Below are 288358 nucleotides of genomic sequence, written 5' to 3'. Positions count from 1 at the left end.
CGTTGGGCGCCACTTGCCACGACCCGGGGGGAGAGGAAAAGGATCGGGCACTGCAAGAAGGGTCCGGGACACAGTAGAAGTCTCGTGGAGCAATGCCAACTTTATTGGGGGAAACAGTAACTTATAAAGGGTAGGTTCAGGGGTGGAGTGTTGGGCTAGGGAGGAGCGTGGGATTGACAACTGGGGAAGCATGGTGATTGGGCAATTAGGTAAGGAAGGGAGGAGTTTGGAGGTCTCCGGGGGAGAGGGCCAATGGGAGCTACCTCTGCACTGCACCAAACTCTAACCAATGGCAGGCAGAGGAGCGGGAAAGCAGGAAAAAGGCGGGAAAACTGTGAGGGGAGGAAGAAGACAATATGGAGGATGATTTTTCAAAAACAACAACTGGGGTACACAGAACCATATAACAGCATAACAACAAACTGGGGAAAACTGGGGAGAACAAGAAAACTGTCAAGTCCGATATAGTGTCAAATCCGGTGTTATGGAGTAAAGTCCAGTAAAGTAAAGCCTTGTCCGGTGTTATAGGTGTCACTCAGGGCTATAGATCTTTCTCCAGGCTTGGTATTCGTCCCACTCTGCCTTGCGTTCCCCAACAACCAAGCACAATTTATAAAATTGCTAAAAAGCTTGTGAGAGATTTGAAAAAGTCTGAAGAAAGATAGCAGGCAGAAATGCTAATAATTAAATAAATTCCATTCTTACTTACATGGATGTCGGGAATTAGCCAGAAAACGTAAAAGAATTGTGAAAACTAGTTCTCTGTCAACAATCTGTCAGACTGCAAAGCTAAAACAGTCTGGATTTTGCCTTTAACAACAGCAACAGCATTGCTTCATTCTAGAAATCTTGTTTTACGAGGAAAGGTGGTGTCATCCTACTGAAACATAGGTGGATGAACAGAATATATGGATAAAAGCATGTAATCATGTAAAATCCAGATAAAGTGAAATAGATTAGAATATATTAAAAACCATCATATAAACTGTTTTCCCTAGGTTTTGTTTGTGAAGATGGTCTCCAGGGCTCTCATGCTTTCTATTTGTGACCAGTTAGCTCACAATCCTTTTAAATATTATTACAATAAACCATCATTTTCAATCCAAATTGTATGGACTCAAGTAGCACTTTTTTGTGTGATTTGAGATCCCATGGAACCACTCCCATTGGTACAATGCCTTTAAGTATAGTAGCCAAAACTAAATACGTATTAGTTAAATGAAAGGTTTTCATTTAAAGCTCCGCAAAAGTGCAGTGTTGGGACAGCTTTCTAATGAAGTAGAATAGAAAATACATAAATAGTTTGCACATGGATTACCCCTATTTTAGGAACAAGTGATCCCATATGTGTTATATAACACTTTATATGATGTAATTACCTGAAATAGATTGATTGACACAGCTGATCCATTCCATCCCTTGGCCTTCTCAGAGCATGTATAATTTTGTATCCTGCTCAAGTGAAAGGTTTATAATTGCCTGTTTTCCATACACTAGCCCTTTCTTAGTTTCACAAAGTCCCCTAGGTTAGTAGCATAGCTATATCAACGTGTACTAGGTATTTGTGGAATTGTGCATATGACTAAGGATTTGCTCTTTGGATTTCAGCTTTGTCCCTTTGGCTTAGATTCTCAGCAATTAAGTATGAGCAATGGGTTGGTGACTTCCTTGGAGATACACTGATTTACACCAGTAGAGGTGTAAATCTATGTTATTGTTGCCTCTTGTAAAAGTATAAAGAGGTTTTTAACAGAAAACTGTTTGGAACTGTACTTAATTTTCCATTAATCAATGTGCATCCGAGTAAATGCCGAATTATTCTCTGGAAGGGTTCCTGTTGGTAACCCAGTGCTTAGCAGGTAATGTCATAGGAAATTACTTCTTTCATCATCTGTCTTTGCTTCTGGTGGTTTATTCTCAGTCAATAGTTCTGATGATCCCTTCACCACTTTTTTCCACTTCAGCCACTCTGCTAACTTTTTCTTAGGGATATGCATACATCAATTTCTTGTTAAAACAAGACTTGAAGAAGCAATGCCACTTTTTTGCTAGGCTCTTCCATTTACACGAACTGCTATGTGACAGAGCAGAAATCCTGCTTAAAAGTTGTCCAATTATGCTTCATTATTTTGCAACATTTTCAACAGCTGGATGCTTGATTACATGCACTACAGAGCAGAAGTATTTTCTTTCTTTTGCCAAGTGTGCAGCTGCAAATCTTGTGGTTTTAGCATGGTATCTAGAACACATTAATCATCCTTCCAAAGACTCCTATCAGCAATAGCATTGAAAAATAACTGAGTTATTCAACAAGTAAATGATCAATTGCATATGTACTTTGAATATTATAATTTGCAGCAGTATAGCAATAGCAATAGCAATAGTACTCCTTGAAAGCACCTAATATTATGAATGAAATAACTTGATAACTATTGACTGTGGAATGTTTATCATTGCAACTATTTTTAGTAACAGAATTGAAATGACAAATTTTACAGAAACTGAACTCAAAAGGACCATTTTGAAGGACAAAAAAAAAAAAACCAAAACAACTGTTCATGGAATAAGTGTTTTCAGTTTGCAGGACCTGAAAGTGATATTTGAAAAAGGTTTATATTTGCTCTGATTTATATGTTGCAGTTCATTTCAATACAGGACCATGAAAACATTGCTATAATGTGGGGGACAATAAAAAGAGGGGGTTTTAGCTTCATTAATGGCAATAGGCAGTGTGGAAATATCAACAGCATGGTACAGGATGAGGATGATCACCACACAGAGACAGAGACAAGGAAGAGGTGTTTAACACTTTCTTTGCCTCTGTCTTCAACATAGACGAAGGAACAAGGGGGTCTCAGTGCCCTCAGTGCCTCCTCAGAGCTGGAGGACCATGACTGCAAGAATGATCAACACCCATTCGACCTTGAAACTGTGCAGGGTCTACTGCTCCAACTGGATCCTCACAATTCTATGGGGCCTGATGGGATTCATCCCAGAATCTTCAAAGAACTGGCTGCTGTCATTGCAAAACCTCTCTTGATGATTTTGGAGGAGTGTTGGGAATCTGAAGAGGTCCCAGCTGATTGGAAACTGGCAAATGTCCTGATTTTCAAGAAGGGCAAGAACTTCAGTGCCTGGCGAAGTTATGGAGAAAATTATTCTAGGAAGTATTGAAAAACATCTGAAAGACAACACTATCGTGGGTCACAGCAGGGCTTCACAAGGGAATAGTCCTGCTTATCCAACCTGATATCTTTTTATGACAAGGTAACCCATCTAGTTGATCAAGGGAAGGCAGTTGATGTAATCTTTTTGGATTTCAGTAAAGCTTTTGATACTGTCTCTCAAAATGTCCAGCACACAGCTAGATAAATCCGTCATGTGGTGTCACTCACAGGTCAAGCACAGAGGGTACCAGTGAACAGGATGACATCAGACTGGTGACCTGTCACTAATGAGGTTCCACAGGGCTCCATCTGAGACCCTGTGCTCTTCAACATAGAATCATAGAATCACAGAATCATAGAATCAGCTGGGTTGGAAGGGACCTTCAAGATCATCAAGTCCAACCCTTGATCCACTACCGCTGTGGTTACTAGACCATGGCACTGAGTGCCACATCCAGTCTCTTTTTAAAAATCTCCAGGGATGGAGAATCCACTACTTCCCTGGGCAGCCCATTCCAATGTCTGATCACCCTCTCTGTAAAGAAATTCTTTCTAATATCTATCTTCATAAATGACTTGGACACAGGACTGGAAGGGGATACTAAGCAAGTTTGAAGATCACACGAAATTGGGAGAAGCTGTTGACTCCCTCAAAGGCAGAAAGGCCCTACAGAGAGACCTCGACAAAATAGAGTACCGGGCAATCACCAACCATACAAAGTTCAACAAGGGGAATGTGCCAGATACTGCACCTGGGATGGGGCAATCCCGGATGTTTGTACAGACTGGGGAATGAGATGCTGGAAAGTAGCGCCATGGAAAGGGACCTGGGGGTCCTGGTCAATGGTAAGTTGAATATGAGTCAGCAGTGCCCCGGCAGCCAGGAGAGCCAACCATGTCCTGGGGGGCATCACGTACAACATCACCAACCAGTCAAAGGAGAGGATTGTCGTGCTCTGCTCTGCCCTGGTGCAGCCTCACCTTGAATATTGTGGCAGTTTTGGGCACTGCAGTATAAGGAAGACGTTAAGCTATTAGGGAGTATCTGAAGGAGGGCAACAAAGGTCGTGAAGGGTTTTGAGGGGAAACTTTATGAGGAGCAGCCCAGGAGACTTGGTCTGTTCAGTCTGGAGAAGAGGAGATTGAGGGGAGACCCCATCGCAGTCTACAACTTCCTTGTGAGGGAAAGAGGAGAGGTAGGCACTGATCTCTTCTCTGTAGTGACAGGACCCAAGCAAATGGCTTGAAGTTGTGTCAGGGGAGGTTTAGGTTGGATGTTAGAAAAAGGTTCTTCACCCGGAGAGTGGTTGGGCACTGAACCAGCTCCTCAGGGAATTGGTCACAGCACCAAGCCTGACAGAGTTCAAGAAGCATTTGGATGTACCTTTCAGGCAAATGGTGTGACTGTTGAGGATGGTGCTGTGCAGGGTTAAGGGTTGGAGTTGATGATCCTTGTGGGTCCCTTGCAACTCAGCATATTCTGTGATTCTGTGATTCTGTGATTCTGTGATTCTGTGATTCTGTGATTCTGTGATTCTGCAGTAAGTTTAAGTTCTGATGAATAAAATTATATATATTCAAAGTATTAAAGATCATTTTATTCTTAAGAAATGTATGAAACCTCAAATAATCTGAAAGACAAAGTACTTCTTAGTTTTAAAATTTATTTCATCAGCTCCATGGAATCTACACAGTTTTTCTGTAACCCAAGGGGACAGGTTAGGGGTGTGTTAGGGATGACCCATACAGTTTGTTTGACCAAAAGAGGCCCTATAACAAAACTAGAGAAATTTCCAGATGTTAAGGAGAACACAAAACAGAAGAGACACAGAGCAAAAAAGAATAATTGCTGCAAGGAGGGGATAAAAATATTTTCTGATTAAGACAAGTACTTTCTACATATTTATTATTCTCAAACCACTTCTATCAGTGACTATTGATTACTTTTGTAAAGCACAGAGTCAAGAAGAGTAATATAGATAAGAAAGTAGTGGAAACACATTTTATAGGGAGAAAATAAAAAATTACGATATCTGATTTTCAACAACCCCCTGGGACAGCACTTCCAAACATGACAGCCATACATTCTTTGACATCTCAGCCTATCCCACTGGCTGCATCCTTCCCATGCTTATACACAGACTTTCTCATTATTTCCTAACTTACTCTTGAACACAGAATCAGCTAGATTGGAAAAGACCTCTGAGATCAACAAGTCCAACCGATGAACCAACACCACCTTGTCAACTAGACCCCCCTGGGCATTCCAATTCCAGTGATTCCAATACCAAATCACCCTTTCTGTGAAGAACTTCTTCCTAATGTCCAACCTAAACCTCCCCTGCACACCTGAAGACTGTGCCCTCTTGTCCTGTCACTAGTTGCCTGGGAGAAGTGACCAACCCCCACCTGGCTACAACCTCCTCTCAGTTAGTTGAAGAGAGTGATAAGAGCTCCCCTGAGCCTCCTCCTCTTCAGGCTTAACAACTCCATCAGGTCCCATAGACTTGTGAGGATCTCAGTGGCTCAGCAGGTCACTAACTGCTTCCTCCTGGATTACAGAGGAGCTATTCTGCTCCCCATCCCTGTCTACCAGCTCAGGAGACCATTTGTCCTGACGATGACCTGTCATTGTTGAAAACTGAGGCAAAGACATTAAGTACCTCAGTCTTTTCCTCATCTTTGGTAGCTCTATTCCCCCCCACATCCAATAAAGAATGGAGGTTTTCCTTGCCTCTCCTTTTGCTATTAATGTATTTATAAAAGCACTTTTCATTGTCCTTTAAGGAAGTGGTCACATTAAGTTCTAATTGAGCTTGTGCCTTTCTAATTTTCTTTCTGTGTGACCTAACAACATCCTTAAACACTTACTGAGTTGCCTGCCGCTTTTTCCAAAGGTGATGCATCCTTTTTTTCCCCTGAGTTTCTGCAAAACTCTCTGCCCATCCAGGACAGTCGTCTTCCGAGCCAGCTCATCTTTCCACACGTAGGGAAAGCCTAATCCTGTGCCTTCAAGATTTCTTTCCTGAAGTGTGTCCATCCCTCCCAGACCCCGTTGTTTTTAAGGGTCTCCTACCAGTATGGTACAAACACGTCTTGATACCACTGACTACACACAGTCCTTGACAACACAAGCTCTCTCCTGCCACCCAGCAGCCATCTTATCCCACTCCCTTGTCATTGCTTACTAAAAGTGCTGTTTACAAGTACAGATTTCCTCTTGTTCTACTCAATTTTAGGTGCATTCTAAATTATATTCTAATCTTCATAACTGATTCAGGTCTAGCCAAGGTTTGTGATTGTTTGTTAAACTTGGATTGCTTATGAGACTGTGGACATTGCTTATGGGTTTGACTCTGCATTTTCACAGTACCTTCACTAAAGTCAGAATGATGTGAATAATACAGCACGTATCAAGTTGATGGCTAAAATAAAGTGGTGCAGACAAGGTAAACTGATTCATTTCACTAGTAAAGATAACCAAACCCAATATAAGTAATTTTGGGAGTGGTTACCCATCTGATAGAAAAACAACTGCTGTTTTGCTGTGATCAACAAGCTGATGTTCTTGAGAGACCATTGTAGTCACTCAAAAATAATATATTAATAATAATATATTAATATATTTTCATCATGTTACTATTGACTGTTATTGATGAGGTACTAGCAGAGTATTGCTTGCACAAAGAAATACATTAATCTTGTGATTTCCTTCTGACACTGCATTTTAATGAAATAAACATGACCTTTGTAAGGTATATACAATAATGAAGGAAAGTAAGCAGGTGGCAAAATCATGAGACATGTATTTGGCCACTGAGTTCATTTTCTGGAGGAATAAACCATATCATGATGTTTAATTCCCTTGTCTGTTACAGATTATCCTTTAATACATATGAATGTAGTATGAACATACTTGCCTGATTACCCAGATGCAAATTTAAACATATTATTTTAATTACAAAGAAATTTTGTGTCACAGATAATTTTGGAGACAGTTACAGCATAGTGTTACAATGTGGTCATTACATTTCAAAGGGAACCTTTCTCTGTCAGTAAGAGTGTTAATCAATAATTAAGATATGAAGATGAGTAATGCAATAAGCCAAATGAGTTTCATAGCTGGTTGCTAATATTGATGACTCAATTACAGGTGAAAAGTGAAAGCATATTAAAAATGTTTTTGAATATGCTTTCAGCACTTAATTTTTAACATATTATGAATATAAAACACCACTTTAGAGAAGATTGTATGAAAGAGTTGTTGTAGCTGGAAGAGGATTTTAATTGCCATGATTCATTTTTGTTTCTACTCCAAAGAACTTTTAAATATACTCAAGGATCATCATCTATAAGAGCAGCAGTAAGGGTAAGTTTCACCAAAGGCAACTAATAATTTGTAAAATCAGACTCCAGCTTTCCACCAAAGTCACATTGCATGTTCTGACAGTGAAAATATAAAATTATGAATGCAGAGTTCCAAGTAATAATATTTAGACAGTCTGTGATTTTGGAAAGTGCAGAGTATCAAAGCCTTCTGGTAACACTGTAGTTCATTTATGTCTTTCATAGAGCAGACCTTGTTAAACCAGCACCCTAGTCACTAAAAAGTATGCAGGAATATGAGACAACTGTCAAGACTTCGGGGTTAGAGATGTCAATCTTCAAGGAGTTTTGAAGATTAAAAAAAAAATCAGGAAAAAAAAGTCAGAACATAGTGATTAAAAAAAAGAAACAACAAAAAAAATGTTCCACAGAGACATGCCCAGATATTATTAAGGAATATGTGTACAGTGTAGTAAGAGATATTGTGAATTATTATTGTGAAAATACCTTAGTGGAATACACTAGTGAATCAGAAATATATAAATACAAAACTATTGCATTAAACTTCAGGGAAAAGTGTGCACATTGTTCATCTAAAAGCGCAATGATTGAATAAAGCTTTCTCTGAGATTAAACTTCTTCAAAATTTAAAATGGGAGACTGCAGATGTGAGATGTCATGGATAGCATTAAAAAATGAGTATCTAAAATCAATTGGTGTCATGTTCCTGTGGGTTACCTTCTTAGCAAGATCATTCAGCTAATTCACATCTTCGGGCATTTGCTTCAGCACCTTCTAACCCTAACCCTAACCCTAACCCTAACCCTAACCCTAACCCTAACCCATCTACTACCTTGGAATACAGAAACAGATAATTTTATGAATGAAAAAGGATTCTCATTGGAAGTACAGAAATAATATGGACTCATTTACTTTCAAAGCACAGGGAATATCAAATCATCTAGTAGGTCGATGTTGACCATTTGAAAACTCATTTCAATGTGCCATGCTCTGAAATTTTTCCTTTAGCTCAGGACTAGTCTCATAACCTGATAACCTCAGTAACATGCTACTGCAATTTGTTTTTGAAGAGAAAATCTCTCTTAGTAACCTTAGCCAGGCAGTCAGCAGGTCAGGGCTCAATACTCCAGCCAGGCAGCAAGGCGGGACTGTGGGGGCATCTTCCCCCACATCCCAGGGGAAGGGGCTTGCTCCAGCAGGTAAACCTGCAAACCTCTCAGGAGGAAGGATGCACTCAGGACCCTTATACAAACATCAAAGTAGTGGGATTTGGTCACTTCAGAACAGCAGCAGCTGGTCAGCAACATTGGGAGAGAACAGTGGAATGGAGATGCACTGGTCCAGGTGAAGTGGGGATCACTGCAGAGTCCAGTTTCCTCCCAACATACCCGTACATACTTTTGCTGCTGCTGTACAGCTTCATGACTTGTATGTGGCTTTATAAGGAGTTATACTTTATGGCCCTCTGTTGTTTTTTGGTTGTTTTGATTTTTTTTCCCCCAGACCTTGAAATGCCTTTTGGATTCTCTAGAATTGCAGGATTGATATGTAGCAATTTATATGGGGGTAGATTAATATAAAGAGCTCCATTAAGGATATATACAACTCTGTTCATAAGTAAGTATGCTTAATAAATTTGGTTTTACCGCTAATGTCTTCTTAACACCATGAAGTCTCCAGGGACTAAGAGAAAATCTGGTCTTCCATGGAACAGAGGCAACAGTATAATTTGAAATACTAGAAATATGTGCAGTAGTTTTAAATAGATGGCATGATGCTGAATTACAGATAAATTTGCCATGAGTATTGAATATTTGATAGTGGTTAATATCTTCAGTCAAATATACCAAATAATAGAAAATATTAACAATTTACACATTTTGAACACTGTATGTAAAACTCGCAGACAGTCCAATGCACTGATGTCAGGATTTATTCCAAAGTTTCTTCAGCTGTGAAAAAAAATAGGAAAATAACTGAGACGAAATGAGAGCATGCTTTAGCATGTCAAGACATGCAATGTGTTTAGCGCTATCACATGGCAAAGGAGTGTTTACAGTAACAATAAATTAAACCTTAGTGAACCACTGCAACCTTGTTCTTCAGATTTGCACAACAGTTTACAGTACTGTAAATGTGGAATTCTGGAAATGCTGACATCTTATGCAAGATGGGTTTTTTATCTTACAAATGATGCATAGCTAAATTGTATTGGACTGCTGTGGGAAAACTACTTTGACTTTCCACTGCACAACTGAATTTAGACCTTTTTGTTACTCTAAATGCTATGACACATAGTGACAGAGGTGAAATTCATGACACTGAAAAAAAATCAATAGACATTGAATTTGAATATGGCATAGTAAGAAATAGACGTAAATTTGGTTATGCAAATTGTATAAAATAGCACTGGCTTCTTCTACCCATAAACAAAAGAGCAGGCTCTAGAAAATCCAAGGCTTACCTCCCGTCTGTATGGTTGATCTCAAATGCTCAATAGATACTCCTCATATCATCTCTCATTTGTGGTCACTTTAGTTACTTTCTGACCCATCTTGTGTGTCTGGGACCCTAGACTCTGGAAAGGATGTTCTGACATTGCAGAGGATATAATAAATAAATCCTGTTCCATTCTATAATAAAAAAAATACAACTGAGGCCTCACTGTCACCCTAATCTCTCTCTGGAGCCAGTAGAAAAATACATGCATCTCTATGAGGGGAATGAAGCCATGTAGTATCTAACTATAATTCTAATTAGCCACCTTGGAGGGAAACAGCTTCATAAATCCCAGTACAGTTAACATCATTTTTTGCAGATTCCAGTTTCTCCAAAGGAAAAAATTGAGGAGAAATTCTCATTCAGAATTTGTAGAGATTTTAAATTCAATGCTACTTATCAGAGCTGTAGGCACAATTTTGGGCAAGTGACAAATTGGGAACTGTATGAGCAGTAAACTGGTCTGCTCATAATTTTTCTTCATTTAAATAAATTATCTCAACATTTATTTACCAATCCCTATATTTGTTATTGGAAATTTATTAACAGACAAAAATTATCAAAATTATTTTCCACTTTGGATATGATAATTTTACTGTGTTTTTGATAGTTGTTTATTTAGTTCCCATTGTAAGACTGTGAGGAACTATAGTTTATGGCTTTCAGAAAGTTTACATGCAAAAAGTGCATTTTGTTCTGCTTGGAAAGTAATTGTCAAATTTTGTCCCGGATGACATTTTCACATATTTGCTCCAGGTTAAATGTACCATTGCCACATTAAAATCTGAACACATTTCACAGCAAAGTACCTATTTCTGTCAACAAAAATCAACCTCTGTACTTGAAGAAGACACCAAGCCACCTGGAAAACTTAAAAAGAAAAATTTATCTGGTATAGTTACACTGATTTTTTTGTGTGTGCAGTGCAGATTTCTTCGAGCTTACAATGTTGGTTGCAATGCCTCTTTCTACATAATGGCTATTTTCATATAGTCATGAATTTAACTCTACATTAATTTCGATGCCAGTCTGTACTGGCAGTCTATTATGTTGAAACATTTGAATATTCTTTTTAGGCATAAAAACAAAAGGAGAAAGCTAGACTTTCACAAGGAAAAAAGAATATTAAGGGATGATAAAAGCTGCTCCGTAAGATGTTCCTTAATTACTATTTCCCTTGCTAGGGTTAGGTTCTTACACTTGCACAGAAGTGAAATACAGGATTTGATGCAAGGGTCACTCAACTATTAAACAGGATTATGTTTTGTGTGATAAACAACAGACCAGTTCACTTGTTATTTGGAACAGAAGCCAATGCTTTTGGTAACTATATGAATATAAATTTTGAGAATTGAATTTACTTCCCCATAACCCCTGCAATTTCAAAGAATAAACAAGTTCTAGAAAAATTGCCAGGGGACATTCATACTCTTATATGAATTGAAATTAGTACTAAAATTGTAAGTAGTATACAATTAATTCCTGTACAACATGGAAAAGAAAACTTTACCTGTTCTGTCTTCCTAAACATGAAATACATCTGGCTTTTAAATAGTCTCCCCAAAGAAGTTGTTAAAATTTTGTACATTCATCTAGAGCAAAATTGATACATTGGGTACACAATCAAGGGAGTAGCTGAATCATCTGTTTCATCTCCAATATCCAAAGAAACAGCCAAAGCAGGCAGAGGCTTGATACATGTAATGCAAGATGTAATGCAGACAAATACTCAGTGTTAGATCTGGTGAAAGATATTGAACTTGACAAGAATTTTAGGAATCTCAGCCCACAAATGAACACCCAAAATACTGTCAAGTGCTTAGGAGGGTTGTACAGTGAGATAGAATAGTGGGAGAAAATTGATCCACCAAGGAAGGTGATTTTTATGCCTAGCACCTGCAGTTGTTCTGTCAAAGAGCTGAGACATTTCACTGTTGTCCTTTTTAAACAGGGCAGAAAAAAGAAAGGCAGTGCTATGGTCTACCCCTAATACAGCTGCTTAAATAAGCAGGGCACCAACTCAAGAACTGGGGGAGAAAAGCTTGGGTTTTTTTCTGACCAGTGTGCTCACTACTGGAGAGTGAGGTCTGTTAGGTACTTCAGAATACAATTCATCTCTTCCTGAAATAATGTAGTCTGACCCAGAGGAATGGAGGCAAGACTCAGGCACCTCAATACTTATGCCAGAGCAGTTCTAGGCATATGCAGAGAAAACCCATAAGTATTGTGAATAGGACATATCAAACTTTTAAGTACTGTGCGCTTTAAGTGTTTTAATTCTGAAAATCCCCACAGCTCTGAAGTATAACCTGTTTCTTTCCGACATACATCCCAACAATATAAAGGTGACAAATAGCAGTCGTTCCAATCTGTGCAGCTCTCTTTTTCACTTTCAGTATGACTACCTTGTTCATGGTTTTCTGCGTTAGCCATAATGATCAGAATTGTGCCATGGGAGAGTGGTAAGCTGGAAATGGAAAAATGGAGATGAAACTTTCAGGTGAAATCCTTGAAGGCCATTTTCCGGCAAGATTTTAAAGGATATAGTGTTCCACAATTTGCTGTGTTTGAGCCTGTAGATGGTAAGCTGGGCTAAAAGACTGCAACTGGGCAGTGGAGGGGAAGGCTGGCTGATTACTCTGGCTGTTGCAGTCTGGGTCAGGTTAAATGACTTCAGAAATAATAATGGGAGAGGGGATTGTGCTTCCCCAACAAACATCTACGTATGCTCAGCCTGGAGACCCATCTGCAGAGGCAGATGAGACATGGAGGGATGTAGCAGGGTGCCTACAGCCCAAACTGGGAGTGGGAGAATCCTGTGAAGAGTGGAGAGCCCAGCTCTGCAGGGAGCACGTCTTCACTCCAGCACAGCTGGAAAGGGTCTCTCCCAGGGAGACACGTGTTCGGAACTACTTAAATTGCTGATTTAATTCCTCAATACTGGAGGAAACAAATATTCTTGTAAGAGCACAGGGGCCAGGGAGAGAGCTCTTATCTAGCATTTATTTTATCTCATTCAGAAGTACTGATTTTTCATTATTTAGAGTATTTCTCTTTTCTAACTCAAATATTTCTGTGTAAGTAAAGACTACTTTTGAAGACTAGAAGCCATTGGTATCATCTAATGCTAAGATAGTGAGATTTATCTGCCCTAATTAAATAGTGTTCAATCAAACTAGGCTTCTTTTGTACCTACTGCAAAGAAGTAAGCACTTCCTAAAAGTCATCCGATAATAAGCCTCAAGGATGAATAAAATGAATTGCCCTACAGAAGAATTCTAGAATGATCAGTTTTCACTTGATAGCTAACTCCTAGTGTCTAAAATTGGGTGCTATGACTCCTTCCCTTCTCATACTTCTCGTCCTAGTTCTAGCAGTAGTTTATATATTCATAAATGTAATACCTACATTTCTGAAGATAAACCTTGGTTCTGTCCATGAGTTCTCAGAAAAAATTATCAGACTAGTGATATCTTTTAAAGGAGAACCAAACCTCTTGCCCATTCAGTTGCACGCATTTTTTTGAGGATGATTTTTTCATTTGTAATACAAAATGTCATCTTTTAATAGTCATCATTAACAACACTGAATTTTTGTGAAAATGGAATATCCTAAAGTAAAACCAAACAAACTCATGCAGCAAGGCTAAAACTGCATGACTCTTGTGTAGTACACATTAGATTCAAATTTAAATTAATATTTTCTAATGTTGCGAGAAAGAATTTGTTGTATTATCTATGCCACTGATAATGTTTATTCAACCTAAATCCAAGAAGTAAACCAAAATTGGTATCAAACAATCTGATGAACTCTCTGAAAGAACAGCAAGCTTTAAAAATCTTCATTATAATTATATAAGTCTTAACAGAACTTCTCTGATCTCAACCATGCAAAGATGTAACAATATTCACAAGTAAAGCTGGTTTTGCATTATTAAATTTACATGTCATGTAATAGACAACACATACAAAGTGACTGCATTTACTGTGTGCATGTAATCCCCTCAAAAAATAAGACATTCAAAAAAGTCTATGAGCTTCAGACATTTATTTCTTAAATGATTTCTCCTACAAAAGACACACATGAGGCACTTTTCCAGAGTTATGAGTAAAATGTTGCTGTGGTTCTGAAATCAGAGACATGAATTCAACCACAGAAATAAAAAGTGAAAGAGTGGCTAAAGAGACAAGAAAAACAATCCACTAGATGAACAAGGAGAGGTTTTTAGCTTGACATATTTGAATCATGGAAGTTTAAAAGACTGTAAAATCAAAAGAAATATGTAGGACTGAATGCAAATGTTTCTTCACAGAATCACACAATATGCTGAGCTGGAAGGGACCCACAGGAATCATCAAGTCCAACTCTTAGCCCTGTACAGGACCATCCCCAAGAGTCACACCATGTGCCCAAGACTATTGTTCAGAGGCTTCTTGAACTCTGTCAGGCTTGGTGCTGTGACCACTTCCTCGGGGAACCTGTTCCAGTGTCCAGTCACCCTCTGGATGAAGAACTTTTTTTTAATATCCAACCTAAACCTCCCCTGACACAACTTCAGGCCATTCCCTCAGGTCCTGTCACTGGTTACCACAGAGAAGAGATCAGTGTCTGCCCCTCCTCTTCCCCTCAGGAGGAATTTATAGACTGCAATGAGGTCTCACAGTTCTTGAAATAAACACAGAACAGATGATCTCTGCTTTAGCAACCACAGGTATTAGAAAGTGTAAAAAGGGAAACAAAAAACTTGTTGATGGTGATCCTACTAAATCCAATAGATATGTTACTATTGTCAAGGGATTCAGATTGCATGGTAATTCACATGATAATTTTCATTCATTTCTTCTCAAAAGTACCAATAAGGCTATAAATAAAATTGATTTTCACTAATATTTCATGCTTATACCAAGCTTGAATGAAATGTGACAGAATGTGTGACTAAAATTTCTCGAAAATGTAGAAAGAAGCTCTGATGTATTTCAATAAAACGCATTTGAGGCTTGCTCTTAAAGTCAGTAACACTCCCTTCTGCTGCAAAGGGCTATTACAACAGTTTGGTGAAGTTAAACTCACAAGTCATATCAGTGTCACTAAGATATTTTTACCAATTCAACTTAGTGTCCTCAGATCTCTAGAGTAAGTGAGAAAACATTTTTTTCAGGCAGCAGAATAGTTAGAGAAATGGAAGCAAGTTCCTGTGCCTCATATCTGCAGATTGAAAGATTATGGTAATCTTACCAAGTTTCCTTCATCAAATGACTAGTGCAGGGTTAACCTTGTGAAGTGTTATGCCATGGAAAGAAATGTGGATGGAAAGGATGATTGCTTCAGGAACAGTGTGGCCCAGTGTCATGCTTTGTATTATAAAAGCAAGACTCAAGAGGGTAAACTCATCTAGTGAGTGAATACATACTTTAGTCTACAAAAGCACTTGTAAAGAAGGCAGCGATACAGAAATTGCTACTCCCTTCCTTATGAACTTCAAGACATATATTTATGTATGTGCATGTGTGCTTTGAGTCCCATTTTAAAAATAACTAAGACAAATTAAAAGCTTTTGTATAGAAGCACTTTTTACATTTATTCGTTTACTTAAATAAACGGTTACCCTTTTAGCCTCAGAAAGAATTTCTTCTGTGTTGAAAATGTGTCTTTATGAGAAAATAATAACAGAAGATTGTCCAGCAGGAAAGAGTAAGAGAGACTTGTCAGACTTCAGCATACTTTAAATAGATACATTTGATTCATCTGCAATTCCTCAGCAATTGTTTTCTTAGCAGGCAAATAGCACAGTAGATTACAGAGTGAGCAATGAAAGTTCCTTGTTACTAAAGAAGCGGTTCCTGAAGCTAATTCCCTGTGAAGTAGCATCAACAGACCTGGACAATAAAACAAACATGAAAACACTACAAAAGTTACTTGATAACATGAATTTTATGAAAAAACCCAAATGGTTTTCAGTGCTAGAAAAGTAACTTTACAGGAGAAAGCGTTGACTTAGCAATCTAAAATCTCAAAGCATAAATCCTTATATTGCCCATTTGCCATTGTTCACTTAAGAAAATTAACCCTTGGACTATGGGAAGAAAGAAGTTCATTGCAGAGGTAAGAAATATGACAAGGGCATTCACCGCTTGCACATTTGAGAAAAGAATGGAAAGCCCCAGAAGACTGACAAGAATAACAACCTTTCATTCAATGGAGCCTCAGAAGGATTGGAAGCTGTCATGTTGCTGAATGAAAGACTAGTGATGTATGTCTCATAAGTAATGGGGAAAATACAGAAGTAGTCATGGAAGAAAGATTGCTATAAGCACCTGGTAAATATTAATATATACAGAGTCATCTCAATTATCCAAATCACTAACCAGCCAAACTGTCAATTACTAAAAATAAAATATATTCCCTAAAGAACAAAGAGGCAAATAAAGAACAAAGGATCTCCCTGAAATTAAGATCATGATATCATGCTGATGCCATGGTGAGCTTTGGTGTCCTTCATTCCCAAATTGTGACGAATTTTGATTTCATGCTTCAAGAAATAAGATGTTCTGTGAAAGTCCATGTCAGTCATTATAACAAGATATGGTTGTTCCTGGGAAGTTCTTTCCACCTGATGTTACTTGAACGTGCTGTTGTAATCACTGGGTTGATCACTAGATCTCCCTAAAGATCACATAAGAAGTTATCCAAGTCAGAGGAAGTCTAGTTATACACAACAATTAAAAAAAATGGTTTTTTTCTAGTGCTTACTGAGGTGTAAAGTTGAAATCATGATGCATTTTTATGTAATGAAATATCTGACTGTACAGGGGGAAGAATCACAACATTGAGTGCTGCAAAATGCTAAAAAATTAGTCATCAAACACAGAAGAAGAGTAAAAGACAGTAAAAGGAAGGTCATATACATAAAGACATTGAGTAACCACAGGAATTAAAGTTATTTTATTTTGTGTTAATACTTTAACCCTGTGGACATCAATGGTAATGTCCATATGTTCACACATGGAAAAAGATCTTACAGAACCCAAGTATGACAGACTGGATCTAAAAAAAAAAAAAAAAAAAAAAAAGAAAAAACATGACAGTGACATTAAAATTACTCAGGTTCCTTAAGCCTTGATCCAAGGCTGACTAAGTTTACTTGAGTACATCAAGGAGGATATTGCTGACAGGCTAAACTCCATTTCAAAACTGATAGGCTGCATAATACAGTACATCAAGTAGCACTGTGTTAATGCATTTTAAATGTCAACTTACATGCAGTGCCAGTGCAAAAGGAATAAATCTCAGAAAGAAGTCCATGATTTAAACATTTGATTCTGAGCACCAATAATCTTGCCAGAGGTACAACTTCCTTTTCTGGCCGTTGGATATAATGCAGCCTCCAGATTCACCCCTGTCCTTCCCAATCTCTTCTTCCTGTCATACAACCAAGAGAGTGTACAGGTCTACCCACATATTGTACGACTTCTGAAACAAATACCAGGTTTTACAAAACACTGAACATTTCAGCTGATTTACTTTCCCATTGGTATTAGCTCTCCTAAAGGCCATGTGTTCCAGCTGAGTGTCCAATATGCTATATATATATGCTATAACCTTGTATATAGGTACTTTTGGGGACTGTAAACCAGTGATCAAAACTCAGTCTAGGTTTTCTGTCTGGGGCTGTGTGAAGCCCACATCTGGTCTGCTCTAAACCCTCAACATATCTCAGAAAACTGCTCAACATATCTCAGAAAATTAGTTAATTACATCCTTAAAGTCTGTTGTGTGTGTTTTTGAACATTCCCTTCTTTTTTCTTCAAAACTCAAAGAGAATTAGCGGTAAGGAATAAATCACAATTCAAACAAGAAAGGAAACAAAAGGAGAAAGGCGGGAGCAGCCTTGAAAGTCATCCATCACAATTTCTAAAGTGTCATAAGCTCTTTGAGCAATTTTTTTCCCTGTGTCAGCTTACAGGCAGTGGCTCAGAGACCATTAGGGCTGGTAGAAAATTAGCTAACCGTCTGTCTTGTTTACAAGTGAAGAAAGTAGTAAAGATGGAAGAATAAGGGTGACAGAAAAACTAAAAGTAGACACCTAGTTAAATAAAAAAATGAAGTATCAGTGACAGATGTTCTTAAATTCTCAAAGATATTTAGATCTTTTCAAAAAGAACAAGTTATATTTCACTGGAAACAGCTAAAAACATGTGGATTCCTTTCCAGTATTCCTGATAAAGCCTCCAGACAGATTCTCATCTCAAAGTCAAAACCTACTGAAGGTAGCTGGGACAGAAAGAAAACCTCTCAACTACTTTTTATGTTCTACATAATGAAGCAGTCCAGACACACATTTTGAAACAGTTCTGGAATTAGAGTAAAAGCATTATTATAACAATTAGCCCCCAGAATTCCTGGGTGACAGGTAATTCACAAGATTGACTTAAAATCCAAAAGAACAAAAGGAGATAGCACTTGCTAAAATTGTTCTCTGGTAGACGAAACTTAGTCAACTGCTGTACCTTTATTGGAGTGTATAATTAAAAAACAGTGAATTTTTCTACTTATTTTAACAGCGCAAGTCTAAATAGATCAGAATTAACTGCAATTAAGTACCCACTGTGGTGTTCTAAGTTATAGACAGACTTATAATAAAATGTCTGTAACAAGAAACCCAAGACAGAGAAATATATATATATGAGATATATATATGATAAATAAGCTTTCTAAATACAAACTGAGTGCTTTTTGGTGGATGAACAAGGGGAGAAGCAATCCTCTCATCTGTTTGTAGTGTTTCAGGCAACAACTTTGACCTTGTCATCTTGTTCTATGTTTGGAAATGTCAAAGCAACTTCTCAGCAACATGAGATTTAATTAATTAAATAATTGATCCTTGCTTAATGGGAAACTACAGTCAAGCAAAGCCTTCATTAAAGGATTACAGAAAATCTGATACCCTTTGCTAAATTCCCTGGACTCTTTCCTGGGAGAGGTAAAAAGGTTAAAATTCTTGCAAATAAAATCCTTAGAGTACTATATTGGCATTGTTTGAACTTACTTATCCACATGAAACTGTATTTTTCAGATTTTAGTGGTTTTTATTTTGAAAATCTCCTTTCATTTAAAATTATTTCTTAAATCAGGGTACATTATAAATAACCTTTCAAATTAAGGATGTAAAACAATATATACCAATTCATAAAAGTGAAATATTTTACTTCACAATATATTTTCAGGATATATCTTTAATTTATGGCAGGTGCTTTTGCAGTCTTCTCTGTCTTTCTGAGTGTGAATAAGAACAAAACCAAAGCAAGCATTCTCTGATCTTCTGCATTTCATCAGCTGTGTTGTAAAAAATAAGATAATTTACTCATTATACCTCACTTTGAATTAAAACTGTAATGCAACAAAGCAACATGCAAAGTTTCATAAATTTCTTGGAAGATTCAGAAAGTCTTAAATTTAAACCATAGTAAATTCTTTATAAAATTTATTCTGAGTTTAAACTCCAGGGTATTTCAAGGGACATAAGACTGGATTTAACCCTGACCTACTATTTCATTGCCTTATCTCAGATCAAGAATTTATTATTTTGTACTGGAAAAAGTGTGAAATACATACATCTGAGTTATATCTGAGTGCAATTTTTAAAAATTAACATGCTTTTGATTTTCAGTGTGAAAGACAGGGATGACTCTCCATGTCCTGCATAAAACCTTGGGCTGTTCTCGCTGTGCAGTCAGAGGTAGTGCTGAGCTACCTAAATGACCTGGCAGGTTCATTCTGTGTTCTCTACCTCCTCACATCCTTGTGCTCAAAAGATAGCCATGGAAAACATTGCTACAGGTGAGGCAATTTCATACCTAAGGGACCAGTAACTATCAGGCTAATTGGTCCCTTGGTCCTTTGGTCTAGAACTTGGTCCCTTGGTCTAGCCCTGCACTTGGATCTTCCTCAAGTATGTCTTGGCAGATGAGAACTGTCTGGGTGGATGTATCGAACTGAAGTGTATATCAGCAAGAGAGCAGAAGCACATTTGTACACCGGATAAGTCTCAGCCTTCTTTTTGTGTACTTCCTAAGCATGTGCAATGAATATCTAGAAGTTTCATAGGAAGTTCCAAAAAAGAAGGAAAGACATTGATGGCACATGACAGGTGGAAAAAAAAGAAACAATGAAAAGTCTTAGCTTTGGTTTTGTGTTAAAGCATGAAATGCATTGCAATGATAGAAATTTTGTTTTTTCCCTTAATTTGTGTCTTTCACTGATTTCTTCATTAATAAAAATAGAAACAGCTTTCTTTGCCGTCTTCCTACCTGGTTTCCTATACAGTTTTGAGAATTAATCTAAATGCCATTAAAACAATTCATTTTTATAAGGCTTACAGCCCATCATACTATACATATGTAAGAATAAATGCAGCATGATAAACTGCAAGCAGTTCATCTGCTCTATGATGCAACAAAGCAACATGCAAAGTTTCATAGATTTCTTGGAAGATTCAGAAAGGCTTAAGTTTAGCAAGAAAATGTTTAATAGAAGTAGTAGTGCAGTACAAAACATTTAAAGTCATCAGATAATTTTTAGGATTTTTATTTTTTATGTATAAAAGCCTTAATGCTTTTTTCACTCTTCAATATTATCCATCAGGTTTTTTCATCTCATAGTGTCTTCTTTGCATATTCTAAAGCTTGGTCCGACTCCTACCCACTTTAGGTCAATGAGAGTTTAATGATTGCCTTGAATAAAAGGATCAAGCCCATAATGGCTGTCAAACTAACAAAAATGTTCAATGCCTTTAAGTGAAATAGATGACCTTCTAACTCACCCTCATGAAAAATGAAGCTGCTACTCTGATATACATACCATACATTCTCATATCTTGAATTACCCTACAATTTTGCTCTATGTGGTATCCATCATTTGTCACATTATGTTATTTTAAGTAGGCAACCTTGCAATCAATAGCATTAAACATCTTTCTTTGGAAGAAGTGCATTACACAATAAATCTCAGTCAAGCTGACAGAAGGGATGTTTAACCCTCACTCCCTCAGATGGCTCTGACCAAAGTTTTCAAACTGAAGCCACAAGTTAGGCAGAGTAGCACAAAATTCAGATGACCTTATTTTCAGGAGGACTTAGCAATCACAGCCTTTGTTGATCTCAGTGGGGAGTGTGAGCTCCATGCTTGACACCTGATAGCCCTGAAATGCGCTTGCCCAAGTACAGATTTAGGTCCCTAACCTTAGGTACTCAAGCTGAATCATTGAGATCTTTTTGCTGTGGCGGCATAATTCAAGTGATTACCATATATTGACATATACTTTATTAATCTACCTTTCAGCTGTCATGCACTTAAGTAGATGGCTTCATATATCATCTGTTTAATAAGCCATACAGTTTTGTTCTTTCATTAATAGTTAACTACATGTGTTGGACAATAAATTGGATGAATGATAGCATACCTTATAGACAATATGGCTGATTTAAGATGGCAAGTGATGTGTCAGCAATACCTAGTTCATTATGTGAGGCTATCAAATATTTTGGGGAAGTTTCTGAAGAGGTGACTTTATCTTTGGATTTTCTAACCTTCAAAACCAGTATTCCTGCTATTTTATTGTCACATAAAGTACATTCTTCAATCATAATTCCAGTTTAACATCTTTTGCTTACTTTGTTTCTCTCCCACACCCAACCACCCCCCAGTGATTCTGAATACTCAGCACCAAAAAATACTAAAAAGAATAATACAACGACTCCCAATTCAGGGATTAAAAAAGGTTAAGAAGGAAAGCATTCCAAACTGGTACTAGTAAATTAGTCATTCCTTCAAAACACTAGCTGTATCTGCAGAAACTCTTAAAAATCTAAGCCAAAATTTCCCCTTTTAGTGAGAAGTTTATATGACAATTGGAAAGTATCTTTGAAGGTAGTTATAAAAAGAGAATAAAAGAGAAGTATAAAAGGATGAGAATGACTTCTGTAAGTCTATTATGAGGTCAGTTTAGGGTATTCCATAATACATAGAGAAAACTAGAAAATGAATGCAGGTGATGTGAATAGAGGGCAACCATTTTTTGCACGTTATTTTACAGACAGATACTGAACCTTTGAGAAACAGACATAAAATTGGACAAGAAGTATTCTTGCTGTACTTGCTTATTGTAAAATAACCTTTCAATTCAAACTTTTTCATATGTTGAAATCTACCACACTAATAATTTCATTATTATTATCCCCATACACAAGACATCAAAAATCCACCATCTTTACACACACATATATTACTCAAGACTGGGATTATTCAAACTGAAATTTAAGAGTTAATATAAACAATTGCTCCTCTGGTATCACACTTTTGACTCAAAAATTGCCCTGATTTCTACGCTGCACTGATTTTTTTATAACATTCTTACGATGCATCTCCTGTGGCTGTTAAATACTCAAGAAGTAGTCAGAATCTCAGTAAAAATCAAACATTGTTCACACTGCAGGTTCTGGAGCCCTGACATGTAGATGTGGCACATAGGTCGTGGTTTAATGGTGGACTTGGCAGTGCTGGGTTATCGATTGAACACAATGATTTTACAAGTCTTTTTCAACGTAAAAATTATAGGATTGTGTGAAAGACCAGGCAGTGGTGTGATGCAGTTTTCAAACATACTTAACTAGACCCAGTTCTTTACTACTGTACAAAACCATCAACCACTGGATTTGGAAGGTGCGCAGCTGCCTTGTACCTACTCCTTGCCTGCCCTGGGGCAGCTGCCAGTGGCAAGAACACAGAACCACAGGAAAGCAGTTGTGTTTGCCGTGTGTGGTGTACTGGCATCTAATGTCCAAAACTTTCCAGCAGAAAAGCGACCTATGTAACTCAGACCTGTTCTCAGACCACTTTTCACTGTTTTTTCTGAGTACCTGAAAAAGACATGGATGAGTGGGACAACAGTGATGGTCAGTTGAAAAATCTGAAGGGAGATATCTTCTGTCATATGGATACCAATTACCAGCTTGATATTCACACTGAGTGCAGGTTTGCAACCAGAATATGAAAACTGCCAAATCCCAGCCAGCTCAAATCCGTCTCAGTTCGGTTTGACATGGACTTATCCATCGACAGCACAAAACCTCTGAGGTGTACAGGCCCAAAAGAGAGCTCCTGTCCCTCCTTTATACATGCCACAGACAGCTCTGCATGCAGAGGTCCCCAAGGCCTCAGTGGTGACAGGTGAAATGCACTTACCCTTGCCTTTTCTTTACCCTACCCAGTCAGTACAATCCAGAAGCAAGTAGAGGATGAATCAAGGAAAGTTTTTTTTGATAACTCTGTGAAAATAAAATCAATTTACGGGCTATTCAGAAACTTTTCATCTAGATTCCTTTCCTAAAGAAACAGGCAGGTGAATAATCCTGTGTATGAACAAAGGAAAATATTCTTGTTGATGTTACGGATATAAGACTATAAAGTATTTCATATGCTCTAATGAGGAAAGCGGTGATAAGCCTATATCTGTCAGACTAAAGGTTTGTTCCTTTTTTCCTGCTGAGATGGTTAGCTTCTTGCAGCCTTTCTTATTTACATTTTAAATAATGAAACACCCACGAGTACCAGGCACTTTTCTACTGCTGCTCTGTGCAAAAAGAATATTAATAACATTATTAATAAAGCTGGGAAGACTGCAATAAATGTCTCGGTGCTTAAAACAAAGGAGCATCTTGAAGAACTCAGCAGATTTTCTGTTTCATGCAGGTTTGATAGCACAAGCACAATTAAAATGTTCTCTGTTAGTAAATTAGAAATGCTAATACATGTAACAGAAACTGCCCAAAGTGTAGGCACATTTGTTCAAAGACATTGCACTCCCAGTCAGTTACCAAACACTTGCCTGGTCCTCAAATCCTTTCTGTTAAGCTGCTGCAAATCATGATGGAGCAAATCCCAGTATGGTCTTCACCAGTGCAAACCTTATGGGACTAGAAAATATAGGATCTATGCAGAATATGAGTCCCTGGTGCCAAAAGCTTCACTCCTGAGACTGTGGTTTGATTTGTCCTCTCACCAACTGCAGGTCATGTTGATCCCACAGTATCTGTGAAAACGTGCTCACATGATCCAGTTATAACTGATGACAGGCATAATACATATGCTGCATATGCATTGCAGGGCTGAGGACTTGTGGAAACAACTGGAACAGTGCTAATGTATTCTGACAGCTTCATTTAGGGTGGGGGAATTGTCACAGTGTTTTAAATACTGTATGTTGCCATCAGGAAAATAACTAAAAGGACATATTAAATTCATGCTTCACAGTCTACACATAGTATTTTTTATCTTTCCACAATGCTAGAGGACTTATTATCTCAGGACATCAAAATTAATTTACTTCACTTTATCTGTGCTCTGTATTTTGCCTGGTCCAAAACAAACAAACAAACAAACAAACAAATTTTAAAGCCTGAATGGTAGCAGGGAATGGTTCACAAAGTGTTTCAGATTTTAGGTCCAATAGTATACTTCCTCTGAACAGTTGTGTACAGTGGGAGGGGGGCAAGGTTTCATCCAGGGTAAGGATAGCTATCCTCATTATCAATTGTTTTGTAAGAAATTCAATAAAAGAGATGGGAAAACAGAAAAATTATAATAGTGGGTGCAGTCTGGTAGTATAATATCAAAGTAAATAGAGGTGAAGGAAAGAAAAAAGGGACTGATGCAACTTTCCTGCCTGAAGAAGGAAATCTTTTTTGTAGGACAGACATGTGCCTTTCTGACTCACCCTGATACCTACAAATTGTCTTCCAAATTGCTGTCTTTTCTTATTCACTGCTTTTCTCTCTTTTTATCCTATTCCTTGTTACCAGGGCTTCTAAAATGTAGCTGCTAAGATCTGTTACTCAAATATGAGACTGAATTAGATACCACTAAGCCTGAATGCTTGAAAATCACTGGAGTCTTATTTATATTGTGTTATCTTCTCAGTAACAGCTTTTAACACTTGTGGTGCAGAGTGTATCACAGTTTTAAATAAATTACTGCAAATATAAAATTTAAAAAGTTCTCTGCATAGGCAGACTTGTGTCATATGTATATACACATAGAGTACGCAGTAGGAACATGATGAAAAGGGAGATGATGTGGCCCATAATCTATTATTGTACCCTCTGCACTCTCTTGCAGCTGCTCTGCAGATTCTAACTTCAAAGACAGATTCAGTCTTTTCTACCTCTGAATCACAGTACAGCTGTTCTACAAACCCCTTGTGTATTCAAGTCCTGGGGCTGAGAGAGCAGAGGAGAAAGATCAAGACTCAGTGTGCTGGTTTTGGCTGGGGTAGAGTCAATTTTCGTCAGAATAATTAGTATGGGGCTGTGTTGATGCTTTAGTTAGTGCTAACACAGAGTCAAAGCCTTTTCTGCCCCTCACCCCACCAGCAAGGAAGCTGGGGTTTCACAAGGAGATGGAAGGGGACACATCTGGGATGGCTGACCCCAACTGACCCAAGGGATTTTCCATACCATATGACATCACTTTCAGCCTATAAAACTGGGGGGAAAAGAAGGAAGAAGGGGATACTCACAGTGATGATATTTGTTTTCCCAAGTCACCATTACGTGTGAGGAAGCCCTGCTTTCCCAGGGATGGCTGAACACCTATCAGAGAATACTCTGAATTGGAAGGGATCCACAAGGATCATCAAGTCCAGCTCTTAAGTGAATGGTCCATACAGGGATCAAAGCCACAACCTTGGTGTTATGAGCTCTAACCAGCTGAGCTAATCTCTGGCATAAAAAGTGCCTTAGCAGAGGGTGGTTTCATTCCACTGACCTCTGCATTATGGGTCCTTCATGCTCCCACTGTGCCACACTGCTCTACCTGCCTGCCCATGCGAAATGGTGAATGAATTCCTTGTTTTACTTTGCTGGTGTATGTGGCTTTTGCTTTCCCTATTAAACTGTCCTTATATCAACCCATGAGTTTTATAATTTTCACCCTTCTGATTCTCTCTCCCACCTCACTAGGAAGGAGTGGCTGCATGGGGTTTAGTTGCTGACTGGGGTTAAACCATGACACAGAAGAGTAGATCAAGATTCAGAAACACACAGGAGAGAATACACTGCTAGCCCCTCTCATCCCTCCTCTCTGCAGAGCAGTCTGTGAGTTGCATCTATTTGTGGAATTTCTGCTTAGATTGTCACAGACATTCACAATACTGCCTGGCAGAATCCATCTAGGACTGTGTACTCCTTCAATACTGTCTAAAAATAGCAGTAAGGACTTATCATTTTGCAGTGTTTGTCAAGGGCTAAAATCCTCCGAAGGTACATATGGTGAAAGAGCTTGAGCTCTGTAAGTCATGGAATCCAGTTGGTGTTGCAGACTCTACTGTGTGCTGACCATACTGCTAAGCTTTGCTGTCCTAATACAGTACTTACCTGGACATTTCATGCTAATATCTAAGAAAGATGGTTGATAATGCACTGAAGAATCTGAGGGTGGGCGCTCAAAAGTAAGCCCCATCTCAGCTTAGTGCCTCAGCCATTAAGTTAAAATCAGTGTCTTTAGTTTTTCTCAGAGGCTTCTGCACCAGAACAGGCAGAGGATATCCCAGAGCCAGGTAAGGAAACTACTGGCTGAGGATATGGCATCAAATACCCCAGTACTGAATAAAGCCTAAAACTCAACTTTGTCTTTTCATGGACAAATGCCTAGTCCCCATTCTAGTGACTGTGCCCTAACAAGGGCTATTCCTATGAAACTGAACAGATTTAGCAGGAGAGAATAAGAAACACCAACAAACACAGGGGATGGAGCAATTTGAGAGTCTCTTAAGATTCAGGAGACTGCAATACAAGCTCTCATACCAAACCAAGCATAGTGGTTCCAAAGCCACCTAATAGTCCAAACAATTGCTACTCTGACACTCAGCCTCAGAAAATTTCTTCCCACGTAGCTTCATTACGAATCCAGAGCCAAAAATCAGCAACTGGAGTATCCTGATTCATCTGGCCTTGGAGTACGAGAGGTTATCTGCTCCAGAGGGCAAGGTCTAGGTGACACTGTCTGTGTACTCTTCTCAGTTCCCCATGAGACAGTTCAAATGAATGAATAAATATTTGTGAGAGATTAAAGGCTTTGGATCAGATAGTTAATAAATCCCACAAGGAGAAAAGTAGCACTGTCAATGACCATCAGATTTCCCAGTCAACTCAAAATGACAAGAAATGGTAGTCATAAAAATAAAGGTATGTTACCAGCTTCTAAACAAGGATTGTGTCCCAAGCACTGACTGACTGTACCGCAGAGGCCAGTCTGTGTGCGGCACTTTCTGAAATAACTTCATGGATAACATATGAGCATCTCCTGGGAAAAGATAAAAAAATTCTAAAGAGAAACATACTGAGGTAGGATGAGTATTACTGACATCAGCCCAGGGCCATTCAGAGAATGATAGTGTATACAAGTGATTTTACACTACAATAAAAAATGCAGTACACAGAAGAATGATATTGCTAAAAACAGTATCAAGATCTGAAGCTTTCACAAGTCAATGTAACAAAAAACACTTCTGTGGCATGAAGTTTCAAGTGGGAGCTGGGAAGAAGTGTTCCCGTAATCAGATAACTGAAAGTCTGAAAGGTAAGTTACACATGGTTGAGTGACTTGCCTTTGTAGTCAAGGTTGTCAATCAGGCTTGGTTAAAATACATGTAAAGACTGTAAACTGCTTCCAGAAATGCCTGAGAGTCCACTGCATATTTTAACAGCTCAGTTGATTTAATGACAAAAGAAATACCTTTGTCCTCTAAACCTCTGCAAATAACGCAACTCAGTGAAATATTAAAGGTGTACAAATCATCTGCAAATATTACATGTCCAAACTGCTACGATGTTCAACATATTGCATCTGTAAGTGACAGGATATATATATAGAAAAACACTGAGCTAAAGGAAGACCCTGAGAGTACTCTGAATGTCATGTCTGGGCTTCGCGAACGAAGATTTGGGAAGGCACTACCCACGCTTGTTGCAAGCGCGTTGGTGGCTAAAAAGGCCAATACGAGATAGACACGTCCGGTTGCAAAAGGCACAGCAGAAAGACTCCCCAGGTGATACACTCTGCAAGGCATGATTCTTTCTGCACTGTCTTTTTTCCTCAAGAGTGAACTCCGAATGTATAGAAGTAGAATAAGCTGTTTTAGGAACTGTTACTCGCTGTTCAATGTAAACATTGGATTGGTGAATACTTGTTACAAAAGCTGTAGACTTCATCACCCTGAGCACAAAGATTCACAGCCGTAGAGGAAATGTTAAAATCAATAACACAGAGAAATATCTCCAAAGTGCAAGAAAGTCTCTTGGATTCTTATAGATGGCCTAATGACTTCATGTGAAGCACAGTAAGGCACTTTCCTAGGGAAGTGGTCACAGCACCAAGCCTGAGTTCAATAAGCATTTGGACAGTGCTCTCAGGCACACGGTCTGACTCCTGGAGATGTCCTGTGCGGGGCCAAGAGTTGAATTCAATGATCCTTTGATGGTGCCTTCCAACTCAGAATATACTGTCGTTCTGTAGAATTTCTTTCTACCCACCTCACTGAAGAAATAACTTTTGCATGACTAGGTTCAGCATTCAGGGACACAAATATTTTTTTAGAAGCATATATGTAAATATGTTGACATGGTAACTTAGTAAAATATATACGGGCGTGTGTCTATGCACAGGAACACAAGATGGAAGAAGAGATACTCTTTCTTTTCAGCATCATGAAAATATGAGCCCGACTGGTACAGAAACACAAAAGCTTCTGGGCAGTTAAATGTCTTTTACTGCGCCATCATGACCAAACTACAAAGCTCTGAAAGCATAGATAGCTTTGCTAAGTTGTAGTAATTGAAGATGTTCACAATGCTTCTCCAAGCACTCGAAAAAGCAACAATAGGTGCCAGAGAAAGTCCATTAAGTCACACAAGAACATGTAGGTATTCAGAGTTAATAATCTGCCTTATCAAAGAAGAAAATATGTCAGACCTAATGCGATGTGACAGAGAAAGAACTTTGCAATAACAGTAAGTCTTTAAGAAAAGATATATACATTATAAAATCAGATGCCTTGTTATGATCATCTAATCTGACTTCTTGTGTACCAAATACCATCAAACCTGACCCAGTCATCAAGTCCACAACTTCCCAACAAACAGTGTAGCTTTCTGAGAGACTTCAGGCTAAATTTAAAAGCATCAGGAACAAAATCCCTGATAATTACTGTTATTTATACTTGTTTTCCTGTTTCCGATTAGCTATGGTGTCCTACTATGTCTTTTTTTTAAAATAGATTAAAGAAAATTTTGCTTCTGAGTTCTCTTCTGTATGTAAGTATTCTCGATCTTGGCAAAGACAAAATCAAATTTATCTAAGCTCTTCTTGAGAGCAGGTTTTCTAGGACCAATGCTGTTCCTACAGCTCTTTCCTAATTCTGTTCGAGATCTCCACTTCTCTTTGAAGTGTTTCAGTGTTTTGTGGGTTTCGTTAATACCAGAAAAGTAGGAATAACACCTTCCTATGTCTCTACAAGACATTTCCCTGCTTAGTAATCAAAAGACCATGAGTATTTTTAACAACTACAGGATCCTGAGAATTCATTGTGAGAAGATAAAGCAGCATTTTTACAGAAAGTTTTCCAGGAAGACACAAGGACAAGACAAAAGTAGGAGGAACTGGCAGTGTGTTGGTTTTTTGATATAGTGAGCTAATTTCCTCTTTTCCTCCATTTCTTAACCTTCCTTTTCAAACCCAATAATCTCTCTTAAACATTTGGGAAAGTGTCCTAAGTGGATGCAATTTGGAAAATGATAGGAGCTTTTCTAAAGTAAGGTTGTAACTCAGTGTCATGATCAAGATGGGTCTGTGTTCCTCCCTGTTGCTCACATAGCTTCTACCTTACTTGGAACATTCCCTTTTCCACACTTTCATGCAACTGCATCACGTTTAATGCTTCCACTAGCAGTTTGCTTTCCCTTCTACTGGTGTATAATTTCATCCAAAGAAATAGTATGTTTTTCTGAAATATCTCACACATCAAGATATTTTGTAATGATACCAGCAACTTCCTGAAACACATTTTCTCTTTTTCACTTTTCTATTCTTGTTCTTTTCTGCAATTGCTAGTATCTGTTTTAATGTGTTGTTTCTTTTCCTCAGTGTTACCCTTTCTTTACTTTAGCTGTTCTTTGCTTTTTCTTTAAACATTTATGTTTTCAAATTAACTTTGATCTCTGTGTGTAGATTGGCCTGGATAATACTGCTTTTTATCTCTGTTGTATGTCTGCACCTTTTTCTCCATTAATCTTCCAAACTATAAATTATTGCGGAACATATTTCTATTTTCACCTCACTGCTTCCGCCACAGAGAATTCACACTGACTTTCAACTTACTATTTTAAATTGTCCAAGACTTTTATCATTCTCGGTTTCTTGAGAAAGGCTGTTAATGTTTTAGGGCTACATTTTGAAGTCAGAGAAACACCTGTAACTCCAAGTATTTCAGTGGGAATCTGTAGGCATCTTTCAGAGATGAGTTTGGTCTTAGTCCACAAACTGAGTCAAAATATGTTCCAGTGCACGGAATATGTTCTCTCCTCTGTCATATCTATCTCTCTCTATATATACTCAATATATAGAGAGTATATATAGAGTATATATATACCTCTATATAGAGAGTATATATGTGCCTCTATATATATATACTCAATTATGTCGTGTCTCAGTTTTGGTACAATGGAGAACCACATCTTCTTGCAAGCTAGGCCTATGAAACAGTAGAAGAACCATCCCATTAAAACATAAAAATTAAGGCAAAATCTCTTTTAGGCTGTCTAGGAATACAACTAAAATGTAAATTAAAAAGACATCTATGCAGAATAATGTTTCTGTCACTTGGCATTTTAAAGGTGTGAATGAATGTTGGGCTAGTGAGAACATTAAAAAGTTGAAATCTTCAGCCTGGGTTCCACTGTGAGGCAGAACTGCTCACAGCCTTAAACATTTTTGATACATGAAAACATCCTTCTCGTCCACAAAGCCCTCCAGTGATCTAAGGTGGGAGAAATATCTTTCGGGTATGCATAGAGCATTCTATGTTACAGTGTCAGAGGGCAGCACCTCCTCCATTTATTGAGCATTGACTTGTGCATGACTTCAAACTCCTGCCAGATAAATTTGATTGTCCTCAACTACGTGTTACGTTCTTCAGAGAAACAGGATGTCAAGTGGCACTTCCTAGAAGAAGGGGAGATGGTTCTTTTTCTGAGCAGCAGTGCATGTGTTCAGATGGAAAACAGGTGGAGAAGTTAGTCATCATCCCTCCAAGGCAGTGGTATGAGTCCTCATCAGGACCAGAAGGGACAGAGCAGAGTTTGCTGCAACATCAAAGGTTTCTGACTTAGCTGAATGTAAGTGTGAATGCAAAGACTTGCATCAGGCAAAGGAGATTGTTTTTAAGACATTTTTATTGCTAGTCATTTTGAGGCTGTACTACTTAAAAAGCGACTTAAGCTAACATTTTTAATACAACTAAGCTTTGGAGACTTAAAGGCTTTTGTTTGGGTACTCACTAGAAGGAAATATCTAAGTGGATACTCTTCAAATTTCTGGCCAGTTCAATGCCTCTGTTGGAAAATCGTTCACTTCATTACTCCGCATGTTTTATTAGTGTCTGACAGCATGTGAAGGAGGACCTCCAGGCTCAGCAAGCTGGAAAAGCCAAGTTAGAGAGAATTTAGGGTCTTGATTCCCTGTGCATCAAGACACAATTAATGTAGCATGCAGGTTTCAGCTCACTGACTGCACGGGTATAGGCACATGGCCCATATTCATTTTGCCTCACTGACCTGAGGTCTCAGTGTCTCCTGATCTCTGTAAGAAGTGTTTCTGCTATGAGAGGGATGGCCTCTAATGCCTGAGAATAGGGTCTATCTCTATTAATTTCTCCATTTGATGACTTCTCCAGGGAAAAAAGAGATTCACCAAAAACACTCAATTTGGGATCTGCATGGTTCAAGAGCTCTCCAGACAGCAACAGAACTATTTTTCACAATTATCCAGTTTCAGACATGGTCTTGGTGTTAAATTATTTTTTCCTTGAAGAGAAAAACATTGCTTTATGCTAATTGTGACCATAAAATAAAAAGGGAAGGCACAACAATGCGAGAATGAATTCACAGGCAAACATACTTTGAAAATAAAAACGTTAAATTACACTTTATTGCATAAGCTAACTATGTACACTGCAATTTTTATACCAATGATATATTGAATTAATACAAATTTTCACAGGCTTGAATGAATTCTGTACTGAATCAGGGAGGCGCTTTTTACTATTTTCTAAAAGTAACTGAACTGCTGGTTTCTTCATGAAGAAGGCAATTAATATTCCTCTGATTGTTTCACACAACTAAGGAATATGCCATACATAAATAAATTCTTTTCATTGTCATGAGGATAATTTTACTCTATGCTATCTCTGTATTCTGAAACAGCTTGAATACAGATGGTTCTGGATAATAACCACATGTAAAGAAAAACCTCTAAGTTTTTACTAGCAATCATCACTTAATCTCCAAATCCATTTACTTTTGGGGGGTGATGCAAATACTGTTTATCAAATGCCATGGTTCAAGATTATTTGTCTTCGAAGTGGACTTCAGAGCTCAGGATATCCATTTCTCTCAATGACAGAGTGAACATTCTTAGAACAGACTCAATCTTCATGGTGTCAGATAAAAGTTAGTTAGATTCAATTATGATTTGGGATTAAGGAGAGACTGAAATGAATGTTAACCATGAACAAATCACTTAAATTGTCAGATTATGTTTGCTTTGTTGATATCTTTAATAAATCAGATAGGATATTTACATTTTTCTATTCAGAATAGAAACTACTGAATATTTAAGAGATCTGTGTTTGTATTTTCCTAAAAATTCTATAGTAGATAAACAAAGCATAATCACACTTTCCCTGTGCCAAACCTGACCACCTGAAGAGATATTGTACAAGGAAAATAATAGTGTCTTGGCTTTACTCCTGGTTCTATAGTAACATTTCCTAAAATTAAAATTGATAGCATTTAAATTTAAGAACAAAAGACAGATTAATCATAGTTTGAATAGAACATGAGTTCCTTTGAAATTCTTACTACAGTTGCTCAGCCTTTGTAAATCAGCCCTTGATTTTTGAAATGTTTATAACTCCCTCCAATGTAGATACAGGCTCAAAAGAGTTGTTTTAATAACAACAGTAGTAATTTCAACACAGTCCTCTTATTTTTCTCGATGCCTTCTTTTGAACTCAAACCAGAAACACAATAGATTTAAGTAATGATTAACTTTTTTTTGCCTTCTTTGGATAACATTTCTATTAATATAGGAGGAAATAATCCTCAAAAATAAAATTTTGGTATTTAGTTTATAAGAAAACTATTTGGTTTGCTTCCATGATTTTCTTCATGCAGACTTTGAAATCTTTAAAGGAACAAATATCCATCCATGGTCAGTTGGTAGGGACCACCTTATATTCACATTGTACAGACCATCACACTGGCATAGACCTTCCATGTCCATGATGTGCATCAGGTGGCACACGCAGTTGCATAGAATTTGTTAGCCCAGAACATTTAGCTCCTCATAACAAGGGCCTCCTGACACAAGCCACAGTTTCTCATCTATTTAACACAAGACATCTTCCTGCTCATACAGCCCATGTGAGATGATCACCCTCCCATGCAGGTCTATGGACAATATTTATCTTATACCTCTGGAGCATATTGCCTGTTGCCATTTTGCAGTATCTGAAAACCTCGGCACAATGTGGCTTATCCTTCAGAAAAGGGTTCAAATAAATGGGAAAGGCCTTGTCAGCATAAAAGAAAACTCCAGGGTGTTGACTCTTGCAGTGGCCACAGCTAGGTATGCCCACACAATGTGAGAAATTAAAAGCTAGTAGCACTTCCAGAAAATGCTTTTCCCACATGAGCAGTTCCCACATGAGGCAACACACAAGTAGGAGGGAAGCATTGGATTCAAGACTGTCAGGAGAGCAGTACAGCATCACCGAGTCTCAATCAGGATTCAGAGGTTACAGTAAGGATGCATCCCACTCTCAGTCACCAGGGAGGTGACCTGGGACAGAAGGGCTGTTGCTGAGCAGAGCATGGCAGTCCTAGCTCTATGTCCCTTGCATGCGGGTGGTGAGGTGTAGTGGAACTGGGATGTGGTGGCTCCAAGCTTGTCTCAACCTCTCGGTGCTGTGCTCCTGCACTGCTTATCTCCTGTTCATTAAAGGTTGTTCCCTTGGCTCCCTTTCATGGCCTACTGAGGTATTATTGCTGGAGGACTTTCTCAGATAGGAGGACTGAGACAGGATGCACCTTATGGAAGGAGTTACTCTCTGTGTCACAACCACATTTTCCTACCAGCAGAACTACTTTCATTTTTCAAGAAGAAACCGAGTTCAAACTAACAAGTCTGTGGTGCGGACATCCAGGACCAGAGCCCTGCAGAGAAACAGAAAGAAAAACAAGATAACAGTGAGGATGAGCCAGCCTCATTTCAAAATGCTACAGAAAGAGAAAATCAGACAGACTGGCATTTACATGACCTTTAAGCCAAGTATTTGTTTGTGGCAAGATCTGTCTCCTAAGACCAAAAAGGCATTGACTTCTCTGTGCCCTCACTAGCTCTCTGGCTTTTCCTGGAGAAATGACCAGCTATCAATGAGCATATCTGTGCAGTTATATTTTAGATTCGCACCTTAATTTTGTTTACCTTCTATTCTGTTTTTATTCCCTCTGCCTTTTGTCATCCTCACGTTTTCAGAATCAAAAATAGGAGACAGAAAACAGAGCTAAACGCTTCACTGCACACACAGGATTAGGGCCACAAAACAAAACACAAATTTAAGAGCTAAATAAAATCCCATAAGAGGTCATATGATAATTTTTCTAGTGTGATTGTTCTTATTAAATGGGCAATGATTAATCTCTGTGGATTTTTTATAGGAAGAGTTTTCCCTATAGTTCTCAAGAATTAAATGTCAAAATGGCTGTGCAGGGAAGGAACCCACCATTAGGTGTTGCCAAATAGGAATGTTTCATTGGCTGCTTCAAAGTCAGTTACTGTCAAATATTTTGAGGAAGTGACCTATGCATGCAAAACAGAAATCAAGAGGTTGAATGGCCCCTACAGCCTTTTTTGCACTGAGGATGCTGGTTTAAAGCAAGTTCCGGTCAAGAATAATTGAACTCAGTTCAAATTAGATTGTTGCTCCTCAGCTCTGTGAAATGAGGTAGATGATCACAGTCCACTTCCCATTAGCCTGTCTGCTTCGCTAAAACCACCTGCACAATTGAAACTAATTGGTGCCTCAATAGCAGTATCAACAGAGAGGATGCAATTAAATAGTAATGCATCATGAACTATAACCTCCCCTTAAAGACACGATACCTTTAGACACTTTTAGTGAACAAGCTTGTCTGGCTGGCACTTGGAGTGGGGCTGAATTTACACCAGTGGGCTGCCAGTCAAGATCCAGTCACAAGAAGAAATTTAAGCCTATGCACAAATGAACATTAATAAGGATACATTTATTCAGCTAGAATATAGGCAGGCCTGGAGCAGTGGAAAGCACACAATACTCTATTTGAGTTGAAGGGATCAAAGTGATATGAGCCCTAGAGCTACCAAAAGGCCATCAGACACAAATATCATGAGGGACTCCAAAACTCTTTTTCCTCCAGGGACTCATCCAAAGTCAGTGCAGCAACAAAAAGCAAATGACATTGACTCATACAGCAGCATATTTAGAGCAGACTGTACAGTGCTGCTGCTGGTAAGGGCAGCCTCTGACCAACCACTGGGCTGCTTTCACCTGTCAGTGCGAGCCAGACCACAGAAGTCTGGTGCACTTCTGGCAGAAAGAGTTCCTCTTCTAACTCTATTGTCATTACTGAAAATAATTTATCCTAAAAACAAATTTCAGAATTCTTGCTGCTGCCCTCTGATTCCCTTTTCTCTCAAGATACCTCCACTATCTCCTAATCCTACTACTGCCAGATCAGCTGGTGGTGTAAGTGCTGTCAGTGTCCAGGTTGCACAACCTTTCTGTAACCAAGAATAGCATTTTCCATTTGACTGGCTTCTTCAGACAACTCTCTCATACAACCCAGCATGAAACTTGTGGCATGTAGAGCTTGGAGAGGTGTCCTTCTTTTGACTGGGAATAAAGTTAATTTTCTACTTAGTAGCTGGTACAGTGCTCTGTTTCGGATTTAGCGAGCTTAATGTTGATAATACATCAATATTTTAGTTGTTGCTTAGTAGAGTTTCCTCTAAATCAAGGATTTTGTAGCTTCCCATGTTCTACCAGTGAGCAGGTCACAAGAAGGTGGGAGGGAGCATAGCCAGGATAGGTGACCTGAACCAGAACATCATGTTCAATATACAGACTAGGGGGAGTTGGCCAGAAGGGGAGAATCACTGCACTGGGACGGGCTGGCCATTGGTCAGAAGGTAGAGAGCAATTGTATTGTTCATCACTTGTTTTTCTGGAGTTTTTTCCCTCTCCATTTCATTACAAGAATTATTATTCTTATTGTTTTAAATAAAATTATTGTTGTTGTTGTTATTATTGGAATTATTATTACATTTTACTAGATTTCCATTATTAAAGTGTTCCTATCTCAACTCATGAGTTTTCTCTTTTTCCATCCCTCCAGAGGGGGAGTGAGTGAGCAGCTCTATGGTACTCTATGCTGCCTTGGGTTAAAGCAAGAAAAGAGGGAAGGTGACTGGGGCCTGAGTGAAGTTTGTCTTCCGCTCTCTTTAGTCAAAAGTACTCGGCTCTGGCCTGTTGGATTGATCTTGCTCTCTGCTGCACTGTTCCTCAAAGGGCAGTGTGTAAGAAAGGCATGAGAGAGTCATTAAAGCACTGGATTTTGATAAGTTTTAAGACTTATCAAAAAATTATGTTTTTACAGATATATGAGCACCCGTGCTTCTCTGTTACTCTTTTTAATATGGAAGTTTGTACTTTGAATTTCTACAGGGTGCTTTTTTTTAAGGACTGTAAAATGATTAACAGGCACCAACAAAGAAAACTTCATACCATAGCTGGAAGAGAAGCAAAATTTTCTGCTTGAGTAGCTATTTTTCCCTCTCTCCAGGCCAGTTTGGACTTCAGATATCAGCTCCAGAGCCAGGACTGAATGCCAGGCATCCTTCCCTGCACTCTAACAAATATTAAACATTTGCTCTAGCCATATTTGACGCCTCAAAGGGATTGATGCTCTGCCACAGCAGAGAGAATCATTTCCTCTATTGTTCAGCCTACAGATATGACAGTTCAAAGCACACTACTTTGTGTTTCTTTCAGATTTTCCTGTGTTTGTTCAGTAGAGAATTGCTACTCACTGACAACCTCTGTTCAATAACATAAAATATCTGTGATGCAGCTGGAGTGATATCTGTTGATGTATCGACATGCACAAGCCATGAAATACTTCAAAAGAAATTGTAAAAACTACTTCTGATTCCAAATAATGACTATGCAAGACAGCGTTTGCTCTCAGACCATTGGTTTAAGATTCATCAGACGTGCAGTGCTCTCTAGGATGCACATGAAGACCGGATTTCTCAGAAGTGATTAGACTGCACATCTGCTCCTGATGTGACTCTTGCAGTCAAATTTTCAGATGACTCATTTAGCAAACTGATGTGTTTTGAAAGTCCAGCCCCAGATATGGAAGATAAATTGATTTTAAGCCTCCACTCTTTTTTATAAAAGGTAAAAGTCAACGGTCAACTGCAAATTGCTTTTCCTTAAAAAGAAAGAAAATTCTTCACTTCTGAAGAGATGGTCCATTAAGCACCTGTGAACTTTCCCTCACATGCACATCCAAATTACAATAGGATAGAGAAATGTTTAAACTCATGAGTTTTCCAAAGCATAATTCTGCTCCTGATTATTGTGCATTTTAAAAATTTTGTGTAGAAAAAAAATCACCAAAACCAGAAAAATAAAATCATGAAAAAATTGCCCAGGTTTGCACATGAAAAATCCCCCACATTAATTAAAAGCGAATGTCTAAAAAATAGGTCTAAAATGCATATCCAGTCTACAACTGAATGCTCATGCATCTTTATTTCTTTAATCTTTATTTCTTTAGACCTTAACATGATTTTCTTTTCAGCTGACAGTTTCTTTCATCTGCCCTGTAGTAAGTGTAGAGTTTATCCTCTGGTGATTGTTTTGGTGCTGGCAAAGAACTAAACAATGGCATCAGCAGTGCAAGTATGAGTCAGCTGTGGCCATGCTCCTGCTATTTGGAGTTTTGCATAAGGAACTACCGCTGATTTATTTCTCAAGGGTCATCAAACATAGGGTCTGCAAGCAATAATAACTTTCTCGTAGCTCTCCATTCCTGAAGCAGTGCGGAAAAAGAAAGAAACAGTATTACAGATCCATTGTTCATTTCTTTCTTGGATTGCTTTATAGAGTAAAATCTTTTTTCTACCATGTTTACCAAACTATTTTTCCCCAATCAACAGAGTTGTGTCTTCAATCTAATCAGATCAGAATGGATATAAGTTATGTTATGTTATGTTATATGTTATAAGTTAGGATATAAGTTATGACATTTTAATTTTAAAAATAAAAATACTCCTGGACAGGTACATTTATACTAGCAATGTAAAAATTTATTTTTACAAGACTCCTACATTCTTGTTTGCATCTCACATTAGAAATGAACAAAAAGAAAATTTTATCTACTACTAAGACTTAGAAAACTGTTGAAGGTAAATCCATTCCACTCAAATGTAGCTTTGTTTGGGATCTGGTTAGATGATCATTCATCACTTTGCAACTATATTTGCAGAACTTGTGAACTTCTTAACCAAAGAACAAAATCTACATTATGCAATCCTGAGCATTCTGATATCCATGTTTAAGAAATATAAACACAGCATTATTCAAATTTATTTCACTTTGACTAAACTCCTTTTTTTAGGAAAAATACACTGAAATGTAATTGTTCTTTTAAAGAACTCAAGAGGCACTGTAGCAAAAAAACCCTGATCAATTGTTTCAATTTTAAGAGCACACAGTAAAACCATTAGAAGATAAAGCTATGTGTCTTTATAATACATAGTAATAAATTAATTAAATTACCCAGAAAAAATAACAACAGCTACTTCATAGATAAATACAGAAACTTGGAAATATAAAGGATAAAGTACTTCAACCTAAAATAAAATAAACAGTAAGAGGCAGTGAAATGTTGTCTTAGTCTCAAAAACCTTATGTTACCCATTTATTTTGTACTGAGTCCATTTATTTTTCTCTAATACTCTTCCCTCAATGCACTCAGTGCATACTAAACAGTATAACATGAACTGTATCATGCTGCATTTAAACTTGATGGTGCCTAAGCTTACCTCTGATTTTTAGAGACAAGGGTTATATTCAGTTTGGGAAAATTCTCTCTCTATTCCCTCTTCTCCCATTAGCATCTAAAATGTCATTTGTGAGTTGGCTTTCCCCCCCCAGTTTATTGACCATTCTCATGGTAAAAGGAAGAAAGCTGAAAGATAATTAGATTTTGGGTCTGGGTGAGTAATTTAAAGAGCTTTGCAAGTCTGACTCCAGGATATATTTTATGTCACCCTCAGCTTTGTTCATTCATTATAAAAGGCTACATATTACAAAACAGGATGGCTTAACTTCACAGAGCTATGGAAGGGCAAGGGGTTGACATACTCAGAGTTTAATTATGTCAGCCTTAATTTGAGTTGCATCATAATAAGTGTAACTCAACATGTTTAAAGTCAAAAAAACTGATCCTTCAGTAAGAAAAAGCAATGAATTGCTTAAAAAAGATGCTAGCTAAATGAAACCAATAGTAATAAAACCATTTATACTAGGAAATGTCCACTTCAACAAAAAAACACAAACCAAAGTAAAACAAAACAAAGGGCCTCATCTTGTCAAAACATCCTGTGAAAAGGACACATTTCCAATTTTGTCACAAATAAAGTAACAATTCAGACCAAAAACACCCAAACTTTTTTATAAAATGTTAGTTACCATGAAACCCTGAGAGTTAGTATATCTTCTTTGCACCTGCAACAAATAGAAAACAAAATAGCAGGAAATCAACAATTTTGGCATAGAAAACGGTTACCCAGAAAAGCAGTATTTTTCTGAGAAACATGGTGTTGTGTGCAAAAAGTTCCTGTTGATCTAAATTTGACCATGGCATGCAGACACCGTATTGTCAGGTAGTGAATCTGTTTGAGGAAGTTGCAAACTACCAAATCCCCCTCAATCCCTTTTTCCTGGTTGCGTACCTTTACCCCAAATATTTTTTCACATTCCTCAAAGCTTTCATTTTTTTCTATACTTATTAACTGTTATGAGGTCTTCAGTCTTCTCTTAGTAATTCTTCAAAACTTGTAATTCTCTCTACACCCTCTAGACCTTCCATGTCATTCTTATCTTCCCAGTTCTCTCAGGTCTTCCAGTAACAAAAAAGCATGATTCACCTCTTTAAAGTTTAGCTATGCAAAAGTTCAGCTGTCTAAATCAGTCACCCTTGAGTCACGCTGTAGAAACAGACAGATCCAAAAGATGACATGTCTGCTCTTAAGACAGCCAGCTTATTTTGATGTCAATTAACTTCTAAACAGATAAAATCAGGCAAGATGGATAATACTGACCAGGCCTATATTTTACCAGATGCAGCCCTTCATTCTTTTTGCATGCCATATTTGAATTCCAATCAAAAATTGGCACTATAAACCCACTACAGGGGAAGTTAGATGCAGAAGTATTTACTTCATTTACTTGGAGTACTTTTATGATGTACTTTTTTTGTATAAATAGCTCAAATTTCATTGCCTTGTTTTACTTTGATATTGGATTACATTCATGTCTAATTTGCTGTCCTCTGTCTTCCCTAAGGTCTCTTTTAGCTTTACGCTCTTTCTATCCCATTTAATATATGTTTTCCAGTTTATTTTCTTCATCATGTTTTAATTCTCATTTCTGCCGTCTGAAACTCCTTTTACTGTATTGGACCCCTTAGGCCTTTTTTTCCCTTTCTCTCTTATATCCCTTACAATATAGTTCATGTCCTTGAAAATACATTAAAAGAATTATATATCTTGATCTTCTGTCCAAACTAGATTTTCCCCTAATCAAGACATTATATAGGTTTGGCAAACTACTCAAATGCTGTTGTTGGAAAGTGAAGCTTTTGATGGAAATGGTGATCAAAACCTCTTTAACTGAAATTCATCACATATATCACAGGCAAGCAGAGTTGGGCAAAACATTTCTGAACAGTTCTAATTCCAATTTATTTTTCAGCAGCAGACTGGTTTATTTGCTGTAATATGCTAAAATTTCTATGGACAGCTGGAATGTGGGTTTAGACAGCCTTTGCACTGTAAAGTTCATTTCTGCAATGGGGAATAGGAGAAGTAATTTTCCTCACTCTGAAGAATGAAGTGTTAAGCCAAAATAGTGAAGAAGGTCAGATTTGAGGAAACGTAGTGGAGGGAAAAGTAGAGTTCATGGTAGCAAAGTCTGTTGGTCAAGACTATACATAAGTGGATTGTCTTTGCCTGTCATGTTAGAGTTCTTTGACAAATCTGAAGAAAAAGAGGTAAGAATTATTTCCTATTGCATTCACAATTTCATGGTGTTTAATGGGTGAACACTATGAAAAATATCAGGAACACTATGAATTGTAATTTCATCATGGTATCACCACACACTTGCAATACATAACACATAGATATGAGAACTGGAAATTATAGTATAACAATTGGCAGTGTTGCTGATTAGCTGCGGACCTCAGGTGAACAGACAGTGGGTAGCATTTAACACACTGCCTACAGTATTTCACAACAGGGTGAGAACTGACTTTATGAGAAAGGTATTTGTTGGTTTTTTAAATTTGAAGCTCAAAACATTGCTAAAGACAGGTGTCATAAGCAAGTACTATGTAATTTTGTCCTTTTAGTTTTGTCATTAGACTTCATGGGATCCTTGTTCTTAGGAGCAATGGTTTAGCCACAAAGAAATACCAGAATACCTCTTTTCTCGACTCTTGCATCAGAATCGAAGGCAAAGCTTCCATTACAGATGTCTCCTTTCACCTATTTAATTGTGTAGTAAGGTGGGGAGTACCAATGTGGAGAAAGATGGAGATAAACATGAAGCAAAAAGTCTGAAAGAAGATGGTTACAGAATTATAAAATTAAGGAATTCAAATTACTTGTTATCTTCCTCTCTTAAGAATAACTTTTATTTTCTTAAGAAATGGAATTTAACGATTCTATTTAAAATGAGTAAGATGATTACAGTATTTGAGAACAAAGAACGGGAGAAATTAGGCACAGAGTTCATTTTCTCAAATTTCAGGCAGCTGTGCCACAGCTCTCTCGGTTGAGAGGAGTCTGAAAACCCCTATACCAAGTAATAAAGGATAAAAAGTCTTCCCAACACTCCATCAGAAAGCCAGGCCTGAACCGTGCCCTAGGTAAAAGCAGGAAGAATCTTGTTGATACCACAGGTCCCTGTGCTTTGGTTGCTAAATAAAACTCAGAGAGAGTGCTAAGATAGACACAGACTGCAAGACTGCTGTTAATTTAAATTCAGGAAAGAATTTTCTCCTGAGCTCATACCTGGCAGCTGGTTTTACACAGACTGAGTGATCAGGGCAGCAACCAGACATCTAATGCCATTAAAGGTACAATTTCACCCCACCTATGTCCATTTGCTCGCCTCCACGGCTTCAGAGGACAGTGAATGCAGACCCTAGAGGCCAAATACAGATCACAATAGGAAACTGATAGCTTTTTTCTAACCAATGCTGAAGAGAAACTCAGCAACATGGACATGATTATATGATTTTCTGGCAATAGCATTTCTAAGGGACCTCTTTGGGAATACTGGCATGCCATGTATCTGAAAACTGTCACTGCAAACTTGTGCCCTGGGACAAAATGAATTCCTAGGATCCTATGGCAAATCTCACTCTGAGAGATGTCCTATTTAATTATGTGATCCCTTTCCAAAGCATATCACATTACTTATAAAACAGTTTAAATTACTCAGTTCCCTCCCTCTTTTGTCAGACAGTTCCATAAACATGCTTCTTGGATGGATAAGGAGCCTTTTTCCAATTTCCTCTCTAAATTTATTCATGGCCAATTTATAATCATTTGATCTTTTGCCAATACCATCCTTTAACTTAAATAATAATTCTTCTTCCTTAATATTTACCTCTGTAGCATGTCATTCATTCATTTAATTCACTTAGTTGAAAATAATCTTAATAAATGGGAAAATGTTGTAGCTATAAAATTAAAATGCACTATGATGACCTTTACTAAAGTCTGGCACTAACCTGATTTTATTAAGTATCAGAAACATTATAATAGATATTAAAATGTAGTGATATTCCCACATTATGCAAATCTATCTGGACTCATTTAAATTCTTTTTGTCTTTACTCTTCCACCTTTTTCTACACAGTTGAGTTTCACAAATTAAGAAGTTTCAATATTAAGCCTAGATTTTTAAAAAAGAATTTGCATATTTGTGTCTGCAAATAAAGATGGGAAAATATATGTTCAGAAAGTTCAATGGCTTACACAACCAATCAGCTATTTCTGCAGTGTGTCTTTCAGGTAATAATTATCACAGTTGTCTGTACAAATTAGTTACTTTGAAGTACACACATTTTGCACCTACTCAGAAGAGAAATTGAAATGTGGACCATGCAATTAATGTCTACCCAAATCTGCCAATGCTATTAATGTGTTCAGCAGACTAAATACTCATCAGCAAACTACTGACTTTCTGCTTTTTGCTTTCCTGTGGTTACTACGCCTGCACTGAAAAATTTTGCATTACCTGTAGAGCGAGTTGAGTGTATCATATGTCTGACTTTTGCTTTTTTTATATGAGTACTGTTGAGTTTGCCTATAATCATCATGGCCAGTCTTCGCGAATGAAGATCTGGGAAAGGTCTCCACTCACATTCGTTACAAGTGATACAGGGCTTTGCAAATGCGGGTAAGGCCTTCAAGCCTGCGCAGTGGATTTTTTAGGTGAGACACAGTGTGCGCTGAACTGAGCCCACCCTTTAATCCTGCGAGCTTGGACAGTGGCAGCGAGGTCCTCAGGACGTAGGTTTGTTTAGAGTGACCTTCTCTTAGATGGATGGCCTTACAGGGCTGACGAGCTCCATCTGCCCAGGTTTAGAGTTGTCCTTCTCTTCTGTTTGTTCTGGGGCTCCCCTCTCATCTCCCATGATGGCACTGTCCACACAGGCGAAGCTCCCATTTTCTCACTCCTTTTCGCGCCCGGGGCCAGGCTGCGTCTGTTTGCCTATAATAATATATAGGAATAATACCAGTAAAATTGTTTGGTGAAAAGACTTATTCCTTTGATTCAGAAAGCCAGATTTTATGACATTATGAACTGATGAAAAAGACCAGGATTTTCTTACAAATGTCATGTCCTTAAGGCCATTGTTTGATCTGGAGTCAAAACAGAAATATGTATTGCCAAGAAATTCTGACCATATCACAACCTTTGACTGTAGTATTGTTCTTTGTACTGAGAGAGGAAGGATATGTATATTAAGACAAAAAAATCCATTTACCAACATACATGACCTCTAGGATGTCTTCACAGAGTCACACCATGGTTGAGGTTGGAAAGGACCTCTATTGGTCACCTTGTCCAACCCCCCACTCAAGCAGGATCACCTAACACAGGTTGCCCAGGGCCAAGTCCAGACAGCTTTTTAATGTCTCCAAGAGTGGAGATTCCACAGCATGCTTGGTCACACTCACAGTAAAAAAGTGTTTCCTGTCTTTCACTTTGTGTCCATTGCTTGTTGTCCCGACATCAACTTGGGACAGAGCACCCTCATTGCAGCCTTGTGATCTGTAGCAGGCGTGAGGAAGAGACATCTGTGACTCTTTTGACTGCTGGTAAAAGGGATGCTCTTCCCCATATGCAAGTTTCCAACTTTCGCCACAAGCATGTTTCTGCAAGCTACATGTGTGAGGCTGAATATTACACTGTGCTACCCCGCAGTGTTACTGACCACATGTCCTTGGAGCTGTACTGAGTTATATTCATTGTATCTAGCAGGTAATTTCTTCCTAGACTGTAAGCAGTACAGAAAATTGGACCTTGCCACCTTTTAGTGACAGAAAACATTCATGAAGGAAAAAAAAAAGATGTGTTTTCAAATTGAAGAGTTTAAAGGACAAAATATTAAGCCCTGTGATCCTCTAGCAAAGAAAATATCACTATCATATTTCAAGTGGTGAAATTTTTAGGTATATAACATCATAAGTGTAAGTAAATTGCTCTGGCACTCAGCTGAGTTTTCTTCTTTTACATCCTATAGTTTCTCTTTGATAATAGAGGAGTGCATAACTTGCACTTCAGTGCAGGGATTGCCCATGTAGTCCTGTACTTCCACCCAATCTTTTTATGGACACCCTAAGCTATTATTGTTAGCCTACTGAAACATGATATTTTCATCTATTAAACATCAAATTGCAACCTCACAACCATAAATAGGTTTCAATAATCAACTTGGGTTCATAAATGAAACTATTTATAAAGAGACTATTTATAAGTAAATCTGTATTCCTTTATTTAGATGAAAAAGTAATATGTGAATTAATAAAAATTACCAATTTCCACAAAACCTTTAGGCTGTTAAATCCTTCATTCCCATAACAGTAAGCATTCTGAACTTCAGAAAAGCTACATCGTGGCTTAGTTACTCATGGCTTTTCCTCAGCCACAAGCAAACAATAAACTCACAGCCCTGAAATTTGTGCGATGTATTATAGCTGCTGTGCATAGACATTCATTTATCCACATTTGGCAAAATGTGCAAAGCACTGTGCAGTATGTTAAAAATTATCTGTATTGACTTCCCCTCATTGCTCAAGCCATGAGGCATTCAAGATTTCCAAGATTTCTTGTGAAACAGTGTTGTACTTGAAGTTTTACCATCCTACAGGGATTTTACAGTCATTTGTCTGCATTTACAGCATTATCATTTCTGCACATAAAAATATTGTCCTTAGCTGCCCTGAGAAATAAATATTTAACTGATGAGATTTGCAGTATAGTTCTTTATCCTGTGGAATTCTAAAGTGGTTAATACATTTCTGTGCATTCTGTGTAACATCATGAATCAGCTTTATTTGGACACAAAATGTCATTGTGGCTTCCTGTGTTTTCCTTGAAGCACAGTAATTCTCAACTTTTTTCAATAATCATTATGTCCTTTCTGAAATTCCTTCTTTTCTAACTTCTCAGGCTCAGGTTCTTACTTGTTAGGTGGGAAATGCGAGCTATTTTTCAACCCGTGACACCATCCTTGGAGGAACCCTGGCCCCAGTCTGAGAGCTACTCTCTGAATATCTCAGGGCACATTCCCAGTAATCATTTGTGTAATTGCTCCAGGAGACCATATTGTTTATTATTTTTCAAACAAAATGTCAGCTATAGTCATCCAGAGTATTATCAAGCTGTCATGTTTGCAACATGTTGTGAAAATAAATATTTTTATATTACCATTGCTTGGTATTTGAGTCAAGTAATAATACTAACATTTTCTTTGAAATCTCCATGGTATTTATTCTGTTTTGTTATGATTCAGATCAATTATATTGCATATAAATTAAACTCTTAAGTATGTTGTTGAAGAAGCTAACAAAATCTTTTTTGTTGCAGCTTGATAATTCTTTTTTTCATATGATGCTCTCATATAGGAAGAATTCTTTAAAAACTCATTAAGTTCTGAAAATGCACAATGGAAATACTCTTAATGCTTTTGAGGCTGAAAGAGAGCAGGTATCATAAAACAATTTGTCTACACTTGGGATACACATCTTCATTCTATGTTACACATATTCAAATCAGAGTAAGGCTCTCAGGACAAAGAAAAATATCCCAATATTTTCCTTGCCCTCAAATCTTTTAGGAGAAAAACTTAAAAAAATAAAAGAACCCCCAGTCTATCCTCTACCTACATTAATTCTTGTTTTGCTTTCTTTTGTTTTGCTATGTCCAAGATGCTTTTGTTCAATATAACTATTCTTTACACTCTCCTACATATTGTTCCAGTACACCTACTTTGGCAGGTACTGGCTCTGCCTTTATAGCAAGCCTTTCAGCTGTCACATCACACAGAAAAACTGAAATAACATTTCATTTGAAGATTTACAGTTTGGTCTTTAAATGGTAGATTTTCACAGACCAAATGTCCCTCTAGCATAAGCAATCAGGGCAACTGCTGCTTTACCAGTTCCTAAGTTTGATTTCCTACCAGATATCCTCATTGGCACATTCCATTAGCAGGGTACACTAATTAATTCAGCTCTTACAGTCTTTTGCATTGTAATAGAATGCTTGAGCAGGGATATGATGGATTCTCATCAGATTGTTTTTCATAATGTTATCTTGTTTGAGATTCTAGATAGCCTTTTGGGTTTTGCCAGTGTGTCAACAAAATGTGAAATGTCTGGTGCACTATTGTAGTGCCTTTAGTTGTCCAAGTTTTCTCATAATAAAGTTAGTGGTAAATCCAAACAAGAAAATTATTTCTCCCTCACTTCTTTTCCACAGTCTCAATTATAATGGCTGAGGGTAATGCATTTCCAACTGTTGTTAATGGTAGTTTTGGCCCTCAAAAAATTACTAGGAGCTGCTCCATCTCTGCTTCCAAATATGCCAGAACTGGCCCTCGGAATATAGCACTGATTCCTTTGTATTCTTCAGCTGAACCTGAAAGACAATGTCTAACACCGAAAATTGAGCAACATATGCTGTGCTATTTGAGTAATGCTTATAAAAACAAAACCCATAACAAAAAGCCCACATAAAAATAAGATCCATATAATCCATGTCTTTTTCTCATTAGAAAGTTCAGCTGTTTGTCACAATCCTTCTATATTTCTACACATTTTAATTCCAAGCTTCCTCATGGCATATGTTAAGGTTACACATGATGCTGCTTTGGTGTTCTCAGTGGTGCTTTAACATATTGCTGAAGCTCAACTACTGTTTTGACCCTTTTATGGAGAAGGGAAAAAAAAAAAGGCAAGCAGAAATGTTGTTTTGAAGAGAAACACTGAAATATTTGCTTCTAGCTTTATTTTAAATTTGTTTTATTTTAAAGTATGAGAATAACCTAATGTACCAGTACGAGGCTAACTGGATGGAAAGTAGCTTGGCACAAAAGAACTGGTTGGTCCCCATGGACACCAGGTTGAACATGGAGCAGCAGTGTGCCCTTGCCATGAAGCAGGCCAGCAGCCTCCTGAGCTGCATTAAGAATGTTGTCAGCAGGTCAGGGGAGGTGATCCTTCCCCTGTGCTCAGGCCTGGTGAGACACAGTCAGGTACTGTGTCCACCGCTTGGCTCCCCAATGCAAGACAGACAAGGATGCACTGAAGTGCATTCAGCAAGGGGACACAAGGGTGATTAAGGGATTGGACCATCTCTCACACAAGACAAGGCTGAAAGAATGGGGACTGTTCAGCCTGGAGAAGAGAAGTACCAGAGGAATCTTATCAATGTATATAAATACTTGACAGAAAGATGTAAAGAAGACATAGCCAAACTATTCATCATTGTGTCCAGTGACAGGACCAGAGGAAATGGCCAAAAAAATATAGAAAATTCCATCTAAACATAAGTAAGAAACTTTTTGTTATGAGGTTGGTCAAACATCAGAACAGGTTACCCAGAGATGTTTTGGAGTCTCCTCACTTGGAGATATTCAAAAGACATCTGGACAAGGCTCTGAGAAACCTTCTGCAGCTGATCATGCTGTAAGCACAGGGGATTGCCACAAAGCTGATCAGAGGGCTGGAGCACCTGTCCTAAGAAGACAGACTGAGAGGGATGGGGCATGTAGTGGCAGGACGAGAGGGAATGGTTTTAAACTGAAAGAGGGTAGGTTTAGATTAACTATTAGGAGGAAATTCTTTACTGTGAGGGTGTTGAGGTATTGTAACAGGTTGTCTAGAGAAGCTGTGGATGCCCCATCTGTGGAAGTGTTCAGGAACAGGTTGAATGGGATTTTGAGCAGCCTGGTCCCTGAGAAGGTCCCTGCCCACAACAACATGTTGGAACTAGATGAACTTTAAGGTTCTTTCCAACCCAAATCATTCTGTGATTCTATATGCAGAGCTGTGAATCTGCAGTCTATAGCATGCTAAATATAATACACACTAACTTACGGACTCAATAAATACTGATTTGCTGTTTGCAACCTAAAGGTGTGGTGAAGGGTTTGAAGGTGGCAAGACAGAGAAATTAGTTTGCCATTTTTTTCTTGAAGATCCTGAAACTATTAGTTTACCAAAAATTCTTATTAAGGTACACTTTTTATAATACGACATTTTTTCTAATTGACAGAGTGTATTTGAATAACTTAAAAGATTAATAAATCTGAATTAAAAATCATCTGTCTTAGCATCCTACACAAAGGTGTGCATTTCATATATAAGGCCCCACCAGATACCGTCAGTTTTATTTTGTGGAACCATCATATGTTTTCTCATGGGCATCTTCACCTGGGTTTTTCACTGCTTTGAAGTGACTCTAGAATTGCTAATATGTACCAAATTTCCAAAGTGCACACTGAGTAAGGACTTGCAAATAGGCACAGGGATAAGAGCAGGACACAATTTAGTGTAATATATAATTCTACTGTGAAATAAAGGATCTAATTTAGCAGAAAGGACATAGTCTGGATTCACCAGTGTAACTCTGTGTTAACAATATACTTCCTTCAAAATTCTAGATAAAAGAAAAATAATAGAACTTTGACCTGATATATATTCCTGTGTTTCCACTTTCAACTGTATATTCTAGTCTTCCTCTCAGCTTCAACTATGTAAGTTATGGGTTTAGGGGTGAGGGAGAGAGTTATTAGATATTTTTTGTTTGAAAGAGGGTTAGAGAGCAATGAAGCTGTAATGAAAACTTAAACAGGAGATAAAACAACATTGACTTTCTTTGATGAACTTGTTTTATGCACTCCCACTATAGATGCAATTACAGTGCATTAGTACAAATTACTGTGATTTGCATGGGAAGTTTTGTGCTAGATTAAAAGGAAGGTAAAAAAATATATATTCTACTGTTACTGAGCAAACATTTTGCCCTGCTCAGTTTTTTCACCTTGAGAAACAAAAATAGCTACTGATTTTCTTCTCTGTAATAATTCCATATATCTTATTAAATCCATTCAATCCAGTTTTACAAACACACTACTTCAATAGCACATTATTCATCATGGAAATATCTGTTTATATTATTTTTTCTAGTGAAATATGTCATGATATGGCTTTACCTCAGGGATTATCATTCTCATTACTTCTATACTTCACCAGCTTTTACACCTTGGATGCCATCATTGTCTTAACTTTTAGTGACAATGTGAATGAAACATAACAGTACCAGAGGCTGGATGGGCTGTAGCAAGACCTGGATCATTCTCCAATGAAATGACTTATTTTGAAATTTTGCTATGTGTTTTTGTAAAGTTTCAGCAGTAAGCACTGTATCCTTTTCATCTCTTTAATTTCTCACTCATGAAGAGACACCATGGTGATATTTTCATATCTCTATATTAAGACAGTTTATTTGCACTGTAAAGGACTATTAACTAAATTTCATAATAATCTTTTCCTAAGCACCATTAACATAATTAACAGCCTGTTAACCAAGGCATTAGACCTTCAGTATCACATAATAAATTGTGAGACCACAGCTGGTAGGAGACCCTTTCAAGAGAAACACTGCTCAGGAATACAACAGCTAGAACTGTGAAAATCTGTTTGTTCAGTGGTGGAGAACTTCCAGTGTCCATTAGAGAAAAACAAATGTCTGACTTAAATTGCTCCAAAAATGTGCTTAAATAAAATATCACGCTTAGGAGCTGCACTTCCACCAGCTAGAGCTCCATCAAAAATGGTTAATTATTCTTTTAAAGACTGCTTCCTTAAAGGACATAATGTTGCTACAATAGCTATAAATTGGTTCATTAACTACCCTTCAGCAACAATTATTTGATATTATGGCAAACTATTTAGAGAAATTTTAAATCAGAGAACAAAAATCTTTCTGGGCATTAGGAAGCAGGTAAGGAAAAAGCTATCACGTCCACCCATCTTGAGATACTTTGAGTAAATAATTTGGTAGTAGCTAGTACTTTAAAAGTTTCCTCAATAATTTTAAAATGAGTGCATCAGCCAACATCTATAATTCTTATACTGGGTTCACCATGCAAGTCTCAAGTTTATGAATTTTAATTTCCTTCCCCTTCTTTTTTAAAACACTACCACACTGTTACAACAACATCAGAGGAACACAGCTCAAGACTCTTTTTCACATACACCAGTGCCTTTTCTTATTTGTCTGGGGAATGAACTGCTGTTAGACCAAATTAACTCACATGGTGTGACACATTTCACTCAGCCTTTGCCACAAGAGCTGCCACAACAAAAGTTGCTATGTCCTACTTAGGAAATCAGTACAGAAACAAGCAGCATAATGGCAACATTATGGGAACATTAATAAACTGTCAACCACTTAGATCACTTTAGAAAAGTCTAGGGGCTACGTGGCTGCCAAAATGATTGCTACTATGTTGTCTCAATGTACTAGAGCAGAATAATCAATATAGTTTTGTAAATTTGAGATGAACTTCAATGTCCATCCTGAGCTTTCCAGTAGCCTCAGATCCTAACACTTCTGCAAGATATGACTTGGAGAAAATATATGTATCAAAAAATATATAATTTGCCTTTAACCACCCTTTGCTTTCCCAGTCATTAAAACAATCAGGTTTTGTGTCAATCCAAAATGAGCTGTTTTACATAAAAACTTTTTCTGTTCCTCTCCTGAGCTGTCATGTTCCTCTGTTGTATGCCTTTCATTTTTTTATTCACTAGATTTTGTTAGAACTTGTTTGGTTGTTTTTTTGCAGTCAGTCATTGTATGAGCAACCAAAGGATGAATACAGAGAACAGCCACAAAATGAAGGTGAAAAGGTAGAAAATGCTGCTTTGCTCTTTTAGATGTTGAATTTTCTAAGGCAGCCACACTCTTGGTAACTGAATGCCATCATTTTGCTAAAAGTGTGGAAAGGAACAAGAACATCATGTTTCTAACCTCAACTCAAGCCTCCTTATCCATGTCGTGCACTATCACTGCTGTTGCCATGGGCTACTTTAGCACATCCACTTTACCTCTGGAGGCTTTGCACCCTTTCTTCAATGCTCGGTTAGGATAAAGCTTTAGCTTCAAACCTGCGAGTCTCTCCTCAAGATCACTTTTGTACCTATTGTGGACTCTGCAGGTGTGACAGCATCTAAAACAGCTGAGCAAATCCTAATCACAGCCCCAAAACACCATTGTAACAGCAAACATAACACATCCATGGACTAAGAACCACATTCAAGGAAACACATACAGCCAAGACAATAGTGTAATTCACCTCTATTTGTGTTCCAATATTAAAAAACTTTACAAGAGAGTTACAGATAAAGAAAAAACACAGTAGTCAGTGTTCACATATGACAGGGAGCCAGAGCATAGCACGGCTCCCAACAGATTGCAGAGCAAGGAGCATTGCACAATACTGGGACTGTGGATTTGCTAATATTTTTAACAAATTCATGCAGATCCTAATTGTACAGCCTCACTGATGGTTGCAAACTCATATAAACCTACATCTTTATGAGTCAAGCTTCTTTGCTCTTAGAAATAAAGGAGAGATTTTAATACTTATAGGGAGTCAAAGAAGTAAAACTTTCTTCCCTTGTTTCTACATTTTGTAGTCTGAAAATCCCAACCATGTACTGTACTGTCAGAAATCCTTCTTCAGGATAGAAATGGAGGATGTGAAGGAATAAAGTGTGTAAGAGCAGATGGTTTTTCTGCTCAAACAACCTGACACTAGATATGGAAACCCCAAGGGGCTGGTCCTAGTCTCAAGTTTGCTCACATGAACACTACTCAGTTCAACACAAGATGCTGCAATGAGGTGATCTAAGGCATGTCTCCAGAGACACAAGGCTACGGAGCAGAAAATCCACATGAAGAAGGGAAATCTTAGGTATAAACTTATGTTTTGTGGGGGTTTTTGAGAATTTCTTCTTCCATCCATCTTCCTGATATGCAATTGTACATGTTGGAACTAATACTTGTTCCATTCCATCTCTGTGGATAAAAACCGGATTTTTTTCACCTATATTTTTAGTATAACAAAATGAACACACAGTTCTCCAATATCTGCCTTGTAAATAATCACAAAAGCACTCATTTCTCAGATTTCCATCACAAATATTACTGTCACTTCAGTCCACCCATCTTCCGTGAAGACAAATAATTTGATCTAACAGGGAAAAGAATTTGACCATAAACCAGAGTTCATGCACACAGGGGAAATCACTAAGGAAACCAAATTTATGATCACTGTACTGTGAATAAATAGCTCTTTGGTACATGCTATAGAACGAAAAAAAATACATCTGCTAGTTTGTTAACATTTATTGCAGAAATAAATACAATGTAAAATAAAAAGGTAAATCCTCACTGAAAACAAAATATGATTTGCCATTAACATTCAGCAAATCTCTCTGTTGAAGTGACATTAAAATACTCTTGTACATCTTGACCTATACTGATCTGTCAAAGAGTTCTGTAAATCATTATTTCTTGATCATGATTCTATGGCTAGACCTTCCATTTCACTTATGTTATCTGTGGTTGAGATTGGGATCAGTTCCAGAGGAGAAGACTTTCCCTGAAAACAATTCCCAGCTGAACAGAGTAATGCACAAAGACAGTGAGAGACTCTAATGATCAAAACCAACACACTGAGCTGCAACTCTGAAGAGGCAGCAGGTCATGTAGGGTCTAATATATGAACAGTAGATGCTGACTGTGTCAAAGAACAGAATTTCTGGGCAGGCCAATCCCTTGGGATGACAGCAGCAGTCACTGTGCTTCCATAGGACTAGGCTAACATGGAACAGGATGACTAACTCCCTCTCCCCCAGGACCACGCAATTCCCTGACAGCAATGTACTTCTCCCTCAGCACCATGCAGCTCCTCTTTGATCTCTCTTTCCATGAGGAAAGGAGAGAAGTGATGTCACCTCTGTTCCAGAGGGTAATCACGGGCCCTTTTTCTACTGGGGGGGGGCAGAGGGTAAACTCTCTCTTTGTTCCCCATGCAGGTCCCAAAGCAGAGCCTGGTAATGGCACTGATGCGGGACCACAGTTTGAACATACACTTCTCTGGCAGTGCTTTGGGCCACCCCAAACTCTCTAAAAAGTCCCAGAAGAAGGGATTCACTGTGTCCTGAAGAATTCATGCAGTTATGTGAAAATTCAGCTTTACATTAAAAAAAAAAAAAAAGTCCAAAAAAATTTTATCTTCTATCTTTATGCTTGCACAGTTTGAATATCGCAAGGCAAAAGAGCAGAATTCAATTTTCAAATGCTTTACCATAACATGACTTAGCAAGCAAACTCAGGTTTCTAAACATTTGGGTGTGCACATGGCAGACAACAGGGCAATGGCTAGGAGTTTGCCACAGGGAAATTTGTGCTGGTATTACTGAAACAGAAAATTCACAAGTGTGTAGGCAGTGCTGGGATGCTGTTAGAGGAAGCTAGGGGCTCCTACAGACCAGTAAATGTGGCTGAAGGCATTATCAACCCATCTGTCCACCCCCTTTTCTCTCCAAAGTCAGCCTTCCCGTAGCAGAGGCATCAGAGGCAAACCTACCTGCTGCTCTCGGCTCATCAGTGCTCCAAGCTGCAGAGCCACCCGACTGCTGCAGTGACAGGGAGGATCACGGCGGCTCCTGGCACCCTGCTCCAGAGTAGCAGCTCACGGCAGCACGGGGCAGAGGAGAGCTGAGAGCGGTAACACCTTGGATCACGGCTGCTCAGTCTGACAGAGCCCATCTGTCAAAGCCCAAAGTGAGAAAGAGGGAGAGATTACACAGAAACTGTGGTTGTATTAAGGGGACGCGTAAAGTCATGCTTGTAATTAAGTCAGTAACTGTGCTCGGTATTTGTGCACAGTATCTGTAGCAGCACGTTCAATTAAAATTAAAGAAAAGAAAATAAATCTCAGCTGGAGATCTTCCTGGTAAGTGCCCAAGTAGGAAGTAGATTTGTATTGTCTGAACGATTTATGTTTGTGAGCAATTAATAAAACAGATTTTTCTGTTGATTCTGTACTTTTCACTGATAATTATGGAATATTTTGGAGGTGAGGGGCTTCCAGTCTAATTGAAATAAATTTTCCACTCTAAACAAGCAGGAGGCAAAAATACCCCATATCTTATCAAATTTTAGGGAGAAGAGTGTTTAAAAATTCATTGTTTCTCATCAGTTTTGAGGGGTTTTTTAAAGTACACATATTTTGAAGTCCCTACCCATTGCCACAGTGGGCAAAAGAGATCCTGCAGTTTTGACTGCCAGTGCACATTTTTAAACAACAGTGGTGTGGTATGACGCAGGGCCTGGCATATGCATTCCAGTTTTTCTACAAGATTTTTACATAAACCTAGGCAAGCCACACCACCCCTCAGTGAAGATAGGGAGACATAGAAAGCCAATATATCCCTTCCTTACCTTGGCAAAATGCTGAGAGGAGAAAATATGGAGAGTGGGTTCAGCTTCACGTATGTTTATGTCTAGAATAATAATAAACTGAACAAGGTCAAGGCACAGGCCAATTGGTGGTCTGCAACTCTGCGTTCAGTTAAGCTGTTACCACAGTCCCTAACTCTGGCTTTGCCTTTACTGCCTCAAACATTGCCTAAGAAGGGTACAGGTGCAACAAGGGCAGGGATATCTCAGCGCTGGCGACCTCGGCATGGTAGTCCTGTTTTATGGGAAAAAGGGAGCAGGGTTCCTTCTGTCTGGATACAGCATCATGCAGCATCAACTGGCCTCAAGACTGTAGACCTGCCCCTGCCTTTTTATTTACTATTATAGGCATAACCTGTAAAACCCTCTGATAAAGGAACGTGGCTTCTGGTTACAGACCATATAAAACTAGATTAATGTTAAGAGCAAAGCACATTGTGTTGTTTGTCAGTTTGACTGGCAATTAGATCCACAGAGACAGTTTCTTGGCTGAAGTTTTCAGGATACAAACAATGTATTGCAAGTACAGACATGGCCTTTGCAGGTCAGATTCTGTCGATGACCTAAAGCCCAAGAGCATGACCTCCATCTCTCTAGCACTGTATGTGCTGCTGTGAGGACCTCTCCTCTCAGTGTGCTACACATTGGTATGAGTCAGAAAAACCAGACTACCAAGAGGTCCTGCAGAGCTGCAATCCAAACACATTGGACTGGGAAACACACAGACTGGGAAATCACTGCTCTAGCAAATACCCAAGGAACAGGTTGTTGGAAGAACTTTTGGTGAAAGTTACAGTTGTATAACAAAGCACTCCCCAAAGAGAGGAAGAGGAAAACTGGTTAAAAAAATTTCTGATGGAAGATTCTGTCCTACTTAAATCAAAGCATTTTTGCAGTAATGTTTCTATCTGTAGATTTTACAAAAATAGTCTACTCATTCCTTCTCGTTATAGCTGAAACATTTCATTTTGAGAAATTCAGAGCTTTTTCTTTCACTGCTAGTAATAATGTGTTTTATTGCAGAGTATCTCAGAACTGACAGGCTGGGAGTTGCCTGAAGACAGCAACTGACTGTCCATTCCTCTGCTTTTTAGGTACAATCAACTTAAATAGAGCATCTCTGGCAGAGCTTTGTCGAATCTAGCCTTACAAGGCTTTTTTCATGAGTTTCATCCTGCTTACCAGTCAAAAAGTTAGTCCTAATATCTAATTTAAATTTACTTCATCGTTTTGAACATATTCTAGAAAAAATGTCATCAGTCACTCCCCTCTACATAAATACGTGTAGTAGGACAAATAACATCAAATCAAAGCTTTTGGTCCTTGTTGAAACAAAACACCCATGTTAAATACATTAAAAAAATGTAATCTTTCTACTCCCTAAACAGTTTTTCAGGATGTTTTTCACAAGCAGGATCACAGTCAGGTGTTTTTTTCAGTTTGACACTAAGGGATAAGTAGAATTTACTACAGAATTGTCTTCCTCACTTCCAGCTGTGTTTTCCTTTCCTGTTTAAATGTGCAGGATTACCTAAGAGTACGTCTGCAAATGTAAGGAGAGGCCATAGGGTGCTGCTACTTCACCTTTGTTTCAGCTGAAAAAAGCTTTCAATGAGCTCTCAAACATGGCACAGGCTGAGCAGGGAAGTCAGATCAGGAGAGACTACAAGAAAAGACTGTTACAGAAAATTATTGAAGTCTTAAATCATGAAGACCTTATTAGCATACCAAAAGTAGGGGCAGTGAGAACAGCAGGGAAGTCTCTGCAAATAGACCTAAATCTTGGCATGGGGGGATTTGCTATTTATGTACTTGCAATATAGGACAAAGCTGCCTTTTCAGGTATCCGCTGGGAATGCTACATTTCCCAAATTAATGAAAATCAAGAGTTAAGTTAAATGACATAATAAATTCCAGACATTGATTTTTATGTTAGAAGTCATCTTTATTCAAAGCATAATGTATCATCCTAAATGTCACTCATTCAGTTATACTATTATAATGCTATTCCTTGGTGATGGCCAGGAAAAAGTTGTCCAGGGCATTCATCAACACTGTCACTATATCATTTTTTTCTCTACTATGAAACCTGACAGTAAGAAATCTCAGATATTGGTTGAGAGAAAAGCTGGGAGACAGTTGCTACCAGAACTGGTTCAGCTCTGTGTTCTCCATTCCTCTGCTCTTCTGTTTGTCCAGACATAAATCACCTTTAACAAGTAAAGGCAAATGGGAAGCTGTAGGGCCGGAATACCAGCAAGGAGTTTTGTAACTGTCACCCCTAAACAATACTGATGGAGCACTGGGTGTATAAACACCAGATTCCAGAGGTGTGTAAAGAGTTTGCAAAAAGGGGTTTAAAATGTGGAGGGTGCTGAGCTTATGTCCCTTTCTCAGCTCTACCCCAGCTCAGCCTAGTCACGGATATAAGGCAGACTTTGAGGGAAGACTGCCATCTACTGAGCCCCAGCCTTTTGCGGGGCTGCCCACCCAGACACTGCTGTCTCAGCCTGGAAGCCCCACGTGTTCCCATGTGCAGCCTTCCCTGCCCACAGGGGGTGACCCTTCCCCTCTCCGGTATTCCCTAAATACAATGAGAGCAGTAAAAGTCTATATAAATCCCACCAAGGTACAGAAACAGAAATCGAATTTCTCTTGTATTTCCTGTTTCACGAATTAATATCTTATTTATATAGCAAGAAAAATAACAGCTAAGCACACCTTTAATGGTTGGATTGTTCTGGGGGTGATTATCTCAAGCAACTAAATACACACATCACTCAGCACCGCTGCAAAGGAATCATTCTTCTTCATAAAGAGGAAGAAATTGATCTATCCTCTTCTAAGACTAGAAAGCATTACATCTGCTGAGCAACGTCCCTATTCATCAGAGCAGTAACCTGCTGCTACATTATCTGGGCCACGAGGGTGCTACGGTATTTTTTCACTTCATTAAAATAAATTAGCTGCTTTGCTATTAACATGCTTCATATTTAAGAGAGATAGTCACCAGCTCCTAAAGAATCAGAGCCAGTCCATTACATAAACTGTCCCAGAGTTCAATTAATTATTGCAGTGCCCAAGTGTTTAAATGAAACTTCCTCCTTCAGATATGCCCCATCAACACAGAGTGGAATCAATAAGGCTCATTTCAAGCAATTTACCCACCATCTTCTATATTCCAGGCAGCACTTGCATTCATCTGGATACTATTAGTTTATCATATGTCTCTGACGTATTTTCCTGTCAAACCTTCCTGTTCTGTGCTCATACAGATGAATGAACAGTGTCAAAACAATTTCAATCTGTTTGATCTTTGCAAGAATTTCAGAGCTGCAGATGGGGGGTGGAGGTGATTATCTAGGTCCATGAGGGCCATGGAACAAGGACAGCATCCTTTCTGGTTGTCACAGACACACGTTAGTTACTACTCAGCCTTCAGCCAGATCACCCTGAATAAGAGAAAATGACAATTTACTGCATCATCCCAACAGACTTTATGGTACTTTGCTCAGCCAAGGCAACTGTCTCCTCAGAGTCTTTGTGCCACCTGAATGATATACAAAAAAAAACACATTCCCATTTGCCTCACTGCCTCAAATAACAGTGAGGAATTTGGGAAATGCAATTGTAATTTGCCTGAATATCAGTTTGTTATTGTTTAGTTATTTCAGCTCATTCCTTTATTCAGCAGTTACAAAATATGCAGGAGATGAGGCAGTTGAAATCATCTTTATCAGCAGTTTTAATCTGAAACAAAGGGGCAGTAGGCAATAAAAGAGACAAACTGAAGTTTCTTAGCAGTCTGCTTGACTCACAGAGATCGGACTGAAGGAGACATCTGTTCCCAAGTGACTATTTAAGAATTAACCTTTAAAGAGGGCATTTGCTAGATTGAAAAGAAATGAGAATTCATTACTTCTAAAGATGTGGCCCGGACTTGTTCCTATTCACCAGGCAAGGCATTGCTCCCTTGAAGAGCCTTCCTTTGACTTTCAGATGATTTGCTATCATTCAGTAATACCAATATGCTCAAATACACATTTACTAACAAGAGTTGTCTCCTGCCTTCAATCCAGGCATCACAGGCTGTCCTACAGACTTAATACAATTGCAGCTGAGCAAAAAACTCATTTGAATTTCAACAGCCTGTGGTCACAACACGGAACAAGCAATTTCAGGTTTCCAGGAATTTATGGAAAAGAAACATGATATAGCTGCATAATTATATTATAGCAATATATAAAATATGCAACTAACTGAGTATTTTAAATGATACTTGCAACTCAAAGTGATGCCTCCACTTCATACACAGCTTGATTGTCAAGACTTGTATCAATAAGATGGAATGGAGCAGGCAAGAAGAGAGCTGCTCCTGTCAGCAATACTGTTGGAGTGCCATGGAGACATTGCCAAAAGGGTCTCTTTCCATTGCATTAATGTATGCTCCCAATTACAGAGAGGGTTTTTTTGTTTGCTTGTTCCAACTGTAGAATGCAATGCAATACTTCTGCTCACACTGTTGCATTCATGTCTAGTGCAGGGGATAAAGGTTTTATGGAAAGAGACCCCAAATTCAGCTAGAAAAAAATACTGCCTTCATATCTCAAGTAAGCACCTACATTGTGCAGCTAAGGTTATACTAATCTGATTTTTTTTTCTTGTTAAATTTCAAATAAGAAACTCTACAGTCTTATTTTTGTGCCTTCATTTTCTCTGCTATGAAAATAGATTTTTATTTCTTGAACTCCTTCACAAATCCTAGCACGCAAAGGGTTGAATATTGATTTTAATCAGAATGCATTCAGTTGCAGAACCTGGTCTTGCAAAAAGATCAGTGCAAAAACATCCTTGTGCTTGTGGCAAAATCAGAAACCTCTTTCAGAGAGACATTAGCTAAGTCTTCTGCTCCTTTTTTTTAGGGAACTGGCTCTTTTTGGACTAGCAAACAAAAGTACATAAACGCATTTCCAGGACATCGACTTCCTTGCAATTTTGAACTGAAGAGAACAGTGCACCTAATTCGTGAGATCATCCTTGTCCTCTAACAATGAGATGTTTACTAGGCAAAATTCTTCACTCCTACAAAACGTGTGCTTGATTGAGAGATTTGGTGCTAAGAGTTCTTTCAGTTCCTATGTTGGAGCTGTGAAGCACAGAAATTCCTACAAACCCAACAGCTATGGGAAAGAGAGGTAAGGAAAGCTCATCTCTTTCTTATCTAGAACTTGCTCCGATGGCAAAAAGCTAAAAGTGAATTAAAGGGAAACAAAGGGACAGTCCATTCTTTGGGATTCCGAATGCCCTTCCCTTCACTAAATTCCTGGGGAGATAAAGATGCTCAGCAGCTCATACTTTTCTTGATTTTTCTGCAGGTAATGTGTGGAACAATTTAAAAAAAAAAAACCATACCTTTTGCATGCTAGTTGTATCGGTCCAGGACCTTTCCCAGCAATGAGATTCACTCCGAAAAAACAGTCACAAAACACCCACTGTTCATCAGTCTCTAGACACAGTGGGGTGGACTGAGAACAGCATGGCAGATTTAATTTTAAATGTGTCTGATATTTGTTTCTCATATCATATTTTCTTGGCTGTTTTTACAGGATTCTTTTGACTTTTCTTGTGCTAGTGCCCTGATTTTTAATTTCTTTAATTCTCATTAGGGTACATGTGAGTTAATACAGTCATATCATAATGTCAAACATTTGCAAATAAATAAGTATTTATAGACTTCAAAAAATTGAATTATGTAAATGAAGTTCAATAAATTGTGAAAAGATGCATTATCCTCCACATTGTATGGTGTGTATCTTCTTAAAAAAAATTCTTTTCATCTGATTTTATGAGCTTGATAGAGCATAACACTTCCACTGGAGCCATCATGGTTTAATTACATGGTACCATATGTACTCCAAGTATTTCTAAAATGGGTAGAATTTGCAATGGAAGTGCATACCAAAATAGCTACATGACCTGTACAATAGCCAGTTTTCAGAACTGCATAGTGATCCCATCCAGAAAACCTCAAAATTTTCTTAAAAAAACACTAGGAAACAAACAAACAAACAAACCAACCATCATTTGTACACATTATGCTGAAAGACCAGGACCCAGCACACGCAGGGCCAAACATCATGGGCTTCATTAGTCTGAAGGGACTGGGCTGCCTGCAATCTGCATTGCATTGAGTCCCATAACAAGATCATTCACTATTTTACAAGGCAAGAGGAATTTCAACCAGTAGAAATGTGGATTTTAAAAATATGGGACATTTTAGAAAGAAGTGTGTGCTGATATTAACAGCAATGCTGAGGTGGAATAAATTTGGGAAACATTCGAAGTAGAGCATACTTTTTAAATTAGAAAAACCAGTAAAATCAAGACTACTATAAAATATATACTACTTGTGCTATAAATATATGCACACTCCCCATACTGTTCAAAACACAGAGCCACTAGCATATTTTAAATCAAGGCATGTGCCTGACTTCTTCCTTAAAGTGGTTCCATTTTCAGAAGAGATCTGAACACTATTTTACCAACTTCAGCAGAGAAGTTGAGAATAGGCAAAGCAACCTTTTGCTCTGGAAAATGCAGGCCATTATACATCTTCTCTAAAAATATAATTACATAAAAAAAAAGATCTTAGCTAATCAAACTCATACAGGAAGTCTGTGTGGGGTGACTCATGCCTTCCTCTGCATTGTGCTGGCAGAAAACAGAGCTGGTGGAGGCAATGCCTTCCCTGTCTGAGTGCAATGCACTCATCTGGCAGCTGCAGTGGACTCCAGCCACCCCAATTTCTGGCAGGGGAACAGGCAGGGTGTGCCAGGACCATGCTTTATACGAGCCAAGGGAACTACTGCAGCAAGAAGTGGTTAGGATTTTCTACAGGGCACAGATCCTGTTACCTACACCTCTTCTCTTAGTGCCCACTAGATGCTTTTTCCTGGTAGAATTTGAATGCCTCATATAGCCATGTTCTTCTTGATGCAGATTCTAAAAGGCATACATTAGACTTGTATATATAATAGATAAAAAAAAGACCTTCAGAATCAGATTATTGTTGCTGTGATAATCGCAGTTCTCAATTATACAACGGTATATAAAATAACTAATGCTTCAAGAGTAACATTTTTCAACATTAAATTAAACTTACTAAAAATACAGTATCCTTCCTGCAACTTCTCTCTATATGTCAGAAGAGTAATATTGTATTTATAGCAAAGATGATACTTCTATTAAATCTTTCAATCAGCTAGTGACTGAGATAATTGGCAAAATTCTTTTCATTACTATTTGGTCAGCTGGCTTTAAAACACAGTTAAACTTTACAAGCGTTTTTTTCCCACCTTACTTTTATTTGATGTTATTATATCTGTCAATCTTGAACAGGAAGATGCACAGAGAATTAAAAATGTCTGTGTTTGCTGATCATTCTGAAATGCACCATGGTGGCAAGTATAAAGAATGGGGGAAGGCATCTAAGAAAGAAAACATTACAGTTATGACTGATAGAAGATCAAATCCGTTAAATTTCACCATGGTAGGTTATTGATCTTAAGTTATCCTCACCGTACTCTTTCCCATCTACTAGTCCACAGAATAAAATATGTCCCCATTGCACAGACAGTCAATGTAAGGTCACCTGTCTATAGAGAAGAGTTTACCTGGAGATGCGGGACTATGCAAGGACATTACCTGGGGAAGACGCACATTTTGTCTCTGCCAGATGTTCTCAGAAGCAGTGGCTGACAAAGGGGTAATGCAGAATGTTTAAACTTGTCAGACGAGGTCTACCAGGATTTTTTGTCTCTTATGTCATATTTACAGTGGAATTCATAGCAATGTCAAGGTCTCTTTCTTGGTAAATACCTTGCAAGATAAAGGGTTTGGATAGAATTTTACAATTGTAAACCAAAAAAGGTACAAAAATGGGTGCATGATTTTTCACTGATTATTATTCTGGCCTATTGAATCTCCTGAAATGCAGCTGCTTGATTAACCGTTTTTAATCTAAACACTTCTGGAAATAACATGGGAAAGCATTTTACATTTTCACATAACAGTGATTGTAACGCAAAATGTTGACCTTTTTCCTCCAAAATTACATGCAGAACGGGATCCGTCTAACCTGGTTTTAACCACCTCCAATGTAGGCATTTACTTTACATAAGGTATATATTCACGGCCTAACCAACAGAAAGACTGAAGAACCTCCAGAGAATCTCCCATCCTAAAATAATTGGCAAAGACGACTAGTGCAGAGTGAGCTGATTTTCCCTATTAGGAGCACAAGTGGGAGGTAGGAGGATTTATATGCTGTTTAAGTGTTTTCATAAGGTACAAATCTTCACCACAAAAACTATTAAGAGAGGCCAGCTGGAAACATTCCCACTTAATATTTTAATATGGATTTCCCCAAGAGGAAATGTTTCACTGTCACTTAAGAAATTTGAAAACTGCTTGTTTGAAAAAAAACATGAGAAGGAAAAAAGTGATTTTATGATGCATTCCAATAATACAATTGTTAAGTAATGGGATAAAAAGCTGGACTGCACACACACAGAGGAATGCAGAGGCACAAAGGTAGGAGGGGGAGTTCAAATTACACCCTGCCCCACCTCATCGCAGCCCCATCCCAGCTATTAGCCCATCAAAGGTCCATCTCCACACCCATGAAGGAGTACAGGGGCTCAAGGCAGGTGGAGAAACCCCAATAACTCATTCAGAGAAATAGCACCTGCCCAGGACTGCCTCAGGAGTGCCTCAGCTGGGGACACCATCACCATGAGGCAGTGGCAGCTGCTCTACGGGATGAAGAGGAAGAGCCTTTCAGGATTGCATAGGACTGACGGTGAGATGTTTAGGACAGGAACCAGAAGTGGAGAAAGTGAAGGATCAAGGTGATTTTGGAAGAAACAAGTATAGGAAGATAGAAGAGTAAGGGGATTAAAAGGATCAGTCATATATGAACAGGGTCTGGTCAGTACGTTTGTCCGGCTGTGTCCTGCACCCAGTTACTGAAATCTGTCCTGTCCTCTTGATAAACATCTTTCTAACTCTTTTCTTGGGTGAAGGACTCTCTGGGGTGAGCGTGCTTTGGTGCATGTGTCTCTGGGAGCGAGGTGAGAGAGAGGGGAGAGAGATAACCCAGAGCTGCTCCTGCAACTGTGTGACTAAGCCCAGTTACAGGAGGGAGGCACAGTGTGTGTGTTGTGTGTGTGTCAGTGCAGGTGTGTGTAAGAAGGTCTGTACCAGCAGCTGGAATGAAGCTGCAGACTTGGGGGCTCATATGTCCAGGTTTCAGAAACAGGGGAGATTGGGACCCAGAGCAGCTACTGGGTACAAGAGCCCAGCTGCTGGAGAAATCCATGCTGTACATATGGAGACATTCATTTCCACCAGTACATCCATCCTGCTCAGACAGACAGGGAAGCAGGATGAGGAAATAGAATTAACATTTTCAATTTTATTCAAGCAAGATATTTCAACCAACTCAAACAAACTGTGGATTTTTGCTTCAAAGAATATCTTCACACTGTTTTAAATGGGTTTTTCCTCTGTTTTGAAGCACAGTATTCCCTAGGATACCAAAGATACACTTCTATTTATTGCCCTTGGAAAAACTTACTGGTAGAGATTCTAAAAGTATTCACATCAAGAGCAAAAAAATGTCTGAATGCCTTTCTGAAACTACAAGTTTGGGGAGTTATTAAAAAATTACGCAGGGGAAATTTTATGGCCTCAGTAATGCAGTAGGACAGATTAAATGATCATGATGTTCCCTTCTGGACTTAAAATTTATTAAATACCTCCTACATTTCCTGTTGATAAGTTCAGTGATACTTTTCAATGGCACAGCTCTCTATGGATATTTTATGGTAGCTGCATATAATTACTTCCACCTTAGAACAAGAAAAACTCGAATTCAGAGTTAAGTGACACAGTCATCATACAAGAATGCACTAGAACCCACATTGGACCTTAGATTTATTGAGTGACCATTCTACGTGCAATCTATCAGCCTCCCAGTTTCACACTACTTAGTTAAGTCCAGTGTTCCTTTCTCTTCCCTTCAATAAAATAATAGCAATATCACCCTTCTTATTTCTATTAACTTATAAACCACTTTCAAAGGTGATTTCAGCTCATGTGGAATTTCTGCAGCTATTTCTAAGCAAGCCACATGGGAAAACTTAGCTGTGTAGCTGCAGTAACATGGAGGTCAAGCAAAATAATCACCTTAGCATTTAAAATACATGTTTTGCATCCTCTGCTGCCATAAATGATACAAAGGCATGAAGCTTGCACCAAGTTTAAAGCTAGAAGAGGCTTTCAGAGTGGATTCAAACCATAACCACACACATTTACAGTGTACAGTTACACAAAGTGCAGCTGTAAAGATCCACTGCAGGTTTTTTTATTTCATGTGCCCCTATGTACTGAGAAGTTTGTGGATTCTTCAGGAGGTGCAATCATAACTTGCATATGCACCAATCTTATCTTTGATTGTCATTCTGGGTAAGTATTTACATTTTAAGTGATGCATGCTCATGCAACATTTAATATGCATAACAAATAATTGTGACAATACTCTTCTTAATAAATAGTAGTGAGTGAAAGCTTAGAATTTGAAGTTTGAGATATAAATTAAATTGGATTTTAATACTTAATTAAGTTGATAAAAAATTGAAGAACACTTTTTACAGCTCATTTAAAAAATATATTTCATGTGTAAACTCTCAGAAGCAACCTAAAAACACGTGGAATGGAATGGAAATGCCCCGACGTAGCTCGAGTTTCTCCTCTCCAGCTGAATTCAAGAGCTGTTACAGTGCCCTGATTTTCACATCAGCTTTTCTCCTTTCTCTATTTTACTCCATACCTGCAGAACTTTTAGGGAGAGATGATAGGATAATGTACACAGGATTGATAGCACTACCCAGTTGACAGTGAGTACTATGAGCAGTTCTTTCAATCAGCTCTCCCAGCAGCAGCCCGTAAGCAGTGCCTGAGCAAAGAGGCAGAAATCAAAAGAACGGAGAAAATACACCAAAGAAGTTGCCTCCTTCATAACAATACCAAATGCTAAGGGCATGCGCCCCCAGAAAATGCATTCCTCACACACAGAGCCAAGGGCTGTGTGACAAGTAACAGCTGTAAAAATGTCTTTCCATCCTCCAGGTAGGAGATTGCACATCTCTGTTTTGTACATAAACCTGGTGTGCTCTACAGCCTGCCTCAGTCTTATCAGGCATCTTAAATCTTGCTAAGCGCCAGACAGCAAACCTACCTACCAACCTTCCTAACCCCACACAGTCCTATTGTTAGGTGCTTCTCTATTTCATAACAGTTTTGCATGCTCAGAAGTGCCTTTTGTGCAGAAGTGAGTGTCTGTTACCCAACTGGGAAATTGTATGTAGATGAATAGGTATTCAACTTCTGCCTCAATCCCCCAGAGAATCAAAATGGTTAGAAGTGCTCAGAGATGTGATCAACATTACATAAGTTTCTAATGACCACTTCCTACCTAATAATCTATACATTGCAGCATTTACTATATCCCCTCTCGAGTGTCTCTTTTCCAAAGGCAAAAATGCTAGGTTACTTGTTTTGTCATATGTTGAAATCATTCTCTGTCTCTGGGGTTTTTGGGGTTTTCTTTTTGGTTTTTCGTGGTGATTTTTGGGGGGGGGGGGGTGGGGGTTGAGTGGGGTTTTTTGTTTGTTTTTGTTTGTTGGTTTTGGTTTTGGTTTGTTTTGTTATGTTTTTGAGGGCTTTGGGGGATTGTTTTTGTGCGTGCTTCATATTATATACTCTGCTAAGGTTATTCCGAGATCCTTTTTAGTACATAGCTATACATTCTCCATGGACAGAAAAAGGAACACATAATGATTTCAATAATTACAGCAAATACAAAACCAAGTCACTTATCCTTTACTTTTAGTTTTGCTCTTTGATTTCTCTTATGTATTTTTTTTCTTATTTGTGCTTTTGTTTTTCCTTTTAGTCCATGATTGTTAGGTTCCACTGAAGTGTACTGATCTGTAAAGAGAACATGTTTTGCAGTTCTCAGTTACCAAACTCATGCCAGAAGAGGCATGGAGCTGTCTTCTTCCAACCAAAAGAGACAAAGTACAAAATACAACTGCTCGACTTTAGTTTTTCTAAGAAAAATACCTTCACACACATCTTCCTACATTAATCTGGTTATTGGTCTTAAAAACTGATGAAAGAAAAACTGTGAATTTTGCTCTTATTTCCCTTTTTAAGTATATGATGTGCTTAATTTATGGAAATGTGGCACTTGGATATATGAGAGAAGAAAGAGAAAAATCCAGGCTAGAGGAGGAAGAAAGAGGATTCTATGTTTTTAATAAGGTATTTAAAGCTTTTTTATATACTGCAAATTTTTCCTTGCAATGAAACAAGCTCTGGCTTTGCAAATTAATGATTCTGTGAAGGATTTCACAAGGAGAGAGAATTAAGGGGGAAGAATTTTGCATTTAAACTAGATTTTGTTACCTATATATGAGTTGATGGCAAATTAGACCAAAGAATTGCATGGAAGTGATTCAGAGGAAGCAGAGAGAGGAATGGGAAAAAGGATTTTGGCAAGTCCTAAATGCTTGGGAAGACAGATAGCACACCCATCTGACAGAATTAGCACTTGTATCTCAGCACAGAAAGTTCAGTTGCCTTTTGTGGCCAGGATTTTTGCCAGTTGTCTCCTCCTTTACCCACAGGGGGAAAAAATCTTCAGTATTAACACATTTGTTGAATGAGGCACATAATTCTGTCTTTCACTGTACTCCATTTCTCATAAGGCACATAAGCTATTCTCAGAGTTCCCAGCTGAATGCAGCTCTGATCTTGTGGAAAGGATTACAGAATTTTATTTGAATACAAGCTAGTAGTTGCATTTTGTGCCTGGTACGATTACTGAAATCACAATGTGTTCCTTTTTAAGTATGGAATAGATCTATACCACCATACACAGTAGAGGCTTTCTCTGCCATTGGCAGAGAATAATATCATCTGGAGCATCTCCTAAGGCCACACAGTTGAAGTACACCTGTTATTACATGTTACAGTCTTCCTCCACTGCCATAAACCACAAGGTCTACATTTTCACATGTGCTTAAACTAATGATAGATGAATCATATTCCAAATTACTGTTGTGGAAGCCAAGCCCTGGGCACCAACTCAAGCATGCCAGAATGAGATTATATCCTTCAGCCAAACTGTGATAAAAAGACCCTTAAAAACACTAATAATTCTGACTTAATCAATGATTATTGCTCTTTTTAAATGGGGTTTAAAATTTTTTCAGTGGCTTTACTTTTCACTTTTTTTTAAGTCAAGCAATGTTTTTGCCAGTTTGGAAAATCTGTCATATTGCACTAACACTTCAGGTGCATAAGTACAATTTAAAAATTGGGCAAGTGTAGCTTGAACATGGGAATGGGAACTAATAGTTCTGCTGTAATATCTGGGGAAGATGAAGGCAATTCACATTTCTGTGTGTCACCATAACAGTTTCAACCAAACTAATCATCCTTCTCCTAACCTCTTTTCCAAGGCTATATAAAACCCCTGAGCATGACACCAGCCCAGCAAAATTCAGGTGAAGATGTTACTGAAAGATGAGATTCATGGAAGAATCACTTATTTCAGAAATTATGATTTGGTAGGGTAGATTTAACTCAACAGGACATTCCACAAGAAGATATTTCTATAGAAATCTCTCTTTCTCTTGTCATGCCTTTTAATTAAGTCTGAAGCCTCGCATGGCTCCAATTACTGTACACAAAATAAGTAAGCAAGAAGCTGCAAATACAACAGAGAGAAAGAAAGGATGTCATACTTTTTTAAACATAGATGTGACAGATTTACCAGATGGAGAAGAAAATAGAAAGAGCAGAAAGAAAGATTACAACCCAACATGATTCTTGATTTTACATTCTTCTTCTCTTCTACTTTCATTTTGCTAGAACATGGGATGGATGCCAGAGATGCATCAAACTGTCCAAGTATAATTTAAGTAGTCAGAGAACAGATGTTCACAACAGTTTCTGGTCAGTGCAGAGATTTTATTACTTGCCCACAAGCTTCTACCTACTGTGAAAACTGTATTTCTTGAAGATGCACAATATCAGTTTATATCAAATTACATTCATTCTGTAATGTTGAATGACCCTAATCAACTAGCAATGTAATACAGTATCTCCTCACTTCCTATTGTCCTCCTCTTCTCCAAGATTGGGTAGAAGTTACTTATATTGGTCAATATTATAATGAAAGCTTCAAATGCTCAAATACTTTAGGAATTTGACTTTGAATGTTAGAGACTTCCTGCAGCGTGAACAGGTGGGAAAATGCTGGAAACCGAAGGTGAGTAACAGTTCTCCTTCCCTTCTCCCTTGTACATCCAGCAAAGGTCACTACTCTAATCCTCCTCTTTCAAAAGAAGACGACTGTGCCAGCTCCAGAAATCAACCAAAACTTTTCCTTTTCATAATTTTTTCACAAAAAAAGTAAGAAAAATGGTAATTTCTCTAAGTTGATCATCCAGGTATATTGATTCTTTTCATTCAGGTGGGAAAGGTAACCAAACACATTGATGGCATTGAACAACATATCAGGGTTTATATACAGAACCCAATTGTATTGACATGTATTGACATGACTAGAACTGGTCATAAAAGAAAAAATTACTGGGAAAATGCCAGTCAGTGAATCAAATGTATGACTTCAGCAGCATAGAACACTTACTGTGCATTAGAGTTAAACTTAAACAGCAACAACTGCAGCCCACATAGGCATATTTTTGCTAGCTTTGCGTAATGGAATAGATGTACAAATGGAAGAGATGTATTAGGGGATCTTTGTATCTGAAATTCTTCCCAGCTTCCTGAGGACCCACGCCAAGAATGTGCTATCATGGCAGCTCTACCAGCAGAATCCAAGAAAGACAATTTTAAGTTAACTGTGGTTTCTCTAAATTTGTATATCAGAAAACTTTGCAATTTTTATATGTCCTTCACTGTAGTAGAAAAAAATACTGTGTGCTTGTTCCTTAAATACGTATCAAATTGCATAGAAGTGAAAGATCTCTTTTGTAAGTCTGCTGTTTTAAACAGAAGGACAGTATAATGTTGCCTTATGTCATTAGGTCACTGTGGTATATATCTTTATTCAAGTCTAGAAGATCCCTTAAAATAGTCCTGAAACAAGTGGTCTGGTTGGATCTCCAGGCACTATCATATCATAGTAGACCTCTGTGAGGAAATAAAATAAAGCTGGTAAATAAATGGTAAATAAAGCTTTCACTATTTTTCCACTGTCACAAAAGCAACAATGAGAAACCATTCTTCCTTTACTTAAACCGAAGTTCCTGAAGTGACTTGGAAACACAGATGAAGTAAAAAATAGGTAGGCTTTCTTTTGTTCTGCACAAAAAAAAATAAAATCTTCAAATGTGCTGGCTAGGTAGTTAAGAACAAAAAAAAAATCCAAAAGAGAGAAACAAAACACTGAGCAGGATCCTTCTTTCCCCACTTAAAATGCACTAGCACTCAGATGGTTGTGTAAACGGTTCCACACCATCTGGCAGCTATGAAGGGAAAACAAAACATCATTTGCAGGTTACTGTACTTCTCACATTTTGAATAATGTACCACAGTGTACTAATTGTCATAACATGCATCACAATATACAAAAAATTTAAAGTGCAGTATGTTCGCTCTCATTCATATTTATGCTGCATAGCTCAGGAATGCACTTACATTGTGTACCATTACTATTCCATGTTGCCTGACTGTGTAGATTGAACGTGAAATATGAGAGAGTAGATTATACAGAAATTACATACTTTGCACAATACAGCCTTGCACGGCTAGAAGTGCACAACAGATGATAATCACAGCAACTCCTTCTTCCACCATGCTGATACAGGAAGCCTGTCATTGCTTCGTGGCCTGTCACCACCACAGAGCCTGTCACCACCTCATAGCTCCAGCACTCTCACAGAATGCAGCCTATCCTTCAACCATTCCCATTGGATTCTGCAGAACTGCACAGACATCAATAGAGCTCTCTTAGCACTTGGCCAAAACCCAGGTCTAATAAGACTAAGCAGAGTTGAGAATGCATTCCCTCTCTGAGACAATCCTGCATCCATTCACTTGCTTTAGTGATGCAGAACATAGCCAGCCCCAGCATACCTGCACCTATACTGTACCCCGTTCAGACGTGGAGAGATGTGTTTCTGTGTTCACCTCACATGATTATGGCGATCACTGGAAGCACTAGTTCTTGGGGAATGAGTCAAATAGGAAGCAACCACAGACTTCATAGTAGCTCATGTAGGGTCTCATGCTTGCAGCTCCCTGGGCTGTTATTTTCAAAGTCAGCCAGAATGGGAGCATAGTCTTCAGTTTCTTTGCAAATACATACCTGTCCTTTCCGAGTTCCACTAACAGAAATTTAGAGGTGGCGAGTAAGGGGAATTGCTCATTGTCTAGAAATGGCAATAAGCAGGACCTTTCCAGGATTTGGATCATTCATAGACTTAGGAATTAGATGGTAGCAAATTATTTATCACAACCTCTTTCAACAGCTCTTGTATTCTTATAAATAACACTTTCTATCAGATGTAGCTGAACTGGGGACAAATCCATGAAGATTTCTGCCTTCCTGGTTGACATCCATTAGACCTTTTTCCTAAGGAAGGCATCATTAAAACTTTCATAGCCAGACAAGTTAGCATGTGTCATCCAGTCTGGGATAGCTTTTCATATATATCTTCTCAGCCCACACTGAGGCAATTAGCAATTTTAACCTTCTTTCTCTGAAAGTTTACATTATGGAAATGTCTTGCTCTATCAGTTGGAGAAATGCATACAGTATCATCTTCCACAGCAGACTCTTATGCCTTCTGTTATCACAGTTTTTCTCTCATCTTTCACTCCTCTACCAAATGCAAACTTCAAACCTACTCCTGCTTCTTCCTCATCCGCTATCCATCCTACACCCCCTCCTCCAGTTCAGTAGGGTTTTTCCTTCATTATGTGTGCATGCTATCAGGCAGACTCAGTCACAGAGCGAAGCTGGCATCTTACAAGACTCTGCCTCTGCTTTCTGTACATCTTCATTACATTGAGAAATAAATTATCTTGTTAGTTACATTATTACATTTTAAGTTGACAAGTAAATCTTATTATAAAAGTGTAATGATACAATAATATATTTTATTCATGCATTTAGCCCTCTTTCTGACACTTAATTATATCTACTGCTGCATGGTGATCTGAAACATTAATTTGAAAAATCAACTAAAATCCTCCATAATAGACTGATTTCCTGTCCTGCTCTTAAGGTTCCAGTTTACCATATACTGAAATTACTTTAAACATGTCCAGTGAACCTTAGAAGAGCTTGATAGGAATGAAAAAAAAAAAAAAAGGAAGACTGTAAAGGAAGTATTTCATTAAGAACTGCAGAGAGAATCAAATCTGAACTTGTGTATAGGATGAAGCTTTTCAAGGAGAGAAATGGGATCTTACTCTGACATGAACAACGTAACATCCATGCATCTGCCCCTCTAAAGTACAGTCACCACATAACCAAAGAGTGTTATGCTATTGCACAACCCAGCTGAGACTGTTTCTCAGCTTTTCATGGTTGTTTGGCCCAGGGAGCTTAGTCCCCATGAAGACGTGCACGCAACCATGCACATGCATGTGCACGCTGGCCCAGGAAGTTGTGGTGCCGCCAGATGCTGCACACCATGGAGCCCTTAGCATTCTTGGGATACAACATATGATATCCAGATTTTTCCTTTCAGGTAACAAGCATTCAGCCTGTGCTCAAGCTCTCTACTGTTACCACCCACCCCAGAAGTTGAGGGGGATCCCAGGTTCTTGTTAAAAGATCCCTTGGGGAGGATTACAGTGAAAAAACACTGAATGATCAGTGTTTGTAAATATATGTTCATGGGGGTTTTTTAGAACAATTTGGTTGCAATGGAAAGCGGATATATAAACATTTTGGTTATTATTATCTATAGTAATATGGCAATATGAAAGCATAAAAATATCACTTAAGAAAATATATAGGAGAGAGAAGGAAGGAAGGAAGGAAGGAAGAAAGGAAGGAAGGAAGGATGTAAAAAAACCTCTGAAATTGAGAAAAAAATAATATAGTTCCCAAACTACCTATAAATTGTGCTCATGACACTGGGGTGATCTCCAAGCAAATAATCTTCTCCCATGCTGAAAACCAGCCTGACCCTACACGCTTTCAGTAAGGAGCCCACAGACAATAGAATAGGGATATTTTCATTTCCATAATGTGAACAAAACAAAGCAAACAATTGCATCTCATAAACATGATCAATTTCCACCCTCTTTAACTAAGAAAGTTGACAGATTTTCCCACCTAGTGTCAAGGAAAGTGGAAGAAAAAAGGTTGAGCCTCTCCCTGTGGTGATAAATAAGTCTAAGAAAATTCCAGTGCAGTTGCTGCACAAAATGTATAAGAGAGTTTAAGGAACTTCAGTACCCACCTTTTGCTGAACATCAAATAGAGGTAAATGAGTAACTCTCCTGCACTACTGTGAAAATCCTTCTGAAAATTATATTCACATCGTCACCTCAGTAAAATTTTGTCTTCTGCTTGTATATCACATATCCCATCAAACTTGGGACTTGCCACCTTAAACAGAAGGCTTACTATCAGTAAACATGTCTTTTCTAGCCTCACTCCAGCATGATTCTATTCATCAGTAATAAACTCTGAATATAAATCTTTTTTACTGCTGTACTCCTCTGTGTGTCAGAAATTCATGTTCAGATTTGGTACAAGAAGTCCAACTTCCTTTGAAAGTTTAGGAGGAAAACTCTTCAATGGCAGAACATGTCAAGTTATAGGTGACTATAAAAACATTCAAGTGACAAAATATACCTATTTGCTATTCAGGGAGCGTATCAAGACAGCAATTCATGCTACAGTTTTCAGAGTAACTAAACCTCTATAGCTGGGACAAAACATTAAAAAAAAATCAGATCTCACTAAGACATCAGGTTTTAATACAAAGTCAGTCCACAAGTTATCTACTAGGAGATCAGCATTTTCTCCAAGTCAAACTCTAATTGTGATCAACTCTACTGAAAATTTAAAAATCAGCTCATGAACTCTTTAAAGGTCTGTTCTTTAAGGTCATTTCCGTGAAATTCTGGAAAAGATGATATGAAGAGAAAAGCAGTCCAAACTCATGACTTGACCCATATGTCCATTCTGCTTAACCATAAGTTTGGGTGAAAGTTTACCATATGGTACTTAAGCCATCTGTGTAAGATATATTCTAAGTCACAACTATTTCCTTCAGTATGCAATACTTAGGCAAAATGTACAAAAGTGATGCTGCAATGCTATGAATGGCTTAGGTTCCCTATAAGGGTCTAGCTCAGAGTCTCTCTGAAAATTAGCCATCTGCTCACTGAGAATAGGTGTAAATTAATCTTGTCATATAGGAATAAATAATTCCTTTTTAATACAATCTTTCTCCACTGATATTCCAGTAGACAGTGATTCTTTCTTCTTTAATGTTGTTTTAGGATGTATCTTTAATTAAGGAGTAAATGATCCCTTCTGAACTTGTTATTTTAACTTGAGAAAAATAACTAGTTCAGTTCCTGGAAGTCAAACTATTAACTCAGACAGTTATTAAGGACCAATTAGTTACAATGCAGTTCTGAAAGAAGTCCTTAAAAACACGTATATAAATAGAACCTAAATTCTACCGATAATAAGCAGAAAGAAATTTTTTACACTAATCAGGATTCTATTTTTAAGGAATTATATAAAATACATTTGTTTTTTAAATTGACAGGTCTGAACAACATATGTATGAAAAACACATTTTCGTTTAGTAACCAAGAAACAAGTTTCAAGAACAATGCAACAACTCAGAAATATACTATATTATCCTCAGTAATTGGCAAAATCAATACCTTACTGCATGACCTACAGTATCTGTTCCTGGGGGAAAAATAAATTGAATCTACTTGGGAACAGTGGTGAATAGCACCCTAAACTTTCCTAGGACTCCATTTGTCATGTATGATTTACCACTATTTTTTCATTTCATGATGCGTCATTTGCGTTCCTGTAGAAAGCAAATTCTTTTGATGAAGGTCAACTGTATGAGTTGGGAAAAAAAAGGCAGACTGGTCATGATATTTCACTTAAATGGAAAACCATCCCCTATGAATGCCATTACCAGTATCCTTCCTGATGGCAGAGTATCTTAATGCAGTGACCCAAGAAGCGAAATGCTCTTATCTCTGAGATTTACCTTAGACATATTGAAATGTAAGTCAGAGTGTAGAAGACTGAATACAAAGTATGTTTCAGCCCTTCTTACACAGAGAAATAGACTTTAAAGATGACAGATTTTTATTTGTATTGCCAATTATATTATTATGATTACACCTAGAATTTTCCCTTCCCCTTAACCTCTCTTACCTTATAAAGCACTCATTAAGTTACATACTGGAGATATGGATAGATAGAGGCCCACACGGATTACAGTTCTATTGAAACAAAATGCAAACAGTGAGGAGGAATGGAGCAAGAAGGTTAGAAAAAATCCCACAGTTATTATGTTAGACTATTAACATTAAGGAATTTGTTGTATGTACAAAAGAATAAGGAATAGACCATGGATATATGACCTAACCTTGGGAACCTCTTCTATATAATGACATGAAACAAAGTGCACCATTGGCTGTACAAGTGCTTAGACTAGTGGAAATTGATGCTGTTGACAAAAATTAGGGGCATGCACAAGAGAAAGTATGAAGGAGAAGCTATGAAACCCCTTCAGGACAAGAACCTATGATGTACCTTGACTGCAGTTCAAGATTCAGTTTTCTGGATACTGACATAACCATCTTCTTTAAAAGAGAAAAAAATACAATGTCCCTTCCAAATTTCTAGTTTTTGTAGGTAGGTAAAAAAATGTAAATATTTCTTAAGAAATTAGCATCACAGAATCTGTTTGCTTTTTTGCAGAGTTCTCAGGGAGATTCAAATTCCAAAAGTATCATACGCTTCCTCAAAATCCCATTGGATAATACCAGCTTCAATAAATACAGTGTTCTGTTTGGAGCTAGCACAGATCTGTATTATTCACATATGTCTGATATGTAGAGCAGATCCACGTGATGTAAATTACCTTTAATAAGAAGCCTAAAAAACTCTGCTTCCTCTCAGCTCCGAAATTCTCTTGATGGAAAAATTAGATGATCTCCAAAATGTCTGCCTGTTCTGTTAGTATGGTATTAAATCAATATCTGTCTCTAATGCCTTGTGCTACTCAATTTATTTTGAGTAAGGTGGGGGGTTTTCCCTTTTTTCCTGTGTAGATAAAAGTCTTACTAAACAGATTTGATCCCCACATAGAAATATCTGTCTGAGGTTGGATTACTAATAATTTAACCACATATCTTTAGAACTTTCACATCCTTTAAAAGAGAGCTAAGATGTCTCCTCTGAGCAACAGAACATGCAAGATGAATTTAAGAGTCCATGTCAAAAAGAGGTAGCAGTAAAATGGAAGACTGATGCATATAAAAAAAGACTGAAGCAGCTCCTGGTTTATATTTTAGCTCAATACTTAAATATCTTCTGCACTGAAAGCTGTTAAATTTTTTCCCTTCATCATGATTTGTGAACATTTCACTTATCAGTTGCACAGATATTTTTCATAATTCCAGAGGAAACAGAACTGTCCATATGCTATGGTCGAGCTGCAATTATTTTTTTTTTTATATTCAAGATATTTTTCTGGGGAACTGTAGGAAGCAGTGAGGGCCAGGGGCTCAATGATGAGCTGAGCCAAGCTGAGCTGAGCTGAGGCACTGGGACCCTAAGTAGGGGGTTCAGATAGGGTCCTAGTGAGGTCAGAGGTTCCTTGAGGACTTGATACTAATAATTTCAAAGGCTTGTCTTCACTCAGGAGTAACATATTATCTACCGCAGGAGGGCATGTGAAACTTGTTCTGTGTACTTGAGTCATCTTTCATACTAAAGGACAGAATTTCTTGGTTGCTCCCTTGGAAAACTGAAATTCATGAAGCTATCTAAGTCATTCTGCTAATATTTTGGTCCTTCACTCTTTTCCTTTCTCATGTCCTTCCTCTTATTTTCCTCCCAACGCACACCTTGCAAACATGGAGTATTCTGTCAAGCGTGGTAGAAGCTGAAATATTAAATTAACATTGAATTATTCAAAGAAACAGGAAAAAATAAATTCACTTCCACCTCCAGGTCAACTGCTCAACTGCTTAATCTGCAAAAGGGAAGAGGAGACGGTACTGAGAGACAAAATGGTGCATGGAGCCACAGTGACCCATTTCAGCTTTCAGACAAGCTCTTGGGTCCTGGTTTCGGTGCTGGCAGCAGTGAGAACAAGAAGAGAGAAAGAGCAAAGCATAAATTGCTGAAGAGATGTGACAAGCCTGTTTGGCAACAAACAGTTAGTGACCGCCTGGCAGAACTAGCAAGAATCAATCATGCAGTAAGTTCATTGGAAAAAGAAAATGAGAGTAACAAGGGATAAGCTAAACAGTAGCTGAATAAGGTGGAGAGGCAGAGTCTCAACAGGCTGGTGAGAAGCAGTTGATGGAGGATATTATGGCCACTGAGGCAGAACTATAGCAAGTAATTAAGTATAGGGTCATTGTCAGAAGGTGGGTCTGAGCTGGGAAAATTCTGCTGCTCAAGTGTGGGAATGGCTCTGGTCAGTGCATATTCCAGAAGAGCTCAGCAAGGGGATGATCGTAGCTGTCTGGATGAGAGAAGGAATTTGATTAACCCCTGGGGGTGTAGACTATACTGTGCCATGTATGCACACACTGCCTTGCGATAGAACATAGCTCAATAGAGCTTACAACCTTCAAGGGCAGAAGGACTTTCATATCCATAGTTCTGTGTCTCGATATGAAAACTTATTTCTACCTGCCCAGTACAACATAATTACATGATCTTATGTCAATGTTTAATCCCATTTCATCCACAATAGTCTCACCTTGTTCAAGATAGTAATCATAAAACTCATAAAAGTATTTATTCAAAGAATAACTTTGCTATGTATTAGTAAGGAAACAAAAGGAAGATAACATATAACCTAATGGCAAAATACGGATTTCAACTTCTGTTTATTTGCATTAAAAATGTTTAATTGTTTTAATAACAAGCTCACTGACAAACTTCTAATTTGGATCTATTATCTTGCTTATTAGAATTCCAGTGGCAGGGTGAGTGCACAGGCTGCTTATTATACAGGAGTTCATTATCAAAATCTACCATAGATTGATTACCAATAAAGTGGTTTTCATTTCCTTAGAACTATCATTACAGCACTCTTTTATTTATTATCCTTCCACTCTATTTTCTTTATCTAATCAGCCTGTGTTGAATCGGCTGCTAAGCATTCAAGAGCAAATGGTTTCTTTAGCCTTGTAACCATTACAAGTTGGTAGGAGCTATTCTTCAAACCAAATGTGTTACTGTTCTGCTAAGGATCCAGCTCTACTTTCATTTTTAAATACTTATACATCAAGACTGTAATGAAAACAAATGACAACCAAATGCTTTTTCAGATGGATATAGAAAGCAAGCTTCAAATAAAGAGTTTACCCTTCTGATCTAGGAAGTTTGAGTGTGCCCATTGACACTCTCCTCCTCATTAACTGTGGAGAACAAGTACTGCCCACATCGAATTTATGCTGGAGGAGAGCAGGGCCTAAGAAGGAACCCAGGCAAGCTGGAACACATCAGCTACACCTCAGCTAGATGGCTGAGGTTCAGTTGCACGCAACTGGTCTCTGGGTGCCTATCTGATTAACAAGGGTCTCTTAGAAAACAACACACGGCATCTGAAATTCGTACTCATTTGCAATCACTGAGACTGAAATACTCAAACATCCGCCAGGCCTGTGATTTGTAGGAAGCAAGAGGAAACCACAGGTAAGGATTAAACACCATCTTTTGTATATAAAAGTTATCAAAATTCATATAAATAAATTACAGAAAGAGGAAGTGCTAGACACTTTTCAGTGGAAAAGAAGGAAAATAATTCCTTCTTTGGTTTGAAGGAAAACCAGAGAGCACCCTGTGCTGGTAAACAGGGTAAACACTACATACATCACCTATTTGGGCTGAAAATACCAGAGGGAACTGAGATGACAACCTAGCTACGTCCTTTGAGTCTTATTACTAGTAGGTACTAGACAAAATAAGAGATATCTATCTCCAGCACAAGACAAAAAGGGAAAAACCTAATTTCTGATTTATGATTTCCATCTCAGCTGTTTTTATTTACCTATAGTGTAATACAGCATGCAGTACAACGTCACTCTGAGTTTTTCTATTTTGATTTTACAACAGATGAGAGTTTAAAGATTGAACTGATTTAACTGATAATGGTTCATAAACTGCTAAAAGTACACCTTTGTAACAGTCATGAACTGGCCATGGTCCCTCAGGTATTTGGGAAAGAGTATTTCAAGGGACTCTGAGATGAAATCTGAAGTTCCTAAGCTGTTCCAGGGGATGTTGTGATGGTTGGTTTTGTGGGACCCTGCTGTGCCAAGGGGCCCATCCTTGGCTGGTGGAAGGCGATGGCTCTGCTGGCTGGAGACTATAGCATAGGAGAGAGTCTTCTCTCCACAGCTGAGTCAGATGTTGCTCACTTTCAATTTATGAGTGAAGTTTCAAAGTGGAATGGAAGACAGCACCAAAGCACTGGCTCCAAACAGGACAGCCACCTCACAACTGGAGCATCACAGCAGCATGTGGCTGATGTCCTGCTGTTTGAAAAGAACAGTTCATGTGTTTTACCCAAAAAAGGCACCCACATATCCCCTTTTCAAGCATTTTTTTGTGACTGAGGGAAAGAAAAACTTGTCAAGACTTTAAAATATCTAAAAAACCCTGTATCTATTCATGGTATTTATTTAAGAGAAGTACCTTGACAAGTGGCATCCCAATGGCATAGGTTTCAAGGAAACAAAACAATTGTCTAGCTAAAGGCTATCTAAAACTTTCTATCTAAACCAGTCTTCTCAAGTCTATCTTTCTGAAGTGACCATCTCAGTCCCTGCCTCACTATTGAACTTTACCAGAACTAACCCTGCAAAGCTGTCCTGTGTGTTCTCCTCCTGTAGATCTACAGAAATAACTCTTCTTTCCATCTGGGAATCTGTTCTTTTTCTTATATCTTGGACCTCAAGTCCAGACAGAATGGGTGAGAGACTCAAATCATTTAATGTTCTTAAGAAAAATGTAAAAGAGTCATATATAAACATAAAAACAGAGAGAGGAAGGATCCTGTTTTGGAGAGGGTGCATGAAGTGAAATACCTTTTTTTCATTTGTTTTGTTTCTAACTGGTAGGTAGACCAGAAAGGTTTTTTGTAAGCAGATGTTTTCTCTACGTTTCTCTGCTTCTCACATAATATGCAAATAACCTATACAATATTTTTTAGGCAAAATGTTAAAATGATAAAATTTTACCAGCATAAAATACACCTGCACAAAAAAAAACAAAGGTAGTTCATACTAACTGAAATAAGAACAGTAAACTATATAAACTAAAACCTGAGGGCTCAAACTGATCAATGCTGGAAGCCAAAGAGGATTTATATCCCCTTATATAATACTTTATTCCTGTCTAGATATCCTGTGAGCCTTTTCTGCCCTCTTTGACAAGCTAGTAGGCTTGATGAATCATTGTTTGTTTTCTGATTTGGCAATTCCCATGTTCTTATAAAGAAAATAACATATGACAAGGTCAAGAATATGAACACAATTATAAAGGAAAGTTGACAGATCAGATAAAACTTCTGGGGTATAAAGGGAAAAAAAGTAAATAAGGATTTTGAGAATAGACATTAGTGAGGATCGTAGGAACACAAGCAGAAATAGACAGCTCCAGTCCTGGAAAGGCACAGCAGTCAGTTATTTGTCAGCAACAGAAAGAAAGAGGGAAGAAGTAGGCATTATTACCTGGTAGCAAATTAAACCAGGAATGGTAAGGCATACAATGGTTGTTGGGATTTTTTTTTAAATAGACCAAATTTAAACGAAAAAAAAGAGAAACCAAATTCTGAGCTGGCATAATTGCAAATAAATCAAAATTGATGTCACCCCACCTACAGGGCATGGTCCCTGCAAGGGTCTGGTCTGAATAGACATCAATTGGTGTTCAAAAATGTGTAATGGCCAAGGGCACAGAGTTTGTCAGGAAAAGAAACACTGAGATGAGTAAATGCAGAATGGAGAAAAATAATCATAAACCACAATTCAGGTTTCAGGTAAGCAAAGAAAAGAAAGTCTTCTTGAAGGAAAAGCAATTTACAAGTGAGCAGAAGAAAAAAGATTGTCTGAGGAACATCAAGTCTTTGTAACAGGAGGGGAAAAGTTCAATAAAAATTAAATGCTTTTGATACAGATTACAGAAAATATGAAAAGATTTGGGCTGAAAGTGAGAGATGGGTATACAGAAACAAGGTGTAGAGGAGAGAGAAGAGCTGAGGTAGAAAGAGGATGGTGTTGCAGTCCAAGTGCTGTGGCGGGACTTGATGAATAGCATCTGTTTAATTTTCTGGTTTGCAGTTAGTATTTTTTATGTTCCTTTTAAAAATCAGTGGCTGGATTAGCAGGTAGGAAGACTACTTGTTTGCCTTGCTTTGACCACTTTGCCACTGGGCTTTGGCAGCAGAGGAATGTTTTACAGGCGGGGCAGTTGCTTCTTTTCTGACAGCAAATGAACTTGCTCAGCAGGAAAAAGGTGCAGGAGAGCAGAGTTGGGCAGCTGGGAAGGGACAGACTTGGCAGGCAGGGAACTGCTAAGGTGGAGGAACAGGTGGAGGGGAGCAGAAGACAAACATGTAGTCCAGAGCTAAAGAAAAGGGAATTTTCTGAGGTACCTGGTGAGATGGTGGAAGTCGATCCAAACCAGCAGGCTACTGAAATTTTCTAGACTGAAAATAGGGCTGGAAAGGAAAACCTGTCCAGTACAGCAGAAAAAAGGTTTGCAGTCTTTTGTTTTCAGCTCTTTCTGAGTTTCTCACTTCAAAAAAATACTTACTGTTCCAATCTGTTCTAATAAAAAGTAGCGTTAGAAGTTCAGTGTACTCTGATATGTTTTGCCATAGCTGCTTTAAGAAAAAGAGGCAGACAGTGGTTTCTCTTCTTTCTGGTAGATTCTGGCCACCGCTGTCACAGAGTGAGGACATTTTCATCTCAGCTCTAGTCCAAGCACAGATTTTTTTAGGGGATCTTGAGGAATTTCATTTCTTCTTCAGTACTATGTTTCTGATATATAGAAGACATGTGGTCAGTGTATGACAATAAACCCTTGCTTACTTCTGGAAATTGTACATATCCTGAGAAGCAGCAAGAAACTACCCTTGTGTGTCCTTTATGAACTTGTCCAGTTTCTTTCACATGATAGTGCTGCAAAAGCTTTTCCATTAACGAAGATATCCTAGTTTTTAGGTGTGGTATAGTACAATACTAGTGCTAGTGTAGATATGTAAAATGGAAAAGATTAAGCAAATTTTAAAGAGTAGGAGAATGTGACCAGTATAGTAAAACTAATGGTTTAGGCAGCTATTATGTATGTTTATACCCCTCAGTAACAATGTGAGAAACATCAGGTGTCTGTGACTCTTTGGTTAGAATTGCAATTCTGAATTCATTCCAAAGCATGGTAATAAGCTTTTGTAACACAACACCACCAGAAGAAACTTGGAAACCTCCAGGGAGGATTTTTGATCAGTGAGAAGACTTCACTCTTGATCAGAACTGGGATCTAATCCTGAGCTAGGTAGTCTACACTAACTCAGTCTTAACTGAGCTACTGTGGATCTGCTTTGTAGCATTGCCTTTATGTATGTTTTCTCTGAAGACTAACAAACCAATTTTTCACAGTTTATTCAGAATAGTAGTCCTACTGATTTCAGCAGGAATGTATGGGAAAATGAAGTGGTTCAGAGACTAGGATTAAATTTTAAGAAGGGAAAGGGAGCACTGGAGATGGAGTGGCTGTAGCTTTGTTGCTTCTGCTAGTTGGAAGCGATGATTCCTGCAGGCATACCTCTGTCAGCAGTGAAAGAAGGGTGAAAACAGAATCTGTCATGAACTCACTCAGACCTTGTGTCCTTCCTATTCTGAAAATCCGAAGGAAGACCCACTGCTTTCTTCAAGCTCCTGCATAAGAAGACAACTGATCTTTGCTCTGAGCTGTAAGTTACCTGAGGATTCCATTCCCTTTAGCAGAAAGAGATAAAAAAGGGGTTAATTCCTTATTCTGATGAAAGCCACTGCCAGCACACACATCCTAGGTCATGGATGTGCTGCAATGGAAGACATCTTGTCTGTGAGAATGCCTCTCTGGTCAAATGCAATGAGGGCATGAATGAATCATAATGCGGTTGCATTATTATAGACTGAACTATTAAACTGCATTTGTGGGAGCACAACAAAGTGATGCACTTTCTCAAAAGCCAGCATATATATTCATGAGCTTTTGATAACAACAGTGATACCTACAGTTAAGCTGATAACTGGTACTGAGGAGAGTAAAAGCACAGAATATCAACATATCATGGTGTGATTTAGCCAATCATATAGGTGAAAGAACTAGAGGCTGTTTTGTGTACTGAAACAGAGTGCAGACACTTCTTAACCTACATCCTTGTAGTAGAGTTCAACTGTTCATTAACAAAACTATCTAAGGAAGGAAAGCTGCTATTTATTTCATGAGATCCTTGTGCAATACTATTGCTTTGATTCCTCCAGCTCTGCTTTAGTGTTCATATTGTTTAGGAAAGAACTCAGATAAGAAGGTTGAAGAAATGCAGCAGATTAGTATGTTAAGAAAAGTCACATATTAAATTATGTGTACATTCCATTAGCAGACACTGTCTCCAATATCATAAACGTCTGCTTTGTGACTTTTTTTTAATTGATCACTTATAAACACAGGGAGTAAAATTTTTAAAAGGTGCACCTGTATTGCACCAATAAAACAGGCAATTTTGTGCCTAACAGGCCATACAAATGCACTCTCATGCTCTTGAGGATTTTCTGAGCACAAACATCATTATGGACCTAACTGAGATTGAAGTGACAAATGGTACAGCCTGAAGCCATGGTTATCTATTTATAATAATAACCTTTCCCTCTCGAAAGCTGTATCCAACTTGTGACATGATTTCAAGGTAAAATTAAGAAATGTGTCTCCTCAAATGGAGTTTGGGTCAATCCAGTCAGAGCTGCCTCAATCCTTTATTGCAATCTGAATTTGTAGGGAAACACTGTATTTTGAACCCAAGACCTGTGCAACTGGAGAATGGAATAAAGAAGCTATAATAAATTGTCTTACTGTATTAAGAGATAAGAATCTATCAAGAAGCTGCAGCAAGTGCCTTACCTTTTAATTGTGTAAGATACCATCTTCAAACATAGAGAAAAACTTTGTTCACAACTTGTACTTGTGCCACAAAAATGTGCAGTATTGCAGGAATTCCAAGGCATTATTCTTAATGACCCATTTAAGGCCACAAGTTCACAAGTGCTTTAAGCTGGCATTTGACAGCATTGCCCCTAATAAAAATGCCCTGCTGACTTCCTCCACTTCTCCTGCCTGCTGCTGCATTTCTCCTGTCACAAAGCTACATGCAGCTGAGTGACAGACTGGGACAGGGAGCTCATACAAGCTCAATCTGAACTGGGAGTGGAAGACAGGACAAAAGGCTCAGCATAAGAAATTTAAGCACAAGGATGAAGGTGATGAACTAGCAAGGTCAGGCAGAAGCTTCTGGGGAAGTGTGTACATCAAGAGTGGTACTTTGAGCACCAGTGCCAGCTCCTGGAATTACAGCATAAGATTGTTCTGCTCTTGCCAAGAGACATTCAGCACCCTTCTCCTTCACTGAGACATCTCCAAATGCTGAAAGAAGCAGACTAGACACAGCCTTAACCATGTAAATGTGTGCCTCAAGCATTTCTTAAAGCATTTATAGACACTCCTAAAACTACAGGAAAACTGTAATTTACATCCTCCAGGGTTTTTATTTGCACACTCAAAACAACCCTATTTACTTTGGAACTGTCAAAGCAAAATGTCAGTTATTTGGTGTTAGATTCATGGTAACTCTGTCCTGGGAACTTCTTTTTTGCTCTTCTGCAAGAGTAATTGTTAAATTATGATCCGACTTTAGTCCAGTCTAAGAGCTGTGTGCAGTGTAAGCACGGGCTAAGCTGCATCCTACGCTTCCAAATCAAAAGTAATTATACATCCTGAATTACAATTTGTTCAGAAAAGGCATCATGTGAATACTCTGTGGGCAAGATTCCACATTTTGTCTCCCATCCTAGCACATCAGAGCAACAGCTCTGCTGGGGAATTGTATATTTAAGGAGGCAAAGCAGGATTTCTAATTACTATCCTGATAAATGTCCTATTTTACATGATTTGTTTTTAATGGAGATGAGTTCAGAAAAGAGCATTTCATTCTTCTATGAGATGAAATAGGAGTGGGAAGAAATATTCATCAAAAGCTGATAGGTGATGACATGCCTGGTTTGGAGTGGGCATTACCTAAGGAGAAAGGCTTTTGTTTCTCTAGGATGGAAAGGGAAAAATATTCAGTGAAATAGAAAACCTGTGTAATGATTTCATTATATCAGATCAGTGATCCAGTTAAATGGACTAGGACAGTTAGTACCAGCAAACCTTCTGGCTAAACATACAAAGGAGGAGGTTACTCGCCCTTCCAGGCTTATTAAACTGCAGGCATCATGGATGCTTTTAAGCACGGTTAAAGATGGCAGATGTCTTTGCTGGTCACATATAGTTAGGTAACTTGTTGCCTGGAAACACATCCCAGTGGATTATACACTATAAAGAGTCAATTAAAAAGCTGTCTTTGTTCCAAATTTTAAGTATTCTCTTATTTTCAGCTTTTGCCTTCTATAAGGCAACCATTCTGTATTTTGTAAATTAGCCATAATAGACATCAAACTCATGAAATCCCTTAAAAAAAAGTAACCCTTAGTAAAAGTAACCCATGGTAGGAATGGGTACTTGAAAGAGCACAGCTAACACAGCAGAGGTGTAAAGGAGTGAGCATCCTTTTGGCCATCCCTTCTTGATTGACTGAGTAGCAGACAAGTATGGGATAAAGATCACTTTAAGGTGCCCAAGAGGTAAAAGTGAGGAAATAAAATAGCGGTGGAAAGCTATTAAGGGATCTGTCTGTAGACAGCACACTTGTGTTTGCATAAGGGCTGTCCTTCAGACAGACTCATCAGTGTGCTTGGCCCTTTATAGAACATCAGAGACTCCAAGGCTCAATTTAAAATAAAATCTGATCAAACACTGTATGTAATCTATGCCTATCCTGAAGTGAAGGGAAATACTCCTGAGGGATGAGCTATATGCTGCTTCTGAATTACAAACACCTCAGCCTAGATTACAAAGAGACAAGGTGCTCAGTCTCACAGCCTCATTTCAGGAATTTGGCTCCCTATCTGAAGAGATGCCTCAAGAAAGGATCACAAAATAAACCTGCTGAGAGGGAAGCCGCTTATCTAGCCAAGAGGAGACGGAACAGGTTTTTCCTTTGTTTTCCATGTTCTCCTTACTTTCCATCTCCTTCCATCTGGAGCAGTCTGTCCGAGATAATCGCTGCCCAAGGGTAAATCTTTCTTCCCTGAAAGTAGCAGGCTTCATCCAGTCCTTTCATGCAGTCACTTAGTGTGTAACTCACCTAAGATGCAGGCTGTTTCATGCCCTTCACCTCTCCATATTTTGAAACTGCAATTTCAGAACTACCTCCCTGGAGGAGATTAAACTGCTGGCCAGGCTGAGGACAGGCTGTAAGGACTTAAAGAGAACAGCTACCTGTCTCAAAACACTCAGGCCACAGAAGGAACTTGACATAAGACAAGCCACCACAGAGGGAACTTGTGATAAGCACAGAAGGGAGGAATTTGCAAGACGAAGGCAAAAATTCCAGGTTGACAAGGCAAGATCTGGTTAGCACATCCTGGTTAACATATCCAGATAAAAATTCCCACTGTGGCAAACTGTGGGAATGGAAGCAACTTCTCATGCACATATAACCCCAAGTTATGAGAATGGCATGGATACCCAGAACTTGGACTGTATAAAGGTGGTACCCCCATAAGAACAACTCTGGGATCCCTACCACCGAGAAGCCCAGGGTGACAAAAGACCAACAAGGGCTCTGCTGGATCCACAGGTGGTAATAATCTTCTGCTTGATCTCCCAATATCTCTCTCTCTCCCTCAGCCTCCCCCCAGCCCACTTTTCTATATATTTCTATCTCTCTACCTCACAGTTACTGTTAAATAAAATCCACATTATTGACTTCAGCACGTGATGTTCCTTGCACCTTAATTCAGGCAGAGGCACCCCCCACAATTCGGATCATAACACAGGCTGTCACTCTTGTCAAAGATGGGTCACAGTGCAGTCTTCTCTGCAAAACTAACCAAGACATAAAGAAAGTTTCCAGAAGCAAAACTGGATTGCTACCTTTACCACAAAGGAACAAGTTCAGGAGGGGGTCTCCTGCATTTCAGGTTCCAGTGTAAGCTTTTTACAACCTTGTTAACATTTTACTCAGATATTCCATAATATATCAACAGTCTTTAGAAAAGGACTGCAACGCAGGATTTTCCTGTCTTCTCTTTCAAGTGGGGATCCCAATTTCTCATCCATGAGCTAGGCTGAGAGCATGTCTAATACACCAAACATCCATGCTGAGACAGATGGCACAGCATCCACTTTGTGAAAACTGAAAGCACTCAGGTATAACACAGATGCCAAAATGCTCAATATTGTCAAATATAAGGCATCTGTGAGCATGCACAGAGGTGAAGTTTCATGTTCCTGCAGTACATAGGGTTATGCAGCAGCTGAGCAAAATGCTTTGGGATTTAGTTATCAAATTGTGCTTATGTCCTTCAGAGGGATATAGGATTTGATCTTTAAACCCATGAGTGGGACTATTGTTTGATACTTTATCACTGCCCCGTCTGGAGCCTGCCATTATAGTTCCCTCCGGGAACAACCATTTTTAACATGTGGATCTACCACCATAAAAGAACTAAGGCCATTTATTTTGCAGGATTAGAAATCAGTCACACAGGACAGTGGTTTGTGGGGAATGGGTATTACAGAATTACAGAGTCACAGGATATGTCCAGTTGGAAGGGACTCACAAATGTATCTTCGAGTCCAACTCCCAGCCCTGCACAGGACCATCCCCAAGAGTCACACCATGTGCCCAAGAGTATTGTCCAGATGTTTCCTGAACCTATCAGGCTTGGTGCTGTGACCAGTTCTCTGAGGAGCCTTTCCCAGTGCCCAACACCCTCTAGGTAAAGAACCTTTTTCTAATATCCAACCTAAACCTCCTCTGACACAACTTCAGGCCAATCCCTCAGGTCCCATCACTGGTTACTACAGAGAAGAGATCAGTGTCTGCCCCTCCTTCCCCCCTCCCCCCCCAAACCCCAAGGAATTTGTAGACTGCAATGAGATCTCCCCTCAGTTTCCTCTTCTCCAGTTTGAACAGATCAAGTGACTTCAGCTGCTCCTCATACAGTTTCCCCTCAAGGCCTTTCACCATCTTCATTGCTCTCCTTTGGATACTTTATAACAGCTTAATATCTTTCTTATACTGTGGTACCCAAAACTGCACACAGTATCCAAGGTGAGGCTGCATCAGTGCGGAGCAGAGCAGGACAATCCCCTTCCTTGACGTACAGCTTCCAAAGTAACAGAAAAGTCTACAAACTAGTTGCAATATAAGGAAACTAATTAGTAGCTATTAGCTTATTATCTGGCTTATTATGCACTCCAGACCAAAGTCATGAATGCATTTATGTGTTCTCTCACTCAGTACTGCCCCATTTTGTGTCCCAGACATGGGTTCCTTCTTATGTACACAGGAGGAAATGGGTACCCTGGTCTGAAACTGCTGCAGCAGCACTGGGAATGGTGGACAGAGGTCAGCTAGTGAGCAAAAAAGAGATGCTGAAGTAAAACTTGTATCTGAAATGTTTTGTGCAAAGGGTGCTGAAAACATTTCTTAAGGTGAGGTATTTACATCACTCTTGATATATACACCTTTCACCTATGGGGGGTTTGTTTGTGTGGTTTTTGTATTTAATAGGATAAATTCAGATGGGAAGGGACTTCAAGATGTCTATAGACCAGCCCCTTCCTCAAAGCAGCAACATCAGCTCTTAGATCAGATCAGTTTACTCAGGGCTTTATCCAGCTGAGTCTTGAAAACCTAAAAGGATGAAGACTGCACAAACTCTGTGGGCAACCCAGCCCTCTGCTTCATTGTCCCCATGGAGAAAAAGGGTTTCCTTACTTTCCTTTCTTCCTTTGCTTTCCCATCTGAACCTCCCTTGTTTCAGTTCATGACTGTTGTCTCATCCTCCTTGCATGCCCTGATGTACAGGGCCTGGCTCCTCGATGACTTCCTGCAGGCACCTGGGGCGGCTCTTCAGCCCACCAGAAACTATACCTTCTCCAGGCCAGACACCCACAGCTCCCTCTACCTCTTCTCACAGGGCAAGGGCTCCAGTTCCCCACCATCATGGTGGTCTTCAGCTGAACTCATTCATGGTTATGAGTCTCTGCTTGGGACTGGGGATCCAAAACTGTTTTGTCTCTTTTCTACAACACTTCCACTAGATGATACAAATAATCCCAGGAGATGGAAAACTCCTCTTCAGTGCCTTCTTCCCTTTGTGGAGCCAGCTTTCAAGCCTAAGTGCTCCTAAGAGGGCTTCCAGATACCCGATGCAGTAGGATAGGAAGGTGTGTGCTCTGCAGATACACCTGGCCTGTACAGCTGGGGATGGGAGGTTGATTGAGCCACTGTGCCAGATTTTTATCTCCAAGTTCTTTGGGAAAGGATGAAGAAAGCTGATTGTTTTCCTTTTGCATTTCTTTGTTTTAGTTTAACAGCTGCTTCATTCAGTTAAACTTTATCATTTCTCATCCAGTATGATTTTGAAAGTCACAGCTTCTCTGGCTCTTTTGTGTGGCTCTAAGCCTTAAGTTTCCCCATCAAAATTAACTTCATTTTCCAGCTGTTTATCTTACCTTCTAAATTTTCCATTTCTTTTTGCTTCAGCCAAATACAAATGTTCCTGCCACTGACTGTGATTTTCTCACATGAAAATTAAGCTCAATGTATAATGGTATGTAAAGGTAATGAAAGTAGATCATCATCTGAGAAAAACAAAGACTTTTACCAAGTAGCTTTTATGAAATTATTCTCTGTTTTCCTGTACAGTGGAGGGCTACAATCTCTCTTGTCCTAGGTGGAGCACTACTCAGATGATAAAGATATTCTGATTCCATATAAATTCTTAATGATTCTGTTTACTCTTAGAGATTCACTTTCGGTAGATTAATGATTGTTTTCTTTCCAGAGAAGATGATTCAGTAATAATACTTTTCGGTAAGAAAGAAAAACTTACCCCATGGAATTGCTAATGTTTAGGTGAAATATTGCACAGGACAGAATTGTAAATTAGTGCCCTATACACATATCTGAAATGCCTAAAATTCAGCTAAATTGTTTGCACATTTACTCTTCTGTGAATGTGGGGAAATTATTTAGAGTCAAGTGGTGATCATTAGTCAACTATCTGATTAAGATGTAAGAAATGTTAACTTCGTGGACCCACAGGACTTTGTAATTAATTTTTTTCCTATTTTTAATTAGTGTAACCCTAATTATCTATTCATAAACAAGCCTACTGACCAAACTACTCCATGCAAATTGTTTCTGTGCACAGTACCTCAGTTGCAGAGAGGGTATTTGTTGCAGAAATGCAGGGACAAGCAATAATTAGAAAAAAATTTCCAGAAAATATTTTTTCAGAGTACTATTTTACTGTACTTAGGACAGGTCTGTCTTACTGCAGGAAAGCCATAGTCAGCCAGACTTTCTAAGTGTCTAGTCTAAGCCCTGAAGCCTGATCCAGTACCTCCTGGAAGCAGATGTTTCAGTGCCCCCATAGTCAGCAGGGAGCCCCAGAGATTCCAATACTTCTCAGAGTGCAGCTCAGGCCAACAGCAGTCAAATGGTGGCAAACAACTCAGGCATAATAGGTGGGATGCCCCTTAAGCCTGTCAGTATCAGAACATGGACCTTGTGGTGTCTGAAGAGTAGCTTGGCTGCAGGACATGCTCAACACTTGTAGAGACTGGTCCATGGCTGTGGATGTATGCATAGTCACCTCATGTTTCCAGAGCTAGGGAAGGAGAAGCAGTGGCTGCCAGCCCAGCCAGGTGTCAGAGGGGTGACATTGCTGCTCCAGCTGGGTGTCCCCATCTGGGCCAGCCGTGGGGCAAGGAAGGGACAGGCACTGCCTTGCAGCTGCAGAGTGAGAGCATGTAGCTGGGGCTGAGCCACTCAGGGACCAGGAGGACACAGCAGGGGATAAAGCAGGCTCTGGTCCCCAAAGTCAGATGGGTGCAAGAGCCATATGGATGGCACCAAATAAAATTTCCCTGTGTGCTCCCAAATTAGCAGGACTTTGTGGCAGGAAGGCTGGCAACCCTCTACTGCCCTCTGGATTTCAGTTTTCAGCTACCAGTTTCACAAGGAAGACACTCAGATACCCCAGGGATGGAAAACAGTATAAAACAAGCAAACAAACATCATTTTCATCCACTCCTAAGCAAGTTAATCACTGTGAATATTAATACAGCTGTTAATCCCCTATCTAATAATGAAAATGCCTGTTTCAAAACCTCTCTGACTTTTATCTGTAAGCAATGATGTTACAACACTCTAGCTGTCCTTTGATCTTAGATACAATGAGACTTTGAAAAGCAGCAAACTATCCATTCCACCCTCAGAAATTTCCTCTCTGATCACAATGTTTCTGTCTGAACAACCCCACCTCTATGCTGCACTTGCAAACAAAGATCCTACCTTCTTTCCTCGCCTCTTCTCATCTTTCTTGACCTATTTCCCAACAAAACTTATTTCTTTTCAGAATGGTAACCAAGAAAAATTTGCAATTTTTCTTAATTTCTTTTTTTTTCCCTTTCTCTTTTGGTGCCATTGGTGACACACTAAACTCAGGACTGCTCTCAGCACTCTTCCTCCCTCTGGCTCAGTTTGTGCCACCCGTCCCCACCTTCTTGCTCTCTTTCCTCTTTATACTATTTGGTTTATGAACTCAATGAATATAACTATTATGTTTAGGGAAAAAAATTACTTTTTCTTTTGATGCACTTCCCGTGCTCATTGTACCACCTCTTATTCCATTCCTTCTACAAAAGTCATTGTTAAGCCCCTTTTTTTGAAAGTATATGCCTTTTTTGATTCAAAAGTCACTACTTCAGTGCCTTTTGAGAACTCTTTTATCAGTGCTGGTATCTTTTGTCAACTCCCACCACATTTTCAATCTCCATTTCCCTCAGTATGATCCCTGAAGAGTAAGGTTTCATTTTTCTTACATCTCTTCTCCTCAGTGCTCATTTCACACAGGTTCCCATGTTACAAACAGCACAGTTGCTGTAATCCTTCATATATTTGGACAAACTACACATTTACCTTCTGAACATTAGTACACTGAAATTTGTTTCATGTCTGCTGTTCCAATTCATAAATGTCATAATTTTTTCTCTGCAGAAACAAGGGATCCTGCAAGCAGTTAGATTCACATCTTATTAATCTTTGAACACAGTTTACAGTTTTCCCTGTTTAAAAAATGCCCATGTTGTGATTTTCCTCATATTTGTGAGGCATTTATTCTCCAGATTGAAGATTCAGCATCTTTCTAAACCATAACTTAATTTTGTACTATTGTCCCAAGCTACTTAGACTTCAGCTTTTGAGTATACTAAACATGATGCTGCACTGGAGCACTCAAACACTGACTTACTGTTCAGCATATGTGCAATCTGCTTCAGCTGCAAGCACCTGCTCACGTATTTAAATTTAAATATGAAATTAAGTCCTCAGGTGGACCAGGATTCATGGGCTCAGTTACAGAACTGAGCCTTATATTTTCCTCTGATGTCCTGCAGTGCTTCTCAGTGCAGAACCACGTTCATGCAGCACCAGGTTCTCCAGAGTCTGACCTAAAACATAACATTTTTTTATAATACTAGTGAGTAGGAACTCTGTGCCTTCTGTGACCTCAAATGCTGACATTTAACTTCAGTAAACCCAAATACCCATCTGTGGATCAGCACCCTAGCAAATAGCTGTCTGTAGATGCATCAAGTCACCTTACCAATCTCCTGTGAAATAATTCCCCCATGCTAGTCAACCACCAACCAGATACTCCCCCAATTAAACCAGATTTCCTACACTACTTTTTCAATAACTTTAGCATATATCCTAGATTGCTTTTCAGTACAATGGTCTGTCCCTTGAAGCACAGGAGGAAATACAGCCTGAAATATAAATTTGGAAATGAATAGAGACCAAGTAATTATAAAACCTGATATTGGAATATATTATAGTTATGAAAAGCATAACAGAAAAGTTGGAATAAATCGAAAACTGGTAGGAGAGAGGATATTAAAAGGACAGTACAGTGCAGGGATCAAATTTACTGATGTGAATATCTGAGCAAACTCAAAAGTGATAGTTCTGCACATGCTATATGGTTTAGAGAATTTTAACAGGAAATAATTGTGTCTCTCCTACAAAGCTCTCTCATTTTCTACTGACAAAAGCAGATGATTAGTGTCCCTTGAATATCAACTTTTTGCCATGCAAATTTGACAAGGAGTGTCAAGTTTCAGCAAGTTATCCCTAACCCAGGCTTTCTTGCACATTTACTTATCTAGTTGCATTTCCTATCTAGAGTATTTCTGCAAATTTCCTGAGGATTTTATGCTTTTACTCTAGGTCAAGATATTAATTTAATCTTTCTAAAGTATGTTCCCCTACTGAAAATGCAAAATAAAAAAGCAAACCCTAAAAATTCTAAAACCACTTATTCTCTTTATCTTTTAAAAAATCCACTACATTGCAAAGAATAAGTACCAAATGTTAAACCTAATCTTCAGAAGTATGTGTTCAGTTTTATAACACTTCCAAAACAGCTGGAGATTGAATAAGACATTTAAATTAAATATATATATATATATATATATATATATATATATATATATATATATATATATTTTCTGGAAACTGAGTGCTTAAAAGCAAGTTTTGGCTACTATTAATTTTAATCCTTTATAAATTTCAAAAACGAACGGAAGGTGAGGCATGTTCTGCAGATTTAAATAATTAAGACACAAATAGACTAAGGGGTGGATTACTAACCATTGGTGCTTGAAACTGCCAAGTGATATGACCACTACAGCCATGAACAGTTGCCCTGTGTTACACTGGAGTTACTGAAGTTACTCAGGTTTCCATGGGTGAAATATCCCAATATCTGGAGATTTTGTATATCAGGAACTTAAAAGCTTGACCTGAGCATTTGACTCCAGAAAAATGAGGAGCAACTTCAATATTGCAAGAGCCCGCGCTGGCTCCCTCCAGAGTTGGGTCTCAAGCAGTGGAAAGATTGGCAGTGGCTGTGAGCTGCTTTAAAAGTTTTTTAAGACTCAATTGAGAGCTTGGGCACAGAGCTCACAGCTGAGTTAGGAGAGATAAGGGCCTGAAAATCTCTTTTGTGGACTTTTTGGACGTGCTCCAAACACATGTGGCGTTCGCAAGGCTCACATGTTTGAAGCTAAACAGATACTGAGACATCCGTGGGCCTGGGGACTGCACACATCTTTCAGGAATAGCTGTGGATATTCAATCAAACAGCAGCAGTAACCTAGCACCTGCCCAGCTGCAGAGATTGAAAGGCAAGCTGAAGAAGCTTGTTAAGAAATGCTTCCAGCAAAACTCAACAGAAAAAATCATTGTAAGGGAAAAAAAAGGGAACACTTCAAACGCAGCCTAAAATGATTATTCTGCAAATAAGTGCTGCTTTCAATCTCAGTAAAAATACCTGTTTGCATAAATCCAGCTGCAGGGCAGAGCAGTGCATGCTTTAATTTGCAAAGCAAGGGGAGGGAACCTTTGGGGTCACACACTGAAGCAGCACAGCATGTGAGGAATCTGCTTCCCTGCTCCACTTCCCCTGTGCCATCCCCACGGAGCCTTCCTCTGTGCCTCAGGGGACAGCTCAGTCTCACAGGGACTAGCCATGGAGAGAAGGGCACTCAGTCTCTCCCGGGCTTTCTCTCACCCTTATCCCCAGTTCGCTACCAGGGCTGGCAGCAGACCTGCGGGCCCCGTGGGGCAGCCACTGACACAGCACAACACGATGTGTGGGCATGGCAGCACCTGCCCTGCAGCACCTGCCTGGTACCCCTACCAAGCCACACGTATTTTCCTCAGCACCCAACCTCAGCAACAAAAACGGGAACTCAGTTGTTCACAGTAGAAACCTATTTAGGGAATATTTTGCCAAGTTTCTTTGAAAACAAAACATAGCTGAAACAGCGATGTAAATGCAGACCAGCCAGCCCGTATGACAAATTCCTTCTTCCCTTACAGCCACTTTCATTCCTCAGTTCAGGGTGCAACAGGACTTGAAAACAGCCACAGTTCTCTGGAGGGAATTAGGCTTTGGGGTTTGCAGTGTCTTTGGACACTGTGTTAGCTCCAGCTCCTCCCTGCTGTATCCTCTGGAAACCCAGGAGAAGAGTAAGCAATGGCCTTCCTCTGAGTGCAGGCCATGCTGCTGTGGGCTGCTGCAGGGCTGGGACACCCCACACCTGGGCTCTGTTACCCCATCTGGTCATGTCCAAAGGAAGGGGTCTCAGGCCTGTGAGCTTTCTACTGGGGCTGTGGTGCTTCTCCACTGCCATCACAAAGCAGCTCTGTCTTCTCCTGAGTACTGCCCACCATGGGAGGAGTTTTAGCACTACCCACCACTCTAATGGACTGGGGTTATGTTGATGTTATACTTCCTCTCCTCAGATGGTTTCATTTGTGAAACTCCCAGGAACGAAGGCTGAACTTTGTTAGGTATTGCCAAATCCTGTAGCCCAGTAGGAGAAAGGCTGCCACTGCTCCCTGTTTCCAGGGCTATCCTAAAGGGATTCCCATGTTGACTACTGGGGGTCCATGCAGGATCCATGGGGCTCCAGGGGCCACTTACACCAGAAGTTCTGGTCCCTCCAGCAGCCAACTCTCAAAGTCTTGGGACTCTCCACTGCCCATCCCAGGGTGGGAGCTGTTTGCCTAATTGAGCTACTGGGGCTTCCCCTCTTGCCTTCCCTTGTGCTCCACATTCTTTCACATGTGTGTGAAGATGATCTTTTAATCCCATCATCTAAAAATTTAAGTTAGTATCTCCACTTTGTGCTGAAATGAGAATTTTGACTATGGAAACTATAATTTGGTGGGTATTTAAATTTTACTGGTTTTAATGTCATCTGTAAAAATATGTACCTGTTAGGAATGTCTTTGTATTTCCACACAGCAGTCATAACTTGCTTCAGGTGGGATGAGATTTATCAGAAAGGATTAAGGAAAAGATCATGCTGTTTCTACAGCTGTTGCCTTATGTCTCTGTTTTCATCTGATGCCTGGCTATGTACCCCCAAACTAGAAAAAGCTTCTCTTGTTAAGCAACTGAAAATCTTGGGAGTGAGATAGAAAAAGATACTGTGCACTCAGTTTTATATTTGAGACATTTCCAGATGATTCAGTTTTATATTTGAGACATTTCCAGATGATTCTTCTATTTCCATTTAGTAGGTCACTTACAAAGAGAAGAATATAAATTATTAATGGAAGAATGGATCTCTTTTTTTCTTCTGTATCACTCCCACTGGGCTCTGATCAGTGGAGTTATACCAGAGATGAACTGTACCACAAGCAGAGTTTTTTTACAGTCTACTTTGTACTAATCAAAATGCATAAGCAAAATGTTAATCAAATTATTTCAGAAGTTGAATCCTAGTGTTCAGGGGTTGTTCTAGCTCATTACTGCCAGGACAGAATCAACTTTCAGGTTCTTGTCTTTCTTGCCATTCTGAAAGTATATGCACTGCTACAACATAGGGGAAAAGAATAATGTTCATGTATTCACAGTAGAGTTCATGTATTCATGTCATTAAATGTTATCTGTTCATGCTACTGGTTACATGTTCATATGTTATTGGTCCTAAATAATCAGACCTTCAAACTGTGTCATAAAAGAGTTACCATGATTATTGGGGAATCATTTTTTGGAACTAAAAACCCACTCTGAAATCCCAAACTACATACTGTGGCTCTCTGAGTTAAGGCCCACTGAACGCAGTGGGACTTAACATATAGCCAGTAACAAAATTTCTGGCAAATTCAGGAGATAAAAGATCTGTCTTTTGATATTACACACCTCCTTTTCATCTCTATAGCTAAAAATACTGAGTTTGTTTCCAATTATCTTTTATTAAGCCTGTATAATAAATTAGGGTTTTTAATTACAGAAATAGAAATACGAAAAGCAATTTGAAACACAGAATGATTCTTTCTGCCATCAGAGGTGGAAGATAATTACCACCAGAGTAAAGTATTATTTGTAAAAGACATCAGGAGAGAAAGAGCTTTTCAGAGTCACAAGTGGCAATTACACACTAACCTCTCCAGGAATCTCCACGGCCACCGAACAACTACCAACGCTTCTGTGAAAAATCCCCTTGTTAATGTATTTCAGCATCTCTTGTTAGCAGTAACATAGGTTATAATCTATTTTGCAAAATAAAACACTAAAAAAGCACTGGCAAATCTACATATGCAACGGCTGATGTCTAGAGGTTTGTGAAAGTCTAATGACTAAAAGACTCACCACTGCTGTAGCCAGGCGAGCAGTGGAGAAAGCATGACTGTAGACAAGTTTTACTTGACAGTTATGTGGTCTCTTCTTTTTTGAACAGAAGCAGACAGTAATGCCTAAAATACTAACTGTGTTCTTGGAGTCATGTTTTACACTACTGCTTTTATGGAAGAAGATGATACTGGCAATGGGAAGTGTCAGTAAAAGCCGCTCTGGAGTAGACACGAATTTTAGATGTTATTCAGTGGGAAGGCGTGCAGTTCAGAAAGTGCAGGGATATATTAGATTACAAGAGTTAGTGCAGGCTAAGTAATGAAAAACATGCAGAAGCACATTCTGCAGTTATGAATCAATTTTCTATCACAACTATCATTTTTATTAGCTACAATACTAATTGAGTTTCTTTGCAGTTACCTCAGTTCATCTCATTATTAGCAGAAGATGTATTAAATTGAGAATCAGAGCCTGTGGTGATCTCATGGAGGTAGGTTCATAATGAAGGAATAAAAGCACCCATTTCTGCAGCTATGTTTCATGAAGTTTCTTCAGCTTCTGAGGCTGACAGGTAAATGTTTACATGCCACAGGAAAACTACGAAGAGTGGGAAGAAATATGATGTGTAGGAACCAGTGATGGTTCTCCTACTGCCATGAGCTTATTAGAGCCTTCTTAGGTGTGAGCCAGTGGAACCCAGGCAGGAACAGTGCCACAGCCCACTCAGCTGCCTTTTGTCACTTAAAGCCTTGCTAGCCTGATTGCATTCTCTGCTCACAGGGCTTATGAGCAGAGTTCCCTGCAAACCTGACATCACTCCACAAAGATGTCTCAGATCCTGAGCTTAGTCAGAATAACAGGTCAGTATCAGTTTTTCTTTTCCACATAACACAGGGGAATAGCTGTTACATGAATTCTGAGCAAAACTGTCTCCAAATTATGGGTTTTCCACATGAAAACCAGTCTGGCAAATATCCCTTGTGCCATGTCACACAGTGAGTTGTGTTGGTAAATTGATCAGTTTTCAAATAACAAGTCAGCTGCATCAAAGTTCTGTAATAATGATCTAGTCTCTTTTTTTCTCTTAACTTTAAAAATATTTTGTATACATTTGTATATCTTTAGTTATTATATATCTGAAATTAAGAGGTTATCAGGAAATGCTGCTAGTAATTGACTTTGGGGCTAGAAAATGGGTGTAGACATGAAATGTTAACACTGGAATATCCCCTGCTATCTGGAAGGACTTGGCATGCAGTGAGCTGTAAGGTTTGGTATGTGTGATAACCAAGATCAAAGTTACCTTTTGCTTGCAGGTCTGTCCATTGTGGACAGAGCCAGGTTAATCACCAGGCTGGTTTATGCAGGTGAGGAGGAAAAGGGATTATGACCACCAGTAGCACAAAGTGGTGAAGGAACCAAAGAAGGTGACTTAAAGCTGTAAAATGTCATTGGTGCCACCAGGTGGACTGAACAGAATGGCTGCCAGGGAGAGGTTTGGCATGAACAATTCTGTAAGCAGCAGAGGAGCAAGAGAATGGCATTGAGTTAGTTCAGAACAGGAGAGTCTCTATAGGTGAAGCAAACAGCCAGAATCGATTAATCAGACTTCAAACTTGAAGAGGAGGAGGAAGCCCATGTGTTTGCCTGTAAGTCTTTGGGGGTTTTCCAGAGTTTTTCCTCCTACAGAGCTGTATGTTCTGGTTTTTGTTGCAGGATATGTTCTTAGGCCTCAAAGTCACAACAGGTCTTACCTCTTTCAATCTGTGAAACTTCATCTAACACCCATTTGCATGTAGCAATAACTGCTTTCGGCTAAAACTGTGTCTTCTAGGTAAGTATTAAGAGCTGAACCATTCAGCACTCTCTCTGACAGTTTGCTGTAAGAGATAATACCCACGTTGGATCCGAGTTCTGTTTCTTGTCTGAAACATGAAAAAGGCTTTGCTCAAGGCAGTAGTTGCTCACTGTCTTCCTGTTCTATTTGAGAGAGCTCTCTCACAACTATCCTATGCAGTGCTTGGGAAAGAGTGGCTGGAAAGCAAGGTGAAAAGGAACCTGGAAGTGCTGCTTGACAGCAGCTGAACATGATCCAGCAGTGTGCCCAGGTGGGCAAGAAGGCCAGTGGCATCCTGGCCTGTATCAAAAATAGTGTGGCCAGCAGGACCAGGGAAGAGATTGTGCCCCTGTACTCAGCACTGGTGAGGCCACACCTTGAATTCTGTGTTCAGTTTTGAGCCCCTCACAACAAGAAAGACATTGAGGTGCTGGAGCAAGACTAGAGAAGGGCAACAGAGCTGGTGAAGGGTGTGGAGCACAAGTCTTATGAGGAGCTGCTAAGTTGTTTAGACTGGAGAAAAGGAAGCTTGTGGGTGACCTTATCACGCTCTACAACTTCCTGAAAGGAGGTTGTAGCCAGGTGGGGTTCGGCCTCCTCTCCCAGTCAGCTACTGACAGGACAAGAAGACATAGCCTCAAGCTGCACCAAGGGAGATTCGAGTTGGACATCAGGAAGAATTTCTTCATGGAAAGGGTCGTTAAGCATTGGAATGGGTTGTCCAGGGTGGCGGTGGAGTCACCGTCCCTGGAAGTGTTCAAGAAATGACTGGATATGGCACTTCGTGACATGGTCTAGTTGACAAAATGGTGTTCAGTCAAAGGTTGGACACAGTGATCTTGGAGGTCTTTTCCAACCTTAATGATTCTATGATTCTTGGGAAACAAATATATTTTTCCTTGGAGGTACTTACACCCTGTGAGCAAATCATCTCTCTTTTCTTTCTGATAAAGCTAACCATAACAATCTCTTTAAACTTGGTATTATTAGGCCTATTTTCCAGACTCTAATCATATTTGAAGGGGTTTTTGACAGCCATCTGAATTTTATCAGTGTCTGTTTTTTGTTCAGTGTTTGCCCTAGGACTATTCACATGTATTTGATGAATTTATGGAGGGAAAGCCCCTTCTCAGCTTCCCCTCTCCTAGACTGAAGAAGCTGAGCTCCCATCTTCCAAAGTAGACTTTTACACTCCTCCATCCTGCACCCAGTCAACACAAAAATCCCCTTTCTCAACCAGGAGTAACGAGAAACACACACATACATATTATTCATCATCTTTCTCCCATGTCAGTGGTTTTTCTTACAGAAGTTCTGGGGTTTTGGGGTTTGTTTTGTTTTATTTTCAGGAGCTGCTAAATATTAACTTTTGTGCTTCTGGGCCATATAATTATTTCCCAGTCTGAACTTTATAGTGTTCTCTCTGTCTTTGACAGTAAATAAGTTCTAGAATATTCAAGGAGTGTCTTTTTCAGTCGTTCCCTTGTTGTCCATATCTGCTACCTGGTATACAGTGATAACCAGCAATCCAAGTGTGCTGCCTGTGCCAGCAAGCCCTGCTGGCACTTCAGACGGATGTGCTCGAGAATGAATGGGACGGAAAAGGGTTCTGCGGGGACCTGAGAAACCCCTCTTCAGTTGTTATTTGTAGCTAAATAGAGACACATCCTTATCTCCAAAAGAATACCTCATAATCATATTTATTCTCTCTCTTAGAAACCAAAAACTAATTCTTGCTGTTTAGATCTGGTTAGTCACTGAAAGAGGGATCATTTGCTCTAGGACTGAAAACCTTAAGTCACCTCAGAAGTCTAAGGATATGAGCCCAATGCTCCTCACAGACATGAAGAAACCTCTTTCTTAGGGATCAGCAATGGCACACAATATCCAAAAAGACTGAAAAATACAAGGAAGTTTATTTGTTGCAGTAGTTTTTTTCCAGCCCTATGCATTTGAAGGCAGTAAACTTGTTCTTCAGGGAATTAATGCCATGGGATGTGGCTATTGGATAGTCAAGGTCATTTTGAAATGTATTTGTACCAATTGAAGCACACTAAAGCATCCATGGTGCAAAGTTGACATTATGTAGTGTGACTTCACAGAGTGCACACATAAAGGAATCAGTTTAACTTTTGGCCTCCCTGCATTTAACTGACTGGTAGCTACTTACTCAAACAACAAGAGCATCAGCAATGAAACGATTTCTGTGTTCAACTGGATTTCACTGAAGTGAAAATGAAAAGTCCTGACAAAGAAAGGGGAGAGACAAGATCTTGTTTTACCATTTTGTTGACTTTCCTCTTCTAAATAAAAAGAATAAATTGTAATTAATATCATAAATCAATTTTTGAAGTGAATACCTCTCTAAGTATTAACAATAGACAAAAAAAATCTTATTAAAGAAATAGGGAGATGGCATCTTATATGACTCAAAGTCTCAGACTCCTGTTGAAAATTGATGTCTAAAGAGTCATGCTCAGCAAGCAAAAGGGCACAATTCTGCACCTGTACTTTCAAATGTCCTATAGTATGAGTTTGAAAGAACCCCTGCTGTGCAACATCTAGGCTCGGAGCAAGACTAGGCGCTGAGATCAATACAGACACTCAGAACCCTGCAATACTGATAGGCCATTACAGCAATTCTAAAATCAATGGAGTATTTAACAAGGTGCTAATATAATTCCATTGAGACCAAGATAGTGAGTCAGCCAAACATGCTTGTGACAAATTTTTGCAGAAGTATTTTCAGTTACTGCCTATTTTTGAGAAAAGGATAAACAGCAGTCTTCTTTGTGCATGGCATCCAAAACAACTCCATATGCCCAGCCTGCCCCCACTATGCAGCCCACATGGTGGTTGTACTAGGTGGTGTGCTTGAACCAGCCCAGCTGCTAAGACAGTCCTATCTAGCCACTCACTACCTATACCCAGCACCCAGTGTTATTGTTCTAATACACTGACAGGAGATGTACCACAGATAAAAAAAGCAATGCTCAGAACAACCTCTTCAGCTGCAGCCAATTATTTAAACTCCTGTAGAGCAACCTATATAGGATATTCCTCAAAGGTCACTTATAACTTAATGTAGGCCAGTAAACTACTCCTTCTTAACATCTAGTACATGGAGCAGATGCTATGACAGCAATATTGATGGAAAATTCTTTGTCTGCATGGAAGTGTGTGATCTGCAACTGCAGAAAAGGGATGAGGGAACAGGAATGACATTGCTATAATCAGTCACCTCGTTCATCCAGTCTCAGCTAGTGACTAGATACCAAAGGCATCGCTCTCTACAACAAAGGCAGTATAAAAGGCCCCTCATTCTGTCCATCCTCCCTCACTGCAATTTTCTGCACCCAGTTGTGCAGGCATCTTTTGGGAAAATATTCTAAAGTGGAACAGTCAAATTACTGTGTTTTTAAAAACAAAAACAACAACCACAAAAAAAAAGACAACTATCACCCAAAAGCAATTAACCTTGATCCTATTGCGCAAGTGGTTTGGATCACGGTCAACAGGCAATTGTGTAAGTGAGAGTAATTGCAAGTGGGGTGTGAAAAGGCTTGCATCAGAAGAGAAAATCTACATGGAACTATGACCTGAAAAAGCATGAGATAATCATCGTCTCAGTCCCAGAGACCTCAATTCTGGAGAGTTCATGAATCTGTCCTCTCTTCTACCCTGTTCAGCTGCTAAAAGAAGTTGTTGGAAGAAGCCTCTACCATACAAATTTAGATGCAAGCAGTGGACCAGGGAAACCTTTGATTCACATATAAGAATCTTTATTAAAGTTTCCTGACCTATGGAAACTGTTGCTCCAAAGATTTTTTTATGATATGGTATTTGCACACAGGAATTTGAGACTGCAGAGAGAAAAGAAAGATGAATTAAAAAAAAAAAAAAAAAAAAAAGGTAAAATTGGGGAGTCACTCAAAAAAGTAGATGCCACTTGCCATTGTTACTTCACACTTCTTATGTCAAGAATCATAGAATGGTTTGGGTTGGACAGGACCTTAAAGATCATTTAATTCCAACCCCTTGCCATGGGCAGAAACACCTCCCACTAGATCAGGTTACTCAGAGCCCCATCCAACCTTGTCTTGAACACCTTCAGGAGTGGGGCATCTACAGCCTCTCTGGGCAACCTGTTTCAGTGCCTCACCACCTCCGCAGTAATTAATTTCTTCCTAAAATCTAATCTAAACCTGTCATCTTTCGGTTTAAGGCCATTCCCCCTCATCCTATCACTAAGAACTGAGAGTAAAGCAGCTGGGTAAAAGCTTAAAGTGCTTGGGCTCCAAACCTCCCTTCCAGTCAATATCTGGAGCTGTGGGATTGAACATAGCTTGGCTAGAGGGAGATTTCCTTCTTTTTCACTTCTTCATCTTGCTTTCCTCCTCTCCTTTCTCCCTGATCGTAGTCCCTTTTATCTGTTCCCTGAATTTTGCCAGTTTCATTTGAGATGTTTTAAATTTACTATTCCAGCAATTTTTTAACTTATTTCGAGTTCTTCTAGAAACATTTGATTCAGAGCTTGGTCTTGTGAATGCTAGATCCAGCACAAAGTAAACAGTGCATTGCTAGGAACCACAGAAGGGGTGGTGGATACCATCACATTTAAATTGTGGCTGCATGAAGCCATTCACTGGGTACCTAAACTCAGGTTCTTTTCAGGTGAGGTTCTCAAGTAATTTTCAATGGGATATCATGCTGCAGTCAGTAGTCATTCAAGGTAGTATTGAATGGTGGTCAAATTCTTTGGGTATTGATTTCAAGAATCTGGAATTATCTCCTGCCTGGCAATAGTTAGACACACTTCTGAAAAACAAGCTCTTTTCGCTTGGCTGCCAGTACTAAGTTAGCATATTCTTAATTCTTGGTATAAAGTATTTCTTTAAGACTGTTTTTTATAATATGTATCCATCTACAATTATAAATCAAATAGCTTTACAATCAAAAGACAGTCAGCCTTTTTTATCTTATGAAGGCTTGTGTGAAATTGGAGCCTTGCTGTGGGGTTTTTTACATAATTTTTCAATTCACAAATCCCTCTTAATTAAAATCTACAACAGCTTTTTATAAAAAGAGCACAAATTCATCAAAACAAGTAACAGCCCAAATTGTCACTGAATTGTTGCATCTGTGTTTCCTTGTCACCAAGTTAGAGATCTGGAAAGTAATGCAGAGGTGTAGATGACTTTTCATCACTGGTGTCACTACAGACTCCCAGCCCTCTTCCACCTCTTCTCCTTCAGGACAGCAGAATCAGTGGTTCCTTTGGAGCATGAGTGAGTGCCATTTGCAGCTCACTGATAACATCTTTCTACTAAAATATTGTTTTACCTGGTCTTTACCAATAAAAGTGCTTGTGCCTGCATTAATACACCCCTTCTCTTCTCCCCAGCCCTATGAATTGTCTGTCAATGTCATTTCTACTCACACTGAAGAATACATAATCCACTTCCTAGGACAACAAGTTATCTTTTTCTTTCCTATCATAATACTACTTAATTTCAGAGCAAATTCATTTTTATTCTGTCATAGGCTCCAACCTTCTCATATTTGTCTGCATCATAGTATAGTGCAGTAAGCCTATGATAAAATATGAAATTTTTTTGGGGCTGCAGAAAAAATCATGTGTACTGTAAGCTGAAGTAATTGGGTGATCCTACTGGGACATTCTCATTGTCCCTGAAGGATTTGAAGCGGCAGGTGTTTAGGTGTGATGCATCCTCTCATGCCTGTGCTGCCTAACAGCATGAAGGCAAATCCAAAGCTTCCGAAAGCCTGTAAAACTCTGATAATCCTGCTAAGATTTATTGCAATGGTTCAAGAAAGAGATACAAGTGAGTCCTACGATCAGATAAAAAAAAAAGAAAAAAGAAACTCTTTTTTTTAAAGATAAGCAAGCCCACTCGGAAGGAAGGAAGCCTGTAATTCACCTTAAGTACTATCCAAGGAGAAACTAATTCCTTTCAGATGCAGGGTCAAGTTTTATGTGGAGTCATCTTGACCTGTAATCAGTTTGGCTATGAATAAACATATGTACTCTAAGGAACCATGGAGCAAAGGTAAAATATGATTACTAACAAATCTAGTCTAACTCTCTTGGAGGTCTGTGGAAAGGCTGCCATTGATTTTGATGGGATTTGGATGTAATTCTGTCATTCAACACAGGTGCTTTTATTCAGGACATTTTGGTTCTCCCAGTGCCAGAAAAAAATGCAGCCCACCTTATCATCAGAAGAAACCAGAAAAGCATGATACTTCTGAAAATTAAGCCAGCAAATCTTTTAGAAAGAAGATGTATTACCTCCAAATCAGTCCTTCTCTGCTGGTGATGAACACCAGTTCAAGTGCTGGCTTAAATTGGAAAAGGGTTTTCAGCACAGCTGGAAAAAGTAAGCAGAGGTTTTGTGGAGCTGGAGGTTGCTACTTTTGTCCTTCCATGAGTGGCACTTTTTTTAACATATGAATTCTGGGGTGCTCATTGATGACAGCCATCACTACCCAGTGGATCCACTTTCTAAAGTGGAGGGAATGAAAATACATGATTGCACTTCGCAATGGTCAGTGCACTAACAAAAGAGTTCCCTATTTCAGTGATTTCTATAACTACCAACAAAACGTCCCAAATAGCCATTTCTCATAGACACATCAGCTATAAAACTGAATTCATTTCATGGCTCTGAGATCCAGGGGCTAAGTTCTTCCTGGTGCATGACAAACAGGGCCATAAAAAGATTTAACTCATATTTCTAATTGTTAGAGCTTTGGAAAAGATGAAAAGAAAAAAGAAAAAATAATTTTCCATTACTTGAAGTATTTGAATTTCAACTTCTGACTGGAACAGAAGTTAGAGGGAAGTTGCAGGGCCTTTGAGGGGAGGCTAGAAGCAGCTGTTTAAATCAGATTGAATAAGATAGTCATACTGATTTGCTCTGACCATAACATCATTGGACAGTAGATCAATGGTTGAGCATAACTTTGGCACTCTATATAGCCTGTTGATAATTTGCTGTTATAAAAAATTTGTGTCAGAAAACAGTCTGGAAATGAAAGTAAAATTCCTTGTGGAAAAAAGTCAATATCAATGATTCTTTCCATTGAGTAGAAGGAAGGACCCCACAGACTCTCATCAGTCAGACTGGATTCTATTGAAATATTTGTGTTTTTCAGCTGGCTTATCCTCAGCCCCCAACAGGACAGACTCCTTGGGGCTGTATCCCAGCCATCAGTCCTTACATACCATTTGAGGCATGCATCCTGGGGAGGCAGGGATGATGGGGATCCCCTGGCACAGCAGCCCAGGTGTCAGGTCCCACCTGGGCCACCTGATACAGTGTGTCAACTCAGTGCAATGCCAGCTCCTAGTGGCACTGACACCCCCTGTCATCCTTCCCTCTTTCCAGCTGCATGTCAGACACTTCCTGACTTGCACTGGCCTCTGAGGACCATTATTTCTCTAGGCATTTAGGTTGGCTAAGTAGGAGCCCATTCTTCTGTCCTTAGGATAATCATCCAAAAATGATGGAGCCTTGCAATTTTGCCTGTTACTCTGAAATTGCTCTTAGGACAGGGTAGGAAAAGCGAAAAGCAAATTTGTGTACCAAATTCAAGGAGAGTAACTCCACTGCCCGTGGAAACAGTTGGACAGAAATGAAGGGAAATGAAGCATTCCTCACACACGACTGCTCCATCAGCATGGTCCAGCTGAGAAGTTGCCAGCCACCCCCAACCCTTCTGTTGAGGACACTTTCATCCAGCCTCATGTCCTCCTTTTGTACTCTTGAAAGAGGATGGGAATAGAGGGCATCCTGGTTTCTTTTGCAACCCAGCTCCACCTCTGGGTGTAACTCAGATTCAGAACTCCTTCAGATTTTTTCTTTATTACCTCAAGAAGAAGTATCTCTACCTCCCTCACACAAAGTTATTGCCTGTTACAACCACTTTGCACAGGTAAAGCCTAGTGCTACTCTCAGCTGGCCATTGCTGACTGGAAACCACTGTGCCCAGTTAAACCTTAGTAGGGTATATCATAAGGACTTGTTCACAGATGTTATGCAAAGGAAGGAATAAACTTTTTCACATGCAAACTTAAAGTTCTTCATATACATCCACCTTATTAGCTGTATTTATTAGAATGTCACAACCAGACTGATGTATGTGGTTCATTAGCAACAGTCAGTTTAGATAGGGTGGTAATCACCTCTGAGATAGCAATGAATTGAGGATTGTCACATCAACCTCTCTCCTACAAGCTTGACTTTAAAGGCTCACTTTGAACACAATCAACTGAAGGTTTTAAGGTAACTGGGAATACTTTGAAACCCATGTGCTTTCAGATCACTGGAACTAAACATTGCAATATTTCGCTGGCACATTTTTAACTTTTTCACTTGAGGCTTTTGTCACAGTTCTGAATATAGGTTTTCAAAATATCAAAAACATGATAGCAGGATGGCAGTTAAATTTTCTGGACTCTGAAAGCAGACACTCACAGGCTGGGTTTTCTAGGAAGCACCTTTCAGACTACACATGGGTGTAAGAGGTGCATCTAACTCAAGGCATGGAAGTAAATCTGTAGCCAAGCTGTTTCAAGCAGTTGAGAGAAGAAAAACTTTCAGTCATCAAGGCTGGGACATTACAGTGTTTGGTTTTCACAAGGTACAGTAAAACCTGAATTGTTTCCCCTGAAAAATTATATTTACAGTCTGTTGAGATGAAGTAATGTACTTTAATTCATGAAATTTAGAAGAGCTGAAGGGTTACTTTTTAAATAGCATTCTGTGTTTTTACTGCAGACTGTAAGACACAACAGTAAATGTAGTCCCTCTCCAGAGCCTGAAAGCTGAAGTGGCAGTGCTGACATACAAAATAGTGAATAATACAATTAAAGTAGTCTGCTCTTCTTCTAATATGAGCTCGGAGATGTCAGTGCTAGTACTCTTCAGAGTAATAACATTGTGCATTATTAAAGACAAGATTTCAACAGCTGTTTAATGTTAATACAAGACCCCTGAACACATTCTGAGAGGCTGCACGTTGGTCCAATATAGGCACTGCAATTTTAACTTGTAGTACAATTACTGCCTTTTCTTGCACTCTGAAAGTTTATTTCCTGTTTTGTCAGGCAATCATTAATCTTAAAAAGAAAAATAAAATTGAATGTTCAGAAAAACTAGCCCCAGTTCTCTCCATATCCCTATCTGAGGAAAAAAGAAGTTACTTTAGAGGCAGCTAAACCTCTGCCCCCTTCCTTGAGCCTTGGCATTCATGCCTCATCTTACTCATCTTCATTTTGCCTTGAGTAGAATTCACTGTTACTGTTTTTCAAGACCAAGCAATACTGGCAGCAGATGTGATTCGTAAAGAGCCTCATGCAGGATCTGAGTTTAAATTCTAGCTGTTCACACACTGTGTGCTAGCATATGTTATAAGCAACTATAAATTGTGTGCAGATGTGTTCCGGAATTCCAGTGAAGCCAAGCTAACTACATTGAATAACAACTCATGTGCTTTGTAATTATACATAATGAATGTGTTTTCATATAACAGAGTCCATCTCTGTGGCAAGATTTATCCACTGGCTTTGGAAGCAAGAAATAAGAAATATGGTGTGAATTTTTAAACAGGATTTTTAATACAAGATGTGCAAACCAAAGAGAGGAGACTGATTTCTGGGGAACGTTTCATGTAAGAGATTCTGATTAAATGGGCACACAACCCAGGACTTTAAAAAAAGGATTTGTTTATAACACATTTTTAAAGTCTAAAGACAAAAAACATTTACATATAAGTAAAAAGAGAAAGTATGTAAAGATTGCCCTAGTTGTAAAAGCAAAGTGCCAATGAACAGGAAATAGAGGGAAGCACAATAAAGAAATGGGGGGGCAGGGAGAGTGCAGCCTGTAGGGAGAGAGAGGTCAGTCTAACAGTCAGGAAGAGCAGGGACATGAGCATCCTTAAGGTATCTCATACATATCCTCTGCCATACTCTTGTGTGAAACTGATGATTTTCACCAAGAGAAGATTAACAGCTTTCTCTCTGTAAATTAGCGTTTGGACAATAAATGCTGGGAATACTGACCACCTCTGTTTGTTGCAGGGATAGGGCAGTTCCTTGTCACTGAAAATCATTGGGAAGAAATGAAACCCTCCAACACCATCTTTTTAGTGTTAGTGACTGAGGTTCTGACCAGGACATGTAGCAAGTCATACCAGCTACATATGTTCTTTTCAAGACTTTTCACATATTTATACATTTTTGGCAAACAAAGAACTTAGCATTCATTGGTTCCAAGTTACACAATTCTCTTCATTAATTAGTATTCTATCTTCTACTGGTTATTGATCTCTTGTCCTTAATGTTAATTTGGTCCACATTCTTTGGTCCTCTTCTCATTCTTCCTCAGAGAATCTCCAGTTTTCTGGGGTAATGTCTTTGTTAATCTCCTCTGCATCTTCTGGTTACTCCCAACATGTAAATTTTAAGATCCCAGATATCCAATTTTAAACCCCTTCAGGCTTTGTTTACTGAAGCTTATGAGGTCTAGCCCAGCAAAACCGAAAGCCTCAGTTATTTAAGGACCAAATCAACAAGAAAAAGTCCATGAAGAGAAACCGAGCCACCCACTGGCAAAAATGGACAAACCCATGACCATCTAAAATAATCAATTAAAAAGTTACTTGAAACCGTTAAAAAAAAATTAGGAAAGTTATATCATTTCCAACACCCTCCTTGCTAATGTACCAGCTGTGCCCTATCCATGGGTCCAACAGAACAGCAGCACTTCTTTTCTTGTCTTCTGACTAGTGGCAAACACCAAGCAGATACAGACAGCCTGCCTGGAAGAAATAACTCTTTTCTTTTAGCTGTGTGGACAAAGCAGCAGAGGAAAAAGAAAGGCCTGAACACAGTCTCAAAACATGAGCATAGGTTAGCTACCAGCTGGTAGAAGAGCACACCTCTGTGTCCTCTCCCATGCAGAGTCCTCAGGAAAAGCATCTCAGTATGTGTTTTAAGCTAATCTAAATCAAGGTTGCTCTGGTCCCACTATCCTGCCCATTTCCAGCTTTTTATCCCCTTCTCCTGTGTGACTTTGGCACAAGCTCTTATTTGATTGCATAGTGCAGTGGTTCACAGAGCTGGAAAAACTCAAAACTTGCCATGAAATTAAATTACCAGCTTTCAGCCAGGTAAGTTCCCTGGATGGGATCCATGTGAAGTCAAGATGGCATCAAGAAAGATGCCAGGGATAATGCAAGAGTGGGAATGGAGATGTGCAGTCCTGGTCCACAGGGAAAGTGCAGGTTACAAGTTACCCAGTCCTAGATTACCTTCAGCTCCCGTGGAAGCACACTTTGATGCCTTTCAGAAAATATCACAAGCTTCTTTGCAAACACATAGATACAATTTTGTCCCTTCTGGCTAAGAGAGAGAGAGAGACCTTTTCTTATATAGTAAGACATTTCGTGGTTCCTCTTCCCCAGGTTGCTTTCCTGATGGAAAGACAGTTTGTAGGTTTAATGAGAGTACTCCCCAAGTAGACAGTAGTAGCAAATCATTAGTGAACTGCATCAGCTCTGGCAGAGCCACAGCTTTCAAGATTCATCCTGCATTTGAAGGTGATTTGCTACATCAAAGCTGAAAAAATATATTAATAAGGGAAAGGAAAAAAACTCCATTAAAATTTGATTATATCTTGCATTTTTGTTATCCAGCTTACCTTTTAGTATAAATTTTCTTTCTAATACACATTCCAGTGCATTTCTCCGTACACATAGTATTTGCATCATTTGGCAGAGAACATGAAAACCTAAATGATGATCAGACTGTGCTGGAGAGGGTCTGTTAACAGAAAACACAGGCAGTTAAATCACATCATATTAAATCAGCAACATTCTTAACCCTGAAGCATGGCATATTATTTATGGACTATTTACTCTTGACTCTTTGGACTCCTTATATCTCGGGAGCCTGATTAGCTACATATTTGATGGTTATGTTTTCTCCTCTCAGGTTATGTTTTCTCCTCTCAAACTCCTTGGATTAATCCATCCAGGTCATTTTGCTGACCCACTTTGTTCAGACTTGTGATACTGCTTGGTACCCTGAGAGTCTACCTGACAATGTTGATATAGCTTAACACTGGCTGGTCTCCAGCCATTCTCTGCCACAAACAAGAAGATGAATACTCCTATCCCTTATCTGGGAGGAACAGCCACAGTTGTACTTCCTAGCTCAATTTTAACTGTATATTTCTGAAAGATTACGTGCTTTATACAAATTCAAAGTGAATCTTTTGAAAACATATCTATGGAAATCATGTAAAAGCACAGAAGAACTAATACTAGGAAGGGCCATGGCTCAAAAATCCCAGGTAACACTAGCTTGTCTGCCTACAGGCTGTAACAGTCAGTGAGCAACATAGATTTCTGCTATTTTATTGTTCTATTTCCTATTTTTGCGTTGAAAGTTATACTCTTTTCTTGAGACTTCTATTAGGGCAGACTATATTAGACTGCATTATTTACAAATGTTTGCTGATTTTCTGGAAGAACTGCTCTGAATTACATGACATTATGCCATATAATGATTGTAAGATGGTAAAGATGCTACCACTTAAGCAGTTTTTAGGCCAGGATAAACTGCAGTAGAGGAAGAGGACTTGGTGATAAGTTATGACTGGAAGAATTTTTGCAAGGGATGGCATTTCATCTGAGTGTCTTGAACTTCATCTTAATAGCATGTCATAGAATTGGGCAATTGATTTCAGTGGTAATGTGCAGGACTTCATAAAGGGCCTGCCACCAGCTTTCAGACTAGAGTCACTATGGTAGGCCTGGTATCAAGTACACAGCATACAGGGCAACTTGGTAAGAAAGTAAAATATGGTAAGAAGGAAAATATGAAGGTAGTGTGTCATACATATAACCAGAATAACCCTGACCTCAACAACAACAACAACCAAAGAGCTGTTGTTACTGGCTCTAGCCATTTTAATAATTTTAGAAGAAAAACGGCACAAGAGAAGTTGCTCCATTCCAAAGGATATGTGCTGCTACAGCAAAGAGCAGCTAACTACATTGTTAAACGTTAAGACTGAACATGCTCCACTGCATTCCCAACACAGCATTCCCTACTTAACAGATAAGGAGTTAGTTTGGTGATTAAATTATTTCCATCACATGCTCTCCTCTTTCAGCTATGCTGGTTGTCCTTTTGTTGTTTTATTGACCCTATTTTCCAGGCCATTGGATTTCCAAACAGCAGTCTTCAGAAGCATTATCCCGTTAAGGAAACAATCAGTTTGCAGATTTTAACGTATCTGAGGCCTTACTGGTATCTGGTTGCATTTCTTCATCTGTCAGTTTGTTTCAGGAGGTTTTGCATGCTTTTGCTGCCATTTTAATGGATTGCTTTGATTTATTAGGAGAAGCACTGTCGTGGTTGCCAAATCCAATGCCCAAGTACTAGACCACCTTTTGCTGATATGCAATAATGCAGCTCCAGATGCAGCTCCCCAGATTTCAGAGGCAGGGAGAGAACAGCTTGGAAATTTTTGCTAGGGGGCATGATTGTCATGGCTCAAGACAAGTAAGTTCAAACTTGAAAAGGTGACATAAGCACCATAGCAGAACTTTCAGAGGTCAGTCGTGTCTCTGTAAGGACTTTGGCATGGTCTCCCTGCTGCAGCAGGGAGACAGTGTTGCCTTGTGCAAAAAATCAGGCAGGAGTGTGACTTTGCTTTTTTCCTTCATTATACCATTGGCCAATATCTGCCCTTGTAACCAAGAAGCCATAGAAGATTTAATTGGGATTCATCCCTACACAATGCACGTGTGCTTTTTGTCTCCTTCCGTTTCAATATTGAACCAAGTTGCAGAGACGAAATCTGGCCCCGTGGTATTACTCAAGGTGAACAGCTGAAGCATTCAGATAGTCATTCTCTGAATGAGCTTGCAGAGGCTAAGTAGCTAGATTAGAAGAGTACAGGTGGGAGAGCGATAAATCCCATGATCAGAGGTATTTACAACAAGCTATGAGGCTCTGCTTTGTGCTGTTTGTTGCTTTAGGCTGGGATTTTTAAATCCCAGTCTTTGTTGTTTTCCCAGCTTTGTTTGCTCAAGGCAAAGTGATTGTCAAATACCTCACACAGAGGCCCCTAATTCTGAGTGGGACAGCCCATAATATACAACTTTAATGAGACACAATACTAGTATGCAGAAATATGTGATTCCAGTCTTACTGCTGCTGGTATTTTACCATATGGTTGATGTTTTCAGTATGCTATTTTCCTATAGTTTCAGCCCATATGGCAAAGCATAGCATGATGTACCCTAAAGGCCACATTTTGCCAGATTTGCTCCCCTGCTGATGTGTCCTGTCAGACCTGACCAGCCCCCAAACAGCCACAGAAACCGAGCACTGGGTTTTCCTGGTTCTGAAGGCATCATCATGGCTAGTTAAGCAAATTTCTTTTGACTGACCTGACTGAGGAGAAGTGAGTAATTTCTGAAGCCTGGCTTGTAATGTAACTATCCCTGTCTGGCATAAGCTTTTGGACTGCGGCTATTTTTACAATTCTCATGTTGTAGCTACAGACTAGATTGCTACAGTCGGCTGTTGTATGCTCAGAAGTAAAGGGTTACTGCTGAGGAGCCGAATGCTGAGTGCGGCTTAGGCTCTGCAATTGTAGGATAGATGCGCCCTCCCGTGTACCAGCTCCGAAGTGTTTGCAGAGCCAAAGCATTCGGACCTCAAGGCACCTCTCTAGAGACTTCAAGATTCTTTTTTTTTTTAAACAAAATTTTGTCTCTCCAAAACTCTCTTTCAATCTTCCAGAATTTATTAATAAAATTTTTCATTTAAAAGAAATGCAGAAGCTTAGACTTGCAAAACAGCAGTAAAAATAGTGGGGCTGGGTCCCCCCTCACCTCTTTTTTCTGCTTATGTAAAGAACCAAAGTCAGAAGAAACAAATGAAGAAACACTCCCCAAGAGTTTTTGCTACTCCCAAGATTGGTCTGATAAGATTTTGTACATCCACCTTTCATAAAATCAGTTCAACTCCTATCAAATAGAGGGGTAAAGAAAGAAATGTTTCAAGGTAACAGTCACTTTGCATGAACTTCTTTTAAGGAGTGTAGCACCAGACGCATATTTTAATTTCAGGGAACCACCAGAGTTTAGCTAGAGCCGCTGAGAAACTTTTTAATTTTTACTTACTTTGATTCTGACACCATCATCGCTGTATCAATTCACCACAAAACATTGAATCAAAATAGTGCCCATCATATCTGTGTCCAGCAATGGAAATTACCGTGTTTTTTGTGTCTGTGTTTTTTCCTAAAATATGAGAGCTTATTAGTAAATTGTAAGGTGTCCATATTACAGAGTTCTAATACAGGAGTCTCTAACTGCCCAGGGGAGTTTCTTTGTTGACAAGGAAAAGGTGCTGAAGATAATTCTATTTCAAATGGTGGAAGAGTTATGTCAGCTATTTCTTTATATTTTCCCTCAGCAATGGCATGGAGTGGAAAGGGGAGGTATTCCCATTGTCCATTTTTGTGTAGTTGACTAGTCCATCTCAGTTCTTGGCACATCTCTTCCCCAGTAACTGAGAGCAGGACATAGGCTGGAGGCTGTCTCTGTATCTTTGTCTATCCATGGTCCCTGGAAGCAACTTAAAGAGATCCTCTGAGTAATGTAGGCAGTAAGCTAGCTGTTTAAAATTGGGTACTGTGAATAATACCTTTTTGGGTGACAATAGAGCTGCTTCAAAAATATGCTTTGCCTTCCCTCCTCCTTGCTACTGCTATCCAAGGCAATCAAATGGTTGGTATCATCATTCAGTATTGGATTGCTTTCCTTTCAGTGGATTATCCAGTCAGATTAATTTTTGTCTATTCTTCTTTTCCTTTTCTTTCTTCTACAAAAAAGGAGTGGTATTTCTATCTTTAGGTAGTTTTCAAGCTATTTCTCTTCATCTCCTATTGTAGGTAGGGAAATTCCAGATGTATTTTGTTTCCATTGATCTATTTTGCCTAGTCACCATAAATTTCAACCTTTTTCCTCTGCTGCATTTGTTCCATCCAGTTGTCTTAACTGGCAGTTTCTTTAATAGTCCTTGTTCACATATGAGAATTTCATAGCTCTGAGCTACTTTATTTCTCTAGAGAGAAAATTAATTTGCACTTTAAACATAAGCAACACTTAGTCTACATTCAGGCACTGGCAGCTTTTATGTTGTGGGTTGCCTCAGATCTATCAGGTTTGTTGTTGGGTTTTTTACCCCAATTTTTTTCTTTCCTTTTATAAAAAAGAATTTTGTTACTGGAACCTGGTTTCAGAACCTGAAATTACACTTTCTTTCACTCAGGTCAACCAAGGAAGAAACCTACCAATTGCTTCTGAAGTTAAAATCACTTCCTTTTCAACAAACCTGAAGCTGATGCTGTATCACTTTCTCATTCTGTAGCTCCTGTAAGTATGCCTTAAAAGCCAGGGGAAAAAAAGCTTATAAACATGACTATATAAAAGTGGAGATTGACATTTGTACTATTGCTAAATTCTCAAATGTATTTAATGTACACAATATAAAGTTATCACATAATATGTCAGACTAGGAAGGGACCAAAATTGGATTTGACAAAAAATCCAAGAGTACACATAAATGTTTTTCCAGAGTTGTTCTTTTGAACTGAATTTAAAACATAGCTGGTAGTATTTACTATCTCCAAGACATTGTCCAAGACTACATGCTGGGATGCAGGATTCCAAAACTATGCTGTTTCAAACCCAACTTCTATTTGTTGTAGCCATATTAATCCATAGATATAATCTGCAGGTACCTTGGATGAGTTCCACAGTATGTTGGTGCCTATTCCCTCTAACCTCCATCCATTTCTGGTATCTCCTAAGTTAGATGAAAGTTGGTTTTGTCCTACCTGTTAGAAAGGAGTCTAACAAAATCTATATAAAGAGCTCAGAGTAGTATAAGGAATGAAAGCAATAATTCAGAATTAAAAGATGTGTCCTCATGATGTTCCTGCTCAATAAAACTTGATATATTTTCCCCTAGATCTACTTGATAATTTGAAATTAATAGAGTAACACTGCTGTCTTACAGAAACTTTCTACATCAGTACTTCACAAGCAGGTGGTGTAAAATACTATCAGTATATGCAAGTAGTAAGACAAAAGATTAATGTTATTCAGCTAAGGAGCAACGATTTAAAGTGGGCTAGTTGGGCTGTGATACAGAGATGGGTCTAGCTAAAGAGAGGACAACATGGAAACTTGCCATTTCTTAAACCCTGTTTGCCTTTTCTCCTGACATGGTAAAAAAATACAACTCCATTCATAAAAATGAATGCAAGGTTTAGAAAAGCTTTGAGAACTAGTCTAACCTCTGATATGCAAACACTATGCAGCACCTCCTATATGCAATTACTTTTCAGATAGCTGTTGGATTCACACTAAACTTCAGGAATAGCCTCCGATTTTTCCATTGCTAGTAGTGTTGTTTAATATTGGTGTACTTGAACAAACAGTTTAGTTTCACAACGATGAAGTTATTTTGTTTATTCCATGGATTGATAACACGTTACTGATGGGTTAGTCATTTTGAAGGTTTGTTTGTTTTTGTTTTATTAAAGAACACATTCAGTCAGGACGCAGTCAGGCCATTTTTTTGCTGACATGCTGTTTCTGTGTTCCAGAGAAACATGCAGGTATATGAAGTGAATGTAGTTTCACAATAATTTGTGGATTGGGAATCTGGTCAGAGAAGCAGGGCCTCCTCTGGACATGTCTCAGGTCCCCACTCCCTGTCAGAAATCACCATCCTAGCCAACACAACCTGTAGTGCTCTGCATAGTCCATTCTGTGAGGTAGGATCTTTATATTCCTCACTGTAGGGAAAACCGATTATATAGTTTGGATGTGACTTAAATAGGAAGAGTAAACCCGACTATTACTATTACTTTTGGTTAGACAGAATGGGAATTTGTGCCCTATACATTTTACTTAGCAGCCTATAATGTTTATTGACATAACAAGTGGTAGGAAGAAGATCCCAGTGCAAAGATTCCATTTTAAATGAAGTAATTTGTCAACATTTCCTTTCCCACTCATTTCAATTTGCATGCAAAGATACCAAGTTTTATCTCTGGCTATGCTACAGGGCTATAGTTTATTCACAGCAGGAAAGAGAGCAAATATAAACAGCTAGCTAATGGGCTGAACCACTATCTAGCTGGAGCTGAACTTTAGGCTGATGTCACTGTACAGTAGCTGCCACAAACAAGTCAATGTGTCCTGCAAATTATAGCTTATTTGGGCCATGTGAATATAAAACTTGAAATTCAAGTGTGCATTTCAAAAATGCATCAGAGAGAGTTTGTGATTCTAATTTGTGTACAGAAACGCTGTTTCAAATTGCAGTTGCTGTCAGCCACTTCAAAACATGAAACAGACAATGCTGACACTGAGTTACAGGCTTGTCCTCTGGGCCCCTTCAGTGCCAGTGGGGAGAGAGAGAAGCTTTTTTGGTGTCACTCAGAATCATCGAACAGTCTGGGAGGGAAGGGACTTCAAAGATCACAGATCACAGAATGTGCTGAGTTGGAAAGGACCCACAAAGATCACTGAGTCCAACTCTTAGCCCTGCACAGGACCATCCCCAAGAGTCACACCATGTGCCTGATTGTTTAGTTCCAAGCCCCCTGTCATGAGCAGTGACACCTTCCACTAGACCAGATTGCTCAATGCCCCATCCAAAGCTTCCAGGGAGGGGGCCTCCACAGCTTCTCTGGGCAAACTGTTCCAGTGCCTGACCAACCTCACAGTAAAGAATTTCTTAATATTTTTAACCTAATTTCCTCTTGTTCAGTTTGAACCCATTGCTCCTCGTTCCTAAAGAGTCTCTCTCCAGCTTCCTCCCTTCAGATACTGGAAGATATCTTCTCTTCTCCAGGATGAACAGTCCAAACTCTCAGAGTGTCTTCATAGCAAAGGTACTCCAGTCCCCTTAAAAACTTTGTGGCCCTCTTCTGGACTGGCTCCAAAAGTACCATGTCCTTCTTATGTTGGGGGCACCAGAACTTGGTTCTGGCACTTGGCACAGTTCAGGGGTCTATTCAGAGGCAGGGGTGATGGCACCTGGAAGGACCTGTTTCTCTCCATTGACTACAAAAGGAGTGTGAGCAAAGCTCAGATGTAGATGTCTCCATTTCTGACATACTGTAAGACTGGGGAGATAATTACTTACACAAATATAACTAAGTGACTACTTAACCAACACTAAGCCTTATGTCATCCCTGTCAGGACCAATATTTTGTGTTTACTACCTTTCATGGGGAATACTTATTGGATTTGGGTGTCCTTTGCTGGCCACTAGTGCTTTTAACTTAAATTGATATGAAAATTGAATAATATTATATACAAAATATATTATTTTCAGAGCATTTCCACAATGAATACAAGTTTCCTAAACCAAACAGCTACCCTTAGATGAAGAAAGATGGGATTTTTTCTTATTATTCTTTTGTGTCTTATAGAAACAATATTAGTAAGCATAATTTGAATTATTTGCAATAACTACTACAACCCAGAGCACGACCGTGCACATATAGCAAGGTAAGACTGGCCCTTACCATCAAAATACTTACATAAAGTTTCATGAGTAGCCACTGTACTGAGAATGTAGTGGCTGCTTCACCTGAATCTGTGTGTGTATTTGATGTCCTGTATTTGATCACAGTGATGGAGAGAAAAGTACTTCTTTTTCAAACTTATATGACATTTTCCACTGATGCAATAATGGTAAAATATCTGGAAAAAAACCATAGCAATGAAAACTTTTCTTTACTGATATGCCAAGTTTATTCATTTCTGCATGCAAAAGCTGAATTATTTGTTTTCATGAGGCAACTTATTCTATAGGGTTGCAGGAAATACTTGATGTCTTAGGAAAAAGTTTTACTTCATCAAGTTGGTATAGGACTAAATTTCTTTCTCCAGCTTATTGTTAACTACAGTCTAAAAGTGCTTCTACAAGCATGGCTTTGAGCTGGAGTTACAGATCTATTTTTAGACCAAAAGCCACGAAAAACTACCAAGTCTGTTGAGCTGCCTTGGCTGTTTGAATGACATCTTGTGAGTAAGATAGCCACCTAACTATTGATAAGCCTGGGTATCTCGTTACTTCCTGTGAGCTGTCATGACAGCTGCGTATTTTGTATTTCTGCTGCTGCTGGAAGAGTGAACAGAATTGATCAAATGGGCTGGTAGAAGGAACTCTTCACTGGAAATCTCAGATCTTTCTGGAGGAAGATAGAAATATATGAAAATACATAAGCTGAATTTCAAAAAAAGCTCTGTGTGAAAGACTGCATCCTGAGTTTGAGGATGAAGTTGTCCAAATACCCCAAGAGGTGCATTTTCTCCTTTCTGGAAATCAGAAAGTAATGGGAATAAAACTCCTCTATTCTCCCTGTTTGGTTTTGATTTTGGGTTTTATTTTTCTATCACTCTAAAATTCAGAATGTTCTTCTTTCCATGAGGAGATTCTCTGCGTAGGCCCATGTAAGTGATGATTGGAGAAGAAATTTCTGGAATAAAGTGGTTTGGATCCCCAAATCCAGATCTCACAGAAGTGAAATCTCAGTTGAGAAGGATACATTAACATGAAAATCAGAGAACTACGTATACTAAATCTTGATTAGTCTGATAACAAAGGCAGACTAACAGACATTGCAGTACACTTCTGCTAGAAATTTTGGCCATTTCTGACTTACATTTCTGGATGATTCTGTATTAGGAACAAAATTAATATCTGTACTGTAGTTCAGACTTTTACGCTTCTGCCTTGAGCATGGTTTTCAAGCATCTCTGTACATACTGGTTTCAATTTCAAACTTTAATTTTCTCTGATGTGGAAGCTTGATCACAAGCACCAACATAGAAGACAAATTCAAACAACTATGCTTTACTCACTGTGCACATTAATTCTCCTCTGGAAGCTTGTAGGAAATTCTTTTGTCCAAAAAAAGCCCAAGTTTCAGAGCACCTGTCTCTGAGAGGCTTTCTGTAGCATCACATCTCTCCCAGCATCTCATTTCTGGCACATGTATTCGCTCTAATGTGGGCTACATACAGAAGACTTTGAAGTGCTAAAGGCTATCTGATACGGTGCCATTGCAATTTAATTATTTTTTCCAGTGCTGCCTCAGCTACAATAAGTTTAAGGAATTAGATGGGATGCAAGATTTTTGCTTTAACTTATAAAAATGCAAATGATCTGGAATTAAATTGCTCAGGAACTTCACTCTCCATCATACAGTGATAAGAAGCACTTGAGCTGCAGTTCTTTCCCACGGCACAGCAGCTTGCCTGAGTGATCGCTGGACTGGGAGCTTTTCCACCTCACCTCGTCTTCCCATCTCCAAAGAATTTAATGTGCTACAGAGCACTTACCTTCCTCTCCACTCTGTTTTCAAGGAGGAAGTGACCTGAAGAGCAGATCAGATTTCTGGAAAGTCCTTTCTGTTGTACTTCACATTTATATCCATGGAAAGTCCTCCATCTGCCCAGGATATCAGTTATCCAGGACTGCTTTTGCACAAGAAAATCAACAAATAGCTTTCAGCTTTGTCTGCCAGCACATACCTTGTCAGATCTTGGGCCTTTACTCCACCTTCTTGATCTCTTCTGCTTTTGAAAAAAATAATTTGAAAGATCTCCCATTGCTGATTTTATTCAGGATCTTCAGAAGATTATTTCAGATGAAGAAACACAAATTTCATTCAAGGTGAGAAACCAGCATGATTACAATTCATCGTCACTCAAGCACATAACACAAAGATTGGCTGTTGCATCCCTATCTCTCTTTTCCCCTGAATACTGTGTGGACTTTTAAAGAGAGAAGTTATTATTTTTGCCTTCCTTGTATATTTTCTCACCAGACACACTGGATTATTGGAAGTCTCCCACTAGTTTCTTTGACATAAGGGATCTCAGCTTCCTATACAGAACGTCTCTCCCTGACTGTTAATCTACTTAAGTTTCTAGATCTTATTGACACTATCACTCACTACCTGTTACTGTTTCCCCCCTATGAGCTGAAGTTTCCTCTTCTCCTGCATCTCAGAGCTGTAAACAATTCTGTACCTCCTCTATTTACTTTGCCCTGATTTGCTCCACCTTCTCTTCAGTTTAATTCTGCTATGGTATCAAATTCATCTGCTTTTTGCAGAAAATGCTCAGCACCTGTATGGACATGGTATATGCAGAGACACACCCTTGGAATTTGCTTGTATTACCGAGTTGCAAAACCTACTCTGGGAACAGAGTTGCAGATCTGTAGCTGAGAACCCAGGTTCTGTTAATGCATTTGCTTTTGTTACAAAGGCTTTTAAGACTGTAAAACAGAAACACACCAAACCCATGTTTTGATGTAGTATGCAATGTGCTTGATGAAAACAATAAACAAAAGCTTTCCACTCTATATAGCATTTCATAAATATGCGTTTATTTCCTCATCTTTCATCAGCTTTACAGTTTTAACCAGTGCCTCAGTGGTAATATTTGTCAGAAGCATACAATGGAACTTCAGATACTTCTATTCTGTAGTTCTGAAGTTAAAAACAAATTAACAGGCCTTTCCATAAGGAACTGCACCAAAAAATAATGCAACTAATTTCTTAAAACATATTACAGAGTTACATAAGATTTCAACTTACATTTCTATTCTACTCCATGTACTGTATTTACACAGTTAACTAATTTATTATTTACATTTTTCAAATTCTGTAGTAATAAATTTTTTTTATATTGTACATTCTAGTTTAAATTTTTATTACAGAAATTATTTAACACGCATTTTAGACACTGCAATTTCAATATTTCACATGAGTTCTAGGAGATTACTGCCTGGTTTCACTAATGATGTGTCAAGATGCCTCCTTCATAAGAAAATACATATTACAAAGGAATTTTATAATATTCAGAATCTTGAATTTTGAAAAAAGGAAGTACCTTGGATGTAATAATGATAATGTTTTTTCCTTTTCTATGCAGTACTTTGTTTGGAATGATATTTTTCCTGAGATGTAGAACTGTTAAGTGTAAGTCGTGGGTTTTTAATAAAAATTTGAGATTTTACATAAATGTTGGCCTTCTATTTACTGAAAGCTACTCCATCTGTATAGATATATAAATGTTATTTATATATCTTATTTTCCAGAAAAGTCTATATCTACATAAATAAACATTGCTATTATATTAGGAAACTTCCCACTATCCTTAAAAAGCAATGTGCTCAAGTACAATATTCAACTTCTGACACAGACACAACAGTAAATGTGACCTCTAATGGTAATACTTTCTTCCAAGGGAAGTAAGAGGTACCTGTTGAATTTGGAAGACATGGCAGACAACTTACGTGGACCCAGTGAAGGAAATTTTATATATCCAGTCCCAAAAATGTTATGCAGGAGCATCTGACACAGCAGACAACTTTGGGTCAACTTTCCATGTTACAAGTAACTACCTAAATAATGTCTTAATAGAAAAAAGTTAATTATAGAAAACCCTTACAACATTTAGTGCTGTGTGTCTTCTCTCATTACAATAATAGGCATTTATATTAACAAATCATTGTAGAGACTAAGTTTAAAGCAAATGGTCATAAATTTCATGTTTCTTTTATTCTGTTATTGGTAGATACTGTTAGGCACAATATGACATTCTTTGTAAACATAAATTTTGATACATTAGACCATGAACTGAAGTTACAGAAAACAGTATACAGACACTCAAGAAGCACAGATCCACTACACACTCCAGGTACAAATGCAGCCATCCAGGAGGCCCGACCTTGCATCTACTGCAACTGAAACCACCAGCTGACACCAGTAGAAAAGAAATGCATCCTAGTGACCAAGTATGCCTACTTCTGAAATAATTCATTTTTTTTCTCTTCTACCAAAACCTTTGTATATTTTTAAAATATAGGTCTCATAATCGCATGTTGGTAAAAATGTATTTTACTTTATTTACCTTGAGACACCTAATTATTATAAAGTCAGTGTCAAGAACTAAGGCCCCTAAAGCAAGTAACGTAACTAATACATTTAGAAAGCTTTCTTCAAAATAGGTATCTACATATTTTTAAGAAGTTGAAAATAATCTTCCAATAACAAGTCATAAGACAAAATCTCTTGAAGGTTTTTTATTTCCCAAACTTAAAAGTGCACTACATTTTTGTGCAACGTTGTGCAACTCAAGAACCAAACTGAATAATAAGTCTGAACTTCTAGTATATTGCTTATTGCACCTCTCACCCTTAATAACCTATAAGTGTATGGTAGGCACAAATTAATATGAGTTATTTACATCCAACAGAGCAAAGTCAGAATTCTTATCATAAAATACTTCTTGAAAAAAAAAATAGTGCACTTAAATTATGTAAGTTCTAAGAAATTATTCAGTATTCCATGGTTATATGAAGAAACATTAATTTTAATCTATAAATTCATAGAGGATTTTTGTTCTGCTAATGATCTGAGTATATAGTTACTGTTAATGTTATTGGGAACTAGCTTCTCACTTCCTCCAAATATTCAGGGAAAAAAGGTATTAAATTATTTAACAAATAAGCTTTGGAAAGATATAATAATTTTCCTTTTCTAATGTGCTAGAAATGGAGAATAAGGCAACAACTGAGATAAAAATACGTCTTGCTTTGTAAACCAAGCTTCTTAATACATTTCTTAAAAGTGAACTTTCACGCTGAAAAATTGAAAGGCATTGAAAGAAAAACGTTAATTACTTTGACAAGACCATGCCTTCTATTTAATTCAGTATTTTATAACACTCCAAAACATATTGAGAGGGATTTATTTTATTGTAATAGATGAGTCTTCAGTTTTAAGTAACTCCTTTGTATGGCTAAAAAGCTTCTACAGCATCCTTCAAGACTGAGAAATATTCACCAATTTCCATTGCATGCTTCTATATTCTTATATTATTGAAGTATTATAACCTAATTCCATTGAAAACCAACAGAGATGTGCTAATATCACTGTCTTCTGAGTTATAGTAGACCTCAAAACACAGGCCTTGCTGTCTCTTATGGTCTTTACGATCACAAAAAGTTCTTTTGTTCTACTCAAACTAAACATAAATTAGATACACAGACTGCAATTCTCCTATTTAGAGAAGGGAGAAAAAGAAGAAAATTACGTGATAAGACTTCTGAACTTATTTTCTGAGCAAAAAAATTCACTTTTAAGTTTATTCAGTGCTTGATATCCTGCTTTGTCCATTTCTTTGGTATTCTGTTCTCATTCTGCAAATTCTAACAGAATTTTAATGGTCATCTTACTTCAAACGAAAGAGCAATGAGCTGAAAGCACAACCAGAACAACAGATGCCTTAATATTGCAGAACATGATGGATTTAATGATTTCTCTCTCTTTATAGTCATTTCTTGTAATGATTGGGGGCATCTGCAAAAGCAAACTTCAGTCTGTAGGCCTCTGCTAGGAGTACACTGATGTCTTCATTTCCCCATCGTCCTGTGGGTAAATTTTGTAAAAATATCAATAACTCCTAGATGGAGAAAAAAAAAAAAAGAAATTAATATATTTTTTCAAGCAGCAAGTAGTGTAATAGAAATATATTACTTATACAATGATTATTTATAAGCAATAACTCATGCAGTACCTCTGCATCCCAAACAAACCTGAGATCCCATTAGTGTGATTTTCCTGTAACTTTTACAGATACTTGCTATTTGACCCTTCAGTTCAGAAACTTGCTATTAATTGTAGCCACACTATGGTTATTTGCTAGATAATTTTTTTTTAGAAAAATAATCCATCTGTGTTGTTGCCTATCCAAATTATTGTTATGCTCCAGGGCATGGAGTTATACAATTGGATATATTTTCAAAATTATGGATGCTTGCTAAGTCTGGGACTTCCTCACAGTGATGCAAAGATAAGATACTTCTCTATTTATACATGAAAAATTATGAAATAAATTATTGTTTCAGTCAGTTGCAGTCAACTCCCACTTCAATTCTTAGCCCTGGTTTCCCACTCTTTGCTCGTTTCTTGTCCCAAAATATTTTCCTGTGGGTCAGTTCTTCCTCTCTCTTGTATTAGGTTTAGGCAAAATTCACTTCCAAGCAGCCTAAACCCAAAAACAGAGGTAACAAGGAGCTCACTGGGACAGTGCCTGTATGTTCAGTTCTGATGAACATACACCAGAATCCACCATGATCCAGAGCTGCACAAAGCTTCAAATACTCATGATATGCTGAAACCTGCCAGCCCTGAGAGGCCTCTTTGGAATATCAACTACCACAAATTCTCTCCTGGGTTCATGCAAATGACAATTTTTATAAGGCTCATAATTTGACCAAACTCAGGAAGTTAGTTTGTTCTTTTTAAAAAAATGGTGATTCAAAAAGTCACAAACCCTCAAGTGTGATGCAAAAGCCACTCCAGATTAAATTTGAAGTCCATGTTTTAAACTTCCCAAAGAACAGACCACCCAGAGAACTCCTGTCTTATGCTCTTAATTGTTTTGATAATCTGTGGCAAAGCAGCAAAAGGGAAGTTTTGGGTGAATCAAAACAAAATAAATGCGGATTTTTATGATGGGAGGTATAAGGCAATCTTAGGAGTAAATGCAGTTGTTAAGCATGCTTGTATCTTCTGTGTGCTCTATTTTTGCAGAAAAAACAGACAATTTGTGTACATTTGTATACATGCATATGTATTTGTGAGGATATGCATATGTATATTTATGCATGAATATGTTTGGTAAGGTTTATTCTAAAGATCAGAAATAAGTAAGCAGGAATGCAATTAAAACTACAGCCATTATCTTGCTATAAATCAGAATCCTGCAGTATCATGTACAAGTACCCAGGGAAATTATTCTTCATAAGAGTCTTATTTTCCTTGTTCCCTCTTCTCCCTCCTCTGCACCTGCTTTCATAGAAGACAGCTGCAGGAGCCCTTAGCAAGGATTCAGTGATTTTAGAAAACAGCGAGGAGCAGATATTAACATCAAATGATTTTTTTGTGTTTGTGAGAAAATTATTTTGAGGTTTGGTCTTGCTATACTGGTTCTTGTAATGTGAAAAGAAAAAGGATAGAAGTTGAGCAGTACCCTATATTTAATTATGAATAATAAGTAGTAATACAATACTTAGCATGAGAATGTCTATATTACACTTGAGAGAACATATTTTTAATAAAGTATTGTATAACTGTCAAAATCCCACTCTTTTTTCTTTTATTTCTATGTACTTATTTGACAATTACACTGATAACTGTAATTAATAAATTAGCCATGCAAAGCAGGAAAGTTGCGTGGAGGGATGATAAATGCCTACCTCCCTGAAAGTTCTTTTCTCCTTTTACATAAGTAACTTTCAAGCAGCTCTATAACACAGCCATTAATTCAGCGAGCTTTGTGAAATTGCCTGTTTGCAGTCTCAAGATTTCTCTGGGTCAGACTTCTGGTGCAAACTGCTATAAATGATTCATATTGCTGGAGCAGTGCTTTGGTTTTCCTTTGGGCTACTAGTCAAATTAATTTGGCCCAAACCAATCCTCCAGCTGCTGGAGAACCCTGAGCCTTCTACCAGACCTGAGTCCTTGTACTTTGTAGAACATCATCTCACTGGTGACACAGCCCTCACCTGCCTGCACAGAAGGTACTACTAAGCTACTCAACAGCTATGGAAGGAAAGCTGAAATGCTTGAGAATGAGACTAGAATGCAAGAACCTATGTTGCTTACACATTTGGTCCACTACACTGATTGTTTCTCTGGCAACTGTACATGTTTTTCAAACCAGTAAATGCTGCTACATATTTGTGCAACACAGATAATTCTTGTAGATGAATGAATTCTGTTCATAAATTCAGTTTTGCCAGTAAGGTAATCACACTGGATATGCATATAAAAGAATTATTACAAAAATACGGTTTATTTTCTTAAAACCAACATAGCGGTTGATTTTTCAATCATCTGACTGCTCAATGACTAAAAAACAACTAAAATAACAGTCACTCATATTAATTTTGTTACATTTACTTCTCCAAAGCAGCAAAGGTACATTATCTTACTGAACAAACCATGTTTTCTATAATAAGTTCACAATTATAAAGGTTTGTTTGGAAAGGATGCATGGAAAAACACATAAAACACATTTTTCTCCTAGGAGACACAACATAACAGCAGGAGAAATCAGGTGCTTCAGGCTTACAGCTGGAAAACCAGAAGCATTTAACCTTATGCTCTTCACTGAACGTGCAAAGGCTATAGCTTCAATATCCACATCATATGAATTTCACCTGCAGCTCAAATCCGAAATAGGACTAGTTTAATACTTTTACCATTAATTTCAAATTATTAAGAATTTTCATCAGAATTGAATATATAAATAAATGACAGAGTAATCCATTGACTGTCCAAGTGCATTTCTGTTTGACTGGGCATTTTTCTACTGTCACCAAGGCAAAAGATCAAACTATAAGACTGATATTGACTAGAGAATATGTGTTATAAATCCACATGAAGTAACTGGCCAAAAATATACTACTTGTGTGATTGTCTAAAGATAAGGTTTATTCTCCTGTGATCTATTACAGAGCTTTAAAACTTGCTCAGATAGAAATAAAACTTATATCTTGTTAAAAATAAAGTAAAACTTGGCAAAAACCTTACTAAAGAAAATTTGATATTTTTTGAAATAAGAAAACTTTATTTTCTATAACTGCTAAAGACAATCATGCTGCATTTACGGCTGTTTGAGTATGGCACATTTTTTGGAAACAAGGAAACTTCCACAAACAAACAAACACAAACCACCAAACAAACAATCTTCAGATTTGAAGAAACATACAGACATCAACTACTTATTATTGACACGACCACATGACAAGCTTGTCTAAAACTGCTCAATTCAGCATTTTACACTTAAAAAGAGCAAAGATTACTACAGGTGACTGGAGCCTACTGATTTATTTTTAGTTATTATTCTTACTTTTTCACCAACAGATAAAGCAGGAACTACTAGATTGCATGTGCAAATAAGGTATCCATGCCAAGTGCTTAAATTAATTTTCTTATCCACATCAGAATTAAAATATGAGACACTCTGAAATATGATGAATCATAATATGAATTAGTATTTATCATTAAAAACTCATTGGTGATAAACTGCCTGGTCTATTTCAGAACAAGAAAAGTGAGTCTGAAAAGTGGTATTTGCAAAATATTCCTGAAAGAATTCTATTTTCTCCTTAATTTAAATGATATTGTGATGCCACCTGGCTGAGGAATCAGGGCAGCCAGTACATATCAAAGCTAGGGTTTCCAAAATCCCAGTCCAATGTTTGTTTATATTTTGGCTCTATCAACAAAAAAATATGCTCAAAATTATATCCTTTGTATTTGGAGGATGGAGGGCCCTGGTTTCTTGGATTCTTACTGAGCGGAATAGCTGGATTAATCTCTTGAACTAGGGCACAGCTGCACAGTCCAGCCTGCCAGCACAACTTCAGCTCAGTCTGTATGTCCTGCTTGCCCTCTCATGCCATACCCTGGAAAGGCATCTCCAACCTCCCTCCCCTCCTTGACAGTCAAGCAGTGGTAGATTTTCTCCTGCCCGGGGAAGTCACAGGTATCTGAGGTATGTACAAGCAGCAGGTAATTCCTCATCTATGGAATAACTTTGTTAAATTAAAAAAACCAACCAACAAACCAACCAACACAACCACCCCACTCCTACTTTTAATTCATGGTTACTTTACCCCTGTTAAAACTTAAAGAAAAATGAGAGTGTTTTCAAAGTGGTAAAAACCTGAACATTGTAGAGAATGGGAGAGCAGTCTGATTACCTTCTTGCCTCAGTCTTGACTGACCACATCTGCTCTGAAATATTACAAGTCACCATGTTCAGGAGCAACAGTTGGGTGAAGAAGCACTACCCATAGCAGAGGAGGATCAAACTACCATGCACACTTGCTCCTGCGCCCCATCAAGCACAAGAAAAGTGAAAACATTTTAAGCACGGTGTCACTAACGTGGTTAGGGGGCTGCAGTTGATGTTACAGCAGGAGTGTGAGAAAACTGAGAGATTTTTTAGTGGGGAGAAGAGAAGGCTAAGGTAGGATCTAAGAGCAGTTCTCCACTACAATACAGTGAGGGTTAGAAAGAAGAAAGAGAGGCCAAGAGGCAAGAGTAACAAGTTGAAGCTAACTTGTTATAAGGAAGAAATCCTTTGCAGTGAGGGTGCTTGAGTAGCTTGCCAGAGAAACCTAGAATCTGTCCACTGAGATTTTCACAACTCGCCTGGGCAAGACCCTGAACAGGCTGCTCGAGCTCTGATGCCCGCCTGGCTTGCAGCAGCAGATTGCACTGCGGACCTCCCTTCCACACGGAAATTTTCCAGTCCCTTAATTTTTAAAGGACATGGGCTTAATTAGAAAAGAAGTCCAAAAGCACAACAAAAAACCACTAAATATTTACTCATTTGGACCATTTCAAGAAACAATAAAGGTATGTTTGCTAATAAGTAGAAGTATGTATTTTTTATTTGGAATTAAAGAATATAGCAGGCTGGTGTAGCAGAGTTGCTGGATCAGACTATGAATAAATTAAAAATACATCAAACTAACTTTTTAATATGGTAAAAGATCTGGATGTAAACTATACACTATATATTTAAAGCACAGTTTTTAAATAATTCTTCAGCACATTTGAACCAAACAAAAACCTCTTCTTTTATAGAATTTCACTCATTGTATTTCTGTTACTTTTACTGCACTTGAATTTACATGATACTTTACATACGTGTGTTTGTAAAACACATTAAAATATGCTAAAACATTTTATATATGGCATGCTCAACTATAAGGTAGACAATAAAGTATTTTTAAACACTTAGAAGCAGTTGCGGAGAATCTAATTTTAAAGTAAATGTACTTTCAAAATGTAATTTTCCTTTGACAATTAACATGTATTCTAGAACTATCCTATTCACCATGTAGTCAAGACAAGACAGTGGTAAACATGCTGGAAGTGCTGTGGTATAAAAGCACCTTTAGCCATATGAGAAATTAAAGTATGAGATCTATGTTTTAAACACCACAACAGGAAGATCTAGGAGTAGTACTGCCTGTTAAGCAATGGCTCTTATCAGAGCCAGATTTATTCTTGAGGGAAAAAAATGTTATCCCACAAGATCCAATACACACATCTAAAATATGACCAGACTACCACATAGCTCAAAAAGGTGATTTCCAAAGCCCTTATCAATCACTATATTCCTTATTTTCCTCTAAAATCAAAAAGGTCAAGGTCTGCTCCTTGTAAACGAAATCAAAACTGAATGCTAGCAAAACTTCACAAAATACATTTTAATGATTATTACAAAGTTATCACCCTCTTTCTCCTCATTGAGATTGCAACTCAGTGAAATCTCAGTCTATTAAAACAATCTTTAGAAACCCCAAACCCAGAAGCAAAGAAAGAAAATTTTATCGAGTTTCGAAATCTGGTTCATTAGTAAATCTCCTTAGAGTCTGAAGTCTGCTATAAACCCTTTAATCAATAGAGGTTTTAGTATAAGATTGGGCAATAATACTGGTTATTTGGCAATGGCTATCTGTAGTTATGCTATTTATTGTCATCTCTACTCTGTGGATCTTGAAGGAAGGAATATCAAAACCAATTATAGAACAAATAACTTTGATAGTTAATAAAACATAACATTATTCTAATGAGTAGAACATGAGGGTATCTTCTGTGATAATCAAAGTAATATATTTACTTTGAAAATTCAGTTCAGACTTTTTGTCTGTGTGAATTAGGTCAAAGTTCAACTGCAGGTGTTTTTTTTTTAATAGAACATACTTAACAGATCATAAAAACCAGTAATAGTGTTTTTATTTCTAGATAATATAAAATGGCAATAATTAAAGTTAAAATTAAACTTGAACATACCGAGGACATTAATAGAGTTAGTTTTTAATGTCAAAACCGAGAACCGGTCTATTAATTTAACATATAAAGGCAGTCCTAAAATGCAGTATTTTTCTCTGAGAGTTGTTAAGCCTTCCTGCTGCTAACTGCAATGTAATTATAGTCTGAGTACTTCTGGTCTACCACAGTCCTATTTTGTACTGATAGGCAGAACCTGCAATCTTACTATATTCTATGAGCATAAACTTTTCAATATTATACTTTAGAACTACATATAAGTAAATGAAAGGTAAATTAAATTTATATATAATCTTTCATTATTTCATAAGGAATTGCTAACAACTATATTTTTAACAGGAGCTATATCTGTTTACACATTACGCAGACATATAAAACACTGCAAAATTTATGCTGGTAATTTGATTAAATGGCTCCTTTACGGCAGTTATTTGTACCTTCAAAAGTTGTGCTTGAAATTCTAGAACTTAGCACCTACTTTTTAAAGAACTAATGAGTTGAAATTCCACTAAAATTTATTTAGAATAATTACTGAGACAAGCTAAAGAGAAAATCAATTATTGTCAGAAAAAAAAGTATATTTATCTTTTTAGATAATATAAAAGAGAAACAAACCAAATCCATCACATATGATGCATGATTTTATGGGAAATTGCACAATATTGTGCTAAATATGAACAGTGCAGGAAAATGATTCAAAATTTTTTTTGCAACCAGATGTAACTGTGCAGGTAAAAGAAATCCTTAATATGGGAATTCTTTAATTCCTTTCCCATTTCCTTTATAACATTCTTTTTCACGATTCCATTTGGGATTGTTAAGTGTGAAAGGAAAGAGTTAAATGGATGGTTAGGGTGAAGAGTGCATCTTGGTTCCCTTCCCCCACGCTATGAAGCCGACAGACAGATGTGCAGAGCTACAGTGTGGCTCACCCTGTAAGAGCTGCAGTGACCAGGCTGGTAATGTGCTGTGCTGTGTTATCCTCTCATCCTCTTCCCAGATATTCAGGACGAAGGATACCTGCTGCTCTGGGACTCAGCCAAGCTCAGTCCAAATCCTCCCCCTTCAAGCTGCTATCAAAGCAGTAACAACCACACTGGCTGTGACACCAAGGCACAGGTCCAGGGCACGCTGAAGAGCCCAGCTGACCTTGTTCAGCTGTCTTAGAGCTGCTTATCCCTTCTCTCTGCCCCTCGCTGTTGATACCATAGTGCACCAAATGAATAGGGCTCTACCTCTGAGACAAGTTCTCTTTTCTTTCTTGAGTACTGTTTCTCCTCTTTCAGTGTGCTCAGCAATATTCCCTGTGCTGCTGCCACTTCTTACTTCTCCAGCTGTCCTAACCTGCTACATGGAGTTGCAAATAATGAGCTGTACTTCTGGAGTACTGTGCATCTTATTAGTTACCTATGTCTTGGAGTCAGAGAAAACATTTCTTTCCTGTTGGGTACAGTTGTAATTGAGAATACTAAGATTTCAAAATCTAATAATAAGAAAATCTAATAAAATAAGAATACTATGATTTCAAAATCTAATATTAAAGAGATAGCAGGAATAGGTCACCTACTGCAGCTTAAGAAATTTTTCCTGCAGATACAGGTTAAGAGGCGTTAGTGGACCTGGATCCTTCAGTGGTATAGCTGACTGTCTGCACTGTTTCCTGAGCATGGAAAGCTATGTCCCCCCTCATTCAGTGTAGGCAGATATGGTTGACAACACAGAACAGTCCATTTTGGATACTGGATGCAACAATGCCCTCCTTGTTCTGGTAACTTCGAAGACTATGGATGAACCTAAACTTTGATAAGCACAAGATGGGGAAATCTTGGTTTATCTCTTCCAAGTAGCAGGACTGTTGAAGCCTGCACTGGACACAGTCTGAAGGATTTAGGAGACAGATGTTCTTGGCCAGTCTCAAATCAGTGTCACTGAAGAAATCCCACCTTGAATGGGAAAGTTCACATCCTGTCCATGACAGTTTAGATGAATAAAAACAAAAAAACCCTTCCTTTACTGTGCATTACTTAAATTATGCATCTGGAACTTCTTGAAAGAGTTATTAATAATTTCAATCAGTCTTATACATTTTAATTTTGACCTTTCCCTCATACACCATGAAATCTCAACCAACAGACCACAGCATACAGAACTAGGAACAGTAGGAATCTAACTACAGAGCAAAAATGTTATTCAGAATTCAAGCTAGACTTGTTGCATCTTAAAATGAATACTTAAAAAAAAATCTAAATAGTTTAAAGGTTAATTCCTTTTGCTAACAGCTAACATAGTATAACAAGTATATATTTTTTTATCCTTTGATTCAAATATATATATTCTTCAATTCAAATATACATATTCATTTCAACTGATCAATCTCTCATTAATCTTATTAAAACAAAAAGAAGTATGCTATTCTTATAATTAATTTCATATTCCTAACAACAACTTCATAGAAGCATACCTTAACATCCTGAAAATGAAAGCTTATGGAAAGTTGATGGTTCTATCATTTCCCTTTCATGTTTTTCTTTTCATGACTATTGAAGAAGATTCCTCGACTCAGCATACTAAACCAGCAATTAAAGTCGTGTTTCATCCACTATGGATCTCTTACACAAGTCATTAGCAACCTTAATTGCTAATCATAAAATATGTGGTTCTAAAGGACTACGTCAGAGAAGCTGTGCTCACTTAGCTGAAGAGAAGATTTACGTCTTCATTTACAAGAGTATGAAAATATATAAATTAATATGATTAAAAAGTACATTGTAAGACCACATCTTAGCTGGTGTTATAGGTAGTCTTAGGTCCTTGCTCTCAAATGTAAACAAAACCAAACTCACAAGTAATCTCCATGCCTACAATAAGAAACAAATTTGCATGCTAGATCTTTTTCTTAACTAAACTTACTATCCACACGTTATTATCTCAACTGTGTAAAAGGTTAAGGAGTTAAAATCAAAGCAAGCATTGCCACAGAATCTAGAAGATTCCGTTCAACTCCATAAACAAACATCTTATTTTTGTAATACCTTTTTATGCTAAACTGTCTCAAAATGCTTCAAAATTACATGTATGTGAAATAGAAGTTAAGGTACTGATACAGAATATTCAATACTCAAGAAAGAAGACATCTTTCAAAAAGTACCCAGGTCAGGGCAGTTCCAAGCACAAGAACAGGATGGGAGGAGAATGGATTGAGAGCAGCCCTGGGGAGAAAGACTTGGGGGCGTTTGTAGGCAAAAAGCTCAACATACACTTGCACAAAAAGTGGCAACGTGTGCTTGTAGCACAGAAAGCCAAATATATCATGGGCTGCACCAAAAGAAAGGTGGCCAGCAGGTTAAAGGAAGGTCATTCTGCCGCTCTACTCTGTTCTCCTGAGACCTCCTCTGGAGCAGTGCCTCCAGGTCTGGAGTTTTCAGCACAGGAAGGATACAGACTTGTTGGGATGAGTCCAGGGGAGAGCCACTAAGTTGGTCACAGGGCTAGAGCACCTCTCCTATGATGACAGGCTGAGAGAGTTGGGGTTGTTCAGTTTGCAGAAGAGAAGGCTCTGGAGAAAACTTAGAGCACCTTCTAGTACATCAAGGGGGCTACAAGACATCTGGAGAGGGACTTTTTACAAGGGCATGTAGTAATAGAACAAGGGGGAATGACCTAAACCTGAAGGAGGTTTAGATTAGATATTCAGAAGAAATTCTTTACTGTGAAGGTGGTGAGGCACTGGAACAGGTTGCCAAGAGAAGTTGTGGATGCCCTATCCCTGGAAGTGTTCAAGGTCAGGATGGATGGGGCTCTAGTGGAAAGTTCCCTGCCCATGGCAGGGGGCATAGAGCTAGATGATCTTTAAGGTCCCATCCAAAACCATTCGATGATTCTAAGATACTTGAACACTTATCTAAATTCATACTTAAACCAGACAAACAAAACCAGTCTGAGGTCCTTTCTCACATTTAAACTAGAAAAAACAGAGCTTCCATTTTACATATCTCATATGAAAACTGAATATCCCAGGAAGCATCCAGAAAGGTTTCACAGTACTCCAGTTGCTACAGCTCAGAGCAGAATGGCCCCGAACCACTGTGATTATCATTTTTTGCCATATTGTTTTATTAAATATTGTTGTATTGATGGTATTTGGAGATATGTGTACTTCTTATGAACCAAAATATAAATTATAACAATAATTTAAAAAGCCCAGGTATATCACTTGCCATTAGTTCCATGTAAAACACAACAAACAAACAAAAACAGATGCAACTATCCAGAGCATAAAATAGTCATGAAGATCAGTTGTCATTCTATTAAAAGAAAATCCAAACAAAACCCATCCAAACATAGAATGTACTGAACCAATTAAGACTGCATCTATTACAGCAGAATGTAATTTCTGAAATGACTTGCCAATGAGTAAGTTACTGCATTTTATCTATTTTTTTCTGTAGTCAAGCAAGACCAAAATATTTGTACAGCAGATTCCAAGGGAAAATTTACAATTCTGCCTCTCCATAAAGTCCATATGCTACCCACTCTTCTTGGTTTGGTTTTCCTGACCATAATCTGGCAATGCATTTTAAACGGAACAGTTTTTACAGCTACAAATTCGCACATATTTCATTTCCTTATCTACAACGACTTAGATTTTAACACTGTGGTATGAATAGCTAAAAGCTCAGCAAAAAAAAAAAAAAACTAAAAAGAAAATCATAAAATACCAATTGAATATAATGAACCAGAAGGACAAGAGTGTACAAAAATTTTATGTATTTTGGACTTAAACTAATTAGTATGTTTTTCCAAAAAGGTATTTCACACTGTAAAACTGTCTGTGTAAAATCTCATCTTGTTTTACAGAAACCATCTATTAAGGATGGCTGATGCAAAATTGCCTGTATATGTAAGCTAAATAGTATTGTCTCAGATATAAAACTTTTACAACCAACAAACAGTCCACAATGCAGTGGGGCTACTTAAACTAGTGTATTTTTAGAAGTAAAACAAGTAGTCCTAAACACAATTCAAATTGAATACTGTCGGTATCACAGGGATATAGGATTGAAAGAGGCCATTTCCATTACATTGCTCAATCACCACCACATCAAGCCATATATTGGTGCTTTGTTCTGGATAATAAACAACCAATCCCCACTTGCCATGTCAAAGCCCCGTAAAGCTTTTGTGCACCTCTACAGTCTTAAGGACAACAATACAGAGAACAAACGACTTGCCAGTGGAAGAGAAGAGCCAAAGCACCTTCATGAAGATATTCCAGCTAAAGGAAAGGACAGATAAAGAACCTGCCCAAGCCTTAGGTCTCTACATTGGCAGGGAATCTGACAACTGAAAATTTCCAAGTTAACCTGAGAAGCCTTGCAAAAATCAATAAGAAGTAATCAAAAAATTCTTTAATCTCTGAGGAGAACACCACCGTTCACATTAAGAAATCCTTTAAGCTTCCTTGGTGAGCACAGCACACAGGTACAAGAGCACAAGACGGGATCACGCAAGCTGTACGAGTTTTCCCAACATACAAAACCAACAACATCCCCACAGATTTCTATCCACTTCTTGATTCCTTAAGAGAAAAATATATGATATAGATTGCTTCATTCAGAGAGAAATTCCAAAAGTGCATTCATAGACAATCAGACTGAAGCATCAATTCGAATTAACACAATATAATTCAATTTCACGCTATTATGAAAATATTCTAAAACAGAATTAATACCATGCAAGAAACACGATTAACAACTATGCTAAAGACATCTTTTAATTTGTTTGGGGACAACAAAAAACCCAAACCAGGATTAATCTTAGTGTATCACACAATAACATAAATTTATTGAGCTTTGTCAGAAAATATATACTGCTCTTTACTTCCTGACATTTTACATAGAAAGTGCTTCCCTTTATCTAGTGGTTTATAAATCTAAGTGAAATAATTTATATACTTTTGATCTTTTACCAAAATTATGTTATGACTTAAATCTTTACCCTCATTAAAAAGCAATACAAATGCATTCAGGAAGATAATCATATTCCCTCTCAAGCTTTTTGCTTCACAAGGTTAAATAAGCAACATTCTTTTAATACTCTCTGCTAGGACCAGCTTTTCATTTCCCAGTTTACTGCTGTTAAACACAATTCTAAAGAAATTACATAAAACCCAAACACATAATTCTCATGCAAGTCCCAGAGAGATGCCATTTTTCAAAAGCACACAGACAAAGAATATATTACTGGGACCACAGGAAAATAATAACTCTAAACGGAAGCCCTGAGGTATGCACAAATATCCTAAGGCCCTGGACTTCTAAGACAATTAAAATACCATCACATTTTCTTTATATAATATTTAATTGTCTTACGTATCATTATACTGACAAAACCAGAAATCTACAACTTAACTTTGACCAGTCAGAATTTGAGATCAAATTTCTATATAAGATGATAAATACCTCTATGTTCATAGAAACTATGAGTTCGCAAACCAACAGCTGAATGCAGGGTTTATTCTTTGCTTATCTATGAAAGAACAGCCTCCAGACACGAACATGAGAGAACTAAATGTCTTTTCTGTACAGTGGGTGACTTAGTTAATCTTTTCTGACTGCTCATTTTCAAGATTTCCAAAATTAAACTCCTAAAAACGCTTAGGCCATGAGTACCTCTTCTTGGCAATCCTGGTCCACACACGTAAGGAAATAACACGTTTACACTTTAAAACTTCAAAAGAATCTGCATGTTGAAAGCAATTGACTCTGTCATGGTATCAATACCAACAGAGCAGTTTGGCAGAGGAACACTGACAATTGCACAGCAGCTCCCAATCAGTCATCCAAGATCAAGCAAGCCAAAGTCCTTAATTCTCCCACTACATAAGGACAAATATTACTAATACCAGGGAAAATCAATACAGAGGGAGAAATCCTGTTTTCATAACAACAGTTTTATCATGTGACAATTAGTATTACATAAACTAAATATGAATAATACTTTGCAGTATTTCTCCCTGGTGTTGGGTTCTTACACCCACTGGGTTTTGTAAAAATTCAAATTGCACTAAGAAAAGGTTTGTTGCCTTCAGAGATTCAGAGAAAAGCCTCCAAAAATCTGTCTGAAGGGGTTATCCAAAGAATCAAAACCACACATAAACCAAATGGGCTTTAAGGACAACATTATACTCAAATTCATTTTCTTCGGAGAATTGGACTTTCGACAAAATTATTTCTTTTATAATTAATAAAATGCCATTGTTTTTAAATAAATGAATGTGATCAAAAGGTGTTAAGGGTATAGTCAAAACTGTACCAACAATTCTAATGGATAAACACTTCAAGTGATGCATTATGGGGTATAACATAAGTGTTTGATGGTCTGGTTACCGATGGTGATGACATCCCTCATCTCTTCCTTAGCAGGCAGATGAGAGGAAGAATTCCTGTATTTATCACAATAATCTCCTAGAAAGGAAACTATAGCACAGCTTGGAAGATGTGGTCTTTTCTCACAGAAGAAAGTAAAGATGTCAGCTCCATGAAATATATCTTTCAGAGGTATATTACTGCTGGTAATTTCAGTTCGCTTTAATAGGTTTGCCTGTGAGCTGGCAACTACAAAGCAGCTCCATCCTATGCTCCGTCATCTTTTCTCAGGGATGGCAATATTTAAGAAAGGATTTGGTAGAGAACAACAGCTATTAAGGATTTCAGGTGCCCCTGTTTAACCTGCTGACCTATGCGGATCAGCACCTGAAACTAAGCAAGATGTGTAAGAATTGTGAGGAAAAAAAAGTTAACACAAAGCTTTAGTGAATCAGCTCCTGAGGAGTGGATGCAACTACTGTAATTTGCTCAGCTAACAGCAAGAAAAGAAGCTACTGTGAAGAAAATGAATTAGGATGGGATAAATGGGAGCTCTTACTATATTTGCAAAGGGATATCTAATGCAAAAAAACACTACAGAGAGCAAATGAGCTGTCATTTGCAAAGACTTCACTCTTTATGGCAATTGAAAGAGCTAACTAGGAGGCTGCAACAGTAATAGTAAATCTGCTATAATGGTATTTCTGGAAAAAAATTAAATCTGAGTTGTTTACAAGTAGATGACAAAACAATAGGCATTTCAGTTCTTGTTATTCTTACTGTCTTTTAGTTGCAATAAGACAATTTTGTTGTAAGATAGCAAAATCTACATGCACCAGCATTTAGGAAACCATAAGAGAGAACAGAAAATTGATAGAAAGAAAATTAATCCTTCTCCATCTGCTTGTCTCAAAGAAGGGCATATGTCATTTCATCCTATTATTCAGCTCATACTCCAAAAGCTTCTAGGTCCTCTTTGTTCTCTTATCAGTAGTTTTGATTGAGTTTGGTTGTCAAGTGTACAGGCTCCTGTGATTTTAGTCTTCTCCAGGGTTACACACTGATAAGGCCAATAACTGACATCGTTATGCAGCAGTTTCTGCTGAAGAAATAACATGGAAAGAAAACAGTTTTCTTTGTAGAGAGATGTCTTCAGTGACAGCTCTGAATTACTAAAAGCCCTGCCAGTGCATTTAGTTTAGCAGGTCACTTAAATTGCTCACGACAAACAAGAATTCTTTCTTTGTTCAAGAACATACTTTTATATTGAAATGGAGAAAATGCAGAAATTTCTTCACGGTATTTACTGAAAATAAATAAAAATACTTGTTGATGAGAGAAAAATACCTTACAGGAATTAGAAAATGTTTTTTCTAGAAACTTACAGGACAATAAAATCAGATTTTCATTGTGTGGAAGATTTGATTTATAACTTGGATACTACCAGTAGCTCTGTGAAGTACAAGCCATAAAGAAAGGCTTACAGGAAATCTCTCCAGATTATACACACTCGGCATCACATCCTTCCCTTCTTTTAGCAGGAGTCAGACCAAACACAACTCTTGACAACACATGAAGACTGGGGGGGACCCCAATTCTACAATGTGTCCCTCCCAGCCTGCTAAATGCACTGCTGGATCTGGAAGGAGTTTAGTCCCAGCATCCTCAGAGCTGTAGAGCTTTGAACAGAAAATATACATATATTTCTTTTTACTTCATACAGGCTTCCACAACAAGGAAGGACACAACTCATAGGCAGAACAAAATGAACCTGCTTCTAGAGTTCAATTATGTTATCATACATGGTGACAAAAATTCAAAATAATACGGAGAAAAAGCAGCGAGTACTCAACAACTATTGACCCTTTTTAAAGCAAACAGTGTTTTTCCTCTGCTACTAGGCTTTACAGAGAATCACAATTTTAGACATCTTTTACCACAGCGGTGTTGTGCTAACACTGTGTTCTTCTCAGCTGGTAAGGATAACTAAAAATTACTAGACACCAGAATGTTTAGGAGGCATTTGTGTAAAGGTAAAAACATTATGCATGTTTTAGAATGATGATTGTTATTTCAAAATTATACTCTAAGGCCAAATCATTGTCTAATTGTTTCAGCAACTGTGAGAGCCTCAGATGTCTTCTGTACCTATATATGATAGCAACCATGTATGTCAGTGGCAGTATTATTTGTCAGAGACACAACACAAATTTGGGGCTGGTTCCTAGAGTCACAGATGATACTGCCAGGAAAGATCATTACTTATCCTGGTCTGACCTCTTGTGTGGATAATAGGAACTAAATCTAAACATTTTTTTTTTTTAAATTCCAGGAAAAACATCAATTTGAAATCTTTAAGAGCTGCAGAAATTCATACCTTACTTTGTTAGTGTCTTGGGATTTTTCTCATATCAAATTCCTCAATATTAATCAATTCACTGATTGGTTTTCTTTTTGACAAATTAAATATTTCTAATACTTCAGTCATTCTCTCTGAGTCCTCTCTATGTCTTTGACTTAAGATATCAAAACTGGATGCAATATTGCCAAAAAAAGAAAACCAACAAAAGGCAAAATAAGCTCTTAGGTTCATTAATTCAAGGATCCAATCACTCCCAGGTGTCACAGCATCACTCTGGAAGCTCACATCAAGAGAGTTGTCAGCATGGCCAATCCCATGGATCTCTTTCAGAGCCACACATCTCAGGGTACAGTCTCACACTCCAGAGGTATAACCTATTCCAATTCTCCTTTATTTGCAAAAATTTTTTATTTGACTATATCAAAATACAGCTTGCCTGAAGAGGTCAACTGAACAAGTGAGTCAAGATTTGTTTATGTAACTGCTCTGTTCTCCTCACTTTGTCAGAATGGTAAATCTGTGTCATCCACATGTTTTCATTATCCGCTATTTTGTTAGTGGAAATGCTGAATAGCATCATGCCAGTCACTGACTTCCACAGATGCTCACCAGATAAACCTCCTCTGGAACACAACTAACAAAAAAAATATTTTTTTAGTCTTCCTGGTACAATGTTGTGTTATATTTCTGTTGATACTGTTAAAAGCTATTTAAATGTACAGAAAAAAATAAACCACAGCATGAAATTATTATTTTGCACACTTGCATCTATCAATGTCAGTTCCCTTTTCAAAAGTAAAGACAGAAATGAAGCTGTTAGGAATGATCCTGGGGAGAAAAAAATGTTTCATATGATCTTAACTGATAGTAAAGAAATTGGATAAGTAAATAGATTAATAATTATTAGAGAGATATTAAGTATAGGTGATAGAATTTAATACTTATAATTAAAACTGTACCTTTACTATCTTCATGAACATATTATTTTCTTCCCACAGTGTCTTCTGAGATAGATTAACAAAAATTGTCACAGATACAGGAAGCACTTACATGTTACAAGATTGCCAGTAAAATCCATAGAGGAAAATTAACAGAATTATTTTTGCCGATAATATTAATAACTCTTATTACTATTGTTAGCTGGACACACTGTGGTCACTGTAAAACCACAGTCTCTTTACATTACTGTCCTCTGATATGTTGGAGCTTCCCTATTTACAGTCTTCCAGAAAACTAGAAAAAGCTTTGGATACTCTACCCACAAAGAGAACAAGCCCATTAATAGCAAGAGTTGTGATACAGTTGTAGATATATTAACAAAGATTAATTGAGTATTCAAAATCTGCATGGAGGCAAAAATAAATATCCAAGACTATCCAAATAGCCAAAAATATCCAAAATAATTTTAATTGAATTTCTTTCTTAAGAAACATAAATAAAGGCAATAAAATGACAATTTTTTTCATTACAGTTTCACATGCATGACCTACAGTGTCTCACTTACTGGTGAGTGATCATGCTGCCACAAGGGAAACGATAACACACTTGGCAAGACTGAGATAGGACTGAAGGCTGAAACAGCATCCTTTCAGTCCCAGTGAAGCATAAAGTCAGGCTACTTATGGTGACTTCAACCCTAATGCTACCTCATTTACTTTCTAACATTCTGTTGAGATAGCAAAGTTGCAGTAAGGATTTGGAAAGCCACAACAGTCCACTGCTGATTCACGCTGTTACTACATTATATTTATGCTGCTATCATACTATTTTATGATGGGAGACTCCATTTTGGTCAGAAACAAAGCAGATGGTGAACTACATGTTAAGAGGAAACAACACTTGCTTGCCTGTACTAAAATATATAAACTCTACATATATTGGGTGAAATTAATTCTAGTGATAAAGAACCATTACAAGTTTCAGATATAGTCACACAGAACTCTATTTCAATGATTATACATACAGGTGTGTTTTGCCAAATAAGAGATTTAGCTGTTACTCACATGAGGGTAAATAGAGTTGCTAAAGATGCACTGTAAGAAGAACTACAAAAATCCAAACCACAGTATTCCTGAAGATATAAAGAACACACATGGCTAAATACAGACTCTTTGGATGAAAGAAAAATAAAAACTCTCATTACAGTCTCAATATAACTGTTGTCCTCACGTGATTAATAGCTAAATCTTTTATTTGGCAAAACACGCCTGTATGTTTGTATAATCATTGAAATAGAGTTTGCGTGACTATATCTGAAATTGTAATGGTTCTTTATCACTAGAATTAATTTCACCTGATATATGTAGACTTTATATATATACAAGCAAGCACGTGTGAAGCTTCAAGTACTGCTCTTCAGCTCAGGAATAAGTTGTTATCCATCATTAAATATCTTATGTGTGAATGCTTTAGGATCACATCAGAATATCTGGACCCAAAAATTAGAGTTTCCGTAACACTGTTCAAGAAGAAACCTCCTTTAAAACAGCAATGATTACACTACATGCAGTCCAAGTCAGTCTCATTTATTCAAAATTTGCATTTGCTATTCATTTTTGTTGCTACATCTGGGCCTATTTATTGGGTGGCAGTTCATTCTGCAAGGACAAGTCTCAACAAAAACAATCACAGAAGAGACATACAGCCATATTAAATATTTTCCTGCAATTAAAACAACAACATTAATGAAAATTTAAAAAAGCACTTCATCTAGCACAAATTTCACCAGGTAATCTCCATTAAATATTGAGAATTAATTCCTGGGGCATATAGGAATAGCTGACCAATTACACCATAAGGTTAATGGGTTCAATCTAATTACATTCAAAATATGCAATTTTCAGGGAGTATAACGAAATAAAGACTTTTGTAAACTGCAGAACTTTGCAGATATGCAACACTAGGTAGTCAGCTTTACAAGACGGAAGAGTTACGATCCTAGTGTTTTTATGGTACCCAGAGTTCAAGACAAATTATTACTGTGTCATTATTACTGGAATGATCTCTGAAGCTCTACTTTCAGGTAACTCTCCACGTCCTCTCTGTTTTGTAATCTTTCCTATTTCCTTCTTCAAGAAATTCTGATTCTGAAGAAACTGGTCCCTTGGTCAGGAACCAAGTGATATGTTGGTAATATCCTTTTTTCAGGTTGCTCTGCTAGTTAGTCACTATGCAAAATGGGTAGTAATTGAAAGGTTCAAAACCAATCAATTATTGGCAAGAATATACAGAACACATAGTATGATTTTACAGAATAACTGTAAGTAAAATAAAAATGCATTCTAGGTTACACTCAGTTACAGTAAAAGGCTAAAATTCATTACTAACCAAGAGTTAAAGTTATCTTCCTATTACAATCAGAAGGATACATTTCCCACAGAAAAAAAAAAAAAAAAAAAACCAAAACAAAAAACACAAACAAACTGTATTCAAATCTGTGACACTAAATTCCTTAAACTCAAATAATAAGAACAGAGTTGCAAATAAAGGCAAGGGCTTGGGATTCTCTTGAGAGCCAAATAACTGTCCCAAAGAAGGAAGGCTTGCTAAAGGAGCAGACATTTCTTCCATGAAAACATTCAGAATGTAAAGGGATCTTTACAATATGAACTGTATAAAGACTATGGTCCACAGTTTTTCTCCACATGACAGCAAGTTTTACAAGTGGAAGTATGTTCAGTGTCTCTTTCCCTCTATTAAGCAGTCTCCACTGGATTTGCCCCTGGATGCTGCAGAGCTTCCATCCCTCCTCCTTACTGGCAACATCTCTGGTAACAATCACTGCAAGAAACAGGACTCAGGCTTTCAGGAGACATTCAAATCTTCAAGGAAGTCTTTACAGAATATTTAATATTCGGACCATTAAATGTAGGATTTCTGTCAGTGCCATGTTCCTTAGTAATTAGTGGAGTGAAATAAATATTTGCAGAGGGTAGGGCGAGATCAGAAGTGACTGATTCGCACTTATGTCTTTCCACTGACTGCAAATGTAATTTAAAAGTGACTTTATTTTTAATTTAGACCTGACTCACAGGATTCACTTTCTTTCATTAAACCTTAAGCCTAGGTATATAATGTAACACATTTTCAATCTCACTGGTCTCTGTAACATGAATCATATCTACATATAGTATTTGTACTCAACCACGCACCTGGTTAACACCTTTTTTGTTACTTAGAAGATTAATATTGAAAAATAAGGAAGACATATTAGCTAATATCACACAGAATTGATTTAGAAAATAGAAACGACTGCTCACATTGTCATATAGTTGCTTTGTTTTGGTTTTTTTGAAGGACACAGAGAAACATTAGAGCTAGAACTCTGTCCTACTAATATATGGTATAATGAACTCAATTGTCAAATACACTAAATCTGTTACTAAAAATTTTGTTCTGCATGAAAGAAGGGGTAGAAGTTAATGAATTGCAGTGTATTGTATCCAAGAACAAATCTGCACTTTCAGTGCTTACATTTGAAATTTTTAATTTGATGTATCATCTAAAATTGCAACATAATCCCTATCACAAAAGCCAACTATTCATATAGGAACTAATCTGGAACTAACTGAAGAAAAATCTGATGAAATCCAATGTTTGAAATGGCATGAATATTCACATGGAAGAAAACAGAATATTCAAGATTATAAATTACTATATCCCTTTTTGAAGATTTTTGTTTCAAACAGTAAACAAATGTAAAAGTATTACACATTGATACTTGCGTGTAATGAGTCAAAATATGTCTCCAAACTATTCTGACAAGAAACATAAGTTCTTAAGACCTTTGCTCTTCAAGCATACTGCCATCTACTTACAAGCTGGTAATCACTGCAAAACACTTCTTACATCTTACACATTTCCTCTAGAAAGAGCCACTGCAGCTTTTACAGTTACCTTGTTCCCTTTTAGATGCTCTCACCTAATGTGCTGAGGTAGAAGGTACTTGCTACCATGTCCCATTACCTTGATTTTCAGATTTGTTAAACTCCTGAGTAATAAATGACTTGGTAAAAGCCATGTGCCTTGGAATTACACTTAAAAAAGGTTAGAGTAAAAATGAAAATAAAGTTACTAAATCTCAACACTCATAACAAAGATTACAGTTATAAACACTTATAAAATATGAAGAAATTGAGAAAATATATTTATCCTACTTATATCAATATTGAAAGCTAAAGACTCTTGTCCTATTTCTTATCACCAAAGTTTTCAGCTTCCTACTTTTCATGCCGCATTCCAAATAAAAGTTCTACTGATAAAGTATCTTGACCCTGTGGAGCTAGTCTCCTTCAGGAGGGATTTTGAAAATGTCTTCCTGTTTTGGCAAACCTATTTCATTACAAAAAAAATACAGACAGATTTTCCAAGATAACTCATGGCTGTAGTAATTAGGTATTCCAGGAGTTGGTTTTGCTCAACTGCTTTGGAGAGAGCAGGGCTTTGTTTCACCAACTCCTGTGATTTCTTTGATAGTATTAGACTAGTTCATATCACAAAGTAACTTGTGAGTTTCAGCAGCAAATACATATATTTAAGCTACTTGCAATTCAATACCATTGTACTGTAACTTGCAATTTTACTATGTGCAACAGTTCCAAATGTCTTGAGGAGTAAGTATGACTTCTGGGAGAGAACTAGATGGAAAGAGGGCAACAGAAACAGGTGCAGATTCCAAATTCAGATATTACAAAATTTATCTGTGTTACTGTAATCTATTAAATATTTTTAAAGTGCCAGGCATGAGCATTATTACTATAGACTCTTGGCCTATAAACTCAAGCAAAAGAAAGAAAAAGAGGTGAATTTAGGTGTAAAAATATGCACATGGTTAGCTGTATGAAATGTAAATAAAAGTGGGGTTCTTTTGTTTGTTGCTATTTTTTTAATGATTTTCATTCTCAGCTTTGCACATTAAAGCCAAGCTTTGAGAAAAAACTACGTATAAAATAGGAAAAATAGGCCTACGATCTCATCAAAAGAGAAAGGAAAGCCACACTGAAACTTCAGAGATAAGTAAGGGTAGTGTTAGGATTTTTATTTCCTTTTCCATCCTTCTTAGGTCATTTTTAGTGTACTACATAAACTGGTCAGAATCTTCCAGTAACCTTCTACACAGAGGGCAAGTCCACCTCCTGGTACAAGGCAAGCACCATTAGTTTCTCCAAGTTAAAAGAAGGATGACATACAGTTTATCTTTTATATTTCAGTTGAATATTAAAATTTTGCAATAATAAGTTCTGTGGGACAAAACTTATATTTCTAAGACTGCATGTCAAAACATCTCCATGTTTTCTTAACAATATACTCACATGTGAAGTCAAGATATTCATGATAATCAAAATATGCTGAAGTTTTTGACAAAGTTGAGGAGGGTTGTTAAAAGATCAGTTAACCTTTTTCCAGTCACATCATTCTCTGTTCATTAAGCACTTTGCGTGCAAAAATAAAGTCAGTACTTTTATTATTGTAAATTGGCTCTTCAGAACATAAATGATTCAACAATGTTGAATCCCAGATGTCTGCTACCAGTACTCAGAGATTAAGGAGCAATCTCACTTTAGATTGCTAGCTATGATGTTCAAAGTCTAAAACAGCAGATTCCAGTTTCTTGCCAAAACATGACAATATATTGAATGTCTTCCAAAAGTGCTCACAGCAGGGAATAAAATCACAGCAATGTTAAAAGACAAGCTCTTTAAAGTTAGAAAGATTTCCATGTTCACTCTCCTTAATTCTTTACAGGTTTTAGTATATTCACAGAAAAGACCCGCTTAGGTTCCATACACAGAAAAGTGAGGGTGCAGGGTCCAGAACCACAAAATCATCTACTCATAAAGCTCACAGTGAAGGAGGGCAAACACTCCTCTTAATCAAAAAACTAATCCTTTCAGAAACATTTTTTTTCCTTTCATTTAGAAACATTTATTTTTCCTGCAGTAGCAATGGAAATTAAATTTCTAGCAAAGTACACATCAAGAAGCTAAATTAAAATATATTTGTTAGTTACGCCTCATATAATATGAACGGAGAACTCCTGGACTTTCATGCAGAAAAAGTAACTATTTAAAAATTTACATCATAAACTAGGTACAAAATCACAAAAGATTAATGAAACCTGTATTACTGTAGTTCAGTGTAAAAAGATAGAAAAATATCACATTTCTGATATCTGATATGTTTCTAGAGTAGATAATTGCTAGGAAGGATATTAATATTAAACTTTTTAAATGAAAGTCTGTTACTTATATACACAGCAGTATGAATTGGTCTTCTAAGCATCTAGTTACTCAGTATATATCTAAATTTTAATAATTTTAATAATGCACAATTGTGTATGCATTTACTTTGGTAATGAGGTCATTAAGGTTTGCTTCCTAGTACATATCTAAAATAATAATTAAACAATAATTATTTAAAATATTATATAAATCAGAATAAAGCACAGTCACTATTCTGAAGATTTTATGGCTCAAGTATAAAACGAGACAACAAATTCACAGAAAAGTAAAAAGAAGCAACAAAAAGCTATTCAATGTGACTGTGCTATTAACAGATTCAAGTCTACATGTGAAATCTATTCTGGGCATTGCAAAAAACCCAGAACTTAACAGAAGGATTTAAAGAAAAGTAACTGAATACGTGCATTAGGTGCTCCATTTAAGTAAGGTGGTCGGTCACCTGGGAGACAGCACAGATACTTTCTTGAGAGCTCAAGTGCGTGATGAGGCTCTCTCATCACTGGCTGATAAACTGGTAGTCAGCACCTCAACACTGAATCTGAGATGACATGCAAGGTGTCAGTGTAAGTCCATTAAACGCCTTAAAAGACAAAGTGTCTAAGTTTTCCTTAGTGCTATAAAGGAAAGGGAGCTAAGGGAGATGCAAAGCAAGAAAGTAAGAAAAAATGGTGGACTGAAAAATGATCTTTGCAACTTCTTTGCAATCTGGGTGAATGTAATTGAAGTAAAAATGCACTTGTCAAAGAAAAGGACACTGCAGTAATAAAGATGTGAGTTGATGACAGCACGGGTGAAAATGTCTGTTAGACAGACAGAAAAGCCTATATCTTAGAATCATGAATAAGAAAAGACAGATTCCTTACCACAGCATATTGAATATATTTTTACAGCTCAGCTATGTCAACAAAATGATAACTTACTTTAACTAGAAATTTGGACTAAATCTAACAAATAAATCAGTATTAGTCTAAGTATTACTTACTTAATATGAGTTACTATTATCTTATATTCAATTCGACAGCTGAATCTGTCCCTGAAGTCCTGTATCCTTACAAATCTCTCAGGTATCTTGTACGTGACACCATTAAACTCAGCAGTCATATTTTCTATTGATATTTTAATTCTAAATATGCTCAAAATTGTGTTTGAATATTTTATCACTTAAAAGCATCAACCATTCACATCTCTCAAGAATTCAGGAAAATTTTGGAACTATGGCTGTAAGTAGGAAAATGAATAAAAGTAAATCAAAGTCTAAGACATGCTGATGAGTAGAAAGGTTTTCATTACTTGCATGTTTAATTACTTAAGCTTAGATAGTAGAAACTAAATGAATTTCACATTTTTCATTCACAAGACATACTTTATCACATTTTAAAAAATTGTATTTTTATCTATATTAAACTTACTGTCTTTTTTCTTTTTTTTTTAATCTGATACTAATATGGAACCAGTACATTAACACAGAACATTTATACCATCAACAGAAACATCATAAACCAAGTATGACCTGTGTGATTCTATAAAACATCACACTGGTTACAAAGGAAAATCTGAGGCAGGATCAAAAGGTCTTCCATTTACTGTCTGAACATTTTGTTCCCTGCTCCCTTACATGTGAAGTATAAATTGCTAATCTGAAGTATGAACAGAGCTACAGAACTACCCAAACTAGCTCTCTGTACCTGGGTTTGTAGGGTACCCTGTCAAGGTAAAGAAGACTCTTCCTAGAAGTAAGAACTGTGAGAGTATAACAAGCTCTAATGAAAACTAAAAAACTCTCATACTTTTCAATAATATTAATCTTTGATTACATGATAACATGTAGGTTTAGTGTCACTGCTATCAAAAAGTGACACTGTGGAATTTGAAAATTACATGTAATAATTTTTGCCCTCATTACATAGCATTGCATCACACAGCTCATTGCATTAAGTAGCAAATTCCAAAATGGGATCAAAGCTTACTAGAAAGATTAAGCAGCAGGAAATGCAAGCAACTATAAACTCCTAGGAAAACAAAACCATTTGACATTTCCCACCTCCCCATCTTCCTAAAATCAGATGTTTTTGCTTGGGGTACTGGAGTTTGATATAGTTGCTCTCTGTTGTCCACTGTATTTTACAATAGTCAGGTAGGAACAATTTATAAGGATGTGGAATGGAGAAGTGGTGTGGAATCTTCTCTGAAAAGCCAAGGGGTCCCAGTTTTCATCAGGCAGAAATGTGGGACAACTTCTACACGTAACACACATCGCTTGACATTATATATAGAGCATCACCTTGCTCCTCACTTGTCCTTGGTAAAACTTACATTAACCTGCAGATCTCACGTTTCAGATGAGATCTACACTGATATCTTATACTTAACCAGATAGCAGTGAGAGCAATAACTTGCTCAAATTATTCAAAGATGACAACTTCTATCATGACTTATCACCTTACAATGAAAACATGATTTTTTATGTTATTTGAAACAGGAAAAATATGTCAGAGAATCAACAAATTTTTATATGCTTGTGTTGCAAGTCTATATATACACCTGTTTAGATATATACATGTACATCTATAATATATACATATAATATAGATACATGACTATTTGAACATTGGAGGCCTGAGTTGGAACCTTTATTTCTTCCTCTATTTCCCTCACCAAAACTTACTTCTGTTGACATCTTAATATTTTTTTCTACAGATACAAACCAAATACCAAGAAATTTTCAGGTCGTATCACTCTATAATATGAGTCCAGTCAGCCTAACTTCTTTCACTGAAGAATTTCTTTCTCTGCTACACAACAATACACAAAAAAGCCCCCAAAGCAAGAATGACATACACATGGTGTCTGTAATAAGGAACTATTATTATTGAGGGACAAAAATTTGGTACATAAGTCAATTAATCTGTTCATATGAGGAAGAATGAACTTCATACTTTTACTGATTGCTTAGTTGCAGCAAGACACACTTATGAGAATGCTCTTAAAATATTTGTTTCTAAAGACTATTTTCTACCACTGTCCTGTCTGTAACGTTACTGCTAATATACTTCATCAAATAATAGGAATAAAAGTATTGCATAACCAAGTCCTTTAAAACTGGTCTTTGATTCAAAACCTGATCAGTGTCTCATCTGGCATACCGCCATGTCTGATGTTCTGGGGAAATTATTCTGACTTAAAATTCCTGTGAGGTTTGTAATTCTACTGAAAGAGGTCAAATAGACATGTAAAAGAAGAGCAGGAGTTTTCACAGCTAGTAGTAAAGAACCTGGCCCTCTGACTGACAATTAGGAGAGACCTCCTTTATTCCTGTCATACGCAGAAAAACAAATACAACACACACAATGTGCAAGAGAAATTACTGGATGTATATGATTCTTGATACAGTTTATGGTATAAAAATCTTCTGTACAAAATGTACTATAGCTATGACTTCTCAATAATGTGAATTCAGTGCAATAGTACTCCAACAGCATACACTGAACTTCCCAATTTTCCAATGTAGTTTAAGTGCTTATTACTTGAGCTACTACTTTGAAGACTAGGCAATGATCTACAGCTATTATTAACAAAGCAGAAGAATAATGGATTTTATTCTTGCCTGTGGGACAGAAGTATCATTTAGAGAATTGATAACACTTTAGTTTAGTCATTTTAAAAGGTCATGTTACACAATAAAGAAGGCCAAGCCGTTTAGTGATAACATATGATAGTGATAAAACTAGCACTGGTCTACAGATCCTCAAAATCACTAACTGCATTTCTATATTGTAAGCAAGCTAAAGCAGTCTGATAAATGTATTCCAAGTGTGTTCCTGATTTTTATACTTTAGAGTCTAGTTTACATAGCCTATAAAGAAATTAAACCAAAAAGAAATACCTTAATTATTAAATAAGTAAACAAATCTGAATGCATGTCAGGAGAACAAATCTTCATAGTACTATACTGTGGGATTATTTACTTAAAACATAGTTGCAATAGATTCAGTAGCGAGGGGAAAATTATACTTTTTGGTGCAGGAAAACAACAGGAAAAATTTAACAGGAAGGATTAACAATGAACAATTGGAGCTGAGAGGCATGGATATCAACATTAAAGTTGTTTTTGATAAAATACCCTAAATTGAGAAAATCTGATAGCGTTAGCAGGTAGTATAAATTAAAGCTGTTATGTTGTGCCCTTAGGGATTAATTTATTGAGAAGATAGGCAACAACAACTAAAGTACTCTGAATAAATCATTTTATGAAGAAAGATAAACTAGATTGAAGTGATGCACAAATTTGCACAATGGTTCATTTGTACAGGGCCGCAGAGTTCAGTCAGATGGAGAGAAAATAAGCTGGTAATGGGCCATTTCCCCAGGGTAGGCAATGGTGGGGGCTTCACAGCACGGGTTGTTTACATTCAGCCTCCAAACAAGACTTTAAAGCCTTTCAGGCATTGAACGCATTATCATAAGATAAAATCCAATATAAACATTTCTATGAAAGTGAACTGTCACCAGTTCACAAAAATAACTGAACTTCTACAGATGTATGCAAATGATCTGCCTACCTCGCATATTCAAATCCTCTTCTAAGCAACTTCCTGATATGCTCTTTGCTGGAAAAATGTAAGGTTTCGAAGTGTAAGGGCCTGAAGTCCTTTTACTTCCTACTGAAAAACAGTCTCCTTATTTTAAGAGACTGCTTGCCCAGTTTATTTGAAAGAATGAACATGACCTTGTTAGAGAAAGTTGTTATAGATGAGAAATTATAAATAAATACTTCAGTGATGCATTTAAGATTAAAAAAAATCCAGTTACCTTTTCAGAAAATCTCTTTGTGAAATATCAAGGTAACAGCACCTCCAGAAATCATCTTCTCAAAGTCTGCCTCAGTTAAAACAAGATATTTTTTCCCCGGAGTGGACAAAGAAAATAGATCTCCTACAGCTTACAGTAAATCACTTCACGCCCAAGAGTTTCAGAGCAACTCTAACTAACAGTAAGACATTGTCAGTCTTGTTGCAATTGCTACTATTTGTCTTAAATTCATCCCCAAGTAATGTTAGGAAGGTAAATCTAAGAAATACCACCCTGTGCTTGAAAAAATATTCCCCCTCACTTACCTGAAAATCTTTCTCTTCCAGGATCTCTTTCCTCCACCTGACAAGGAAGGCAGCACAGACGTACAAATGGAAGTGAGAAAAACCCTCTGGTTCAGACTAGAAAAAATAAAAATATATCATCCATTCAATACACAAATAATAATACTTTTGATCACCATATACTCCAAGGGTATTTTTATGACATTCACTACTAACTACAAATGTCAGCTATATCTGTCTCTCTTAGTATCACAAACATGCTTGCATTTCATCTATGCCAAATCTATTAATAGCTATTATCTATAACAGGTATGGAGGTGAGGTATGCATCCATTTCTCACACTTAAATTCATTCTTTACTGATGTGTTTTCCATTTCTGGTGTTACCCATTAGTTTATATATAGCATGAAATATTGTACTGTCCAGCTCAACACTGTGACATGAACATAATGCTTCATCTCCATTATTAGAAGCAAACTCTATTACCAGTAGTAGCTTTTGAACTATAAATTCTGCTACAGGGAATTATTAAGCATTTTAAAAATAAACAACTTGCTCTATATTTTCACTAAAGGAAAAAATCTATTCATTGTAACATGAAACATTTACAATTTACTTTTGCATTCAGATCTGCAGCCTTCAGTTTAGTTCCAGTCAGTAGAATCTGTCACTTTATAAAATTTCCTCTAGAAATTAGTATTTTATAAGTATACCTAAGAGTCCAGAAATACTTGTGATCCTATTTTTAAAAGACATCACTAAGTTTTCTCATACTACCAAATCAATCTTAGCTTTTATTTTCTATACCACTGAGAACTGAAAAAATAATTATGATATTAAATTATCAATGTGATGACTGAACTAGTGCTATGTAAAATCTCATTTAAAAATTTAAAAATAATAATTATAACATTAAACTACATAATCTGGCAAATGTAGAGATATTTAAATGCTGATATCTATATAATTTACAAGATTAATTATAGCGCTTCTAAAATATAGCAAGTTTTTTCATATTCTCTGCTGGCATTTCAAAACTGCAGTTTACTCTTTAGAAAAATAGAGTATTCTGATCAAGTATAGTGAACAGAAACAACTTCTTATGTAAAGCATAACACCTATAAAATATCTATTTTATGGCTATTTAACCAAGAAGAACACGGTATTTAAAATATGTGCTAAAACTTCCCTGCTATCGTAAGGGGAGAAGGAAAAGTATTCCCCTGCTACTTTTCCTTCTTCTCTACCCTTACCTGATAAAAGAGCAGTGTACTACTTGTTAACAGCTACGGAAACTACAGATCATCTGGTCCACCAAAGTGGTCAGAATTAAGAAAAGAAATAATGCCAATTATTTGGAGGCAAGATTTAAGTTTAAAAGTGTGCTTGGAACTGAAAATAAGAATTAGCTAATTTTGGAAGCAGAGAAGATATATTTGGGTTATAAAATCCTGTGATACGTTTCCTACTCTAGGAAAACACTCATTGTAAAATGCCAAGAGAGAGAAAGCATATGGTAATTTTAACTAAACTTCTCCCTAGAGTTTGTCTTAACCAGAAAAATCAAAGTAAAGTCCAATTAACAATACTGAACTTAGCATTTTACAGAATCATGTACTCAGTACCGTTCTACTGAAAAATCCATGTCTTTTACTTCAGTGTTGACATTTCTCTTGGGATGGAAAGTTAATATATATAAAAGCACAGAATAGTATCTCAAGAAGACATACTTGTAAGCCAAGTGCTGCTTCCACTTATCATGTCAGACAATAATGTGACAATATTTAAATAATCTAACACAACTCTGAAAAATGCAAGGGGCTAATTCTAAGAAAACAAATCTCCTCCTACCATACTGTGTAAATAATTTCACAGAACAGGAGGTATTTCTTTTAAATTCAGCCTTTGATAATATTTTATAAACTTTCATCTCTAAAATGAGAAAAATATTTTAAAATTTTAAAAGTTAAGTATAAAAACAGTACTTGTGGTCTGTTTTTCTCAGCCTGAACTGCAACCTCTTTCGCACTTTTAACATGAATTTTAAAAATGTCCTTTAATGTAGTAGCCTTTAATCATACATGAAGTTTCTATTATTTTGGGATATACAACATAATCTCATAAGTGACCACCGTTCTTCAAATTTGGAAGGAAACAGGGAAGTAACATCTAATGAAAACAGACCGTGTTTAAGTCCACAGTCTGTACAAGAAAACATCAACACACTTTCCAGAAGCCCACTCTGAAGTGTGAGCTGTCACCAGTGAAGACTTTCTGACAGAGCAAGAACCAGCCCAGTTCACCATTACGTGATGAACTGTGATCTGTGTGAACTACAGATCTACTTCAAAGAACGAGTAACTGAAAATCACAGCACCAGCCTGAGCATTTGTAATCAAACAGAAAAGCAGGGAAGAAGAGAAATGATGGTTGTGGGATGAAGGCAAACAAAGCTGGATTGAGATTGCTGAACAGATGAACTAAAGTACAGAATTACTGCAGAGGGTAGATAAGAAAAAGTAAGACCATTTTTGCAGATGAAGAAGCAGAAAGACTGAATAGCCTGTAGGTAGAAAAATTTCACTTCAAATAACAATTGTTAATCAGGATATTTGAGGTATTGGATTATATGTTACCCCACCTAAATATAATAAAGGTATAGACTGCTTTAATTACATGATATAAGCAAGAAAGAGAGAACTGAGAGGAACTTGGTTTTATAATAATATATCCTAATTCTCCTTACACCTCCTACCCCTCCAACATTACATAATTTCTTGAAAAGCACATGGGAGAAGGAGACAGGTTTAAATAAATCTATCTGAAAGCAGCATTTTAACTTTGAAAGTCAATTTACAGTAGCTGTTGACAAAATTGTTTATTTTGCTCTCTCTTATAGTGACTCGCAAAACCATATCGCATAGGTAGTCAAATTAGATCATCAAAGTACTCTCTTTTTCTTATAATAAACTAAGATTCTAATTTTAAACCTAAGAATTCATTCTATTATCAATTAATAAATAAAATTCTCCCATAAAAGGTCAAGATAAATAGCTTAAAAAACAATTAAAAGCAAAAATGCCCAGAACTGCAATTCTGAAAATTGAACATTTTTCTAAGGAACTAGAGAAAAATTATCAGGAATTATATAAGAACAAGTACTTTGTCTTGTGATTTTTTTGTTCAACTTTTTTTTTTCCACCAATGCAATTTTCTTCAGCTTTTTAAAATGAAACCAAATAGGTTTAAATATGTAATTCATTAGAGAAAAAATGCATATCCCCTACAGATTTAAAAATTCATCACGTTTCAGAGATAAGTCTAGGTACAAAGTACTTCCAATGGATAGTTTTAGACAGTTTTAGAAATTGAGTAAAACAGCTAATGCATAATTGCCTTTTCTAACACCTGCTACCTATTATACTTTTCCATTTGTAGCTTTTGGAGTTACAAACAGTTTGATCTCTAAATGTACAGAAATGCAGACTACCAGCTAAAACCTATTTAAAATCAAGTATAAACAATGACCTTGATTTAAATATTTTAGTAGAAGATCTCAAGACAGATGTACAACCTTCCAGAAGACTTATTCTGAACATATTACAGACAATTCAGAGCACATTATCTAAGAACCATCTGTCATTATCAATAAAAATCATTTAGATTGTTAACATCACAAATATCTCATTGCCCAGCAAATGCTGTATCTCCTCTGCAGCTGAAATGAAAGGCATACTTTATATTGCACTTCCCAAACTTCTTGAATTACACAATCACTGAAAGAATGCAAATTTTGTTGTATGACTAGACTGATTATTGTCTAGTCAGTGATTAGTCTAAGCTGCCTCCCACATCCTGGATAATATAAGATTTAGGGAGGGTAACACCTCATGCTATTATATTTGTTGATAAAGTAAATACAATACATGATTATTATTTAAGTACTCGGCATTATTAAAGCTATGAAGTTTTGCCAGGGTTAGGTATTAAACCACCACATTTCACACTCAATGTCTCAGACACAGGGACTTCCAAACACTCAATGATTACGTACAAATAAAGCAACTTTAAGCATCTTTATTTCTACTGCATTAGAGAGAGCAGATAGTAGAGATGAAAAGAGATTTAAATATTTTTGTCCAAATTATACAAGCAATCTATGACAGAAAAAGAGAAAGAAGCCAGCACATGAACATCAGGGAAAGTGGAATATGTTTTGCCTTTTCAATCAGCCAGGACCTTTGACTTCCTAGGCACAGACTCAGTGCACTGCCAAAACTGAGACTTGAAGTTCCAATCTGAGAAGAAACGCACCATGACCACAGAGAGGTCCATCACAGTAACTAGCCTGCCGCCAGGAATGATCAACAGCAGATGATTAAGAGCATAGGAGAGCAAGCATATAGCAGTACCTCTCCAGAATACACTTCCAATTTTCAAAGATTTCATGCTCACATAGATGTTAATGGATTCGTGTTCACTTGTTTTCCTAAATCTTTTTGCAACTCTAAGCTTTTTGGTAAATCACTAAGTCCCGTGGCAAAGAATTCCAGAACACGAGCACAGGCTACATATCATGTCTGTTTTAAACCTAAGACCTGCTAATTTCATTCAAAATAGTTCACTGAAAGAGTATGAACAATTGATTCCTGTTCACTTTCTTCAGTCCATTCATATTTCCTTCTCTTTTGTGGACTAGAATTTTTTTGTCTATTCCACTGTCCTTCATGTACCAGTTCCACCATCTTTGCTCAGCCTTCTTAAGCATCCTTTCCTGCAATTTTCTGATTTTGAAATAAGGTCCAAACTATATATAGCATGTAAGTTGCAGAAAGAACATTACTCTTGTAGAATTATGCTACTTTTTTCTCCTTTTCTTTCCCAGTAATTCCTAGCCTTTGGGTTTTGTTTTTTTTCTTTTTCCATTCTTGACTGTTACTTGAGCTCATATTTTCCTCTTGCTCTTGAGTGTAGAAAGCTACCTTGAAGCCCATAGTTATACTAGTAAAGCTTGGATTTGTCCAAACACACAATACCACTTTATATCTCTCCACATGAAATTTCACCTGTTATTTATGCCTGATTGTTAACAGCAACACGACTCATTGCTGTCCACCTCTCACCGTTACTACTCTTAGTAACACGGTGTTGTCAGCAAACTTTGCTGTCTCACTTGCTCCTGTATCCCTTTTTAATCTCTTCAGTAGAAAGGTCTTAAGCCTCATGACAAATCCTAAAAGAATGAAACTTTTGAATAAAAGAATAAAAATTTTGAAACTTGTCTGCTTGTTCTTACCACCTGTTTTCTATCTTTCAGGCAATTATTCAAGGGCATTCCCTTGAATTCCACAGCTGTGTTTCTTCTTTAATAACCTTTAGTGAAGAACCTTCTTCACTGTTTTCAGCAATCTCAATATTCTACATCAACATGTTCACTGGTTCTTAAAGCTTTGTGAGGTGTGATTTCTCACCACAAAAATCATGATAACACTTTCTTAGAATGACATATTTAGTTATGTTGAAAGAACATTACAATTAAGCTTAGAGAACACTGAATTGAAGTCAACCTAATCTTGTCATTCTAAAAGATCTTGGAATAGTTTGAGGACTGCAGCAATTTCTATTGTACACAGCAACCCACCAACTCACGTAGGATCATAACCTTCTCCTGCCTGTCAGGTTTATAGTCAGTTATATAATGAAATTTTGATTATTCAGTAGTGCTAAAATCTATATTTTAGTCATTATACATGTTAAAAAGCTTTTCACAGTTATATGTAAAAATAGCTATTAAACCACTTATATTTGCTGAGTGTGCACATTTTGGATTGTCTTCTGTCATTACTTTTGCTTCACTATGACTATTCCCAAGAAGATGATCCTAAAAGCAATAAGTGATCAAGAGCACTTGTCTAAACTTAATCTAATCTCACAATAAACACAGCAATGAAATTAGATCTTTTATGTTTAAAAAAAAAAACAAAACCAAAATACACCTTCACTTATAGGTAAGGTCTACAAGTAGCTGCTTATAATGCAAACATCCATCAATTAACATGAAAATTTATGGGTTGGTTTGATCTTTGCATTAAAAAAAATCTGATCCAAACACATTTCGTAGCACTTCAAAATCTGTAACGGAAAGTAACATTTCCAGGTCATATCAGTAAACTAGAAGTACCTGTCACAGCCAAAACACAATGCAAAAATTATTATTTCAATCCTTAGAGCTCACTAAGTCCCTCATAGAAGAGCTGTTTTAAAAAAATCTTTACAAGAACTGTGTTCACATTTCCTATTTCTGCTAGGCATGTTCAAAAATTATTTATTTTACAATGTTCTACTACATTTGGTAAATTTATGCTGAAAAAGAGGTGAAGATCAGTTTTCATAACAATTTAGTAATTGGCCCCTCTGATTTAGCCAACACCAACTTGGCAACAGTTCCTAAAAGATGACTCGTGACATAAATCTCTACTGTGAAATCCCAGCCATGAAGAACATAGACCATTGCTGGAATTTTTTTGGATCAATATCTTGCCCTGTTAGAATGCTCCATATGGCACGCAAAATTCATGTTAAGAATATTAATCAATATCAAATATAAATGGATGATAGTGATAATTTACCTGATTTATCTACTCTCCAACTGTTTAGTTTTAAGGAGCATCTTTCATATAAATCTCCACATTACCTTGTATTTTGAGAATGGAGTTTAAATTACTCCCCTCTTCACTTGCTAATATGCTCAATTCAAATACAATTCAAAATGTCAAGTGGGTATTTGACTTTTTTTTCTACCTTTTCCAGAATAAACTGGGATGTGTTTGTGGAGAAGGAAATCAATGTTTCTCATTTGGTTCATTTAAAGAATTCACCACGAAGTTTCTAAAGAGTTCAGTCATGACTAGGATGTCAAGCAGATTCTCACTCAATGAGGTACCTTCACATCCAATACAGAAATGTGATTTTCCTTTACAGTTATTTTTCTCCTCATGCATGCTGGTTTATTACCTTCGCACACAGGAATGTTGCTTGATCTTAGCAAATGAACGGAGCTTCTTATGCAACTCCCCTACTGTCCTTTCTTGCACAATTGGGTATTTACAGAAGAAAGTGGAGTAAGGCAGTCTTCTTGGAGAATGCCTTCGATATAAATGCAAGAAGATGCTGCACTGCACACAAAGCGAACACTTTGCAACACTTATTTCCAAAACTACTTTGAAAAGAACCCAGACAGACACAGAAGCATTATGCCTAGTAAAACGATCAAAAAGCATAACGATTTCTTCTCTCTAATTTCCCATGTTAATAAGCCTCTTTGTATCTGCAGTGAAGAGTGACCATGAGTTGTTCTTTGTACTTACTGGAGAAACTATTACTTAATCTGCTGCTTTGAACTTCTACAAAGCAAAGGCAAACGACTTTCATTTCACCTACTAGTTATGACTATGATGAACATAGCAAAACCACAGACATGGTAACATGAGCATGAATTCTGCCAGTGATAGATCAATCGCTGCCATTTTAGATAACAACAAACAACATAATGCTGAGGGATGATATATAAACCCCAAATCTATTATACATATTTATGGTTTCTCTAGTAGAAAAAAAATTACTTTCTGCAAAGTTTACTTCTATGTTTTTAAGATCTGAAACTCCAAACTTGTTTGGTGACCAGAACAGAAGAACCAGCAGCAAGAACTAATGGAAATCCTTCAGGCTGGTTTCAGTGCATTAAAAAGTAACAGCCACATAACATTATAAGCCCTCATCAATAACAATAGATAATTCACACTGTTTAGGTTTTAGAGAATAGTTGATTACTTACAGCTATACTTTCTTTCATTCACCACAGCTGATGTATTAGAGAACAAAGTATTTCGGTTAGAGCCATTAATATGGTTCCTAATTATCTTACCAAACCATGATGCAGTGCAATGACTCAAAGCAGCGAATCTCTATGTAATTAACAGTGAACATCACTATACCCTTTACTTCCTCTAACAGCATGAAACACAACCATACAATTAATTTTGTATCTTGAATGCACATAAAGTTGAAGCCCACACTTATCTACACTCCTTAGTTCCAAATATTTTCCTCAGGAAAAGGCTTAGGCAGTCAGATCATACGAGTTGTTAAGAGGTTATGAGAAGACACCACCACCAACAGCCTTTTCAAAAACTTCCACATGCTAGAAAAGTCTAACCCCCTAGCTATTTCCCAGAAAATTAACTTTTCATCTTCAATTTACTGAGATTCCTCCACCTAAAGCTAAAATCCCTCTTGCACGCATGAAGTTATGGAAGTACCAACTGAGTTCTTACGGAAAGGCGGAGGAGCAGTAAGGTGAGGATAAACCCAAAAGTGACTGACTGGTTGCCTCTCAGACACAGGTGAAGTTGAAGGAAACACTTTCTAAAAGCTGCAGGCTATTTCTTTTTTAATAGGTTACAGGGTAGATTTGATTGAAAAGCTCCAGACAAAATATTTTCAAAGGTATGCACATTTCGGATACCAAAATTTATATCTAATCTTTGTTTCATCATTCAATGACAGAAAGAAGCAAAGGCTTCTTTTATTTTAAGCTAGGTTTAAAGTTAGGCTTCAATTATTCAGACATGATTATCCAGCTGGAAAGAAATTTGTTTTGAAGTTTCCTTCTAATTAAGACCCTATTAATTCTATCTGAAACCACTAAACTAATTTGAACTTAAACATTTAAATTCCATCTCAAGTAGTGACTTGATGCCAATTAGTTGGCTAAAAATGTGGTGGAAAAACAAGGGAAGCTGTGTTACATCAAAATCAACACTGCTTTTATTTTCAGAATTCTACTTAAAAGATACGATTTAACTTACAAAGCACAAACTAAATCCAGATCATTAGCAAAAATATGCTGCAACTGATTTAAATCTGAAGTACTTTGCTGTAAGGCAAAATATTTTTACATAAATGTTAACCTGCTTTAAGCAGACTACTGATTTGAAATAGGGACAGGCACAATTGATTAAAAAAGAACATGGCAACTTTTCCACCTGTGAGGAGAACTTCAGCATATCATGTGAATCAAAACCAGGTCATACTTCCTCAGTAACCTGCTTTCAAAAGGCAATTAAGCAGTATGACTAATATTTACTAAAATAATTACCTATTTCACCCTTTGAATTTCTAAATTATTTACCTCATGTATCATTTTAATTATTTTTACAGTTCATTCCCAGAGAACCTTGATGCCGAGAAATTAATTAATGGGCACAATAGAAGAACTGTCAGCATTGTTTAAATATAATTTCAGTACTAGCCTCATTTACATGTATCCCTTTATTCTAAGCAGTGGTACTGTTGAATTTTTTGTATGAAATTGTTAGTTCATTAAAAAGAACACAATGCTATCCTTTTCTGCAGATATTCATTGATTATCACATTTGCTGAAATACATGCTCAAGACAATCATTAGAGCTTTTAGCCCATGGATTTCAAATTATAATTGTTTGATTATTTGGCTTTAGTTTTATCATATTATTAGCTTTAATAAAAGTTATTAAATTAATACTTCAAAGCAGACCTATGAAAAGTGTTAGCTCACCATTTCACAACTGAAATAAAAAAAAAAAATTGAATAACTGTACATGTATATATCACATATTTATACTGAAAGACTAAATCAAAAGCCAAGTAACAGTATTTAAAAATAATGGTTGCTTATTCCAACTTCTTATCAAATAACAAGAATATGCTTACTGACACACTGCCAACACGTAATTCAAAGACATCCTCTCATTAAGTGTGTTTTAAGCCACATACATCACTTCCAGATAGGGAGGTTCTCGTGCCCTTCTGGACAAAAGTTGATAGTTTGGGTGCAATTAACTCTTATACAAAATATTACTGGTCATTTGATTAAAGCATATTAAACAATCCAACAAAGATACTACTGAATTCTTGTTCAGCAAATAGAAACTCTAAAATCCTCAAATTCCCACTTCTGTAAATTGAGGGAATGACATCAATATAATGTTTAAAAGTTTTGTGAAGATTTCTTATTAGATTCTTAACATAAAATGACATCTATACCAAAACTTGTATGGTCTAAGAAAAAACTATTTTCTTATTAATATTAACAACAAATAAATTTTCAAGCAAATTATTCCAACTATTTTTTCTTTCTTTCAAAAAACATACCGTTAGCGCTGAGAATGAAGAAATATGTGTATCACATTCAGTCATATGTTTTCTAATAGGTGGGCTTGTTGACTAAGATGGTAAATGGGAATACCAAGAAGGTATTTAGTAATCAGCATGAACCATTGCCTTCCTTTCCTGTTTTCCAAGTTAATCTTTACAGGCTTAGTCACAACAGAGTCAAGTTCATGACACAGAGTCAAGAACATCATCTAACTTTCTGGCACAGCCACTACAAAGATACTAAAGACTCACATCACTGGCTGTTTCCATCCCCTTCTCTCATCATTAAACCACATTACATTCTACAAACTAGAAACAAGTAACAAGATCCCTAACTTCTGATCACCAGTATCTGATTTTTGATCAGCCTGTTGAGGCTGGGAATAGTTGGGACTGGTATTTTCCTCCATTTGCTGGCTGGCAAAAATCTTATTCACGAAAATACCGCTTCCTTGGAGAGCAAGACTATCTGAATCAGTCACTACCTAAGGATGGAACTTTGCCTGAATGTTCAATCTTGCTTCATGATGAAGATCTAATTACACCAAGCTTTTTGTGATCATATAACTGCTTACAACATTCCTTGAACTGCATGCTTCACATTTCATTCCGTTTCTATTAAAACATACTAATAATGACACAGAAGCTAAAGTAGGCAGTTGCTGAATGCAGCAACATCTTGTCTGATTAAAAGAGAAGAAAAAACACATCTGAAAACATAATTCAGCTGCTCTTCAGCTACGTCCAGCACAGAGGCTCTACAGCAGTGATTGTGCAAAACTGCAGGTTTATAAAAGGGCTGATGTCAAAAGCAACTGAAAAGGCAATGGCATTACTCATTCCAAGTATCTGAAAATTGCTAGTCATTCAATATCACAGCTGGAAATGTTAATAATGCACGAATTTTAATTAAATTCATTAAATACTTGATAGCTATTGCCAGGAGCTTGATCTTATCTGGATGAATAAGACTAGCTGCTTCTTTTGTTAATACAAAAGACTTCCCAAGCTAATCCAAAAAATACTCTTCACCAATACTCTTCCCCATCCACCAACTGGTTAGCACAAAAAGAATTAATAGTGATGATCAGGTGCAGCTTTGCTGAACTCTGATCAGAATGAGAGTACATACAATTGCCTTTATTAGCTTTAGCAAAAATATTTCCTGTGAATAACACTACAGTTCTGAAGATGCTAAATGTCTCCATGGATGCCACACCCTGCCCAGTAGTTAAATATCTTTCAGGACACTGAATCAAGGTAAGCTCTTTGATTTGAATCTTCTTAAGATGCTGGCAATCAACAGCAGAACGATCAAAATAAAGTCTGCACTAAGAATAATAATTCACACCAGACCATTGATTGAAGACAGCAGCATGAAACAAAAGACTCGTGGGAATGGCAACACCCACAGAGTTGCAATCTGCTTTATCAGGGTTCTCCAGAGGTTACCTTTGATGCTACTATTCTTACCTTGGAAAACTGAAAGTTCTGTCTTGACCCTGAACAGCCCTGAGCAATTATGAGATTATTACAATAGTAACACACTCATACTTCTCTCCATCTCAGGTGCATCATACAGTAAGCACCAATGCTTTCCTAGCAGCTGTTTAGTTAGAAAAGATTCTACAAGAATATCCATTAGCAGAGTAAATGAAAAAAAAGTGGCAGAATGTGAGGCAAATTTTAAGATATTATCATCTGCATACAACTGTATTAATTCTAACATCACCAATAATGCACTGGGGTTTTTTTCTGGAAAACTTTACTCCATCACAGATACAGCACAGGTGAGTAACTTGAAAAGACCTTGCTCTACAACAGCTTTTTCCACAGACAGCCTGAGGTAACTTGCTCTGCTTCATGTTTTGCCCATTTGACATGCCATCACCCTTCTGTGAAGTTTAAGTTACTCAAATCTATTATTGCTGTCAATAAACATGACTTGCTGTTTTCTTTCCATCAGTTTTTGTGAGCAACTCTCCACTAATACGTGTTGACATTTAAATAACTGAGTCTTCAGTACCAGGAGCTTGAGACAGATGACAAAGCAAGCCAGATTGCCCTAATCACTACCTCCAGTCTTAAGCAGCTCAAGATAGTAAGAGAGCTTTGATCCAAAGAAAAGCTTTCTGGCAGAGTTTTTTGACAACACAGAATCTTCAGCTGAAATTCACAGTTAACATCTACTACAGTACTTCTGCAAACTCCTTAATCAAAAGCTATTGACCAAATAATTTAAAAGCACAATACTAGTCCCACTGAAACAACCTGGACACTGCATACTGCATTAGATTCCTAAGCATCTCTCTAAATTTCAGAAGCATTTTACAATTTATTTTATTCAAGCCTTTAAAAGAGTGCTTACTGCGGTTATAAGTGACTCTTACTGGATTTATTTTCTACTATTATAAAATTAAAAAAAATATACTTACATACAATTTTTTTTCAAATCTCTTTTATTAAGTTGTAACAGGCAACAAAAAGACAATCATAAAAAAATCATGCTGCCAGGCTTCAAGATGAATTTTATCAACAAAATGAATATGAAAGGAACAAATATGTAGCACAATAACAATTCAGCCTCTAGAAAATTACAACAGAAACTAAACAAATATTATCTACCCAAATTGTGAACTAAAATATTTATCTATTATAAGATGTACCATCAATACGTAAATGCATCTGTCCTTCAGCTTTATAATATTTTTCAAATTAATTAAACCAATTTTTCCTACATGATTTTGCTTACAGCAATGAACACTGAAGACCGTGAACTTTTAGACTTTAAAATCTGACTAAAATATATTCCAAAATGGTGGGAAAAAGGATGTAAAGCTGTATGTTCAAGCATAAATTTAAGTCAATGCCAATGTTTTAATATCTTGGAAATAATTTAACCTGCAAATACAACTTCATTTGGCTACAAGATTTTTGACACAGCTTACTCATCCTCATCTACTTTGTGTATGTAGTGATTCCTTGATTCCCAAACACCCTAAATCAATATCAAAATGGCAAAGGATATAGGAAAATTAAATAAAATAGACTAGATTTAATGCAATTCGATACCTTGCAAAAAAAAAGCAAGCAGAGATTTTATGATGATGAGTACTGACCACCTAATACCATTTTGGAAAACTGTTTTCTATACACCTTGTTTTTCAGGGTAGCATTAAAAACTTACTGGTTTGAAATCTCTGCTCTTACAGAACAGTTCTGTGGAAAGATGAAGCTCATCACATACTGACAACATCTGTAGCTCACTCCAAACCAAACAGAGGCAGTACAGTGCTAACAGTTGGAAGAAATGTGCTCTAAACAAGCACCGTGCAACACGAGCTGCAAAATGAAGTAATCGGCTCACATGAAGTTATACTGAGAGTTTATACACTGAAAAGACTCCCAGAGCCATGCAGAAACTGCTTGTCCAGGCGCAGGGATAGGAACAGCGGGGACCAAAAAGCAACTGATTCCAGAAGTTTTACAATTCTCAGGACTAGTGATGAGCTACTGACCATGGATCCTGGCCACTTTTCAAGAATCTGCATTTGCCATGTAACTTTCAGACAGCAAGGACTCTATCAGGAACATTTCTAGAGCTGTTTATTTTTCAGGTTACCTCACTATAGCATGGACAGCCTTTGAAGGCTGTGAAAAGTCACTGCATCCCTGGGCACTTAAATTATAAACCAAATTAATAATCATTTCTGAAAAGTGACAAGGTGCTGCTACTATGGAAACAGGTGCCTACAAGGAACTGCAGAGTTCTGTTTCCACAATGGGTACAGGACCAGAGACAAAAAGAAAAAAAAAAGTCATAGCCCAGTTAGAATAAGAGACACAAAGAATACATGCGTAATGAAACAAGACTCAATACCAGAGAGGAAGGGGATCTACAAGTCAGAAAACCAAAAACCTCTTTACCATATATCTAATTTACATAGTAGGTATTCAAAGATAATATTAATAATCACACTTAAAAAAAATACTGTAATCATACAAAATTTAGTCTGCACTTAAATATTTAACTTTAAAAAGTGATACAGTGTCATGAAGCAAAACATATTTCAAATTGTATTTTATGAAAAACCCAACAATTTTTTTTAAAGTTCTTAATTATGAAAATGTTTTATTAAGAAGCAGGTGTTGGCTTGTTTCAAAATTAACCAAGAGCACATCACCTCCAGAAAAACAATTTTTTTCTTAAATACTAAAATGAAGTTAAAACATACCTAAGAGTCAACTTTCCTCTGTCTGTAATTTAAGCTTTAAAAAAGTATCATTAATGAAAGTTGTTTATACCTCTCAGAAAGGACAGATTGATTTGTTTTCCCACTAACACACTGCTTTTCCACAGGTTTGACAAATTACTATGAACAAGAAAAGAATCCCATTAGAAAGAAGAAAAACCTGTTTTTTAACAAACAGGAAGACTATTAGAACTTAAAGCCTCAATCATGAAAATGCTACTATTAGTTTTGTGGAACATTCACAACGTATAAGAACGTTTTTCAGCAGCATGAGAATTTATTAAAGAATAATCAGAAGATACGTTCTTTTTTGAGCTGATTTGTATTTAATAATTTATACAAAACTTTCAAAAAAATCTGATCTCCTTTTACAGAAAGCAAAGAAAACAGTACATGATGTCACCCGGAAATTTTCATCCATAACTTTTTGCAAAAGAGAAAAATAATTGACTATATTTAAATGAAAAAGGAGGAAAGCCCAGGTATTTCAAGTGTTATCTCTATTGCCCTATCTACTAGGCCATGTTTTCTCTCCAAAATATTCATTTCTGCCTAGAACACAAAAAACCTGCTGTATAGCTTTTTATATCTATTTAGCTTATTCAAAGTATTATTACTATTTCCTAAGTCACTACATAAAACTTGCATTTTCAATACTATTTATTGTGTTTCATAAAAGTTCCATTAGAAACAAATTCAGAGCAAATATAAGTTGGAGGCATCATTTCCATTTATTACTTTTCATAATGCCTTTTTCATTCAGAGGTATCAACACAATCTACAGAATTATTGCCATTGTTCTCAAAGACAGATAAAGGACAAAAAAACCACAGCATGTAATTACTCTAATCTTTTAAAAACAATGGAATACATATTAAAGGTTATACAATACAATGTACAGTAATCATATGTATATTTATGATGATCCAGTTTAAGAGTATTGTAAAAGATTATTATACATCTTCAGTTTGTGTGGGTTATACTCCTTTTCAAAAACAGGCACCAGGAGGTCAGGATGATGTCTGTACAGGAAAAGTGAGATCCTTTAGGAGCTTCCCTTCAGAACAACTGAGGAAGGAAAGTTCCAGGGACCACAGTGAAGATTAGAAGAAAAATTACAGCAAAGAACTGGGGGCCTGCACCAACCAGAGCTAGAAAGACTGATGAGAGGATCAGGAAGCAAACAGAGTCTGATGAAATGAATCCTGTAGAGGCCAGAGAGGGCTCTCAAGTGATTGCTAGGATTCAGAAAGTGATTTCTGAATGACACAGCTACTGCAGTGTTTTGGTTTGGACTGCAAGCATTCTTTTGAAATACATTCTCACTTTCAGTCATGTACTGAATCACATTTCTCTCCATAGATCCATTCCTATTGCATTATACTGTTTGCCAGTGTGGACACTCAAAGACAGCAATCGAACCCAAAAGCAAACCCATCCTACAAAGATGCATTGCATAAATGTAGAGTTGCCTACAAACTCCTCTTACTTCTGCTCTCCCATAATAGAAAGAATTTTATGACTAGTAAAGTAAATAATTTTTTTAACTTCTACTTAATAAAAGACAACCTTTAAACAATTCAAAAAACCATTTTGGAATGCTTTCAAGTGAAAGAGTTAGCCCATCTCAAAGCTCAGGCCAACCTAACTTTCTACTGGGCATCCAGGATCTTGTCAGAGGTAGTAGTACATGTAGTTAAGAACTGTCCTCTTGCACTTGAAAGTCTGCTTGCAAAGTTTTTTTAATCTCATATTCCACATTACTTATAAGCACAACATTTGATGTCATATTTTTCCATACACTCCCTCTCTGCAGGAAAAAACAATCAGACACAAAGCATTTTGTTTCAAAAACGTTCAGCCAAACTAAATCACAGTAGAGCCTTTGACTTTATCTCAGTCATCTGCTTCATTTATAAGCAAAGAATGTTCCATGTACTGCAATAAATTCAAAGCCTTCAATCTGTCTCCTGTCATAAGAAAAACAAGAACGTTGCAGTGCAAAAGATGGGAAAAACTGTGAATTTCCATTAATTCCTGAAGTGTCCAAACACCTTTTGATTCCAGACTAAAGCAGAATATCATGCCCAATTTCCTCAATTCTGATATTCAGAAATAGAGAACTAATACAGTCACAGCTTCAATTACCATTTAAAAATGAAGATTTCTCAGATCTTGGTAAACATTTATCACATAATTCTTAGCACTCTGAAGTAAAAATGGACACCACCATCTTCCCTCCAAGAAAGGAAAGCATAGCTAATTCAGAATTATTAACACATGCTCTCTTTCATTATTCACTCTAAGAAAGTATGGACATGCACAATTGCTAGTCCAACCTCCAGCAGTAATAGTATTCATCAGTAATCTTCTTGTGAGCCTTTACAATGGCCCTACTACTTGACTTCAATCAGCTGTAAAGCTCTTTTATTCTGTTATCACATCAGTGTGAGGGAATGAATGCCAAGGATTGAATGCCCTCCTAAAGGAGCGCAGTCATGCTGATAGAATAGCAATGAGCTTCATCTGACACTGCTCAACACGTTCTTTCACACTCTCACTCTGGCAGAGGAATGCATGCATGACAGAAATAAATATCTGTTGAGTGGGAATGCTAAGAAACATATCTACAGAATAATATACTAAATAGAGCATATCACAGTTTAATAAAAAGAGCTGGAAGTTGATAAAAAGGATGCAATTAATGGACAACTGGCAGCAGTTGTGTTCCATTTGTCAGAAGAAAAGGATGAGCAGAATAATTATTCTACTAGTGAGGAAGATTCAGAATTTCAACATAGAACGACTCTTCTATTAACACTCAATTCTCCTTACGCACTTTTTATTTTTGCTGATGCAGGGACCTAAGAATAGATTTGTCCCTGCTCATTTTAACAAAGTGAAGAAAACAAGAGGTCAGATCAAAAAATCATGATTGTTGATATTTTAAGTAGAATCTATCTCCTTCCCATAGAGTTTAGTGTTGTGCACATTGTTTTAGCCAAAACAAGGGGTTTGGCCTGATACAAAATCTGTACAAGTATGTAAAAGTATGCCCCCAGAATCTAGACTATCAACAAAGCTATCAGACAACTCAGGAAGGAAACTGAACCATCATTCATAACTTAATATTGCTTTTAGGATTAACTCAGAGTTTTTTACTTTTACTTGTGTCATTTCAAATACATCATCAACACTCCACCATGAAAGTAAGTTATGCTTTAGCAGGAAAAATAAAAAGTGCATTTTTCAAGCTCAAATATATGGGTGGATTTTCAGTAATAAATATATTATAAAATGCTTTCCAAAAATTTATATTTCAATAGCTAGTTATGATAAAGTCCATTTTCTGACCAGTAGCAGTGTTGCTCCTCCAGAAAGATTATTTCTACTAAATATTTTTAAAATATTTCAATCAAAACTTGTTTTCATCATATGGAAAAACATACAGAACACATCTTGTGAATATCAAATACGGCGGCTGAAAGGAGGAAAGACATCAGAAAGTTTGGCAAATAAAATGATGCAAATAACCTAAGAAAAAATTCTTTTTTAGGACATTCTCTTTTACATCAATACTAGGCTGCAAGTCCATTAATTCTGTAAATCTTATACATCATAATCACAAAACCAGTGGGTTTATGCTTCTATTTCCTGACAGTCACTAAGACATTCTGATTTTCTCCCATCAGTTAAATGTTTATACTAAAAAGAAACAATTTTCCTTGTATGTGGCCTTATTTAAATTCCTGTGCTGCTCCATAAAGGATGAAGAGGAAGGAGGGTGCTATAGACTGCAAAATGCCTTTGTGTTCAACCAGAAGCAGATCATTTCAATAGTGCACTACACTCCACAGTCCATTGTAGAGTGAACAGGAACACAGTGAATCTCTGCTGTGAAGTATGCCAGCATCAACTCCAGCTTGGAGGAACAGGGGACAGTATCTGTGCCTCTTCTCAGGAATAAGGTGTAGATGTGGCAAGTGAAGGGGCTTCTGAACACTGTTTTGAGAACATGAACTGACATCTCGGCGTAGTGGGGACGCAATAAAACTTAATAAGTGACTCAACTGATCACATTTTCTTGAGGAACTGCACCGATCCAGTGACATAAACAGCAACCTTCCCAGTAGAAATGTGTTAAATACTTTCTCGCACCTCTCAATCATGCTTGTAAAAAGATCAAAACCCAGGATGGAGTTCTACAAAACACCTTCACCGGTGAAAGCATATGGCTAAAACTGCATCTGCAGTGGTGCTAGACCTTAGTACATCATATTTTGGTGACACCCTTTCCCAGTAATGTAAGGAGGAGAAGGCATCAACAGAAATCAGTTAACATTATTCCAAAGAACTGGGCTGCACCAAAGGTAGATTGTAACAAGACACTTGCTTGATGAGCTAAAGACCTCTCAAGGTTGTTAACACATGTTTTTATACATTAATGGATTTATGGGCATCCGTTTCAGGATTAGGTATGAGATTAGGCTTGCTTTAGTACAGGTATGCATGCTTCCACATATGCTCGTCTTCACACTTCCAAGAACTCTTTCTAAATATGAAGAGTTTTCTGATTCAGGATTTATTTGCACTTCTGAAAACAATGAAGCAGAATAAGGGCAAGACAGAGAAAAAAAAAATTACTGCATTGGTGAGTAAAAACATCTAATGAAGATTTACCTCTACAAAGTCTACTTTTCTACTGATACTAGCAGAATTTTTGGAAATGACACAAGGAAAAAATATTTATAGCAACAAGCTGATTAATCTGAAAAAAAGCTAAGGTGATAAAATGCATAGAGTAGCTTAAATCATACAAATATGCACTCAAACAGATCTAAAATAAAGCAGATACTCAGTACATTTTAATACGAAAATGAGTAATTGCTAAATTCCTCATTAAAAAGTCCTTTGCAAGACTTATTTACTAGAATAAAAGTACCTGCAACATTACTCTAACTGTGCATAATTTTCTGTTAATTATCTACATTTAGCAATATGATGGAAAACCTAATAATGTGGTATTTAGTACTTATATAAAGGAACAAACTAGCAGAAAAACTAACTCAGAATGGTTTTAAATGACGCAAAAAGATAAAAGAATTTCCTTAGCTTCCCTTGATTTTCCAAACAGTTATTTGAAGCATCAAAGCATGCTAACACAACTGTTTTATTTAGAAATCTTAAAAACAAGACAACATGTTTCTCCTACACTGTTCTCCCCACTCCATCCCTGCTCCCCTGCTGAAGGAATAACATTAGGTTTTGTCAGTGTTGTTAAACAATATAAATGTCTTGTAAGTAGTGGAAAGTTATCATGTTTCAAGTTAAAGAAATATTTATTTCCAAGTATATGCATTCCTGGCATATAGAACTGATATTGCGAAGAACAAAATGCTTCTGATATGAAGAATGTGGAACTAAATAAGATAAATAATGAAAAACTGGATTATTGGAAACATTGGATATCAAAATGGATGCTTCCCTGACACCAGGAAAAGGAAGCAGTAAAGACAGAAGGAGATGAACAAAAAGCAGGCCTTGTCTCTGTGAGCAATATTAACACATGAAGGAAGCCACTTTGTACTTTAAGTTTATTAACACAAGAAGGTCTACCTATCACAATCCCATTAAAAATAAGAGTTTTTACGAATAATTGTTTAAAGGCTTTCTTGGCTTATGTAGAAGACAAAGATATTCTTTTCCTATGATACAAATCAGATTTTATGTAAAATACTTGTATCAATTTTTTTCTTTACACTTCTCTTTTCTCATTTATTTGTCAGCAAATCAAGCAACCTGCTGAACTGGATTGAATGAAGAGGACAGCTCTCCTCTCAGTTCTCTTCATATCTGGAGACCAAACAGGGAAGTTAAATTTTCCTTCTGTGTTATATTGCCAAGTGCTCAAACAAAATGTACATGGAAGGAATAGCAGAAAATATATTTGAAAAATAAAGTATGACACATTCAAGAATATTGCTTTTAAACAAAACAAATTTACATAGAAAACAAACGTACTGACATCTAACAAATCAACATGTTACTTTTTTTCTATTTAAATACATAAATTAGTAGAAAAATTAATTATCGATATTGTAAGCTAAAAAAATTGTGAAGGAAGAAGTGCTGTCTAATTTTGCATGTTGACTTTGCATTTCTTAGACCCTAAATGAAAAATAAAACATTCCAACCACAACGTGGTCATGAAAAAACATAGTGTCCTTGTAGAAAAAAGACATTCTTCTATCACGTGGAGTTTGTAAAAAATTGTTAAAAATAATATCTTCTTCAACCTTTCTAACCTAAACATCTTGTATTATGTGGAAAATATCCAAATGTTATCAACAGAGCTTCAGTGTCCCAGTATGGCTACTCTAAAAGAACCCAGGTTGAATACCTTGTGTTTGACAGCAAGGGAAAATTCAAGGAAGGGTAAGTTTTAGGTAACTTACTCCCATCCTCTGGCATCTTAGCACAGAGATATCTCAAACCAGATACTGGAATCTGCTTCAATTCCTAATGATAGATTTTTCTCCCACAAGTTTGCTCAGTCACTTTCTGAATCCCCATAACATTCAGGACCCACAGAGTGTTATGGTAAAGAAATCAACAATTAAACTGTGTGCTGTGTAAAGAACTGTCTTAGGTTTAGACCTGACACCTATTTTTAAATGTGACTTTTCCCTATGTCACATGTACTTTGTACACCTGTGATGCATTATCCTCCCAACCTTTCTTCCTCCAGGCTAAGGAGTCTTCGAAGGAGCATTTTCACTCATTCTGGGCTTCCTGACCCTGTTCCATAGGAACACCACAGATTTATATAACAGCAATTTTAGGGTCTCTTTCATTCTCCATTCTAATACTTTCATAGAAGTATTATGACCTCCAGTCCTTGTTCCTAAGTGGCAATGCACAGCTCGTGGTTAAAGATTATGTAGCAAAACATAATTTCCTTTTTCTCCCCAGATCTTTCCATGACACTTAGCATTTACATGAATGGGAATTTCACATGCCATTGTGTCACTGTCACTTCATCTCAGGTCTTTCTGCTTTTCTAGGTTCATAAGTTCAGTTCTACGCTTATTCTGAACATACTGTTACCAGCTGCAGGCTTTCCTATCCTGTTATTCACCTTCCTTTCCTGATCACTTGTGATGATACTAAATAATGACATGTTCAAAATTAAATATGTAACGTTTACATAATGCATGTACAAATAGCACACATAGGAAAAATACACAGACATCTGCAGTGCTTTCTGTTCCTCAACCTAAAAACTGTATTTTGATCTGAAAACTTTCTATTTGTTATACTACCAGATACCATTTGTTCAGATATGAAATAAAGGAAAATCTGTTTATTTCAACTTCATCTACTGTGCATTTGAAAGTTAACTGAATGACCTTTTATATTTTTAATCAACAGAGTGAGCACCTTCACAGTGAAAAAAGAATATTGTTATATCAAAATATATCTTTCCACTAATACCTCCCAGAGGCTTGCAGTCTTCTCTGAATTGATAACTACTCAACAACTGTATTATGTCAAAATTGATAACAAAAAAAAAGGTTCACCAAACTATCCTGAAATGCGTTTAGTTGAGTTTTTTTAAACCTTGTAATCTGCTCACCAACAGTAATATTTCTGTGCAACTTATCTCCAATTTCACAGTTTAATAATAAAGCACCACAACTATTAATGTTTCCTCTCTGCTCAGTCTCTGAAGTAAGAAGGCAACAGAAAGTAACGACAGAGTTAAAATAACAATGTATATCTGAAGTATACTAGGATAAAATGACACTTAGACATCTTTTTCTTTTATCTTTTAATTTTTCCACTTCATTGAAATCCTCAATCCAGCTGCGATAATTTTTTTCAATGTAAGTAGATTTACCAATTAAAAATAAATCTAGTTACAGTTTCCTGAATTTTAATACCAAAAATATCTAACAAAAGATGACACCAGACTTGAGGACTTTCAGAAACATAGCAAGAAGACATTTTAAATACTCAGACATAGTTCTGCTGTAGTTAATCTTTAAACATAACTATCTGAGACATATAAGTGCTGTTACTATTTCTAGTTGCTTCCAGATGACAAAGTTTTCTGAAATCCTTACCAAACTCCTCTAAAAAAAAAAAATCTCAGTTTTAGTCAGTGGGGAAAAAAACATCACATCAAAATTAGAAATAAACCTCTTATGATGAATCTCTTTTTTAAAATATGTATTAATCTGCAGGTTAAAAGAACATCACACAGGAAGATAACGTGGGCTTTGTATGAATCATTACTAATCAGCTATCCCCAAAGAGGAAAGTATCTTTGATTGAAATGCTATATTAAAAAGTCTAGAATCTATGTACTTTAGTTCTTTATAAAGTATCAGTATATTTTAATTACTGTTGATGAGCAATTGGCATCGGTTTTCCTGTTCATTACTCACAGTTGTGTATCAGCTTGACAGTTAAATCTTTGTTAATATCCTCATTTCTAAATCTTTTGAGTGTGATCAATGCTTACTTTCTGCTAAGAAAATGGCATAAACCACAAATTCAGACGTTTAATGGATTTATGAAGAAGAATATTGTGAGAAGGACTATTCTGACAGTTTGATTAACACAATCAGTTTCAACAACATATGCCATCCTTAAAAATACAGGTACTGCAACTTCCTTAGTGGATGCTACTGCATTTAAATTGAAAAGCTTTCACAGTTTTCCAATGGTAATTTCCATGGAAAACAAACTGAAACACACTGAATGGCATTTGATGATGGCATTTATAAACACATACTTCTCACAAAAGTATAAGTCAAAAAGAAATGAAGCATAGTTACCTGTGTGTTTGCTTCTGAAGATGTAATTATATTTTAAAAATGTACATGAAATCTGTAACTACTTTGCATATAGGGAAAACAACATGACAATTTTTGAAATTATTGAGCTAAACAGAAAAAGATTACTAAGACACAAATTGAAAAATTTATAAAAGGCAGGTCCTGCTTGACTAATCTGAGCTCTTTCTATGACAAGGCGACTTGTTGGGCTGATTTATGGTTGCACAAATAAATGATGAATTTTATGTTGTATAATGATACCCAATGATTCTACCATGATACAGTAATGTCAGATCATCTAGATACGTCAGCTTTTCTTAACCAAGCACAAATAGCCTGAAATGGATATTGTAGAAATGTGCGCGGCTTCTACATTTTTTCAGCAGATGTTGAAGATGCACTGAGTAACCTTAGCTACAGACTAAGAATAATTCAACAGTCTGTAGTGATCTCTGTATAATAAAGTGCCTACTTAATCCAGGACTATATGAGATGGATCAAATAGGGTTACCTGAAAGCTTATGTTTGCATTTACCTTAGCAAGTAACTGAAAGCAATAGGAGATGATGGGAAGATCAAAGCAAGTTGGGCTGAGGTTTCTACAGGATATTGCCTATAAGCACTACAAGTACAAACCTGTGTAACCAGCTGCATGGCTATTAACACCACATTGTTCAAAAAAGCTGGAAGTTCTCATTTCCATGGCTGTAAAAATATATCTTTAAAACAACAGCTTAATGGTTCTAGAGAGAAAAAAACATTTTTAATTTCAAGGGGAAGAGGGAAAAAAAACGGAAAATATGAAAGCTGCAGTTAGAGGACTTGGAAACAAAGGCAGAAAGGTTGGTGAATTGTCAGTGCTGACTAAGACAGTGAAGAAATAAAAGCTAGCCTGGGTGAAATTAAAGCATTGTGAAGTTCTGCAAGTGGAATGAAATCACAGTAATCAACTAAATACAAGTGTACTTTATTAGTCTGCTAAAAGGGCTGAAGTATCCTTAGTGTTATAATATTCAACCTTTCAAAATAATAGTAGCTAAATTCAGCACACTATAAACATCAGAAAAAAGGGTATTGTTCAACTTCAAATTACCAGTTTTGGAGTGTTCAACCAGAGGCACTTAAGAGAAAAAAAAAGTATGATTTTTTTAACTCATTTCACAAGTTACCTTCAAATTAAGTTCCCAAAGGCATTTTTTGCAACCTCTGTCAGCATACATGAATGAGAAACTTGTGCCATTTGCAAAACACAATTCAACTTCTATCTGATTGTATGAACTCTGTATTTCTCAAACATCAGGGTTAATACAAACTGAGAAAGCTATATAAGGCACATAATTCTTTTCTACAATAAACTTTTTTATTAAATAAAAATCAAGTACTATTTTTCCCTCTCTACTGCGGAAACACACAATTCCAGAATTTAACCCACATACCTCTAGCCTGAATAGAAACTTATCTTCCTTCAGTTACCACCAGTCATGGCTTTCAAAAACAAAGGCAGATGTGGAGTCACCATCTCTCAAAGATGTTTCCCACAACAGCTATTTTCACATGGTAAACTCTTTCATTGTTCACAAAGTCACAACAGTATCGCAGCACAGTAATGATGCTCAAGTTGTGACTCAGGGATTATCCTTAGTCTTGAGTGAGCATTTTAGAGAAATTTGATTTTTAGCTTCACTGAAAGATATTACTACCGTGTGGAGCACTACTGAAGACAACTGAGTTGCCTGAAATGAATCTTACCCACTGACTCCCATGTACAAGTTTGGTAACTGCTTTATTAAATACACAGTGAAAATGGATTATTGTAGCCAAAAAAGTTGAATATAGAAATGAGTGTTTGTTCATAGACATATGTTTACAAATAGACAAATAGACTAGACAAAATTTAAAACAGAAGACAGACGTATCAAATTAATTCACTAATTTAAAATATGTGGGTATTATTAGTAATAACTGATTTGTATACTTAATCAGAATAACCAGTAGAACAATGACATATTTCACCAATTGTACTTTAATGTTATATACTCTGTTCAGAGATCTGAATAGTCAGGACAACTTACTTTGTGAACCAGTGCCCACCTAAAGATTCCTATGTTGAAATTTTTTGTTGTTTCAAAATTAATCTTAATAGTTAGAGGTGGCAAACATTCAGTGGAATAACGCTTATTAAAGACAGTTCAGAGGGCAGCTGAAATCAGATTTAATTTGAAAAGCACTGTCCATTTCTGATGCCACATTAGGCATCACTTTAGAATCTCTTCATATTCACCTACATACTGCAGCATGTGTATCATTATTTCAGTTTCACACTATAATTAATTCCAACCAAGCACAGAACAGCCAAAATTTAGCACAGATTTATATACACTTTGAAATAGTTGGGAGTTTTTTGATCAGTCATTCCCAAACCACTGCTGGGAGAAAAGAAACTAAATTGGGATAACCACATGAATACTTACGAAGAAAAATGGCAAGAAAATGAAGGAACTGAATGATGGAAGATCTGAGTAATGACAGAAGAAGAAAATTAAGTATTCTGTGTGATTTAAAGGGATTCATATTATTCCTATTAGACAAAAGTTCAAAACAAGAATAAGTATTGAGCTTTTTGAAATTCTGTGAGAGGAAAGTATAGCACAGATTGTCTGGAAAATGTAAGAGAAAAATCTGTTTAACAAAAAAATCCTATGCTGTATCTACTACAAAAAGTTACAAAATAAGAGAAGCAAGAGCTTTATTCAGGAAAAGAGGAATTCTTGGTATCAGTAATTGTCATCAGCTATCTAGGGAGAACTGTCATACAGATGCTCTGAAATGCATATCTTAACTAAGGAAGACAGGTCAGGGGGAAAAAAAAGTAGATATGCAAATCATCAGCACAAGCTGACAGCGAAGTTGTAAGAAAGTCTCAGATCACCCATGAATAGGATGGAGAAGGAAAAGTGAAAAAGAACCAAGAACCCCTGTGAGACTGGAAGAAAGGGCAGAACTGCTCTCAAAATAGACAGTCAAGGACAATGCAAGTGGCAGAGTAAAGCACAAAACTGTCATGTATCAGGAAAACAAGAAAGGCCAGAATATTAAAGAAGTAGTGATCATTACTAGGAGCTAAAGCTCTGGAGAGACAAAAGAAGATAAGATTCTTAATATTTCATGTAGTTCTAATGAAGTTATGCATTCCAGAAACAAACAGTAATTATATCAATTTCACAATTTCTGCTACTATAAAGAAGTTATTTTTACTGGATTTTACTGGACTTGTTGAAACGTAGTTTGCCCTTTCTCCCCCCTCCCCGCCCCTCCAAGGTTGTGTCTGAATTTAGGTATTATGTCTTATACAATGACAAAGACTTAAAATTATCTTGAAAGCTAAACAGATTTTCTGTGCAGGCTGTGTTAGCTATGGATGCTTTAATAAATTTGAAACAAGGAACCAGAGAACTGTACAATGTTAGAACTTATTTACATTTGTTCAGGTTTTACAACAACAAGATATCAGAAAGAAAAGGAAAAAATCAAATGGAAGTCATGGTTTAGTTGTTAGCATTCACCTCTATGAACACCAATAACCAACCAACAGGAGGTTCAGAAAACAGAACTAAAGACACTCCCATTTAAAATACTAAAGTAAAAAACTTGAAACTGTAGTGTAGCCTTAATGCAGTAATTTAGTCTTAATAATGTAATGTAGTAATGTAGTCTTAAGACATGTCAGTAAAGCTGATGAGAGGAAGGAGTAGCTCCATCCTGCATTGCAGGGGTGCCCTGCAAAGTTCCTATTGTGCTCCAGCTCCTTCTCCTGGGAATTGTGACTTACACACTGACTCCACAGACCTGCTCACAACCTACACTGGGGAGTCCCTGCATCCATGACACAAACAGGAGCAAAACCAGAATGCAATAGTATTGTGTACACTAACTCTCATGTTTAAAGAACAGTAGGGGTATAAGAAGAAAACCCATAATCAGTAAGATCCAAGAAGTTTCAGATAAGAAAGCTTGTAATGCAGTGTTCCCCTTGTTTCTTTCTTTTTTTTCTTTTCTTTTTTTTTTAAGAGTACCTAAAGGCAGAAAAAGTGAAACAACCAAGCATAACTTACACTGGATGAATTTTAACTGAACATCCTACAAAGACAGTGGCAATTATTTTACTATATTGTATTAAATAACGCTTACAATACATCTGATTTTTTTTCAGTAGTGGTTAAGATCTAATAACAACAATCTATTTTTAAAGTAATGAAGGAAGCTTACTCTCCTTTCCTTACTATAAGAGAAAACCATGTGTTTGTAAAAGCCATGCAGCTGAGAGCAGTCAGTAGCTTGGATCTGAGCTGCTTCATGCATCGTCAAAGGTATTTTTTATCAACAGTGAACCAGTTTGCCATAAACAACTGCCCCAAAGACAAACTTACAGTTATCTATTACTACAGCCATCCTTTGGCTACAGAATTTTTATTGTGCACAGTTAAAATTAGGAAATCTTTTTGACTTTTGCATACTAGTTTTAGATTACTGTATTGGCAGTTCATAATGAAATTTAATAACTGAAAATAGCATATTACACAGACAGTAGAGCAATATTCTTAAGATAAAACAGGAATAACTGAAGTAAAACACGTTACAACATTTAGAATACTGTATGTAAAGAATGACCTACTTTTCAGAAGCACTGGTTTATGCAGATCCGTGTGACAAAGACTACAGAAGTAACAGAATTAAATATCTGGTAGTGATACTTCGGAAGATGGTCATTCAGAGGACTCAAGTCCTGAGAGAATACCTACTCAATCAATAGAAAGCATGGAGTACCATTTTCAGAGAACAACCATACACTCGAGAGCAGTTGAAACAATAGTCAAAGGAGATTGAAATCTGACACTAACCTAGCCTACTTCACTAAACATCTGGGATAACTATAAAGCATATTAACAAAGTAAAAGTGTACAAAGTTTTTTTAATGAGGTTTTACTATTTCTTTCTTATACTAAGTATATTTCTCCCTTTAATGCCATTTTATTAACAAAGTACCCTGAACATAAAATCAATTAATCTAGAAAGTGACGTCCTATTTGCATAAGGAGCACTAACAAAGGAGTTTCCTCATTGAAGAGCCATCAAAGAAACTCTTTTTTTAGAGGAATAGGAAAATAAATTTGTAAATAGATCTTAATGAACATGTGGAGTAATTTATTTGTTATCTAATAGAAATTCATTTAATGCCACATTGAACTCAATAAAATCACAGAATCACAGAATAGGTAAGGTTGGAAGGGACCACAGTGGGTCACCTGGTCCAACTGCTCTCCTCAAGGAGGGTCATCTGAGAGCACACAGCACAGGATTGCATCCAGAAGGTTCTTGAATTTCTCCAGTGAGGGAGACTCCACAACCTCCCTGGGCAATCTGTTCCAGCGTGTGCTCACCCACATAGTAAAGAAGTTCTTCCTCATGTTCAGGTGGAACTTCCTGTGCATCAGTTTCTGCCCATTACCTCTTTTCCTATTGCTTTGCAATACTGAGAAAAGCCTGGCTCCATGCGCTGGTACCTTCCTTTCCAATACTTGCAGACGTTGATGAGGTCCCCTCTCAATTGTCTCTTCTCAAGGCTGAACAGGCCCAGTTCCCTCAGCTTTTCTTCCTAAGAGAGATGCTCCAGACTCTTAATCATTTTCATAGCCCCCCACTGGACCCACTCCAGGAGCTCCACATGTCTTGTACTGAGGAGCCCAGAAGTGGACACAGTACTCCAGGTGCAGCCTCACTAGGGTTGAGTAGATGGGCAGGATCACCTCCCTCAACCTGCTGGCAATGTTCTTCCTAATGCAGCCCAGGATACCATTGGTCTTCTTGGCCACAAGAACATTGGACACGGACAACTTGTTGTCCACCAGGACCCCCAGGTCCTGCTCCACAAAGCTGCTTTCCAGCAGGTCAGCCCCCAGCCTGTCCTGGTGCATAAATGTCTTCTATTTGAATGGTGCTGAGTAACACTTCACCTCTACACCAGCATTCTTGCTCTGACAATTAGCTGATTTGCCTATAATGTGAGGCAGTTGGGCCAAATTCTTTTGTTCGCATCTCCACATCAAGAGGAGATGTGGCTATGCAAAATCCTCTCCACGTATGCAGACTTCCTCCAGAATGGAAAAAGGAAATAAACCATGTACAAAGACAGCTTTATGAAAAACTTCCTAACAATGGAGTTCCATAGTTGCTTTAGGAAAAATAAGCTTAGGCTCACCACCTTCCATGTACTTAGGTGATTTCATTTATGCCACCATAAAGAGTTACACAGTCATATAAGGAGACAGATCATTAAACTCATCTAGATGAAAATTTACCCAACAGAAAATCATACCATCTGAAAGCAACAGTGAAATTACTACAAAGACAGACAGTCCAGCATGCCAGGAAACCTCTGACAGCTCATTCATCAGAAAGACATTCACCTTTGCCATTCTAGATGATTCAGCACATTGTGGGGCAGGAAAGCATGAGATCAGTGAAGGAAAGTTGCAGTAATGAACAACAGCATATGTGGAAGCAAAGGCAAAAAATGTGTTAGTGATTGCTTCATTTAGATGTCTCAAGTACAAAATGAGGACAAATACCTTTCAGACACATGCAAGAAAACCCTTTTTAAAAAGTATGTGATATATTCTCAGTTCCTCACTTCCCAGTCTGCATAGGCAAAACAGAAGTGAAGTAGCTACTCTTAATACACACTCATTTAACTTATGTCTAACATAAATCACTTAAGTTGGAAAGGACCTCCCAAGATCCTAATAATCTGCTGAAGAAGAGTCACCTAGACAGGGTTGTCTGCAACCATGTCCAGCTGGCATCTGAATATCTCCAAGGATGGAAACCCCATAAATTAGGTAACCTATGGCAGTGTTTCATGACCTTCACAGGACAAAAAAGTGTTTTGTTGTGTTCACATAGAATTCTATGTGTTTCAATTTGTGTCCACTATTTCTTGTCCTCTCACCGGGCACTGCTGAGAACTTTTAAAAATACAAACATAATCCAGAGACTAAGGGAATACATGGGGAATAGAGATACTAATTTTAAAAATACCTTTGAAATTACAGAAAAGTGTTAGGGAAGTCTGATGTGTATCCAAAAGATGCACAAAATTAAAGAGCATATGGATGTGAGAAAGGTAATCTTCCTTTCTGTCTTCTTGTATAGCAACACAATTCTCTTTCAGACTTCGGTCTTTAAGAACAATATCAATTTTAATAAAGCCTTACTCTAGAAACACCGACTACATTGAAGTAGCTAACGAGCAAAACAAACTATTTTCTAGACTGTATCTAGCATCCTACATTCATTCATCAAGACCCTGATCAGTAAAGCACTTAAGAGTACATGCTTAAATAACGAAATTCATGGGTTGCTCTATGGAAGTCAATGAGATCATTCACATTCTTCAAGCTAAGCATAAGAGAAGTACTTTCATCCTCTCTGCATTCACAATCAACTTCCATTTAATCACAGAAAAATTAACATCTATTTGAACAGTACTGGAAGCTGCCTTTAAGAACTCGAACCTAGAAAAACCTACAGGCTTTCCTATGCATACCACTGAGTTTTGGTTTTGTACAGTTTTTGCATGTCTAAATACCTTCCTCCTAGGAGAGCAGGGGTACACAACTTTTTCCTTCTTTCATTTTCTACACCGAATCTTTCCTGATGTCAATGAATGCTACTAAAGAAAACCAGACAAAAACTGGCAATACATGAACATATTTGGAATCCACACTTACTTATATCAAAACAGTTGATCTAGTGATAAAGAATGTCATGTCATTAAAAGCCCTTTACAATATTATGAAAGGAATTTTAACACACTTTTCACAGAAACTCAGAGAGCTTCCATTTTGAGACAAAGACTTCTAAATTTAAGTGTCTACAAGCATGCTGCGTACTTAAGCTACACAGGTAATAAAGATGTAGTGAGTATCTTCAATGCAGCCTAAAAAGGGATTCAGCTGACCAGCCACTCCAAACGATCAATCTCATAAATCACTGTAAATCTCTCTCTAGGCTCCTCTGTGTTTATTTATTAGTTGAAGCTCAGATACCTAACACAGCAATGAACACACACAAACTTACAGTAAGACACCTATGTTTTTGCATTTTTATCTCAAACTGAACCCCACCCTGGTAAGCCTCCAGATAGGAAGGCCAGAGACTAGGAACTTGAACTAGTCCTAGATATGTCAGACCTCTAAATACAGAAATTCCCATGGATTGGCAAGAAATATGCAAACCCATTCAAAGGCATGCATTTGTGCTAGATAACAATTTCAACTTTTATGGGGAGTCATATTTAAGCATCTCACAGAGGCAGCTACAGTCAGTTTTATAATTGCTAGTGTAAGTGCTAGTGTAACTGCAGATCATAGTTTGGAATCTGAATGGGAATACTGCTCTGTCCAAGAACGTGGTCCGATGCAAAATCAGAACCCCCTTAGTCTGCTTTCACTAAGAATTTGGGAACCCTGTCTCTCCATAAGAAACTACAAAATAAACAGGAACAACTAACAAACTAGACTTAGATGATCAACAAAAGGGTACAAATAGTACATACACATCATTATAATTCTACAAATACCATTTGGCTTTTTTCTGTTCTAGGAGAAAACCTCAGATTGATATTCATATATCAATGTGAATGAGTGTATTTTAGTGTCACACCGAAAAGCTGAATTATTCCTTAAGAAACTTGGGTTTTCTCCATTGTGCACATAATCCTTAGGCATGTTAAAGACTCTACATAAAGTTATATATATATATATACAGTTAAAAGATAAAGCAGTGTGGTTCTTTTTTGGACTAACACTCTTACCTTCTTTTCTTTGAGTTTTCCATTATTCCAGATTGCAGTTAGTACAGAATAAACAATAAGAGGTCATTGACTTCAGTGCTATACCACTGAAATATAATTGCCTGCCACAATAAATTCCTAATGAGCACAACTCTTGACAGTGGAAGGTTGCCCAGGCAACAAAGTTATCTCGGAAGGTAACTATCCATGTGGTAGAAGGTGATGACAGTGAGTTTCCTGACAAAGATTTGAAGTGTATAAAAACTTTTCAATTGCTCAAGTTGAATGGAAGCTTTATGTAGCAGGAGCGTATTGACACAAGAGAAAATACTTGCTGAATACAAAAGGATCAAGAATCTTCCAAAGGAATGCAGTTAGAATAAGGATGTTATATTAAAACAAGAACATGTTTAGATTGCCAGTGTTGCAATCTTTTCACAACTTCCTATGGTTTCAAATAACTAAATTTGATTTAAATCATACTTTCACATTTACTTCTAAAGAGAACAATATGAAAAGGTGTTCTTGAATTACAGTGAAAGAAGGCAAGATCAAGTTTGGGCTCAGTAGACAGTAGGATGGTGAATTCCAGCTCCCAGGAAAGAAGCTAAAAAAAACTCCCAAGAGAAAACAAGAGGTGGAAGAACCAAAGGGAGAGGCATGACCTGAGTACAGGCTCCAGAGTATGCTGTTGCTTTTTAATCCAGGAGCTGGTTTCTCTTACAGTATATGGCAGGTGGACAAGAAGTGTCACTACCAAGCGATACAGTATTTCTAACTTTATTTCCTAAGAAAATCAAACTTTTATGTTCACATTTTACATCTGTCAGGAAAGGTTATATCCCCCTATGTCTGCCTCCTCTACTCCCCCACATTTAACCTACTGGCCAGTTTCAGTCAAAATGACAAATGCCTAGAAATCTGAAAGACATGATCCTACCCACATGTTAGTAATTGGATATTAAATATTCAGATATCCAGACACTTCTAACAAGGTCACTAAGCAGGATTCTAAAAGTAAATTATTGTCAAACAAGAGAGAAAGTGTCCATGAATTAAAAGAACAAAATTAACAGAATAGGGTCCGTGTTGCTCACTAGAATACCAGGTGGTCTTGAAAAAGATTAGTTTGGTAGAGACACAAAATTATTCAGGATAGCTTTTACTGGTAAAAAATAAAGTTGGCCGTAAAAAAGTCACAGAAAGCTGTTGTGTCACTGAACCATATACCTTCCCCATTCTTCTGTTCTCACTCTAAATGTTTGGTTTTGTCCACTTAATCTAGTTCAAGGATCTTTATGGTCCAAACCACGCTTTCTATTAAAAAAAAAACAACAAAAAAACCAGACCACTGGAACAGTGAGAGTTCTTAGGCTCTCTATATTCCTGGCCATGGAAAATTAAATCTGCTTTCAGTAGGTGTATTTTGAGTCTCTTGTCTCAGATGGCTTAAGGCTTTGATTGAGACCAGAGCAGTAATAATGTCTTTCTTTTATAGATTCTACAGTGTCTGTTGAGAAATGCACTCCAGTTTCAACTTTAATTGATTTTTTTTTTAAATGAGTACTAAACACAAGACAACTACTGGAAAACAGATTTAAATCATCCTCATGTTCAGGGAATGAAAATTTCTGACTGAGTCTATATAAAAAAATAGAAACATAGGAAAAAAACTATAAGTGTGCATTTTTGCACACTTCTTAAATTCCAATGACTCATGACCAGACAAAAATGATTATTCTGTATAATACTTTTTCCCCCTCTTTATCTCTTTCTTTTTGTTTGTTTGTTTGGGGTGGGGGAAGGGGGAGTAAGAGGTAGTCATGTTAATTTCTGTAAGCAAACTTTTAATAATTCCTTGGAGTTGCACATCTACTTTTCCATCTGGATAAAGAGAAACCCTTGCTTCTGGCAAGGAACAAATATAAAACTAACTTGCATTTTGTAAGTCCATAGAAATATGTTAAACACTCATATCTCATGAATAATTCAGCTGTCATGCTACTTCATTTTACCAATCCTTTATGTCAAAAAGGATGATAAAATATAAGATAAAAAGATAAGATATAATAAAAGATAAAACTGAGGTTCTACATTACACTATTTTGTTTTGTGGAATCTTTCACACTTGACAAAGCTAAAGGTATTTCTGTTTACAATGGTTGAAGAATATAACATCCCCTATTAGATTTCTTGCCTTTACTCATTTTACATCGATCTTTCAAATCCAACAACACAGGTTCATCCATAGCTAGACCCTCTGAAAAACTTCTTTAAAATATATTTTTAAACAATCTTTTGGCCTATATTAGGCTTTACAGTTAAGAATACAAATCAGATGATACAATCAACTGAACAAATTCCATCTCTAAAGAGTTTTGCATTCAAAAAGCAGCACTGCTGATACAGTTGCAAATTATTAAGTAAGAAATCACATGCAGTGGAATCGCTTAGTGACAAGCTATTTGTGTAAAAATCTATAATGCTTTACACTTCAGCAAAAACTTTTCCCAAATTTTACTGGCTCTTTCTTGCAGGTTAACTGCATTTATTATCCATATTATCAGGGTGATAAGATCCATATTATAGGTTGATAATAAGTTCAGTATCAGTACAACTGAAACCTAATTAGCAATTTGAGGAATTGCTTGAGATTGTTCAGAAAAAAGGTTGATAATAGAGGTGTCTACATTAAGATATTCTTAGTGGTTTTAAATACACTATTAGACAAGAAATGCATACACTACAGTCTACTAAATAATGAAACCTAGAAAACAGCACAGATCTGCTGCACCTGCTGAGTCAAAACACAGAATTATTCCTTAAGCTTGTTTAATATACAAAAATAGTCCCACTCTAGGTGTAAGAATTAAATTTAGATATTTAGGTATAAGAAACCTTCATTTAAAAGATATACTTGGAAATCCCATGTAAATATTTAAGTATTAAGCTTTTAAATACTCCAGAGAACTACTGCCATATAGCAGAATTTGTTAAAAGTCATAATTAAATCATCAGAAAAACCTGTTATTGATAAAGATCCCATTGAAGTGTACCTTGGGAGGTGCCTATGGACCAGTAATGAGAAAGGGTTCCCTTCAGCATGGCAATAGTTTGCAAAATTAGCCACAGACTTGGTTTTCAAAGGAAGTTTCTCAAGTTATCATAGAATCATAACTCACAGATGAGCTCAAAGTGAAGCTTTGGGAAAAAACATCATTTTTTTGGGCACTTATGGCTGGTTAGTTGGATTAAGGAAGTGCTCTTACATGATTTTAACACACAGATAAAGCTAATGATCAAGTATTAAGTAATAGCATGTAAAAAACCTTCAAGACTCAGAAATAGTCCAGCAATAGCGACAAAATTATTCAAAAGGAGATAAACTAGCTACAGTGAAACATTTAAATAGTTCGATCTTTCGATTTATCAGAAAAGTCTTATACAGAATAAATATTTTCCAGTGGAATAAAATGTCAGGTAATAACAGATATTACAGTGAATAACAGATACTATAATGAGACAAAGGAGGCAAAAGGACCCCAGATGGAAGCAACAGCCATTAAAGTGTATGAAACTAAATGGACATTACTACATAATGAACAAATATAAAGACACTGATATTTAAAGATGTTACATCTCTTTATGAGACAAATTATGAGTTAGCCTCATGTTTATTAACTAATTCAGTTGAAAATCCTTATGGAATTTAAAATCTTTTTTAATTTTTTCTTGTTTTTTTTTTCCCATTAACTTCAACAACAAAGTTGGTAGATAAGGATATATAGTTCAAACACATAGTTAGAAACTGCAACCAGAAGCTACTGGAACATGGAGTAATAGAACTAAGAACAGATAAACCGTTTTTCTCCAATATCAACTCTTTCTCTTGACAGTCAGGAAAGAAATTATTGAGGAAAAATAATTACTGCAACCAGAGGTCAGTAATATAAAGAGTTTTGTCTGGACAAACAATAGAAGACAAGAAGACATGACAATGGGATGGATGTTGAAAACTGAAGACTGAAAGCTAGTATTGGATTGAGTAGTTAAACAGATGGGCAATAAGAAGCCTGGCACTCACAGTCGATGGAGGGCATTGATTAAGCACAATTCAATGTTTTGCTTCTCTGAAGAGACAAAAGGGAATATTGACATTAACTCTGAGTGAGTATTCATTTTAGTACTATAAACTATCATGACATTAAGTGTTTGGTTTTGAAGGGCAAGAAGACTGAAGACATCATATGTTTCTCAGTAGCAGTGATCATTAAAGGTTTTTTCTCTTATTGTGATGATTTTCAGATGACATTATTGCAAATGTTCAAGAAAAACCACTCACAAAGACACTGGGATGTCCAAAACACATTACCAGAGTTATGGAGGTTTAAAAAAGTACTTACTTGGTATGTGTCCCATAACCTGATGGTACACCGCAAAGGAACTTCTCTCATCAGCAAGTTATTCATCCAACGGAAAGCAAACTGCAAGTATTTCACCTCATGCTGATCCAAGTGCCTATGAACTTGTTCTGAAGACAGAATAAACAGGTATTTTACTGCAACTTTTCTGAAGTCTTAAGTATTAAATGCACTGTCTAAAACAATAAAATACTCCTCCAACCTCAAGCAAATAAAACGTGGTGGTGCATGCAAGTTCTTGCAACTGAATGAAAATACTCAAAATATAAACTAGTTAACCATTACACTGGACTGATTTTTCTGCCTCTAGATGGCTGGTCTGAGTTGCGCTATCTTAAGAAAACATTAATGTCAGAGCTTACAATATATTCCAAAAATATATAATGTGAAATGATTAGGTACATATATCCTCATTAATTTCTTAGGCTACAAATTATTTGAGGCAAGACTACAAGAGACAAGGTGGCCTCCTAAAATAATGGTCTCCAAAAATAAAGTGTTGGTAATAAAAAGACAATATTAAATTAAGAAGTCAAAGAAATATAAGGAAAGAATATATAAAGGTTGCCTTCACTTGAGACCAAAAAAAAAAAAAGTGAGACTAATGTGTAGGAAATATAGTGAGAAAACCAATTTGTAGCTTAAATAATTTCTTAGTATAACAAATAAATGCAAATAAAGCCAGTACAAACCAATGGTTTCTAAAACAGTACTTATAAACACTGTTTATTGTTTATTGTAGCACATTTACTATTTGAAAGCTGTGATAATCACTTGCATGGGTTATTGCTAGAGCTAATAGAACTAATCTACTACATGGCTTGTCTATATTTAGCAGAATTTTCTTCAAAAAGGATCACAGACACTCTTTTAACAGGCTTTAGTTAACAAGCTCAAGTATGACACTAGCATGGTCATACTTACGTGGTGTCAATGACAAATACTGCGGAAATGCTAACGTCTTGTTTTGGACAAATTTATGACAAGAAGTCTTTGTTAATGCCTAAATAAGACATTCCTACTGTCTTTCTGTATACAAATACATTCTTGGGAGATTTTTTCTACCCAGATCATCCTTCATCCTCATTCAAAAAGGTGTATTATCAGCTAAAACAATGAGTAAATGCTCATCTTCCAAATTTCACATTTCTCAGAAAGATCTAAAAAGGCACTAAAATACTAAATTAATTTAAAAAATAATCCTGAGAGTATGGTAACACTATTACAGGAAACACTACCTAAAAATTAAGGTAACAGAAGCGATACTAAATTATAATATAGACTGAAGCTGTTCAATGTTTTTATTCCCCTCAAGATGCATTTTGTGGCTATATGAAAGCGTCAGCCAATATAATATAGTTGTTTCAATGTGGAAACAAGAAGTAAAAATCTTCTAGATTTTGAAAACAACCAACAATTAGGTTTTTAAAAAATAAGACATCACAACATATTACTCCAAAGGTCCATTTATCACAATATCCCATCTTCACTTATAATTGAAAACAAATATCCACAAAAATGTATAAAGCATCGGTATTTCTCCATGGCATATGTCAGCCTCCATCTATCTATGGCTAAAGCAATTCCTAGCAGACCTGGTACCTATGTTGCTGAAGGCAGTCCCTTCCATAACATAAATATAGACAAATATATAAAACTATATGCACACCTTAGAAACATCAGTTACCTGTCCTGGGAACCTTTTTTTTCATAGCTATATATAAAAATATGTGAATCTTTAAATTATTCATTTCATTTCCATGTATAACACTAACCGGCTAATTAGATGCTTCTGCTGTACAAGAGACTGAACTTCTGCTTTGGGATGTGAAATGGTAGGGAATGATGGTGGAGGAGTAATGATCTTGTGCTCTTCTAAGTGATCTCATCAAGTCCCTCTCCTTCTCTGTCATTATGTGTACAGGAAAAGTACTACAGCTTTATCACTGTATATTGTGCCTACATATTGTCAATATTTCTAAAATTAAATGAGAATTTTGTGATGGATTTTCCACTACCCATAACAGCCTCAGCCTTCCAGAGTCAAGGTCTTGTGACTAATCTTCTTCCTTTCTCTACAAACCTAATAGCCTCCCATCACCTTTACATCTTTCTTTCCCAGGATTTCTGCAAAAGTCATTAGCTGCCCTAGCTGGCAGAGAGACAAAAGCCAATATCAAGGATCGTTCTCAGCTCTCACTGTGCAAGTGCAACAAGGATCAAGCCAGCACTCCAAATGTGACAGTGAACTGTGGGGCTTGCTCTGTAGCCCTTCCTCAGCAGCAATCTGGGTCACACTTTTTTTGGTTGGTTTTTGGTTGGTTGGTTGGTTGGTTTGTTTTTCAAATAAGCAACAAATGAGCTTTACAAAAGTCTTGCAATTCTGCACAATGGAGAAGTTTCTCCTTCTGGAAAATGATGATGAAGGAAGTACTCAAGCTTGAAAAGTTATTAGAAAGAGAAGACAAATGTGATAACCATATATGTTCTGCAACCTTAGAGATATAAGTTTAAAAATTAAGCAAGGCAGTTTATGTGTAAAAGACCACATTTTGAAGACAGTAGAAGTTTCAAAAGCCTCTGTATTTTCATTTTCCACACAAAGGTTTTCATGCCTCTAACTCCTAAACAGTTACAAGAGTTCAGTTGGAAGGGATCTACAATGATCACCCAGTCCAAGTGCCTGACCACTTCAGGGCTACCCAAAAGTTAAAACATTTTGTTAAGGGCACTGTTGAAAGGCCTCTTAAACACTGACAGGCTTGAGGCATAGATCACATCTCTAGGAAGCCTGTTCTAGCATTTGAGCACCCTCTCGTTAAATAAATACTTCCTAATGTTGAGTCTGAATCTCCCCTAGTGCAGTTTTGAATGATTCCCACGCCTTCTCTCACTGGATCCCAAGGAGAAGAGCTCAGCACCTCCCTCTCCATTTCCCTTGCTCAGGAAGCTATAGAGGAAAGTAAGGTCACCTTTCAGCCTCCTCTTCTCCAAACTAGACAAGACCAAAGTCCTCAGCTGCTCCTCACAGGACATGCCTTCCAGCCCTATCACCAGATTTCTTGCCCTCCTCTGAATACATTCAAGAATTTTCACATCTGTCTTAAATTGTGGGGCCCAGAACTGCACACAGTGCTCAAGGTGACACTGCACCATCACTGAACACTGTGGGATAATTAATCCTTTTGACCAGCTGGTGATGCTGTGTTTGATGCACCCCAGGATGGGGTTTGCCCTCATGGTTGCCAGGGCACACTGCTGGTTCCTATTGAGCTGCTGCCAACCAGAACTCCAGATCCCTTTTTGCAGGGCTGGTCTCCAGCCACTCCTCTCCCAGTCTATACTTACGGTCAGCGTGACTTTATCACGCATGCAGAACTTGTCATATGTTCTTGGTAAATTTTCAAATTTTGAATAAATCATTGATGACTGCCCAGTGCTCCCATTTAACAGGATCCCTCTGCAAGGCATCTTATCCCTCAAGAGACACAACAGCACCTCCCAGTATAGTATCATCAGCAAACTTGCTAATGATGCGTTCAACTCCTGTATCTGGATCACTGATAGAAATACTGAAGAGATGTGGCCTTAGAATTGAACCTTGAAGGACACCACTGGTAAATGATTGCCAGACAGATGTAGCCTAATTCACTGCAACCTTTTGAGGACTATCCTCTGCCAGTTCTCAGCCCAGTGCACCATTATTAGGTCACTTATTCAGGACAAATACTAAATTACTACAGTGTGTCTGCCTTTGCTCCAGGCAAATTTAGCTGCAAGTTAAATACATTGAAGTGAGATACTATGTTAAATCCATTTTTTTAATGTCACATTTAGATACCTATATTGCAGACTACTATAATTAGATAATCCACTACATCAAGCAGGATGCAAAAAAGTCAGTTTTATTTCTAAGTGAAGTTACTAACTCAAAAATATTTTTGTTCTTCACACAGCAGAAATAAATTTCATTTGGTTGCTTGCAGCCACTGAAAGTAAGTAATGAAGAACAATAAATTGTGCCAGTTGTGATATTTCAGCTACAGTTGTTAATGGGAATAATGAATTTCTTGAAGGTTGCTTTCTAGTCTAAGCAATCTGAAAAATGGATTACTAAATTCTGTGCATTACAGTCAATTGATGTAAGACTGGAATAGAAGATGCACTGAGTAAAGAAGCTAATTCTTCCTACTTTGTAAGTAATTGTGAGTAGAGGCTAATTTGCTGATAAAGGTAATTTGGAGCAACATAATCTAAATCTAAATTTTCCATTTCAATGAAAATAAGTATGTATGAGCAATGAACAAGAAAATATATCATTACTGTCATCTTTAAGACTTCAAGTATTTTATATAAACTACTTCCACTTAAGTTTCTGATAGAAAAATTATTTTACAATTAAAAAATTAATTCTTTAATCAAAATTCATAGAATCAGAGAATCATAGAATCAGCTGGGTTGGAAGGGACCTTCGAGATCATCAAGTCCAACCCTTGATCCACTACCGCTGCGGACTAGACCATGGCACTGAGTGCCACATCCAGTCTCTTTTTAAAAATCTCCAGGGACGGAGAATCCACTACTTCCCTGGGCAGCCCATTCCAATGTCTTGTCTTATTTATTCTAAATAAATAAGAATTATATTTAATAAGTTCCCCGATACTTTCAATAAATCTATACATAAAGTTTGGGTGAAGGAAGTCTTCTGATTAAGGATAAAATACATTATACAGATGCATTCCAAAGTAGCATACTGGCAAAAATAGGTAACTTGTAGATAAAATCCCTTTTTAATAACTATTCATATTTTTATTAAATACACTTATTGAGCCACCTTAAACAGATGCTCCTCAAGCCAGAAGGGCCTATACACATAAAATATTTATTCTTCGTGTTCAAAGTCAGCTTCTCAGGCTGATTTCAAAATTAAAACTATATGTGACTACAGAATCACAAACTAAATGGTTAAGGACAGAAATAACCTGTACTAAAGCATGACTTGACTGCTGTCCTGACTGGGAGATGGTGTTAGAACCAGTCCCCAGGCAAGCTTACACATAAGCAAAGAGGAAGTGCAAAATAATATAAAATTATGCACAAACTGCCAAATTGCAGTGGTACGGCATGGTGCCACCACATCTATCTGTATAATTTATCACTTCAGAACATTAGCCTTTTGATGTTCACCTTTACTGAAAGATTCCTATTGACCCTAGCAATCTCTTCTGATGTTTGACTTTGACCTAGTTTTGAAATTTTGAATATTACTTAAGGTTCATTTTTTTACTCATATTTCATACCCTGAGCAGTTCATTTTTAATGTCATTTTATCAATATTGTGTACTTGTAAATATAAAAAGTACTATTTCTTAAAAGTTATCCAAAATACAGTTAACCTAAGAATCTCTGGCAAAGAGGCCTTTTAGTTCAACAAAAGGAAGAAAAGTGAGTATTTCTCATGAAGAGCAACACAATTCTTCTTAAAAAGCACACAGTAGCTAGAAGAGTAAGTGCTCTGACACCATACCAAACTTAACAGTAAAATAATGAGCCATCCTTTGCCACAGAAGCTTATTGGCACTGCTATTTACATGCACAATTATTTTTGTGCATTGATCCTTAGAAAACATGCAAAAGAAACACATTAGCACTCCTGTTTTTCATGGAATCATATAATCATTTAGGCTGGGAAAGACCTGTTAGATCTTGATACTAAACCATTAACTTAACATAGCAAAGCCCACCACTAAACCATGTCCCTAAGGGCCACTTCTATACATCTTTTAAATAACTCCAGGGATGGTGGTTCGAACACTTCCCTGAGCAGGCTGTTCCACGCCTTGATAATCCTTCTGGTGAAGAAATTGTTCCTAATATCCAATCTAAACCTCTCCCAGCACAATTTTCTCTTATCCTGTCACTTGTTATTTGCGAGAACTGACTGACCCCCACCTGGCTACCACCTCCTTTCAGACAGTTTTCCAGAGTGATAAGATCTCACCCGAGCCTCCTTTTCTCCAGACTAAACACCCCCAGCTCCCTCAGCCACTCCTCATAAAATTTGTGTTCCAGACCCTTTACCAGCAACATTATCCTTCTCTGGACATGCTCCAGCACCAAAATGTCTTTCTTGTCATGAGGGACCCAAAACTGAGCACAGGAATTGAGGTGCAGCTTCATTAGTGCTGAGTACAGGGAGGCAATCACTGCCCTGGTCCTGCTGGTCACAGTTTCTGATACAGGCCACGATGCCATTGGCCTTCTTGGCCACCTGGGCACACTGCTGACTCATGTTCGGCCGGTTGTCAATCAGCACTCTCAGGTCCTTTTCCCCCAGGTAGCTTTCCAGCCACTCTGTCCTAAACCTAGAGCGTTTCATGGGAATTTTGTGACCCAGGTGCAGGACCCTGCCCCTTGCCTTGTTGAATCTCACACAACTGGCCTTGGTCCATTGATCCAGCTTGTCCAGATCCCTCTGCAGTGTCTTCCTACCCTCCAGAAGATCAACAGTCCCACCTGACTTGGTGCAATCTGACTGAGGTTCCCACATAATGAACTTGCAGTCCAAAAGAAAGAACCTTGTCACCAGTCAATGACATTTGAGTACTCTACCCGCTGAAAGCTAATTTTTAATTGAATTCTCTCTCCTTCTGAATAATTTCTGTATTGTTCAAAGCCAGGATGCTTATGGGAGACAAAGGTAAGGGTATGGAGTAAAATCTCAACACCAGTGGTTGCCAGATGCAGATTAAGACTTACAACCCCCAATGTGAATTAATGAAATTCTGAACAAAACTAATTCTTGTCAAGATTAGAGCTTAGCAATGACTTAGTAGTGGTTACGTATATTAATTTTTATTAATATAAATTAATAACAAAAAGCATTTTTGACGACTGAAGATGACATTCTAAATATCATAAACATGCACCTCAAGACAAGATCTCATTATGATAGACAATTCTGCTTCAAGTAATAGTAGAGATTCACGTAAAATATTTACATGCTGATTATATCTTTTTCCAGAGTTAGTTTGCTTTTTGTAATGGGATAAAACTGTCCACTGTAAAAAATGACAATAAAAGCATTTTAAAAAATATACATTGAAAAGTCCTAAAAAGTGAAAATATGACTGGCAGAAACCCAGAAATACTACCAAATTATATCCTCCTCATGGCCTACAATTTAAACATAATGATCCATTTGAATTTAGCTCACTAAATGTACTGAGAATGAATGAAATCGCTGAGAAGTATTTTCATCATACACAAAAGATATGGTCGATACTCCAATACTGAAAAGCGCAAGATGCTGATACCAAAGCAAAAGAAGAAAATACTAGAGGAAGGAAGGAGGGAAGGCCTAGTTGCCTCAAATGAAAGTAGCAATTCATAAGAGGGTTTATGTCTAACACTTTTTAAATTTTGAATCATATTAAACATCTTTTTTCATCCTTTTTTTCCTTTTTTTAATTTGCCATGAAAACAGCAAGTTTTGGCTATTTAAAAAGTGCTTACAGCAGTCAGGAATTTACAAACGATTTTACAGTCAGTCTCAACCCTTGCTAAGATCTCTGAACTCTGTAATAGCATACAAATATAATCTCCATGGTAAAACATAAAAATATGATTTAAAAGATATATTAATTAATTATAATGCCCAGTGAACAGCACTTACAAGTGCATGAAAGTATAATACAGTAATTACAACCATAAAATCAGATATAAAATAACTACTAGTGAGCTAAATAAAATAGCTTTATTAAAATGAAAAAGAGCTTTATGGTGCAAATTAATTAAAACAATTATGGAATGCTTACAAGATTTTTAATCACTTCAGCACCAAGCTGACATATAAAGATGGACCAACAGAAAAGGTCCTTATTAATCACTCATTTTCAATAGCAGCAGTAAGGTCTAAATAAATTCTATGTCCATTTCCAATTCAAAATGCTTTCACATGGTTGAGAATACCAGTTTTGCAACTCTTACAATTAGAGCTCTTTTTTCCAGATACTTCAACACTATCCTAATTCAAAGTTATTGGTGTCACAAAAAATGTTTTACAATATAATTAAACATGAACATAATTTTGCACATACAATTATGCATTCTTTAACCATCAACCAAAAAATCATTAGCATGATTGAATACTTAACAAAGATACATCAAACGTCACCTATTACCACAGTTTTATTATCAGTTCATTGTATGGTCACTCAAGATTCCAATTAAAAAACAAATTAATTAATCTATATCTATCACGTATACTGAACAGATCACTTGTTCTGACAGTTCTTATTAAAGAACAGTAAACCATTTAATAGGAATATGTATTAGTATTGGTTGATATTTTGCCTTTTTGAGACCCAGATTTTCTTTTTTAAAAAAGCAAAACAGTTTTCTCTGCAGTTTAAAAAGTTCAATCACCAGAGAAACTGAATGTCCTTCAGAAACTATGAAAGTATTAAAACTACTCAGTAGGTATCTCTAAGCACTCTTTGGCTTAACTCGTCATATGAAATTAAGTTCTGAGTAGAACTGGGAAACATCTGTGTTCGAAGCATTGGACAGTTCTAAGGGAATAGGCAGCTTTATCTCTTGGGACAAGAACCTGCTGAATGCCAAACATCCACACAATGCTCAGAGAAGAAACTGTAAGAAACCCAAGTGAACTCTGGACATTTGAAACTTTAGTACCCCAGAAAGAACACACAATTCTTAAAACTCAGAAGTTATAAAGGATAATTCCACCGCTACTAATATTCTAATGAAGGATGTTTTATAAACCTCTCCAATTAAATAAGAAACCATAATATTATACATAAATATTAAGAATTTTATAAACTAACCTTTTAGATGTATCTATAGCAAATATTTCAAAGCATGAGAAGTACACAGAATGGCTAAATAAAAATGAAAAATTTTTAACTGACTGCATTTCATTAGGAACTTGATCTGCACATATTTACACACAACACGTAACTATTTACCAGAGAGTCATATTTAAAATCCTTATGCAAATAGCAAAACTATGCAAAATATAAATTTAAGACCACAGTATGAAAATACTTTATTAAAAGCCCTTATTTGTGGCATTATCTACAGAACTTAAGACAACTGGCCAACCAAGACATTTGTAATCCAAGATAAAAATAAGAAGTAAAGTATGACTAGTGGATCATTTTTTTTAAAAGGTGAAAGAGCGTTTTAACTGCATTTAGGTATAAGTAAAATATTACCCCAAACAATACTATGTAGTATTTTTTAAAAGTCATTATTTGAAATAATCCAAATATAACAACTTCAATCTGGCACTAAAAATACCTCCCTCTTAAAAAAAAGTGTAACTTTTTTAATAACATTAAAATGGAAACAAACTAGATATTGTCCCAATTAAAATATCATATGTAAGAATAGCTGTCATCCAAAACAGATGACCAGAAGATGCATTCCCAGTGGAAACAGTAAAAATTCTGAAATATTACTGAAACTTGGAAAAATGTAGTTGAATTCTAGATAAACTTCCTTATGGGAAAGTCGAAATGCAGCACTCTTTTTATGTTCTTGGGTATTTTTCCATCACTTCCATTTTCAAGAAAAGAGGAAAGCTATATACAGCAACAGTAAGCTCTTTTTTCTTTTTATTTTTAATAATTTTCTGCATTTTTATTTTTCCCTGACTTGTTACTAAGAGTGTGGGTCAATTCCACAAAACGATTGGTGATTTCTGGTGAAAGAATCTGGAACAGTAATAGCACAGAATTTCTTTAACTACGAGAAAAAATAAGATCAGGTTGTGCAGAACAAAAATGCAAACCCTAGGCCAAGCTGTTCTATAAAAGATGCAGAAAAAAAATCTTTTCAAACTTATCCTCACACAAGATGCAGAATACTTATACTAAGTTGAGTCACCAATACTGCCTTTATAGTTTTTTGCAACACTAGTAAGAAGCCAACATAAATAAAAAATGTTTAACATTACAGTAGGATGGTCTTTTTCATAGAACTGCCTTCTAGCTAATTTTAGAGAATGCTACACGATTTTAACATCTTTTACCAATGTTTGTGGAAACCCAAGACTACTTTTATCTATGACTGCTCAGACTTCTACCTCAAGCTCTAATGTAATTACCAGATGTCTTATAGTAAACTGAAGAAATTGAGACTCTCTCAAGCATGAAACCAGCCAAATGCTGAGCACCTGGAATTCTGGAAACACAAATCCTGAATCAATTTTGGCATCCCTATACCATGTCTCTTTGCTTTAAAATCTAAATGAAGCAAAAGTAGAAGACAGCATGCCATGTGAGCATGACCTTTTATAAACCATGAGAAATGGTTCATGATTTACAGCAGAAAAGCTCTACTGGCATTACAGGAAACAGAATTAGTTATAACAGATTTCTTACATTATTGAGCTACCTATTGACCCTCCCTCTCAGTTTTTTTGTATAACTCCTACAAAAATCTGAATTATGATGACAAGGAGACTGAAAAATGTTTTATCTAGAAATTCCATTTCATCTATAACAATGATAATTAAAAAACAAAAAAATTCCATTAAACACAATTCATCAAAATTGTTTTCTGGAGTTTAAGCAAAATGAGATTGTGATTAAATTAAGAGAGTATTTTGGCTATTTGAAGTCTTCTGCAATGTTCTGCAGTGCATACACAAGGACAGTTACTTTGAGGGGAGTTGTGATCCGTAATGCTGGGTTAACGAAGTTTGCTTGAATCACTAACATAATGCATTAGCAAAAGCATCACTTTCCATACACTGGTAATCCATTACTACTAGAAAATAATCTGTATGAGCTTCATCCACTCACACAGCCACTTACTACATCAAGATCCTCTTCACCATGCAGTTGCCCAGCATCAAGAAAATAATGTGACAGTAACAACAGGAACATTATTTTTTTCCACAGTAACCTTAATTAGCACTTAGGATATGTACAGATAATATAGATTGTGAGTTTGTTTTTTTTTAAAAGCCACTGAATTCATACAAACCATACATTCCCCTTTAACTACAGTATAGCAGACCCAGTATAAAAGACAAAAGCAAATAGAAATGAAGACTAAAGCACAACAACATGTAATTTAACCAAATTGTCATGATGCCACCATTTTAAAAGCCAACAAGTTCAGGAACTCTTACCTCAGGCATCCAAAAGTTTATGACAGCAGTACACATCTGTCATTCTCTAATTAACAACTAAAACTTTATTTTAATCTTGCATGTACTTTGGTGAGTTTTTCTTGCAAAAGAAAGTAACTGAGTGGACAGTCTTGTAGACAAAAAGAAACAGCCCTAAGGATATTGAAAGTATCTTTTACTATCCAAAACTTTTAACTGAACCCCCTCTATTATAAAGGTTGTGATCAGTAGGACAAAGTCCAGTTGACAACTACTTACTAATGGCATCCCTTGGGAGTCAGCGCTGGGGTCAATACTGTGCAACATCTTTATTAAAAACTAATGATAGCATAGAGTGGACTGTTTGTGGATGTTACCAAACTGGGAAGAGTGGCTGACATGTTGAAAGTGAGAGCTACTATTTGAAGGGACCTTGGCAGGCTGAAGGAATGGCTGATAGGAACCATCTGAGGTTCAGGACAGGACATGTCCTCTATCTGGGATGAAATAGTCTCATTCAACAAGCACTGACCAGGCACAACTTGACGGAAAGCAGTGCTGCCAAGGATTTGGGGATCCTGCTGGACAACAGGCTGTACCTGGGACAAAAGCATCCTCGCAGAAAGACCAAATGTATGTTGGCTTTCTAAGCAAGAGAGAAGCCAACAGGTCAGGAGAACTAATTCTTCCTCTGTATTCGCCACTTAGGAAACCATGTCTGTAGCATTACATCCAGTTCTGCAACACTGGCATTCATGAGCAATGGGGGCACAGGGAGTTGAAGCATCTTACACATGAAAGGAGGCTGACAGAACTGGGTTTGTTCAGTCTTAAAAAGAAGTCTATGAACAGCTACAACTACCTAGTGGGAGCATGTAGAGAATGTGGAGCCAGATTCTTCTCAGAGGTACACTGAGATAAAATAAAAGGCAGTGAACCTAAGTTCCATTTAAAAAAAAAATTATTTATTTATTTTAAAAAAAAATCACAATGGAAGTAGTTAAACTTCCAACAGCCTTACTCGAAGAAGCTGCACAATCTGCATCCCAGAATCACTCAAAACCCAACAGGGCAAGACTCTACACAGCTCGATCTAAGTTGACCCTGTCCCCTTAGACAGAGATCAAGAGAGGCAAGGGCAGAAGTTTGGAACACTGATTTCCGGAGGCCCCATATAACCTAAAGAATTATAAATTTCCATAATGTCAATTACATTAACTACTTGCTTCTTTTCCTAAGAGCAATGATACCTTTTTAAAATACTTACTAATTTCTACAAAGGAAAAACATCTAATGAAATTTCCACCATTCTGAAGCATTGTAATCCCATTACTTTTTAAAATAGTTTCCCTTAACATCTCCTCTACATATGCTACAGGTATGCCATATAGACAAGCTGCAAAATACACCTCCTAGAGGATGATAAATTCTTTAAAGTAAGGATTTGGCTTTGCTTTCTCCAATTATACTGCTCAAAACATCCTCTACTACTCAACCATGGAAATCATCTGGCATTAAAAGTAATCTGAGATTTTACTTTGCAAGTATTAAGGACAGTAGGAAAAATCAACATTAGCTAGCAAACACTCATAATGTCTACTGAAAGCTACGAAAATTATAAAGACCCCACAGAATTATTTTAAATTAGATAAAAATTGGGAACCTCATTTTAATTTCAGTTACAAAGAATGATCAAAGGACAGTATAAGAAAACAGAACTATTTGCTATAACTATCTGCCTTATTTTTTTTAAAGTGTGAAATCTTAAAAATAATGCCTCCTAAACCTACAGAAGTTATTTAACTATATCCCCAAAGCACTGAAAGTACAAATAAGACTTCAGCATTTCCTTCTTCCTTAAAAAACCAAACAATAATATATTGTATTATACTAAATATTTTTATTAAATCAAAAAATAAAGTGGATTATCAGAATGCTATTTTTAATTTTAAAACCTTGGTTAAACAATTTGTTTATATAAATATTCATTGACCAAGTTAAGAAAGTCTATTTATAGGCCTTATAATTATACACTTTATTTAATATATAATTTAATATATAATCATTTGCTTCTATAAGTGAAATGTAAACACCAATATCGATGCAAACCTAAAATGACATATAAAAAGTCACATTACAAGCAGTTAGCTTATTTTTAAAGTACTTAAATACACTGATTTAAAGATATTTTTAATATAAATATTTGGCTACCTAATATATAGAAATATCCCCTTTTATTTTTCATATTAATTTGCATTTTATAAAATGTATCTACATCAAGAATTTTTGCATACATTTGAATGTATAGTGTAATATTACAAAAACATTGTTCTCCTGCCCTTAGTTTTTGATCATTAAAAATACTTTAACAACCTAGAAAAGTACGAAGACCATTATCAAATATTTAGGATGTACATATGAGCAGGCAAAATCTCCTATGGTAAGCACTGGCCCAAAAAAACTTCACAGTATGTGTAACAAAAAGATGGAATTAATGTTTCCAAGAAGATTATCAAATATTAAGCTACACAAGGAATATTTTTTCTAAGCCATCACTGACAGGCTAGTGTTGCCTGGTTCTGCTTGGCAACACTTTGTTAATACTGTGTTCATTAATTTAACAAACTATCAGGAGAGTATGTTTAGAATGGGCAAGCATTATCTCTTGCATTTCATTTAATTAAACTCTGTTCTAGCAATATGACAGTCAGCATTTCATGAAGGGAATTATTTTAAGGATGAAGGTGGAAAATATTTCAAAGTGCCCTGCAACAACATGAAAGCATAATCTAAAATTACCCCTGCACATACTGTAATTTATCTATAAAATTAAAGATGTTATTTCTAGAGTTCATAATTAATTGGATTCCACAGAGAAATTATTCAGGCATTCCAGATAGTAAAATGATGCACAGAGGCACAAAACATAGTGCCAAAGGACAACCATAAACAACCACTGTGACTTGCATGAATTACAACAATCGTTGAGACTTAATGTGAAATGAATACTGGCTGCCTTTTGTATGTGGTCATTACTCTGCTGCAAAGAAATTGTCATTGAATTTTGATTATATTGCCTTTATAAAAAGTAATGAAAGTGGCTCACGCTCTAGAGGCTTTCTTTTAAATGACACACGACAGTGATCCGCAAAGGCCAGTGTGCAACAAACTAATGATGACACCTCACCTGAGGAAGGCAATGTTACCCCACCACTGCAGGTGACTGCAGTGAAGTTGGCTTGTCTTCTGGCAAACATTTTAACTAAACACTTTCAATGAAACATCAGTCAGAAATAAGCTTAGCCATCAAGACTTACCATCAATCCGACTAACAAGTTCTTCCAACATTTTCACTTTCTTCTGAATTCCTGGTTGTGCAAATGTGTAGTTATCCTAAGGAACAGAACATATGCAAGTCATTAGTTGTAGAAAAGACAAAAAATTTCTTTTCTTTCAATTACTTATCTAAATCCATGCATTTTTCTACGGTTTCCTATAGTGTTTCTGTTTTCCTTCTACATTTCCTAGGTCTGCTTCTACAGTAAAATAGTAAATCATCACAATATATAGTCCTGCGATTCCCCATCTCTAACAGTATATATCCTATAGCTATGCCTGCAACAACTGCTCTCTACTTGCTGATCTACTGAAGTTACAGCTTTATTGCACAAGTCCAAGTAGGTTTGAAAGGCTCTCATCTTATATGCCAAAATGTGCCATGTTAGAGTTTTCTTAAGGTGATTTTTTTCTCATAAATTTACAATTCTAACACAAATAATGTAGGAAACATGAAAATTTAGACCATAATCAGAGACAGGAAAATAATTTGATCTTTAGAAGTGTGGAATAATAACTTCAAGAAGCATAAGAAATCAAAAGTCGGTTTTAATGTAGTCAAAACTGTTCTGAACCAAGATTACAGTTAAAGTCATGCATCCAAATCTAACACACAACCTATATAGCTAAAATGGAGTTATATTTGCATTTATTTGTTTAAATGTATTAACTCTAAGTGGATTTTTAATTTTTGGATTGCAGCTCTACAATATAGACTAGAGTTTGAAATAATGAGAACAAGACAGGTATCTCTGCTTGAACCCCAAAGTAATCGATCTTTTTAAATTATTACATTATTTAAATATAAAGCAATGTTTCTGAATATTTAACTGAGAATCCCTTCATTCAACTCATTTTGTTACGTTTTTGCTGTGGTTCTTGAGACATTTAAGAAAAGAAAATTACCCATATATATTTTAAAAGAAAGTTGCTATGCAGAGGTTTTTTTGAGTAACCACTTCTTACAGAGTGGTAAATGAGGGTAAAGGATTTTTCATCTCAACCACTATTGTTTGAGTAATTCCTTTATCAATTGGAGAGATGAGTAACTATCCAAAAGTCAGACCAAAAAGATTTTCACTGACATTGAAATATTAATTTTTCTTGACTTGATTTCAAATTTCAACTTGGTAAAGTAAAAGGCATGATTATCAGTTCATTTTTATGTATCCTGACACATTTTTCTATTAAAAAAAAAAAGCCTTATTGACTTTCTTGACTGTATTTACATGATTTTTCTTTTGATTTGTTTTATGAAACTGAATTGTAATTTAATCTTCAAATTCTATAAAACTAGCATGAACTATGAAGTCTAAAAGTTCTCAAGGCAAAATGATACGCTAATAATTGTTAGTTACAGTGCATCAGCCAACAAGTTATTCACAGTATCAAAAAGTCTATCACTGCTCTCATCACTTGTAACTGACCACAGTAGTAGCTATTTTAAAAACCATAGTAAAATTTTCTACTGGCCTAGCAGTAGCCCTTTCACAGTAATTAATATCAGAAATTAAAGTATAAACCAAAACAGCGTGGATGAGGAAGCAAGAATAATTCTCTGAATTTTTGAATTTTCCACAAGAATCACCAAGTAAAATAGGCATCCATTTCATCTTGTTGGTGTTGTTTCTCACACAGAATATAAGCATCCTCTGTAGTGCAATAAAGCACCAAAACTGAAAGAACAGAAAGACTCACACAGAATTCAAATCTATTATAACCCCATTATGGGAACAAAGAAACTATCCCATGCACTGGAAAACTGCCTTTTCCAAGGCAGACACACTCAGGTATAATATCCAGGACACAGCATCTTTAGGTAATCATTATAATTTTCTTCACAGAACCTACTCTAACAACAAAAACTGTGTTAATTTTTTTTTTCCATATGCTGTTCTATTTATTTAAAGAAAGTTAACTGGTGTTTCTAGAAGTAGTATTGCACTCAAAGTACAGCAACATGGAACTCAATTATTTCCTCTGTAACAGATCCTCTGTAAAAGTATCTTCACATATTTAACACTGAAAGTCAACACAGAGTTAAAACACCAGTGCTTCGATCATTACTGTCTCCCCAGAGAGTGCAACTCCCAACTGTGATCTATGAATCTGAAACTGTTTTCTCTCTCAAAGCCTAATTTACTCCACACACACCTGGAAATGCAACCCAAAACTGCCATCTTGATTTGAAAACAGGCAAGTTTGCTTTTCACTACATTTGATCTTTTGCTTATTTATTTTTCTGTTCATTATTTCAGCTGCAAATGAACACAGCTGGGAGTCACTCTTCTATTTGTGCTGACTCATCTAACTGGAAAGGGCTTTCTTGGCTCCTCCAGTTCTCTCTTCTAATTAAACTATGTTCTACATATTCCCTCCTATGACACTTGTAGTTGACTTTCTGAAGTTTGTGAAATTGTGAGAAGGACTTTGTAAACATAAAAGGTATTCCATTATCTACTATCCTTGCCCCTTTTGTTCTTATAGGTGGAGAAAAAAGCTAGTAATGCAGTTATAGAAAAAACATGTTAAACTCAGGAAATTCATGAACTATTGCTCAGGGCAACATCAAAGTACAATGGCTAAGATTTTAATTCCTCTATCATTCAATTTAATTGGCGATACCAGCTTTGAAATTTGACTCAACTTTTCCCCCAACTCTTCTATCTCCTCCTTGCCAAGAGCTGCAGGGGAATGGAGAACACATGGTCAGTTCACAACACTTCATCTCTGCTGCTCCCAATGAGCCATACATCCTGCCAGAAAGCCTGCTCCTGTGAGGGCTCCTCTCCACAGGCTGCATTTCCACCAAGGCACCTCCCCCTGCTTCAGCGTGGGGTCCTCCACAGGGGCTGCAGGTGGATCTCTGCTCCACGATGGACCTCCATGGGCTGCAGGGGCACAGCTACCTCACCACGGTCTTCATCAGGGGCTGCAGGGTGCTGCTCTGGTGCCTGAAGCATCTCCTCCCCCCTCCTTCTTCACTGCCCTGGGTGTCTGAAAGGCTATTTCCGCTCATATTTTCTCACTCCTCTCTCATCACTGCACAGTGGTTTTTACCCTTTCTTAAATACATTACCACAGAGGCACCACCATCATCACCAGCTTTGGTCCATCTGGGAGGTGGTTGAAACTGGTTCTGTGTCACACAGGGCCTCTTTCACAGAAGACACCACTATAGCTCCCCTGCTACAAAAACCTTGCCACATAAGTTCTCTGCTAACTTTCACAGAAAAAAAAAAAGTCTAGCATTTAACTCTCCTACCTATTCCCCCTCACAGTTGTGGGTCCTCTTTGCATTACTCATTCTACATATTTTTGTTGTATTTCCTCATTTATTCCTTGTGTAACTTTGACCATCGTTATTAAGCAAAAGACAAAGTCTTAAAAATGTCATAAGTAACTGAGAACAGAATTGTCTTGCCTCAACAGATCTGTAGCAGAGAGTTCACACAAAATATCTGTTATTTCTAAACACTGTTCTTGACACTTTCCAGTAAGCATTCACATATGACAAAGTATGCATAAGTACACAACAGAATCCATGATAAATATAAAAAATTCATGCACTGGTGTGCAATATCTAAATTCCTTGATGTTCTGCTCAGATGGCTTCCAACACACTTTCAGGGAACTATGCTAATCTACTACAGCTGAGTGGTTATAATATCTAGTTCAGACTCTGACACATAATTAGTTTCACCTTACAATACAGAAGGTTAAGACTTTATAATGTCACAAGAGATCAAAACTTGCTTCAGCTTCAAATTTTTGTGTTAGTAATCTGTACTTATTCTGTATAACCACCCCACTGTCCCGTACCTACAACTAGATCTGGCAGGACTTCTTCTCAAAACATAGTCATTATAATTTAAAATAAAATACTAAAATCACAGACTTCACTAAACATTATTAAAAGTATTAGGTAACTTCTTACATTTTTTAAGGGTAGAGAAACTCTAAATGGAAGAAACTTGAAAAAATGCACAGGACAAATTTAACCGGGACTATCCTCCTATACTCACAAAAAGAGAGCAGGGGGAAGAGGGTGGAAAGAGGGGAGAAGAGAGGGAGTGAGAGAGGAAGGGAGGGAGATGTTACAGGTGTTAGCTTTTTCTTTAAATAGGTGATGATGGGATAACTTTAAAAGAAGAAAAAAGCTGAAGAGGAAAGGAAAACAATCTTTTATGTCATCATGAAGGAGAAACAGAACCAGCCAAACTAAAAGAAAAACCATTGTCAATAATTTGACATAATGAATGCAGCCAAGCAGAGGTATAGGCACAATGCTTCTCCATCTTTTCAGGTCACACACACTGTTCACCAACAATGTAGTGATGAAAATATCAGCATCATTTATAGAAGCAAGTGGAAAGTTTTGACACGAAGTCTTCACGTGTTGTTTGTTCATTTTTAAAAAGGTTTTATGAATCAGAACAGAACTTTTAAATATAAAGCATACATTAAGCATCATAGGGACACACAGACATCGATGTCTATTTTCTCTACTGATGTAAATTTAAGAATTCTTATACACCAATTTAGGTATGTTCAAGTATAGTATCACATGAACAAATGACAACTGAAAGAAATAAAGCTTTCTTTCTTATCTCATTATGTCAGAAAGTGATCTTAGGAATTTTATTTTTTTAACTCATTTAAGTACTTCATTCATATATTTCTGAATTCTATAAGCAAAATCCTATTTAAAATCTCAGTTCACCCTGCTCTCAAAGTTATGTGAAAAGGTAGGGGGAGGAGGGAGGGAACATGACACTAGTTGATGATAGGCAGCACATATAATAACACTATCAATGCTAGGCACAGTTTAGCCAAAATGTTTCTTGAAGATCGAGATTATAATGTAAATTCACTCTTAAATACAGTTCAGGAGGAAGAGAGTGTGCATGCACAAGAACAAACACAAGTGTGCTGGACTATGCTGTTAGCACATATTCCATTGCATGTTCTGTAATTACTCCAAGATACTTCCTTTAAAAGAAAAGCTCTTTCTACCTTTGTAATTATTAAGCCTGACTTTTGAAAATGTAAAATTACCTAAGTACTAAGAAAGAGATTTACAAAGCATTGCAGCTCAATTTTTTTTAAATGCAAAACAGTATCTTACTTATTCCTACATAAAAGGATGAAAAAAAGCAACAGCTTATTAAAAGGTAGGTACTGATTCTCAAGTTAGAATAGTATCCACAGAACCAAAGATCCAACCTTCTACTGGGTTGTGCAGTCAAACCTAGTTTCATACAAGTGGATTTATTATAAATTACAGAAACTGTTCAAGTAGCAATAACAGAAGTGCTCAAGGTATATTTTTGGATTCTGGCATAGGCCAGACAACAGTTCAAATCTGGATAAGACCTAGGAATAATAAATATGGACACCTACAATCCCAAAAACTGATGCTGTAAATTTTAGGTAGAAGATAAAATATTTGTATGCTGAAGCATACTGATAGCACAGTATATATCATCTATAGATTACAAACAGATTTGTTGACTTCCTGAAAATTTTGCTCTCAGCGACAGGCTAGGGAACTGCATTATTAGCTTCCAAAGAGACACAGGTTCTTTAAGAGCTTCTGATGACACCTGCTCTTAAGAAAAACTACAGCATGCAGCATAAATCCTACCGCTACCCTCAATTTTCTATTACCTGAAGTACCAACCAAAGCTTATCATTACAAACTTAAAACTGGCTACTGGGCCAAACAAAAGAACCACCTTGGCTTCTCCCTTTTAAGAGCAGCCAGCAGCAAATTACTGTAGGGGATGGTAGGAGCAAAAAAAGCCTGCAGTGATGTATTTGCAGCGTTCCTTCAGTTTCCAGTTTGCAGTGCTGAGACTTCCCTAACTCAGAGTGGTATCTTCATAACTAAAGTTGAAGATTTTTTGTCAACAAAACTTCAATTTTTTTCAGATTCTAAACCCATGTAAAATGTTTTTCATCCTTTGACAAGTAGCCCAGCAGCTTAGCTACTCAATTACTCTTTTTTTAAGACTATCACTCAGCAGAAGTACAAGATACTATCTAGGTCTTGCATCAGACACGACAGAAAGCAACTACTCCCTATACACCTTCTTCATGCAGTTCATCATTTTAAAAACTTGTATTACATTCCTCCACTTAACTAAGTCATCCAAGTTGGAGAACATAATCCATCACCCAGAAACTGTTCCACTTATTTGCTCCATTATTATTTTTTTGACTTTGAAGCCATCCTTTCAAAATGAGACAGGCAAAAGGGATTAGAACAGCATAGAGCATACTGAGCACAAGCTGATTTTAGGTTTTAAAAGTAGCAAAGTGATGTTTACTCTCAAGAACTACTTATATAAACCCTTCTCCTCCCTATGTGATAACAGGTAATGTTTCTACCATATATGCTTAGCTTTTTTATGAACTTCTGGTAAAAAGGACTTTATCAAAATGCACTTTGGAAATACAATTAAACCATACAGTTGTTCACAGGCTCACTGATTCCTTCCAAAAGCTGTCAGGTTTGTGCTGCTTTACAGGAGTTATAGAAAATCTTAAATAATATAGTTTTTATCTTTTCACCATTAATTCTGCTTATTCTACACTTTCTCCAAACTTCCCTGATGCATGTGTCTAATTGTCTGTGCTCTCCTGAATTCCCTTCAAATCATTTTGAAAATCTAATGTCATATCTAACCCATTCCATTCCATCTAGTACAAAAGCAGTTTTGAGCATTGGCCTTCTTGTTTACCCATTACCAGAGACCTAATAGGAGAAAATCACAGATACATACTAAACTGAGCAGAGTTAGCAGTTGACCCTGAAATTCTTACTAGGCATCCTGATGCACAGCATCCTAGTGATGCATTCAGTCTTCTCAAACTGATGGGGAGGAACATAAGTCCTCCAGTGACTAAGCAAGCTACTAGAAACCTCTTTAATTGAGAAAGGTAAAACTTGCTTACAGAAAAGTTTCTAAACTCTTGCTCTTCTTTGAACCTTCTTTTCCTTCACTGAAAGTTTAAAACACCATAAAGCAGTATTTGCTCCAAGAGATTATTAAGAGAAATAGAATCAGATATCTGAGCACGAATACAAAAAGAATTCTGGACAGAAGCACCTACTGTGGCCAAGTTTATGTGTCAGAAGACTTGAGTCTCATATATGACATACAGATAGAGTAACGGAAAAATACCACTTAGGAGTATCATTTGATAAGTGATTACTAAAAATGGTGAAGTTGTCCATTTCTCATCAGAAGAAAAGCCATTCTAGAATGCTGAGCAAGCACAAATCCCTGCCTTGATTATAGAACCTATTTCTCATGAAATTTCTCATGTTCATGACTTTCCAAAAAGCTGTTATTTTTATAAGTGTTTCAGAACACAATTCTAATCAAGCAAACCATTGTTTTTCCTTGGAATAGTCACATCTTCAGGACAAAACTCACCATGTTTTGTCACTCTCAAGATCCAACTTGGACAAGACACTAGCATAAAACGAACAATGTGGATTTCTGGAAACTACTAAGCACTTATCACCATAGAGAAGTTCTGACTCACAGATGGAGTTACACCAATAGTAGCTGCAGGGACAGACACAGACCATGAATATGCAGTAGAAGCGTTGAAGAGAACAACACACACAAATAACTGCTGCTAGCATTTCTGACAATCCCTGACAAGGTTTCCACATTTCTCAAGAATACATTTCTGACTGGCATTAGAATTTGTTTATACAGGAAGTGGAGCATGACTGTAGTACTGTCTTTCAGTTATATAATGTTAGCAGAGACTCTGAAGACTGCTTGTCAGATAGTTATATCATATATCCCATTTTCCCTGAACACACCACATTTGCTGTGCTATATTCAGCTGAGAAAGTCGGGATGAAAAACTACTTTCTCCATTCAGCTAATGAAAAGGTACAAAGAAAGCTATACTTGACCTATTTTTCCATTAAAATAAACCTTTGGAAGGTCCTATAAATAATTATTTCTGCATGTACTTCTCAACATTTGAAATGCATGTTCATGTTATTTATCGGTTCCAGCAGATCTCTGAAAGGCTTTTCAAGCAGCATTCCATCCATCCATCATCCAGACTTCAGGCACACCTTAGCAACAACTTTCCATAACTCAGGAGTGAGAAAGAGCTTTGCAGGATTCCCTGCAAATATCATAAATCTTGCTATTTGATCAGCCATAGAAACAGATAATATATACCTCAGCATACTCCAGTCCCTGGGAATGAATTATCTCCCTTTTATTCTAAAAATTACCAAGCCATGATAAATAATGATATTAATATTTTAATTCTATTTTTATACATCTGGTTAGATAATTATGCAATGCATATATTTATTCTTTGGTTATTTTATTACCATTACACTCAAACTTAAAATGAAGAGTTATACTCTATTTTATACATGAACATTATATTTTCAGGTGGCACAGATCAATGTGAACTTTTTCCTTGAATATTAACGAGACTCTATTGAGAAAAGTGTTATAAAGGATGATTTAGTAATTAAAAAAAAAGTTAATTACAATGGATATATGGGAACATCTAGTTAATTAAATGGAAAAAATACTCATGGGATAATTTTAGTTTTCCCATATGCACAGCCACAGGTGAAAATGCAAAAATGCTCATGCATCATCTACTGTTTGCAAGTGTTCTAAAGACAACCAGCTTTATCGCGAGCATAGAAGATATATTTTGCATATGGCCACACACATCCTCAGAAACGGGGTTTTATAAATCCACATAAATCAGCACACCTTGCAAGAGAACACAGGCTGGAGACAAGTTCTGTGGAAAAGAAGCTGAAGTCTCAACAGACAGCAAGATCAGAATGAGTCAGTGGCAAGTCCTGGCAGCAAAACTGGGCAGCAGCCTCCTGGCCCAGTGGATGAAAGGATTATCCCCACTCAGCACTCACTGTGAAATCAGAGAGGTTGGCAGAGAGCTCTGGAGGCCATCTAAGTCCAAGCCCTGCCCAAAGCAGAGTCACTTGGAGCAAGCTGCTCAAGGCCATGTGGATCAGGTTTTGAACTCCAAGGATAAGGACTCTACAACCTCTCTGACCAAACAGTTCCAGAGTTCAATCGCCTATACTGTGCAGATTTTCCTCGTAATGCTTAAAAATAATGTTGTGGTTTGAGCTGTCTCATCCCTGTGGGGGGGCTGGAAGTGGTTGGTCCCAAGTGAGTTTCCGATCAGGGGACAATCAGAGCTGCGTTTCATCCCTTTGAAATTAGGATATTATAACAGCCAGAAGGAAGTTGTTGGCAGTGAGAGAGAGGGATTCAGAAGCCATGAGGTGAGAGGAGAGAGGCTTGAAGGCCCCTTGCCGGGGGCCAGGCCCTCTTTCCTCCCCCGGTTGGGCTGCGGGGGAGCCTGGGACAGTATTATAACTGGACCATGTGCCTGTGGTCAAAGGCTAGGGGTATTTTCCCCCCCACTGCCCAGGAGAGGCAGTGGCATAGACTTGAGAGGCCAGTCAGGAGGTTGGAGCTAGCCCCCCCCGGCAGGCATTGGAGCCGAGCCAGAGACGGGTCAAGGGGTGGCCCAGGAGCTGCAGAAGCAGCGGAGATCATGAAGAGCTGGAAGAATTCCAGGCAGAGGATGAGAGAAAAACTTCAAGCAGTCTCACTGCTACCCCCCCACACAATGGCAGAGGAGGGAGTGACCTGGAGCTGCGACTGAAAAATGGAGACAGGCCAAGGGGCTCGGATGTGCCCTCGTGGGTTTGGACAAGGGCAGCCAAAAACTGAAAGACAAGGAATGCAGGGGGGGGAATGACCCCCCTTGCCACGTGAAGTCAAGCTGCACCAGCTGAAACAGAGAGAAGCCAAACCAAGCAGGCTTTTTCTGAGTAAGGACTTTTGGTGAAAGCCATCTGGGGTATATAAAAGACTGAGCAAGACAGAAACCCTGCAACCTGGAGAGGCAAGAGTGGACATTTTACTCTCTGGGAAGAACCTTCACAAACCAGGGGGGAAAGGACTCAAAAGCTGACTCCCTGTAATCATGATGAAGACCTGGTAAAACAAATGTTCCTTTGCAATCCAGGAAGAGACCTCAGCAGAGGCCAAGGAGCTGGTGGGGGTGCAAAAGATGCCTTCCTTGATACCCCAATGAGAGAGACTTTAGCTATCGTCCTGAAGAGTTCTTCTGGATTGATGTGGAAGGACCCCAGGGGTGGTAGAGATTGTATTAATACTGTGTATTTGTTTGATTTCTAGTTTCTATAGTTTTTATTCTGTTAGTAATAAACTTTGATATCATTCCCCATGCTGAACTGTGCCTGTCTAAAAACTTCTCTTCCACATTAAAACAAATTGTGAGGGAGCTCCGAAATTGGACTTTTGTGGTGTATTCTAGGACCATATCCAGAATACCACATCCAGTTTTAGGGACCTCAATGCAAGAAAAATGTGAATAAACTGGAGCAAGAACAAAAGGTCACCAAGATGCTCGGAGGTATGGAGCACATGCTCTGTGAGAGGCTAGGTTGTTCAACCTAGAGAAAGGGAGGCTTTAGAAGCACTTAGTAGCAGCCTGATAAAACCTATATTATCAAGACAACACAGCTCCATTTTTAATAGTGGTGTATAGGGAGAAGATAAGAGACAAGCAGCATAAACAAACAAAAAAAGTTCCATCTGGCTATCAGGAAGAAACTTCAACATAGGGACAAGCAAACATTGGAACAGGTTAACTCCCAGAGACTGTGCAGTCTCCATCCTTGGAGGTTTCAGGACCCAAATGGACAAAGCCCTGAGAAACTTGATCTGACCTCACAGCTGACCCTGCTTTGAGTCGAAGGTTGGGTAGAGGTCTGTTCCTACCAGAATTATCCTATGTTCTTATGATTTTATAATCCTATGTTCTTATAATTTTAGAAGTTCTCATTTATTTCCTTAAAACAAGTAAGAAAATATTGGAATGAGGACAAAAAATAAAGACAAAATTTAGAGCACAGAATCATGACGCACTGAAAAGGAAAACCATTACAGAATATCCAAAATTGATGACAGTATATGCAGCTACAGATTACAAGATTAACTGACAGTTTAGAGAGAGACAAATTTATATTAAAAAATCTCCTAGTATTTCTATTAAATCAACTTTTAAAATCTCAATCAAATTGTGATTGTTGCAAAGCAGTTTAAATTTAGTAGTAGAATGGCTAAGGCTTAAGTAAAAGGGTAAGGCCTAGAAAGCAACACATTACAGTAGTGAGTTAAGCAGCAGCCTTGTTCGTGGGAATAGAATGTACTGAAGAAGTAGAAACAATAATCAAAAGATTTAGTCAAGCATGTACGTAACGATTTGTACCTTAGATGTGGTAAGGGTCTGTTAAACAGTTTCTAGGGGGGTAGGACAACTTAAGCAGATTTATGATTAAAGTAGATGATTGTTAATTGTTATAAACTACTGCACCTGGGTTGCTATAGAAACTGTAATTGTTTTAGCCGTGAGAATACATGTAAACTTGTTTGTGTATAAAAGTTGAACTGAGAACGAGGGTCGTCGGAATCCTGACTTGGGGCGTTAGCCCGCAGGTTCCCGGGGCCCCGAATAAAGCACCCATAAACCGGCACTCTGTTGGTTTGTGTCTTTGTTTACGGGCAACAGTTTTGGCGACCCAGATGGGACTCCGGGGGTAGCTGGGCGGCTCACGAGCTGATCTACTCCATGCCGGCAACCAGGTGATTTCTGGGGAGACATTGACCCGTGCCCGACCCGCGCCCGCCGGACAACCCTCTAGGTAAGCCCGAAGGTGCTTTATTCTTTTAGGTTTGTTGGTTGGGAGCCTGCCTATAAGACGGGATAGTGAGTGTCCCGCTGGGTTGGGCTAAAGGTACCTTGGTTGGGAAGCCTAGGCGCTGGTCGTAAGACGCGGCGAAAGCTGCGCAGTACCAGCACTCGCCTCTCAGAGGGAGAATCGGCGAGTTGGTTTTGGTTTTGGTTTTGTTCTGGTTTATATTGTTGTGTTATCGTGCTGGTCGTTAAAAGTATTGTTTTGTGTTGTTGTGTTATTGTGAATTTGATGAATTTAGATTGTGGTGTGTGTGTGAGCTAGTAGCAAGCATGATGTCATTTAAAACCTTTAGAGCACTATCCTGCACAGAAAAAGATATCCCTAGCAATTCTCCGCTTGGTTGCTTGTTAAAACATTGGAAGGAAGGAAATTTTGGACAAGAGTTAAGCAAGAAACAGTTGATTGATTATTGTAATAATGTATGGCCTCAATATGAAACAGGAGGAATGCTGTGGCCCAGAAATGGATCACTGACTCTGGAAATTATAACCCCTTTGATGCGATATTTACGAGAGAATGAGAAGTGGGATGAAATACCATATCTGGATTTGTTTTATTATTTAGAACAAAACACTGAATGGCAAAAGGAATGTGGTATCTTAGTGTTGAAAGAACTGGAACTGGAGGATGATAAATGTAAGAAATGTCAAGAGCGGAGTATAAAGATATTGAAAGGATTGGATGATAAACATGAGCAGAAAATACGGTTTTCAGAACCAAAGGAGGATGTGTCTTTGTTAGTCTCCCCCGGAGTAACTCCAAGTGCGCCCCCGAGAAATAGTCTCCCTTCACGTGCAAGGGCACAATCACACACCATGCCCCCGTTAGAATCATCCTCGGATGAGGAAGAAACAGGGGGGTGGGAATGTGACAGAACTCCTCTAGCAGAACGGACTCGGAGAGGGCGAAGGGAGAGGGAAAGAAGACGGGGAGGGGGGAGGGAGACAGACGTTTCGCTCTCACCCCCTAGATTGATGGCTCCCTTGCGAGAAGCGGTTGGAGCAGGCAGGGGAAAAATCATGATAAAAGTTCCTTTTTCGCCTAATGATTTACTAATTTGGAAACAGTCAGCTGGGACATATAGAGAAAATCCTGAGCGGGTGGCTCGTGTTATAAAAATGGTTATAAAAACACAAGACCCGGACTGGAATGATTTACAGGTATTAATAGATACAATTTTAGATTCAACAGAAAAAGAAATGGTATTAAAGGTGATGGTGGAGAGAGCAAAGGAAAGGATTCGTACCCTGCCTCGGGCAGCGCGGGGGACGGTAAATGATTTTGTACCGCGGGAGGATCCCGATTGGGACGCTAATAACCCCGCAGATTATAAAAAGTTAAAAATTTACCAGGAATTATTGGTAGAGGGAATACGATGTGGCATTCCAAAAACGTTGAATTGGTCTAAGTTATATTCAGTAATGCAAGATAAGACTGAGTCCCCTTCTGCCTTTTTAGAAAGGCTAAAGGAAACAGCTAGGAGGTATACAGATTTAGAAGTGGAAGACGAGTCTGGAAAATTACAATTAGCATTGATCTTTATGGGACAATCACAAGAATATATTAGAAAGAAATTTCAAAAACTGGAAGGGAGAGAAACAAGAGATTTAGAGAAATTGTTAGAAGTGGCTTGGAAAGCATACAACAATCGGGAAAAGGAAAGTACTAAGAAACAACAAGCGAGCTTGTTGGCGCTTTTACAAGCTTCAGGAGAGAACAATGGGGCCGGTGGCCATAGAGGAAGAAGTCGTGGTAATAGGGGAAGGGGAGGAATGGGTAGAGGATTTAACAATCAGTCGGGATTTGGAAATCAATACGGGGGAGGACGTGGTAGAATAGGACCAAATCAGTGTGCTCTTTGTAAAGGACAAGGACATTGGAAAAACGAATGCCCATTAAATGCTGGAAATGGAATGAATCCTTGGAATCCTCAAAGCTTTGTGAATCCACAAAACCCTGTTGGTATGGGCACGCCACAGGGTGTCGCCCAAGCATTTATGTTAGGGAGTTGTGGAAGACAGAGTCGGCTAGATTCAGACTTAAAGGTTGTTTTGGAAGTAGAGGGGGAGCCGACGGAATTTAGAATAGATACTGGAGCTAGTTTTTCGGCAATGAATAAATTGATGGGGCCATTAAGTGATTCAACCGTACAAGTAGTGGGAGTTTCAGGACAGATAGAGGAAAGAACATTTCTGCGACCTCTAGATATCAAATTTAAGGGAAGAGAATTAGATCATCAATTTCTGTACATGCCTAACAGTCCTGAATGTTTATTAGGAAGGGATTTGCTTTCAGCCTTGCAAGCTAAAATTATATTTGAAAAAGGGAGAGTCAAGATAGAAATTCCAGAAGAAAATTTAGCAAAAATTTTTGTTGTGAAAGAAGTGGAAAAGGAAGAAATACCCCAAGAGATTGAACAGGCTGTTGTACCCTGGGTGTGGGAGACCGGGGTTCCTGGGAAATCTAAAGCAGCCACCCCAGTTAGAATAGAATTAAAAGAAGGAGCACAACCTGTCAGAGTTAGGCAATACCCAATTAGTTTAGAAGCAAGAAAGGGAATAGCCCCTATGATTTCACAGTTCCTAACTCTAGGAATATTACAAGAATGTGAATCAGAATTTAACACCCCCATATTTCCGATAAAAAAAACCAAATGGAAAATATAGATTAGTACAAGATTTGAGAGCAGTAAATCTTATTACAAAAGATATTCACCCGGTTGTAGCAAATCCTTATACCTTGCTAACATCTGTGTCTGAGAAGTTTCAGTGGTTTACTGTGGTTGATTTGAAAGATGCTTTCTTCTGCATACCACTGGCATGAGAAAGTTGGAAAATCTTTGCCTTTGAATGGGAAAGTCCGGAGACAGGACGAAAGAGACAGCTCGCTTGGACTCGATTACCACAAGGATTCAAATGCTCACCCACGATATTTGGTAATCAGTTAGCAAAGGAACTAGAGGAATGGAAGACTACTCAGGTAAAAGAATCTCCTTTTTCATATATAATACTGCAATATGTAGATGACATTTTCTTAGGAGCTACAGAACAGGGACTTTGTCGTCAGTTAACTATTGAACTGTTAAACATGCTGGGCCAAGCAGGCTACCGAGTCTCAAAAGAAAAAGCACAACTAGTAAAACGGAAAGTTATCTATCTGGGATGTGAAATTTCCCAAGGAGTCCGGCGCCTGGGAACAAATAGAATTCAAGCAATATGTGCTATACCTGTGCCTAGAAATAATCAAGAACTGAGATCTTTTCTAGGAATGGTCGGATGGTGCAGGCTGTGGATTCCTAACTTCAGACTGACTGCTCGACCACTGTATGAAGCAGCAAAGGAGTCCAAGCTAACCTGGGGGACAGAGCAAGAAAAAGCATTCCAGGAACTGAAGAAAGCCCTCCAGGAAGCACCTGCCCTGGGACTACCGGACCCAACCAAGGAATTTCAGCTCTATGTTTGTGAGAGACAGCGAATGGCCTTAGGAGTCCTCACTCAGCGTCTAGGATCCTGGAAGAGACCGGTTGGGTACTTCTCCAAACGGCTAGACGCAGTAAGTGGGGGATGGCCGGGGTGTCTCAGAGCTGTGGCAGCGACGGTCATTTTAATACAGGAAGCGCGCAAATTGACTCTGGGAAAACACATGATAGTGTACGTGCCCCACATGGTCATAGCAGTTCTAGAGCAAAAAGGGGGGCATTGGCTCTCCTCCAGCCGCATGTTGCAATACCAGGCTTTGTTGAGAGAACAAGATGATGTTGAACTGAAAATTACTAACCATCTCAACCCAGCAGAATTCCTTAGGTCTACACAGGAAGAAGGCACCCTGGAACATGACTGTGTAGAGACCATTGAACAAGTCTACGCGAGCAGAAGAGACTTGAAGGATGAACCACTGACAGATCCTGACTGGGAGCTGTACACCGACGGATCTAGCTTTGTGGAAAATGGCACCAGGTATGCTGGGTATGCAGTAGTCACTTTACAACAAGTGATAGAAGCGACTGCACTACCCCAGGTACATCTGCACAAAAAGCCGAAATATGGGCATTGGTGAGAGCTTTAATATTAAGCCAAGGAAGGAGAGTTAACATATGGACTGACTCCAAATATGCTTTTGGGGTAGTTCATGTTCACGGAGCACTCTGGAAGGAGAGAGGACTTCTTACTTCTCAGGGGACAACGATTAAACATCGGGAAGAAATTTTACAATTGCTAGAGGCAATACATAAGCCCTCAGCAGTGGCAATAATGCATGTCAGAGGACACCAGGCTGATCCAGGACGAGAGTTTCAGGGAAATCGATACGCTGACCAAGCAGCCAGGAGGGCTGCGAGAAAGGTATGGACTCAAATGGTTCTTTTACCAACCCGGAATAATCCAGCAATAGCATTCATGGAAGAGAAACCACATTATTCACCTGAAGATGAGAAACTAGCTGTGATGATGGAAGCGAAGAAAAATATCAGGGGGTGGTATATCACTCCTATGAGACAGGTAATTTTATCAGTCAGAATAATGAAAGCAGTGCTTGAAATGGAACACAACAAGTGCCACTGGGGTGCAGAAGCACTAGTGAAATTCTTGAAAAACGAAATTTTCTCAAACCAGATGTTAACACTAGCTAAAAGGGTGAATGCAACGTGTCCTATGTGTATAAAGAATAATCCAGTAGTCAGGAAGCAAGTACAAATGGGAAAACTACAAGTAGGACAGTTACCAGGAGACTATTGGCAAGTAGATTTTTCTGAGTTGCCTAAGGCCCAAACTTTTAAATATCTGCTAGTGTATGTTTGTACCTTCTCAGGGTGGCCAGAAGCTTTTCCATGCAGGACCAATCAGGCAAAAGAAGTAGTGAAAACCCTTCTGAAGGAAATCATCCCAAGATTTGGAGTTCCCCTAGGGTTGTCCTCTGATCGAGGACCGCACTTTACAGCAGGGATAGTCCGAGATGTGTCAGCTGTATTAGGGATAACATGGAATCTCCATACACCATGGAGACCGCAGTCTAGTGGACAATTAGAAAGAATGAATCAGACATTAAAAGGTCAATTGAAGAAGATCTGTCAGGAAGCCAAAATCCAGTGGCCCCAAGCAGTACCCCTCGCTCTGCTGAGAGTTAGGATTAAACCAAGGGAAAGAATAGGAGTAAGTCCATACGAAATATTGTATGGCAAGCCCTATCATGCGGCTACTTACCAAGGGGATCCTCATGTAGTGGGTGATCAGGCAGTATTTAACTATGTGTTATCTTTGAATAAGACCCTCACAGCCCTCAGAGGAGCGCTGCAGTGGAATCGGCCTCTGCCCCTGGAGAATCCGGTTCATGACATTTCTCCAGGAGACCAAGTCTATGTGAAAAACTGGTCAGTGGAACCATTAAAGGGAACATGGGACGGTCCTCGCCAGGTGATAATGACCACTTATACGGCGGTGAAAGTCGAGGGAATCGACAATTGGATCCATTACACCCGAGTCAAGAAGGTTCCAGTCTCATGGTCGGTAGAACCTCTCTCACCTACGAAGATGGTATTTCGAGCCAACAATTGAAGATTGTGGTATTCCTGGGGTTGATAAGTTTAGCAGAGACCACCGTGAGAATTGAAACCCCAGATCCTTATTTGTTTGTACCAGAACACACTGATGTAAACTTAACTTGTCTGTTTTCAGATGACCAGGGAGCTGAATTAAGAGATGTCCACGTCAAGTGGAAACGGAGGGATCAAGATCGAATCATAACAGAAGGAGTGACAACAGTTTGGGATGCGACACAACAAAAGGGTTATACCGTCCTGCAGGTACCTGAGGTGTCTAAAACCGTAGAAGGGACATACATGTGTGTAGTTTGGATTCAAAGGAGTTTTGATTATGGGTATGTAGAAATACACATGATAAACACAACTCGGGAAATAATGACTAAGGTACAAGTTATACCCCCCAGGAAAACTCGACATGTGAGAGATCTGCAGATTCCGAATAGAGAAATAGAACAGGAAAATTTAATTGTGGGCCTAATTCGAGATTTTGGGAAAGTACAAAACGTTACTAAAATTACTGCATGTCTCCCTATGCCTCATGCAGCAGGAGACCCAATTCCATGGGGAATAATTCCAGTGCCAGAAATACCCAAAATGTTTAAGAATATTACAAGGAATTGCAAATTTGTAACCATCACATGGAGCGAAACGGTAGATGTATGTTTATTAAGTGACAAAATGATGAAGAAGCAATGTGAACAGATGCCGGGATATTTCCGATGGGTAGTAATTGGGACATGGGTAACAAGTGAAACAATTAATGAATTAAAAGGATACTGTTTAGTTACAAATTCAACACACCCATGCTCTAAAGTTCCGGCTTCAGTAAAACGAGAAAAACAAGAAGAGGTCTGTCAAAATATTACCAGTTCTACAACCATGGAAGAATGGCAAACAATTTGGGGACCCAGCCTGCTAGAGACATATAGTTATATTGGAAAGGTACAGTGGTGCATTCACTGGAAGGGGAAAAAGAATCAAACTTATTCTACAGGAAATAGAGGGAATCATAATTGGAGGACAGAAACCTAGTATGGGTCATGGGACATGGTCAATGGACCACCCACATGCCACTAGACGGTCCGGTTGTACCTGTCACACTAGGGATACCTACTCTTTGTCCACTCTGGAGAAAAGAGAAGTTAACACCAGCAGAGATGCGATCACGGGAGAAAAGAGAAGTTAGTAATGACATTAATGACCTGGAACTAACAGATTGGCATGAGCCATCAGCAGGAGTTAAATTCGGATGGGCACTAGAATCTTTGTTTGCCCCAATTTCAACATATCGAAATAGAGAAATATTGTTCAAACTGATGAGCCAGACCGAAAGGTTAGCAGCAGTCACTAAGAAAGGATTTAAAGATCTAAATTTACAATTACAAGCCACCTCTAGAATGACCATACAAAACCGCATGGCATTAGACCTGATATTACTCAAAGAACATGGAGTTTGCGGTTACCTGCATGCAAAGGATGAGCATTGTTGTGTACACATCCCAAATGTCACTCAAGAAGTAGAGAAAGATATTAATCAATTAGAACAAATTGATGAGAATGTTCATAAACTGCAGAAAGAAGCGGAACACAATTGGATAGGACAATTATTCAGCTCCCTAGGTCTCCATGTGTCAGGATGGATATCTTCTGTTATCCAGTACGGAATATTGATTGTAATAATTGTTGTCATAGCCATAACTGTTTACAAGTGTCTTTTAGGAATGATTGTAAAAGAAGGTCAACATACGAGACGAATCATGAAAGCTATAACAAGAAAAGAAGTAATCTCACCGCAAAATGGATCACCTCCTATCCATCAAGAACTGCAACCTGAAGATTGCTGTATTTGAGCATCCTTGCAAGCAAAGCCTGAAGAATGCTCAAAAGGGGGGACTGTTGCAAAGCAGTTTAAATTTAGTAGTAGAATGGCTAAGGCTTAAGTAAAAGGGTAAGGCCTAGAAAGCAACACATTACAGTAGTGAGTTAAGCAGCAGCCTTGTTCGTGGGAATAGAATGTACTGAAGAAGTAGAAACAATAATCAAAAGATTTAGTCAAGCATGTACGTAACGATTTGTACCTTAGATGTGGTAAGGGTCTGTTAAACAGTTTCTAGGGGGGTAGGACAACTTAAGCAGATTTATGATTAAAGTAGATGATTGTTAATTGTTATAAACTACTGCACCTGGGTTGCTATAGAAACTGTAATTGTTTTAGCCGTGAGAATACATGTAAACTTGTTTGTGTATAAAAGTTGAACTGAGAACGAGGGTCGTCGGAATCCTGACTTGGGGCGTTAGCCCGCAGGTTCCCGGGGCCCCGAATAAAGCACCCATAAACCGGCACTCTGTTGGTTTGTGTCTTTGTTTACGGGCAACATGATGAGACACAAGTGCAGTCACTTAGGAACCTATAACTAGAGACAACCAACACAGAAAGAAGGTGTAAAGTAATCTGAAAACACAAAATAGTTTAAACTATCATGCAATATCAAACATTGAGTCATGGAAAAGTTCTGCAAAACTCTTTAACTGGAGCCAAAGACATAGAAACTCCCTGATCACAAAAAACTAGCACAAGTAAATCTGCTAAAGCTACATATGATTTGATCAAGTTTTTTATTTCTTCTCTCGGCTAAGAACTGTATACGTCAGGAAGTGACTGTCCTGATTCTCAATTCTCTTATCCTTTATTCCATAGGTCTCTGTGGTTCAAAGATGTGTTCTTATAATAAATATACACAGAGTCACATCAGATACATAAGGGAGGGAAGTGAGATGAGTGAGGAATGGAGAAATAAGAGATACCATGTGTAGCAAAACTTGAGCAAGAAATACATATCTCTTAATAACACCTTTGACAATTCTGGAATCAAGAAAACAAGACAGTCGAGATGGGCTGGAAAGATAAATGAGTTTTCTGTTAAGAATAATAAAGGGATACAAATACAATCATTCTTCCATTACACTCTTATACACTGAAAAGACAAACACGCAAAAAAATGTATGTAGTTCATATTAGTCAAAAATTTCACAAGATGACCCTAACTGATATCAAAACACACTCTTTAAACTTATCCACTACTGGTAGGGCAACATCAAATGGAAGCTTATATTGAAGAATAAAAAAGATGGAAACATTCTGCAGAGATTCTTTGATTGCTGTTATTACCATGTCACATATTTCTCTACTCTAAAATCCCTGTACAGTTTATTCAGACATCTCAGACCACACTATCACTAGTCGCACATGAGTCTCTTACACCATATTTTCAGAGAAAAATGACTGTGCATCCAGAATGCAAGTCAGCTAGAGCCATAGCATCATACAATGAATCCACCTGGAATCTTTAAAGTTCATCTAGTCCAAACCTCTTGCCATGGACAGGGATAGTTTCAGCTGAATCAGGTTGCTTAAAGCCACATCAGACCTGACCTTGAACACCCTTCCAGAAAGGAGATATCCACAACTCCTTTGGGTTCCCTCATCGTAAAAAATTTACTCTTTATGTCCAGTCTAAATCTACTCTCTTTCAGTTTGAAATGTCACCCCTTATCCTAACACTACAAGCCCTGGCAAAAAGTCTCTCTCCAGCTTTCTTAAAAGCCCCCTTTAAGTACTGAAAGGTTATAATAACGTCTTCCCAGAGCCTTCTCTTCTCCAGACTAAACAACCCCAACTTCCTCAGCCTTTCTCATAGGAGAGGTGCTCCAGCCCTCTGATCATCTTTATGGTCCTCCTCTGGACCCATTTCAACAGGTTCACATTTGTGTTGTCCTGGGGATCCCTGAAATGGATGCAGCACTCTGCATCCAGAGTAGGTCAGGTCTCACAAGAGCAGAACAGAAGGGGAGAATCAGCTCCCTTGACCTACTGGCCAGTCTAATGCAGCCCAGGGTACATTTGGCTGACTGGGCTGCAAGTGCACACTGCTGGTCATGTCCAATTTCTTGTCCACCAATATCCCCAAGTCCTTCTCTGCAGGGTTAGTTTTCCCAGCTATCTCAACCTGCAACTACATGACTGTTCTACCTGGCAAGTAAAGTGGTATCATCACAGAAAAGAAAAGAAACAAAACAAGAGAAGGAGAGAAGAAAAACAAGAAACCCTTCCATTTCAGCAGCACTCTGCAGTTGCACTGAATTAACTGTAACACCATTAGTCACACCACTAGCATAATCCTTCAAGCCTGCTTTTGACAGATGAGTGCATCCTTGAATACATCCAGTACCATTCCATTTATGTAACAGCTTAAATTTTCATTGATGCAGTTTAATTCCATTACAATTAGTTTCCATATTTTGCTTATCAGTATTTGATGGTTTTGTATGAAAACAGAATTTTAAGGACAAATGACCTAATCTCTAAACCTCCATTCCTAGGAAAAAAATTGAGCAGCAGGCCAGTGACGGACAATGTTCCAGAAACAGGTAAAACAGTTGGAGGGCTTTCATTTCTTTACCTGGTTTTCTTCCTTTCCAGTAGTTTCCAATTTCTCACTTTTTTTTTCTTTGTAACTTTTCACATATTTTTAATGTGATCAAGTATTTTAAAATTTAGTAGTTCTGAGACATTGAAATAAGGAAAAGAGCATTTTTTACAGGAGTCGACATGAGAAAATGACTATGCATTTCAACAGCACTACACAAAACATTAAGCTATTTGACTTTTAACCAGGAGAAATACACTTAATATACCTTCAAAAAAGTGAAAGACTTCCGTTGTTGACTCAATTTCACAGCAATTTTGTCAAACATGAACTCTGTTATAAGTTTCAATTCACAATGTGCCTTAGCCAATATGCCTTAATCAATGAAACATTCATATTAAACTATTAGTCACAGGAAAGAATGTTGTAGGTACTTCTTCATAAACTTATATGCCCACGAATGCAAACATGTACACACAAATCCACCATTATCAGACTGTAAGTTGCTGCATTTAACAGAAAATTGTGCCTGCATTTATAGCTTCTCCACATAGAAAAAAATCAAACAGTGACACAGCGTAAGTATAAAGTTGTAAATTGATATTTTAAAAATATGAAGATAATTTCAGGAACTATTAAGACAGCAATCACCTATAGACTGCTATATTAATGACTTAAAAATTAATAAGTAGGCCAGCTTTTCATCACCTCAGTGAGATCTTGAGCAAACATTCTTCATGCTTGGTAACTGAGGTACAAAACATGCCTTTAGAACTGGAGATTTCAACTATGCTCTAGAATATCATACCACAATGAAACATGCAGACATTTTGATGAAAAGAAGTTTCATGATTATTTTTTTCCTTTTCCTTTCTTTCCTTTCTATGCCAAACTAGCAGTACATTTCTCCAATGGGAAAATCAACTTCTCCCTTGTTTTTCATAGATGTACTCTTTCTCAACAACCTTAAAGTTGTTCAAAGCCATGACATTAATTGGTTAACTCCACTACTTACAGACAGGAAAAACCAATTTACCTGAATGCCATCAAGTAACTTGCTCATGCACCAGTAACTGTCAGCTTCTATGTTCTGCAGCACTTCTTCAGCCAGAATGGAAACATCAAAATTTTCCACTTCTTCTTCTTCTGTTTCAGCAAAAGAGAGAGAAAGACAAGTCAATGAAGTGCACAGAATAAATAAAGCAAGGATGAGGAAAATAATTGAAAACAAAGACAGCCACCACTTATCTTCTAGTCAGAAACTTCAATGCACATTTACTTTAACAGGGACTAAATGAATCATTTATTGCTCAACTGTGTCATCTAATGGTTTTAAATGTTAATGAATACTTAATTTCTTGCAGACTGTGAAAATCTCAAATCATGCCTGGTTAACCAGAATTAATATATAATAAATTACTTTATTCTAAACATTTCACACCTGAAAGAAGACCAGAAGCACTTTGAGAGCCCTCAAGCTATATATGAACAATCTCTGAAGATGACTATGTTTGCATCAATGCACAGAAAGTGGAAATATGTTGCCAGTTTAGAAAACCACTGAAATTTATTCAGAAAGCAGACTACAACTTTTCAAGAAGGATTTGTTTTTCAGGCAAGCATTTGGAATTAGAAGGAAATTACATAAAAGGAAACAGATTCCCATCCTCCACCCCCAAAAAACACATGATTCTCAACACTGGAAAAGCACAGAACCCAATGACGTATGGATTCCTGGAAATTGTCTTTCACACAAGCATGTTAAAAGAAATTCACATTTCAAGATGAACCAAAACTTTACCACCTAAGCTACATTGTCTTTTTAAAGCACAGCATCTGAATTAACCCATTTTGAAAAGAACACAGAATGTGTGCTGTGTTGCCACCTAACTCCCAAAGCTCCCATGCAGCTCCAGAAGAGAGTTAACATGAACCGTGAATGCTCTGAGTAAATGCTGTAGCTTCGTTCTTGCAGCAGCTCACAGGTTCTTACTGTATCAAGATGAGTATCAAAGAAGCATTTGTCTCAGCCTTGGTTTATTCTCAAGGAGAGGGACGTGCAGAAGAGAGAGGTGTTTAATTCTCCCCAAATAGTGCATAATACACCATTATATATACTCCATTATACAACTGCAAGGTAGCATAGAATACCAAGAATATATAGTATCTTAAAACTCCTCTATTACCTATCTTATAACTTTTCAGTATGTAATTACAGATGCCTAAGTACATCCTTAGGTTATCACATTTGATTATCCTACCTTAAAGCACTTATTTGTCAATTGACATTACATACGTTTTAAAATAATTTTAACATACCAGTGATTTTACCACTAGTAATAGACACCACCAGCAAGGTGTTACCACCTTGTTTGCATTGCTGTCTGTATGTGGGTGTGCACCTTCTAAAGGATCACTGGGGTTGGATTGTGAAATATTAATGGCTGTAGGACAGGAAGATTAGGTTGTATTAATAAAGCATTAGTTAAGATATTTACTTACCAGGGAAATCTGGTAAATAAAACAGGGGATTGCAGCAGAGACTCCATAAAATAACAGCACAGGATGAACTCAGAGGTGGCAGGGTTGTAAACAATATACCAGTAGTCATTTACTGGTTGTTAAAGGAATGCCACCTTTGCATTGGAGTGCAGTTTCACAAACCCAGACAAACGAGTATTCAACATATTTCAAATCCCCTGTATAATAAACTCAGATATAACACTGCCTTGCAAAACAATGAAAAGTGAGCAGCAGACCGCAACAGTAATTTTTTTTACAGAAAATCCTCTTGTGAGGTGGAAGAAAATCCTTCCCTAATGTTAGCAGAATATTCCTCCCAGTAAAAAGGAGGCAGATCCCCCACAATGGACAGCAAATTCTATCAATGCTTCTTGGAAAATGGGGGTAACATAGGAAGTAAGTGGAGATGACACTCCCCTTTCTGCTCAGGTCCCATCATTTACTCTATTAGACTCTTCTCATTAAAGACAGTTTCTAGAACAAACTTGGCTTCATTTCACTCAGTAAACCTAATCCCTGCACAAAAAAACATATTAAGAGAAGAGCCCAGCACAACATAAAAGTATTTTCACGGTAAAGATGCTTGAATACAATGGAGATAACAAGAAAGGATTAAAGGAAGGCAAACAGGTCGCATCAGTAGAAGAACTGAAACATCTATCAATGAAGAAATAGACTGGACAAGTAGATAAGGTGATGCATATTTGGCAATATTAATCCAAATTGAAATGCCAGTTTTTCAGCTAAAAAAAATACAAAAGAAAGGTCCCTGAAAGTCCAGAAAAAGTAACAAAGAAACATCAACATGTACCTTTACTAAGTTCCCTAACAGAAAAATTACAAGAGCTAGAGAAAGACAGAAAATTAGTAGACTTAACATGGACAAAAATAGGTTGATTTAAGATGATAAGTTTCATATGAACCTGTAAAAAATATCAAGTCTTTATCTATCTATCTATCTCCAACCTGATGTACCTTGAGAATTTTAAACAAGAAAACCCCACAATTTTCAGAACAGAAGCCTTTTTTAACAGTTCATAAATTAAAATTAAGGATGAAGATTCACGTGAATTTAGAAAAGAAAAACTTTTCCAGAAAGAAAAGAAAATTAATGATGTATCCTCTACAGTAGAAACAAATTCTTTGGTACATCTTATACATGTTAACTCACAAAAAAAGTCTTACAGTTATACAGTTTATTAGATATTCATAAACCAGTGCCCCAGTGAAAAAAAAAAACCTCATGAATACTTTTAATTTTCATTTTAATATTTTAAACGGAAAAAAAAGAAGTAATCCATTCCATCTCTGCTTCACTATGTCCATAGAAAAAACAATAAATGAATCAGAGTTCCTCATATTTACATAAAACACAAACGTATACTGAACTTCCCTTTGAATGAAGCAGTCTTCAGGCCCTCCTCCACTAAACATTTGCTGAAAGAATGAGATCACAACTATTTAGATAATGTGTTCCTTTGCAAATTTCCTGCCTTGGAGCATCTTTTCTTTTCATGATACTGCTATCATATTTCTGAACAAAAAGGAAGCTATAAACCGTAGCACAACACAATAAATCTTCTACAGGTGGGTGTGAAAAGATAATAAAATAAGACTTTTTATCTTCTCTTTCTCATCTTTCTTATCTTACCTCCTTTTTTGTCCTCTTACAAAATCTACAATTTCACACTATATTCTCACAGCAGGATTTAAACCAATAAAAAAGCTGAAGATACACATAACCTTTGAAGGTGGGGCATCTTCACCTCCCCTCACAGCCAACACAAAAGAACAAGTTTAGTTCGTGGTTAGTCTTCGCGAACGAAGATTTGGGAAGGGCTCTACCCACATTTGCTACAAGCACGCTGGTAGCTAAAAAGGCCAGTGTGAGATAGACGAGTCCGGTTGCAAAAGGCACAGCAGAAAGACTCCTTAGGTGATATCGACAAGACACGATTCTTTCTGCATTGTCTTTTCTCCTCGAGAGTGATCCTGCGTGCGTTCTCAAAGGACGCAGCAGCGTTATAGATGGTGTGTCTCCAGGCCTCCCGACTGGAGGCCAGAGTCGATCAATGATGATGATAATGACAGAAGAACAAGTAGTGTTGGAGTATTACCTGACTTGTTCTAAACTAGTAACCTAAAATAAATCAGATTAACTACATCCAAAAAAAAAAAATCTTGTTTCTCAGTATTAGCTATAATTTGGTCTTAAGAGGATTGTCTCAGAATGCAGACCTCTAAAATGTGGGAGTATAAAATTAGTGAAATAAAACACCCATCAAAAGATTTTCCATTCTGCGACTGAACTACCTGCAACAAGCAGTCAGAAAACCACAGCAGTTTGCAAAGTTAGGCTGAATGAAGCAACCTGGACAGCAAAGACACTCCAGCAATAATATTCTGGAAAAACTAGATTCTGACTGTTCTAGTATAGGTGGATCATCAAATTCGAATGATCAATTTTTTTTTCCCCAGAACCTACAATATAACTTTCAATACAATACAATACAATATCTTTCAATGGTTCCAATTACTGTCCATCACAGGTATGTTCCCCAAGCACAAAGAGAATGTCAGGACAGGCCCTTCTGAAAAGAGTACAGGTCTGACATATATTCACTGCTCTAAGTAAAATTCTTATTATTCCACTGGGAACAACAACAAAAAATTAAGAGATGGAAAGGCAACCATTATTGAGTTCTCTCTGCTCTAGTTTGGATGACTTTATAAAGCAACAGTTACAGAAAGCATTTAAAATATCCAGTTCTTTCACTAAAAGAATCCATAGTCCCCAATTATAATGTCATAGAACCACAAGCTCAGCCATTACAGAAATAAAAATAGCACTTTTTGGAAGTACTCATCCAGGCATCTTGTTCTGTCTCTTCCTTCTGAAGAGACATCTGAGAACAACATTATGCTCTTCTGTGGCTTAAATGGACTGATCTCTAGCATTTTCATAAGCCTCTTAAATGCAAAATAAATATTCAATATTTTTATATGTTCTTTAAATATATAAGCTACTTCTAGCCTAATTTTCAATCCCATTGTGCTTCCAATGCATCACTAAGTCATCTCTTCTAAAGTCAGATAAAAAAGTTTTGAAATTAAAAGAAATCTAATTAAATGTGTAAGACAACTCGATTGTACTTTAATTATACCCTAGTAGCATTTACCGTATGTAAAACAACCGTGTCAAACTTCAGCTTAAAACTCAGTAACCAAATCTTCCAAAGAAAAAGTCTAATTACTTCAAGCTATATTAAAATATATGTTCATTAAATCAGCTAAGTAGTATATTTTTGGATATGTTATATTAACTGGTACTTTTTGATTTAAATGTGGTGTATGCTGAACAAAGACCTACACTGTGGAAGCATCCAGGCACTATCCTAATAAAGATGGTACAGCATCACAAAAGCAAAGTCACAAACATGCAAGTCCTCAGTGATGTGCAATGGTTTCTGCTGCACCAATTCACCTTAATTTGCTACACTTCACTGAGGAAGTTCAAAGCTGACATTAAATATCCAAGTGACCCTTTTCCACACTACAGCTGAAATTGAAAAGGCCATCCATTTTAATGATAAGCTCCAATTAAAGAACATTTAACTGGCAGAATGCTATGTAAAATTATAATTTACATATTTAACATTTACTCATTTATTTCAGTAGGCACATAGTGCAAAATGCTTCTTTTCCATGCGGTTTTAAGGGGGAAAAGCAATCAAGCTCCATGTTGCTCTCTTTCTTTTTTTTCTTTTTTTTTTTTCCTTGTTCAGATGAAGAAATAAACACACTAGAAAAGTTTAGAAAAGAAAGAGTAGAAGGGATTTCAGGAAAAACAACAGAAGAAACAAAAATAACCATCCCAAAAGTACACGAGATATTATTTGTGCTTGACAACATAACTGCAATTTCTGGTTTTAAATAACTTTACATTTATTTTCAATGAGTGAAATCTGAATAGACAGTAATATCTGAATAGACATTAGTATAAAATTAATAAAAGAATATGGACACAAATAGAAGGCCAGTGGGTGCATGTATCAATATCTGGGGGAAAAAAGATCACTGTACCAATTACAGTCTTACAGAAACATTTCTCATTTTCTTCAGTTTCCTGTGGAGATCTTTATCATGTTATCTATGTAACTGTAAAAGACAGCAAAATAGTTGCCTGGAGGAAAACTGTTGTAGGATGGAGTCTATGACATGCTGATCTGAATATGTGTATTGCTGTAAGCATGGTATTAGCTGTTCTTTACTCATTCCCAGGGTATGCTTCTGAAACTTCCCACAGTGAAAAAAGAGTAACTTTTTCTAAACAGCTTTAACTGGATCCATTTCCAAAGGCAGACATATAAGGATAAAATGAAAAAAAAATTAAAAAAAAAATATTACTTACAGCTACTTACAGATTTAGTTTTCCAATGACAGTAGAAAATATACATACTAAATAACTTGCCTCCATTAAAAATAGATTTTAAAACAAGATTAAGCTTAACTGATGATTTTGGTGGAAGGTGTTCAAAATATCAAAATTAAGTTCATATTTGAACTCTGCCTTTTATATGTAATTGATTTCTTCTAAAGAATGCTGGACTTAGACCTTTTCAGTACAGATTATGCATAAAAACATCTGCCATCACAGACAGATGGAATTACACAATGCAAATTTTTGCATTAAAGAACTGAAAAAATTTTATTTCAGAGAGAATTTTATTTATGAAGAAATCATGCCCTGAAATAAAATACTGAAAATGTATGACATTACTAGAATGGGTTAATGATATTGCTACAATAACTAGTAGCCCTCTCAATGCATCCAAATAGCAATCTGTCCAACTGCATTCAAATGCAACCAACAAAAAGGTAACCTGCATTTAGAACTTCTCTTAACTCTGTTGCCAACACCAAAACTCAGTCTTTATAAAGCGGGAAAAAACGAAAAATGTAACTTGATAGTTTTAGTACTCTATTACACTAAGCAAGCTCATACAAAAGATATCTCTATTAAATAAAGCATACATTCTCTCAAAGGAAACCCATTTTTAATGAAACAGACATTTAATTGTGTTATTAATGTTTTAATTTCAGCTTTTTATCTTGAAATGGTTTCTCAACACTCAGAATCAGCAAAACTCAGATGAATATGAATCCACTGGAGTAGGAGGTAGGGAACAAAATGGATGGTGGTACAAGAAAGACCCCAGTGCTGAAGCCCAAAAGAGACTGTAAGATCACCAATAAATTATGACTGTTCTTTACATACACCTAATATATATAAAACAATACAAAGAAACATTAGATCAGTTAATTATCTGAACATTTTAAATTATTTTTTTTTAGCAATAATTTGTGTAAATTTATTTCTCATCTAATGTATAAAAAGTATTACCGTATACTTCAAGTCCAAATTATATAGCTCTTGCAGTGGTGCAAGAAAACCATTCTGACCACACATGCACAGGCAATTGTCTGTATAAAGTTTACTCTGCTGTGATCTACCTCAGATGTTGTATCTTTAGATAGACCAAATCTAAAAGTTGTCACCCAAGCATACAAACTACAAAAACACACATATATGGTTGCATGTAGAGGTGCACAGTAATATTTCCACAACTAGAAGATCTTACATATTCCACTTCAAACTCAGTTTTCAAAAAGCTTTATGAAACAGCTATTCAGTCACTGCTTAACTAAGGCAATGTTTTTCTGAGGAGATCATGACATAATAGAGCATTTAAATGTAAATTCTTTCGGTAACAGTTACCTAATTAAATACGTACAAAACCACATCAATATCTCTCATTGAAAAGGTCCTAATTACATATTAATCTGATAGAAATAGCTTCTGAGCTGTTAAGGATTAATCACCAAAGTAAAACCTTCCCTTTCTCTGTGGTACTACAGTCACAAAGGTATAATTAAAAAAAAAAAAAATTAAAAATAACTTAATCATCTCATCTGTCCAGGCTTAGGTAAATATGACCTTAGTGCATTTCAAATATTCCCCTATAACCAGTCATGTTCTCACATTCACGATGTATTGATGACTTGTCTGTTTTAACACTGTTAATAATCTTACATTTGCTTTCAGTTGATCCGCTACAATCTCCTTAAGATGCAATAGGAAGCAAGACGAATCTCTTTATATATCAATATAAGAATGATTATACTTTATTAATTCTCTAAGTAATTTTACTGCACATGGCAACCTCCTCTGACCTGGAGAGCAAGGTAAACCATCATGTCCAAAACCACCATAAACTTGATAACTCGGACTGAATTTCTATGTTCATCAGAATTAACGTATGACCCTGCAAGTACTCTCAATTTGCTCTATTACAAAACAGTAAATATTTCATATACTTTTTCTCTAATTCCAGATGCTGTGTGAAAGTAATCAGTAAATCATTCAGAGACTTCCTTTAGTGGGCCTACATGATTGCCAGTAAGATTTTTCTACTCAGGCTTTTTCTTGACTAGATTTTAACAGCAAATATCTTTTTTTCCTCCACACTAAATAATCCAGACTTTGCCCCTTAATTTGTATGCATAACCCATTGCAAATATCTATACAGAAACAGGTCTGTTTTTAAGGATAATAAATTTATTTGAAAAATGTAAATTCTCAGCTCATGATGCAAATTAAACAAAAGAGATCAGTTCCTCATAGGCTGCAGACTGAGATTACTGCTCCACAAGTCAGACATGAGGAAGATGAAAAATATCTTTATGACTTCAAAATTTCTACAACTATAGCAGGGTACAAAGGAGAATTAAGTAAACCTGGTGGCACCAATAGGTCTTTGACCCATAGGACTTGCATAATGCCAAATACAAGACTGGCAACCTCTTACAGGGGTGAGAAATGTGGCAAGTAAACCTGGCAGTTTACCACTGCAATAAGGAGTATGAGCCACATCCTTGGACATGACATTATTGTGAAACAGGAGCCTTCAAAGTTTATAAGATGGCAGCTCTTCTTAAAAATGTATCTGAGCAATAATCTAGACCACAATGCCCAGCACAAATTCTTCTCAGAGTATTCACCTCAATAGGTTAGCTGCTGTCAACCAAAACTGCTTGCCAGGGAGAAGTGGTGCATGTGATACCAAATTACAGGACTCATAATTAGCAACCAGAATGCATGATAAGCACAAGATCCTGATGACTATTTTCTTAGAATGCCTGCTAAGAGAATTTCCTGAGAAATCCAAAAGGTGCTTACAGAACCGGAAATGAAAGATTAAAGGTTGAACATGTCTCCCACATTGCATTTTAATTATCTAGTTTGAGCTTATCATTTAATTTTTTAAAGCATCAAGTCTATGTATGCACATACACACAAACACACCAACACAAAACATCCAAGTATGGGATAAAAGCAAACCAAAGAGTGGTCAAACAAGTTTAAAGTAAACCTCAGGAACACAGGCCTTCCCTGTGCTAAGGGACAGGTTTGATTAGAGGGCTATTTAGGGACCATCACTCTAGCACTGGAAACGCCTTCAAAAAGAATCTATAAATTAATTTCAATTTAAATCTGTAAATTTAAAAAATAACTATTTATTGGGGAGGGAAAAAACCCAAATGCACTAAAAGTTACAATGTATTTAAAAGATAAAAAACCAGTCTATGTATCTGCATATGCAAGGGTGACTTTTAAATGTATTGAAAATTAATATTTCTTACCTGAAATTAGAGAAAAAAAGGAAAAGCAAAAAAAGAATTTGTCTTGCACATAATTACTTAGAAGGCTGGCAAAGAGATTCATTTGAGCAATCCCATAAACAGCAATATGTTTAATGCAATACCTGGATAACAGAAAGGCCAAAGATTCAACTCTAACTTAGACAAATATAAAATTATACAAATTATCCAGGAACTTCTATGTAAATATAAAAGGTTCTAAAAATTCAGAAATTTAATTTTTTTTGTGACAGAAGACTGAAAAATTTGCCACTGTCAAGTAAGCTCAGCATCCACTTACATATGATCATAACTCTATATAAATTCACTCACTCATGAAGCAATATTTACTTTAATCTATTAATGTAATTTAATGGCACAACTAGTAAGTTCTCAAGTTAAAATGGGCAGCAGAGGAAATAACTGTTCTTCAGTGATATACGCACAAGTCTATGACAGTGGCAGTTTGCTGCAAATCCACGCTTTGTAATATCAGTCAAATTTCTTATTCAAAATTATATGCTTCCTTATTTTGTAATCTCCCACATCATTCACAGCTAACAAGAAAGAAATCCATTTTACAGACTTCTTGCCTTATTTACAACAGAATTTAAGTACCATCCATTATTTCCACATTTTAGCACAAACTGCAAATACTGAATTTGAAGAAGCATATTGGAGGAGAATGCACTCTGCAGGCAACACTACTTCTTATGTTGCTTAATTGTTAAGTGCATTCCTTAACTAGCTTAATCTGCTGTGATTTAAAATTTCCTAATGAAACTATAACATATGCTTCTGAGGCAAAAAAGCCGCAAGGTTTGCTTTATTCATGAAGTTCAAACCTATTTCTTCATTCTGTATAGGTATTTATTGTTAAGATAAAGAAATAATCAAACCTCTAGGAAAAAAACCCCTGCTCTATCTATTCTAAAGTAATAGAATAGTCTCTTCAATTTTCTTCCAGAATGTTACTTTAAGAAAGGTAGTTGCCTTTAAAATACAGCCATACTGCACTACAGTAAAATTTTATCTCATAATTTACTAAAGATGGAACTTGTAAATCAGTTCACAAATATCTTTGATGAGAACACAATTCATAAGTCAATTTGTTTTAATGTATTGGGTTTTGTCAAAATGAATGTGCTATAAAAACATTACATCCTTTCTGCTACTTTGAAATAATGCAATGAAAACCTACAGAAGAAAAACTGTTTTGCAAAAAACCTTTCTTTTTCCTATTTTGATTATTGTGCTTAAGTACCTAATTTTTCACTTCTGCTTTATGAACTTGTTTTCCACAGTCTAAAATCAAAAGTATCAAATTTCTCAAATAAAAGACAAGCAAAATATCCCCATGTCGATGAAAACCCCAATGACTTTATTATTACTGATTTAAAAAGGCTTGCATTTAAACTACAAGCAAAGTCAATTCTTAAAGTTTCAGCAAACAAATTTCTCACAAATCTATTTGTATTGGTTTGAAACTTATAAAGCATTACTAACTAACCGAATATCTCATTGAAAAGAAGACATAAAAAATTTGCCTACAATTGCCTACCTAATCTGAAAATCTCTTCTTAGATCATCAGATGCTACTGATCTATGCAACAGGATTTGAATGTTAATGTTCCTGGCATTTGTACAGCATGTTGTCATTGCTTAAGCAAGTCTCTCTCTTTTAGCTTTTCTTCCTGTGAGTTACTTCATAATAAACACACAAAGTTGTGATATTTGGCTGTCAAAAGCCACCTTTAATGGCATAAAAGCCATTAAATTAATTTCCCAGTCTGCTGGAAAGCATGCTTGAGAAGATTTATATCTGAAAGTATAACCACCTCTGTGCCACTTCACCATAGAATGATGATCATTAATTACAACTATATGGAGACCACGGGGAGAGGGATACGAATGCAGAAGCCAAAACTAAAATAAGCTGCTCTCTTTGGAATACATATCTCTCCCATAGCTACATTAATTGTAATTAACTTTCTCCTTCACAATTCTTTCATTTTTATACTGAAGAAATCTTTTGATTTCTCTTCAATATAATTTTACTGCTCCTACTTATTGAAGATATTGTTTTCCATTTATTCCCATGACCCAACATTTCCAGTCTGTAGTTTCAAATAAAATACTTTGCACTAACCTTTCATGACTTCCTCACAGTACAAGCCTATTATTTCTTAATTGCCTTCAAAAATAAGACAATATAAACCACAAAAAATATTTCAAACTTCAGAAATTCATTGTTTTTTACACTATTATAAAATTAATTTATTGTTTAAATTCTGAGAGTGTGCATTAAACATCTTGAAAAAACACATCTTCCTTAGACAGATACATTTAAAAATTTAGAAACACACACACACAGAGATGCAAAACAAACTTTAAAAGTAGATAATTAAAATCCACATCACCCTGCACTAAAACAGGACTTTCATTAACAGATTTTTTTTTTTATATACATGGGGAACAAAACTTCTTTTTCCTCAAGTACTTTTTGGTATGGTTTAGAGAAAAAAACCAAACAAACTTGAATAATACAAAAATACTGTGATTAAATGGACAAATCAGAGTTAGCTGAAAGCATCAAACATTTCAAAACAATAGAAAGGCTACAACTGACTTATTTATTCAGATTACTCATGACAAAACTTTTGAGCTTATTTTTTCTTATGAAAATGTAAAATAATATTTAATATAGAGTACAGTTAGATACTAGTTGAGAATAAAATCCATACTTGAGCTCTAAACTACCTGAGCTACTTGAATTAGAACACAAGCAAGATCGTGGATCTCCATCTCAAGAACAGTAAAGACTTACAGAATGGTCTGGGTTGGAAGGGACCTTAAAGATCAGCTAGTTCCAATCCCTGTGCCTTGGGCAGGGACACCTTCCACTAGACCAGGTTGTTAAAAGCCCCATCCAACCTGACTTTGAACACTTCCAGGGATGGGGCATCCATAGCTCTCTGGGCAGCCTGTGCCAGGGTCTCACCACCCTCACAGTAAACACTGCTTTAAAAGATAAATAAAATTAAAAAATACAATATAATAAATAAAATAATCACATAGCCAATGGATCAATTGCTATAACCTTACAGACTTTCTTGGAGGGAACAAAAATGCCTGGCTGTAGTAAAATGATGTGGAATAAACTTTCAGGAAAAACAGATAGCAGAGACAACCTGTAGGCCAAGAAGCAAATCTACTCACCAGTCAGTAGAAATAAAAGAAAAACTACTATAATTATGCTACCTCAGCATTTTTAGAACTTGTGCATTTACCCACAATATAAAATTAATATAATTTAATTAAACTAATCAAGCTTAAAGGTCTTGAAGACTACTTCTAGTAAAATACAGAAGGTAAGTTGGTAAGTAACTCAAACTGGAAGACTCTCCAAGTTAAAGAGAGTATAACAAGCAAAAAAAAAGAGCAAGGCAGAGTTCATAGGATGAATGTGCATCTTATCATGCCAACTGATTTATAAGGGAGAACAAAAGACAAGTTTACAGACAAAAAATTTGCTTTCATGGTCTTTAAACAGATATTATCATAGTACAGAAACATTAATTTGATTTTGTTAGAAACCTCTGATTAGTCCTATTTAATCTTAGAATTTTTTTATTAATTTAGAGATTTCTTCTATGCATCTCCTATAGCAAAAATTCAAAAGAATTCCTCTGATTTTGTCCATAAGACAGGATCTGGAAAGTTTCTTCACAAGAAACATCTAAGAAAAAATTCCATATAGCTCCCCTGCTATGAACTGACATTTCATAGGTTCCATCACACCTCTCTCTGTCAGACTTGTTGACTCTTTGATAGAGTTCCTGGCACTGACATGATTGAAGAAATTTTTATTAGTAACTTTCAAGTCTCTACTTGGTTTTTCCTCTAATGTGTAAAACCATGACAGTCATCTAAAAGAAGCTGGGCTTTACACAGGTTTGAACCTCCTGGCTGCTTTTCAAAAAAGTATTCACACTACAGCTTTACTAAAGAACAAATAAATGGAGGCTGAGCCATACACTGTAGTATACTGATCAATATTCTCAAGACACACTTCTTTGATATGACACAGAAGCATTCAAAGATTTAAAACAAAAACTCCAACAAAATAAGCAAACAAACAAAAAACCACAAAGAAACCACCAACAAACAAAAAAAAAATCCAAATACCCCAACCCAAAACCTCAAACTCCATCTACAGATGCCTCCACTTGCAATAACATGGAGAGAGCAGAACAAATAACAAGAAGCTGTAAGTTTAAAGAAATGTAACCCAATTATTTTTGTTCTAACAGCAATAAGAAATTTTGGTAACATTACGAAGAGTAGGATGATGATTGTAATCTTATGCCTACAGACATAGTCCAAAAAAAATTAACTGGCAATTGCCGTTTTTTCAGCTACTATCTTACATTAACAAAGAAAAACATCAAAAATTTTCATTTAATTATCTACTTCATAAGAAAGTCAGTCATATACAGCAACATTTTTAAGAAAAGAACATTCAATTCAAACAGTGCTACCTTGAAGTAATTACTACCAGGCATGAGAAATTGTTAGGTCTGATAAATCCTCTTTCTAACACTTATTTTAATCTTTGAGATAGTAGGTGTTTGTTTCTTCAATAGCTGCTCTTAAAGCTTTTCTCTGCAGTCAATCTTTCTTAATCCCTCTGGATACTTTATTTAAAGCTTGTCAGTCACAGATCAAAAAATGCAGCAACTATTGCTTACTACACTTTCAATGAAAATACTGCAGCATGATAATTAGATATGATACTGCTTTGAAACACTTATTTAGGAAGGTTAAAGTGACAACTTTGGGACTCAGAGCACAGTAACTTAATATGTAGAAGCTATTCTTAAAAGGAAGAGCATCTTCTAATATGACAAGTCTGAACAACTCAGATATTTTCTTCTTAAGTATGGAAAAGTTCTTTCCTTTATTAAAAGTCTAACAAAAATAATGCTGACATCTGGAAAAAAAAAAAGGATTTTTTTTGTTTTAATTTTTTTTTTAAATGTATTTTCCCCTCTCTTCTCCCAAAGAAAGGGAAAGTTACCTTTTAATATAACACAGTTTTCCCGTGAAGGTATGTTAAAAAAAAAATCATTTAACTTTTATATTGAAAATACCTGAGTAACCTCTAATGCAGTCTTTATTACAGATGCACCACTAACTTTTCTGTTCCTCTTATTACCACATTGTATTTGACTCAAAACAACAAGAGTTAGGAATAGCTTTTAAAAAAGGTGAAAGCATCTTTCTTTTTACACTCTCTTATTTATAAAATTGGACCAATTGTATCAGATACACAAATCAGGGAGATTACACCAAAGAACTGTTCTTAGACAAACATGATTTCAATTTAAGGCATTATGAAAGTATAAGCACAAAAGAGTAAAGCAAATGTTTTACAAAGGAAAAAGAAAAAAAACTGAAACATGTACTACTCTTAGTAATCAAACAGAAGCTCATGAGAAAAATTTTTAATCAAACTATCATCTTGAATTATATCTTGCCCACAAAAGTATGTTGAATATGCAACAGTTCAGAACTATAAAACCTAAAGACAGCATTACCTGAAAATTGTTTGAATAATAAAAAGAATACCATACTTAGGCTATAAATAGTAACATTATAAAGCAATGCAATGGTCCTATTGAGATTTAGTAAAGCCTACTGTGTAGAAAGCAAACTATTTCCAATGATGTGTAAACACTGACAGGGAAGCTTCATAAAACTAGCAGATGAACACAACTGTGACAGCTGTTCTTTCTCCCTTTTCATCCAAACTTGAATTTCGATTTTGACTGAAGTATGAAAATATAAATGCAAGAGAGAAGTTAAGTTAATAATAGAACTGGAGTCTTATCACTTTTCAAAAGGTTGGAGGTTTGGGTTTTTTCCCTTCCGTAAGCTTTATGACTGAGAACACTCAGTGTTGGCTTTGTGAGCTGAGTTTTGACAACTCCGGTAACTCTACTAACATACAAAATTGCACAAACTTTTAAGTTTTACACCAACATGACAATAGTTGTGTTAATCACTTGTTAATAACTTTTTTAATGACTTTTTTCATGCAAAACTATTCCTTACATACTGAGTTTTTTCATTCAGTATTAATATTCAAGAATCTATGCTTTAGTTACATAGATTGCCCTTTCTTTGAAGATAATTTAAAAATTTTAAAAATGAAAAGGACTAATACACCTTAAAAGTTATGACGTTGGGGTTTTTTTTGTTTTGTTCTAAACAGGCACCCATAAAACACTACAATACCATTAACTCAAAATACTGATTTTCTCTCATATAGAAAGCTAAAAATAACACGCAATTAAGCAGTTGGATATACTTAAGATAATCATGTCTCTTTTTTTGACAGCTATTGTTAACAACATCCAGAGAATTTTAACTTTAATTAGACTTATTCCACTACAAACAGACAGGAACATTTTTTAAAATTATCCACAAAAACAGTTTTAGTTAAAATACATTAACTTTTCCCTGAAAGGTAGTGAAGCTGAGGTACATCCTACTTTGTCAACTAATACATCTTTATGATTGATTCAAGCTTGAAATATGTGCCAGTCCATAAAACCAAGACTTTTGATTTTGCAATTTGTGTGGCTAACTGAATAGATTGTAAAGAACCTAATTTGTTTCAATAGAGGTCATGAAGATGACTAGAGATAGTTTTTCCATCGCATCAGAATGATACAACTTTGAGCCTTTTGATTATAAAGAACTACAAAACTACTTAAAAAGAAATTAAGATTACAGAAAACATGACAGAAGTAACATAAAAAAAATCCACATATGATAAGCAAAGAAAGGGGGCAAAGCCCAAGTCTATAGGATGCAACAATGCATGTAACATTTCGGATGAACTGTTCGAATTAGCTTGAAAATCTGACAGTATATTAAAGAGAGAAATAAAAATTGAAACAGAGAACGATTGATTTTGTAAAACAGCACTGTCTATAATAAATCAAGGCCCTTCAAGACAGTACTAAGAATAAAAATACTAGAAAAGCAGGTTGCCATACCCTGTATCTGTCTGTTGAGATACTTTTCTGAGTGCTCCCTAACTTGCTAAGCAAAAAATAAGTGGAATTCACAAATTCTTATCATGAGCATGCAGTTTAATAACATAGCTAAAGCAGTCTCAGTGCTACCTGGCATTAAACAGAGACCTCGCTTCCCCCTTCTTCCCTAACATGCTCCTATCCCCACATCCCTACTCTGATCCTCAAGATGAGTGCAGAAGGTTAAATTATTCAGTATATTATGGGTTTAGTTTCCAGCCAATTTAACTGAACTGATCCACTGTGCCAGAGAAAAGCCAATGCTGACCAAAAAGAGAAGACAGGAATGCATGTTTCAGGTTGGGAAAGAGAAAACAAAGCTACCCATTCTGATGGCAGAAAGCCCTGATTTAGCTGTGTGATCTAAGCATATGGCAAGCAAACCCTTTTCTGTTCAACTAAACATAATCTGGAATTACTCAAAGATGCAGCTCCACTGTGAAATTTAAGGAACAGTGAAAGGAATGGGCAGGGTACCCCACAGTAACCTCTTGAAACAACAAACGGGATCTGGAAGATGAATTCTACAGCATGTAAGAATCTAGTTCACATTGTTCCAAGTTCTCATTGGGAATCAAATATATCAAGGAGTAAAATATATGTAGCAATATACTATTACCCAACTACATACAGTTACTTGTAAATATACACTCAGCTGCTACTTATTAACACCTTCTCAAGGTATATTCCAAAAAATGTCAGAATTGGGTTGGTGCAATTACCTAAAAATTCACTAATTAAGTAAGTAAATCATCTCATTTTGATCAAAGTAGACAGAGAGTGCTTATGCAAACAGATCCACTTGTGTGTATTTGATACTAAATGCCACCACTAACGTCCAGTAGGTTAAGCAACTAGGGAAAAACAGCAGGGAATAAACTCTATCACTACCAAGCTACCCACAAACTGCATATCTGGGTAAAGCTCAACTACATTCATTAGGACTTTTATACTATTATAACTAGGTAATATATTTTATACTATTATAACTAGGTAAAAAAATAATCCTTAAATGAAATAGTTATATAGCTCTAATCCAGAACAAAGGGTCACTACAGAATTAGTCAAACTGCAACTAGAAAATTAATACTCCAACAAGTCATGCTGAAAGATAAAGATGAATTTGTCCAGATAAATAATTAAAATAAATATCCAAACACAAAAATAAAAGGATCAAAAGATTAAAGGTAATTTATAGTTCACTAGTCCCCTATTAATCAGTTCTCTTCATTACACAAGTTCTGTCAACATATTTGCCCTTCTTCATCCTCTCTTATTCCCTAACCCTTCATAAACTAATCATGAGATGTCCTCTTAATACTATCTACATGTTCCTCAGTTCTGTTTGGAATGCCTTCAAATATTCTGCTTTACTAACCAACCCTCGACACAGCAGTATATCACGGAGTACACGGCTAGTTGACAAACAATTCAAACAATTCACTGCTAGTTTTCACATGGATTTTCCTACTTGTTTAAAGTGAATAAAAGAATGTAAAATAGTAAGATTTCTTTACCCAATTCAGCATGAAAAATTATATTACATATTTATAAAGACAATTGCTGAGATATTGTGAATAATTAATTTTTTCTTAAGTGAGACATACAAAACCAAATTAACAATTTAAAAATATAATCTCTCTAAGTGCTTAAAAAAAGTGCTTTCTAATGCACTAAAATTTAGGTCTATATTATTTTTGTCTTTGTTTCCATGTAATTTACCTGAAGGAACTTTGGGGTTTTTTTTCAAAAACTACAATTCCAAAATATTTAAATGAATGAAAAAAATTTCTAGCTGGTTTCCCACTGCAGTCAAAATCAGTCCTGCCATAGAGCACAGAAGCCTGGTACAGAAGTACCAAGTCCTCTGTGGATGGGCTCAAAACTTGTGGACCTTCTTCACCTTTCCCATGGTACAAAGTGGGAACTATCAATGTGTAAAACCAAATTCAAATGCTGTTTATCTTACCCATCCCAGTCCTCCCTCTCTTCAGCTCCTCTGCAGCACTTACAAAATACTTTCACTGTCCACAGATTGGCACAGCAACAGGGGGTGAGGGGGGAGGCATATTCATAGAAATTGAAAAAGTGAACAGTGGCTACTTCAAAGCAAGCTAAGATAATGCTGAACAATTTGTGTGTCATGTTATGGTTATATATACATCTATGTGTACATATAGTAAGTGTTCCATAACTCATGAAAGCAAGCAAGGAGTGCTTCAAAGAGAACTGAGAGGTAAGTAAAAGTTTCAGGTCACCAAGTAGCTCAGGTATATTGCAGCTCTTTTTCAGAGGAAAGCATATGATGTTTTCTAGACATATGTAGAAGATGTAATTGGCTTTTCAGTACTTTCAAGTCTTGAATTCCAAAGTTTTCTGTAACCTTTCTTCATTCTCTGCCCACCCAAATCACACAGCTAACAATATTCCATTTAATTATCAAAGAATATTTCACACAATATTGCTCATGTTCATGATACAACTTCACTGATGTCATGAGTATTACTATAAAAAGTTATGGAAATTACTAAGAATCAGCACCAAAATACATCTTTGTATATGGAAATTACATTACTGGCAATTTGCATTAAGGAGAAAAAATTTAATGTGATCAAAATGGAATTCGTGGTATGGAATTTTCATATGACAGAAAAGTGATTTAAATTACTTTGAATAGTTTTTCACACAAGTTTTACAATGGTTCTAAAAAACATTTGTTTTCTTAATACTTTCATAACTTGCAGGAAAACGTTAAAATGTCAGTTATGTTTCACGTCCCTGCTTTTAGGTAAATTTAATTTGTGTAAATTTCATAAATAACTTCAAGCAAATGTGTAAATAAAAACATTTTAATACAATATTGTGCAAAAACTCATATTTATTTAAACAAAGAAAAACATTAAAACAGTAGAAGTTTGTTACTGAAGTTTAATGACAAAATTCAAAGAAAAGTTCAGGAGCATACAACAATTGCAAATAAAATCTTTTCATCTATCTCAAGCTGAAAAATTCCCCACATTCCTGAGCACTCAGTCCTCAGAGATTTTCCAGAATTTCTTTCCTGGTAAATCAGAAGACAGCAAAACTTGAAGGGCCTGGGAGAAGCAGAAGCACCCAGTTAATACAGTTATAGTTCCTTGTTCAACTTCCACTTTATAAAAACAATCTGTTGTTCCTTCAGTTTCATTCAGTCTCTTTTAAGTTGGATAACTACAAATACGTTCCATCTTTTCCACTTTATCTCCTCAAAACCTCAATGCATGGGTCTTATTCATAATTCTCCAAGGACTAGTGAATTGGTGGAAAGGTCTAGGTGTTCAGACAGCAGGATTAATATTATCTCAAATTAATTTACATACTGAAGCAATCAAGGCTTCAGCTTCGTCTTCTGAAGGAAAGGAAATAATGCATGCTAAACAAAATTTTACCCTAGAACCCTCCAAGTATGAAGAAAAGCAGTTCTCTAGAGTCAGTGGGTTAATATTCTTTGTTCTCTGGGTTATATCATTCAGAAATTCAATTTTATGTACATTCTAAACAGATCTACTTATTGCACAAAAATTACAACTCTCCTCAAGAAAAAAATAATCTCTGCTTAATTGACAATTTTTTCATATTTTATAAACAAACACTGAGGAATTACCTCAGATACTGCCATGATAAAATGCTCTGAAACTTCACTCCAATTATATAATAACAATTTTAGATACAGCAAACTGTGGAAAAAATAATTTTAAATATAATTATTTTAAATATAATTAATCTGTTGAAAAAGAAGGAAAGAAGGCAAAAATGAAACTGCATACTGGTTTATAGGGACAAGAAGACTTTCTGTAACACGTGAGAGGAAATAGAAAGAACTGTAAGCAAGGGAGTTATAGATAGATGAAGGCTTTTTCAAGACCAAAGAGCCTTTCTTTACTCATAGTAATACTGGTCTGGGAACAAATCCCACCCCAATCCCACTAGGATTTGGGCCTGGATTAATTATTCCATGAAGTCATGGAAGTATCAATTTAAAAAACACTAGGTAACAGAAGTTTCATTTAATGCCTTCTATGAAAGGATTTAAGATCACATGAAAAAATACTTACAAGAGTAAGACCTCTCTTTTCAAAGTTTTCAGTTCATGAGTTCTTGTAAGCATCATCAAGCTCCTCTACTTCAAGGAGACTGCAGACAATATCTCAATCGCCATTCCAGTCTTCAGCAGCCTCATTTTTCTTGGCATTCTTTATCCGACATAAAACTATGAATTGCTACAATCGTGTTCATTTTCTGCCCTGGACTTCCTACTAACTCCTAATGTGCTCTTGATCCAACGCTGCTAAGGGGTCTCAAAGTTATTTCATACAGCCATTCCACTTATCAATGGCCTGACATGCATCCTTATTATGGTCGTGTTTCTCTTGAGCGTTCATCTCTCTGGATAGTGAATAAATCCAGGTCCTCTCTGGGGTTTTAGATTTACACACAAGGCCCAGTGAATTACTGAAATGACAATTACAGCGAAGTGTAGCTAACTCTGTGAGCAAGAAACCACGAGCAACTCTGCAGCACAACCTAATACTTGGAAACAATGTAGATCAACGGGAATTCAGGGCAAGAGGACGGTGTACAAAGAGCACAACATGTGGCAACTTGAAATAGGACTTGCAGTCCAGTGCAAAATTTCTTGTTCATTAAGGCTGTGAACAGTGACAAGTCACATGGCACATCTTATTAACAAAAACACCTCTGGTGCATCCACAGGGATGAGATTCATTTTGACATAAACTAATATGCTGCAAACACACAGAGCTTTTAGGAAAACTTCCCTGACAGTAATTAGCATTTGTTCTGACAACACGTTAGTTACACCACTGCTATGTCATCCAGGAGGTTAGAAGCGAGCACAAAATAGTTTTCCTGCACTTGTAGTGTTTGAAATTCTAAAGAAGCTGTTATAATATGGCAGGAAAAAGATCTATAGCATTTTTCATACGGGGAAAAATTAAAAAAAATAGTGTTGAGATCAACATACAGAATCTTTTGGTATAAGAAATCCAAGGTTTAAATTCCTCCTTCTCCTAATTTAGACCAGAAATTCAAAACTGAAATTACTGTATTCCAGTAGGGGCCACTGTTTATCCCCTTTGAAAGTTTCCTTAATTGCCATTTTGCCTTTCCTGGCTTGGTTTGACAACCAAATTTTATCTTGCTGAAAATGTTACAGCATTCTGCTTTTATTGCAGAGTGGGGAACTAATGAGACATTACCAGATTACACTTTCATCATACTTACACTGATGGAAAGGTTGAAAGTATGCCCTCAGCACTTAACATATTCAGTTCCTACATTCAGTCACTCAATCTATTCTCCACGTGTGAACCTATGTGTAAAAATCAGGTACCTCAATCCACGCTAAGCCATAAGGACTTCAGTCCTTATATACAGACCCACAAAACCTATTTTATGGCATTCAGATTTGAATGAGAAGTAAATTAACACTTTCACCCATGTCATTTGTATCTTCAAAAGCTCTGTAACAACACTGTTCCAAAAAGTTTGTAGACTTCTTTAGCAGAGCAGAAAGCCTCCCATCACTAGAATAAATATGTCACACATTTGATATGCAAGATTAAGGATTAAGGGTTCTCTCAGTTGTCATAAAGCCAAAATAAATACGGTTTTCCTCCCACCAAAATATTTGACAAAACTGCAGCTGTGTTTAAACACTACAAGGATATACCATCAGATGATCTAATCAGCACAACCATTAGAGGCACTGTCAACCATTAGAATTTATTATTAATCTTTAATAATTTTTTAGGACCTCTTTTTTTTTAATTATAGACAGAACCTAAAATAAAAGGCATTATCACTTTCAACTGTACAAATTAGGACCCAAGTGACTTTGAACTGCAACAAAAAGGTTTCAGTTAAATTGAGAAAGAAAATACAAAATCAAGTTAAAAGATAGCTATAAATAAAGCACTTTAATGTAAAAACCAATATTCACTTAAAATCAAGAAATGGGATCTAGAGTAAAAACACAAGTACATACAGAGTATCACTAGAGTAAATATTAAATATATTAGCAGTTTAAACATTTTTGCTAGGACATTTCTGCAGTTCTGCAATTATTTCTATCTAAATTACTAAACCACAGTTTACAGTCTGATTTTTGATTCCTATAATTTTATTACAAAACTCAGGATTTTTGAGGTACTTCATAAATTTCAAGTCCCCATTTCAACTTTAAATAAAATACATTCTCTTATTCATTCTAACTTGAATGCATCACTCAGTGGAACTTGAATATATTAGATTCAAATCAAAAGGCTATTTAAAGACAAATCTTTGAAAGTTTATATATGCCCCTGAGGGGAAATAACTGCTGTTGGCAGTTAGTCAGGACCACTGCTATATTAAAAGAAATACCTTCATTTTGCTATTTTTCTTATGACATAGATATTAGCTTTTAAATGAGCTTTCAGAATGCAGTTTTCTGAGTTTCATAGACTTTCGGTGGCAGAATATCTTCTCTAGTTGAAAGTTTTTGAGTTTTGTCTTTCTTCACTGAACACTTGCTGGAACAGCTATGCTCTCTGATACAAAAACACTGACAAACTGCAAATACATTAACAATCACCAGGGCCTCCAAATGTAAGTTGGTGGTAAAGACAAACTTATTTACCATATTAATTAAATGGCCTATTTAACATGGAATATCAATTCTCTAATCACATCTCATTTGAACTTCTTATTTCAATTAGCAACCCTAAAGTCTACTAGAGACCCCACTGCTCTAGGATCATTAAGAACATTTTCATTATCTGTCAAATGAGGGAGTAAAAGGCAGAAACTGCAAATACTCTCAGGAGTGGGCCTCTACCATACTTAAGAGATGATTAGGGAGAAAGCAGCAGTAGTTCTCACTGGTTGCTTAGCAATGAAATGTCCCCGTATGAAACAAGAAATGAACAAAGCAACAGAGGTGTTGCCATGCAAATGAGTAAATGGATAGTCCATCATCCACTCAAGGATAATCTGTCCTTCATTAAAACCAATCAATCTGGATTAATCTGGATACCAATGTGTATCTTGCATAGAGAAGGCAGGAAGAATGCACTGAAGTAGGTAGACAATGCACTTCTAAAGTTTACATACACAACACTTACATTCTCACTGTATGTGTGTATGACAAACAGAAGTACAAGGAAAACAGTTTTAATTCAAACCAGATTAACGCTGTCATTTTTACTCTTAAATCTTACCTCTTATATCCATAGTTATAACTGAGCTATTATTCAACTATTAACAATTAGTCATTCTCTTAATGTTTATAACAATTTAAATACTAATCTATAAATTTAAGATTTAACCCACATCTGAGCTGATTAAGTTTTCAAAAATAAACTCACACATAAAGCCACAAACAACACAAATAGAGCTGTTGACACTATTGTTGTTACTAATGTCATAAGCCCCAGAAGAGGTAAGCTTTTAACCAGGGAAATTTGATTACTGTTATCTTAAATTTCAGAGCCTAATTCCATGATTTTTTCAGCCATAGATGCACTTTTAATAGGTTCTTTTTATTTTAATTTTCCCTCAAGGTTTCCTTGTTCCTTGGGTTATTTTTCTTGTTTTGGTATGGGGTTTGTTCTGGGGTTTTTTTGGGCCGCTATTGTTGGATTTCTTGGTTTGCTTTTTTGTTTTGCTGCTGTTGTCTGGTTCATAGGTACAATTTAAAGTTTTCACAAAAAACACGAACAGGAGAGAAAGAAACACAGAATAAAACTACCTATGAAGAAAAATGCACCATGAGTGGTGAATACTTTTAAAGTACAAATCAATATGACTCCTGAACTCCACTGACTACTTAAAATCTGATTGCTTCTCAGTATATATTTAAACAGAACAATACAGATTTATAATTTTAAAAATTATTATAAAATTCGTATATCAAATTATGCTTTGATTAGCTCATCCAAACCATCAGTCAGATTAAAATGAAAATTATGTTTCAAAACCAATATCAATTCATAATTTGGTATTAAGATAAATCTTACCTATATATTCACAAACGAAGACCACAAAAAAAGGAGTAACAAGATCATTTATGCCCTGAACATATCCACTGGCTGGATGGCGTATTGCCCAGATAAACAAAATTCTTTCAAAGATCTGAAAAAGAGTTAAAGAAACCATCAGATAATTTAACAAGCGACGACCTCATTTTAAACAAGACACTTGAAAATTATCATAGAATCATACAACATGCTGAGTTAGAAGGGACCCATCAGGATCACTGAGTACAACTCCTGGACCTGTGTAGTTCATCCCAAGAATCACACCACATGCCTGAGAAGCAAATGCTTCTTGAACTCAGACAGGCTTTGTGCTGTGACCACTTCCCTGGTGACCCTGTTCCTTTCACCCTCTGGGGGAAAAACCTTTTTCTGATACCCAACCTAAGCTTTCCCCAGTACAGCTTCATGCCATTACCTCGAGTCCTGCCACTGGTCACAAGAGTGAAGAGATCAGTACCTGCCCTGCCACTGCCCTCCATGCTGATGTTGAAGACCTCATTGCAGACAAATTTAATATCATAGAGCTACTAGTATAAAAAAACATACAAAAGCATAAATGAACACTGGTATTCATGACTAACTTCCACTGCTATGTAAGCTTCTCAGTTCTTCAAAAGAGAGCATTTTCAGGGTATTAGCACATGTTAAAATCAACCTAGTATATAATTCAGTTACAGTACCTACTGCAAAGTAGCCCTTATTCACTGGAGCTTTTCCAATAATATAAAATTCCTCTTTCCTCAAGAAAAAGAAATATTACATGATCTTCCCATGATTTTTCACCTTTTTGAAAGAAGTATTCTATTAATGCAGTATTCTGTTTATTCGTAACAGAAAGAAGTACTTGACATAGTTTAGATTTTTTAATAACATGCCTATAAAAAGAGATTCCATAACAGCTAAGCTTGCCTAATACTGCAGTGTGGAGTTTTACACTTAAGAAGTGTGTATACTGGTTAATAAAAAATGTGAAACAAGCAGAAAATGTAGAAATTATGCAACTGCCTGCCATATCACAGAACCTCACCTCCTCAGCTCTGTAAACTGCAGTTTGCTTAGGATCTGCAAAAGCTCATAAATCCACAACATATCTCAGCATGAGGAGACTGGAGAGTAGGAAAATCACAGAACTTTCCTCTGACTCAATTTAGGTCTGTGACATTCTGTATTTCCTCTCAATTATTTGCTTCTGAACATGCTACTTGCCTTTGAAAGGCTGCAAATAAGCAGAAGAGGGAAAGTTGCTACGTGCCTTGTCCTAACTACAGGTACTCAATCAAGTATGCATAATTTTCTGAAACAAAAGAATGTTTGCTCATTCTTGAGAGCACAAACAACATCGCTTTTCTGATCAGGCCTCAATACTAACAAAAAAGGAGCCATTTTCAAAGGACCTCAAGGGTTGTGTAGTTTGCTGCAACCTCAGAAATCAATGAATGCTCAGGCTTCAAGAAAGCCTGTAAAGACCTTCTCTGAAAGGACACAATAGGGAGAGGAAGCTTATTTATGAAGTCAGTATTATTAATATTCAATCTCACTTCAAGTTTTTGTTAGATTGAGAAGCTATTTTAATTCAATTTTAAATAAAATCTTATTGTTTAGTTTAAAAGTCCTCTTGCAGTTATTTTTAAGTAAGGAAAGGTGCTTGAAAGTCCCATTACAGGCTTCCACACAATTTACCTGATACTGAAACATATTTGCACCTTTTGCTTTGAAAACAAGTCCCAAATATCAATATCGACACCTACTCTTTCCCCACAGGTTTTCCTTTGAGAATCAACTGTCTTCCAGGTTTTATGTTTCCCTGGCTGAAAATTCATAGAACAAGGGAGACAGTCAACAACAAAAAGTACAAAAAGTTTTGGTGAGCACTGAAAAACAAGCTGTAACGCAGCTCACGTCTGATCCATTACAACTACAATTAAGATTCAGTATTTGCTCAGCATGATTTCAGAAATTAGTCAGAAAGGGAGATACTCATTAGCAAATTCTCCATAGAAGCCTCTCGTTTCCATTAGCCAAGATGCTTATTTCTTTAGCTACAAATTCTTGGTGCTAGTCCTGTCACCTCATGTTTTTTAACATGCACTGCATACTAATCCAAAAAATACCAGTCTCTGCCCATCAAGCAATAGCCTGTGGGGTTTCACTGTCTAACAATAACTGTATAAAGATTTTACACCCTGCAATTTACACCTTACTTTTACATTTTACCTAATTATACCCTTATGAAATTGCAGTTATATCCTAATTTTTACTATTACTGGAAAACTGCAAATATAGCTAGGTTAGTTACCTCACAGCCACCCCAACTGCTTCTGGCAGTTGCCACTTCTAGTTTCACTAACAGCAGTTCTCAGTATTATCAGTTATCAGTCTGTTTCACTTCAAAAAAAGGACATGTTCAACATACTGCAAATACAAATAACTTTCTTGAAAAACAAACAGCAGATACAGGTGACTAGAGAAACCTATTTAAATAGCAATTACTGAATGCAGAACGGTGTTATGTACTAGGCTAAATAAAAAACTCCTGGTGTGATGGGGTTACAAAATATGCACAGTTAAAAAAAAAAAAAGACAAACAAATCCCCACAGTAATTCAGTAAGAACTATCAAAATACCCACTGTAAAAATTATAAAAATTGTGTTTTTTCATGAAGCCATTTCTAAAGTCAAACAACCCACAAATTTGTACCACCAACCTTTTGTTTCCTCAGAATCTGACAATATATGCAGTTTACACTGCAGATTGAGAGCCCTATGGATTTTAAAACATTTTTAAAATCCAGGTATGGAAACTAAGGGAAGTGGGGGCCTATTTGGGTTTGCTGGGGGTGGGGGGTGGTTAATATTATTGAGCAGGAAGCATCACTGATGGCACATCAGCTTTAATATCCCTAAATGCACCTAATCAGAAATCCAACAAATACACACTGAAAAAGTGTTTTCAATTTCCTACCCATTTTCATAAGGTTTCATTTACTGTTCTGAATTGAAAAAAATGAGCACTGAAAACTTGAACAGCAGACTGATTTAAGTTTCTATACAGCACTCATCACTGTGCTCAAATAGGATTCATTAAAAAGGTCACTTTCCCAAAAGCTTCCCTTCTCGATTTCCAAATCAGCAACAGAAACTGGAATTATTTTTCTGCTATGAACCACTACATCTCATGAAATGTCATTACCAACCTATTATTCTCTTTTGAATTTAACGCTCATTCACAATTACAGCAAGAATTATATTCACATACATAAAGAGAAGAAGCCATCAGCTTAAATGCAGGTTTTGAATTTCTTGTGAGTTTTGCACACAGGGTAACCCTTTGAAACCTGTCTTTGACCCATAATTTAATTTCCTTCTCTTCTTTATAGCCCTTGCCATCTCACCTTAAAAAAGGGGAAATGACTGTTGCCCACCTGAGACCAGCACCATCTTCCCTCTCCCTAGAAGGGAGTCAGTTCTGGGAACAACACAAGGTCCCTATCTAGATAAGCCCCTGGGAATAGGGTGGGATCTCCTGCGAGGCTAAGGGATTCAGCAGTGCTGTGGCAGGTGTCCAGAAACCCAGAAAGCAAGGGAAAGAAACAATGGAGAAGATGGATGCTATGACCCTTTCAGCATCTTCTGTACAATGGCACCAAGCAAGTTGGGCTTTGGATCAAAGAGAGCACAAAGACATATGCAAGCCCATCCTCACAGTAGCCCACACATTCAGTCAGATCAGTGGAGCTCCAAAATGAAGAACCTGCAACTCTGTAACATTCAGGATATTAATAGATCTGTAAAAATTAAATCAGATCTCTATCACTTCTTTATAACTCAAATACTTCCTAGATTTCCCCTTATCCTACTGCCATCCACCCTTTTCATAGTTTTCTGTACTTCAAGACCACTCACTCCCAGCTATAAGAATCTTATTAAAATAGACTTTTGATTTACACTTTCTTTTTTATTAATCAACTGTTCAATCTCACTCCTCCAAGCCTTCTATCATTTTTGCATCCATTTCCTTACTACTTGCAGGGGAAGAAGAAAGGTGTTGGAGCAGGGAAGATGGATGGGATAGGGTATGGACAGGGATTGGGGGGAGAGTGATTGTGATGTGGTTTCTTTAAACATTCTTTTTAAACATGAAAGCAGCAGCACTCCAGTTGTACAATGCCTTAATCTACTTTATAGGGATCAATTATGGCTGTTACGTGGCTCAATTTACTAAACCTTCAAACTGAGAAGGGTAAGTACAACCTGCAAGTAGGGATATCGAGCTGTATTCAACAAACTAATTTAAGGAGCTGTATACATACACTGTTAGCATAGGAAGAGAACTCAATGCCACTTGCAAGTACAATCACAATTTCTAGAAAGCATGGATTTAAAACACATTTATTTTAAGGCAGTGTTTAAGATGCACATATCCAATGAAGTATTAGAAAAATATTCCTTTGGACAAGTTCAACAAATAACTAGAAATGAAAAAAAGTCTAATTTTATGAAAAAAAAAATCTGCAAATGAGATCTCAGTAAATAATATTAAATGAATATACTACTTGAGCATTGTTACCTGCCAAAAGACAATTAAAAGCAAAAAAGACCTTAATAATTTCACATTTAATGATCCCACAAAGCTGACTGAAACTGCTTTCCATACTCAAACTTTACTAAATAATATTTGGCATTGAGGAACTATTGATATATTCAATTTTACTTAGAAGGAAGTTACTCAGACACAGTATTTCCTTTTTTAGTTATTCCCAAGCAAAACAAGTAGTGTTTAATTCTACTAGTCTATTCTACTAGTGTCTACTAGTTCTGTCAGCATTTTCAGATTAAATATAATTCAGCTATACAAAAAAAATCTTCAACTGTGACTGCTTGTAAAAAATACTGCACTACTATCTTTTTCACAGTAATATATTCTCTGAGTTCTCAAATAAATTTTTAAGTTCTAAGTTAATCATTCAACCAAAAAGGGATTCAAGCTCTTCCGTAACTAATTCTTTTCAATGTCTTATTATAGGATGTTTCCACAATACACTAAATATTTAAGAAAAATACACATTTCATATGTTGGAAAACCTTAATGAGATCTTCTTTAATTATCAATACAAGTTTACTCTAACATTTCTAACTGTAGTATGGAAAAAGTAGATATCCATTGTAAATACAAAGTAGTGTTCCTAAAAACTATTATCAAGTTCACATATAGACTAAAGAAACACATTACCCATCTCTTAAGACCAGTCATATATTTTGTCTCATGCATAATCAAAGGAGCAAAAGACAAAACCAGTCCAAGAACCTACAGCTTTCTATCTGACAGTCTCATCATTTTACTAAATAACACTTTATCTCAAACTATTCTCTAATGAGAATTTGATATCTTGGTATCATTTTTATTAAGGTACTTCTCATCCAAACATTTTGGTTAAAAGAAAGGATATTAAGCACATTCTGTGAAGATGTTTACCTGGAGCATTCTTCTTCCAGTGACCATCTTATAATGAAATAATATTCACCTTCAATATCACTTATTGGCTCATTTCTAGCTAAACACTGACACTGATCTTATTTATTTCTTTAAGTTTATCTTACTGGTATTGTTTCCTTCTCATCCCTTGATTTTACTTACATTACTCCTTGATTCACTCCTAGAAAAGCTCAGGTAAAACACCAATGTGTAGGAAAGCACAATATTTATACTATTTTCTCTCAAAACACCGCACTAGGCTATTTCTTCAAACCAATTTCTCCAACAAGTGTGGAAGAGCATTTCCATTATACAACTAATTGCAATAATGGAAAAACAAATGAAAGCTAGTTCTGCATTTAATTTCTCAGAATGACCTATCAGAAGATGTTTTATTGGGCTCTATAATGGTACAAACAGAAGCTACACAGAAGTACATTTGAAGGTCTAACTAGAACCATTAGAAAGGAGAATAAATTGAAGAATTAGAAGAAATGATTGAAAGAGGATGATCCACATCATCTATACCATTTATGACCCATATACTTTAAAATGAAAAGTCCCCATGAGATTCAATTACCCTACAATATAGGCCAATTTGACTAACATATCATTAAGCATGTATTTAATCATATTATTATATATATACATTAATCATATAATTACAACAGCAGGAAAACAATTTAAATAGTGTACTCAGCATACAAAACTTAGAAGGAAGTAAAATCAGGCAATGCACTCATGCTACAAATTCAAAAAAGAGAATTTCCCAAATGGAACACTCTATGATGAGAACTTCCAGGCCTTGAATAATTTTGACAAATGCACGGAACCATGGGACTATGCCCTGCATTACTTCAAAAACACAGCATTAACAAAATATATAAAAAGAAAAAAAAGGAAAAAAAAAAACCTCAAAGGCACAAGACCAAAGAAAAAACTGACAGATTCGATACAGGAAATTAATGAGATGCCTTTGCTTTTACTACTCATATTTACACTGCTATTCTTAGCCTATACTTATATATCCTCATTTGTTTCAGGTAGTTCTGAAGTCAAAATAGCAAGTACCGTCAAATTAATTATTAATCAAACTGTGATATCAGATTCATTAATAAAATGTTCTCTAACCAAAAAAAAAGTCTTTAGATATCATTCTTACCTCTGTTACTTTGGGCTGAAGTCTTAAAACTTCAGGACTCATGCGTGGGATATCTATATGGATCTAATTAGACAAAGAGGAATACTGTAAAAGGAACCAACAGCACACTTTCTGAACAACACAGTACTTAAAGTAATTCTGTTATTTTACAGTATTAGTTATAATCCTGTTGTATCATTATTTTTGGAATTTTTACTGTATTTCAAAACATACATCCAAAGCTTTAAGTCATTGTTAATCTATCAAAGAGGCAAAAGAAAAAAACATATACATTTGTATTCACATTTTAGGATCCTTACATCACAATTTTTTGCAAATTAGGGGCATATTGACAATGCTAATTACCTCAGGGTAATTACAAGTAAGCACATACTACTACTTCTATAACCTCATGTTCAGCTGCCACTGTCATAGAATCATAGAATCTTCTAGGTTGGAAAGACCTGTAAGATCATCAAGTCCAAGCGTTCAAAGGTAAAAACAGAGTTTAACACCTATTTTAATATATTTGACAATCAAGAAGAGAGCACAAAAATACTAGGATTTCTAAATTTTTATTCCAAACTTCACAAAGGAGTTTTATGCAACAATCCTAAAGTGATAATTTTGGGCTCCATACACAAGTACCTTATGTTAGTGATGCTACATATTTCTTGCTACTAAAGATCAGGCTTGAAGATGAAAGAAAGATCTCAGCCTCCTCTTTGGGAAGGTTAAAGTAGTATTGTTTGGTCTATACTTAATGTTACAAATTATTCATTTCAATACCAAACTTGAAGATAACTTATCTGCTTATCTGGGTGGGGATAACAGTTTGACACCCCTATGTTTATTGCACATCATACACAGTTTCAACTTCCTAAGCAAAAGTATGGAGCCAGTAAAAAACAGTCACTGTTGTACTTTCCCTGTCTATCCTCACTCATTTGAAGGAAGGTCTGAGCATGAGACTAAAGATTTGAAAACACTACTAATCTTAAACAAAAAAACACGGCATCACTAAAGCTGACATAAAGAGAAACCCACTATTTCGAATTTCAGAATAAACTACTCCATATTTTTGCTTCTGAGATTTAGAAAAATTATTAGAGAGTTGTCTATCCAGCAAGTTTAAAGAAACAGAGAAAAGCAGTAGCAAACGTCAAAAATAATCTCTTTGGGTTCTTTAGGAGTGTTCTGCAGGTAAAAGTCACTTCAATGGGTGTTCTACCTGTCTGTAGGTATCTTGGTGATTTTCATCATTTCTGGAATCATAGTATTGTTCAACAAATGCAAAATACTCTTTGCGTTTTCTTTGTAAAGTGCTTTCTCTTCGGTCCACATTTGCAGGAAGATAGCCCTGAAAAAAAACAGTGACATGAGGAGGATATTACTCTTTGCCTTGCATACAAAAAGCACTGCTGGCTTTTGATCACATGCGACATAATTAACTGACGTAGTGCCACATAGTCCTACACAGATCTGAATAATCCTTCAATAAACCATTTTTCTTATCAGTCCTACTGGTACAAAAGTTCAGATACAAATACCACATAGAATCACTAAAATGATGTTGACTTCCAGAGAGAAAAGTTCAAATAAATAAGTTCAGGTAAACATAATGCCATATGAGTTCTTTAATTTCTATGTGGCCAGTACCAGAGCAGGTCTATTAAATTTTTAAACAAAATGCATATTAGCTCAGTTGCCTTCAAATAGGAATTATATACATTAGCAAATAAGTTTAAAACATGGTTAAACTTGTAACACAATGAAGTATTAATTCAAAAGCTTTAAAAACATTCTAGTTACATTATCTCACTGTTTCCAGTGAGAAAAAAAAACAATTTCAAGCTTTCATTTCATCTCAGCAGGTTACTAAAAGTTTCATCACAGAAAATAATCAACAGTTAGTGGGTTCTTAGTTGTAAGAACACTTGATGTGTTTCCTTAGTTGTTTCCCAATAGCAATTTATAAATATTATCTTATTTTGCACATGGTATGGGCATACAAAGGAAGTTATGTTAATAGATCTGCAAGATCACACATTGTTGCATTAAGTATAGAATAGATCCGAATGGTTCTTCATTGAAGTAATTCATATATATATTTGAAAATCCCAATCTTTCTCCCCCCCAAAAAATTTAAAAATTCATTCTTATTTTCTTCTTTAGTCCAGTTTGATCATCATCTGTAGTATCTCAGTCTACTTTTAATTTAAAAAACAAGCTTAGGATACTACTTCAGGATTTTACAAAATGTAAATGTTATTGAATGTGCAGCTTATATATAAAGTACACTTATTAGAAACATTATTATTCATGTAAATGGCTACTATTTGTGAATATTCCTGAATATTCACAAATAGTTAAAACTTTCCTGTAAGTAACTTGCTTTCAAATGGTCAACACCGACATCCCACACCACTGCAAAAAAGAAAGCCAATTCAAATTTAACCTACATGGCCATCCTAAATAAATACTTTGTATAAGATTCATTTTAAAGATGGATGGCTTCGAAAGAGATCTGGATATCCAAGACAATATAAGAAAAATCTAATTATTTACTAGTCAAGTCAAATTAAAATATTTCTTGCCAAGAATCCATAAGTTCCCCTTCCACAATAATAGCTTTCGCTATACTAATAATAATTAGTAAAATACAGAAATCAAACTTATGTCAGGTTTAAGTTTCATTAACAAAAATAACCTTCATAACATCAAAAAAATCCTATACTAGAAGTGCAGCAACATTTGCGCTCATACAACGAGCCACAGCCATCACAGGTAACTAATAAAAGAGCAGATCATGTTGACTGTCATCACACAGCACGTACAGGACAACCAGTGGATGAGTCCCAGTCAGCACGGATTTAGGAAGGGCAGGTCCTGCACTGGAAAAGGCTGCCCAGGGAAGTGGTTGAGTCACCATCCCTGGAGGTATTTAAAAGACATGCAGATCTGGCCCTTAGGGACATGGTTTAATGTTGGATTTGGCAGTGCTGAGTTCATGGTTGGAATCAATGACCTTAAAGGTCCTTTCCAACCTAAAAAATTCTATGATTTTATATTAAAGGCAGTTAAAATGTTATTCCTGCATACTTTAATTTCTGAGCTAATAATAACAACAGAGTAGGTGCAAACCATACTACTTTCCAGATAACTTAAGAGGTAATTGCTTTTGCAAAACCATATCTTTTAAGATATACTGGCTTGTGTCTGGTTCCAGGTACTTTAAACCGCATCACCTTCATTTTTGCCTCAAGACTCTATCTGACATTTAATATCCTGTCCCAATCTTTTGTATTAAGTTAGATATTGAATTCTGATGCCTGTTTATTCTCAACAGTTGTGGGAGAGGGGTTTTCCCTGTAGGATATCTTAGTTGGTTGCATTAGAAAAGAATTCATTTGTGAGATCAGATGTGATTGTTTGAAGGACCCTGATACTTTCTCACTCAGTCTTTTTGCCATTATTCAGTTTCAAAGACTGAACTAACCTTTCAATTCGACATGTTGTGTTTGCTGTTCAGTTTACAAATTAGGTTTTATTTTTAACAGTTGGAAAGGCTTGCAACATATCATCAGTGAATAAACTCATGGAGAGTTTAATCCATTTATTCATTAATTTCCTCCAAAGGCTTTTGCAAACGTATCTTTAGTTTTGTTACTCAAAAGAGAAGTGAGCCTGGATAGTTCTGCTTGCTGTTTAGGTACAGTGAACTTAGCATTTTTGCTATATTTTAAAAACAAATCATGCAATTTTTATATATACTGTTACCAGCAGATATGCATAACATTAACAGATCCTATTATACTGATTTTCATATGCTTTCCTTTAAAAAATATATTCATCAAACATGTTAACATTATTAACCTGCTGGGTATGTAATAAATATCTCAGCTGATCGATTTCTTAAATAATTTTTAAAATTCCAATTTCCATGCTGATTCTACAAACAAGACAAATACCATCTGCCTCAGATACTACCAATTCCCTGAAAAAGTCTTAAGTTTGGGCTTTTTAAATAAGACTTTTGAATAATTCCAACACAAACATATCCAGCCTTAACTTAGCTCTAAACTATACTTTGGTTTCTTCAGTTTTCTGTCCTTTTTTTAGCATTGCAACCGATCTTTAATCAAAATGTCGCTTTTGATTTTTAAGAACACTTATTTCCCCAGGAGCTCCCAGAGCACTGTATGGAATCACAGAAAGGCTTGGGCTGGAAGGGACCTTAAAGATCATCTAGTTCCAACTCCCCCTGCCACAAGCAGGGACACTTTCACTAAACAAGGTTGCTCATAGTTCCATCCCACCAGGCCTTAAACACTTCCAGGGATTATCACACTACTCCTCACCTGGGACACACATTAATAATAGCTCAGTATTAGGTTACCATTAGAAAAAAGCATGGTGAAGCTTAGGACCACAAAAATTGAAAGCACTTTTTCTTCCCCACTTGGGAAAGAAGATGAAAAAGATGTTGCCTTACAGCATAGAAAAGTAATGATTACTAAATGACTCATCTTTGGGTTTCCAAAATATATCACATGAGGACCAAGTAACAGATAAGAAATCACGGTAAGACTTTCTTAGAAAAGCTGAGAACTTTCAAAGTATTGCCATTTGGAGGTACAAACAAACCAACCAATTAACCAAAGTCTTGTAAGCCTCTTATTAAAAAAGAAAAAATCCACTTAATTCTTAAAGTACAAAAAAAGTAACCTGAAGACAGTTTTTTTGCAGAGGTATGACAAGACAGATCAAGTTAAGAATTGAACTGAAATAGATCCTGAACCGGAGTGGTTAAAGCAACAGAACGATGAACTCTACACTTAAGAACTCCTCTAGACCAGGAATCTGAGGAATACTAAAATAAAGTCAACTTAAGGAATTAAATCGAAGCTCATGGAAAGCCCATATTCTTACTAGAGAGCAAGAAGAGCTAGTTTACTTTATGTAATAGTTATATTTTTAAAATTTGCATAATTCTTACTCTCTAAATCTCAGTGTCAGTCTTCTGATTCAGAACTTAAACTATTCTTATGCTTTAGCTTACTGTGTTTCAAAGTCAAGTTTGAGCTAGCCATATTTTTTTTAATTTGAAGTATTTTAAAAGAGGCATCCTAAACTTCAAGAGAAAAAAAAATGCCCTTTTCATAACCAAAATCTCACAGACAACTTTGGAAACAGAACTAAAATACACTGTAAGCTCCATGTTTAATTTCAATTACAGTAGGATATTTGAATATCCACCATTAAGCTGCATCTGCATTTAGTGCTAGAAGGAACTAAGCTGCAAATTTAGTAGAACTCATCAGCAAGAGAGACTCTTTCAGTCACTGGAAATCAGTGTCAATCTGAAGTAAATACTTTGCATTCCCTACGGAATTATTCTATAAAAAGCAAAGCAGTTTAAGTCTACTCTCTGAAAAATTCAGTAGTGTTAAACTGGTGTGTGTATAATTCAGAATTTTAAACAGTTCTTAAATGCATGAAGATTTGCTGAGAAAGTGTCTTTCATAACCTCTGGAGAGTAGACAGAATAAGAGTTCTGTTTCTTTTTAATACAAACATCTTTGCAAGCCTTCTCCCAACCACAGGCAGACAAACAACAGCTAAAATGCACAACTGTTTGCCATCAAAAGTACTATAGCTTAAAAGGAAGACATGAAAAATACTTCTATGAGGAAAACACTGTATTTTTGCAGGAGAACCATTTTAATTAGAGAGTAAACACTGAGATTAAAAAAATCCTGTTCTCTAACACCAAACCCAGTTAATCACAGATTCCCACAAGCTTCTCTCCAATGCCCAACCAAAGCACCTCTGTGTGCTGCTCCACAGTATTTCAAGCTACTACCAAGTTACTACTACCTACTCTCAAGCTACTGCCATTGCAAAATCCTCTGGCCATTGGGCAAAGTTCAGAGAGCTCAGCCAGTCAAAGATTCACATTACAAAAACGTGATTAGCTTTTTAATTAGGTTGTCTCTCTGAACTGACTCACAGGTCTGACATCAAGAGAACCAATGCCACAACTTAATTGACCACAGCAGTTCCGACTTGTTCATCCTAAGCCACTATAGAAAAATCAGCCAAAAAACCTACAGATCCTATCAGAGCTTTTCCTCAGTACATTGTTAATCCTTTCTTGCAGTTGCTTTAATGTGAAGTCCGAATGAAGCCTTTCGTAGGACACTGATAGGCTTCGTTTCCTCTACTGTGTGCCTATTCTCAAGAAAACCATAAGAATGTTCTTGTCTTTGAACTCTCCACCACTCCATCAGAACTGGTTGAAAGAGGCCTCTGTTATCACACAAGCCTTTCTTTCATAGAAAGCCAGGTTGAAAAATAAAGATATACAGCTGACATGATTTACTACTAATTCTCATCCCCCTCCTTTCAATTTGATAGGATAAGCCTGAAACTGAGCAAAAGAACATAACTTCCATTACAATTCAGCAACAGGGCACAATGTTTTCAACTATCACTAATGGATTATAACTCAAGCAAAATTATTTGCAATGCTTGAAAAAGCTATTATTACTAAATGCAAAGGAAGAATTAAAAAGAAATACAACTTACTGAAAGAAGCTTCCACGCAATTGGACGAACCTGTTTGGGAATGCCAGACCAACTCAATTTTCGCAATTCATCTATTAAAAGAGAAATGTTTTATGAGAACCAAGGAATCTATTAATTAATATACACAGATATATTCAAATTAGCACAAAGGTTGTAACAACAATGATCATGTCTTCTTACAAAATCCAATGAAATCAGAAATATAGGGCAATCCTAATGACAATAAAATACTGGATAACTGCTATCCATAGGGATACCTCTGATAATTGGTACTGAGTGTGATAAGGTAACTTTCTGGAGTATTTCTCAGCATTAATTTTTAGTGTACATGCCTTACATTGTCTCCCTCAGCAACTTACTATATAAATGTATTATTCTCCCACTGTTTTTTGAGATACATATGAAGGGTACACACACATAAAGCAGTTGTAATACATTAGAGTATATACAAAATATAAGGAGCAGCAGCATATGCTTTCAAAAATATTAAAAGGTTCACAGTACTTCTGTACACTATGCATGGATGAAGGAAGCATGAAAGCATGCTCATACACATAACCCCAGGAAACGTGGTGGTATCACAATAAATTTCTCACTTATTCTTCATCTCAAGGAGTTGAGAGACACTGGAAGAATACAGGATGACCAAAGGATCAGTAATATTAGAAAAATATGACACTACTAGAGTTCATTGTGAACCAAAGTCTCAAAGAAACAATGAAAGCAGAACTTGTGCAGACTATAAACACAGATTAAGAGACAAACTGAACAGTAAGTCACAGGCTGGCACAACAAATATACTTCATCATGAGTATGTTGTCACTGCAAATACAAGGATTCAACAGGAAAAAGACTCCAGCTGTGATGATCAAGCACAAGACGCCCAACAGGGACCCCCTGACAGCACCCAGTCACATAATTTTACCTTTTTTCCCATTATTTGATCTTCTTTTCCCACTACACTTCTACTTCCTTTTCTCTGTCCCAATTTAACAAACCACTCCAATTACTTCTTGCCTGATGGTCCCAGCTTTGCTGCAGCTATACCCAACTTTGCTATTTCTGAAATGATTACCTTCGCACCACTGGTCTTGTAACATTGCACTTTCCAAAGTGGCCCCCGTGGCCACTCTCCACACAATGGCACTGTTTGGGTATTTCTCACATAATTCCCCCTTTACTACTCGTGCAATCCCATAAGGTGCTATCTACAACTTCTGACAGCTTCTCACACTGTGGTTTGTTATGTACAGCAATTTCTCACATCATCTCTAGTAGTTCTGCACACCCCAGGGAGTTTGCTCGGCCTCCGAGCAGCTTTGGTATTTGCTTGCAGTCCCACCATATCTGCAACAAGCTTCAATTCCAGCCATGATTTGATGTCAAGCAAATCCCCATGATACCAAGCACTAAATCATAAGTAACAGTATCACTGGTTATATTCTTCTAAGAGCCAAAAAGGCAGGAATCGAACAGAAGAAGTAAAGGCAAAGTAAACATATAATATAAACAAAAGTAGAAAAATGGTATTTTGTATAGTTTATGAACAAAAACAACAAAAAAAGAGAATGTCTGCTGTAAGTAAACACATCTACAAATTATTTATGTATTTCTACTCCATCCCAGAACACGATAGTTAGCTCCAGTTGGTTTAATAACAATGAAGGCCCCAAGTCTTTGAGAGCAAGTGATCTCCAACTGTGCATCATCCTGCTCTACTCCTCCTTGTGCAGTATTTATGAACAGGTGTGCTTTACTGGATCTGATCTATTTGTGTCACTGGTAGTCTGGCTGAAAGGAAACCGATCTTGTGCGTTAGTTTATTACTTTCTCAAGCAATCATTTGGGTAAAGTTTCAAGTTTTGGCTACTGTTACACACAACCGTACCATTTACAAACTATGTAATTAGTATATGCAGAAAATAGAAAATAAGTTGCAACTCAAAAACTACTTTTATTATTTTCTATTAACATCAATTGTTCATTCTCAACTCTACACCCCACCAAACTCACTCTAATTTTTAACCTTTCTGAGGTTTTTTTCTCCTCCCTTAACGAAATAGCAATCTATGCACAAACACGGGTACCAAGCTTTAAAAGCAGGCCACGTAAAGAGAAGGGGAAAAAAAAAAGCATGAAACAAGAAAACATGCAAATCTACTGTCACAATCAGAAATGTGGAGCATGTGATTAAATCAGTAACAAATCATCTAGTACAAAAATTCTACTTACTCCTAAGTAACTCATTTAAGGCCAAACACAAGAAGTACACAGACAAATTGGAATACAGCTTATTCCAGTAAAGCTTTCTATCCTGTGGTGCTGCTGAGATTTCCTTCTATGTTCATAACCAAGCAAAGACAGTTTTGACAATGACAATTTAAATTATGGCACCATTGCAAATGAAATCTCTGCTTTGCATTTAAGCTAAATATAAAGAACTGCTTGTAGGACTTGCTTGAGCTAAGGATTCATTCTTTGAAATTTAAAGAGAATGGAGAAATAATGTTGTATTTCTGCAAGTTTCAAGAGAAATGAATTTACCCTTCTGATGTTATTCTGCAACGAACATACATTTCCTTTAGTTAGGGATAGCTTGGGCTGGCATGTAATTTCAAACAATAACACACATATCCTATGGGACCGGGTTTCAAAGGACCCTTGTTTCTGGAAGGAAATCTCAGCACTGGACATGAAAGTAGAAACCAACGACAAAACATCTTCCTATTACAACATAGCACTTACTTGAAACAGGTCCTCTAATTATCCATAACGCGGGATTCGGGAGCGAATACATCCCTACATTCTTCTATGCTAAACACAAATATTTATATTCCTCTGCCATTGCCTTATCCTCTCTGAGTGCTCTTTTAACACCGAGATTGTCTGCTGGACCTACAGAATCTTTGGCAATGTTCCTTCTCCCAAAATATTGGAGAAAAAGCATTTAAAGCTTAGTTTTATATGTTTTCAAAGTTGTTTCTCAAACTCTCTTTTAGAAATGCTTCCACGCATTTGGCCTGACAGGGTTTACATTCTGCTCTACTCTCCTTATTTCACATAGAACTTTACCTTTGGACTGTATTTAATAACCTATTGTATTTGATAACCTCCTCTGCTCTGTTGTCATGTCATCCAGGATGAACTTTCCAGGTCTGAGCTTTCTCAAGGCTTTTGTTTCTGGTTTTGCTTTTGTTAAGTGGTGCAGTAATTGCTTTCAGGACAGAAACTGTTAGACGGACATATGATTGCACATTTGAGAATTAAGAATCTAGAATTAAGTAAATTCTATCACAAACCATTAGCCCTGGGTATGTGATAATTCTACTTCTTCACACTGACTGATGCCCTAAATCACAGACCTCAGTGATCCTTCCAGTATCTCAGACTATTCCAAAAAATCACACAAAATTCTGGTTCTAACTTTTCACTACAGTGAGCTCAACTAGCATTTTGCCAGTGACAAAAAGCACACAATAAAATTGAAAGAGGTTGTGCAAAAATTCTTATCAGGTGCAGTAGCAAACCTCAAAAGCACAGTCTGACCCTTGCATGTCACTGTTGTTAAAGCATCACTTCATGTTATGCTTTCCTCTGATGGTTCATCACCAAAACAAGAGGAAAGAAAACAAGAAACCCTGTCCTTTCCAACAACAATTACAAAAGTAGGGTAAAAGTCATGCCTAGAAGACTTAGTCTAACATTGCTATAGTAAAAATTAAAAATTATTCTGGTGATAAGAGAGAGAAAAAATATTAAAGCATATACACAGAGTACCACTTTAGATATACCCAAAAGACTGTCAGTGAAGCTAAATTCTAATAATGCTGTTAAAATACATTAATCACACGTACATTTTATTTGACATACAGAGCTAACTTTTATAGAAAGTGTATCTATTACTGTTTTTAAAGTGGACTTTATTCTTAGAAATGACCTACCAGGTGACTTCATAAAACTCAAATGATAACCCCAAAATTGAAATACTTGCATTCCAGTTCTCAGGTTACATATAAGACATAGTGTTAAACAAAAAAAGAGCTGGGATTAAATCATTCTGACATTTTTATCTCATAATTAAAATACTAAATTCATAGAATAGTTTAGGTTGGAAGGGACCTTTAAAGGCCATCTAGCTCAGCAGCCCTGCAATTAGCAGGGACATATTCAACTAGATCAGGTTGCCCAGAGCTCCTGACCTTGAATGCTTCCAGGGATGGGACATTCACAACTTCTCTGGGTAACCTGTTCCACCACCCTCACTGTAAAAAATTTCTTTCTTATATCTAGTCTGAATCTACCCTCTTTCAGTTTAAATCATCACCCCTTGTCATACCAAAACAGACTGAAAAAAATTCTGTCCCTATCTTTATTATATGCTCCCTTGAAAGGCCACATCTCCCCAGTGCCTTCTCTTCTCCAGGCTGAACAATTCAGGCTCTCTCAGTCTGCCTTCATAAGAGAGGTGGTCTAGCTCAATGATCATCTTCATGGCCCTCTGGACTCACTCCAACAGGTCCACGTCTCTTTTTTTCTGAGGACTCCAGAGCTGGATGCAGTACTTCAGGTGGGGTCGCACCAAAGTGGAGTAGAGGGGGAAAAGGGGAGAATCACCTCCCTCAACCGGCTGGCCATGCTGCCTTTGATGCAGCCCAGGGCACATTTGGCTTTCTTATCTGGTCAGCCTCTCATCCACCAGTACCTGCTCCCTGTCCCTCTCCCTGGTTTACTGCCCAAATCCCTTCATCCCCCAGTCTGTATTGATATTGAGGGTTGCGCCAACCAAGGTGCAGGACCGTTCACTTGCCTTTGTTGAACCTGATAACATTCCCATGATCCTACTCCTCCAACTTGGACAAGTCCCTCTGTATGGCATCCCATCCCTTAGGAGTGTCAACCACACCACTCAGCTCGGTGTCATCTGCAAATCTGCTGAGGGTGCACCTGATCCCATGGAATATGTCACTGATGAAGACATTGAATAGCACCGGTCTCAGTGCAGACCTGAGGGACACCACTCATCACTGATCTCTATCTGGACATTGAGTCACTGGCCACTACTTTCTGGGTGTGATCATTCAACCAGGAGTCCACCTCTCTCCAATTTATAGAAGGTTTTTGTGGGGCATCATGTCAAAGGTTTTAGAAAAGTTTAAATACATGACATCTGCAGCCTTCTGTTGTCTACTGATGTAATCACTCCATTGTAGAAAGCCATAAGATTGCTCAGGAAGGGCTTGCCCTGGGTGCACCCATGCTAGCTGTCCCAAATCACCTCACTGTCCTGCATGTGCCTTCACAGAGCTTCTAGGAGGGTCTGTTCCATGATCTGCCCAGGCACAGAGGTGAGTTTGACAGATTGGTAGTTCCCAGGGTCCTCCTTTCTACTCTTTTTAAAAATTGGTGCAATGTTTCCCTTTTTCCAGTTACCAGGGTCTGCCATGACTTTTCAAATATCATTGGAGAGTGGTTTGGCAATGACATCAGTCAATTCCCTCAGGACTAGAATATACCTCATCAGGTCCCATAGACTTATGTATCTTCAGGTTCCCCAGGTGGACAGAACACAAGCCTAGGCAATAGCACAGGTTTGAGGAAGAATGGCTGGAAAGCTGCCTGGCTGACAGCCAGCTGAACATGAGCCAGCAGTGTGCCCAGGCAGCCAAGAAGGTCAGTGGCATCCTGGCTTGTATCAGCAATAGTGTGGCCAGCAGCACCAGGCAAGCGATAGTCCCTCTGTACTCGGCACTGGTGAGGCTGCACCTGAAATCCCATGTTTAGTTCTGGGCCCCTCACAACAACAAAGTCGTTGAAGTGTTGGAGCAGGTCCAGAGAAGGCAACAGAGCTTGTTAAGGGTCTGGAGCACAAGTCTTATCAGGAGCAGCTGAGGGAGCTGGGAGTGTTGAGCCTGGAGAAAAGGAGGGTTGGGGGGGGGGAGGCGGGGACCTTATCGCTCTCTATAAGTACCTGACAGGAGGTTGTAGCCAGGTGGGCATCAGTCTCTTCTCCCAAGTAATAGGGCAAGAGGAAAAGGCCTCGAGTTGTACCATGGAAAGTTTAGATTGGATATGAGGAGAATTTTCTTCACCAAAAGGGTTGTCAAGCACTGGGACATGCTGTCCAGGGAAGCGGTTGAATCATCATCCTTGGACATATTTAAAAGAAATGCAGATGTCACGCTTGGGGACATGGTTTAATGGTGGAGTTGAACTCAATGATCTTAAAGATCTTTTTCAACTTATATGATTCTATGATTTTCTTGCAGTATGAGGCACTTTGCTCCTCCAGTCCCTGTCTTGCAGTCCATCCACTCAGGAAGTGTGGGAAGAGAGGTTGCCAGTGAAGACCAAGCCAGAAATTCTGTTGAGTACCTCAGTCTCCTCCTCATCTGGCAAGACCGGTTTGCCAGTCTTGTTCATAAGGGGGGGTTCACTTTCTTTGACTTTTCTGAGTAACATAGCTGTAGAAGCCCTTTTTTTGCATTTCTTGCCAAGTCCAGCCATGCTTTGGCCTTCCAGACCTCCACCTTACACAACACGGCAGTATTCCTATACTCTTCCCAGGATACCTGCCCCTGCTTCCACTGTCTAAGTTCTAGCCTGTAAGCTGCGATAATATCACAATTTTTTATCCAATTTTCTTTAGCTTTTCTTTCAAACACCTCATTTTTCCTTTTTCCTCCCATGTTTCCTACTGAATATTTAACTTTCCCACCAAGAAGTGCTAAGTACATGCACATTTTACAGTACCTTGCAATAGAAAATCCATTTGAGGCTGAATTTTCTCCACATAACACGATAAAAACTTTTTTTTTTAAGTTTCACATTGAGCCAATATATAGCACACAGCATGCTCAAGGGAACAAAGAGTTAGAAGTTAATTTGTTTAGAGCACAAGAGCTACAAAAACATATGAAAAGCCTGGCAGAAATCAGGAGCTTAAGAGCAGGTAAGTCCACAAAGATGTCACATAAAGAAAAAACTATTTGAATACACCTCTAAAAACCTTCTGTCCAAGAAACAGAAGCAAATGAGACTTGATACAAGATTGTTAGAAAACAGGTACAATATTCTGTTATAAAACAGCCTTAACATGATAAGAATCCGGACAAGATGTAAGCTCACACAACATCCAGTGCTCAATCCTTCCTGGCAACCAAGAAAGTTGCTGCCTGAGTGTCAGGCCTTAAGAGCTGCCACCAGCCCCATGTGGCTCCTGCTGTCAGAGAAGTTCAAAACCTGGAACCCATCTCAGAGCTTCAAAGAGACTGAAGAGTTCTCACTTACATCCACAGATGTCAGATCTTCACAAAGAGGAGGCAGAGAGAGAGAAGCAGACTGGAAAACAAAGCACTACTTTTCTAACTTCTGTCAGTTTTCTACATGAGGAATCTGTTCTCTTCAACCTGTCCCACCAGTACGTTTTCATTTCCTTCCTCATCTGAAAATTTTTTGCCTTCCTCCCCTTAATATGTGTCATTATTCCCATGGATTCACAAAATTAAAGGATGAATGTCAGCTAATGGAAAGAGATGCCAAAAATAACTTGTTTATTTGAGAGTTTTGTTTGGGGCTATTTATTTGTTTGCTTTGTTGTTTGCGGTTTTTTTAATACTCACAGCATCTATACTCACAATGTCATGGACACATCTTTTTTTTCCCAAATTAGACCTTGGCTATTAGACTGTTCAATTTTGGTTTTTAATAAAGGCAAATAGGAAAGAATGAAATTAGAGGAAAATAAGGAACAAATCTAAAGGTACCACACTTCTGCTCTGTAGGGTACAAATAGACTCCAACCACACAGTAAGTTTATTAACTTCTATTGCATAGAATGCAGCAGCATGGAAGTACAGATGAGAAAGTTTCACACTTGGAAACTGCTGTGTTGTAAAAACGCACTTGACTATGTATGCCTACCTCACAGTTTGCAATGCTTTAAACTGAGGTGTCAGAAAAAATTCATCCTCAACCAAGACATTAAGAATAGCAAGGAAATGTGCTTGTACTTATATTTGAAACTTGACCTCTATTGATTACCTAATTAATCATTAAACTATTTGTCAGTGGTTGAAGTATTACATTCTCCCTAGTTAAAGTATAATTTTAATTTATTGTTATTAGAGTAATTCCTTCCCTTGTAGATTTCCCAAGGAATTAGACATCCCAGTTATGAGCTGGAGAACATGCTCCCAAGCACAGGATTTCTACAAAAAAGTTTTAATAACACCTACAAATCATACACACACTTTCAATCAAAATAGCACTGCAAAAATATCTTCACTTCACTACAACTAATATTTTCTTAAAATTCCAGAAAAATTATTTTGAAAATGGGCAGTTGTAAAACATTCTAATTACAGACATGACCACTTGTTAAAAATGTGAGCACAGAACAAGTTGAAATTAGGCAGATCCAAAAACAGTATTTGTAAAATCCTGTCTACGAACTCTGTCCCAGACTGAAAGGATACTTTCTGAAGAAACAGCTTGAACCTCAATTGTTACTCTGTCTTTCAGTTGTCTTATTATTTGATATAATACTGTGACCAATGAGTATGAAAATCTGTACAAATCCCCCTAGATTTTAGACAAAAAGTAACTCAATTTGCTTGCACTAGCCAACTATCACTTCTGCTAAGGAGACAGTAGTTACTTTTCACAGAAACATTGTTTGGTTCGGATATCTTATTATGAAGGCATAATGTGGTAGGAAATTGCTTCAAATTGATACAATTAATTTAATTTTGGAAAAATTTCTTTTATCTAGTTTACTACAATACATTTAGATATACATTTCCTCTCTGAAGAAAAAAAAGTTTAAAGAAATTATTCTAACAGAAATCTTAGGGCAGTATCCTTTTACTGCAGTAGATTTAAAGATTCTTCATATTTCATAAATATTTCATGGGGCATTTTACAAAGAAAACATTAATTTACCAGCCTTTTAACCCCACGAGCAATTACTAGAGCTATTAACCACTACGCCTAAAATACATTAGGGCAAACAACCAAGTCTACAAGTATTTTTCTTGGAACTACAAGCTTATAATTCTACCCATTACAAATAAATAAAAAATATGTCAAGAAATATTAGAGGAGTTCAAAATTTCTCTGTATGTATTATTCATTTGTGATACAGCTGTTATTTCATTGAGATCACTGTAAATGGCTACACGAAGTGATGGCCTGCATGAACAACTCCACGACAGATGTGATAAACTAGATTTACATGTTTTATGTTCCTATAACATAAATTCCCTGGATATTTTAACTATACAAAGCTGGAAAATTCTTTCAAGAGCACAGATGCACAGAACTGCAGCTCCCCCAACAGCATGTTATAATACAGGCAGCACATACAGAAAATAGCTTTAATAGAGGGCTTGTTATTACTATGGCAACCACAGCAACTGGTTTTCAAAATGAATAATAGCTCTGTTAGGCACTTCATTAATTTATTTTTTTTTTTAAATCAAACACTGCCTTTAATCTTCTCAATGGAACAAAGCATTACTCTGAATGCATGTAGAAACAGGAAATAAAGTCCAATCCACTCTTGTAAAAAGAGGGGAAGATCCTTTTCAGAACCTTTGGTAGAAAAGAACAGAAAAGTACATCTTGTCTGTTATTTCACATCGAAAGTCAGAGAAGCATAAATAGATGAGGTTGGTGTTAGAAGGTAAAGAAAAGCAAGTGAACATAAGATTATAAACACTAAGGCAAAAGGAAGATTAATAAAACTGCTAAGAAAGACCTACAAGTGAAACCAACGATGGAAATGATGGTAAGTAATGGAGAATAACTATGCCAGCAGAAGATGTTAAGTGGCATTATAGTTTTTCACAGTTCTCCCAAAACATTCGATGTCTGTGCATCATAAACTGTAATGCCATTCAAACAGTCTCTAACAAACTTTCAAAGTAAAACTAAGGGAAAAGCTTTTAAACCCTATTCTGAATGTTTTTTAAAAAATTGTAGCTCTTACTGTTTTAATTATGAGTCTTTACTCCAGTGGTTGCACTGGGAACATCATTTCAGTTCAGCTATACCTTAGGTTCTATTATATCAAATTCCTGTAAAAGGCAAGCCCATAACCTCTAATCCATACAAGTTTCTGTCAGTTAACTGCAAACATGCAAACGTCTCCAGAGCAGTTGGTCATTATGGCTGAAATACAGTGATCATGCTTGAAAAGACACATAGAACTAATGTCACATCACATGAAGCAGCAGCAGGACACACATTCACTTTATACTATATATCAACAAACTGAAAGAAGAATAAGCACTAACATGATCAACTACAAGCAGTTCCAGGTTGCAAGGGGCAATAAAGTTCTAAATTATACAGGTGAACTAGGAGCATAGAGATAAATCACTGTGTAGCTCAGTGCAGATAAATTAATGAAGTTGGGAACAAAATTAAGTGTAATTCAATTAATGCATTTTGTAAAGTTACTGAAACTTTTCACCAGCATCAGTTTGGCAAGCAATTTTAAAGGACATAGCAGATTGTTGTTACAGAACACTGTATTTATGAGCCCTAAATTAAAGGTAATTACTTTGTTAAATCAGGTGTAATATAAAACTAGAATGCATGTGAGCACAAATAGGAAAATCCTACTTTTCAAGTTGCTGCAACAATACAGATGACCACTGTGATGAGAAGTTTTCTTTCTGAATTTAATTTCTAGAGAACCATCCTAGAATTCTTTTATTATAGTACACACAGGCAACTAGTTATTGTTAGAGATAATCTGAGATAACACCATTTTTAATTCCTGTAAAACTATGTAATTATTTTCTGCCATCAGATTAATCAAGAATTTGGCTATTCTTTACATGTTCTGTAAGACTTCACAGCAATCTACTAATTGCATAGCAAAGAACTATCTAAGAGAGCACAAGGCTCAGCAGCTACTGGTACTCTATGAAATCTCTTTTTTGAGATTTCGTTACAATAAGGAAAAGAAATAGATGAGGTTTAAAAAATGCAATGAAAAGTGCTGTTGAATGTGAACATAAGACACAGTAATATCAATAAATTTAAGATGGGAACACCTTACCATTTTCATGGGTGCTTTTACAGGGCCTTCTATTATTTTAATCAAAGTAGTATGCTAAAACTTCCATATGTTATTTTGTTCAACTTGTGAACATGACTACTCTACTTCATGACTAAGTAGAAAGGTGGCCTTAACAAGCAAAACAGCTTTACAACTTAAGAAATTAGTTGGTTTGACTCTAAAAAAAGTGATATACATGTTTTATGTTGCATAACAGTAGCATTACAACACTGTGAAGCTTTATTAAATCAGAAAAACACAGTACACCAAGCTCACTGTTGGTTGTTGCTTGTTTCTGACATCCAATTACATACTCATTAAACATGTAGTGTAAAAAAAACCAGAAAATTAGTTGATTTTAAGATAAAGAAGGAATTAAGGAAGTGCTTAATAGGTTAATTTTTAAATCGATCTTAAAACACCCATCATACAACTGCTATGCTGAGGCTGCAACTATGTGATAACTTATTTGTTTTTGTCATCTGATTTTATAAACATAGTCTGTTAACACGGTTTACACATGTAAACAGCTCCCCAAAATATTGTGCAAGACTACTTAAAAGCACAAGTTTAACAAATTTAATAGAATTGAACTTTAATTGGAAATCTGACAGACACAGAAGTACTGTTCCTCTAATATGTACAAAGTGCCTGTTGAAGGAAAGAAATTTCTTCCCAGAGACACTCTCCCTATGCTGCTTTGTTACGGTTCCATCCCCTCCTCTTAAAGCAACCAATTGTTCGCAAAAGATTCTGCAATCTCCCCTTCACTCAGTGACAGAAGCTCCACTGCAAGGAAGGACAAGGCATGAAATTAAGTAAGTCTATATCTTGACTGCAAGTCAAGCATAAGCACAGGCTGATTGCACAAAACAACTGCTGCAAATTGTTCCTTCTGAATAACCTGGCATGCAGTACCAGGAGTGGGAGGCTACACAGACACACAGACCCTGCAGCCCACTCTGCAGCTGTCTACTAAAACCAGCAATACTACCAACAGTCCTATCCTGCTTCCTGAATTTGCATTCAGTACACCTCAATGTGAGCTAATTGACAGGGGTCAGTCCTCAAGTCCCTCACCAACCAAAACTGCTTGTTACAACAGGCTCCTTCCACCAGCCCACATTTCTTGCAGTAACATGCTTCTACTTTTTTAGCAATTTTCATTCTATAACTTTAACTTTATGAGACTATCTCCCCATGCTTTGCATTATACTACTACTTGAAGGTAAATTGTTAGGGCCATTGAATACCTCTCTCTTGCAGCACAAAACATATACCTAGAAGTAACATTTCTATAGGAATAGGGTTTTTTTCATACAGCTAACTGCTCTTGAGATCCAATTCACATTATTCGTCCCCATTTATAACATAGGTAATAAGATAGCAATAGTAAAATAAGAAGTGCCAAATGGAAGTAAGGCATGTTATTTGCACATATTTATCATACAAACAACAAAACTGCCTGCAGGACAGAGAAGTGTCTTGGGAGGTCTTAAAGAAAGACTCAAAACAATTACTAGGGCAATTATAAATTATAAGCATGAGTTGATTAGTTCAGCTCTACAAAATACTAAAAATTAATTAAGGGCACTTTTGAGCCATGGAAATAGGTTCTTTATTCATAAATAAGAGTAAAATAACCTAAAAATTAATTATTTTATATTCTGAGAATTCTGAGGTGTTTTTTTCAATTCCTTTCCTAGTTCATGTTCTCAGATAATGCCTCGCTCTAATAACCATTTGTGTATGTAAGTACCTGCTGGATAAAACTGTACATTGAAACTTTGAGAATGACTCTGTCATTATATATTTATGTAATATTTCCCAGTGGATTCATATCCCAATTACAGTCTATACCTGGTATATTATTTGATGGGGTTGATAGAACCTACCTATTTCTACAAGTTCACAACACCCAATCTGTGGACTAAACCCAACTTCAAAATCTGTTGGTGGCTAAAATAATCTTCACTTTCAAATTTATACACATAGTCTCCCGTTTTGAGAGTTTTCTTGTGAAAGAACACATTCTTTCACAACTTTTAGTTGACATACAAGACTAATATTGTATTTTACACTGTCTTTATAGGATAATGATTATTCAAATGGGACTGAACGGATTTCAAGGTCATTTGTATTACTTTGAGTTCATGGTTAAAGCTGATTTCTTACGTTATAATAAGTGAAAAGTCTTGAGTTGAAAATGTGCATGACATGGCTACAGTTCCACAGATTAACTTTATTTTATATTGCTTTGAAAGGACTTGTCACATAATCTATTCCAACAATATACAAAACTATATCAAGGAAACGAAGACAAAAGAAATATTTTACTTCTCTTACTTTTAAGCAAAACAAATACTAATACTTGCAGAAATGAACAGAAATATTTGCAAAAATGTCTCCAAGTCTTACTAATTCAATTCATCATGACAAACAAAACCCAACTCTTTCTGGATCTAACACAACACAGACCCACGAACACCACAACATCACACACACACAAACAGAATAAGCCAGCTGCAACAGAATAGCTATCTGACCCCATATTATCCAGTACAAATTTTAGCTTGGAGCCTGTTGCCTAGTTCTACCTTAGTCCATTTTCAGTATTGCTCTGAAGAAAACCAGGAAAAATAAAAAACACTCCAACAAGAAATGAAAAAACCACCACACATAATGCACAACAGTTTCCCAGTCTACTGTTGTCATTATAAATCAAGAATTCTTCTTAAATACAGTCTTCATTGTAGCACAGAGCCAAACTAAGCATCTTCCAAAAATGCATACATTTAAAATGCATATACATATTTGCATGTATACATGCATAGACACTTTCCCTAATATATACCAATATTGTAGTCCAAGCACTACTATCATATATGATCTACTCCTAATAGCTTCATATTCAAGAGTTCGCATGCCATCAATAAAATTTATTTCTTTCACTAAGAAAAATCATTATATATATACATATATATATATATACATATATACACATATATATATATGCAGGCTACTGGATATATTCCAGATACAAAAGTAAAGTTATTTGCATCAAAAATATCAAAACCAGGTTTCAAATTCTACTCACACACCTTCAAATTCTGTACTGATTGCTTTGCACAGCAAAAGAAAGAACAAGCTTCCTAAAAACAGACCTAGAAAAGGCATTATTTAGTGATTTGTACAGGAAATAATACTGAGAGCTTACTAAATATTTTTCACATTTTAATATCAAGCAAATGTACTCAAATTTCATATCCTATATTTCAGTGTGAGATTTATAAAAGTTCAATAGGGAAAAAAAACAAACAAACCCAGTCTGTTTAAACAACTTGCCATCAGCAGGGTGATTGCACTCCTACTAAGAGTGAAAATTTTCTTGCAAAATTATTTTACTTTAATCCATAAATCTGATTTACCAGGAAAGCATTCCCAACTAATTAGACAGTACAAGCAAAATGGATATTTTTAAATTAAACTCTGCCTTCTGACTTTGTAACCTTACGTAACAAAGATTTTTACCATTATAACATTCTTAAAAACTATGAGTTTTCATCTTAGTCACTGTCACATAACTCATAACATCTGTTAGATCAAAGGGAGAAAAAGTGATATTTGATTATCATTTTTGAGTTTATGAAAAATATGTAATGTTTCAACACCTCACTTTATTCACAGTTGCATTTCATAAGAATGTCCTATAACTCACTGAAGTGCTAAGTCTCATCCAGTTCAGATTATTTCCACAGTTGTATTTTGCTAGCATCAGTCTCACAATAAGACACAGCACAAAAAGAAAAAAAAAAGCCACAACTTGGACTATATTACACTGGAGAAGTACCATGACAACTACCGAGCAGGAGACACCAATTCAAGACCTGCAAACATGCAATTTCTACTTCCTTCTGTAGTAGATATCCTGCAGATATCTTCCAGAATGGTCTACCTCAAAGACATTTTCTGTATTAATTATTTTGCCATAAACTTCTCCTTCTAATCACAAAGTTCTCCAAATGCAGTGCACTAATTCTACTTACTCCAGATTTTCACTTGGGATACAAAGCCATTTGATTCTGTGATACCCTCTCAGCACTTGTATTGACTATTCAGCAGCTAAAATCCAGTGCACAAAGGGAACAGTCAAGTTATCTGACAATACATTTGTTTTCACATTAGCATGTTGTCAGCACTCACAGATGAGACACAGAACTACTGTATCAGCCCGCAAACATGAAGAATGCTCACTGAGTAGAGAAGCAGCAATACTTACACGCCTCATCGTCTCTCACATTTCTATTTATTTCTAAGCATGAAGATCACTCTTTCACTCCATGCTGTTCCATTATCAGGTATTAACAATACACACAGCTAATTACACTTTGGGGTTTTTTCTCCAGAGATTAGTCTAGTAGGAAGAAATAATTTGAGAAAGAACAAGAAGCCATCGAACACCCTACATATTAGAAGGATGTACACAAATCACTTATTAAAGTGTGAATACTAGATGTTTTCAATTTTATTCTATCTTTCTTTTGCCAGATCAATTCTAAATGTTGAAAGGATTAGATCCTAACCAAACTGTCAGACAGACAACACATCAAACAGGAGAATTCTATAGCTTAAGAACAATTCAGATGTATTTCATAGCTCCTATAAGAAACACTCACCAAGATCTGTATTGGGGCCAGCAAGCAGCTGCTTAAATTTGTCCAATCGGGATGCTTCTCTTTCAGTTAATGCAGGAGTAACTGAGGTGTTGTAGTCTCCCATTCCACTCACCAAGGGAGGTGTGGACGTTTGTGGAAGTGACTGTGATCTCTGCATGGAAGAATTTTCACTTGCATTATCTGAGGGGAAAAAGAAGCAGCTAGCAGTTAGCCTCAGCTAGTAAGAAGGCTACTGATCACTTGAATTCTGTTTTTGAAAAATGCAAATTCAAGTACAGCATAAGTTTGGACTTCAAATTACTTTGATATAGCAGAAGTAGCATTCCTCTTTCAAGCAGCATTCCACAATTAAAACACATCAATGAGAGATCGTACTAACATCAAGGCTAATGGGTTTCTAAAATGTCTGTGTTACCAAAAGCTGCTCATATTCCTCTTGCCATTCTTTAAAAAAACAAACTGAGAAAAAAAACAAACTGAGAAATCACTGCAATTGGTTACTTTAAAGCTTATACATAAGCCACAGACCAGATCACAGAGTGAATTTCCCAGTCCACATGCATGATTTTCTCCAATTTTTTAATATATTTTATATGGTACTACTTTAATAAGAATTTTTCACATTAGCATTACTATTAATTGCATACATCTTGGTGCATCCAACCAATAAAATACATTCAGTAGTGGAAGTTCCTTCCAAAACTAAAGATTTATTAAGGCTGAAAACAAAGGAAGTTTAATTATTCTTGCCTCACACATGTACTTCTCACACACATACATTACGGTTTAGTATGGCATGCAGTCTCTCCCTCAGACAAATCAATGTTAATAAACAGTATTCTCCTGTGGTATTAAGAAAATGTTGGGAAGTGGCTATTGTTTTACAGGGTAAATATTATAGCTGTCTTCGTTTAACTTTCAACATCTTTTTCACTTTTTAATATACCTGATGCACTCGCTGTATGACCTTCACTGACTGATTTAACAAGCCTATTATCACCACATGCAGCTGAAGTCAGCTGTGCAAATTCCTCTTGTTTTTCTTCCTGTAGATGTTCTTCCTGAAATTTATGCTGTTCTTGTAGCTTGCTGTGATTCTGAATTACTTTGTGAGCTGTTTCCATGACCACTTCTGTATTTAAGTTTTCAGCAGCTATTGCTAACAGTTCATCATCATCATCCCCAAGATCCCAGGCATCACTTGTGTTACTTTCAAATTCTTGGAAGGTGCTGACTTTCTTCAGTTTCACTGGAGTTGTAGGAGGCTTTGAACCTGGTTTTACCAAGCTGTTCAAAAACAAATAAACAATATTTAGAAAACTAGTAATGAAACTATGGATAGGACTAAAAAGCAAAATACATACTTGATACTATATAGGTAGAAAATATTTATCTCCCTCCACTCATGTTACTGCTACATCCATCCATGATAAAACACAGCTGAAGAAGTCTGAGAACAAAGGCTGTAAAAACTGACTCCTCTTTGAATAGAAGCTGAACAAATCTTTCCTTCCCTTGTGCTAAGAAAACAAAAAAAAAAAAATAAGACCAACCCCCAAGTCAAATCAAATGAATACTACTAGAATAGTTTACAAAAGACACAGGACATATTGCACTGCTCTTGCTTCATAAATTTCTGTAGAGGTTTTATCCCTTTCAATGCAACCGCTGTATAACAGCACAGGAGCCATAATCAAGTCATGGTCTACTCCTAAGTCATCATAAGCAGTCATGCAATACAACCACTGTCATAAACAAATCAAGTCTCACCCTAAACTTATTAAATCTATCATTCCTCCCCATTCAGGCATGCCAGCGTGGATTTGTTTCAGAACTTTGCTCTTCCCACAGGCAAGATATCTCCTCTACTTACTAGTCTAAGTGGACCCTGATCAGCTCCTAATCTTTTGTCCCTCTATCAACGTGCAATGTGAGATATGAACCAATATCACTCCCTCGCCTGGCACTTGTTCTCACTGAAAATAATGCAGAGAAATTACATCTCCCTTCAGAATTCAGTGAATAAAGTATAAAATTCAGAAGGTTTCTTAGTCTGCTCTCAAAAAATAAAAAAGTTACTGCCAGTAGCTTTACTGCGCTTTCACGGAATGGGTCAGGTTGGAAGGGACCACAGTGGGTCATCTGGCCCAACCTCCCTGCTCAAGCAGGGTCATCCTGAACACATGGCATGGAACTGTGGCAATACCATTCTTGAGTATATTTCTGACCATCCCTGTCTTCCCACCTGAGCTAGTTTATTATTTTTTCTGGTACAATAAGGCAGGTAGAATTGCAACTCAGAAAAAGCTCTCACGGAGTCCTCATACAGTGTCAGAGAGTTTCTATTCCATGTTACAGGGAATATCTTCCCTAACAGGTGCTCTAACACTTACTCTTTTGCCCAACTTGTCATCACTGTCTAAAACAGCAAGGTCTTTCTCCAATTCTGCCATTTCAAGCAATAAGCTTCTAATTTTTGTTTCTCTTTATGAGTCTGTATTTTGAATTAATTAATCCCATTTCTTTTACTTCAGCCCTCAAAATCACACATTTCAACTTCCTTCAACTTTGTATTATCTGAAAATTAACCAGAATTTTTACTTCTTGCACCATTTTAAAACAGCTCTTAAAAAAAAGTCTAGTAGAAGCATAAGGTTCTTCCAAACGAATATTTGTCCTTATAACACTTTTCCTGTCCTTACCATAATTTCCCATGTATAGGGCATTTCAAATAAATACTAAAAGTTGGTAATCTGCATTAGTTAAGAGCTGAAGAGCTGATTTGCTGCTCCCAATGTGGTAAGCATCAGGAAGTCACAAAAGAGAAGTCAGAACAGGGAAGTCAAGAATATGACTAAAACTGAAAAAGTAAGATTAACAACAAACTTAATAGCCAACAGGGGAAAAAAAAAAAAGATATGACAAAATAACTGGAAATCCAAAATACCTGGAATATTTAAATAATAAATTAACTTACGTTCCATGCAATAATGGATCAAAAGGTGGATGCTGAGCTCCATACACATGTTGAATACTAAAGGAAAAGAAAGAAAGTTATCACGAAAGTAATAAATATTTGGAGGGTTTCTGTGTATTAAATAGTAAATAATAAACAGAACTGAAATGTTCCAACAGTTTTCCGTTTCAAAGAATTCCATATACCACCAAAAATAGTGAGGCTGCAATTGATGTGCATACTAAAATGTTACTTAAAAAAAAATCACAGATTTGCCAAATAGGAGCTCTTTGTGAGAGCTAAACTAACTTAATCTGTCTTATTTTTCTGACCAGGATTTAAAACAAGAAATAAGTTAAGTCTGCAATAAGAATCTACATTGCTTTAAAATTCTCTTCTCTGATTCATCATTTCTTCATTTGTCTCTTGCAAAAAAAATTAATTCTCAAAGAAATATCTGCAAAGATTTAATCTGCTGTGTACCCTTGTCACCCAAAATCCAAACAGACAATTTTTAACAACTACTAAAAGGATGACAAATTCAAAGAAAAATGCAAACGGTGCCATGTTAGAGAACAAAAGCCATAGAGGTATTAAAAAATGCTTTGAAACAAATAGGCTTCCAAAGATAGATTTATTCACTACAGCGTCTAACATTATAAAACAGCATGTTATTGTGTGAAAAACAAAACTCCCTACAAACTAAACGTTCATAATCTCCCAGTTATCAGCTATAAAATCATTTTTAACTAAAATACTCCACAGAAAATGCATCAAGATTTACATGTGGCAATTATTACTACAAAACTCTGATTGTAAGAGAAGCAAATCATATGCAACATTAGCATCTACCTAAACCTGTACCAAAAACCACATAAAAGAAGACAAACATGGTCTCCTGACAAATAAAGAACAATCTCCAGACCAGAAATATAAATAAGTCCAAACTGTAAACCTGAGATAGAACCAAGTCAAAAAAACTGTAGTCATAACAAACTTTAAGAAAGGCTTTGACTCACAGGACAGGGGCAGCATTAACACTAGTGAAATTAGCCCTGGCAGTGACTGAGACTGGTGTTTTATAAAAACTGTGATGATTTTTATGTGATTCCATGGGAAAAAAAAGTCAGTCCACCACCAGCCTTTGCACATGACTGTATTCCATACTCTTCACAGTCAAGTCTCTGTGCTTCTTGCTCTACCTTCACATGAGGCTCAAGTGTCACTGTCCACTTCCACACAGAATCTGCCTTTTCCTTACACTGCTCTATCAATACCCACAATGGAAATCTAAACAAATATAAAGCAACAACAATCCTCTCCATGCCATAAAAAAAAAACAAAAGAAAGAAAAATCAAAAGCACATTCTCCCCAGTGTCCTTGTTTTGCCACACGCCTACAGTTGCCTGCAAATTAACTGCAACTATTCATAAACACCGCGCAATGGAGAAGAGTCAAAAATGTTTTACCCTCAAGGGACTCAGCAAAGTTACAAAGTAAAAGGTTTAGAGGAACAGCAACGTTGGACTGAAAAAGTTAGTTTATAACTAGAGAAACAAAGCCACTTCCAGTCAGGGTCACTGAAAACATAGGAAGGTAAATGATGAGCAGGACAGCGTTGTTGAATTCAAGTAAATGGTACGAAGTGCAGAGAACCACAAATACACTTCATTCTCACAAAAAAGAACATAAAAAACTGTACTGTGAGAATAGTTTAGGGATAAGAGCAGAGAATGTTATCGCTTAACTATCATCTGAAATGCATTCCCAGTCTGATATAACGGTCAAGAGAGTTCAGAAGTCTTTAGGGGTGCATGCCCTGGAAAACTTTGAATGAGAGAATGTGCCTTTTAGTTCTTTGCAACGACACAACGACTGGTCTGCTGCTCACACTTCAGGAAGAAAGTCGAGAAACTGATGATATCTGGAAATATCCAGCAAAAACTAAAAGTTGTCTCTATGCCCATAAAATCCAGTTTCCTGCAAAGCATTTAAAAAACACCAAAACTTGTATCAAGTTTCAAAATATCCTGACTTGCACCGCTGCCGAAAGCCAAACACATTCTCCTACTCAAAATCTCCCGGCGAACCAACTCCCAGAATCACGCTGACTCTTTTAACCACGATGTCAGGCTAGGAGCGCACATTCAGAGAATTAGTTAGCAATTTCTGATATAAGCTATAACTAACCCTTACTGAGACCACCAGCATCTCCACCGGGCCCCCGGGGGTGCCCGCGCCGGGAGGCTCCGGGAGAGGAGCTCACAAGGCACCGCGTTCGAGCAGGGACCGACCGCACACGGTCCGTGCAGGGGGGACACACTGCGGGGTCCCGCTGAACTGGGTAGCAAGAACGCGGTGTTGTGGAGGCAGCGATGCCGGACTGCCGAGGCCGGGCAGCGCCGCCCCCCGCGGCCCGGCACCGCCGTCCCGGGCCCCGACCTTCCCGCGGCGCCGCTTACCTGCCCGGCACCTTCGCGCCGCTCCGCTTCCAGAACTGCTTCCTGCCCCCGTCGCTCGCCATGGCGGCGTCACCTCATCCCCGTCCGCGCCCGCGGCCCCGACCCGGCCCCGCTGCCTCAGGCTTCACTCCCCGCCATGGCCTTCCACGGGAGCGGCACTGAGCGCCGCCATCTTGGCACGCGAAAACAACGCTGCTCCTCATTCGCCCCCCGGAGCGGCCGGGAAGTTTAATCCAATCAGAAGTGAGATTGCTGCCGGGCGGGTCCGGCCGGGCCAATCGTAGCGAAGGAGCGCGGGGGGCGGGCGGTGGCGGCCCCGGCCCGGCCCCAGCTCCCGACTCGTACGTTTCCCCGCGCGGTTCCCGTGGTTCCAAAGCGTTCCCACGAGTCAGGTTTAACTTCGTGGCATTCTGAGTATGAATGTTTTTGGACTTTAATCCTTTTCGATTGAACCATACAGACTAATTCTTCAGCGTACTCCTTACAAAGAAATGCAAAACTCGCTACGTCCGTAGAAGGAAACTTTAATGGAAGACATCAGTTTATAACAAAATCCATCATATTTTTTTTCCACTTTACCTTTTACAATTATTTCCAATTATTGAGCCAGTTACTGGGTGGTGGCTTTAACCTTTCTCTGTTTTAAAGTTCTCCAATCATTGTACCCGCTTCATTTATGGCTTTGGGATGATACGAGGCTCAGAGGGTTTATTTGTCTGTAGATTTCTCAGCAATTCTGGTCCAAGGATACATCACTTCTGCCAACAAAATAGGTATGGGTTAATGTTTTTCTTTGGAGTATGGCTCCTGAGAAAACAGTGCTGAGTTACAGGGGTTTTCTGTTCTCTGTGGGATTTACTTTTGGGATTTTTACTTCTAAGAACTGAAAAAAATAAAATGTCTCATAGATCTTTCTAGATCACAGTCCACAGGTGAAAGCTGTAATTTCAATGATACTTATAGATAAATATGCTATGGGTAGTATCATCTATTTGTGTCCTTTAAATAGGATCCCTCTTAAAATTCTGAACCTCGGGTTTTATCAGCATTTAAGAAATACACAAGAAACATAAA

At 37.0% G+C, this 288358-nt stretch overlaps 1 protein-coding gene across 2 annotated transcripts; it reads right to left on the bottom strand.

Moving 5' to 3' along the window:
* Positions 1 to 123092: 123092 nt before the first annotated feature.
* TBC1D22A (TBC1 domain family member 22A) lies at positions 123093 to 287476 on the bottom strand. 2 transcript variants are annotated; one of them, XM_051805182.1, is made up of 13 exons: positions 287285 to 287476; positions 284843 to 284899; positions 282812 to 283152; positions 281866 to 282045; positions 266122 to 266192; positions 260762 to 260890; positions 259552 to 259614; positions 252896 to 253010; positions 228545 to 228654; positions 205700 to 205775; positions 191222 to 191349; positions 154698 to 154793; positions 123093 to 126197 (listed from the first exon to the last, which is right to left on the bottom strand). In XM_051805182.1, exons 1-13 carry the CDS (start codon positions 287344 to 287346, stop codon positions 126069 to 126071), a joined length of 1557 nt encoding a protein of 518 aa, XP_051661142.1. In that variant the 5' UTR covers positions 287347 to 287476; the 3' UTR covers positions 123093 to 126068. The 2 variants fall into 2 exon arrangements, with proteins under 2 accessions (XP_051661142.1, XP_051661143.1); XM_051805183.1 differs by lacking the exon at positions 287285 to 287476 and adding an exon at positions 287013 to 287108.
* Positions 287477 to 288358: the final 882 nt, after the last annotated feature.

Source organism: Manacus candei, unplaced genomic scaffold, assembly GCF_025592945.1.
Source record: "Manacus candei isolate 608988 ecotype Guabito, Panama unplaced genomic scaffold, ASM2559294v1 h1tg000063l, whole genome shotgun sequence".
Taxonomy (NCBI): domain Eukaryota; kingdom Metazoa; phylum Chordata; class Aves; order Passeriformes; family Pipridae; genus Manacus; species Manacus candei.
Note: the sequence above shows the minus strand (reverse complement) of the source record. Positions and strands in the feature narration are given on the sequence as shown.

What these genes read in the sequence shown, in the direction of transcription:
- TBC1D22A (XM_051805182.1), bottom strand. Translation starts at nt 287,346, where the DNA reads ATGGCGAGCGACGGGGGCAGGAAGCAGTTCTGGAAGCGGAGCGGCGCG. An exon ending in AGTTACTTGATGGCATTCAG is followed by an intron (nt 205,776 to 228,544) that starts GTAAATTGGTTT and finishes TCTGTTCCTTAG; the next exon opens with GATAACTACACATTTGCACA. An exon ending in ACTTGTTAGTCGGATTGATG is followed by an intron (nt 191,350 to 205,699) that starts GTAAGTCTTGAT and finishes TTCTGTCTTCAG; the next exon opens with AACAAGTTCATAGGCACTTG.